This window comes from Callospermophilus lateralis, chromosome 8, assembly GCF_048772815.1.
Source record: "Callospermophilus lateralis isolate mCalLat2 chromosome 8, mCalLat2.hap1, whole genome shotgun sequence".
Classification (NCBI taxonomy): Eukaryota; Metazoa; Chordata; class Mammalia; order Rodentia; family Sciuridae; genus Callospermophilus; species Callospermophilus lateralis.
Window position 1 is genome coordinate 126,178,157 of NC_135312.1, and position 288,358 is coordinate 126,466,514.

The following is a 288,358-nucleotide window of genomic DNA, read 5'->3' on the forward strand; positions in this document are numbered from 1 at the left end:
TGATTTTGCTTATTACTGGCTTCAATAAGCATGGAGATGTGCTGGATAGTGAGTAAACCTGAGACCCTAGGTATGTCAGGGGAACGCTGTGACATGGCATCCGACATTACTTTGCAGAACTAAGGTCAGGAGACGTTTTCACAGGTCAGCCACGATGGCAGGTTTTATAACCTTTGATTATAGTGATTGGGTAGTTAGTGAGATCGCCAAGGATGCTCTACAGCTGAACCTGTGTCAGGAAATAAAGAAGTGGTTTTCAAATTAATTCTTACTTCCTTGTCTGAAAAGGCAACTTTGATCATACTCTGAGATTCTGAGTTTTTAACATTTTATTTTTGACAACTGTTTAGCCAAAACCCCTTTGGGGAATAGACACTGTGTGTTCCTTCCCATTATAATCTGTGTAGGATGGAACCCCTCAGGATGCTCCTTTGCTTTCCTCCTTGTGCCTGAAATAGCTAAGACCCTTACAATAAGTGTCAATAACCCCCTGAGAACCTGAGCACACCAAAGCCATTGTCTGGAGCCACTCATCTGGAAGGTCTCCTCAAAGGACAGACAGCAAGAGACCCGGAAAACCGCAGGCAGAGCTGGAGCACGGTAAGTCAAAGCCAAGGCATCTGCAGAGAGGAAAAAGGCTGACACTAAAATGAGAGGTAAAAAAGCTGCCAAACAAGCTCCTCCGTGGTCCCATCATGTTCCCTGCCATCCCTCCCTGAGCTCCTTGCAAGCATATGTCCTAAATACTGAAATTTGCCTTCCAAATGTTCTGCTATCAATGGATTTGCTACAGAAATAGACTACTGCGACTTTCTTTGCTTTCTTGGAATCGGCACATTTGAGTTCTTCTTGCATATTTTATTCTTTAAAAAGAAAAATCTTTCCTATTTGAAAAGAATTTAGGCAAGGAAAAAAAAAAAAATATATATATATATATATATATATATATATATATATATATATATATATATATATATAAAAACTGGGTGGGTCCAACCTGATGGAACAAAGTTTTTAGGTTAGAAAATGTGAAATCATATGAAGCAAAGTCATTTCCTTCTGTAGCTTGAGTTCAATTTTTCTAGACATTCACTTTTACTACCATGTTCTCTACTCACATTCTCAATTCTTGCCTTTGTTGCTTGCAATTCATCCTTTACATATTTTTATCCAGGGCTGTGAAAATAAAAATGTATTTTACATTATACTGCTAATCATGCAGATGATCAGTATTCTTTTGGGGGGGGGCGGGGTACTGGGGGATTGAAATCAAGGGATTGAACTCAACCACTGAGCCATATCCCAGCCCTATTTGTATTTTTTTCTTTTAGAGATAGGATCTCAGCTGTTTAGTCCTTCCTAAATTGCTATCCTTCTGCCTTCACCTTCCTAGCAGCTGGGATTAGAGGCGTCCACCACTGCACCTGGCAGATATTGATATTCTTAATATGTTTAATATGCTTAGGCTAGTTAATTCCTAGAAGATGTTTGAAACTTGTTGAAAGTATGTTTTTTTCTTTCTTTTCTTTCTTTCTTTCTTTTCTTTTCTCTTCTCTTCCCTCCTTCCTTCTCTCTCTCTCTCTCTCTCTCTCTCTCTCTCTCTTTTCTCTCTTTCTTTTTTTTTTTTTCTTAAATGCCTGGGAAATGGCTACTGATCTGTTGGTCTTTTGAAAATCTACCAATTTCAGATTGATGCAGTTAGCCAGAGATTTTCCATATTTTCAACAAAGAGTAATGTCCTCAACCATCATGTCTATGGTATTTTTTGCTATAGAAATCTGAATGAACAAAATATAAGAAAATTGATACTGGGAATGGGTTACTGCAGCAAAAAAATAACCTAGAAACATTGAATTGGTTTTGAAATTGGGTAAAAGGTAGTCTCAGAGTCTTTTGAAAAAGATGTTAGAAAAATCTTAAAATTGCCATGAATAAATCTTTAAGGCAATTATGGTGAGGTTTCAGAGCAAAAAGAGACCCTCAATCATCATGGACATTATTTTCATAATCCTATTCTAGCACATTAGCTAATCCCTGTTGTAATCTCAGCAGCTTGGGAGGCTGAGGCAAGAGGCTCACAACTTCAAGGTCATCCTCAGAAGTGAGACCCTGTCTTAAAATAAAAAAATAAAAAGGCCTTGGTGGTAAAGTACCCAGTGGTAAAGCTCAGTGGTAAAGTACCCCTGGGTTTAAGCCCCTGTAACAATGTCAAGACAATATTTTAGTAATTGTGAACATAATATTAGTAGAAATATGGATGGTAAAGACCACTGTGATTTTTTTTTGGGGGGGGTGGTACCAGGGATTAAACTTGGGGCACTTGGCCACTGAGCCGCATCCTCAGCCCTATTTTGTATTTTATTTAGAGACAGGGTCTCACTGAGTTGCTCAGTACCTTGCAATTGCTGAGACTGGCTTTGAACTGGCAATCCTCCTGCCTTAGCCTCCCTGGTATTACAGGCGTGAGCCACCACGCTGGGCTCTCATGAGGTTTTAGAAGAAATGAGGATCTTGCCACTGGAAACTGGAGGAAAATTCTATCAACCTATTTTCTGTTTCCAGGAGCACAATTCCACAGACTGAATGAATTATAAAGAAAGAGATTTTGTCTTTTGGTTCTGGAGGTCCAAGGTCAATGGGCACATCTGGTGATGACCTTGTTTTGGTGAGTCACAAGGGGGTGCAGGGCATCATGTGGCAAGAGACAGGAAGCATGTGTGTGTGTCTCCTGTGATCTCACTCTTCTTGCACAGCCACCAATATTCAATCATGGGGGCTTCACCCCAGTGACTATCCATTCCTACTCACCTCTCAAATCTCCTCTCTCTGAACACTGTGGTTGGGCCCTTAGGAGATATTTAGGTGATAAGGCTTCACTTTTATAAATGGGATTTTAGTTTCCTTATAAAAGTTGCTGGAGCAAGCCTTCCTGCCCTCCATGTGAAGATATAGGAAGAAAGGCATCTTGAAACTGAGAATAAGCCTTCCCCAGACAACTCATCTCCTGGTACCTTAATCTTGGATTTTCCAGGCCCTAGGAATAGAACATTTCTGTGATTTACATACTACCAGTCTAGACTAGTTATTTGTTATAAAAGTGTGGACTAAGATGGCTTCTTTTGGATGTTCATAGTGACGTGTGAGAAGAGACACATGAGTTAAAGGTGAAATCATTACTTAAAGTGGAGTGAATCTTAAGGATTTGGGAAATCCTAAGCTTGTCCACATTCCAACAGTGTCTGTTCAAGCAAGAGAACAAAGGCTGCAGTGTGACAGCTGTTTGACAAGGAGCTGGGAGCACCAGCTCAACACAAGTCAGAGCTTCTGTTCACTACAATGGAGGACTGCAAAGGGAGCCTTGGTGCAGGAACTTGGTTGTGCTGCCTGGCACCACGTCCCATCACTGGTTCTGCTCCTGTGTGCAGGCTGCAGTGGCTGCCTTTCCAGAGGACCCAGAAGTACACCCTGACAGTCTTGGATGGCATCCCCTATCCATAGATACCCACAGAACCCTGGGGTACTGGATGTCTCCCTCTAGATTTCAAAGATAGGAAGAGTTCCTGTGCAGCCAGTGGGGCTGTAGCATAGGGCTGCAATGGGCTATGGGAACAATCTCGAGACTCCAGGGCCCATCCTTTGTCTGGCAAAGCTGCTGGTGGGGCCTGCCACTCCAGTGAGTTTCAGAGTGATCCTGACATCAGTGGACCTGCACAGAGCCAATGACGATTATACCCCAGCAGTTAGGTCTAATGCAATTGTCCCCATTGGGTTTTGGACTTGCATGGGGGCTCTTCCTCCTTTATTTTTTCTTATTCCTCTATTTGGAGTGGGAATACCATCCTATACCTGTCTTGTCGTTGAATTTTATATTTCACATGTTCTATGCTGGAGAATAATTTGCCTCAGAATGAATGCTGCTACAAATCTCACTCAGAACTTGTTTACATGATATGTAGATGTGACATTGGACTTCATACTTTTGAGATGACTTTGGAAATAGGTATGATTGGGGAGGCTGTTGGGATGTAATTCATGTGTTGTGTATAGTTTACATGTGGGAATGACATGAATTTTGTAGGGCCAGGGATGAAATCTGTACACGGAATATGTCCCTCAGAATTCATACATTGAAATAAAATCCCAAGGTAATATAATAGAAGTGGGCATTTGAGAGGGCATTAATACATAAGTGTGTGAAGTCCTCATGAACAGAACTAATGCCCTTACACAAGAGGCCCCAGAGCTCCCTCACTCCTGCAATGTGAAGATACAGCAAGAAGATGGCCATCTGTGAGCTAGTAAGTCTGGGAATCTGCTGGCGCCTTGATTTTTGACATCCTAACCTAGAGAACTCTGGGAAATTAATTTCTCTTGTTTATAAGCTGGACTCAATCTGTGCCATCCTTCTTGTAATAGTCTAAACAAGCTTAGGTAAATAGGTACTGATATTTCAGTGCATTTTGAAACTAATGAAATCAGATGGTTGTAATTAGGGATTTTCCACATTTTCAAGACAAGGAAAGATTTTTAACATCATGATAATATCTTCTTTCTCAAAGCCATTCACCTTTCCTTTTTTGGGGAAAAAAAAATCTAATCTGATTTCAGCAATATTTTAAAAATACATTTCCATTTTATTGTATTCATTTGAAAACCATAAAAGATGCAAAAAAATTTGATAATGTGTTCTACAGGTAGGGTTTACATATAAATATGGGTTCATGGGCCTTTTTAGTGGTTTCCATGCTAGTATATATGTCTTTGCTTCAGCCATATGAAAATAGTTCAGTTTTGTTTTTTCTTAACTCACAACTGAAACCGTCCTCCCCCAACACACACACACACACACACACACACACACACACACACTCACTCACTTCTGTTTTGCTTGGCTGTTCCTCCTGGTGATTCAGGTCTCAGTATCAGCTATGTTTCTACAGGATTTTCCTTTCATGACTAGATTGTACTTCCTCTAGGCAATATGACAGTGTTTTAGTTCATTGTTGTTTTATGAAGACAATATTTTTATATGTTTATTTAAAAAAAAAAAGTTGAGAAGCCCAATGTCAAGACTATGAGTGCAATCATATTAGGTGTTGACAATGTGAATGAACTAAAGGGATGAATGAGCAAGCACTTCTCTGAGTGCCACCATCACTGGACGGGTGCATCTCCAGCTCAAAATTGATAAACGTGACCTTTACCTTTTCCATTTTCCCAGTACCTAAGCTATATATGAAAAAATTTTTAGACATTTGTCATCTTTTAGTCTATATGTTTCCAGCATTTTCCTTCCGTATATAGTTTTCTTTTTCTGTGGTAGTTTACTTTTCAAAGTAAACACATTTTTTTCCCCTGCATTTGCAGCAACAGTAATCAAATCTTTGCTAAGTTATTCATGCTTGAGGATGCGTTATATGTTCCTTCACTCTTTTGTTTATTTTTACATGTTTCACACACTGGAATTAACATTAAAATGGTCCATTTGTTTTCTTCATATTTTTAAATATCTTCTTAGAAGGAAAAATAAAATACTAACAGTCTACAAAATTCATAATATTAGGCCTATTTTCTTAAATATTACATTATGAGTGACAATATATCATCAAAACCACTTTCTTTTAATTTATTTTTATTTATTTTTTGCAAGGGTTATTCAAAGTATAACTGCCATTCAAGGGAAATAACTATATTTCACATAGGCAAAGTAAGAATTTTAGATGAAAACTTCACAAAGGTCTTTATATATTTTAGAATATATTACACATGCTAAAAACTTCCTTCAAAGCAATTTGAAATTTAATTTTCTCCATGATTCTAATGTTTTATATTGAATATATTGTTATATTAATAAAATTAAATAGCTCTATGGAGAAAATAAAAATAACTTATTAAGTTTCTCTTTGTTTTAACTACTTCAGTGATCTAATCTAGCTAAAAAAAAATCAATTTCAGTTGGCCATATATATTCATACTTTCACTCAGAGAAATCTTAGACCCCTAATGGGGCTAAATTTTAGTTCACTTACTTATTATTTTCTCCCTTCTGTAGTCATAAACTAGTTCAAAAGATTTCAATTTGGAAAACATGGTCCCAAAGGCAAAAAAGGCAACATTTTTGTTTCCCTCCTATATTCAAGTCTAACTTATTTCAATAAGGAACAAAACTGTCTCAAAAATTTTAATGAAGCCTTCATTAATCAATAAGTGATGTGGAGTCTGAGGTTAAAATATAACTTCAAATTGAAAAATATATTTATGATTTTCTATGAGTGAAGCTTAAGCATTTTTGAAAACCTCTCACTTTTCTCCAAAGGCAAACAAAATTTCTTCAATGCAAAACCCCTCAACTAATATTTTAAATCCAACAAATCTTTTCTTATTTTATAATTTGCTAGTATTACAACTAGGTTATTAGTATTACAACTATGTATTATCACTTATTCACATTCTTTAATCTTATTTTAAAGATCTACCTTAGTGTCTCATCATGAACCATGACAATTTTTAAGATAACATTTTTTATACATTCAAATTATGTGTTTTAAAGGCAAATTTAGTGGTTTTCAAAATGCTCATGGATAAAATCTCGACTTTACTGTAGCATACAAATTAACTTCCAAAATTATAACTCCAGGGATATTTTTCTTTCTCATACTTTGACCTAATATGCTTACTATGCCTGCAAGTAAAGGAAAACTAATGGCAGAAATTGCATTTGATGCTTAAGTAAAACCTATCTAGGTGAATGTTTGGATCCAGAACTCCTGAATTAATAAGCTCACTGCTGTGAATGAAAAAAGTTAATAAATCTTTGCACACTTTTAATATCACTTTATTTCAGTTTCATCTTCTGACTCACACTTTATGGCTCAATAATCATAGACATTACAATGAAGGTAAATTTTCTTTTTATTTATAAACTAATGCATTTTTCTCTTTGTGTTTTCATTTTTGTATTTTAAATGAAGTCTGATGTATAGACATGCCCTTAATTTCAATGCAGAAGGCAAAATATCAGCAGAAATTTGAATTAGCATAAATTACATAAATTTTAACTTAGACATGAAATAAAACTTTATATTTATTCAGGTATTATATTATTATATAACAGTATTTTAAAAAATATTGATTATATCAATCACTGATTAAGAAAATTTACAATTTTTATAAAACTTAAAATTTATAATATCATTATCCCAAGTATATACTTACACATGAATAACAAAATAGAGAATTATACACTAAAACTATTCCTTCTTCTCATATCATTACTTTTTAACAAATTTACCTAAAACTTCTTGTTAAAGAAATAAAATAACACAGATGAACTTGAAACAGTCCCCTCTCTTTATATTTTCCATTTTCCTCTCTCCTTTTCTCTTCCTCCCTGTAGGTACTCACAATTATGACTTGGAGGTATCCCTGGGGTACAAAGTAATTGTATGTATATTACCATAATATTCCATGTTTTCAAACTTTTGCCAAATAATCTCAATCTGATTATATTGCTGAGTCAATTACCCTATTGTACAACTTTAGCTTCTGAGATTTCATTTATTACTATGTATTTAGCCATAGTTAGTTCTTTTTAATTGTGGTATAGTATTCCCATTTTATTTTATTTATTTTTATTTTTTTAATTTTTTTAGTTGTAGTTGTACACAATACCTTTATTTTATTTATTTTTATGTAGTGCTGGGGATTGAACCCAGCATCTTTCATGTGCTAGGCAAGCGCTCTACTGCTGAGACATAACCCCAGCACCCCCCATTTTATGAATATTCTGTAATCTTAGATTTCTGATGCTATAAGATATTCTGTTTCCAAACATTACAAATAATATTCCAATAACGATTTTGTGAATGGCTCCATTAAGCATATTGTAAGACAATTTGCTGTAAAATGGTTTCATCAGTTACACTCTCATTAGGGTGCATGACAGAAGGTAATTTGTTGAGTTTATAATGATATCTTTTTCTACATTAAAAAAAATTTTCTCCAAATATCAAAGACTTAAGAAGCTTCCTAATATACTAATTGATCATTTGATTTTTTCTTTTTTCTCTTTATGAACTTCCCATTTTTCCTCTTTTATTTTTTATTAGATCCTTTTACTTTCTTTGACAAATTAGAATGCCTATCATAGTGTTTAAAAAAAAAACGAGCAAACAAAATTTTACATAATGGCTTTACAATCCTAAATATTATTCACAAAATTGATAATGATTCTGTTATTAAAAGACAAAAGAAATGCAAAAACAAAACTGAAAAATCATCCTGCAAAACTTTGTTGTTTTGTTTGTTTGTTTGTTTTTAACAGAAGATCCTGATTAGGGATCTAACACTGTTCCAAACACATACAAATATTATACAAACAGCCATACTTCCTGTGATTATGATGAATACTTAATGTTGTCAGGCACAAATATCAACAATATTCTTGATAATTTAAATATGCATTAATTACTTGGGAGGCAATTATTAGTTGGGGATATTCAGGGTATGCCTCTGAGTTAGGTTTGAGTTAAGAATGTGGATGAGAAGAGAGAAATGAGGAGAACGTTTGGGCAAGGCAAACTGTTTGAATAAGGACTCTCGGATGTAAGATGTGAGAGGAGGGGTAACAGGAGAATAGCAAGTCATGAGACCAAGCACTCAGATGCTAAAGGTGAATATTACAGAGAAGCTAAAATGTATGTTTAATAAAACATGCACTTATATTTAACTTATATCCCCATTCCTGTAGGATTCCCATAGAATAACAATAGAAAGTCCTTTAATATGGCATGTACACCTCTTCAGCACCTCACCTTGTTCCAAATTTATTTTTGGATTCATTTCCACAAGTTCTTCATCGGCAGTCTGCTGGCCAGCCATAGCGAGCCAGGTGGATTTCCTTGAGTTCATCATGACTGGGGTTAGTAGCATCATTACACGCCCCTCCCCCCAGGTCACCGTTCCCACCTGTGCCCTATTTCCCCCAAACCTCTCACTTCTGTGAATCCTTCTGGGCAGACTTTCCCAACTTGCTGTCTATGCATTTTTTGTAAGCTAACTGTGAAATTTTACCTTGTACAGGTAGGTCTAGGATATTCCCCTAGTTCCCTGTTTGTAGAATTACCCCTGTGTGTTATTATTCAGTCCTTGTTTGCATGCCAGATTCCTCTCTTTGCTTTTGTATTCAGTGCTGGTAGCACAATGAGCAGTGGGGGATTTGCTCAGTGACCAAGTATAACTGCAAGATGACAGAGACGTGAGGCCATCCATGAAGGAGATTCAAGAAGATGGGGCAGCAGACTTGTTCTGGGCCATTCCACACATTCAAGCCCTCTGCCTTCCAGCATATGAATGCCACAGAGCTGGCTTATAGGTGATTGGACAAGAAATAAGGACATGAACAAAGGCAATTATCTATCAATTAGCTAGTTGCAAAGTCTGAGAATAACATGCAACTGATAGACTTCAAATTGGAAAATGCTTAAGGGATAGAATCAGATCCTCATTGTGGAAGCTGGTGTTCCCAGTAGGAGGGAGGTGATCTTTAGTACAAAGTAGAGAGAAAACAATGAAGATACCATTGCTGTTTAAAAGTATCAGAAAAGTCCTTCTGAAAGTATCTGAATTCTTCATGAGATCTGCTGAGATTTTCTTTTTCTTTATCCCCCAATTGGACAGTGAACAATATTTCAGTTAGCGTAATATTTCATTACTCTTGATTGAATATCAAGAATGATGTAACTACTTTACCTTCATCTTGAAGAAAAACAGATAATATAAATAAACAAATGAATAAATAAGCAAACAACAAACAAATAAAATGTTGTGGAAGAGGGAAAAATAGTCCTATTTTCTGAGAACAGAAAATAGATCTAAAGTTTTCAAAAAATTCAGTCATCAAAATGAGCCTATTGTAATATTCTTTTGCCTTGTTACAATAGCTTCAATAGGCGTTGCTTTCTATTCAATTAATTTTGAAAACTAACATAAAAACATAGAATGATATCCCTTCTTTTCCTTCTCTTTCTTAAACAGAAACACAATATTATATTTTAGGCTTCAAGGACTTGCACACCTGGGTGTGCTGGGTCATGTAGGGTCAAAACCAAAAATCTGAGATTTTGAAAGGAAAGCACTTTGTTTTTACCGCTGCTTTACCCCTGAAAGAAAATAATAATAATTCATTAAAAATAATTTTTAAAACTGAAGAGTTTAAATGGTGATTGAAGTATTGTTGGTGAGCCCATTACAAACTCATCTCTGTCTTGAATCATGGATGGTTCTTCCACGTTGTTAGGAATTTCTGTATAATAATTCTTGTTTGCTTACCTTAATCAAGGTTGTCATATGAAGGAAGTCATTCCTTGAGCAAAACTACAAGCAATCTTTGGTTAAATGAAATATTGTCAAAGAACTCAGACGTGCATTACTTAGTTTGGCACTTTTATCTACTTGATTTTCTTAGTAAAGATTAGTATTTCCCTCTTCTAGACATAACTAGCCTGAAATTAAGCCCAGCCAGGAGAGGGGGAAGCATGCACCTCTTAGTCCAGTTCTGAGTCTCAATTTGCATTTGGTCTTATTCAATCCAAATGCAAAATTGAAATTGTTTGAAATATCAATTATCACTCATAAGAATGAGGGAAAATCCATACAGATGCCAGAATTTTTATTCAGAAACAGAGGAAAAGAATCCACACTAAATAAATTTGAAAGAATTGGAATGAGAGTGGTGGAGACACAAAAGTAAAATTGTGTTTTATTCCCTTTACAGGTTCCGCCTATTCTGAGCTTATTTTGATGATACATTATCTCGTTTTAATAAATAAATAAACTTTTCCTCTTAGTATTAATCAAATATATTGAAAATAAGTTAGATAAACAGGGCAAAGATTTTACAAAGGATATTTTGGTTCTTAAAATTTATTATTTTTCGGTGGGGGTACTGGGGATCGAACTCAGGCGTACTTGACCTCTGAGCCACATCCCCAGCCCTATTTTGTATTTTATTTAGAGACAGGGTCTCATTGAATTGCTTAGTGCCTCCCTTTGATGAGATTGGCTTTGAACTTGTGATCCTCCTCCCTCAGTTTGCCAAATTTCTGGGATTACGGGTGTGTGCCACGGTACCCAGCAAAACTTTACTCTTAAATTACAATTTTTTTGAGAGGTGGAAGTGAAGGTGGCACAGGCTTGTAATCTCAGCAACTTGGGAGCCTGAGGCAGGAGGATCACAATTTTTGAGGTCAGCCTCAGCAAAAAAAAAAAAAAAAAAGAAAGAAAGAAAGAAAAAAAACATAAAAATAAAATAAATTGAAAAACAATAAAAATTAAAAAGTCTGGGGATGTGACCTAAGGCTTAAGAGTCCCTGGTTTCAATCTCCAGTACCAATAAATAAATAAATCATTAAAAAAACAAATCTCAGCAACTTAAATTTGATTATAGGTGCCTTTGAAGTTCTTTATTGTTACAATGGTTTGCTAGTTTTTTTTTACTTTTTGTTTTTATTTTATATCTTATAGAATTTTAGAGTTTACACATGATTTCACAATCCTTATCTCATTTGATATTCAAAATAATTTTGTAAATTAGCAGGTAATACTCTTATCTATTCTAGAGAAAAGAAAACCCACATTCATGGAAGTAAAATATCACTTCATGAATATCACTAAGAAATGCAAAGGACAAAATTCCAATTCTCCAATTCTGATTAACTTTGCAAATCCAGATCTCATGTTCCATCATTTTTACCTTTCTAGACAATAATAACCCACACAGGATATGGTTTCTGAGCATCTGCTGTGAAAGGCACTACCCTAAATGCTACTTATTATCTTTCTTGCTTTTGGTAACAACCCTCTGGGTGGGGAGAACTGTTTCCATTGTTCTGGTAGAACACTGAGGCTTTGATAGATGTTGGGGTTCTGCTGAGATCTTACCCTTGGTAGAGATTGGCATCTGGAGATTTTAACCCCATCTGACTTTACAGCTTGAACAAGTACTACAACACTCCTATTCTGATATGAGTTCTTCTAGGGATTATGTCATATCTTTGACTTGTATATTACAGAAATATAAACCATGTGTAAACCCAAGAAAACTGCTACTGATAAACCATGGCTTCTCTGAGAGGGGTAGGGCTCAAGCTGGTCCTGGGTTCAATAAATTTTACTTACATGTCTGCCTGATTTTTGAACAATTGTGATATTAACAAAATCACAGAATGTCTCAGTATTTATTTTTCTCTATGACTATTGTACAGAAACTATATTTAAATTAATTATACAACTAAAAGGTTTATGCATGGGCTCCCACAATAATAGTTCATTAATTATTGAAGAAATAATTAATACCATTAGTTCCAGAGTTAATAATGAAGCAGATGTTTATTTCTCATCTGTTATCACAGCTGATGTTCAGCTGGCATGCCTAGTCAATGGATCTCTGGTTCCTGTGGAGTATCATTTGTTAAATATTTTCTACATATACTTGCCTCTAATAGTCTCACATCAAATAATTCCATGTCTATATAGAAAAAGTAATATTAGCTCATGGCACTTGAAAACAGGAGCTTGTTGGGCAACAAATCTTCCAACCAAAATGCCAGAAACTTTCCACTTTATTAATGTTTATTCACCATCTAATAGACAAAAAAAAATTCAACCCAATGAGTTAAGACAGTGAATTGAAATAATAGCTAGTGCACTGACATTCACTTATATATGCTGAATTTTCTATAGTCAACACATGATTAGTCTTTTATTTTTACACTAATTTTTGACTTTTATATTCCTGATGAATGAGCATTTTGAGTCATCAAATGGTACAGAATATATGTTTGCTGTAGTTGTAAGGCAGCATTATGCAAATATTTAAATATTTTATTGTATTTTTGTCTTGTTACTTATAAAATGATTGGAAAATAAGAAAGTGATAAGAAGCTTATATGTCATAAACTTAATTCCTTTGAGGCAAAGTTAGAAAAGATTATTGTGCTTTAAGCAATGAATCCTGAAGATTTGTTGTATTTATCATTCTTTAGCTACTTGGTGCTCCATTTTGAAGGAAGATAATGAACAAATATATGCATTAAATAATAGAATTGAAGAATATATTGCTTGAAAAGAAAGATTTATTTAGGGAATTTATATATTTTACTTTTGAGGTTTTAGTACGTCATTAACTTATAAGACTTATCAATTTAAAAAGTACCTCATAAAGTGCTACATTCAAAGTAAAAAAAATATTTTAAGATGTACACTAATTTCAGAAATGCTGAAATGTGGAGTCTTAGAAGCAAATAAGTACAGTTTTTTTCAATATTGAACAATGATTTGCCTAGTTTTCTTATATTTGATTATGCTTTTGACATGTGCTTTTAGTAATGTTCTATATATATACAAGTTTTCATAGAAACTAGATACATTATCTCTACCTATGTAAGTTCATTTAATGAATAGTAATACTTGCTCATATCAGAAAATATTGGTGTAAAAGTTATATACACTAATTTGCTTGTGTAAAAATCAGAACAGCCAGGACAAAATTTTTCTGTAACATACTTGGTTATCAGAACATGTTTCTGGGTTAGCTTTAGTAAATTCAAGATTGACAGGCAATAATTATTTTCTTTAGGCCTTCCTGGGGCTTACATAGATAGTCTTTCCAAATGAAACCCTGTGTTCTTGATGATAATCACAATCATAATCATATAATATTTTTATAAGTCAAATCAATATATGTTATGTTTCCAAAACCAATATCAAAGTCATAGGTATTCTGTGGACAAAAGGAGAAAATTTTATTTTCATTTGTTATTTTCTTTTCTTTATTATTCCTTTTCTTCTTAGCTTTTAGTCATTTTTTTTTGTCATTGTGACCAAAAGACATAACAAGAACAATTTTAGAAGAGGAAATGTTTATTTGGAGGCAAATGGCTTCACATGTCTCAGTCCATAGACAGCCAGCTCCATTCTTTGGGTTCCAAGCTGAGGCAGAACATCATGGCAGAAGAGTGTGGCGGAGGGAAGTAGAGAGAGACTAAACTTAGCTCACCAAATACAAAATATATGCCCCCAAAGCATATCCCCAATGACCTACCTCTTCTAGCCACACCTTACCTGCTTTCAGGTATGATCCAGTTAATTCCATCGGGATTCATTCACCAATGGAATTAAGACTCTCATAACCCAATCCTTTCACCACTAAGTCTCCTCACATTGTTTCACACATGAACTTTAAGGTATACATCACATTCAAACCATAACAGTTTTCCTATATTTTTTTCTCCTGCTCATCAAAATTGCTGTATTACCCATTAATGGCTAAAAATGGTAGCAGTCTCAACAAATCTCAGCTCATATTGCAACAGATTTAACATATTTTGGGTCCAACTATTGAGCAAAAATCAAGATCACTTTCCTTGTTTATATTTGGTTAAGAGTTTCTTGAAGAGAATTCTTAATTATTTTTCCCCTATGCAAATTATATTAGATATTAACAATGACTGTTTTTTAAGATGTGACAATGATGGAATAGTTATTTATGATACTCAGGTTTCTGGTTAAGTAGGTGATTATAAAGAGAAAAGCGAATTTTATTTCAGTATAAAAAATAGAAATGCAGATAGTAGTGGAAAAAATAAAATTTGGTGGAAAAATGTAATAACTATTACATTTTAAATATCTAGAATATTCTTTTAGGTAGTTACTCAGAAGGCAGTTAGAACTAGAAATGAAAGATGAGGTTTGGAACAGATACATGGTTTTGAGGGTCATCGACATTTATATGGAAAAGTAAATTAGTGCAACAATAAACTTGTATATATACAAGAGAAAGAATAAACTAGATCCATGGAAACCCCTACTGCTTTCCTTTGCAAGTTGCTTCTTTTGATTCTGTCTCCTGAATTAGCTATCCACATCTGCACTCTCTGAATCTTGTCTTTCTCTTCTCTAATTCATTTGCTACAAAACCTCCACATATTTAAAGTATATAATCTTTCACATCACAAACTGAAATAAATTCTCATTGTTTCCTCTGTACACAAAAAAGAGACAGTTATCCTAGCATAGTTGGTATTCCAGATTCTTCACTGTTTGTCTGAAACCTGAACTGTCTGTGATTCCGGATAAAACCTTTCTAGGACTCTAGTTACAAAGTGAAAATTTACTTTATCCATCTATAATAATCTGCCTACTAATCTTTTGTAGCTCTTTTTATATCTGAATTGTATGACTATGCAAATGTCTGATCATTGGGGTATAAATCATCAAGGGCAGAAATAGATTCTAAGTCATTAACTAACACAAGGTCTGCATATAATAGATACTCAATAATTTGTTTGCTGATCTGATTTAATGAAAATTATACAGTTTGGGAAGTATATTACAAAATGATTCTTGTTTAATTAGATTTCCAATTCAAAAAGGTAGTCTGAGTGTCCAGAAATATCTTATCTACCTTTGATATCTGTCCCATGGTTTTAGACACTCATGTTGTTTGTTATTTCTTATTAATTCAAAGGCAGGTGTTTAGCTTCATACTTTACATACTTTAGAACTGCATGAAGAAAACCACAATATTTATTGTTTGCTTGTGATTATGTATAACTGTAAGAAATCTAATATTTAATCTAATATAAAATAAAATCTAATATACTGTTGCTTGACTTCCTGAGCAAGGACTATACATTATGAGGCCAACCCTGAAAAAGCAATACCTTTCCTGAACTCTAAGTCCATGAAGAACTTTCTGTGCACTGTCTGTGAAAAGTAAAATTGCCAAGTACAGGTAGTATATCCATTTCAAACAAATAATTGGATTGGGTGAATGCAGCATGCAGTTACTTAGAGTTCACTGTCATTTTATTTATATGAATTATAAATTATTATTATTATTATTATTATTCTATAAATTATAGAATTGGACTGATCATTATTATTTTATCCAGAATCAATTTTATTCTATCTCCTCAAATAAAACACAAACCCATCATAATTTGTTTGTCCATAAGCAAAGCAAGTCAGGATTGAGAAAATATGTATTATTATAAGCCTATACTAACAAGAACTAAGGAGTAGTAAGCTATACCTTTTTTTATTTCTGATATCTGTTTTGTCTATAGCTGGAAATATCTGAAAAAGTATACATTGTTGATTCAAACTATGAAAATATAGTGAAATACAAAGAAAGATGAGAAGAGAAAAGAAGGTTAGAAGAGATTTGTGATTGTTTATTAAGATTAAGACAACTATTTCTGTTGTATATATGTACTTATTTGTTGGAGACCAAACCATGCTTGATTAAGCAATGGTATTTCAGGAGAGAATAAAATACATTTACAATGTTACTGCTCTTTCCTTCATAAAGGAAATAGACTTTAAAAATGTCTTAAGCAAATGAAATTTCCATTTTCATAATACATGCAGAATATGTTTGTTTGAATACAGAGATTTTATTAAGGGTAGTCATGACTTCTATGCACAACACTCCAGGTTATTTATTCACAAACAGTTTTTATAGTGATCATGCCATGCCAATCATGACATCTTTAAGAAAAGTAGAACTTTTCTTACCTGTCTGTTAACGTATGTATGCTTGTATACAGTAAACACCCTCAATCACCTCCTTCAGTAAGCATTATAGGGACGGTGACATGGAAATAACTAGGCACTGTCTCCTTCTGAAATTCCACCCATGAATCTGTTAATTTCTATGGAGATCTGCTAAGCTCACCATGCCTCTTGTACTTCTTAATCCCTCTTTTATTAGCTATACTTAGGAGAAAATTATACCATTATTTTCCAGCAAGCTTCAAGGTTCAACTAATTAGTGTAGCCAAAAATATTTTCAAGTGGTCTTTCTCTTTAACTAAAGTATTATTTATACTTTGTGTCTCAGTTTGACTGAATACACGTGCATTTTACTTGCATTGGCAGCAAAATCTCAACAGGATTTGAGTTTTGCCCCCTCAATGCTACCTGGTCTTTATTTTTCCATCCACAATTCTAACGCCTGCCCCCTAGTGGCAGGAGTGATTTTGAAATTGCTAGACATTTATTGACACTTTAAAGACAGTTAATTTATGAGGGAGGGGAGAGAGAATTTATATTTTCTATACCTTGTAATTTTGGCAATTGATATGATACTTGTGGAAGTTTTGAAGATTTATGTGGTGATAGAAAAATTTTATAAAATAAAATTATGCAGATTGAATATTAATATGTCTTCCCCTCTGAGGATCTAACCCTGAACTTTCATTTCCACTGAATTTGTGAAAAGTTAAATTTAATTATCCAAATTCCTCCATTTGAGATTTAATTTTATGAAGACCTCAAGGTTCAAGTAAACACTTAAAGCACCAACTGACTGTTTTTGAATATCTTATGATATAGATTTTAAAAAGAAAACTCTGAGTAAAGCATTAGAGGCATATATTGGAACATTGCAATTCAAAGGGTAATTGATATTCATTAAGAGGATATGTCAAGTGGACCCTACCAATCTCCAAGGAAACATTTCAGAAAGGGGCACTTCTAGCAAGCTCAAGAAGGGGTCACTGTGATTAGAGAAACATAGTCAAACAAATTAGTAGAAATAAGGTTAAAAGTTCTCTGGGATTCAGTTTTTGTAAACTTTTAGAGACTCATAGGGGCATTTGGCTTTAATAAATCACACAGAAAGATGTTAAAAAAGTTTTGAGCATATATATAGCATATACTAATTTATATCCTATACCTATCATAATCATTATGGATTATATACACTGTGATGAGGCTAGACTGCAGACCAGCTAGGAAATTTTTTGAGATATGGCAATGATGTAGGTGAGAGAAGATGGTGGCTGTTACTTGTAGAGGTGGTGAGATGTGATATTATTCTCTTTATTTTTTAGAGGTTTCCTGATAGATTTAATGTGGGGTGTGGAAGAAAGAGAGGTATCAAAAGTGAATTAAAGCCAGACCTGCTGAAGCGCATCTGTATTCCCAGCAACACAGGAAACTGAGGTAGAATTGCTACAGATTTGAGGCCAGCCTGGGCAACTTAGTAAGATTTTTTCTTAACATAAATAAATAAATAGATAGAAAAATAAATAAAAAGAATTTGAGATGTAGCTCTGTAGTAAAGCATCCATGAGTTCAATCACAAGTATGACAAAGAAAAAATTAAGAGTTTTGTCTTAACTAAAATGATGGAATTGCCATTGGTAAAATGGGAAGGGTCTGAGAGCAGGTTGATTTGGTTGGGTGAGAACTTGTTTTTGAACATGTTAAGTGGAGAGAGACAAGAGTCGGAGGGAGGAAAGAAAGAGAGGGAGAGTGTCTCTGGCATTTAAATATCTGGGAACAGAATTCAGAGGAGAAGTCTGAGCAGAAGTTATCTGGACGTTGTCTACATAGAGCTGGTATTTAAAGCTCTGAACTGGATAAAATCATACAATGAGTCACTCTGCAGGTGAGAGAGACAGTGCTGGAAGTCCTGGCACATTCCAATATTTACTGGTAGTTCAAAGTAGGAAGACCCTACCATGTAAACCACGTTAGAGTGGCTGACAATGTCAGAGGAGACCAAGGACAGTCAAGGAAGTATTTAAAGGAAGATGGAGTACTCTACTGGGTAAAATAATGGTTATATATCAAGTAGGTTCCTGGAAGAAAACAGATTATTAGAAAATTGCAATATTGATAGTCCCAGATGGTTTGTAAAGGAGTCATAAATGTACAACTACACGAATTTTCTTGGAAATATGGCTATTTGAAGCAATTAAAATGGTCTCATAAGAGAATGTGAGGAGAACCATCCAACAGGAAATGGTGGGTATAATACTGAATAGGTAGAAGCTGTGAAGTAGAAGGAGAAAGTGAAGACAAGATAAGTATGTGTTTTTTTTTTTTTGTCTATAAAGATAATCATGACATGTTTGAATTAATGGGAATTACTAGTAGGGGAGAAGTATTAACTAGGACAAAAAACATGAATTGCTATTGCAGAGTTCTAAAGTAGGCGAGGTGAATGGAATCTAAAGGAGAAAGGAAATATGATGACCACAGAGTTGCTGTCTAGCAATAGGGAGAAGACTGGAATTATGTGGGTACCACTTCTGGCCAATGGGTTTATGGGTTTAGGATGGGATTTAATAGAATTTTTATTTTTCAATTGCCTTGATCATATTGGTACATGAAAAAATATATATATGTGTGTTCTATATATATATATGTGTGTGTGTGTGTGTGTGTGTGTGTGTGTGTGTGTTCCTACATGATCAATTTATTAAATTTGCTAAAGGAATGGATATTTGGAATGAGTGAAAGCTCATTTAAAATAAATATGATTAATTAAAAGTAAAAATATATATTTGGCTATAATGAACCACTTTTTGAGATTTTTAAATGACTAACTTTATTAATAATTTCATAAAATCAATTAGTAAACATTAAAAATTTCTTGACTCTCAAAAAATACCAAGTGATTGTGCATCATTTGCTTTGCCTCTTTAGTTTATTATAACAATGGAAGAAACGGGGCTTATCAAAAGTTGTGGAAAAGTGGTGTGTTGTGAATGTGAATGTGATCAGCCATAATTGGAAGGAAAGGTGGTAAAAAAATGTTTGAAAAAAATCTTTGCAATTTCAAATACAGAGGAAATAGGATGGATACACACAAAAACAAAAGAAAATTTAATTAATTATTAAATTTTATCTATCTAGACATCAAACGAAATACATACCTATCTCTATCATTTATTGTCTTATTGAATGCCCCTCCCAACCTCTTTCCTCTCTTTTACTCAGAAAGTCTAAAACCCTTGGGAAAATTCCTCCAGGGTAATTTGTGCATATGTGTGGATGAGGAGGGCTGGTAGATACCTGATCTTCCCAAATAATATAATTTCTGTAGTAAACTTAAGAAATGATGTTTAAATTTCTTTCTGCAAGGTTATAGCTAATTACTATTCACATTTGCTTTGAAATGTTCATGATTTATAATAGAAACTCTGTTTTAGTATGTCAAGGACACAGAAAAATGCAAGTGTTTATAAATTAAAGAAAGAAATCAGAGCCAGAAGACTGGGAAATTGTGGAAAGATTAATAATATCATTGGAAATCCAATTTGCCTGCACAGAAAATCATATTTTCTGGGAGAAATATTAATATCAGAGATGTCTAAATGGGTTATTTAAAGATTAAATTCCACAGGATGGAGAAGTAAGAACAAAAACAAAGTCAAATAAATAAAAGACTAATATTGCAGAAATGTGAGATCTTCCTGATGAATGTTGCCATCTACTTAAATGCATTTTGATAATGATAAATTATAAAAATATTATTCACAGCTCAATTTTTGAGAGTATCGGTAGAGATGGTTATACAAATTCTGCTAAAATAGGGTCAGAGATATTTAATGTGCTAGGTGATGCTGGATAATGGTAAAGTGTCAGAATGTAAAAGGTCGGAAACCTTACATGTACCAATCTTGAATTCTGACCCTGTGGAAAGGACCATAGTGGGGTGTTCTTTCAAAGACAACATTAATGAATATGATCATCTAACTTTCTATATTATTTTGTTCCTTTGAAAATGTTAGCATATTTTCACAAAAAAATTCAGCAGGTATTGGAAAATATGTATTAATATCTTCATATATTGGAAGTATACAAATATGGTAACTGTATTCTTATGATAAATTTCTGCAGCAACTTTTAGGCACTAGACAGTTTATATTTTTCTTTCTGTCATTTCTTAATTGCTAAAGAGACTTCATCTCTCCTCCAAATATATTTCTAGGACCTGTATCATCAGCATCATTTTTTTAATACATTGTGGGATTTTTATTATTGTCTTTTGTATATAGTAGACAGTGTGATTGACCTAGTCCATTTCATCAGATAATATCAAAGCAAATTCCAGAGACCATATTTACATACTCAAAAAGGAGGCCCTTGGCTTTCAGATCTGCTCCAAAATGGAATGTAAAGGTTTTGGTCCATAACTGAACAGCATGAGCCCGTGCTTTTTCCACCAAGTCTGGAGCTTTATGCCATTTTCTCCAGAAGGACTGATTTTCAGATATATCTGAAAATCTATTACAAGACCAAACTAAAAACTCTGACTAACTGCTTGAGATTTTTATAGCAAAACATTTACTCATCAGGAACGATAAAGATTTTTCTTAGTCTACTTCTTTTATTTTTTAGAAATTCCACTATATTCATAATTTTACATATTTGTATAATTTTTCTCTGTACCTAGATTTTAAACGTCTTAAATCTAAGAACTAAAGTTTTACATTAAAACTTTCTTCAGTATAAAACTCCCATAACCAGAAAGTTTGGCCAAATATAAGGACTTTAATTAATCTTGTTTTAATTCCTTTATTGGAGGTAATGATGAACTCTATCTGAATATTTTTTTGTAATATGGAGAAGTGAAGAAATAAAGTAATTCCTTTAAAACATCACACATGTCATGATAAATTATATGCAATAATTAATAGTCATCAGTAGCAAAGTGCTTTTCAAGATTGTCTTGAAGCCTGGAAAAATAATGGCTTACTTATAGTTATTTTAAAAATAAAAAAATTGCCAGGTGCAGTGGCACACACCTTTGTAATCCCAGTGGCTCAGGAGGCTGAGACAGGAGGAGAGAGATAGCAACCCAGCCTGAGCAAAAACGAGGCACCAAGTAACTCAGTAAGACCCTGTCTCTAAATAAAATACAAAATAGAGCTAGAGATGTGACTCAGTGGTTGAGTGGCCCTGAGTACAATGCCCAGTACCTCCTCAAAATATAAATTGAAAAAAAATATTTACTATACTTTTGTCTGTTAAATTTTGAGTTCATGAGAAGTTAATAATTGATTTTAAGATTGGTAATCAATAGAAAAGATGAGTGATTTTTCCTATTAATTCATACCACAAAGGGGTCAAGGCACCATGGAGCTAGTTCAGTGTACAGGTCATATTCCAAACTCCTAATTTAAAGTTCCAGTCTTTTCATCAACAAAGCTATAGAGTAATCAACTCTGAATCAACAAGAATATCTGGAGACTAAAAAGGAGAGAAAGATGTGCCAATTGTTTGTGCTACAGATACCAACCTTGATTGTCAATAATAGACATGAGATCACCATCATCTACTCAGGATTGTTAAAATTAATACTTATTACTTGGCATCTTCTAGAACTTTATTTCATTTCATCCTCAAAATGCTACCAGGTATGTGCAATCATTTCCCCCATTTTATAGAAGAGAAGACTGAGAGTTGGATTAATGATTAAAGTTGCCAATGACCACATACACAAAGATGCTAAACTCATGCTTTTATTTTTAAGTTACAGAAAATACCATCTACCATGATTTTCGGACATTATTAGTTCTGATTTTATTTTTACTGTCCTTTGCTCCCTATTGTGTATTTTTGAATGTTTTTTGCTATAAACACATAGACCAATTAAAAAAGTATAACTGCTTTATCTTTCTCTCTCTCTCTCACCATCTCTTCCCCTCAATATCTCTCATTTTTCCATAGAAGGAAAGGCAGGTGGTTCACCATGTTGTCATAGTACCAACTTGGTGTAAGCATTTCTTTGGGAATGTCTATACAACATGATGTTATTATTTGACTAGACCCCTTAACCGTTGCATTAATGAAGGAATACGTTATAGACTTTTCCTGTTTCTTAGACATCGCTTCTGAAGAGAAAAGGAAATATGAAGAAAGGATACAACTTTAATATGGATCTCCAAGCAGAGAAAACTTTGTGCTGTCCAATATCACACCACATAGCCATGTTCTCAGAGATGTGTATGGTGCAGGAAGGCTCCAAAAGTTTTCACTTTTGTTTTTGTTTTTGATTCTGGTCTCAACACTTGAATTTGAGAAGAAGCTTCCTTTAGGTGAAACATATAGTTGATTCCATCTCTTCACTCATGTAATTACAGAAGGACATGTCTATGTGATCAGTAGTAGAATAGAAGTGTTGAGAGGCCTCGTTCTTAAATATGTATTTTCACAGACACTATGTGTTTGAATTCCTGCTCCTTCACTTAGTTATTCTTAAAGTACTTTTTAAATTTTCCTCTGTCTCAGTTTTCTCCTCTTTAAAATGGAGATATTAGTAACACTACCTATAATCTGGGATGTTATGAGAATTACATAAAAGTGTTATATGCACACTGACATTATTAAGCATTACCTTTTATAATCAAAGAAACATTGGTCATAAATATTGTGTGTTAATAAAAATTAGAAAGTAATTCTACATTAAGAATCCAGCAAAGCTTTTCCCAGTAGCACAAAAGCCTAGACATAGCTTTTCCCCAAATCTGAGATCTTCCATTCATAAAGGTTTGTATCATGGCCAGGTCAACATGTACTGTTTGCCTATCCTGTCCTGCATCCTGAGTTGTAGATGTGGCCAACCCAGAAAGTCCCACAGTGGGAGGGAACTTTCCCTATAACCAGAGTCACAGGGAGGAGGGTATCCATTTTGACCTGGATTGAAGAGTCTAAAAAAAAAAAAAAAAAAGAATGACCTTAAAGACATTATTCTAATTTACTGATATCCTCAGCACTGGAGCCACAGTGGAAAATGCTCCTTCACACACAGGTCCTGTTAGCTAGTGGTCCTCCACTTGCTGTTTAGTAAAACAATGCTGGTGAACAGTTGATCATCTTCCAGGATTGGAATCCACATTCAGGTTGCATCATCGGCAAGCTCATGCAGAACTGTAGAATTTATTCACCTTTCTCACATTTAAAATCAAAGTAATCTCTTTTTAGTTGAATTCAACGTTGTATACTATATATAATTCTATGCAGAATCACAGATATTATGTCCACCTTTGGAAACCCTTAACATGCCAGATATAGTTTCAGGAGAGAGACAGCTGAAATGATTACAGGAAGAAAAAAATCTTTGTGTAGATAAAAAATACCTTTTCCTTTCTATATATTTTGGTTCTACATCATAAAGTTTATTCTAAGCTAGTCCAGGAGGATAAGGCAGAACACACAGTGAGGAGCCTGTGCTCAGTGGTGAGTGGCCTTTCAGTCCCTGTGCTGCTGAATGCCTGTTTTGTAAAAGTTTGGCTGCAGGCAGGGCAGTGAGTGAAAAAGTGATGTGCAGAGACCTCTAGAGACCAGAAAGCTTAACTACACTTAATGCTATGTAGACATGCTCCAGTGCTGTACTGTAATTGAATTACTCAGGGAGCCATAACACAGCTATAAAGAGAACAAGGTACTATTCTATTCCTAGTGATGTGGTTAAAATCAGTGTTCTCCAAAGCCTTATGCTTTCGGCTATTTTCCCCTTAATGAGTTAATTAAGGTAAAATATGCTTTACGTTTGCTCTACTGCAAAAACAATGATTAAACAACAGATGTTCATATCAAAAATCATAAATTATCAATGTGTGCAGAAAATTTACTTTCAGAAAAACAGTAAACACTTATCTTCTGCCTTGACATAAAGAAATTTTGTTTATCTTACCTTTAGTTAAAAGAAAAAGAAAAATTGATACTATTCACATTTTCCTTCTTTTCTTTCTTTCTTTCTTTCATATTCTGATGTCCTCCTTTTGAAATCTTTGACACTGGTTAGCAGATTTCTTTAAATGACCATTAATAATCCTATACAAACTTATAAGAATGGGTATACCACAGTTTATACTATTGTAAACAGATTGTTACAATCAGCCACGTCTCCATTTTAATATATATATATATATATATATATATATATATATATATATATATATACACACACACACACATACATACATATTTTGGGCTCTGTAGACTAAGTTGTAAATGTTGAATATTTTTTGATACAGAAAAATAGATCTGGTAAACAAGTATGGCTTCTGTTGCTGCCCCCTCCCATTTGTATGTATCAATGTACTAGACATCGGTATATTAGTCAGGGTCTCCTAAAAAACAGAATCATAAAGGGATGTGTGTGTGTGTGTGTGTGTGTGTGTGCGCGCGTGCACGCTCAAGTGCGTGCACGCATATGTATGTTGGGATAGAGAAAGAGGAAGCAGTGATATTTATTTATTTATTATTTATTGGAGCAGGCAAATTCAAAATGTGCAGGGCAGTGTGAAAGTCTGGAGATCTCAGGGGAGAGCTGATTTTGCAGTGTCTATTCCAAAGAAAGATTGGAGGCAGAGATTCTTTAAGCCCTTCAACTTCTTGTGTGAAGCCCACTTGCACTAAGGAGGGCCATCTGCTTTGCTCAGTGTCAGCTGAAACCCGTAGATTAGTGTTCGACCATGTACAAGGTACCATGGTATATCCAAGTTGACACATCAAATTGATCATCACAGGGACCAATTCTAATCTAACTTTATACAATGCAACTTCCCTGAGTAAACGAAAGCAAAGCAAAACAAATGAAACCCCCAAACACCCCCCAAACAAACAAACAACATAAATGCAAAATTATAAACATATAATACAATATATAATAATAACTGGTGGATTTTTTGTTATTATGCTATAAATGCTATGTAATCACAATGAACTGCTTCTCACAATGAAATACAATGTCAAATGTCTACTTTACAATTAAAATTCACTGCTACCTGATGTCTGGTCTACTGTAGCAAAGACATTTTCTTGCCATTGATTTTATGCTAAAAATATCAGTATTTAGATGAATATATGAAAAAATGTTCAACATCTCTAGCAATTAGACAAAAGCAAGCTACATTGAGATTTTACCTCACTCCTGTCAGAATGGCAATTATTGAGAATACAAATAACAATAAATGTTAGCAAGAATGTGGGAAAAAAGGTATACTTATTCATTGCTGGTGGGATGGCCAATTGGTGCAGCCTCACTGGAAAGCAGCATAGAGATTCCTCAGAAAACTTAGAATGGAATGACCATTTGACTCAGTTATTCCACTCATTGGAATATACTCAACTGACTCAAAAGCAGCATTCTCTAGTGACTCAGCCACATCAATGTTTATAGCAGCTCAATTCACAATAGCAGAGATATTATTAATGGATAATATGGAACCAGCCTAGCCTGTCCTTCAACAGATGAATGGATAAAGATAATGTGGTATATATACACAATGAAATATTGGCCATATAAAAGAATGAAATTATGGCATCTGCTGGTAAATGGATAGAACTGGAGACTATCATACTAAGTAAAATAAGCCAATTCCCCCCAAAACATAGGCCAAGTGTAAATGCTAACACACAATAAGGGCAGGGGTGGAGAATAGAAGTTCATTGAATTAGACAAAGGAGAATGAAGGGAAGCGAGGGCTCTTGGAATAGGAAAAGAGTAGAATGAATCTGAAAAAACTCTCCTATGTTCATATATGAATACATGACCAGTGAAACTCCTCATCAAGTACAACCACAAGAATGGGAAGTTATACTCCTATGTTAAATATACTCTACAATCATGTTTATCTATAAAGAACAAATAATTTTTCCCAAAAATTAGGATTTAGGATTCCATTGTTTTTATATTCCATTCCAAAGTTATGAATGAAGGCAGATATTTCTTTCATTGGATCAATGATATTTTTTTAAATGGAAATGTTGGTTGAAATATATTTTCTTTGTATTTTAAATAAAAATGCTAAATGAGCAGGTAAAATAGGGATGGTAATTTTTTAACATTAGTGATATAGCTAGATACCAAAGATCATGCCCTCTTAGTTGGAAATTAGTTTGAATTAATAAATATCATCCATGGAAATACACTTGAAATATATCAAGAGGGCTGTTACTAACACTAATATATATTGAAATGAGTTTATTATATGATATCCAAGTCAGGAATGGTGGAGCACACCTGTAATCCCAATGACTTCTGGAGGCTAAGGAAGGAGAATCGCAAGTTCAAAACCAGGCTCAACAACTTAGCAAGGCTGTAAGCAACCTAGTGAGAATGGGTCTCAAAATAAAAAATAAAAACGGCTGGAGATGTGACCCAGTGGTTAAGTGCCCCTGGATTTATTCCCCAGTACCAAAAGAAAAAAAATGTATGTACTGACTGCCTTTTAATATCTGCTAACAATATTTGTAAATAACAGGGTAGTCTATTTCTGAGAGTACAATACTGATATTCTTTTTTAAGGAAGGATGTGCATTCTTTTAATATGAGATGAATAGAATACGACTGTGGATTCATTTGGCCTAATTAGAAGAAACTGCACACACACATGAAATAAATTGTACAAGGTCAGATTGCAGCCTATTTTTACTCATTTCTAAAACAATGTATAATTACATGAAATTTACTAAGAAGTGATAAAGTTATTGGAAAATGTCTAAAGTTTTTTAAAAAAATAGATAACTTAATTTTCCAGCTTTATTGAGGTATAATGGAAAAAAATAGAAATTGTGTATATTCAAGATATGCAATATGGTGATTTTTATACACACATACACACACATTGTGAAACTGAAATGATTACAACAGTCTAATTAGTTGACAAATTTGTCACCACACATAGTTATCATTGTCTGGATATTTGTATACTGTGAGGACACTCAGATTTGCTCTCAGCAAACATGAGTATTATTAACTATAGTAATCATAATGTATATTAGACCCTCAACATTTATTACAATTGAAAATCTGTATATTTTTGAAATTCTATATACAAATCTTCATTTACTACACTCTCCAGATCTTGAAAATTACCATTCTGTGTTCTGCTTGTGTGAGTTCATAAAAATGAGATGCTGCAGCATTTGTTGTTCTGTGCATGGTTTATTTCATTTAGCATAATGTCTTCCATATTCACTCCTGTTGTTGTAAATGATAAGATTTCCCTTCTTATGGTTGAGTAATATCCCATAATGTGGATATATATGAGATAGGTGGGCTTTCAGGAAGAGATAGAAAGAGATGCTTCCTAGGTGAAAACCCAGTCTATGAACATGACCAGCATGCTTGTCTCTTCAGTTAGATCAATGAAACTTCTAGCAAATTGTCATACCAGATCAACTAGAACAATGATGCAATCAATTCAAATGTCATATATTTAAAGACCTACACGATGTGTTCACCCCCCTTTATTACTAGACTGTTTAATGAAGAAGAAACATGCTAAACATCAAATGTCAAGTGATTGACATAGAATTTGATTTTCATGAAAAGTTGTTTGGGAACCTGCACATTTATTCCAAGGAAAATTCTCCGTATAGTTAGAGAGTTCAATCCTGGGTGCATGATTGTCTTCTCTTCTTTGAAAGATGAGCATCTTGCCTTTGGAGTGTGTACATCTTAGTTGACTTTAATAAATCATTGCTTGTGCCTTGCTTTTGATGTTTCCAAGTATAAGTCAAGAACCCACCCAGGTTGTGCTGAGGTCTCCCCGCTCCCTTGGAAGGGCCTGCTTGGACTCCTGTCTGGTAACAGAGATTTTATTGCATGTATAGATAGGTACCTACACACTTCATGTATCCATTCATCTTTCTATATACTTTACTTCTTAATTTCTTAAAAAGACCAAAGGAGTGACACTAAAAACTCTCATCTATATTATAGACAGTAGTATATTAATAGCTATAAGAGCATTTGATGCACCTAATGTAATACAGCTGGTAAAACTCATAGTAAAGATTAAAAAATGGTCTGAACAACAGCTCTCTGTTTTGCTTTGTTTAAAATCTAATAGGTTATTAATGTCCTTTAAGGGTGGATGGTATTTACAACATGCAGTAAAAAAGTATGGCTTTTCATTCTTTCTGAATCCAAAGATAGTTAGAATTGAAAGAGAGGTATTGAAATGAAAACTGGGCAGAAGCTGAGCATTGCATATATCAGATGAAATCTGAATATACAAAATATTGAGTGAGAAGCCATAACATCAATTAAAACAAACAACAACAAAAACAAAGTGAAATGGGAACCATGGTGATGAAAATAAGTGACACCTAGTCCTAGGGGACAGAAACTTGGCAAAGTGAAAACAGTAGATCAATTGGGAAGGATAGAGATAAAAAATATGACAATCACAAAGACAGTTTTCTTTCTCCCTTCTCTCATATGAGAATAGGAACCATGTATTGGATTAGCCACTGGTGTAATACAGCTGTAGTGGCTGCAAATTAGAAGAAATAGCCTTGAATGCCAAGTGCACAGTGCTGGGCACTGGCCATGCCTAGCACACTGATTCTGAGGAGATCATCTTGATACAAATGCTGGTAAAATGTAGCTGACTGATAAAGAGATTCATTCCTGAAATCAGATATGTGAGAGAACACAAGCAGTACAGTGGGAATGGCCTTCTGAAGAGTGAGGGCAGAGGCAGGGATTGGCTGAGTTTCAATTGGTCTATGTAGGATATAAACTTTCCTACTACACTATTCGTTTGCAGGAATGATTCTCAAATAACTTATTTGCATTAATTGAATGTATTTAATTCATGTATGTCTGGTCGAGACAAAAAAAAAAAAAGGGCAAGAAGAAATTTGTTTTGAGACCTGATCCAAATAATTTTTACAAACCTATGTGCACATCCATGGAATCTATAACAAGGTTCTCACACACTCACCTTTGCAAGAAACTGCCATGCTGTTTGTCATATGGTTTGAGTCAGCTTTTTCATTGCTGTGACCAAAAGACCTGCCAAGAACTGTGTATAGGCGGAAAAGTTTATTTTGGCTTATGGTTTCAGAGGATCAGTCTATGGTTTGTGTATATCATATCTCTTGGACTGTGATGAGGCACAACATCATGTTGGAGGAGGAGAGCAGCTCAAGACATGGTAACCAGAAATCAGAGAGAGCTTGGTTTATCACAGACAACATATAAACCTGCAAGCCATTGTCTCCAGTGACCTATCTTCTTGAGCCATACCCTATCTGCCTACAGAGACAACCCAGTTAATTAATCTATTCAACTGGATTAATCCATTGATTAGGTTATAGTTCTTATAATCTCACTATTTTACCTCTGAACTTCCTTGAATTTTACACACATGAGCTTCTGAGAACCACCTCAAACCTAAGCCATAACACATACCAAAATACAGAATGACTTTGCTCTCCCCCACTAGGGATATTATTTTCATACAAGTTACCATTGTTTAGTTTTTCCTATTCTTGAATTTCATATTAAATAGAGAATCTCAAACATACACTTTTGTGTCTGGTCACTCAATCAAGCTTTTTTTGAGACTTCACAATGTTCTTATTATTCAGAAATGTGATCTTTGTATTGTTACGCAGAATTTACTTGTTTGTTAAAAGAAAACAATATTTTAAGCTGGACATGGTGGTGCATATATGTAACACCAGCAATTCTGGAGACTGAGGCAAAGGGATTACAAGTTCAAATGCAGTCTCATCAACTCAGTGAGGCCTAAAGAAACTTAGCCATACACTGTCACAAAATAAGAAGGAAAGATAAAAAATTTTAAGAAAAGGGCTGGGGATGTAGCTCAGTGGTTAAATGCTCCTGGGTTAAATCCAAAGTACCAAAACCAAAAACAGAAACAACAAAAAAATCTTTTATCCATTCTGTGGATAGAAATTAGAGGATTTTCCAGATGGGAATTATAGAAATTGGTATTGACATTCACATATGTCATTGCATTTAATTTTCTTAGGTTTCTAAGAAGGACTGGAATCCTTGGATGATGAGGTAGTGTGTACTTAACTTTATTAAAAACTGTAAGGGTTTTTTCCAAGTTTTTCACAGGGGTCACAGAGATTTATGCTCACATGAGCCATGAATGGGAGTTTCATCTTCTCCACAATCTCTGTAGCACTTGGAATCATTAGTCTTAAAAGCTCAAATCCATGGCTGTGTGATGGTATCTCATTGTGGTTTTAATTAACATTTCACTGGTGACTGATGACTTTGAGCATCTTTTCACATGCTGATTGACCCTTTGGGTGAAATGTCAATTCAAGTGTTTGATCAATTTGTTTGTTTGTTTGTGAGCTTGCTGCTTCATTTATTGAAGTGCTTTATATATTCTGGATCCAAGCTATTAGTTTTAGCCTGACTTTTCATGCCTTTTTGGTTACTTAATGGTATTTTTTGCAAAGCCAAAATTTTTATTATTCTTGAAGACTAGTTAGTGAAATTTATACACACACACACATATACACACACATACACACACACACACACATATATATATACATATATAGAGATATATATAGATAGATAAATAAATATAGAGATATAGATAAATAGATAGATATAGTGCTTTTGGAGTCTTGTATAAGAACTACTTATAAAGACAATCAGACTTCTGGAAAGTCTGTAATTTTAGTTTCCAAAGTTAAGTCTAAGATCCATCTTGATTTAATTTCTGTGTATTATGTGTGTGTGAAAGAGAAAAATTCACTGTTCCCAAATAAAATATAGTTTCTACAAAATTCACTTTCTATGTTGAATTGCATAGGCGTAGTTGTCATAAATGAATGTTTCTATATCTAAAGATCTATTTTTGGATGCTATACTATTCCCTTTTTTTTTGTCTATCTTGATGTATTTTATTGTATCTCCATATAAATTTTAGAATCTTCTTGTTGATTTCCAGAAAAATACCAATTGAGCCAGGCATGGTGATGCACGCATGCTATCCAACACTTCAGGAGGAGGCAGAAGGATTACAATTTCAAAGCCAGCCTAAGCAATTTAGTGAGACCATGTCTCAAAAATATTAATTAATTAATTAATTAATTAAAAAGAGCTTGGGATGTGGATCAGTGGTTAAGTACCCCTCTATTTAATCCCCATATCAAAAAAGAAAAAGAAAAAATGGTAATTTGATTTAGATTAAGTATGTCCATCAATTCTAGGTAATTGTTATTAAAAATATTGTTTTGCATTCTCTGAATATCATACTTATTCTCCATGTATATGAATCTCTTTTGACTTCTCTCAGAAATATTCTGTAGTTTTCAGAGTAGTGGAACTCCAGAACCTTTTAAATAAATAATTTAATAATTAGTTATAATAACAATGTGATAATTTTATTTACCAAAAAAAATTATTAATTTCGTCTCTTGTTTTTCTTTTCTTCTTCTTGTTTAACCCCTTTATTCCTAAGTTGCCTAACTTCCTTCTGCTTCTTTCTATTTGTTCTTCTTGTCTCCCTAACAGAGTAAAATTGACATCTTTTTTGGGGAAAAGAAAAAGTAATTGAAATTCTGTTCAGAGAACAATGACTCCATTAAAAAACATGTGCCAGGACTTCAGGACACGGGCACTTGCCACCTTTTCTACTGAGTCCTGTTCTGCGATTTCCCAGCAAGAGCTAATCCTTCTGGGTAGAATCTATGAACATAGACTCAAAAGTCACTGATTCTTCTTCTCTGGACACTTCCATAGAAACTTCTACTGGAGAAAGGTGATAGTATCAGAAAAAAGGTCATCCCCAAGGTGGCGGGGTGTATTCTAGGAAACCAGGGTAGGCCTACTGCCCCTGCACCTCGTGGACCAGAGAGAAGATCACATGAACTCCAGGCATGGCAGTCATGTTTGTCTTTCTATAATAACTATACAATGATAAGCATTTAAACAAGTTTTCACATTACTCAATATAAGTAATAATTTCCAATAATTTCCTCTTTTGAGAGTGAGAAAAGATAGTTCATCTTTGCATTTATTTTATTTTCTTCAAAAGTCTTATCTCAGTATTGATTGGTAAGAAAAAGGACACTACATTTCTGAACATTTTCCCCATAAATCAAGACTACTTAATCGTGAACTATTTAAATTAACCCTCTTTCATTTACTTTGCTTTTTACAACTCAGGGAAAGTTACCTATTTACAAATCAAATAAAAATGTTAATACATACATATCTTGAGGAATCATCTAGGTATACACAGTTCAAGATGGACATTGATTTTTGCTTTATTATATCAAAAAAATCTTTGCATTGGACATTTAGGGAGTCTAAAATTCAAAATTCAGGAGTGTGGGAACTGAGTCATCTAAATAATTAAGTATATCATGATGGACGTATTGCCAGCATGGCTCAGTTCTGGGAAAACAGTTGAAAAAATACATGAAGCTAGTAGATAAAATACAATGAAAAGCCAAACGACTTACTGAATGAACTGTGGTCTGGGTGTTAGTAGTCCATGATGTATACTTTGGTGCTACTCAGTGTGTTATTCTCTCAGATTCAAGGAAGGCTATCAACAAAAAGCCTTTGGCTATTGCACCTTTAAGAATTGCCTCTGTACAGGGAACAACTTTCCCGACATCTTGCTCTGAGGAGGTGGCCCTCATCCAGAGGTTGTATCAAGTCTGGTTTAGCATGAGATGGCAATTCAGCTTTACAGAATTGGACCTAACTTAACCTCTTAACCCAATCCTGCTTTCCCTGTTTACAAGTTCCCTTTTACATAAGTCTCTTGAATACTGAATTCTTTCACACTCTGCCTCCCATTGAAACAAACACCTGGATCAAGCTCTGCCACATTTTTTCTCCTTGTATTTGGAGGTTATATTATTTGTCCCATACAATTTTAGGAATAGCAATGCAGTCATTGGTAAATTTTACCATTAAAAAATTACCATCTTTACCTTTGGGGGTAATTATCTTAAAATTTAACTTTTATCTAAAAATTTATACTAACTACTACTTTTTTAAAACTTTGTTACCTTTAAATTTTAAATTTAACAGTGCCCTTTTAACAGGGGGACTGACATCTTTTATGTTTTCAATTGTAATTTAAATGTTTGGCATTCTTCATTCATACTTTTATCCATTTAATTTGTATTTCCTTTTCCCTCCATTTACTACTATATGGTTTATATTTAGTTGTTGTTCATATTATCCAGTGATTTGAAAGACATATGTTGCTCTTGTTTTTGGTAGTTGTTATGATAAAGTTTAAAGTAGAAACTTCTACTTCTCTAAGCCTGGTAGACAGTCTTGGGTGAACCTCATAACCCCCAAAGCATAAGCAATGTATCTCCTGTGCATTTTAATTTACACTTGATCCTGAGAAACTCATTATAGGGAATGAGTTTTTCAACAGTTCTTCCTTAGTAACATGAGGCAATGAGCAATTTAGACACAAAAACATTTTACATTTTTGGATACAAATATAGTAATTTTAGAATTGTTTTGTTTACAATTTTTATATGACTAACATTAAAACTAACTCAAATGTAGTTTGATGTTGAAAGGAATTGAGCTCTGTTTGTGAGCGTCTGTGAAGAATCCCTCTTGTAAACCAAAATAATTTCACTGAAATCAACCATAGTTTTCTTAACAACACATTGAGAAAACACTGTGTATGTTTTCCCAGCAAACAAGCCATTCAGAACCCACAAATTTGATGTCTTTGCTAACCTTTTCATCAAAAGCAGTTTCAAAGAAGATGTGAGAAGATTAGTAAATGATTAGTTTAAACTTTCTATTTAGTGCAATCAAATAGTTCAACATTTCTAGATTGCATTTTTTTTTAATCGACTAGTATTATTTTCTTACTCAGCCCAGCTGTTTTTGACAGACGGAATAGTGTAATTTGGGAAGTGGCAAGGGAAGTTTAAGATCTAACTACAGAGATGGAAAATTACCTCTAGTACTAAATACCAAGGGACTCAACAAAAATAAAACGAAACACCACAATCCACAGCAATGGCATAAAACAGCTGGACATGAGGGAGCATTTGAATATTTCCTTTGGCTAGTTCTGTAGTACATTTCCTCTAATTTTTAAACCTGGGAAATTATAATCTTTTAGTATATATCAGAATTTGAATGTATTTCTATCATTATCACTAATCATTTGTGTTCACCTGTTCTATAATTCCAATTATTATTGCTTTTTTTCTTATTCTATTCTGAACACTATAATCATTTAATATATTGTAGTCTAAGCCATCAATTAAAAAAAGATTAAATATAAATGATGAAAAACTCTTATCAGTTCTTATTGGTTTTTTTATGTTTTTAAACATGTAGTTAGTTATGTAGCTCTTTACTTCGGTTTAATTTTTTTTTTTTAATGTAAAAGTCAGGTATATAAATGTAGTACTTTCTCACAGAATTAAATTAACTATCAATTAAAGCTTTTCTACCATATACTCTAATGTGCATGTAACACAGCCCTATAATTCTACACAATAGTAAAATCATAAATGTGGATAGTATGTAACAAAATGAAATTAATCTTAAGGTAGATAAAATTAAAGAGAGGAAGTGTAAGCCATATTAAGATTATAAAAATGCTGACTGGCCTATCAACTGCCCCTATTTATCAGCGAGATTTTGCAATGTTCTTGGGAGTTAATGATCATGGGAGGAATTCATATCCAGATGTAAGACTGAAATTTATTTATTTATTTATTTTTATTTATTTTTATTTTTTTTTAGAGAGAGAGAGAGAGAGAGAGAGAGAGAGAGAGAGAGAGAGAGAGAGAATTTTTAATATTTATTATTTAGTTATTGGCAGATATAACATCTTTGTTTGTATGTGGTGCTGAGGATCGAACCCGGGCCGCACGCATGCCAGGCGAGCGTGCTACCGCTTAAGCCACATCCCCAGCCCCTGAAATTTATTTAATTAAAGAGACAATGGATTTGTGGACAGAAAATGGGTGTGAAGAGCAGGAACAGAAGATGGGGAGAGGACTCCTTGCCCTCTGGACTTTCCAAGGAGGTGCTAGTGAATGGTGAGCCTTTGTTCAGAATGAGGTGCTAGTGAATGGTGAGCCTTTGTTCAGAATTAAGCTTAATTCTTATGAAGCCAGTGTCTTTTTATTCTTAGCATCTTCTTTCTGGAAGAATGTTTAGTACTAACAAATGTGTTCCCAAGTAAGGTAAAGTTTTAAACTTCAGGTTCTCTTGATTCTAGATTCAAACCCACTTTTGGCAGGACTACCTCCTTAAAATAATTGAAAAGGAAATTCATTGCCAAGGTGTTCACAGCAATGTCACCCCCTCTGTCTTGCAAGTGTCCCAGAAAACTCATCCTGTTTCTCATTCTTCAACTATAGCTTTCACTCTTCCTTTATTTCCATTGGTAGGTTAAGACCATAAATTTTAAAGTCCAGGCAGCATCAGGATCTCCAGGAGTGCTAGTTAAAAGCAGACTGCCAACCCCTCTTGCACAGTTTCTCACTGAGTTCTTCTGGGTAGGTCCTGAGAAGTTGCATGTCCAAGTTCCTCTGTGATTTTCTTGCCGCTTTGCAAGGATCACACTTTAAGAACAGTAGGCGGAAGAAACAGGTCTCTTTTTACAGTGTGTATACAGATAGTTGCTGACACACAATGCTTCAACTTACAAATTTTGGACTTTATCATGGTGTGAAAGTGGTACTCACTTGTTGAAAAATGTACTTTGGATGTTGATATTTTCTCAGGCGAGTGTGGTGTGGTCCATCTCACAATGCTGGGCAGTGGCAGGGAAGCACAGCTGCTGATCAGCCACACAAACAAGAGTGTAAGCAGCCAGCACTTTACAGTTTGTAGGTGTGGTCAGCACATTTTGAACATCGAATCGTGACTAAAAAATTCCTGTCTGTGCGTATACAGGTGTTGAGCACTTCGTTTTAAAGTAATGCTTATCTTAGTTGATTATTTTGCTCAACTGTAGGCTATTATTATTTTCTCAACACATTTAAGGTAGGCTAGGCTGGGCTATGATGCTCCATAGATTCATTGTATTCAACACATCTTCAATTTTTGGTATTTTCAACTTCTGGTAGATTTATCAGATGTAATCCCATTGTAAGTTAGGAAACATCTATATTCAAATTCTGTTGATACAATTTTGGAAGAATGTGTTTATAACTCTAAGAAGAAAAGCAGTATACAAATGTTTTTTTCCTATTATTATTATTATTATTATTTTGCAAATGCAATTCACAGATTAATTCATGTTAGGGTGATTATATGAATGATTTAAAAAATACTGAAAAATAGGTTTATTTAAAGTAAAATGAAAGTTGATTATACAGTTCTCCCTCAGCATCTGTGGGGTATTAGTTGCAAGTCACTTTTGGAACATGAAACTCTGTAGATGCTCATCTCTCTTTTATAAAATGTCATAATATTTGCATATAACCTATGCAATCTTCTTATATACTGCAAACCATCTCTAGATTACCACTAATAAAATGTAAATGCAATGTAAGTAATTATAATAATATATTGTTTAGAGACTGATGAAAACAAAAAGAAATTGTTTGTGTTCAGTATAGCCACATTTTTTCAAATACTTTTGAACCACAAGTGGTTGGATCTGCAGAAGACAACCCGTAGACAGGGGAGGGCAGAATGAACATATTTTTTATTTTTGCCATAATTTTTATACAATGCTCTTTCATGTAAAAATGATATAATGTAGTTTCCTCTTTTTTTGTATCTTTTAAACTACAATCTGGAAGAGTCTGCTAAGTATGTCATTTGTCTCCTACAATTCTATACAATCACCCCTTCTTTCATACAGGAATGAACCTATGTTTCAGTCAAGAAAATCCTTGAAGAACATTTTTCAAAACTTGCCTAATAGCCTGAAGTATTAAAGTTAGAAAGTTTCTGAAGAAATCTGATATACAGAATGGATAGAATAGTGATAATATAAAATATTCTTCTTTATTCAATGAGGAATCTAAATAATAGCTAGGAAAAATTCTCATTGGGGGAATTTAACTGACCACTGTGTATCTAAAATTTCTTATCAACATAATTGTCTTTAAATAGGTACATGGATTTCAACATATATAAACGAACATATGTAATTATCACAATTGTTTTTGTGGTAAAATAAACATAACATAAAATTTAGCATTTTAGCTATTTTTTTTTAATATTTATTTTTTAGTTTTCGGCGGACACAACATCTTTGTTTGTATGTGGTGCTGAGGATCGAACCCAGGCCACACGCATACAAGGCAAGCGTGCTACCGCTTGAGCCACATTCCCAGCCCTATTTTAGCTATTTTTAAGGTACATTCACATTATTCTGCAGCTATAACCACCATCTATTAACAGAACTGTTTTTATCTTGCAAAAGTGAAACTTCATACCCACTAAACAATAACCATCCAGTTTTCATTTCTCCTACCCTTTGGTAACCAGAATTCTACCTTCCTGTTCTATGAGTTTGAATACTATAAGTATCTCATATAACTCATATCACTTAATCTAATGTCCTCAAGATTCATCTAGAATATAGGATATCTCAGAAATACCTAAGTGTAAAAATAATCACATATATAAAATATTTTAGTGCATTCTTCATCTCAGCTATTGTGAATAATGCTGCTATGAACATGGATGTATGTATATCTCTTAGAGATGCCAATTCAGATTCTTTGGGTATTGTGTTAATCAGCTTTAAGTTGCTATGACAAAAAAATATCTGGCAAGAACAATTTAGAGGAGAAAAAGTTTATTTTGGCTCATGGTTTCAGAGCTTCATCCATGGTTGGCCAACTCCATTGCTCCAGGTCTAAGGTGAGGCAGAACATCATGGTGGAAGGGCATGGCATGGCAGAGGAAAAGAGGAAAGTTGCATAGCTTATGGAAGTACAGGGAGGGTGGGAGGGATGTGGAGGAACATGGGATATATATAGGGTCTCCAAGGTTACTCTCCCAATGAACTGCTTCCTGTAGCCACAATCCTCCTGCTTGTGGTTACCACTCAGTAATCCATTCAAATTCTTAATCTATCAAATGAATCAGTCTAGTGATGAAATTACCACTCTCATAATCTAATCTTTTCAATTCTGAAGATTCCTCCAATATTTGTCCCATGAGATTTTTCAGGGACATCTGATATTCAACCATAATCTAGACATAAATTGAGAGATTATGTTGTTTTGTTTCTGTTTTTTAATTTTTGGAAACCAACAAACTGTTTTCCACTGTGCTATAAAATTTTATATTTCTATCAAAAGTGCTCAAGAGTTCTAATTTTTTCATATTCTCACCAACACTCATTATTTTTTTTATTTTTTAATAGTAGTCATTCTAATAGGTATGAAATGTTATGTCATTATAGTTTTGATTTGTATATACTTAATGATTAATACTGAATCTTTTCAAGTGATTATCAATTATGCATCTTCTTTGGAGAAATATATAACAGATTATTCATTTTAATCAGTTTTTGGTTGGGTTTTATGAGTTTTCTATATAGTATGGATGCTCATTTATTACTATATGAATTGCAAATATTTTCTGCCCTCATTAGGTTGCATTTCCCTATGTTGATACCACTCATTGATGTACAAAACTAATTTTTCATGATGTCTAATTTGTCTACACTTTTGTTTTTGTTGTTTGTCTTTGGTTTCATTTAAAAAAGTTATCACTAACCAATCTAATATTGTGATTCTTTCTCCCTATTTTTTCTTCTCTGATTTTTTGAATTTCAGAGTTTACATTTGAGTCAGCTATACATTTTGAGTTAACTCTTATTTATGGAGGAAAATCTGACTCAACTATTTTTCATATGGAAATCTAATTTTATACTACCATTTGTTCAAAATACTGTCTTTTCCCCATTGAATGATTTCAACACTATTGTCAAATTATTTGACCCTATATGTGGGATGCCTTTCAGGTTTTGTATTTACTTCTTTTCAGCAATGTTTTATAGTTTTCAATGTACAAGTCTTTCAACTCATTAATTAAGAATAAAAGACTTTATTCATTCTGATGTTATTATAAATGGAATGCTTTTTAAATTTATTTTATTTTTGGAATCTCATGTTAGCATATATAAATTCAACTTATTTTTGTATGTTGACTTTGTATCATGTTACTATGTTGAATTGATGTGCTCTATTAGTTTCTGTGTGTTTGTGTCTATGGGTGGAGTTTTGAGATATTTTTCTACATTAAGATGATATTATCTGCAGAGAAAACATTAATTCTCCTTTTCAAACTTTGATGCCTTTTATTCAAGGTTCTTGCTCAATTGCTCTGGCTAGAAGTTCTAGTACACTGTTGCATACAGTTATTAAAACTGGGCATCATTGCCTTTTTTCCTGATCATAGAGGAGAAAATTTCAGATATCATCATTGAACGTCATGTTCATTGTAGGTTTTCCAACTAGAACTTTTATTGTTTTGAGGGAGTTTTCTTCTATTCCTAGTTTGTTGGAGTGTTGTATTATTAAAGTTGTTGAATTTTTTCAGGTGATTTTTTTCTACTTCAATTGAAGTGAGCATATGTTTTTTTTCAGCATTGTTTTAATTTGATGTATTAGATTGATTAATTTTTCAATATAGGAATATCTCCTTACTCCGGTAGTAAATACTACTTTGTCAATGCTATTTGTATGATTTTTTATATTCTTCTAAATTTGGCTTGCTCTTTTTTATTCATGGTTTTGCATCAGTGTTCATAAGGGATATTGGTTTAGAGCTTTCATTATGTTTTGTAGTGCCTTTGGTGTTGTATCATACTAATACTGATTGCAAAGAATAATTTAAGGAATATTCCCTCCTTTTCAAATTTTGAAAAATTTTGAAAAGGATTGGTATTAATTCTTCAGAAGTTTGATAGAATACTAGTGAAGCCAAAATATTGGGTTGTTTAAATTTTATTTTTATATTTTATTTTGTTCTTTTCAGTTATACTTGACATAGAATATATTTTTATTTATTTCTACAAGCATGGAATATATCTTATTCTATTTAGGATACTAGTCTTATGGATGTGCATGATGTTGAGTGTTTTTTCTTTCATAGCACTCAATCTCCTTTCCTAGATTCAGTCTCCTCACTTATTATGAGTCTACTGAGATTTTCTATTTCTTTTTTTATTTAGTGTTCACTAAAAAGTTTTTTTCCCTTGGAATTTGTCTGATTCATATAGATTAATCAATTTGTTGGCATATAATTATTTATGCTAGTCTTATAAACCTTTATGCTTTTGTTGAATTAATACTAATGTCCTTACTTTTACTTATTATTTTAATAATTTAAATTTTTTCTTATTTATTCCTTCTAAATATTTGCAATTTTGTTGATATTTTCAAACAACTTTTAATTTCATTAATTTTTGATTGTTATATATTTTGTACTTTTTAAATTCTTGTTTTAATCTTTTCATTTCCTTCTTTTAGTTTTTATTCTGTTTATTCTTTTCTTTTCCCTCAGTTATATTGAAAACTGATTTGAAATATTTTTTCTTAAATGTTTTTATAGTTATCAACTAGTACTGCTGTTTCTGCCATGGATTAATTTGGGTATTGAATTATTATTTCTATTTATTTCAAAGCCTTTTATAAATTCCCTTGTGATATTTCCTTTGATACATTGGTTGTTTAAGAGTGAGTTGAATTTCTGCAAATTTGTAACTATTTTTTCAGTTTTTCTTCTGTTTTAACTTCATCTAATTGTTATATGAGCAGATGTATTATATGATATCTATGTTTTAAATTAATATCAAAATATTACTTGGATCTGACAACATATATCTTAACCTTCCTTTCCCTTCTACCATCTGTGAGTACAAAGCATCTCTATTTCTCTTACACGGTGAAGTAATAGTCACTAAATGATATTACTGCTAATGTTTCTTCCCTTTTGTAAATTTTTCCCAAACTTGTGATATCAAAGATGGATCAGTTCATGCCTCTTTCCCGGTCAAAATGGTAGAGTAGCTTAATTTCACATTGTGACAACCTCTGGGCATCTTACATGAGTCTCTTTGTGACATCAACTTTTACAACTCTGCATCCTAATCTAACTTCCATTGCATGCATAGTTTTCATGTCCTTAATATATTCTTAACTCGGGTCTTTTGTACTTAACATTTCTCCTGTAGTAACTAAATTTCTCTGAATTTTCATTTGCTTTATGCAAAACCCAGCAGGTTCCCAAGATCTCCTTCAAGTTTAATAGTTTGCAAAAGAAATCAGAGAACAGGAAACCATCATATTTGTGGTACACTATGTTTCAGATAAAGGCTATTGATTTAGACCACAATGAAAAAGGCATGACAGAGTCCAGGGAAATCAGAGACAGAGCTCCCCCTTGTCCTCTTGCAAGAGAATTATGTGGACAGTGCTTATTTCTTCCAGAAAAATGTGTGACAATCTATTTGAAATATTGTCCGCAAAAGCATGTTCACCTCAGCCTGATGTCCAAATATTTTATTCTGGATTGATCACATGGATAAGGTGGAACAGTTACATGGTTGACCTTAATCTCCAGCCTGTTTAAAGATGGAGCTGATACCACATGATCCATGGCCTTCATCATAAATCACATTGTTAGCGTAGACTGTCTAGCATGGTTCAAGTTCTCAGATAAGTGATGGTGCTCTAAGACAGGATATCCTGAGTGCTGGAAGAGCCAGAACAGTCTTTGGAATCCCTGATATCTTACTGCAGAGCTTGCTTCCTCATTTACCCAACATTTATTGGAAAGGCTTTGCTAATCACATAATCTAAAAAAGCACTAGCTTCATAACTTACTCCTCATTCTGCCTTTCCCTTTCTCCCCAGTGTCTCCATCAAAGAGTGGCATGCACATATATTTATTTCTTTATTTAATTGTTTATGTACACAACTGGAAGAGGAATTCCATGAGGAGAGGTTTCTCTTTTACTCATTCACTGTAAAATTTCTCCATGTGTTAGCTCCTGAAAATGTATTTCTGATGACTCAATCCAAAACGGGTAGACTTACTCAATTCACTGTGTACATGTTCATCTATCTATCCATCCATCTGCCTACCATGTATTTATTTATATAGATATCAGCAGTAATTTCTTGAACAATCACTAACAAGGGGGTGATATTTCAGAAGAGAGTAGAAAAACAAAAATCATAAATTACTTTTTCTACCCTAGTGAAATTATCATCACAATGCAACTAAAATACTAATCAGTCTCTTTTCCTTTATTTATGAAAGATAAACAGAATTTCATAAATATAACATTTTCAGAGATTTAAATAAAATTTTTGATAGTTTTCCAAATAAATTCTCAATTTAAATCAATTGATATTAAGAAAATTCTGTATTTTATTGAACTTATAGAAGTGATAAACTGATAAAGTTTTTAGACCATTCAAATCATGCAGAACTGAGATAGTATTTATTTCCTCATTAAATACTGACAAATTTTTTCCTTTAAAAAAATGAAAAGTAAACTACTACAGTCATCTGTAATGTCATTTATTAAAAATTACTTTCCCACTATACTGGAAAAGATTGAGATAGGTCGTAATTTTATAGACATCATCAAAAGATTCACATTCAGAAAAATATGCATTATCTAATTACTGAATTCTAAATGTTCTTGGGAAAGAAAAATACTAAGCAAAGCATGAATGAATCACAAGGTATTCCTTTCTACTCTTCCCTATGGATGCTATTTATTAACTTTCATTTAAAATAAGTATGGAAGTATGGAAAAGTAAAGCAATGGGTACATTGAGATGGAGATTTTACATCATCCCATATTAACATCATATTCCATGTGTGCAAATTAGCAGATGTGATGCTTATATTAGTGACAAGGAACAAAGTTTTCATATTGCGAGAACATTTCCATATGAGTCTCATGAAAGATACAACTCCCTTTTAAAGGTCACCTAAAAAGTCTGATTTGAGAGGGGATGATGCAAGAATAATTTGTTGTATTTAGCATCTATGGAATTTATTTTTTGCTTTAATCATCTAAAATATCTTTAGGGCAGTGGCTTTATAATATTAAAGCACATTTTCTACAAGACAAGACTCTAGAGAAAAATAACCAGTAATTATTAAAATGATTTGGGCATTAGCAGTATAAAAGTACCCCATGCAAGTTTACCTTTGGCATATATAGACTCATGCAACTGAAAGAAACATTAAAGTTAACCAAATTCAAAATTCTCATTAATTCAAATGAGAATCAGAAAAACACTGTAGTACCAGTATACATGCTAGCAGATGGAGGGGTAATTTTTAACAGCTGTGAAGTTCAAGTGAAATTTTTTAGGAAATGTTTTTTTGTAACTTGAAAAGTATGCTCTAGTCTGTGTGCTTTGGGGTTGCACAGAATTTTTTTATTTGATAGAGTTGTCATCTAGTTCTTTTTAAGCCTCCTGTTGCCTGCTGTATGCAAATTTCTCTCTTCAATACCTTCAAATGTGCAACTCTTATGTACTTAGAGGACCAATTCTTGTATGTCATCCCAGGTCACTGACATGAGTAGTAATTACCTCCTACTCCACGCTGCCACAGCACTGGCCCCAAAACCCTTCAACAGCGCAGGCGAACTTTTGTCTTCATTTTCCTGTTTCAAGTTTAGCTGTCCAGTGTGTCACTCACAGTACCAAGAGGATCTTCTTGAAAAACACATTTGATTCCAGGCTTGAGAACCAAGTTCTACCAGAAAAATGTTTTCTATTGACTACTAACCATTAAACAAACAAACAACGACAACAACAAAAGCAGCTTCTACATCTCTGTATAGCATCAAAATTGCAATATGTGGTTCCTTCATGGTCTTTTGAGTTTTCTTGTGCAGAAGCACTGTTCCCTCACACCTGTGTATACTCATGCCTCAGTAACTTTGACATGTTGTTTCTTTATTTCTCCACCCACACTCCTCTATCCAGGTCATGTAATAGGCTCTTACCAATTCTTCTAGGCCCAGAAGAAATGTAACTTCTCTATAAGAATACCTCACTCCTTCAGGTATAGTTATGGCTTAGTTTCGCATTTTGAGAATATCAGCATCATTCTGTTACACCTGAAGTGAAAGTCAAAATGCTTACGCTGGTGTTGGGGTCCTAGGGCATTCTTTAGAATCTCCCTGCTTCCTAGGACTGCTCTTGTCCTCATGCTTGAGCCTTTCCACTGGCTGATCCTTCTGTCTTCAGCAACCTTCCTGCAGGTCTCCACCTACCTATCATCCTCAAATGCTGCCTTCTCCATGAGTCCACCCTGACCAACATATTTGAAATCCCATTGTAGTTTTACCAAGGGTAAAACATACCCAACCAATCTTATTTATGTGATATATTTTTCATAGAATTTATTATTTTATAGAAAATTATCCCATTTATTTACTTGATTTATTTTTTAACACTAAGCTTGCCCATTCAATGGTAAGTTCTATGTGACCAAAAAATTTGTCTGCTTCTTTCTATTAATATACAGAAATGGAACTACACACACACACACATACACAGAATGAGGCCTGTTTAATAAATACCCATTGGCTAAATTAAATAAAAAATCTGGAGCAAATAGCTTGGCCTCTTTAACCTCTAGATCCTTGTACTTAGAACAGAGGTAAAAGTACTCCTAAGTGACATGGCTATTGTGATTAGTAAATGAGACATGGCATGTAAGGCAGCATGGAACTTGACACATAGTATTCCACTAAAAGCTCCCAGCATTAATGGCTTTGTTATTGTTACAAGTTCTTAAGATTCTTAATCATTATACTTGAAAAAATTTTAAGAATGAGGAAAAAAAAAAAACAGGAAAAGTATTTATGAATGGAATTCATTATATAGCTCTCTATTTGTTAACTTTAGAAAAGTAAAAATGGCAATTTATAATATAGAAATGATATCAGAAATAATGAAATATTGATGAAAATATTTCCTAGAAATTTCATTAATAATAAAGTGACACACCTGTTTTTAAGGAATAAAGCAAAAAGTAGGACAGAGTTGTTTGGCAGCTTGGCCCTTCCTGCCCTAGCCTCCTCATTCCTAATTCTCCTGTGTGGGGATCTGCTTGCTGAGATGTGATTCTCTCTGCTCAGGTGGTTCTGCAGGTCACCCTTACCTACTAAGGTATGGGTTCAGCCTGCTGTCTTTACAATTGGAGGCATTTTTTTCATTATCTTTGGTTTATTTTATATGAGTTTTTATTTATTTATTCATACTACAAAACTCCCTTCCTTTTTCCAATTCCTGATAATTGTCACATTTTAATAATTTGCAATTGATTAATTTTTAAAGAAAAACTGATGGATCTAATTTTTATAAAAACAATTATAAATATTATGTTTCCAATTTTCATTTTGTAACATGAGCATGTTAGTGTCTCTATCCTTCTTCTTGGCTTTCATTTTAATACTGGTAATATTTTACATACTATTATGTTATGGACAATGAACAGTTTTGCTTTCTCTATAGTTGATTCTAACAGTAGAAAAATTGAAAACATTGGTTTATTATGATTGTGTAACTGCTGCCCAGAAAGAGCAACAGTTGTGTTTAGCTGCATTTACTTTTCCAGATTTTTAATGTCACAGCAGCTGTGCTATTCAGTACTGACTATTCCTTCCATCAAATGAGGATGAATTTTTACTTTTTCTGTCTTACTATTAAAATCACCCTGACTTTGCCTTAATTTGGTTTTGAACTGTGGTTGTGTATTGTAATACTACATTCAATAGCTGACAATGTCTGATTGCCATTGTTTCTGCTTCTGGAAAAATCTGTACACTTTAATATCATTTCGCTGGTAGGACAGTATTTTCTAAAAGTCAATTTTACAGATAGTCTTATTCTACTAGTTTTTGGTTTGTCCCAATAGTAGCATTTAAAACAAAATGCTAACTCGATTCTGCTACAGCTCCCTGCCAACAAGGAAGAAAAATTAAAAACTAAGATCGCATAAATGTGCACTCATAATTTGTGGTGTTCACTCTCAATTTAAGGAATCAATATGAAAATAATTTCCTTCCATGCAAGTACATTTTCAATAATTTTAAATTACTGGTGGACATTTCTTTTCAATAGAAAATTCATGAACATTTTGTTACTATATAAGTGTCTAGATTTATCTTATTTTTCCTCTGTGTTTGGAGATTTCGTTGCTTATTCTCCCCATATCTGATCTTCCTGATGATAAATATGATGATCTTCTAATCCTTATTTCTTGGAGGTCTGCTTAACTGTTTGTTGTTTTCCATCTTGGTATAGAAAATTCTTTTTTTGTTATTAATGTGTTAACATTACACAATATTTTGTCTATGTGGGATATTTTTAAGTCATCTTGCTGGGCTACTCAGTGCTCAATGAGGTGAGTCTGTTGTTCCTTTGTAGAATTGTTTTCCTTCTGAACAGATTTTTTTTAATGCCTAAAGTGATATTTTAGTTTCCATGAAGCACATTCCTCATTCCTAATTCTTTGTCCTTGTGTTGGAAAGCTAGAACTACTTAACTACTTGAGTTTCTTGAACTGCTTGAAATTCTCAGAAGACACAGTGATGCATCATTTCACTGTGGGAATACATTCTGGAAATGAGTCCTTAGGAGATTTCATTATTGTACAAGCATCAATGGAGCACCTACACACACCAAGATTGTTAGATAATAAAGCCAAGTACATACCTAGACTATATGCTCCGTGAGGGTATCCTGTTGCTCTAGGACCCTGATGAATAAAACAGGATACCCTCACGGAGCATTAAATCAAATTTAAAGAAATTAAATCAAGCACAAGAGAAAATGAGGCAATCAAAAATGGGGTAAGCATGAGATAGGTGAGGTGGCTGCCAGTGTAACATAGCCTTCAATTTAGAGTAAACATTTTTCTAAGTAGAGGGGAAACACACTCTAAAATATGATACAAAGTATATAGTATTGTAAACACATCAACTTGTAACTTGGCTGCTGATCATTAACAGTATTATGTACTGTACCTAATAGCATGTGATATACTTTTATGGGGCTAAGGGTGCAGTAGATTGTTCCAAATCATCATCCCCACAAACATGTGAGTAGAGACATGCTGTCCAGCTACAATGGCTATGACATCACTAGGTGATAGACATGCTTTACTCCATTACAATCTTTGAGGATCGCTGTCATACATGGAACCCATCATTTACCACAATGCTGTTCTTTGGCACCTGACTATACTGAGTAACGCACATACATCTTGTTATGGTGACATTTTTTTGCCTTTAAAATTGGATTTTATCTTTGCTTTTATGAATTTTCTAAGACAACAGGTGTTTTTCATTCTAATTTTTACAAATAAAGGAATAAGTTTGACTGGAAGTTTTATATTAGCAGATAGGACTTGGCAATTGACAACTGGTCCTTTAGAGTCAGGTTTTGTGCTATTAAAATAAAGAAGGTTTTGGTATGAAGCAGTTATACATACATTACCACTTCTTTTGGTACCCTGAGAATGTATTTAATTTTTAAAAGAATATTTCCTATTAAAATATAGTGCTTTTCTTTCATCTTCTAGTAAGGTATTAGTGTGTGTTGGGGAAGCAGTGGTGATGGGAAGGAACTAAATAAATCCTAAATTTCAGGACTATAATTTCATCCTGACTTTCATTATGGATTATTAATGAATGAATATTCTAAATTGGACATCTCCACTCTCAACTCCTGGTCTACAGATCTCCAGAAAAAGATAGATTGTGTGTGTGTGTGTGTGTGTGTGTGTGTGTGTGTGTGTGTTTAAGATCTTCTCTGCAGTGGAAGCAGTCTGTGTTTTTAATGAATTCTCTACAACAATATCATTAGTCTTCTGTTTCTAGAACTAGCAAACTGAATTTTGAATAATTTTTTAATAAATTCAGTAGTTTCCCATAAGATGATACAGAGAAACTACAGTTACATGAAGATTTTTGAAATTTCATTTTCCAAACAGCTCACATAATTATGCTTAATGCAAAGAAGAAATTATCTGTCATATTTCTCTTACAGTTGTACTAAATTGCCAAGTGTCTAATTAAACAAAGATCAGGGAAGCAGCAACACCTCAATCCATTATTTATGCAAACACTTGTAGAACAGAAAATTTTAAATTAACATTACATCAAGTTTTAGGAATATCATCTAACTCATGTTTACAGATCAGCATTAGATTTTGTGAGGATATTGTTAGCACATATAATTAAAGATCTGAAGATTTACCCTGTGACATGGAACATAAAAATTGAAAAGGCAAGAATAAATTATTCTTGTAATTATATTTTTTTTCAATTTTTCATTAGAAGAAGTAGTTAAGTGCAGTTACAGTTGTAAACTGAGCTAATTAGCTTAAATGATTTCTGCTAGGAAATTATTGTATCTATTTTGAATTAGTCATATTTGTATTTAAAATGAATATTTCAGATTGAATTTTAACTTCTAAATTATGGAAAATTTTGTTTGTTCCTATATTCATTGGAAGTTTATTTAAAATCTTTTTCTTGAACACTACTTAGGAAATCAGTGGAAAAAAATCGTAGTTATAGCACCAACAAGCAACTTCGACGGTTAAAAATATTATTTTATTTTTAATTGAAAGTGCATATTTTTAATTGAAAGATCATAGAGAAATATTGCATAGTATCTTAAATACAACTTAAACATTTTATAATCAGGCAATTATAATATGTAAATGCATTACATATCATGATATAGAGAGTTCTAAAGAAATCTAAAAAAGCTAAATAATGAACATTTGATAATTGAGTTAATGTAGAGACAGTTTGCCAAATATGAGTCAGATTTCCATCATTGTGACCAAAATACCCAAAGAGAATCACTTATAGGAGGACAAATTCATTTTAGCTTATGGCTTCAGAGGTTTAATCCATGGTTGGCCGAGTCCATTGCTCTGGGCCTTAGGTGAGACAGAGCACCGTGGTGGAAGGACATGGTGAAGGAAAGCTGCTCCATTGGCAGTAGCCAGTAAGCAGAGAGAGCAAGTGGAAAGGGTTAGAGGGAAAATGAAACCTTCCAGGCCATGCCCTCCCTGTCTACTGTTGCCCCTGATTTAGTCCATCAAATTAGGATAGGCTGATGAAGTGTTTTCATGTTCAAACTTTGCTGCGTTAACACAGGAGCTTTGAGGGGACAACTCATTGAAATCATAACATTCCGATTCCAATTTTTGGTCCCCCCAAACTCATGTCCCTCTCACAATGTAAAATGCATATGATTCATCTCCCAAGTCTCCGGTAGTCTTAACAGTTCCAGCATTGCTCCAAAGTTCATGTCCAAGTCTTCTGAGTTAAGGGAAACTCTTGGCTGTGAGCCCCTGTACATATCAAAGGCAAGTTACATCTATCCAGGACACAGTGGCACAGAGTAAAACATTCCCATCCCCAAAGAAAGGAACAGAAATAACACAAGAAGGGATGGTGCCCAAATAAGACCAAAATCCAGCTGGGAAACAGGACAAGTAACTCAAGTAAACCAGGTAGGACACATGGTGGTAAGATGTGCTCTCCAAAGAGCTTTGGTGGTCCTGCACAGCTTTACATATCACTCTCTGAAGGGAAGACCAGAGGGATTCCAAACCTGTTACCTTTTCCCTGTTTCTCAGACATCCCTTGAGTTCTTGAAGGACATTTCCATGTCTCCTATCTCCAGCACCTTGTACTCCTACAGAACCAGCACCATATGTATGATGTCAAGTTTTGTTGTTCACTTGTGCAATAACTGCCCCCATTCCAGAATGGTGGCTGCCATGACTTTGAGTGCCTGCATGGCTGAGGGGCCCCTTGTATAAACAAGATGCCCCCATGATCTCTTCTCAAAGAAGGTTTTCTTTTTTACCATTGAGCCTACAACAAATTTGGTCTTGCATATTCTGGAGATGCCCTCAAGCCATCTTTCCTAGCATTCTCATGCAAAGCATTTAATTTCACTTTTGTTTCTGTAATAATTTTAACAATCACAACTTTCTTGGCTCCAGTTTTATATGCACTTTTCTGGCCAAACAGCAAATATTTAAAATTCCCTTTCTCTACTTTCTGCTCTCATTTTTTTTTTACAGTAAATTTGGCTAAATGCTGCTAACAAAATTGATGGCACTGACTGAATGCTATGCTGCCTTGACATTGCCTCTACAGATTAATTAGCACATCACCGTTAAAGTGAGACTCCAAGTCTCAGGACATGGAAATGTAGACAAGTTCTTAGCCATTATATGACACAATATGACACAAGTGACTTCTACTCCCATTCCCATTTAAATCCTCTTAAACCCCAGGACAGTCTTCACTTTCTGCTCTTGGGTCTATAAGCTCCCACCCAAATGATTCATTAAGCTATCTGCATGTATAACATTATACAGCTTCACCATCCTACAATGTCAAGTTTTCCAAATTTCTCCCACAAACCAGCTTCAAAGATTTTTGAACCATTTAGTCATGACTGTAGTCATGATATCAATTTATATGTTAGTCATATTTTTATTGCTGTGACCAAAAGAACAAACAAATTAGATAAGGAAAAAAATTATTTTGGTTCATGGTTTCAGAGGTTTAGTCCATTGCTCTGGGCCCACGATGAGGTAGCACATAATGGCAGAATAGTATGGTAGAAAAATGCTACTCTTAGATAGTGATAAGCAGGAAGCAAAGAGAAGATAGGGAATAGACCACAAGGAGTCTGAACCTTCCAGGGACTGCACACAGTGACTTACTTCCTCTGCTTACATTCCCTCTGCCTAGTTTACCACCCTGTCAATACATTCACACTGAATAGGTTGTAGCTCTCATAATACAGTAAATTCACCTCTGAGTATTTCTGTATTAATTCAGAAGATTTTGGAGGACACCTTATAGATAAATCATAACATGAAACTGTAAGCGAGACTCAATTCTCCTTTTTCTCCCTTATTATCTCAAATATGTGAAGCAGTGAGAATTAGATTTAGAACTTGATGTGACTGAAATCATTTAGTAATATTACTAAAATAATATTTTTTACTCAGAAATCTATCTGATATTGCCTGCATTTGTTGTTTATCTTTTTCAATGAGCTTTTTTTTTCTCTTTCATTTCAATGATCCAAGTGTTGTACATATACCTCCACCATCGTAAACAGGCTCATTAAATACTGAGTCATAGGTGCCTTGCTACCTTCCAGAATGAGATGAAGTTGTCTCCCAATATCTCTAATAATCTTAGACATTAAAATCAAATCAAAACAAGCAAAATATGAAAAGAATTATAGAGAATGAATGAGTGAGATTCCAGGTGTGAAAGTGTGACTTAATATTGAAAATTAATATAATCCACTATATCAAAATATTAAAATTAATAAATCATATGTTGAAACAAATTGATACAGAAAAATATTTGACAAAATTCAACACACATTTATGTCTAAGAAGAAACCTCTTCATATAATGGGTTTAAAGGAGACATTCTTCAACTTCACAAAGATCATTCATAGATAATGTGAATTCTCTTAAGATTAGGACGAAGCAAGGATATCTGCTTTCAACACTCTTATTTAAATAATATTGTAATTTCTAGCCATTTACTAAGAAAATTACAAGAAATAAAAGACATGCAAATAGGAAAAAATGCAGATAACATGATAATATAAACAGAAAATTTTAATAGATGTATATACATTGAACAAATGAATGTCACAGAATTTAGGATCAACCAAAATAATCAATTTCATTTCTATGTATCAACAATAAACAATTGGGTAGCAAAATAAAAAGCACAAAGCCATTCCTGATTGTACCAAAGAAAATGAAATAGTTTAAATCTAACAGAACATGCATAGGAACTGTATGCTAAAAACTATAATATGCTGATGAAGAAAATGAACAAAGGCTGTATTTGGAAAGACATGCCTATTTTATGCTGCAGTAATCAAGACTGTGCAGCATTGCCAGAAAAAGAGATGTATGGATCATTGCAACCAAATAGAGAACCATACAATATTTTCACACAAATGTGTCTCACTAATCTTTGACAAACAAAAGCAATTTCATGAAAGTAGGCTACTATTCCCTAAAATGGTGTTAAAGCAACTGAGTATACAGACAAAAACACATTCTTAATGTAAGACTCATATCTTACAAAAAAAAACTTAAAATAAATCACAGAAATAACTGCAAGAAAATAATACATATATATATCCATATCAATGTATATAGGTGTATATTTATATATATCACATATAATCATGTATATAACACAGATACACATATGTATATGAATGAAATCTTCTAGGAATTAAGATTAGGGAAAAATATTTTTAGTTATACCACCCAATGTACAATCCATACAAGAAACAAGTGAATAATTGAACTCATTAATAGTAATTTTTTCTTCATGAAAAACTTTAAGATGAAAAGTGAAGCTGCATACTTTAAGTATATATATGTATGAATGTGTGCATATAAATGTTTATTGTAGGTTTGTTTTTTTTAATTTTATGTTGCAAAACTATAAAATCTCCAAAAGTCTTTCAGTAGTGAATGTTTTAGCAAACTGAACATGTGCATACATATAAACCATGCATCCAAATCATGGAATACTAGTCAGCAATAAAAAAATATTTATACAGGCTGCATTTTGTTGAATATCAAGAAAATTACATAGAATAAAAAAAGGTATAATCAAAAGCCTGATTCCAGTACTCATGAAATTGTGAAGCTATAGAGATGGATAATTGATTAATGGTTGCCAGGGGACAGTGAATTTATGACTATAAAAATATTGCTGATCTAAAGTACTGATGATGATATAAGAAGTATTTTGGTTACTGGGTTGGTTTCATTGAGCTACCCCTGTTATAAATTTGCATAGACACACACACACACACACACACACACACCACAATGTACAGAAGCCCACTGACATAGTACATGTGTAACTGGAGAAATCTATGAATCTCTATGGACTGTACCATCAGCTTCCTGGATTTGATCCTGCATTCTACTTCCACAAGCTATTAGAAGAGAGAAAGGCTGGGGAAACAGTGGGTATATGGGAGACCTTGTGTATTTCTTTGGAATTTCCTGCGACTCTATATTTATTACCCACTCAAAACATTGAATGAAATAGTTGGTAGTAATTTTCCTCTAAGGTGGAAGGTAGGATCTGTCTTAGTTTTAGATTTTGGGGACTGCCATAGTGAATCACCACAAACTGAGGGACAGAAAGTAGCGGAAACTTGTTCACTCACAGACCTGAATATTAGGCAGGCAAATGATGGAGGGGAGGGGGCAAGGTGCCTAGTAGACATTCTTCTCTGCCTTCCTTCTGGCTCCTGATGTTTACAGGCAACCTTGTAGTTTCTTGATAATTCTATCCTACCAATTTCTGACTCCATTGTCACATAACATTATCCTTACGTCTATGTGCCTTTGTGTCCAAATTTCTTTCTTCTCAGAAGGAAACCAGTCATTGGATTAAGGTATACCCTAATCCTGTAGGACTCATCCTAACTTGATTACCTGCACAGATCCGTTCTGAATAAGGTTACATTCACAGGTACAGAGTTGAGCTATGTTCCAAGAATTTATAATCCAACAAAAAGCAGTGTAAGTTAATTTACCACCTTTTAAAGTCTCTTATCACCTTTCCCAAATGTTCACTTATCTTTTCTATTAAGTAACTACCTTAGACTCTACTTAATGATATTTTAGCTTTCATTTTCATTTATATTCCTGCTCAGAGTGATAGCCTAACTAACTTCAAACATTTCTAATTCTATAGATTAACATCCAGATCATGATACATCCTCTGAAATTTGCACCCAAACTTTACTAAATTTTGTACAAAACTCTTTTGTACATATGATTTGTGCTGTGATTTCACATTTTGTTTTTCTCACAAGTACCTTACTGACTTTTGGAAGTATAAAGAAATCTCAATGAGATCTGTACATATATTGACATGAAGGGGGGAAATGAATATGCATATAAAACACTATTAAATAATTAATTGAATATATGAATTATTTTTATGGTAGAAAAGTAAGATAAATTATTTGTAGGCATGATGATCCAATTGTCCTCAGCTGTATGCTCTGAATAAATGCTTATCTTCTCATTAGAGTAAGAGGCCATAATAACATTTTGTATTATAGTTACACAATGTTTCAGGTTTTAATAATACCAAAATTATACAAATATAAGAAAATTTAGATTAAGAAAATGTTTTACTTTTCTACCATGATTTCACAGTTGCAGTTGTTTGCAAAATACAGGAATAAAAATAGATTTCATATTAAAAAATGGAACTAGTCAACAAAAATAAAAGAGATTTTGATGCTTCCATTTCATTCCTTCTCTCTTTTCTCTGGAGTCTTTGAAGTCATTTCCCAAGGCTAATAAAATGCTACATTTCCCCCTCAGTTTCTTTATGCCTTTTTGGGGGGATCTTGAATAACCTCAGTTTCTGCAAACTTTACCCAATGGAGCAGGCAGAAATGCTCTGTAAGATATTTTTAGAATGTTGATTATATAGAGTTTAATATATTTCTGTTTACTTTACCATTTTTGATTCTTATGGCTTGGATATTTCCCTTAATGCCATTTTAATTTCATTATGTTTGTTATATTTTGACTACCTTTATTGCTTGTTTTATATCCTATGTTAATTACTTTGTTTCTCTTCTAAACTAATTTTCTCCTTCACTACTCAAGGGAATTTTCTTTCTCATACAGTAACAGAAAAACCAACAACTTCTTGAAAATATAAACATTAGCTTCAAGGAAAAGTAATTCCATTCATTTAAAAAATATCTGAGGGTGTTCATTCGATATTTACAAAGCCAATGCATATGGTTATGAATAGCAGATGCGGATATTTATTCATTCCTGGGCCCTGATCAAGTCAAATGCATCAAAATAACCATTTAATTTTATTACAAAGTTAAAGAGAATAAGAACGTAACAAAGACTAAGAAAATATAGAAGGGAAGAGAGAGAAAGGACAAAGAAGAAGGTTATGCCCATTATAAAGAGTCATTAGATAAACTATGGCCTGAAATGATGAGAATTCTGGGAGAGTCAAACAAGTAACATGATAGAGTTTTTCAGAATTCTGCATCTGCCATGAGTTTTTGCCCTCAAGAAAGATATTCTACCTCCTAACCTCAGTCTTTCATCTGAAAAATGCATACAAGACTGCTGGCCTTATAAAGCTGCAGTTTAAGTACATGAAAAGCATTTAAAAAATTATGTACTATGTACTCCATAATTTTTCTTCCCTTCCTTCCTTTCTTCCTTCCTCCCTCTCCCTCCCTCTATTCCTCCCTCCCTCCCTCCCTTCCTTCCCTCCTTTCTTCCTTCCTTCCTTCCTTCCTTCCTTCTTTCCTTCCTTCCTTCCTTCCTTCCTTCCTTGTTTTCTTTCTTTATTTTTTTCCCTTTTCTTTATTACTTCTTAAGGCAGAGAATCTGGATTGTTATAGGGGAAACACCACTATGAATAAAGCTGAGTATTCTATACATCTTAGGAAAATAAGCCCCATGACTGTATATTATGACTAAGTAGGGTTTACTCCAGCCAGCAAACACAGATTTACTTCTCTTGAGAATGTACTTGCATAATATTTCTTATTTAAAATTAAAGAAGAAAAATATATAAAAATGTTTCGCTGAGAGTCAACACACATTTTTCTCAAACAACTTTAACAAACTAAGGAAAATGGGATAGTTCAAAGAGAAAATTATAAAGAAACTGAATCCAACATAGTATTTAATGGTGAAATGATAGAATAATTTTTTAAAAACTATAAATGAGAAAAAAATATATTCCTACCATTTGTTTTCAACGTTATATCAGATTATAACCAATTCAGAAAAACAAAGACATCATGCAAGAACAGAAGAGAATGGAAAAATTAGTATCATAGATGACATTTTAGGGTTTCTTGCGAGATGCCATAGCCTCTAATCCCAGAAGTTCAGGAGACTTAAGACAGGAGCACAGCAAGTTCAAAGTCAGTTAGCCAGACCTTGTCTCAAAATATAAAAAGGGCTGTGGACACAGCTTAGCAGTAGAATGCCCTTAGGTTTAATCCCCAGTACCTGCCTGGCCAAAGGAAAAAAAAAAAAGCAATAAGAAAAAGAAGATGTAACTTGACATGTAATTAATTGCTGCATTTTTATTTATTTGGTAAATGAATGAGAAAATATGATTTTCAAAGGACAAAACATGCAATATGTTGTACATAGGAATATATTTCACAGGAATGTCAAATTTCTTTATGGGAAAATTTTATAAAACTTTGGAAAGGCATAAAATAAGTCAAATTAAAAGTATACCTTATTTATAAATAAAAAGAATTAATTATTATCAAATTTTAGTTCTCTGTAAATTAATGAGTAAATTTAACATAATTGCAATCAAAATCTCATTTTTTTTCTTGGTGGAACTTGACAAGATAATGTGTGAAAATATAGATAGAAAAGATTATATGAAGGAAAAACATGAATAAGGGTCAATATGTGGACATACTTAAGGTGGACCATGCAATAATGGTAATTGAGACATTAAAAATTTTCTGACATGTGATCAAATAACCATGCCACAGAAGTCTACATAAGACTCATATATTGCTGAATATTTTATATATGTTGGACATAGAATTATAGATAAATGGAGAAAGAAAAAGTTAACAAATGATGGTAAAACTGGCTTTCCATAGTGACAAAATGAATCTACTTCACATCATGTACAGAATTCCTGGGGATTAAATAATTGTTTAAGAAAACTTTAAGGGCTGGGGATGTGGCTCAAGTAGTAGAGCGCTCGCCTGGCATGTGTGTGGCCCGGGTTCGATCCTCAGTACCACATACAAAAAACAAAGATGTTGTGTCTGCCGAAAACTAAAAAAATAAATATTAAAAAAATTCCCTCTCTCTCTCTCTCTCTCCTCTCTCTTTGAAAAATAAAAACTTTAAAACTTTTAGTGGATACACAAATTTTCTTTATGTCTTCAGGATATGGAGTATTTGCTGTGATCTGAAAACAGAAAACAGAAAAATGTATAGTAATTTGATCATACTAAAATGGAATGCTTCAACTGAAAAGACTTAAAATATTTCCAGTTAAGTTTAGGCGAGAGAACATAACTGACAAAGAATTAGTAGCCAATTTTCAAACCAGTTTTCCAAAAGCCTTCCTATGAATCAAAAGTAATGTGTAAAAATGCTAAGTTATAAAAGGTGTTAAATGTAAAAGCTCACTTCCTTGTACAAGGGTTCTCCAGGCCCTTGATCAATATGAAAAGAATTTCAATTTAATTAGAAACCATGGAATGTAAAATTGTAACTGTAACTAAATATTCTGTCATGCTCCTAAACTGGACAATAACTTAACTGCCTGCCAACTTCAGTGTTGGCAAGGATGAAATGCCATATATGGCTGCTGGTGAAGGAGAGCTTTTTGCAGCTACCTTGTGGAGTACTTTGGCAACACCTAGTGGAACTAAACATGTGCATACCCTTATGCCCCATGGTCCCAAATGTGTAACACTGAGAAGCTCTCCAGCCAGTGCACAAGAAAAGATAAAGAAGGTATGTTTGTATCAGCATGTTTTGTTGTAGCAAAACAACAACAACATCAAGGACCCTGAAACATAAATAACCAAATCAGTAAACTTAATAAATTCATCCAGTAGAAACCTCTGAATAGTGAAAATAGTAGAATAGAATTGAAGTTATGAACATAGATAGATATAAGATATACAAAGTAAAATTAGAAGTATTTTCAGGAGGGCAGACAGAAGTCCTAGGACACCATTTGTATGGAGGTATGTATATCTCTTGAGAGGTACATAGATAGAGAATGGGTGGTATACATGAGAGTAATAAACCTTGAGTTCAGTATCCTGGATAGCTCTGAGAGCAGGGGCTAATAGGGAAATGAATATAAACTAGGATATCAACAGTTCTTACTTAAATTAATTTCTTAGTCTGAGTGGTGGATAACCATGTTTTATATTATTTTTAACACATATATCTTGTCTATATGTGATAAGAATTATTACCTATGATTTGTTAATATATGTAATATGTATAATGTCTAACAAAATATGTTACACAAGATATATAATATATAATTTTTTATAAGTTCCTTTTGAAATATTTAAAAATAAATAATATGTAATACTTAATGCAGTTAAGAGGCCATGTGGGAGAAGGATTGCCAAAGAGTGTATGGGTGTTGCCTGATGGCTCAGTCATCTGTGGATGATAAAGTGGGTAAAGATTTGATCAAATGTTCTGCCAATGCATTTCCACGTTTCCTAAGTCCTTTTTATTTATATCCTCGTCTTTCCATTCAATAAATTCTCCATTTTATGCAGCATCAGTTTCAGGCACCAAATTCTATGTCACTTAGGAAACACAAAGCACAAACAATATTATCTTAAACAAATTATTTTTCTTTTATAGAACAATATTCTCAAGGTAGGAAGTCCAGAGCTGTTTTTGAGTAAGGTGTATCTTAGCAGAATTGAACTTCCACTGTCCCTCAGGAACCCAGACTAAATCTTTTTCCTCTACTATAATTACAATGAAGTTCCTACGTCAGAGTCACAAGGATGCATATACAATTGCAGCTCTAATGCCCATGTTTCCGGCAGCAAGAGAGAGGACAATGGAAAGTCTTTTGGTTCCCCTCATAAGGGCCTTCCTAGAATTCTCAGTTATAAACTTTTACATACAGGTAATGACTACTTTTATCTGCAAAGGAGGCAGAGACATAATACTTCTGCTAAACTGAACAGAATGAAGTTGTACTTTAGCTATTTGGTTATTTATTGAAGTTTTAAACATTTGCAAATATCATGGTTTTAAAAACTGTTCCCAAAGGTATTTTGTGTATTTGAGAAATAACTGAAGTTTCACCCTGGTGGTTGAAGACCCTTATGCTCCTCCCATTGCTAACATTGAGGCTGTCACTGACTTCTATGCAGATGTCCCTCATGCACCTGGTCACAGGAATCCCGCAGATATTTTCTATAAAACTGTTGTGTACTGTGGGTGCTGTCACAGTTAAGTGACTCAGCACCACGTTTGTTATTTCTAAATCTTGGCTGCTTACTCATTCAGTTCTCAGTAAATCTGCTCAAACTGCCACCATCTGCAGGACCACAAGGCAAGCCCTCGGGCCCTCAATTGGAGTGAGCAGGAATCTTTGCATCATTTCAAAGTGACATGAAAACTGAGCAATAGCAACTCCAACCTCTCATCTAAAAATGTGTTGCTGTGTTTTTAATGTGTTGCAGCAAAGCCAATGTTTTCTGTTTTAGAAACAATCTCAGTGGAAGGCCAAAATGAATATTTGACTGTAACCTCATTTTCTTTTGGTTCAATATTAGGAGCAAAACAATTTGTTTAACATTTTTTTCTGCTTTAACACTCCCCTCCTTTTCTTACCTTTCTTGTGGAATCAGAGGATTTGTCTCCCTTCCCTTCTTACCCATTGGGAACTTGTTGACAATCTATTCTAATTTTTTCTTATCATAAATTTGGAATTGTCTTCACTTCTATGGAATAATCTACATGAATTAAGCTTAGTGAAAAAAGGACAGCAAGGGAAATTATTATATGGAGAAAACGTGTGTATATCTAATTTGTTTCTACATATTTCTCATGTTTATGTTCTGAGCCCTTGAATACTGTCCTGAATAGACTTTCTTTCTCAAACTCACTGTTTTCTCACATCTTATACAGAGAAATGATCAAAGTACAATTTGCTTAGATCTTCACTGTGTCTTCTAAATTTTGCTGACTAGGAGTTTACTGAATGCCATTATATTCTCTTCAGCCATGTTCTGTTGCTTACACAGAAGATGGGAGTGAACTTTGGTCTCAGTGTCTACTGCTTGCTCACGAAGGAGGCAGTAGACTTTCGGACAATGTGACCAGAGAAGTGATAGGTGATTGATAGGTGATTCCATTCTGAGTTGGACTTGGGTTCTTATACAGCTTCTGAAAAGAAACAGCTCTTGCAATTCCAAATGATATGGTCCTTTCTATCTACTGCCTTTGTACTAATAAAAACTTCATTTTATTCAAAGAGAATTTTCTTTAATTATGTTCTAGTTTTCATTAAAATCATCCATTATACTTTCAGGCAGTGGTGATTTGCCCACATTTCTCCTCTACTTCATTCTAGTTTTGGTATCAGTCATCAGAGGACTATGTAAGGATGCAGTGATATCTCACAGTGCCATATATCACTCTATTGTTAACTCTTTAGATTAAATCACATTCCTAAAAAATAGTTAACACTTGAAAAACATTCACAGTGAGAAGGTGATTTGTTCTTTGAGCTTTATCCAAGCTTATCTCATGTGATCCTTTCAAAAACTCTATGCTATAGGTGAGAAGACCAGATAATATATGCCGCAGTCTGGCTGGGCACAAAATCACGAGCCACTCAAGCAGGAACAAATTTTATTTCCAAAACTACCTTGAATGCCATGCATGTGGCCTTCTCCTGAGACACACTACACCAACAGGAAATCCCTCCTCCGAAATTCCCTCCTACCGCACTTCCCCAACCAATGGGAACTCTCCGGGAGTCCCTTGAGAGCTCCAAAGTAGCAGGGGGAGGTGGACAGCAGGGGTCTAATCTCCAATTGAACGCACATCTTAACATAATCATTATCATCTCAGTGGCTTGCTGGTGTCACCTTTCAACCAAAAATGCCATGCGTCATTCCTACTTGGCTATGGCTCTCAGCAATATAAAGGTTAAATAGCTTTTATTTAGGTCATATAGTTAGAAAATGAAGAAGACAATATTCAATGCAAGCCATTCACCCTAAATCTGTGCTTTAAAATAGTAGACCAAATTGTTATTCTCAGATTCCTGAATCTGGTAAATTAGAAAGGCTAGTCATATATAAAGTTTACACATCTGACACTTGTTGTATAATATATCGTAGCAGGCAATGAACTTGCCAAATGTGTTCCATTCTGTGGTGGTTATAATCATCTAGAGGTCAGCCATTTTCCTACAGTCATTGGAACTTAGTGTTTTCAAGCATAATTGGATTTTCTTTTCAAAATCTATGATGGGAATATGTACAGACAACTTGCAATATTTTAAAAGAAAAGATTATCTATAAGCTTTAAATTTTTTATATGAATCAATGTATTTATTTATTTATTTTTATTTTTTAAATGACAGCATTACAATTCTTATTACACTTATAGAGCAGAATTTTTCATATCACTGGTTGTATACATAGTATATTAACAACAATTCATGTCTTCATTTATGTACTTTGGATAATAATGATCATCACATTCCACCATCATTAATTACCCCATGCCCCCTCCCTTCCCCTCCAACCCCTCTGCCCTATCTAGAGTTCCTCTATTCCTCCCATGCTCCCTCTCCCTATCCCACTATGAATCAGTCTCCTTATATCAAAGTAAACATTCGGCATTTGCTTTTTTGGCATTGGCTAACTTCACTTAACAGTATCTTCTTTAACTCCATCCATGTACTTACAAATGCCATAATGTTATTCTCTTTTATTGTTGAGTAATATTCCATTGTGTATATATGCCACTTTTATTATATTCATTCATCTATTTAAGGGCATCTAGGTTGGTTCTACAGTTTAGCTACTGTGAATTGTGCTGCTATAAACACTGATGTAGCTGTGTCCCTATAGTATGATGTTTTTAAGTCCTTTGGGTATACACTGAGGAGAGGGATAGCTGACTCAAATAGTGGTTCCATTCCCAATCTTCTAAGAAATCTCTATATGGCTTTCCATATTAGTTGCACCAATTTTCAGTCTCACCAGTATCCTCGCCAACCCTTATTGTTGTTTGTATGCACAATAGCTGAATTCTGGCTGGAGTAAGATGAAATCTTAGACTGGTTTCTAGTTTGCATTTCTATAATTGCTAGTGATGATGAACATTTTTTTTTCATGTATTGTTGATTGATTGTACATCATCCTCTGAGAAGTGTCTTTTCAGGTCCTTTACCCATTTGTTAATTGGGTTATTTGTTTTTTGGTGTTTAGCTTTTTGAGTTCTTCATATACCCTAGAATTAGTGCTCTATCTGATGTGTGAGGGGTAAAGATTTACTCCCAAGATATAGGCTTTCTATTTACCTTCAGATATTAGTGGTGTTGTGGATTTTATTTCTTATTTTATCATTGATTTCTAATTTCATTGCATTATGATACAATAGAATTCAGGGTAGTATCTCTACTTTTTTATATTTGTTAAGAGTTGCTTTTTGGCATAGTATATGGTCTATTTTAGAGAAGGATCCATGTGCTTCTGAGAAGAAAATATATTCCCTCATTGAAGGATGGAATATTCTGTATATGTCAGTTAAGTCTAAGTTATTGATTTTATTATTGAATTCTATAGCTTATTTGTTCAGCTTTTGTTTAGAAGATCTATCTAGTGATGAAAGAAGTATGTTAAACTCATCCAAATTTATTGTGTTGTGGTCTTCTTGACTCTTGAATTTGAGAAGAGTTTGTTTGATGAACATAGCTGCTCCATTGTTTGGGGCATATATATTTAAAATTTTTAAGTCTTGTTGGTGCATGATTCCCTTGAGCAGTATGTAGTGTCCTTCTTTGTCCTTTTTGATTGAATTTAGTTTGAAGTCTACTTTACTTGATTTGAGGATGGAAACCCATACTTTCTTCTGCAGTCCATGTGAGTGGTATGATTTTTCCCAACCCTTCACCTTGAGTCTGTGGATGTCTTTTTCTATGAGATGAGTCTCTTGGAGGCAGCATATTGTTGGGTCTTTTTTTTTTTTTTTTTTTTATCCAATCTTCTAGTCTATGTCTTTTGATTGGTGAGTTTAGACCATTAACATTCATGGTTATTATTGAGGCATAATTTGTATTCCCAGCCATTTTTGTTTATTTTTGGTATTTAAAGTGACTTGGTTTCTCCTCTGATTAGATTTTCCTTTAGTGTAATCCCTGCCTCTGCTGATTCTCATCATTGTTTTTCATTTCCTCTTCTTGGAATATTTTGCTGAGGATGTTCTATAGAGCAGGCTTTCTAGTTGTAAGTTCTTTTAAATTTGTTTATCATGGAAGGTTTTTATTTCATCATCAAATCTAAAGCTTAGTTTTGCTGAATATGATTCTTGGTTGACATTCATTTTCTTTCAGAGCTTGGTATATGTTGTTCCACAATCTCCTGACTTTGAGGGTCTGGGTTGAAAAATCTGCTGAGATACAAATTGGTCTTCCTCATATGATATCTGATTTCTCTCTCTTGCGGCTTTTAAGATTCTATCCTTATTCTGAATGCTAGGCATTTTCATTATAATGTGCCTTGGTGTAGATCTGTTGTAATTTTGTACATTTGGTTTCCTGTAAGCCTCTTGTATTTGGTTTTCCAATTCATTCTTCATGCTTGGGAAATTTTCTGATATTACCTCATTGAAGAGATTGTGCATTGCATTCCTTTGGTTTGAAACTCTTTGCCTTCCTCTATCCCAATAACTCATAGATTTGGTCTTTTGATGCTATCCCATAATTCTTGGGTGTTCTGTTCATGGTTTCTAACTTTCTTCACTGTGTGATCAACTTTATATTCCAGATTGTATACTTTGTCTTCATTATCTGATGTTCTTTCTTCCAAGTGATCTAGTCTGTTGGTTATGCTTTCTATTGAGTTTTTTATTTGATTTATTGCATCCTTCATTTCACATATTTCTGTTTTGTTTTTTTTTCAGAGTCTCTCTCTCTCTCTTGAAGTAATCTTTTGCTACCTGTATTTGCTTCTCTTATCTTATTGTTGGAAGGATCAGTTTTTGCTTGTATTTGCTCATTTAGGTCATTCTTTAATTCATAGATTATTTGAATTATGAACCTTCTGAACTCCTTCTCTGATGTTTCTTGAACTTCGCTGTCTATGAGTTCTGTTATCATAGTGTCCTGGTTTCTTTGGGGCACTTTCCTCCCTTGTTTTTTCATGTTGTCTATATGTCTTCCTTTCTTGTGTGGATCTGAGATATTACAGTTTCTTCCCTATATTCTTGTAGTACCCGTGCAGATTGTCTGTACCTCACCTTGATGTTGGGCTTCCAGACCCTGCTGGTGTCCCTCAATGAATACTACTGCTTCCTGGATCTAGGTCCTGAGCAAAGTTGGAGTGAGTGGATCTGAGCCACTGGACTTGACCTCCCTCAGTAGTCTGTTGGTCAGAAGGGGCAGTCCTGCTCCAGAGGCCAGGCTCTGGTGGGTGTCTGCCCCGCCTGGGGAGAGGTGACCTGGGCCTGCTGTGTGCGGGGGTTCATTCAGCACAGTGGGGTGTTGGTGGATCTGGGCCACTGGGCAGAAGCGCAGTCCTGCACCAAAGGCTAGGCTCTGGAGGTGGCTGCCCCGCCCAGGGGGAGGGGTGAAAGGGGCCTACTGAGAGCCTGAACCCAGAGTGGAATGATGAGGGAGATCTGAGCTGGATCTCGGATCCTGTGGTAGTCCACTGGTCAGAAGGGGCAGTCCTACACAGAGGCTAGCCTCTGGAAAGTGTCTGCTCTGCTGGGAAAGGGGTGGACCAGGCCTGTTGTGCACCTGGGCCCTGCACAGGTTGGTATAGGTGGATCTGGTCCCTGGGTTTGACCTTCAGAAGTAGTCTCAAGTTTTAAAATCTTACAGTGATTGTTGATCTGAGAACACGCACTGGGAGAAGACTGAGCAAAACTGAAACTATGAATGGTAAGAGGGTAAACAAACCACTTGGTGAGGGGTGCAAGAATAGAAAGGCACAGATATGCCAGTAATTAGGCAAGAATCCTGAAAAAAGGAATGGAGACTTAATAGTTAGTGAAGAAAATGGGTGCCACTAAGAAAGAAAGAAGTTAGAAATAGGAGAGTGGGGATATACAGAATGGAGGCAAGTCTGCAGAGGAGAAAGTATTGGTCCTCTTATCTATAGTAAAATGTCAGTGTTGTCCAGTTAGTAAGTCTTTCAATACAATTAAAAGTGAGAAGATCAAAGCATTTCTTAAGGATAAGAGATTATTCAAGGGAAAAAGAAGACTAGGGTATAGTAAAGGCATTGAAAACAGAGAATATTTGGTTATTGTCTAAAAGGCATGATAGGAGATATCTCAATAAAGAAAAAAAAACAGTTTGTAAGGACAGTGTGGGACAGTGTGGGACAGAGAGAATTTAATCATCTCTGGAAAGGGAGATAGGCAGATGCAGAAAATAGCAGAGTTACAAAAATGAATTTCACTTAATATGAAATTTTTATTATTTTCAGCCCAGTTAGGAGAATTTATTGCAATTTTTGTGTTCAAGAGATAATTGGCGACAAATAGGTGTCAGACTGAAAATAATGTAACTAACATGAAGGGTTATGATTTTTCAATGCTATACAAAACTGTTCAGTAATCGGTGTGCTACATTTCTGTTCTGTTCTCATGTAGTGGAAGAATTACCATGAGAATTTATTTTCTTGGTCATTTACTATCATAAATTTAGCTTTCTTTCTTGCAATTACTTTCATGTAATGATAAATTTTTACCAGCATGTATCTTGATCTGTCAACCACAATTAGAGTCTTTTGTTGAATTCCTAAATAAGTAAATGGCTTTGATAAAGCTAGAAAGAAAAATTAAACATCTTGAAAAGAAGAATGCCTTTTCAGGATGCATTGGCTTGAGATTTTTGCTACTCATTTAAAATTTTTATTAAAATAAAGACCAAGGACCTAAATATTATGTAGGTTTTCAAAGAAGACATAAAATAGTAAAACATTGGCCAACAGCTATATTTGAAAAGGTGTTCAACATTTCTCCTCATCAGAGAAATGGAAATCAATACCAGAATGAGATTATTTCACACTTTTTAGAATGATTATTATAAAAAGACAAGAAATAACTGTTGGCAAGGGTTTGGAGAAAATGAATGAAGAAAATGATTGCCACTAAGGAAAAAGAAGTTGGAAATAGGGCAGTGGGGATATAATTAATGGAGGCAAGTCTGCAGAGGAAAGAGTATTAGTTTTCTGAGGTTAGCAGAATGTCAGTGTCTATCAATTAGTTTTCCTTTCAATGTAAATAAAAATGGGAAGACATTATGGAAAATATATGGGGTTTTGTCAAAAATTAAAATATGTCTATCATGTGACCCAGAAATCCCTTCTCTGCATACCTATCCAATAGAATTGAAGTGAAATGCTAGCCTTAGAAAAGAAAGATGTAGTCCTATTTGTGATAATTGATATGAATCTGGAGAACATAATGCTAAATGAAGCAAGCTAGACACAGAAGGGCTGGAGATGAGGCTCAGTGGTTAAGTGCCTCTGGGTTCCATCCCTGATAACCCACCCCTCCCCAAACCAAAAAAATTTATCTATGTCTCATGATGAGATCGTATGTGAGGTGATGACTATACTCAAGCATATTAACATATACCTTGAATATAAATAATGAAAATAAATTAACAAAACAGGGAAATAATTTTCAAAAAATTGATAAACAAAAACAATCTAAAAAGAAGCAGTCCTAAAATAATGCTCTCAACCTTAAATTATCCAATGCTGTGGAAAATTCCCCTAGGAAGTGGAACATTGATTTTGTGGCTGACACACTATTGGCTTTGTACAAATTTGGAAGACTGATGTTATTTTCTTTTGGGATTCCAAGGGCCCAAAACTTCCCACTGGCGCTTGGGGAATTAATAAGTAGGTTGGCTATGTAAATTTCAGAATGGAATGTCCTTTGATCAGCAGTTTGGCTGTTGGCCTTCACAGCTATTAGTAATTAGCAGCATCTCTATTCTATTCTATGAATATCCTTCTTCATGTCTCCTCCTTTTAAAAAAAAAAAAAAAATCATGTTGCCAAAGGGGTTCATCTTGAGATAAAAAGGGAAGGATGACTATGGGTTTAGTAAACATTGACAAGCTTTTATTTAGTAGAGAACCAGCTCTGTAGTTGATGGTGACCATAACGAAGCTGCCTTAGTCATTTAGGGTTGGTATAAGAAAGTACCATAAAGTGGAGGGTTTATAAGAAGCAGAAATGTATTTCCCACAGTTTGGGGACAGGCTTTTCAAGAATAAGGAGCAATATAGTCAGTTTACAGGGGAAAATGTCTGCCTTTTATAAGGAAGCTTCTGTCATTCATGAAGACTCATTTCATTCATTCATCACTTAATTCTCCAATGTCCCACCTTCCAATACCACCATATTAGGGCTAGCATTTCCAAATAGGGATTTGGGAGAGACCCAAATGTTAAGCACATTTAATATTTAGCCAGAATCATAGAGAATGGCAGTAAAATCTCACTCTGTAAACTAACAAAAGTTTAGCATCCTCTGATGATGACATGAGGCTTCAAGGACTTAACACACAAGCTCTCCTTGGAGTAAGTGAATTAGATTAGTTTATTTTTGTTACCATGGAAGGTACGTGGAAGTCCCTAAAGACCAAAGCTGCCAAAACCAGAGACAAAGGAGAGTAACAATGAGAGAATATTAACAGTTTATTTAGCATTTCAAATATGTTCCAAATATTGCTATAGTTCAAAGTTTCTTCTTTATTTCTTGCTGTGGGTCTAAGCAGTCAGCCAGCGTGAAATAAAAACATTGTTCATATCAGCTGTACCTCCCAAATGCTCAAATGCTCGGTAGTTTCTTGACCCTTAATCAGGTCTACTGCTTAATTTTTTTCACCTCAGTACACAGATAAGGTCCTATAGTAGGATATTGAAAAATGTAGGATCTTCTGTCTCTTGGACAAAAAAAAATTTCAATATTCTCATCTTTATGTGTATTATTTGCCATTTATTGGTATAAAGTAGTAACAAATTTTAAGAATTCCCTTCTATTTCTATTAGGAAAAAAAAAGCTTAAAAATCAGAATAGGTATTAGTTTTGCCTAGTTTGTTCTGTGGCTATGAAAAAAAATTGTGACTTTTTTATTTTGCTTTCTTTAACTATAAAGCATATTGTCTGACTCTTGAATGATAAGGTTCAATTATACATTTGTAATTAGCCACAACATTTGTTTGTTTTATTTCATAAAATTTATTAAAGTTCTTCATAAGTTTTTACTTTTTCCTATGGTGCCTGTAGAAACTGTATTATTCTCTCCATTTTAATTTCTGAGAATGAAGATTAGTGCACTTTCTCATCTCTCTCTCTCTCTCTCTCTCTCTCTCTCTCTCTCTCTGATATTCTAGAGGTTCATTATATTTCATTGATAGTTTTAAAATATCAGCCTTTAATTTTGTTGCTCTTTATTATATATTCACCTTTTTATTGTTATATGTTCTTTTTATTATTTTCATTTTTATATTTTATGTATTTTCTCTTTTTTTCTTTTAGAGTGCTTTGCATATCTCATATTTTAGCTATTTTCTACTTTTTTTATTTCTGTGCTTTAATTTGTATATTTTTTCTGACCTGTGACCCTTTTCACTATTATTTGGAACTGCAACATCTACTATGTCAAAGACCCATCTATTATTAATTAAAACTACTGCTATATTTGGTTCTAGAATGTTTTTTTTCCCACATGTTCTTTCTCTTTGATTAGATTTGTCTAATTTTCATCTATTTGTTTTCCATTCTTTTCTCTACCATGTCAAACATAGTCATTTTAGAGTCCTTGCCTAAGTAATTCATAGATCATCTCGATCATCTCAAGGTCTAATTCTATGGTAATTTTATGTTGAACAGAATCTCAGATATTGATCATATTTTACTGTCTTACTATGTCTGACATTTTTGTGCCTATTGGCTATTTTGAAGTCACTATTCCGAAATGATGTCACCATCTCTACATAAGTGTTCTTTATTTCCTCTTTGAGAACAATCGAGAGGCACCAGGTCAATCTCAGTCTTTCCATGGATGGAGGAGCGCCTGAGTTGGATGACCATTTTATTAAGGTAGACTCTGCCTTGGGTTGATCCTGGTTACTAGGATGTGGCTCTCCAGGAATTCTATTGAAACCCACCATGTCTTTATTTCCATAGAGTTTAGGGACTATGGGAATGCATTTAGGTTCTTTAGAATAGTCTCAGCAAAGTTCTTTAACTTTCTATCCCAGTCAGTTTCAAAATACAGTGCAAGTTTTGAGAAGGAATTAACCGTATTTTTGAGAATACTCCATTTTCTAATTCCATTACTTCTATCCTAGGAGAGATCTGAAATCTGGGCTGGTTTCTCTGAAACCCAACATCAGTGTCTTCCCAGGGGCCGTTCTGGGTTTTCAGATCTGATTGGCTCTGTAATCAGAAAACCAGCTGCTTACCATCAGCACACTTCCCTATTCCCATTCTAAAGCTTTTTCTCTTTTACATATTTGACATTCAGGCTCATTATTTTCAATGCCTTTTTTTTCCCCAAAGTGTTGAGAGTCTGACAGAAATATATCTTTTTCATTCATAAGCTTTTGACTTAGCTCTTTTTAGCCACCCTTGAAGATTTAAATCTCCAGAAATATCTTCTGGGGAAAATCAGCCATCTGTCTCAGGCTTTTCAAATCTTTTAGCTCTATCTGAACATTTACTGAATCTTTGTTCCACTTTCCCCAACAGTACTTCTCAGATTAAGTCTCCAATTCTCAGTCCACTCTCTGAATTAGCAAATGCCACCCTGTAGGGCAATGGGGGGGGGGGCGTGAATTTTAACAATTTTCATCTCTGCTCTAGATTATTCTCTTGTATTTAATCTACCTCATTCTATTTGTTTTTACAACTCTCTGATGCTTTAAAGATATCACTGTAAAATGCTTTGAGTTTTCTATATGTTGTCAGAGGAACATATTTCTGCCATCAAAGGTAATGAATCTCATCATTATTATTAATATTGTTTGTATAGTTCTGGTCAAAGCCATGTTAATCACAGAATTTGTGGTCTTTCATAATAAAAGAAGAAACTAGATTTTGATTCTTTATAATGATAAATATTTTCTTAATATCAAAAACATGGTGAAGATTCTCATGTTTATTTGGAAGACTTAATAAAATGTATCTTTAAAGAATCTTAGATGTTCTATATTACAGACTGCCAAATATCAATAGTAGTTAGGCTGAATAATGAATGTTAGCAAAATAGCTGATGAGAGAAAACCTGTCCTGTAAAACAGAAATCATTCCACTGAATTCCAACTGGTGAAAAATAATGTTTACCATGCTGACCTCCCCTTTTTTCTTATATTCATATGAGAATTTATAAGGACAATAATCTGTTATTTTGCAATTGCCCTTTTCAAAGGTATTTTTTAACTAAAATAAACCATATTTAGCAATCAAATTTTCCTGTGGATGTCAGATATGGTGGTTTGGTATATTTGGTATCCAAATAGAATATACTTTATGCAATAATACATTTATAGCAGTGTTGTTATATAAGCAACTTGACAAACACTGCAAATGACCTATGAAAAACTATTATGTTCATTGGGGGTTAATAGATGTCTATATTTATATAGAATTTTTGTTTGGGAAAACCAAACATTATGAGGATGTTAGTTATATTAAAATATTAATTAAAATTTTGGTTTACCTATAATTTATACATTATTGGAATAATGTCTTAAATTTCTTGTTATAAAATATACCCATTTTGCTTAACATGAATTTAGCCTCAACCCGATTGCCAATGAGATTTAAGGAATGTGTGAAATTGAAGACTGAACTGTTTCATGGAGTCACTGAGTGATGTCAGGTGTTAAGGAGTCTGTTTGACTACTACATTTTAGGTATTTGGGATACAGGGTTGGCATTCTATCTATTTACATGGAATGAATATTGAACAATTAACTTTTGTTACTAATTAGAAATATGGTAGTGAGCAACTGGAAGCATTACCCATTGTAAGAGTAACCACAGTTTGACAAATTTTAGAATAATAGGAAATAAAGGACAAACAAGTTAGGTAGGACCTAGAGGTTATAGACATCTTTCCTTTGACTTAATTTTCTTGGGGAAATAGCAAGCAAAATCATCAGTTCAGAGTAAGAATTAGATAAATTGGTAGAGAAAAGAAAATGCGAATTACTCATCTGGAATAGAGCAATAATGAAGGGATCACAAATTAATAGTATGAGTGCGGGACAAAAAATAAAGAGCTCCCTAATGTCAATTATTGTAAATTTAAGATTCTCAGCAATATTTTGTTCTTTTGTTCAGTTATGAACTGAATATGTGTAGGAAAAAAGTATATGAAATGATGGATCTGAGATTTTTGTCACTTAACACAAGTAAAATGAAACAAGAAATGGCAGAGATGTTGATAATATGTTTATGTCTGTAGTCATAATTGTCATAAAACTTCTTAAGACTTATTGAGACTATATTATTGGCTAAAGATAGATGAAAGAGATAGAATCAAGGAACACCAAGTCCTAATGTGATCAAAAGTTTTTGTAGTTTGTCAAGAGTTGGATGGTTAAATTCAAGATCATGAAGGACATTGTTATTGATCAAGTGACTACAGATTCATTCCACAATCTTGTATGCTTTTAATCTCTAGAAACATTGAACAGATATTGGTCTAGGGTCATCCTCCATTGATCTAGGGTAGGCAAAAGGCTGTAGTGGGAAGTGGGAAAGATCATTTTCATAAGACAGGAGGGTCTTATGATAAGAGGTTTTGGGAATTTAAGGCATAGTATAGCCCACCAATAATGAAGACAGAGTTATGTTGAAGACAGAGACGGTGAGCCTAAAACCATGGCCCAAAAAACTGGAAGTGACCATTGGTTATCCCATGAATGCAATAGGGGCTAAATGTAAATTGTGTAAAATTAAGGATATGTTCCTACTTGTCTTATGAGTGATTCTTTACTTTTAGAAAGAGAATGTGTGGCTTTAAACACCACTGTTTATTAAGAGTTAATAAACACAAGGACCACTATTACTATATCCATCAAATAATCCAGAAGTTCTTACATCAAACTTTATATTAACTCTTAATAATGTATATTAAGTCTTGCAAATGATAGGGGATTTTTTTTTTTTTACAAACTATGAATTCAGTACTTATCTTCATGACTATATTTTAATTCAATGAAGAAAAACACAACTCTGTATTCATTGTTGTATATTTATTGAATAAATAAATCAAATTAAGCATTATATATTAATGTGTATTTTCTGCATGACACCATAAATATGCTTGGATTAAAAATCCTAATGATTTTATGGTAGGGTGTTTCTTCTTTTACAAAGTGTGTAAATATCTATCTATTTATTTTTATATCATAACTCCATTATAAAAATCATAAATTAACGTTTTTAATTAAAGTGAATCAATTTCAGGCATTACATTTGCTTTAAAAAGGATTGCGTTTATCTCAGTAGACTTTAAGGAAAGAATCAGGATGTAGCCTATACAGAAGGCCTTGCTTTAGAATTTTAAATATCAGTGCCTAAAAATTTTTAGTATTATCACCAGGCAATAACACTGTACTATCAACATGTAGAATCAGTCTCAGAACTTTAAACAGAAAATTACCATCTGGAGTATTGAACCCAGGGCCTTACTCATGCTTGGCAAGTGCTCTACCACTGAGTCACATCCCAAGCCACACATTCTCTTTCTAAAAGTAAAGAATCACTCATAAGACAAGTAGGAACATATCCTTAATGCTTTCTTTTCACTTTTTCACTAGTTACATTTACTAGAAGGATCCTTGTAATGGGTTTTCACTTGTAGAATTTTATCTTCTTAATAATTGTGGAATTAAATCATGTGGATATCTGACACTATCCTTAGGTAGATCCATAGCTTCTCTCTCCTTTGAAAACCCTAACCCATCCCAAAAAGAGCAATTAATCTTTTTGAAGACACAAGGACCACTATTACTATATCCATCAAATAATCTAGAAGTTCTTACATCAAACTTTATATTAACTCTTAACTCTTTTTTTTTTTTTTTTTGAACCCAGTGGTGTTTAAGCACTGAGCCACACCCCCAGCCCTCTTTTTGAGTTTTATTTTTAGAGAGGGTCTCGATAAGTTGCTTAGGGCTTCACTAAGTTACTGAGGCTGACTTTGAATTTGAATTTGGGCTTCTCCTGCCTCTTCTTTCTGAGTTGCAGGTATTACAGGCTGTGCTACCATGCCCAATTTATTTAACTCATACAAAATTTATTCCTTAGAGAGGTTTTTTTTCTGTAGGTTAAACCTGAATTTCCACAGGAAGTAAGGTAAGTGAAAAACTCAGTACTTGTCCCCTTACACCCTTCATTTGGTTCCATAAGAAAAATTTAGAGCTAGTTTGTATTGAAGTTTCATGTAGTAGTGTGTAAACACATTGTTTAATTTGCTTTAAAGACTTTTGTTTTTATTTCCCTTTCTCCTAGTATTAATGATAAACATGACTGTCAAATATTTGGGTTCATCATAAGTGGAGGCTTTAGCCTAGCTCATTTATTTATTCTAATTTTTCCAGTTTATGGCCTCTGAATTCTAAGAACTTGTATATTTGCTCTGAAATCAATGTAATTCAAAGGGAATCTTTCTTTGAAAGTACAAATAGTAGTGATTGTTGCACTTAAGGGAGTTCAACACTGACTCAAGAGATTAGAATTATAATTAGCAAGCAGAAGTTTAAGTGTCTTATTTTAATTCTTACAAGAAATAATGTGTGTGTGTATTTGTGTGTGTGCATGTTTCATAAGTACTTCACAAAAATGGAGAAATTTTTCTGATAGTGTGATCTTTATTTTATTGAATTGATTAGAGAACTCCAAATATTTCTTTCTGGTTTATCATTGTATAAGTTATCTTCATAAGAAAGCAGTTTATTTAACTACTTGTTTGTTTTGGTTGATAGATTTGTATTGATTTTATAGATTGCAGATAGGTGCATCAGGCCCATTTGCTTTTATGTAAAAAAGTATAAAACTTTGTGTTGATTGTTACAATTGTTAACATTATTCCATATGCTTTAATTTGTTTGCTTACATTTTATTACAGGAATTGTAGCAAACTTTTGAAAAATTAACATTTACCAGTTTGCATAGAATGTTTGCTCACCTTATGAAACAATGTTTAAAAATTTGCATATTGCTTCAAATGTCCAGTTTTCAATAAAGAGTCTCTTTAATACATGTTTTCATTACCCAAATAGTTGAAAGATAGAGCAACACAAGTCCAGAGTGTGGATAAGTTTTTGCTCCTGCAGTTTTCTTCCTGAAGTTTTGAATGAATTTCTTAGAAGGGAGGTTGGATTCCAGAATGCTTGCTGAGGTGCTGGGATGCTTTAAACTAAGTAGCTATTGTGCTTCCAGAATGGGAATATGCGGAGGTAATCACCTTATTTAAAGTGGCAGGCCTCACAACAGTCAAACATTCTAGTGTCAGTGTTTTACCAAATCCATAGGCTTTAAATCACTGTTTAAGTAACAGATATGCTCCATTTTCAAGAGCCAAGTCTTGGCAGAAACCATGGGCATAAGATCTTTTACCACAGGAAACTTCTTCAGTAAACTTCTCAAAGAGTCTATGATCAGGACATGGTTCATCAATAGTTTCTACGGTGATGCGAACTGAATGGAGCCCCCTAGCTCCCCTTCTGTGCTGCATTTTTGCAGGTCATGGTGATGGGGTATCTTAAAAAAAGATGAAAGTACTAAAATGTATCAGTTGGGATTAAAATCACTCCTTTTAGTCACAACCTGGACTATTTTCTTTTAAAGCATTTCATTTGAATTTTCAGCTCTCAGTAAATTGAAGTATAGTGTAGCTGCCAGAACATTCAAAAAGATAAATTCTGAGGGACCAGAAAGGGATGTAATTTGTAGATTTTATCACACTCAACAGACAGCCAGTCTGAGAAAGAAATGCAATCACCAATTATTTAAATATTTCACAGAGGCAAAAAATAGAAAATTGATCTGAGAAGTTACATTTTAGAATGATAACAGCATGATTTATTCTGCCAGTGAATTTTAAAGAATATCTTGTCTAAATGATCAAATACTGTTTCTGATTATTTTTCATATAGAAATCATATAAATATTACTTTAAAAAAATATATTTTAATTTGTTTAAGCTAGACATTACTGAAGTTGAGTGGTTAAAATATTGAAATACTTGTAATTATTATTGAGTTTTTAAAAATATATTTGAGAACTTCTAAACAAATTTTAACATTAATTTATACATAGCTCATGATTTATTTATTTATATCTTAATAATTTAAAATGTACATTTTAATTAATTTGTGTCTATTTTTATAGAGTTTATATATATAACATTCATAATCTGCTATATGTCAAGCAGAGCCTAGACCACAAAATAAATGTCATTGGAATTTTTTCCAAAGGAAAAAGCATAAACGCATAAACTAAAATAATTACAAAATAATTTTAACTTTCTTTAGTTAGATCAATAATTTATTTTGATTCTAGGATAAATCTATTTGAAAGAAATGTGTTGCAATTGAGTTACTTTTTCCAAATTTCCAGGCTAGTAAGAAGATGGTTATCTAGGGCAGTATTTTGTAGACTTTTTCAGATTTGATTTCTTTATCGTGGATACATCAGACATATAAGAAGAACCTAAAAGATTCTACAACTATTAATCAATTTGAAATTTCAGGATTTAAAGCCATTTTGTATTCTTTTTTATCACTGGTTTCTTTTATGCCACAAAACATTCTAATGATCTGTTTAAAGTCTGTCATGCTACTTGGATGGATGGATGGATGATACTCTGGCTGAAATGAAAACTATGAAAAAGACGTGGTAAACAATGTGAAGTACAAAGTAAAAGAAGAAAAACCTAGAAACAGTAATCCTACCTAACAAATACCTGTAATATCCTATTAGAGATGACTTCACATTTCAGAGTAAAATATTCCAAGGATAAAATTAGCATGGATTTATTGACTCTATTTCTCTTTATAACACAATAAGAGATTGGTGAAATTTTTCTTCAAAGTTTTGGTGGAGCATGATTCTTTCTAGGTAGCTTCACTGCTATTGGAAAAGCTCTACGTATGACTGACAATGAGATGCGTTACTAAAACATTTAAAGTCAAGGTACTGAAATCTAGCAATGATTAAAACATGATGAGCATTCCTTTTCTGAATTCCAAGTTGGTATACTACTTAATTTTACTATGGAAAATTTGATTTTAGTAAGTGTCCTTTGGTAGTAAAATTAACATAAGTAATGATTTATTTTTAAAATGACTCAATAGCTAAACTGTGGAATCATGCTAGATGCCCTTCAACAGATGAATGGATAAAGAAACTGTGGTATATATACACAATTGAATATTACTCTGCATTAAAAGAGAATAAAATCATGGCACTTGCAGGTAAATGGATGGAGCTGGAGAATATCATACGAAATGAAGTAAGCCAATTCCAAAAAACAAAGGCCAAATGTTTTCTCTGATAAGTGGATGCTGATCCATAATGGGGAGCGGGGGGAGGAATACAGGAACTTTGGCTAGGGCAAAGGGGAGGAAGGGTAAGGAAGGGGGCACAGGGGTAGGAAAGATGGTGAAACAAAGCAGATCTTATTACCCTAGTTACATATGTGAAGACATAAATTGTGCGACCTCTACTTCATGTACAACCAAAGAAATGAAAAATTATTCTCCTTTTGTGTACTATGAATTGAAATGAATTCTGTCACGTGTAACTAATTAGAACAAATAAATAAATTGATTAAAAAAATTAAAATGAGCATTTAAAATATACAAGCCCCTTTACAGTCATTGTGAGAGTTAATCAGTAAAAGATTCTTGTGTTATGTTATATTGTGATTATTATTATTATTATTATTATTATTGTAATTATTACTATTATTCCATTTTCAGAAAATGAGAAAGAGGCAAAGTTGTGTTAAATTACTTATCTAAGGTCAGATTTCTACTGAAATTCTGATGAAAAATTCTATAGAGCAAAATATACTTAGAGCTATAGTAAAGCTTTAAGTCTTGTGGTAAAAATGAAACCAGCAATCGTGAAATAATTTGTTATTCTTTGAAAATTGACTAGATACTAAAGAAAGCATAAAGATAAATATATCCATAGATGAATAGGTACACATAGAGATAGGGTTGAAACAGAGAAAACTAGACCCCTCTCTTCTTCAACTACATTGAGTTTCAGAATGATCAAAAATGTGAAAAGAAACCATACAATAGAAAAAGTGATTTAAAATGTACTTCAAAACTCCATAATGCATAATGAGAAAGATGGTGAAATTTGACTAATTTCCAAATAGCTACATATTTATCTGGTTAAGAAAGGGGTAATATGACTTGCCATACAAATTGCTGATTAAAATTAATAAAAATATCAACAAACCAACAGAAATATAATCAAATGACATGAATGAATTATATCCAAAAAATGGATTACAAACAAAAATTATAATAAATATTTCTCATAAAATTAAAATATGAAGAATATATATATTCAACAATTGAAATGTTTATTTTAGGAGAGTGTAAAGAAATTGGGATTACTTCATTTATAACAGCATAATTTACTAATTTGAATAAACACACATTCTTTTATTCTCAAACTTAATAGTAGAAATTTATTTCACATATTTTTCTGTCAATTGCATCTCAGGTTGGTCATAAATTAAGGTTTATTAATAATATTGTTCATAATAGCACACACACAAATGTAAAAAAAACAAATATACTTCAACAAATTATATTGTTAATGAATAATCTGTATTCATATTCTACATTATTATTATTTTTTGTGGAATAAGAATTTTAAGCTATATGTTAACTTTCAAACCAGGAAATAATTCATGTGGTACAGAAAAGTTGTACACTCCTGCTTTTATGAAAATGAAACCTACACTTATATAGGAAAATTTTCTCTATTGATACAAATGATCTTTTTATGGTGATAATCTTTTGGGAATGAAATTATAGTTCATATTTGGGAAAATGGCTCACCATTTTATAGAGCATGTTTATATTTTAATTTATAATGTGTTTAAGAATAGTTTCATTGAAAAGTAAGAAAACAGTGGAAATAATAAAGGATATTTTAAAGTTACTCTCTACTAAACACTTACTAAGCACTTTGTACTCACAATTGAATCCTTAAAATAATTCTGAGGACAGCACCATTATTATTTCTCCTGTCTGGTACACAGGAGATGAAATAGAAGAGCAGAGAAGCTCAATCACTAACTACCATTTTTAAAACCAGAAAGTGAGTCAGCTGAGTAGTTTAGGTGCATCTTATTCCCAGGATAGGGCTTTCCATCACTTGACTCAAATTTCAATAATCGATATCTACAGAGAAGAGTGTATATATAGCTCTTGTGACTAACTCCTGACCCACTTTTCATTTGATCTCACTTGCATTATATTTTTATAGGGAGGAAACAAAGATTTTGTATAAATCAAAGACAAACTATCATCAGGGGAAATTAAAATTGCCTGTAGTAGTATAATCTGAGCATTTATGTCTTTTCATGAAAAACAGAGACCACAACATAAAATGTTATCTGACATCACCTTAAGGGAACTGTCCTGATCTGGATGCTTATGACTTGTCTAATCCCACTCTAAGAGCTCCATACCTGTTGGTCCTAAAAGGAGTAATAATTTCAAAAATAATTTTTTAACCTTTTTCTATAAAAGACAAACATTTTGACATGTCCTTCTATTCCTAAGATTTCATCTTAGTAGTTGAAGTATCTATGAAAACACCAAACAGCTGTGAACCTAAATATACAATCATATTTAGTCTTTGAAACATAAAGTTTGGAAATGTGCTGGTGCTAGACATGAGAAACTACAAATGACAGTGCTCCATGTTATAGAATTTGCAATTTTGAAAATTGAGCTTAATGCTAATTTATTTCACAGAAAGATGTTTTCATGTAACATCACATATATTCTGTGCTGTATTTTTCTAGTGTGAACATGACCCCATGTGACTCTAAACGCAAAAGGAATGTTGATAAAGGACATACATTGTTTTTGTTTGCTTGTTTCTTATCAACTGAAATGATATCTTGAGCACAGAATTAGTGCTATTTAACAGCTAAAATAAGAAAAATGTGTAAACCACCTTCAGATAAAACAATCCAGTTAATGAGAACATCAAGCATTTTTTACAGAAAAAAAAATATAATGAAGTAATTTTTTTAGTTCTTTATTCTGACTATAGGATATATCTACTCTCAAATTAATTTATATTCAACACAATCTAATATGTCAAACTTAGAGTTATGGTTATGTGAAATAAGAATGTATTCCCCCCAATCAAAATGTATTTATATTTTATGTGCCAAGGTAAAAAATACACTCACACATTTTCAGCAATAGGGAGTGAAATTACTTAAAACTCTTTTAGTCAACTAAAAGAAGAGTCATTAATCAAACACTGTATTTCTAATTATTCAGCTTTCTTGTCATTTCTCTGCATAAGTGATAATGACATCTGGTTTTATATGGCTAATGGGTGTGAAATGATATCAAATTTCTTTTTCCCTAAGGCTCCTATGTCCTTTTTTTTTTTACCCCTGCTATAGAAATAAATGCGTAAAATCAGTAGGTATTTATACTACATACATTAATGTAAAATAGTCATAGTATAGTCTCTTGATGTTTTCTTTACTAGAGAGGCTTCCAGTCTGAAATAATTTTAATGGATTTAATCTGGGAGACTACAAAAAGATATTAATATTAATTTGAAGGTCATAACATGGTGAAATACATATATATATATATATATATATATATATATATATATATATATTCATTTTCAGCAGAGTGATGGTGCTAGAGGAGATAATTCTACAATGAAACTATTAAGAAATCTAGAAAAATTCAGAAGTATTTAAGTATGCCTTTTCATAAAAGTAAGAGAAAATAAGGTAACATGGGTAGTAAAAGAAGATGTGTAAAAAATAGGTTTTTTTAGCTAGTACTATATATTTTATATGCCTGAAAATAATGTATTCTTATAATGTTAGTTTTATATTTCCTAATTTATAAGTAAGAACATTTTGGCATTAAGTCATCAGGTTATCTTTTCCCATGAACACATAAATAATAAGAGGAGGAAGATTTGACTTAATGCTGTTTTATCTCAAAGATTTTTTATTCCCCATTTATATTGATATCTAATCTCCAAAACCCAACAATTCCAGGAAGAGAGAGAGGAGTAGGGTGAGAACTTGGGTGCTAAACAATGTCAAATATGCACAGATTTTTAAAAATATAATAAAATCATTGCTTCACATGATTGGATAGTAATTCCATAGATGTTTTGATAAAATTAGTTTTACAATTCCATGAAGTATGGTTGAGCACTGTGTGTAAGGAACCTCAAGAGATACTTCACTACAGGCATATTTTTGGGTCCTATACCAGATCAATTAAAATCTTTGATATTTGAGTGAGGTCATGCAGAGAGAAAAAAAGTTTTTAATTTCCTGCTTAAAAACACATAGAAAATAAGCAACAATAGGTCATCCATCAATAATAAAATGTCATTAAAATTATTATTAACTCCATATTTTGGTAGAAAAGATTATGGCAGTGAATTCATAGCAAAAGCTTACAAGCAAAATCATGCATACATGCTTGAGTGTGAATGTGTAAAACTGTTGTGTAGAACTATCATAGTTCATGAGTATCTCAAACTCTCTTTGAAGGGTTTGTCCTTATTTTCTAAATCTTTTTCAATGCCAGTTGTGGTAACATTCCCCTGCAGCCTGGATTAAACCTTACCATTGCACATAAAATATTGGTTCCTATTATTAAATAGGCAATCCTTTAGTCACTTAAAAATATTAATACAGCCAATCAGAAATATAGGGGGAAATATAAGGTGACTCTTCAATCCACATCAAAAGATAAGACTTTCTATCCCACCTGAAAATAAGTAGGGGGAAAACCTGAGGTCCTGGAAGAAGATTGAGTGGACGTTTTGTTTATTCCTCTGATGGGACTCATCTGGAATGCTAACTGAAGTATGGGTGCCCTTGTGACTAACCAGCTTGTGGAAATGGAGAAATTAAAAGTAACAGCACAGGAGATCCTTCTAGGTGTTGATGGCTTCCTGGTCGCTGGAAATGGCAATACTTTCTCTATGCATCTCTACTCAGTCATTGCAGCCCTTTGTCCCTGATTACTTCCTTAGTGTTCTGCTTGTTGAGACTTCTGGCCCCAGTTCTGTTTAGACAGTGGTTTGTCCCTTTATGGTCCTGTGGCCCGTGTCTAGTTCTGGAGAAATGGAGATGCCCAATAATTTTGATAATAGATATTGGAATATAAGCCCATTCACTTTCTCAGGCAAGAGAAAAATACTTGTTTTCTCTGCTTTCAGTTGAGTTCTCTGAGAGATTTTATGGAAGCTCCCCTTAATAGACTTAGAATTAGAAGGGAATAGAGTATAGAACCAAAAACCAGATTCTGGAAAAAGCACTTTTCAAAGTTCCTGGAATTCCTACTTTATTTCTTGTATAATCAGAATTTTAAAATTATGAAGTTGGAAAGTGACTTGATAACATGAAACCAGATTATATTTCCTTAAATTCAGCATATTGTCAATTATTCAATACCATAGGGTGGAATGTCTATAGTGTTGGTATATATTAGATAAATTGTTGAGGGCCACAGTGGTTGAGAGGTGACGCCGGCAAGCCATTAAGATGATGACTTTTGAGTTCTTGTGGAGTTCCCGTTGAGTTCCAGTTGAGCTCTCACGGGGATTCGTGATATGTGCCCAGCCAGACTGCTGCAATAAATGCTGCAAAAAATAGTTTCATTTTTACAACTATATATATAGATACATGTAATACATACATATATATATATATATATATATATATATATATATATATATATATAATGTTTATGTGTCTGTACAAATGAGTATTCACAGAGAAAAGGAAAAGAGAGAAAATGGAAAGAGATGACTTTTAATGATTCTCTGATTATATTATTAAATTTGATAATAATTTTAAATGTTAAAATCATCTCATGCACTATTAAATTTCAAATAATAATTATTATTAAAAGAAAACACAAGACTTATTTAAAATCAGTCTTGTAGAAATGAAATCAAAGCATAAATAAAAAAAAGTCATCTTTTTTTATTCTCCTTCTTTAGAAGTGCATTTATTTGAGACATGCCGCAGTCCGGCTGCAGCAAAATAACCGGGGGGTGACGAATAACTTGTGTACGTTGATACAGCAAGAGTGGAAGCCCTTTATTGTAGGATCTGAGCGATATTTATACATTTTACACAGCTTATCTAATTAGCATAAAATAGATACAGCAGTCAACCAATAAGGAATCTCCACACTTAATGGCTCGCTTTTGTTACTTTACAAACCACTCCCTCTGGCTTTGGCCAGGCGCCATCCAGACTTGTTTACAGACTCTAACATTTCTCTGGCAAAATAACAGGTGCCAATCTGACTTGTTTACAGACCTTAACAGAGACAGTTTCTATATCATTAAGTGTAGTCATCAACCAATTCTCTCTAAAACACATTCATCAAATATGAAACATAATTATACTTCAGCAATATAACATGATTATCTTGAATATTATGGTGTATTCGCATCCTTTTCTCCTTCCCATACAAATGTGATGGTTAAAAATTTCAAATTAAAAAAAAATTGTAATTGTTTACATGAAAGTAACTCAATTCTTAAGTATTTATTTTGTCATATAGCCCATACTCACTGAGCTAGAATTCATGATTAAGTATCCCTGAAGTCAATATCTAGCAAATATATCAAGAATGTTTGTGAACATGAACAATTTGTTACTTCAGTAAGCAAAATAAAATTCTGATGATAATTTGAAAATATACAGACTATAATCTGAGTCCAAAATCAAAGCAAATGAGAAATCTGTAACAAAGAGACACTAGGGAAATCTACAAACATAAAAATTGAAAATTTATCAAATCTCAAGGCAAATTAAATATAAATAATTTGAACAGAATGAAGTGAAACAACAACACAACAAAATTTGTGGAATGTAGCCAGTACAGCAATGAAGATTAGTTTATTGCACTTAATTTATGCATTAAAAATAAAAATATTAACAAATCAAGAATATAATCTCTCAACATAAGAAAATGTTAAAAAAGAGAACAAAATAGAATCCAAACAAGCCAAAAATAATAATAATAAAGATAAACCTAGAGCAAAACAATCAAAAATTAAAAACAATTTAAAAATCAAGAAAACAGTAGTGGTTTATTGTAAACACCAATAAAATAATGAACTTCTAGTAAATTTAGCAGAAGAAAAATGACCATATCTATAAATAAAAGAAAGAATATCATTAAAGAACCCATGGATAAAAGAGAATAAAATCATGGCATTTGCAGGTAAATGGATGGAGTTAGAGAAGATAATGCTAAATTAAGTTAGCTAATCTCCCCAAACCAAATGCCAATTTTTTTCTCTGATATAAGGAGTCTGATTCATAGTGGTTTAGGGAGGAGGACCATGGGAGGAATAGACAAACTCTAGATAGGGCAGATGGGGAGAGGGGTAGGGAGGGGTCATGGGGTTAGAAATGATGGTGGAATGTGATGGACATTATTATCCAAAGTATATGTATGAAGACACGAATTGGTGTTTATATACTTTGTATACAACCAGAGATATGAAAAATTGTGTTCTTATGTGTAATAAGAATTGTAATGCATTCAGCTCTCATATATAAATAAAAAATATTTTTAAAAAAAGTTAAAAAAAGAACCCATGGATAGCAAAGGGATAACAAGGATGTAGTATAAGCAAGACTTTGATATTTTGTAATAGATTAAATGGATAGATAAAATAAAAGCCAAAAACTATCAAATTATTCCCAAGTCAAAATAGATTATCAGAATAATCTTACAAATATTTGTTTGCTTGTTTACTTATAGTTTATAATGCCCCAGAAAAAAAGATATCTAAATTTAGTTATTTTCACTAAAGGGTTTTACCAGATAGGTAAGAAAGAAGTAACACTTCTATACAATCTCCCCAAACAATAGTAAGGAAAGGGATACTTTAATCTCATCTTAAAGTTCAGCACTTGCTTGTTACCAAAATAATGATGGAATGAAAGGGAGAGAGAAAGAAAACATTAGCCTAATATCCTTCATGAATATAGGCACAAAATTCTCAAAAAGGTGTTATCAAATAAAATCAAACAACTTATATGAAAATGAATAGTAGGTCAAGACATGGTTCAGTAATGCAAGACTGAATTAATAAATTAACCAATGGTATTCACCCAGTTAACTTGCTAAATTAGAAAAGTCTCATGTTTGTTGTGAACCAGAAAAAAATATGTATTTGACAAAATTTGTCACCAATTAATTATTTTTTAACTCTCAGAAAAATAGGAATAAACAGGAACCTCCTCAGTTTAATAAATGTATGTATGAAAGCACACCACTAATGTTATAATTAAAGGTGAAAGACTTTATACTTTCAACTTAACCCAAAAACAAGCATGGTTTCAACACTTACTACTGTTTTCTGCATAGACTTAGAAATCTTAGCTTATGCAACATTTCAAGAAAAAGAAATTGCCTTTCTATACACAAGCAATAAAACATGAAAGTTTCTTCAAGATAAACAGAACTGAACTTGAGGGTATAAACAGTCCAGTTAGAACTATGACCTTGTGCCTATAGTTCTCTGCAGCTGACATTTGAACCCAAGGTTAAGAACTACAAATCCATGTTTATAGAATTTATGTTTGAATAGGGCATCTCTATAGCAGCTGGGAAGTCTCAAATCAATGACTTCAGGAGAGGGTTCCCAAGAGGGGAATCATCTCTAGCTCCAGACCGTTTAAGGACAATAATTAATTTGCCAATCCCTGTAAAAGTTGAATGAAATAGAGGAATTACACTATTAAATTTACATATCAACAATAATCTGAATATTGTAGTATCAGCAAACAAATACTCATACAGATAAATGGAACTGATACCCTAGAAATGAAATCATAAAAAATTAAAATTGACTGTTTTTTGACACAGGTGCAAAGGTAATATAAAGGACAAAGGTAATGTTTCCATAATATTAATTACAAGATAATATTAACAATAATTAATAAAGAGCAATTATAAATAATTAATAAGATAATATTATCTATATGGTTGGCTATTCATAGGCACAAAAATAAGCCTCTATATAAATATCACAACTTAGACACAATAAACTCACAATACATTATAAATTCAAATATAAAGTATAAAAACATTTAGAAGAAACCATAGGATAAAATCTGAGAGGCCTCATATTAGGTGAAAAATTTATGGATGTAATACAAAAATCATGATCCTTGGAATGAAGTATTAGCAAATTAATACTTACCAAAGTTGTGAAATTTTTCTTTCTTAAATACCTTGTTAAAAGAATGAAACCCACAGCTAGGCATGATGGCACACACCTGTAATCCCAGCAGATGGGGAGGCTGAAGCAGGAGAATTGGAAGTTCAAAGTGAGCCTCTGCAACTTAGCAAGCTCCTGTTTCAAAATTTAAAATAATAATAATTACAATGATACCAAGGGCTGGGGATGTGGCTCAGTGGAAATACTCCCCTGGGTTTGATCCCCAGTAACAAGAAAGAAAGAGGGTGGGGGAATGGAGGGAGGGAAGGAGAGAGGATGGGAAAGAGGAAAGAAAACCATAAAATAAGGACTGGGAGAAAATATTTGCAGATCACTTAATGAACTAAAATAGTTGTATGGAGAATATATACAGAATTCCCAAACTCAAAATTGAAAGGCTAAAATACCAATTAAAAAACAAAATCTGGGAAAAAGAAATGAGCAGACACTTACCCAAAGAGCACACATGACAAGCCCATGAAGCACTGCTTCACATCATTAGCCACTAGAGAATACAATGCAAATTAAAATCATGTTGTGATAACACTACACACCCATTATGATCACTCACACATGTATTTATACACACACACTAGACACACACACGCTTACACACATTACGGTATCAAATACTGGCAGGAATGTGGAGAAACTGTCTGTTGTATTGTGCTGTAGGAATGTAGAATGGAACAAGTAGAGCAAATAAACATGGCTTTTTATTATAAAATTAACTATGGCCTTACTCCATGGCTCTGCAAAAAAATTTTCTGGTTATTTTTCCTAGAGAGATGAATCCTTCCTTCATAAAAATTCCTATATATGTTTGATCATAACACTGAAGCTTTATTTTTAATGAACCCAAACTAGAAGCAACTCAAATTTTTTTTTTCAAATAGTAAATAGATTAACAAATTGAGGTATATCCATACAAAGATATACTAACCAGCCACTGAAAGAATGATTTTTTTTTTTTTTGGTACCAGATATTGAGTCCAGGGGTGCTTAATTACTGAGCCCTTTCCCTGCTCTTTTTATTTTTATTTTTTCAATTTTGAGACAAGTTCTTTCTAAGTTTTTTATGGCCTTGCTAAGGCTGGCTTTGAACTTTCAATCCTCCTGCGTCAGCCTCCAAAATTGCTGGGATTATAGGTGTTTATAAAAGAATGAACTTTTAAAAATGTTTTTATTAGTGTATGTTTTAGTCAACTTTTTTGCTGCTGTGACTAAAGCACCCAACCAGAACAATTTTAAAGGAGGAAAAGTTTATTTGAGGGTCCACATTTCAGAGGTCTTAGTCTATATAAGGTCAACTCCATTCTTCAGGGCTTCAATGAGGCAGAACCTTATAGTGGAAGAGTGTGGCAGAGGGAAGCAACTCACAGACTAATGAGAAACAAGAGAAAGAGGTCTCCGCTTGCCCAACACAAATGTATACCTCAAAGTCATGCCTCCAATTCCTACCTCCTCCAGCCACACCCTACCACTTCAGTTACCACTCAGTTAATTCACTGATTGGGTTAAAACTCTCAGAATCCAATAATTTCTTCTCTGAACCTTCTTGCCTTAATTGTCTCACACGTGAGATTTTGGGGGATACCTCACATCCAAACCATAATAGTGCATTTTAGTTATACATTTTTAGTACATTTTTATAGTTACACCTAATATTGGGATTCATTTTGACACAGTCACATAAACCTGGAATATAATCTGTTCCATTTTAGTTCCCCATACTTTCTCTTTCCCCCGCTCCTCCCTTTCCCGGTTCTCCTTCTTCTACTGTACACATCCATCTTCCTCCTATTTATGTATTATTTTTATATTTGCTGCCTTGTATATATACATACAGGTGGAATTCAGTGTGATGTATTCACATGTGTACAGAGCACAATTTGATCGATTTCATTCCATAGTTCTTCACTGGTTTCCTTATTTTTCTATTTTCTTGGAATCCACCATACCTGAATTATCTATCTATCTATCTATCTATCTGGTTAGTTTTTAACTTGCCTTGCTCTTGCTTTCACGTATGAGAGAAAACCTTTGACCCTCGACTTTATGAGTCTGGCTTATTTCTACATGCCCTTTAGCATAATAGATGGGTCTTAAATAATTATGCTAGTGAAGAGGGTAGAGATAGAAGCAGCACATACTTCATGGTTTTATTTTACAAAACACTAGAAAGAAAATGCAAACAATTCTACAGAAACAGAAAGCATACTGTTACTTTTGGAATAAGTATTTGGTAAGGAATGGGAAAGAGAGATTTTCAAAAAGGGATGGCAGATGTATATCTACTATGTTGGTTGAGATGATGGTGTCACATACTTATATATAGATCAAAACTTTTCCAAGTGTATGCTTTAAATACCAGTAGTTCATTTTTATTTCAGTTGTAGCTCAATAAAGCTGTTAAACTATGGAATGTTGTCACCCCTCTCTGATATTTGCCTATGACTTTTTCATATATTTGTCAAAGTTGGGGATAAAGACCTAGAAATCTTGCTTAGGAAAATGAAAAATGTAGAAATGGTGATATAACTTGTATAAGAGATTTTTCACGATAAGAAAAACAATGAACACAAAATGTCACAAAGGGGCATTATCCATCTTGATGTATTTCTCTAGATTTTTTCTGATCTGACTGATGATCACTTACATCTCTCTTGCGTATGTAAAAATTTATATTTCTTTTTTATCTTACATTTTTGCATATCATTTTCTAATTTCTTCTGTTCAAAAAAAATAGGAGCTTCCTAAAATGAACTTCTCTTCTTCCTACCTTCAATTGGTCAATCAATATATAAAAATGTTATCTGCCCTTTCTGTTTTGTTACAATTGGGGAAGCCTATTACCATTCAATCCCCCTTCTTATGCTATAGATTACACTCTTCCACCTTCTCAAGAATTTGGCTACCCCATTGATCCTTAAGTTTTCAGTGATATTTTTCTTTTCAGCATTAGCATGCTGCTATATCCTAGCTATCCCATTTAAAAAAATGATGAAATAAGTTCTTGATCTTTTATTCAGATATTGTTAGAAAATTGCCCTTCAAAACCAGGTTATTTACATTTTCATCTAAGTATTTAACACCCACTTAATCCTCCTCTAACCAGTATTTGGCTTTTACCTTCCCTCTACAACTTACTTATCAGTATTAGGCTACCAATTTTAATTTTGACATAGTCAATACACACAAAATATCTTTTTTTATCATTATATATATATTTTATTTATTTTTTTATTGGTTGTTCAAAACATTACAAAGCTCTTGACATATCATATTTTATACATTAGATTCAAGTGGGTTATGAACTCCCATTTTTACCCCAAATACAGATTGCAGACTCATATCAGTTACACATCCACATTTTTACATAATGCCATATTAGTAACTGTTGTATTCTGCTATCTTTCCTATCCTCTACTATCCCCCCTCCCCTCCCCTCCCATCTTCTCTCTCTACCCCTCTACTGTAATTCATTTCTCTCGTTGTTTTATTCCCATTCCCCTCACAGCCTCTTATATGTAATTTTGTATAACAATGAGGGTCTCCTTCCTTTACCATGCAATTTCCCTACTCTCTCCCTTTCCCTCTCACCTCATGTCTCTATTTAATGTTGATCTTTTTCTCCTGCTCTTTCTCCCGGCTCTGTTCTTAGTTGCTCTCATTATATCAAAGAAGATATTTGGCATTTGTTTTTTAGGGATTGGCTAGCTTCACTTAGCATAATCTGCTCTAATGTCATCCATTTCCCTGCATATTCAATGATTTTGTCATTTTTTCCAGTGCTGAGTAATACTCCATTGTGTATAAATGCTACATTTTTTTTATCCATTCATCTACTGAAGAGCATCTGGGTTGTTTCTACAGTCTAGCTATTGTGAATTGTGCTGCTATGAACATGGATGTAGCAGTGTCCCTGTAGTGCGCTCTTTTAAGGTCTTCAGTGAATAGTCCAAGAATGGCAATGGCTGGGTCAAATGGTGGTTCCATTCCCAGCTTTCCAGGAATCTCCATACTACTTTCCAAATTGGCCGCGCCAATTTTCAGTCCCACCAGCAATGTGCAAGAGTACCCTTTTTCCCACATCCTTGCCAGCACTTGTTGTTGTTTGACTTCATAATGGTTGCCAATCTTACTGGAGTGAGATGGTATCTTAGGGTGGTTTTGATTTGCATTTCTCTGACTGCTAGAGATGGTGAGCATTTTTTCATGTAGTTGTTGATGGATTGTATGTCCTCCTCTGAGAAGTGTCTGTTCAGGTCCTTGGCCCATTTGTTGATTGGGTTGTTATCTTATTGTTTAATTTTTTGAGTTCTTTGTATACTCTGGATATTAGGGCTCTATCTGAAGTGTGAGGAGTAAAAATTTGTTCCCATGATGTAGGCTCCCTATTTACCTCTCTTATTGTTTCTCTTGCTGAGAAAAAACTTTTTAGTTTGAGTAAGACCCATTTGTTGATTCTTGTTTTTAACTCTTGTGCTATGGGTGTCCTATTAAGGAATTTGGAGCCTGACCCCACAATATGTACATTGGAGCCAAAATTTTCTTCTATCAGACGCAGAGTCTCTGATTTGATATCAAGCTCCTTAATCCATTTTGAGTTAACTTTTGTGCATGGCAAGAGAAGGGGATTCAGTTTCATTTTGCTGCATATGGATTTCCAGTTTTCCCAGCACCATTTGTTGAAGATGCTATCCTTTCTCCATTGCATGCTTTTAGCCTCTTTATCAAATATAAGATAGTTTTAACTTTGTGGATTAGTCTCTGTGTCTTCTATTCTGTACCATTGGTCCACCCGCTTGTTTTGGTACCAGTACCATGCTGTTATTGTTACTATTGCTCTGTAGAATAGTTTGAAATCTGGTTTTGCTATGCTGCCTGATTCACACTACCTGCTTAGAGTTGCTTTTGCTATTCTGAGTCTTTTATTTTTCCATATGAATTTCATGATTGCTTTATCTATTTTTACAAGAAATGCCATTGGGATTTTGATTGACATTGCATTAAACCTTTAGAGAACTTTTGGTAATATCACCATTTTGATGATGTTAGTTCTGCCTATCCATGAACAGGGTATATTTTTCCATCTTCTAAGATCTTCTTCTATTTCTCTCTTTAGGGTTCTGTAGTTTTCATTGTATAAATCTTTCACCTCTTTTGTTAGGTTGATTCCCTAGTATTTTATTTTTTTTGAGGATATTGTGATTGGCGTGGTTGTCCTCATTTCCGTTTCAGAAGTTTTGTTGCTGATATACAGAAATGCCTTTGATTTATACACGTTGATTTTATATCCTGCCACTTTGCTGAATTAATTTATTAGTTCTAGTAGTTTCTTTGTAGACCCTTTTGGGTCTTCTAGGTATAGAATCATGTCATCTGCAAATACTGATAATTTAAGTTCTTCTTTTCCTATTTTTATGCCTTTAATTTCTTTCATCTGTCTAATTGCTCTGGCCAGTGTTTCAAGAACTATATTGAATAGAAGTGGTGATAGAGGGCATCCCTGTCTTGTTCCAGATTTTAGAGGGAATGCCTTCAATTTTTCTCCATTCAGAATGATGCTAGCCTGAGGCTTAGCATAGATAGCTTTTACAATGTTGAGGTAAGTTCCTGTTATCCCCAGTTTTTCTAATGTTTTATACATAAAGGGATGCTGTACTTTGTTGAATGCTTTTTCTGTGTCTATCAAGATGATCATATGGTTCTTATCTTTAAGTCTATTGATGTGGTGAATAACATTTATTGATTTCCATATATTGAACCATCCTTGCATCCCAGGGATGAATCCTACTTGATCATGGTGCACAATTTTTTTGATGTGTTTTTGTATCCGATTCACAAGAATTTTATTAAGGATTTTTGCATCCAGATTCATTAGAGATATTGGTCTGTAGTTTTCTTTCTTTGAGGTGTCTTTGTCTGGTTTCGTAATCAGGGTGATGTTGGCCTCATAGAATGAATTTGGAAGAGCTCCCTCTTTTTCTATTTCCTGAAATAACTCTAAAAGTATTGGTATTAATTCTTCTTTAAAGGTTTTGTATAACTTGCTGTATACCCATCTGGTCCTGGGCTTTTCTTGGTTTGTAGTCTTTTGATTGCTTCTTCTATTTCATCCATTGATATTGGTCTGTTCAAATTGTGTGTATCTTCCTGACTCAGTCTGGGCAAATCATATGACTTAAGAAATATATTGATGTCTTCACTATCTTCTATTTTATTGGAATATAGGTTTTCAAAATAATTTCTAATTGTCTTCTGTATTTTTGTAGCATCTGTTGTGATATTGCCTTTTTCATCCCATATGTTAGTAATTTGAGTTCTCTCTCTTCTTCTCTTTGTTAGCATGGCTAAGGGTCTGTCGATCTTATTTATTTTTTCGAAGAACCAACTTTTAGTTTTGTCAATTTTTTCAATAGTTTCTTTTGTTTCAATTTCGTTGATTTCTGTTCTGATTTTAATTATTTCTTGCCTTCTGCTACATTTTCTGTTGTTTTGCTCTTCCTTTTCTAGGGCTTTGAGATGAAGTGTGAGCTCATTTATTTGTTGGTTTTTTCTTTTTTTGAGGAATGACCTCCAGGCGATGAATTTCCCTCTTAAAACTGCTTTCATTGTGTCCCATAGATTCAGATATGTTGTGTCTGTATTTTCATTTATCTCTAAGAATTTTTGATTTCCTCATTTATGTCTTCTGTAACCCATTGATCATTCAGTAACATATTGTTCATTTTCCATGTGATGTAGGATTTTTCCTTCCTTCTTTTATCATTGATTTCCAGTTTCATTCCATTATGATCAGATAAAATACATGGTATTATCTCCACCCCTTTATATTTACTGATGGTTGCCCTATGGCATAATATATGGTCTATTTTTGAGAAGGATCCACGTGCTACTGAGAAAAAAGTATATCCACTTGATGATGGTTGATATATTCTATATATATGTCAGTTAAGTCTAGGTTATTGATTGTGATATTGAGTTCTATAGTTTCTTTATTCAACTTTTGTTTGGAGGATCTGTCCAATGGTGAGAGAGGTATGTTGAAGTCACCCATAATTATTGTGTTGTAGACTATTTGATTCTTGAACTTGAGGAGAGTTTGTTTTATGAACCTTGCAGCACCCTTATTTGGCGCATTAATATTGATAATTGTTATGTCTTGTTGGTGAATGGTTCCTTTTAACAGTATATAATGTCCTTCCTTATCCCTTTTGATTAACTTAGTCTTGAAGTCGATTTTATTCGATATGAGGATGGCCACCCCTGCTTGCTTATGAGGATCGTGTGCGTGGTATATTTTTTCCCAACCTTTCACCTTCAGCCTGTGTATGTCTTTTCCAATCAGATGTGTCTACTGGAGGCAGCATTTTGTTGGATTTGTTTTTTTAATCCATGTTACCAGTCTATGTCGCTTTATTGGAGAGTTTAAGCCATTAACGTTTATAGTTACTATTGATATATAATTTGTACCTCCAGCCATGTTTGATTATTCATCTTTTTTTTAAAATTTAGTTTGTTTTTACATGATTAGCTTTCCCCTGCCCTCTGTCTTTACTGAGGTACTTCCCACTGTTGGTTTTAGTTATTGTTTTTCATTTCTTCCTCATGTAGTGTTTTGCTCAAGATGCTTTGCAATGCTGGTTTTCTGGCTGCAAATTCTTTTAACTTTTGTTTATCATGAAAGATTTTTATTTTGTTGTCATACCTGAAGCTTAATTTTGCTGGATACAAAATTCTTGTTTGCCATCCATTGTCTTTCAGTGTTTGAAATGCGTTGTTCCATGATCTTCTCGCTTTCAGCGTCTGTGATAAAAAATCCAATGTTAACCTTATTGGTTTACCCCTGAATGTAATCTGCCTCCTTTCTCTTGTAGCTTTTAATATTTTCTCTTTGATCTGTATATTGGATATCTTCATAACAATGTGTCTTGGCGTTGGTCTACTGTGATTTTGTATGCTCAGTGTCCTGTATGCATCTACAATTTATATATCCATTTCGTTTTTTATTTCTGGAAAGTTTTCTATAATTATTTCATTCAGCAGGTTGCTCTTTCTCTTGGTTTCAACCTCTATACCTTCCTCTATCCCAATGACTCTTAAGTTCGTTTTTTTTTATGTTATCCCATATCTCTTGGATATTTTTCTTGTGATTTTTTACCAGCCTTTCTGAGTTGGCTAGATTCTTTTCAAGATGATATATTTTGTCTTCATTATCTGACGTTCTGGCTTCTACTTGCTCCACTCTGTTAGTGATACTCTCATTTGAGTTTTTAATTTGGTTTATAGTTTCCTTCATTTCTAGAATTATTGTTTGATTTTTTTAATAATCTCTATATCCTGATAGAGATGCTTATTTGCTTCTTTTATCTGTTTATGTACTTTATTGTTCAATGTGTTCTTTCACTGTTTGAATTTGCTGTCTCATATTCTCTTTAAGATTCCATTCCATCTGTCTAAGGTATTCCTTGAGTTCTTTATTTGACCATTTTTCTGATGCCTCTAGGTCCTCCTGAATATTTAGGCTGTCCTGCATTGTTTGTACTCCTTTTCTTCCTTGCTTTTTCATGCTGCTCATGTTACTTCTTGTTCTGTTTGAGTGCTGAGTTACTGTTTACTCCTATAAATTTATTTGATGCTTGGAAGGAAAGGTATTAGAAGGGAAGAGAAGAAGTCACTAAAGAGAATGAGAGTAAGCAGGTAGAATTCAAGGAAGGGGGAATAAGGAAATTGAAAAGAAATGAAAAGACAAAAGAAAAAAATAGAAAAGAAAAAAAGAAAAAAATTTAAAAAAATTTAAAAAATAATAAAAAATATTTTAAAAATTTAAAAATAAAAAAATGAAAATAAAAAAAAACAAATAATAAAGAAGAAAAAAAATTGAATAAATGCAGTCTTAGAGTGTGATTAACTTTTCTTCCAGTAGGTGGAGCTGTGCCCACCGGGCCAAGTTTCTCCTCTCAATACGCAGGAACCAATCACTGAGGAGCACCAGCTCCTGCTCCCAGACTGGGCTTGTCTCCAATCCTGGGTCCCTAGGGTCTTCTCTTGTGTCTAGTCACTTCCCCACTTTTCCTCAAGCCAGGCCCTGCTCACCGGTGATGCTCACCACAATACTGGCTACACACCAGGTCTGCTGCTCCTGGGAGCCCTATTTTCTTGAATGACTGGGCACACTCTCCCTGTTTGCCATTCCCTCAGACCCTAAGTTTGTGGAGCTTGGGGCTGAGAACCCTCAGCGAATTTTGCTTGCCCTCCAGTAGCCACGTCCCCTGTAGCTGGTGCAAGAGACCTCAGTTGTCAGCACTGGTGGGAGCGATAGCCGGGGATTCCACGCCTCGGGTCCCGCACTGCTGCTGATTCCCTCGGTCTGACTATCACGCTCACGGGAGAGCTGGGAGGGGCCCTTAAGGTTTCCCTGCTGTGTGGAGAGGGAGGGCTAGGGGATTACACACCTGTCGCAGCCGGTTTCAATGAAGTTATCTCCTCTGCAGCATTCTGGTGAAGTCAGTTCTCTGCCATGGTGGTATCCCATGCAAATGGCGACAATTCGTTCCCTTTGCCGGGTGACCAATGCAACGGGTGGGTCCTGACTGGCTCTCCCAAGCTCTGTCTCAATCCTGTGGCCACTGCCTATGAAGGCTTGGTTGGTATTAACCTCCGCAGGTTCAGAAGGGCCGACCAGTTGTTGCAGCAGGATCGTTTAGTGCTGAGTCACAGCTGTTTGTCTGCGAAACGCAGGCGAATGGGAGCTTGAATTCAGCTGGTCCCGGCTTGGTGTGTGTTCTGAGAGACCCAGACTGTTCGCCCCAGATCCAGGTCAGCTCAGCATTGCCTAGTGATCCTGAGCAAACAGCATTTAGACAGTTTACGACTCCCTATGCCCGAGCAGCTGAAGAAGTCAGAGACTTGATCTCTCTGCGCCCGCCGCCATGTTGGAAACCACACAAAACATCTTTAACTTAGTTCTCCCATTTTCTTTCAACACTTTTAAAAAAAAAATCTTGCCTTATATATCATCAACTTCAGTTTTGCTCTCACTTTCCTGTTCCCTTAGTTTCAATGTAATTGCTGGGTCTTCCTTCTCTGTCTATAGTCTTAATTTTGAAATTCCTTAGAGCTTGCTTCTCTACATTCTAATTCCCTAGGAGATGTCAATGATTTATGGAAATTTATCTTCCAGTAATTTTTTTCTTTTTTGTAACTTCTAAATATGAAGTTCTTGCCTAAATCTAACTTAATATAAATTTCTTGACTAGATTATTCATTAGAGATCATTGCTTTCTGATTCCCAGCCCTCTTTATGACATGTTTACTTGAAAGCAATAATCACAGTAAAATCCAAAATGGAATTCTTAAACTCTCCCAATACCAAGTGTGCCTTCTTCCCCTTATTTTACCTCTTATTAAATGGGCTTACTCTATTCAGTGTAGTCATCAATTCCTTCCTTACCTACCATTTCCCGTATTGAATCTATGCCTGAATTCAAGTCTTAATATTTCCCAAAATGTACCTCAAATACACACACTTTCCTTCATTTTCTCTGCCATCATTATACCTGTGCTAATACTGTCTTCTTATTGGACTACAGTGACAGGCTTCTTATTGTTTTCATATAATTACTCTTGTTTTCCTCTACCTTGAACTGTGTCAAGCAGTTACAAAGGTCTTCTCTATGTATAACATTTTCCCATAGCCATTGGAATGGATTTCAATCAAACTCCTCTGGCATTAAGTCCTGAGTGATCTAATTCTGCCTGTGTTTTCTGTGCATTACTTAGCAGCCTTTTCCTTAGGTAAACAAGAGCCCTATCTGCAGTCCTTGAATGTCTCAAACTGTCAAGCTCTTTCCATTTGTGGATTTGGCACATGTTTCCTCCTGGGTGAAAGTTCCATCATCCATTTTTGTTCCAGGTATATATTACTGCATAAATTATGCCTACATAAATGTAGAGGCTTAAAATGCTATTTTTTAAAAAAATGACCATTTCATGGATCAGGAATTCAGGCAGTCTTCAGCCAGCTAGCCCCTCTCCTCCACATGGCTTGATATAGGATTGCTCAAGTGACATACATTTTTTGCCTCGCCTAGTCCAGAGGTTCCATGCCTCAGTGGGGAAAGGGCTATTCCAGTTCACCTATGCTCCTTCATGATGTAATTCCTGGTTTCTGACACTAGTGCAGTGTCTGAACATGGCCACTTAGGGCTCTAAGAATGCTCATAGCGATCACACACACACACACACACACACACAAAAAAAAGGTGTTATTTCAAAGCTAGTATCCAGAAACCAGAAAATTCAGTTCCAACAAATTATATTGGTCAAGGTGGTCACAGAGTTCCTCAGGTTCGAGACATGAAAATGTAAACTTTACTTCTTGATATAAAAAGTGTCAATGAATTTGTGGACATTATTAGTCTGCCACCATCTCAAACACTGATTCACATCTCATTGTATGTTTCAAAATAAATACTAGCTCTTCCTATTCTTTGGTAAGTCTCATATTTAGATTGAGAGTCTATCTACATTTTTTCTCAAAGTATTGTTTCTTTAATGTTTTTGTCTTATTTATTCATATATTTTATGAATTTTTGGAATTTTTTCTTGCTTTATGTTTCTGAAAGCAAATAATAAGAAACCAGAAAGCTTGTCAGTCAACTTGTTTCTCTCTGCCTCTCCAGTGCAAATATAGTACTGGTTATATAGTGAATATTACTATAGTACATATTGATTGAATAAATACATTTCTCATAAACAAATATAATTGGCTATTTTATTTGAATATTTACCATAAATGCAGAGTAGTGAATGATTTTTTTTTAATTACTGTGAAAATTTTGGAGAATCCATTTGGTAATGAATTGAATGGGAATTTTTAATAAAATTGAATTTTTATAAAGATGACAAAACAATTTGTTTTTTGGAATGACAGAACTCATATTTGGCAATGAAAATAATTAGCACATTTTTAAGGCATGTGTAGTAAAAACCTAAAATGTATAAAAATATAAATAATATTAGAATGAGATGCAAAAGGATTTAAGTGGCCATGTTTTCTCCACTAAAGAAGATCTATAATGACTCAAGGGTGTGTTAGAACAAATGGGGTTCTGCAGAGGTATGGTGCTCCAGGACTCCTGGTCTGGGCATACTGAAACGTGGGTCCTGCTCTGAGTCACATTTTGAAACGGATGGAGAATTACATGAGAATACTAAAGTGTGACATATGAAACACTGGAGGGAACTTGGAATGTCTGGCTTCTAAAAGCCTCAGGGACAAATATAATTGATAATTTCAAGTGTGAAGCAGCTGTCATACTTTAGAAGATCTTCTGTTTTTCTCAAGAACTCTGATTAATAACATGTCAAAGATGCATTTTACAATTAAAATGATACTTGGACAACCCAGAATGATTACTATCAGGAAAGAAAAAGATTTCAAATGTTTCTGTCGTACTTCTTCAGGTTGTTAGAGTGGCTTTTTTCTCAGACATGTGAGATTCAACTTGTAAGATTTTTTATCACCTTTGATGTGATAATTATATTTACTTTTAATCATAAGAAGTGAGTCAACTCAATTTTCTTCCTTTTGTCATATTAATTATTTACTTCTGAGTTAACTATGTTTGAAACACCTATTACCATGTAGAGTCTCAGAAACACGGAGGACAATCACAGTGGCCTATTGCAGAGGTTTTTCCTTGTCAGGGAACACCCAAGTGAATGAGAATATAATAGCACATTGATTAAAAGTTGGTATAATAAATCTTAGTTTCTCTAAACTTATTCCTGAGATTTACTGCATTCCTGGGCTGACCAAAAGCTCATCTCTACGAGCCACTTGCAAATCTATTACAATACATATTTTTGTTGAAGAGTTTTGACAGATTTTGAAGGTTATGGCAATGTTTGCCTGGATAATTTATTATTATTTTAAGAATCTGGTATTTATAACACTTTTTAAATATTAAGCTGTTTTTTAAAGTTATATTTCTGGTCTGCCATCATTTTGGTATCTTTCAAATTATGTCAACAAATTATCAGGAAGAAAATTAATATTATGTCTCAGGTGGCTGGCTCTATTGATTCCAAGCTTATTTCTTGATTTATCTATTTTTCATATTTGTTATTAAAGCAAATTTAGCACAATATTATCAAGCCCTCTAATTTTCTTTTGCAGAGTAATTGATTTTTTTTCCCCCAAATCTTATGTCTTAGTGTCTCTGATTGGAGAGAGAGAGAGAGAGAGAGAGAGAGAGAGAGAGAGAGAGAGAGAGATATGAAAGAAACGGAAGAGTTTGTTCTTGCAGTCACTGTTATATTTCTAAGGTGTGGCAATAGGAATTAATTGGGGCTTAAGGAAAAAAAAACTATTTCAATGTTAACTTCTAACATTGTTAGATTTTATTCAAAATTAAAATTAATGTGAAATAAGATCAGACTAAGAAAATCAAGATCGATTTTTTTTTTTTTCTCATATGAGAAGCTAGAAGGAGAGTGGAGGAATCTCATGAAAATAGATGGGAGATATTGATTGGAGAAAGGGGACTTAGAAGGATGGAGGAGGCAAGGAAGAACAAAATAAACCAATTTATACTATGTCTATGTACAGTCATACCACAAAACAATCTCTCTATATATGTAATTATACTGCACTAATTAAAAGAATAAGAGCAGAAGTAAATTAGTAGGATAGAGGAAGCATATCAGGGGAAGAGTGGGAAATGGAAGGCTCTGGAAAATTAGGTAGATAGACCAAGTTATGTTATGTGCAGGTAGGAATATGGTATAATGAGTCCCCACTATTATGAATAATTATTACAATGGACCAATAAAAATCTAAAAATAAAAATTAACAAACCAAGCCTTTATAAAACCTTTATTAAGAAAGTTTTTAAATATACTTTTTGGAAAAAATCTGAGTATGCAGAACTAAACAATAGGGATCTGTTGCTGTCTGGCACCTTCCTGTGAAATGTGCTGGTCGATGCCTTCTGTGCGCATAGCAGCCAAGAGAGCCAGCTCCTAAGGTATCCTTCACGCGGCCAGCAGGAGCCTCTAACACAGGTGCAGACTCTTACAGCGTCACTGCTGTGGTCTCTTCAGAAATTTTTATGTAGCTGACACAACGATTTATTTTCTGGAATGACAGAACTCATATTTGGCAATGAAAATAATTAGTGCACTTTAAAGGTATGTGTTGTAAAAACAAAGTGTATAAAAATATAAATAATATTAGAATGAGATGCAAAAGGATTTAAGTGGCCACTTTTTCCCCACTAAAAAGATCTATAATGACTAAAAGTTAGTGAACATTATCTCTTATGATCCACTTTTTTTTAAATTTTAATCTGTGAATTTGTCATATCATCTCATCCTAAGCTATGTCGATTCTATTTTTTCTTACCCATTGATAGTCTTCCTAGTTTTAATTTTTATTTCTATCTTTGCTGGAAGTCAGCATTTATATATGAAAAGCCAACCATTAGTTGATTTCTAGAAAACTTTTGCTTCTCTTCAAAGATCCCATATTATTTGAATATCAGAAAAATCAAGTAACCTAAAAACAATCAATATAAACCTTCTTTAATACTAAATGGCTTCAGCCTTTCCATCTTGACAACTTCCTCCATGAGATTATTAAAGGGCTTGAGTCTTTCCGGATCTTTCCTAAACATTAAAGAGGATGAGGAGATGATTGGATTTGACATTAATCCCCAACTTGTTTAACCCAAAGAGATAGAGTATTTTTCTAGCAAAGGTAGATATCATAAAATTTTACCTTTAAATAGGAATGCATCTATAAGAAATACCTTTTAAAAATCCACTTGTGTCCAATTATTACAACTAGAAAAGGAAACTCTTACTAATATCTAATGTGACTTCAAGTTTTGAGAATTTCCATTTGCCTCACAAATGTTTTAATATTTATTCTTTCATATCAGAATTCAAAAATGAATTCACATATTTCATTTATTGCATCTGTCTCAATCCATTTTAATGTAAAACCTCATTTTTTTCTTTGCTTAATAAATAAGAAATGATTCTCCTTTTGGGTATCTTACATAGTTTTCACACTTTGGGTTTACCTGATTTATATCATTTGATATACTTCTCAATCTCTGGGTTTCGATATAAATTATTTAGGTCAAAGAGCTTGATTACAGTTAGTTTTGCTTTTTTTTAAAAAAAAATCTTATGAAGCACAAGATGTTTAGTGATCTCTCACATTTTAATCTCATCTTTATTTAATATTTTATCAGCCATTATTGATCATTTTTATCACCCATTATTTTCATCAGAGGATATATATAAACTGGTGATGTTTCAAAATTATAATTTGCTGGAGATGTTATTGTGTGCTTTTTTACAAAATATCTTTACTCATTTACTATTTCAGTACACTGAAATACATTTCTACAACAAAAGAACAATAAATTCTACATTTTCTACTATTATTTGTAAGTTTTCAGAATAATACATTTTTGACACAGCAACCATAAGAGGTGATTAATGCGATTCTTCATAAGTGTTATGAAGTCATGTTCTTTGAATATGATTGGGAAGCTCATTTTAGTCATTCTACATTTTGATGTTTAAATTATGTTCTTGTAATATACTTGGTCTCCTGTAATCATCCAACAGGAATCAAATAGTCATCTGTACTTGTTTTGTGTTGTCTCTAATTTTTTAAAAATTCTTACCACAGAATATAACCTGCTGCTTCTCTGAGAAACCTCATCTTATTGTACCAAGAAGCAGTATTTAAAAACCACATTCTAGGTTCTTTATATCTGAGTTGATTGGTGCTTTTAGATATTTCCATTTTACCAAAAAGAAAATAAATATTTTATTTCACCAAAAAAAGCACACGAACAATTCATACTGTAGCAAAAATTATAATTTAAAATAAAACAGGGTTTGTTTTCTGTTTTGCATTTTGTCTTTGTACCCTGAAAGTTTTATTTCTTAAAGATACTGATATAATTATTTTCTATCAATCACCTATCTTCCTTTTATTTATTTACATACATATTTAAAACAATAGTACAAATATTAATATGAATATGGTCACTAAATAGTGCCTGAGATTCCTTTTTAGTTCTCTTTAATCTTGATGTATTCATCTCAGTAAAGATGTGCAGGAAGGTTACTGTTTTAAGGTCATTCAAAACATTGTGTGGTTAAGCTATCAAACTCATATATTATTGAGTTTGCCTTTATTAAGTTTTCCATTTCTAGAGATATTTTTATTAGTTTAGATTTATTTTTTTACAATTATGAAAGTAAATCTGATGACTCTACATTGTAATCTGTAAATGGAGATACTTTCAGAGATGTATACCTTCCAAACCTTTCCCCATCTTCTTTTTCTTCTCTATAGACCATTTTCATCAATTTTTTGTTTCTACTTTCATTTGTAAAATACAAGCATCAATGACATGTGCATATATGAAAATATATTTATCTCCTTCTTTCTATACATTTTTCCCTCTTTCTGAGAATTCAATAGGTAGCATAGTGATCACAGTGGGCTGTTCCTATAAAATAATTTTTAAAGGTACATCTATAGCAATGTATAAATATCTTCCTCATTCTTTTTTGGAGATATATGTTCTTCTATTCTATGAATCTGCTATAGTTTATTTAAATAGGCCCCTGTGGATGGACATTTTATGTATTTCTAGATTTTTGAGAAATAAAACAAAAATAAATAGTTTTGTATATTTGCCATTTCAAATTTTTTTCCAGGATAACTGGAAGAAATTTCTTAAGAGGGATCATGCAGAAAGGGACACATCAATGTGACTTTTTTTAAAGATATCGCTAAAATCCTTCCCATGAATTTTGTACAATGATGTACATATACCCAGAATGCATAAGTGTGTTTTTCCATGCCCTCAGCAAGAGAATATATTGCTAAAGTTTTTATATTCTTTTAAACAGAAATTTCATTTTCATTCTGTCTCGAGGAGAAAATGAACACTTCCAGTGGAGAGAATATGCATCAGGACACTTTCCCTTTGTTATTTTAAAGACCCCTGTTGCCTTGAGGTGCTCAGTAGGTGTATGATTTTTGACAGTAATACTGGCTTTCAAAAGGGGCATCTCCTAAAAATTGGAGGAAAGTTTTAGGAATAGAATTCTACTATGTGATCCATTTCATTCAGCATGGAGTCCACATCCATACTATTTTCTAAGGTCACTGGGGGAAATATTTTAGCAGAACTCCTTAGTTACACTTAGTATTTAAACAGGGCTTCCTGGAATCGCCTTCTCCCATCAGTGAGCATGAGGTCCCACAGAACAGCCCTTAGAGTGTTTCAGAATTTTAGCTTGAGGCACTTTTGGTTTCCTCATCACCATAAAGTATACATGATATGCTTTATTCATCTGTGTCATGACCGATTTCTTTAGGAAGCGTATCAGAACAACAAAGTCACTGGAGGGTTAAAGAGTGTAGATGACAGCAGTTAACCACCACAATGCACCTGTCAGATGTCCAGCTGGCTCGCATATAACTGAACATAAGGCTGATTGGCTTCCTGCCCAGAGATTCTAGTCTATCCTGAAGGGTGCCATATTGACAATTATGGATATGCAAAATTGTTCACACATTTAAGGTTAAGAGCAACTTATTTTGAGCTCATATCTTTATGCGAATCATTTGATACCATATGGGGTCATTTTGAAGCCTAGTCCCTAGAGGCAAGAATTGCTGCAGCAACCATCTTGTTCTGAATCATAGTTGCTGTTCAATAGTTGGAAAATTAATTATCCTTTCAGATTTTGACCAGGGCTTTAAATAATCATTGAGGAAAAATTGGGACATAATATAAGTAAGCATCTCAAAATGAAAGAATAAATGTACTGATCAGAGTTGGGTGCAACAGTGTTGGATAATTTCTCATGAAACTGTCATTTTGATAATGTGTTGTAAAGCAGTATAACCCATTGAACTCCATTGAACTAAATAAATAAAATCGTGCTCTTGTAAACCCTGTGAGGGGATTCCCAAGAAGATCATTAAGCATTTTCTGGATTTTACAACAAAGATAAACTAGAATAATGTGCTGTGATGATCTGAAGTTTGGGGTTTTTTTTTTTTGTTGTTGTTGTTGTTTTACAATCACTCTAGATAGTTTCTTTATTATTTGTATCTGAGATAAACACCCAGGTTTTATTTATTTGAAAACCATATAATGGCTTCCTTTTTTTTTTTTTTTTTTGGTAACAGAAAATAATTTTCTCCCTCGATTATCCCTTGTGTCAGTAACATCCTTGGCACGTTCTCAGAGTAGACCTGTTGAGTGCATAAATTCTTTTCTTGAAAGGAATATCAGCTTTTTCTAGATATCTTTTTATTCTATTTCTGTGAATAAAGGTCATCTTTATTCTTTACCTATGCAAGCATATACATTTTCAACCACTGTCCAGGTAAAACATTTGTTGATGAGTTGTTGAACTTATTCCTAACTATTCCACATGAGTTTCCACTTGGTACAGTATTATTCAGATAATGATATCATTGCATGATTGAATTTGAATGTTTCTTCTTTAAATATCTTTTCATTATTTAAAGAAATTGTGTTATTTTCCTACTGATAACAGTAAACCTATAATATCTAAGGTGACTCATATACTTTTGGTTTAATTTGCATGTCTTTTCTTATAATATCATAGACTAAAAGGGTAATATAAAAGTCACAGGCACTTTGGATATATTAGAATTTACATAAATCTTTATTAGTTGATGCTCTATGTTGCCAAAATTTGCTTTCCCACAGATTTCACATGTTATATTTACACTCTGTTCTTTTGCTGCTAATTGTGAGGCTCCTATCGGTCACTGATTTCAAAGGAATTTTGATTTTTCACTACATTTGAAAAGTTCCCATCTCTAGTTAGCCCTTTCACAAAGGTCAAGGGAAATAAAAAGTGATGATATTTTTAAATAATTTGCAAATGTAAAAGAGGATATTATCATGACTATAAAAATTATCTAAACATTTCTATTCCTGTTAAGACTGGAGAAAAACATTTAAGTATAATTTTAATTTTAGCTTGAATATGGGATATTAATTAGGTGAACCAATTTACTCACTTCTATTTGATAATTAATTTGTTTTGTCATTACCTAAATTTTAATTTATATTTCTTTTTTCACTGATTCAATACTTGTCTTTTAAAGTTTTCTTTAAAAATAAATTTCTTTAAAACCCCATTTTTCTAAAAGCAAACTTCCTATTTAATAGCTTTCCACTATAATTTTCTTTTCATTTTATTTCTTGTCAACATTTAAGTTCTTTAATCCAACTTTGCTAATTTTGTATTGCGGGTAAGAATTCTTAAAATACTTAATGGATATATTATGCATCTTGAACAAGATTCCATTTTCTCTATTTTATATTCCATTGGATTTATAGCTAGCTATGAGTGGATTCAACATATTGATTAGCTATAATCTTTCATAACATTTTTGAAGCAGAAATAGGTATTAATTTTGTATGTAACTCCGGTGAAATATTGAGAAAAAGTTATATAAAACAGTACATGTGAATATATACTTACATTATCCTTTCTTCTTTGTTCTAAGATGTGTGTATATTACATTCATGAAAAAAATACCCCTGGGGTAAAGAGGAGGCATCCTTCCAAATTCTGTACCTCTATTGAATCCATGTCCTTATCAAAATTCCTCAGTTGTAGGAGTTTATGTTTCTCACTCTACTTTGGCCAGTGGCTTCATGACGGAATGGAGTGAGATGTGGAGTGTCAAGCTCCTCCTTCTTTCTGTATAACTGGGTCTATCCTATTGCCTTGAGAATATCATGGGCTGACTACTGGATTGGTCCTCATGGATCCACTTTATAATTACTAAGCCTGTGACCTTGGTTTTTCTTGTTATATATCAGAATGAATTCTTAAAGAACAGCAAAAATACAGTCAGGGGTAAAATCCTGTGGATTACCTTGTGCAAATTCATCCATTTGTTGAAATTTTGCTTTCCATTTTGAGGTTTGATCTTCTGGAATACAGGTCCAGGTTTTTGTGGAAAATCAATTCTGCTAAGGAGCAGAATAAATATTCAACTGAAAGAAAAGCTAAGTCAGCCACCTGAGCATCTGTGTTCCTCATTTTAATTAACCAGCTATAAGATTGTAATGTGTTAATCCTGATTTTCAGGAGATAATATTTGTAATTACTCAATAGGGTCAGTAACGTGCAACTGGAATGTGAGAGATTAATTCTGATATCACTTATTGCCTCCATAATCATGTTGAGGCTGGACAATTGTTTCAACCAGGCCTAGAAATGACAGGACAATCAGAGTTTCAGAGTCTTTTGGGAGTGCCAACTTGAAGTACTTCACATGGTAAGCAACACACTTCAGAAAATCTTCTGGTAAAGGGCAAAGAGCATCAAGAGTTCTTGACACAAGAGCAAATTAATGAATACTAAGTATTGTTTCAGGATTAACTATTTCTACAAAATGTACCTTGACATAGTAAGTCTTGTTGTAAGTCTCTGCTTCAGGTAAAGTGATTGCTTATCATCTTTAAGAAGCAGTCCAAGGTCAAAATGGATTTAGTGTTGGGAATGAGGGGTTCGAGGTGGATACACCAACAGCAAATCCAGTCAGTGTCCCAGCCTGATTTGGTCATTCCCACTTCTGTGCACATATCCCAAGCCTTCAAATTCAACAAACTGCATCTCTATAACTAAATGGGCTTCTACTTTCAGATCTGTTCTGCTCGTGTATGCATTGGGCCCAAAGAGTCAATAATTAAAAATCCCCTTGGGAGGGACTCTCAGCCAAGTATGGACTGTGCAAAAATACCCAAGATTTTTTGACACTCTGTGGAATAGCAGTGAGCCATGTATGTCACACTGGCTTCCAGAACTCCACAGCAGGGTTAATCTCAGGTCTCCCACAATGATATCTTATGACCTTTAAGTAATAGTAACTTTATATGTTTAACTAACTGTTTTCCATCCCTTCCTATTCACACCTTATTGTTCTCAGTTTCACCTCTCCAATAGAGTATTGTGCTAAAATCCAATAGAGTATTGTGCTAAAAACCTTACCTCCAGTGCCGAATTAAGATACAAATTTGAAACCTGTCCCATGCAAACATATATTTACATTTTGTAATCTGAAATCAGTATTTTATGTGTCATTTTAATGTGCATGAGTGTGTGTGTGTGTGTGTGTGTGTGTGAGTGATTTTATAATTCTATCTTTAAAGAACTATAAGACTGATGCCATATTGTTTACTAGTCAAATAGAGAAACTAACTCTAAACTATGTACCTAATTACATAATGCAATGTGATAACTGAAGATCTAGATTGAGAATAAGTTTATCTTATTCTTAATTAATATTCTGTCAATTATGTAATGCTTTTCTCTTTGCCAATTCATCTGCTAATAAAAATGCTTGAGGCTTATCCAAGCATATTCACATTCAACATGTGACTATGTCTTTTTTTAAAAGTATTTTTAGTTGTAGGTGGACACAATATCTTTATATTTATTTAGTTTATTTAGTTTTATTAGGTGGTACTGGGGGGATCGAACCCAGTGCCCTGGGTGTGCTAAACAAGCATTCTACCACTGAGCCACAACCCCAGCGCTCACATTAAACTCTTAAGTGACAATGTGTCATATGTATTATAAATATTTTCAATCATGCAAAAGCTGTTCTGAGAAAAGCTATTCTATTTGTATTTTGCAGGATTAAGTAATTCCTGTGTTTAAATTAGGTAGAGATGAAAATTTTAATATCAACTTAGTATACAAAAGAATACTAAGAAATATTTACAAAAGAAAACATGTAAGGTCTTTAAAGTCTTCTAATTAGTTCTTGAACAGAGTTTTCAATAGGGGTAAAACCAAGGTGATAATAGTATTCATTGAAGCCTTACATTTACAAGAAGCAGTGTGAACTTGAAAGTAGTTCCATCCAGTCTTTAGAGTCTCACAGTGGCTCCTGAAGTAGGCATTGTCATAGCCAGCTTCTATAATGAAGTATTCACACTGAACTCTCAAGTGGATTATTCACTACTAAATATATTTAGTAAATGTTAAAATCAAAACTGTGAATTAACTTATAATTAAAACAAAATGTTTTATAAAACAGCCCTATGCATAAATAACGGTAACCACAAAACTTTATATTAACTATACCTCTCCACCTTTTTTAAAAAATTTCATTTTATTCAGCTTTTCTTGCTACAATCACTAAAGGACCCAAACAAAACAACTGTAGAAGAAGAAAGTGTATTTGGGGCTCACAGTTTCAGGTGTCTCAGTCCATATACAATAGGCTCCATTTTGTGGGATTCAAGGTAAGGCTGAACATCATGGAAAAAGAGTGCAGCAGAGGAAAGAGGTTCATATGATGAACAGGAAGCAGACAGAGGGAGAGATTCCACTTGGTAGATACAAATATATACCCTAAAGCCACATCTTCTCCATTCACACTTCATCCACCTTCAATCAACATTCAGTGCCATCAAGTGATTAATTCACTGATGGGGTTAAAGCTCTCACAACCCAATCACTTTTCCTTTGAACCTTCTTGCGACGTCTTACATGTCAGCTTTTAGGGGATACCCCACATCCAAATCGTAACATTCCACCCCTGGTCTCCAAAAGCTCACACTAATCTGCCAATGCAAAATACATTTAGTCTATTCCCAAGAGTTTCCATGGTCTCAACAGTTTCAAGATTTCTCAAAATTCAAGTACAAAGTCTTTTCTGAGGCTCAAGGCAATGTGAGCTCATGTAAAATTAAGAGCCATTTACAAGTTTTTAATATATAAAGGTACAGAATAAATATTTCTATTCACAAATATAGGCACACAGAAAGAAGAGATGGGACCAAAGCAAACTGAATCCAGCTGGGCAAACAAGTCCTGTAGCTCCGTGTCTGGCATCTGGAGCACATGGTACGAAGTCCTCTGCAATGGTTTTGTGTACCTTCGTCCCTGTGGCCTTTGGGGTTGAAGCCCAAGTGACCTTTCTGTTGGCTTCTCTCTACTCAGTTCCTGCAGTTGTCCTGGGAGGTTGTCCCAGGATACTGGCATTTCTTAATCTCAGGGGTCTCTGCTGTACCTTCAGCCTCCTCCTCATGTTTCCGTGCTTTGCCTCCTAGGAGCTGCCAGCAGGGACTCTGACCCTGCTGCACTTTGCCTGCCCTTCCAGGCTTTCCTTTGAAATTGTGGTGGAAGCTTCCATGACCCCCTAACTACAGCATCCTTCATTCCTGCAGAACCAGCACCATGGGGTTAATGCCAAATTCCGCTGCCATCTCAGGCAGTAGTCAAGCCTCCGTGGACCCTGGCTGCTGCAGCCTCTGAGTGCCTGTGTAGCTGAACATGTTGAAAAAGCTTCCTAGGTTGTATATTCTCTGTTGAAGGAATTGCTGAGCTAGAACCTGACTCATAGTGGGATAGGGAACGGGAGCATGGGAGGAATAGATGAACTCTAGATAGGGCAGAAGGGTTGGAGGGAAAGGGAGGGTACATGGGTTCTAAATGATGGTGGAATGTGATGATCATTATCGTCCAAAGTACATGTACGAAGACACGAATTGGTGTGAATATACTTTGTATACAACCAGAGAGATGAAAAACTGTACTGTATACGTGTAATAAGAATCATAATGCATTCTATTGTCATATAGAAATGAAAATAAAAGAAAAGAAAAACTTTGTAGGCCCCCTTGTGTAAGAACGGTGCCCCACTGGTCACCTTTCAAAATAATTTTTACTTTTATTTCCTGGAGCCTGAGGTGAGTGTGGTCATGCCAACTCCTGAGATGCCCTCAAGTCATCCTTTTGATTGTCTCTGGGTAAGTCTTCAGGATTTCTTTAGTGGCAGTAATGTCATTAACTGCAACTTCCTTAGCTCCAGTTTTACCCCTGCCTTTCAAGTCCAAGTTTTTCTAATCTTTCTGTAGGGATTCTGACCATGGAAATGCACAGGGAAGTGTACCCCTGGTGAGCAAACTCCTCGGGGCTGGGGCGGGGGATAACAGAGACTCTGTTTCCCACCCGTAGAATGCCCTGCAATCTCTTCTAAGACATAGTAAAATAAGTTAATATATGTGCAATGTCTAGTTGGTATGGCAATTCCCTTCTTGAGAAGCCTCAGTGCTAGAGCCTTATTCAGCCTTCACCTTGATTGCAGGCACATAGTTCCTGGGTGTAAAGGAACTTGCTTGCTAGATAACTACATTGTTTCACCAAGCTCTGGTGCTCCTGGATCTGCCCACCTAACAGTAACTTTAGACAACGGACTTTCTTGAGATCTGCGCAAAGCTCCTGACATTGCATATTGTAACTGTGGAAAGTAACTGCAGAATAAGCAACCTTACTGATACTCTAAACAATAATGTAGTTATGGTACTAGTGAGGTAATGTAACCTATTGGTATAAATAAATGTGGCCACTTGGACAAGGGGCCACTTTCCTGTCTCTGCACCTTGTCCCTGTGTCTCCTTTATTATTATTTCCTACATCTTTCTTCTTTGCTTTCTGCTAGAACATATCCCAAACTCATATCCAAACCATAATATTCCCTCAATTAAGAAGTCTCTTGAAATAAAATTTGTCAAATTGCTTCTTGTGGAAAAATAAAAAAATACAGTATTTGAGACATTGAATTAATGTTAAAATTTCTATTTATATTGCTAACACTTCTTTACATGAGAGTAGATAGAGGAAAGTATTGACCAATATTGCCAATATGTAAGAATGAAATATATCTCTTTAAGAGAAATTAGTAAATTTCAATGCAGAAATATTAATTTTACTACTTTTAAATTATCAAACAACTATTTATCCTAATAATCCATGCAATAAATTATTATCTGATTAAATATACCATATTGACTAGTATTTATTACAACTTCCCAAATTTCCATTTCAATCTAATCAAAAAAGTGAAAGTTTTTTTTTTATCTACAGGTGAATTCGTTTTTAAATTCACATATGATATTTTTATGAATATATGCCTAAATAAAGTAAACACAAAATTTAAAGCAGAACAAGATCATAGTTTTAGTCAAGTCCATTGTCCACTACATGTTTTTAATCTCTGAAACAATTTCATCAAGTATCTAATAAAATTATAAAGTGCTAGAATAAAGTATTTAAAATTCTAAGCTTGTACTTTATAAAATGAATTCTACATTTTTCCATAGTTTTCACATAAGTAATGTGGTTTATTAACACAACCACAATTTTAGCTATTCAACCTCTAACCTTGACTCCTCAGATTTCGAGAAGTTGACAGATCAACGATGTGCCAGGGCCATGTTTTATCTATCTGTTAGGTCAGAGAAATTAATCCTTGAAAAATAGCTGGAATCCACCAATTAGTAGTCCCAATTGATAAACTGTTTTGCATTTTGCATTTCTGGAATCTCTGTGCCTTTATGTGATTTTTTTATGTTCTTGCATATGCTGCTACCTTTAAGTAGGTAGGTTTAATTTTAAGATTAAGCTACCTAAGCTTGCCTTATTTGAAGCAATTAATCCTTTAATTTCTTATTATACTATAAATGGACATATTAAGGACCATCACTTTTATAATCAATTGGTCATATATGTACATGCGTAAATATATGTGTGTGTGTTTGTGTGTGTATTTTCATTAACGGATATTTAAATAAGATCACAAATGTGTATTACTGTGAAAAAAACAATTTGTCCATATTATTGTCTCTGTATAAAGCAATGCAATTTATAGCAAAAATGGAGATAGTTCATCAGATACTATTTAGAAGACTTATTTAGTAAGTTTATATTAGTTGTATTTTAAATAAAAACTACAGTTACTATATTCTTAGTCATATTCTTTTTCTCGTTAATTTGTCCCTAGTATTTAACTCATCTGCTTTATTAGTTCAACCTTATTAAATCAGTTCTCTTAATAACAGAAAAAAAATCATTCAAATATTGTGCTTGCTAAAGTTTAAGTTTTATTTGGGGACAGCAGTATCTACTCTACTGCTACTAATAGTCTCATCTACTCCTAGTTAGATAATCCCATGGCTATTTAGATATTTATCATATCCATTTCTTTTGCCTTTATCAATTCATGGTGTCGTATTTTAGAACAGTATGTTCTATTTCCTAGTCTATAGCTTCTTCTCAAACACCACACACACACACACACACACACACACACACACGAACACACAGTATACAATTAAGGCAAAATATTAGACCATTATATAAGTTTTAACTAGTTAATCCATACCTGTAAATCAATTCCTTGATAACTTGTTACCTTATTATTCTCATCATATTTTATTCCATAGTAAGTACACAAATGCATTTTTTCTCCAATTCATATTTTATACATTTCTTTTTATACTTATCTTCTCTTTCTTTACAATCTTCCTCAAATGACTTGGAAATCTTTGGACAGAGCTTAGTAAAATGACATGTATTGAGTTTTTAATTTATGTTAGTATTTTATATACATTATTAAGAAAAAAACTCTTAATGTTCCCTTGATATAGAAAATATTTTCTCAAGTTAATTGCTGATAAAACTGAGATTAAGTAAGACTTATTTCTCAATTTAAAATGGAGCAAAAACAGCATTTAAACTTTTTCATTAAGTTTACATAAACATTCATTTCTTTTTTTTAGCATTTTTTAATTGTCAATGGGTATTTTTATTTTCATTTATTTATATGTGGTGCTGAGGATCAAGCCCAGAGCCTCACACATGCCAGGCAAACACTCTATCTCTGAGCCACAACTCCAGACCTACATGAATATTTCCTGTCACTCATCCTGGTGGCTGGTTCTCACTTATTGGAGCACTTCTATATAATTGTTGATTGAATAAATATCACTTCCATCTGTTTTCCTTTACTGATTCACTCGTTTATTTATTTTGCATTCACTTCTGGTCCCAAATATTGGAAAGTTATTTACTCAGAAGCATTTAGAATGTTTGGCACACAAATGATCTTTCTTGCTAAATGTTTACTTATGACAATGTATTTTAGAAACAAATACTTAGTTTTCAATTAAACTAATTATCGGTTAGTATTCATGGTCTAACAGGCCATAAAATTATAAAAATTATAAAATTATAAAGTGCTAAAATAAAGTATTTAAAATTCTAAGCTTGTACTTTGTAAAATGAGTTCTACATTTTTCCATAGTTTTTTCATAAGTAATGTGGTTTATCAGCACAACCACAATTTTAGCTATTCAACTTAAAGGTAGCATTTGCAACACACACACACACACACACACACACACACACAGTATACACTTAAGGCAAAATGTTAGAGCATTCTACAAGTTTTAACTAGTTAATCCTACATAGAAACCTATATAGAAACCTATATAGAAGCCTGGAAAATTTATGTTTAACATGGGGGTTGGGAGAAGCATCCTATTTCCAAAGAACTTGTTGGGATTACTGAGAGCTTTCAAAATATAGCACTCCTCTAAATATTCCAACTGGATTCTGAGAAATTAAATTAGTGATATGTAGAAAACTAAATATTCTATTTTAATTTATAAAGGGTAGGTTTAAAGATACAGATTATATGTTCTAACCAATAATAGGACTCTTACTAGCAAATATCAGAATTAATAGTTGTTGAGCCAGTGTTAATGGCCCCTGAAAGAGCAGCGGAGAATGGATTAACTCTACAGACCTTCCTAAGATCAAGAGGAGGAAGGACAGAGATGAGCAAAGCATGCCTAGTTAATTATTTTCACATTTGCCAATCACATAAATTACCCCATCTCCCACAGGCAGAGTGAGTAAAGAGAATCTAGGAGTTACGGTAATTCAGGTCCCTTCTCACAGAAATAAAACATTGCACAGAGAAAAGTCTTTCTCCGGCACTTTATAAGTGTAATTAATATTTATAATCATTGGCTAAAAGAAAAACATATGGAAACAAGTTCCTTATGGATTGAAGCCTGATGATCATCAACTATATTTTACTAGAACAAAAGATTGTACTTCCAAAGGTTCTAAAATTCATCAGGGATCCATACATAAAAGACAGAATTTGAGAGGGAAGAACTGTTTTGATTTTCCTAAATTTGCTTCCACATTAATGTCAAATCATCACACTAGTTGAAAGATAAGGAAACTATTCTCAGTGCATCTGCCAAGCAATTTCAGACAATTTGACTGATTTTTTAGGTAGTAAGTTCTGAAAACAGAAACTGTTAAAAGCCATCTGACCTGAATTTATTTCACAAAATTTTATTCCCATCTGAAAGTGTGCCTGTGATTTATTCTGTGTCACTGCTGTATCTACTCTAATGCACCGTTATGCATAGCTGAAGTTTCAGATGTATAACCATCATTCTTCTTGAAGCCAGAACTTTATGATTACGTCAGATGCTGTATGGCATAATCTATTTAGCTAGTCAATGTTACTTCTGTGATTTTTGATGAATCCGGAATAATTACTTAAATATTTACCCTTTTCTGTTTAAAATTTGCTACAAGGAAGAGATTAGGCAAGCAGAAAGTGTGCAGGGGTGTTGAAGATAACAAATGATACATCAAGCACAGCCTAATGTAGCTTTACTGGAGTAGAAACAGTGGTAATAAATCACCTGCCAATGTTGATAATAAAATACTGTGTTGGCCTCCATCAGCCACAAGAGAAAGGTTAAATGTTATTTCTCACTATAACCATGTGGTCTTCATAGCTGACACCTCCAATATTAAATCCCATCATTATTTTCTATAGAAAATATTTGATCTTTATTCCTAATGGTAAAATTTTTATAAACAAAATCATTTGTAAATATCTAATATCCTTGAAATAACTTCATTCATTTTATGGTGATTTAACCTATGAAAATATTTCTACTGTTTAATGTAAAACTACTTTTATGCCCCAGGCAGCTCTGGAAGGTTGAAATTGATTTCAGTCAATTGTAATTGCCCTTTTAATCATTGAATTCATATAAGGCTAGTGTTGGTATAAGTCTCAAATTTAAATATCAAGCATAACCAAATTCAGTGATTTATTTTCTAGTTTATTCATAAAATTAAGTCTTAACTTTGTTCATATTGTATTCCAAATGACTCTTATTTCAAGCATCAACCTCATCTCTTGACCCATCTAGACAATTATTTCCCCATTATGCTTTCTGTAAAGAATTGGATCTCATAGAGTAGACTTGAGTTGTGTGTTAATATCCAAGGGGAGGCATGAAGTATGTTTCAGGAATGTTCAGATTTCATCAAGATATTGATATATATGTATGTAAGATAAATAATTGCAGGTCCTCCCAGCTATGGTCACAAGTTCAATGCCACTAAACAGGCCCCACCTGACCCTGTAATGTCTCCACTGCCTACTTCAATAAGGCCCATTCTTGCCTCTAAAAGGTGTCACATTGTAAGCCTGTTTGTATTTGCAAAATAGTTGTCTATAATGGCCATATTACATCCTTCCTATATTTCCTCTTTAATGGAGATCTTTAGGTATCAGTTCTTAGCAAGTTTTGTCAAAATTGTTTTATTTCTAAGACTCCACCCATGAGCACCCATCAGCATGAGAATTGTCCTGGATCATGTGAGAAGAAGGGAGAATGTCTTCCTGAACAATTCATGGCTGAGATGTGTTAACTGGGCATCAGTGCAGCCTTGCATGTGACATGCTCACACACATAAGTACTCAAATCCCTCCCTCATCAAAAGCAGGAATGTTTTTTCTGGACAATGCAACTGGAGAACTTCCTTTGAAAAGGCACATTTTTTTTTCATAAAATCCTCTTATATTTACACATGATTTTAAGCCTTCAAACATAATTTCTGAAAATGAAATTAAAGGTTTACTGAAAAAAAAAACAACAACTAGAGAATAAAGTCTGTTGTTTCCACTATAGGATTTTCAGCAACATAAGAGCAAATGCTGTTATCTTTCCTTCTTACAGTTAGGTCCTGAGGACTATTCTTGACACAGAGTAAGCTATATTCCCAGGGATGTTTCTGGAAAAGGTCTTTGCTTTTTGGACTAAAAATGGCAAAGATCAAATTCATCTTAATCCCTTTTGTATCCTCGGTACATATACATGTATGTGCGTATACTTACATGTATTATATGTGAGTATCTGCAGGTTTAAAATGAAGCACACTTTAAAATAAAGTTCAAACATGAAAACACCACAGTTAATGTAAGTGTGCATGATACATATATATGTATACATATATTATTGATAATTGAATGTGTATATACGTATATGTGTATATATATAATTGTATGTGTAATCATACACTTCTAAATCATTATAAAATGATTTTATAAATTTATAAATTTAGATATGTGTGTGTGTGTGTGTGTGTGTGTGTATATATATATTATATATATATATATATATATATATATATATATATATATATAAATTTGACCAGAGAAAATCATATCCAGATACTTTGAGGTAGTTTTTGGATGATATGAACTTTTAAATTGGTGGAGTGAGTAAAGCAGATTTTCCTTCCTCATGGGGATGGACCTTGTTGAATCAGTTGAAGGCCTGCATGGAATGCAAAAGCTGACCCTTTCCAACCAAGCAAGAGAACATTCATCTGACCTACCTAACTTCAAGCTAAGACTTTGTTTTTTTCTGCCTTGTGACTTCAACTGAAACATTAACTCTCCTTGAATCAGAGCCTGAGGTTTTAGACTGGAGCTATACCACCAACCTTCCCAATTCAAGATATTAATATTTGGGTTGGAATTCCACTTCTGGCTCTCCAGCCTACTTACTCATTTTGCAGATATTTGGACTTGTTGGTTTTTCATAGACTTATGAGATTATAACAAATTCCCAATAACAAATCTCTTTCTAGATAGAGACATGACATAGAGAAAGAGATACAGAGATGTATAAATATACAGAGAGATGTGTCCTCTTGGTTCTATGTATCTGCAGAGTAGTGATTAATACACAATGCACTTAATAATATGACTGTCCTATAATGTAATGGTCTACAGGGAATAATCCTGGGAGTCTTGGGTATTTGCAGATTTAATTTAAGAAAAGGGGCAAGTAAATGTCATTGAGCTTTGTTCTCAAGTAATATTCATAAATTCTGGATGTTTAGAATATGAGCTAAAATTGGTTGCAGAAAAACAGGAAAAAATACTCAAACTCTAGCTATGAATTTGAAAAATTTAGTCCAAATTTTAAATGCAAATCTGAAGTATGCTTACAAAGTCAATCATCTCTAGAAGTTTCCAATCATAAGTTTTCCACCTGTAATTTCATAGTGAAAAAAAAACAACTAAATATCACTTTATATCAATTTTGGCCAGTCTTTAAGAAGAATGGAAAAGTCAGTCAATTACAAAGAGTATCAATTTGGATCCGTTTTTATATCCACTGTGGGAAGAGATTTCTGTTGTATCTTAAATAGTTTGTTGTCATAAGAAATAGGTCTGTGTGTTTACACCTGGGAATACACATAAAAATGATTTCATGAAGATAAGTTCAGGGAACTACATAGCAGAGAATAAGGACTCCCAAAGGGGACTCCGGGGGTCCTATATAGAATATTTAGCTGTTGGGACTGTAGGAGATTGGTGTAGTGACTTGGAGCAAATAAGAGTTCTCACCTTTAAGGAACGCCGGGGAACAATAACTGTCTGGTTCATGTTCTGAAGGGCAAAGGGCTATGAAATAAAAGTGAACGAGGGGATACAAGTGAGGAGAGCTGAGACTCCTTTGGTAAAAATAACCTTTGCCAAAACTCAGTAAACCTGGGCACTGGAAGGAATGGGTTTGTTTCTTAGAGTCTTGTGCTTACTTGTGTTTTCATTCTCCAGACTCTCTGTCACCACTCAGGTTCTATACATAAGAAATACCATGAAGATGTTTTCCTCCTTGTTTTATAACATGACATTACGAATATTCCATCAATTTATTTCAAATAGTTAAGCTGAACTCCTAAAGAGCCCACCTATACTTTTTGTTTTGGTCAGTCATCTTTATGTGTAGGAGAGTCAGGTGAACATTCAGTGGATTGTAATTTTGAGTACAACATTCTTTCCACAATGAGATCATATAAATGTACTTCCTAAGGGAACAGTTATGATCCTGACAAAATGTTTTCTTTAAGCCCCCAGGTCACACAGGCACTCTCTGGTTCTCTTTATTTCTTACTTGCTACTTGTATCAGCATCAGTGTGCTGACCCGCTTTGAAATTATAGGAGCACAATTTACAGTAGCAAAAATGTGGAAGCAACCTAGATACCCTTCAATAGATGAATGAATTAACAAATGTGACATACAAAATGGAATATTACTCAGCAATAAAAGTGAGTAAAATCATGGCATTTTTAAGTAAATGGATGGAGTTAGAGAAGATAATGCTAAGTGAATTTAGCCAATCCGAAGAAACCAAATGCCGAATGTTTTCTCTGATATAAGGAGGCTGATTCATATTGGGATAGGGAGAGGGAGCATGGGAGGAATAGTTGAACTCTAGATCGGGCAGAGGGGTGGGGGAAAAGGAGGGGACCTGGAGTTATAAATGATGGTGAAATGTGATGATCAATAATATCCAAAGTACAAGTATAAAGACATAAATTGGTGTAAATATACTATGTATACAACCAGAGATATGAAAAATTGTGCTCTATATGTGTAATAAGAATTGTAATGCATTTTGCTGTCACATATAAATTTAAAAAGTTGAAACAAAAAAAAAGGGTTATAGAAGCCATGGAACTTTGGCTTTCCCACCTACTGGTTTTAGTAACTGAGTCTTTGTAAATTGATTTACCAGAAGACTTTTTTTTTAATTGTGTTTTCAGATTGGTAATGGTATTGCATTGATGTTCTTCATAGTTCTAGGAGTACAAAAGATACTTTTTAACTTTTATTTTTTTTTCCAAAAAGAAAAAAAAAATATCACTTAGTTTGAAATCTTAGGTGAAAAAAAAAAAAAAGGAGTTCTTGTACTACAGAGATATTTACTGTGCATTAACATTAAGTGTATGTCTCTCATCTTACCCACCTTACTAATTCCAAATTTGTTTCTATTTTACAAATAACTTTGGCCATCTTGCTGCCGACTCTCTTCTATAATTAATGTTGCATGATTTCATATATAAAAATACAACTTAAGATTGCTAGATGTAGCTTGTTCAATAGTTGGAAAGTGTTCCGAGGAAGATGGTTGACAGATGCTGTATTTTAGAATGAGAATATGCTTAAATATTTGTTAATCTTTGAGTAGTTAAAAATTTTGAAATGAATTTTACCTTCTACTGTTAGTTTTTGTCTGTGTGCAGTTATAATATGTTGCGTAGATGATGTTCAATAAAAAATATCTTATGATATCTTCTGTGAACCTAATATTTAAAATTATTTATTAATAAGATTTTATTATCTCTAATCAAATGTTACCAAATATTTCAGTTAAGAACACTGCCGCAGTCCGGCTGCAGCAAATTAACCGGGGGGTGACAAGCAACTTGTGTACATTGATACAGCAGGAGTTGGAGCCCTTTATTGTAGGACAGGAGGGGTATATATACATTACACAGAGCTTATCTTAATTAACATAAACTAGATACAGCAGTCAACCAATAAGGAATCTCCACACTTAATGGCTTCCTGGCATTTCTTCACAAACCCCTCCCTCTGGCAAAATGCCAGGCGCCATCCTGATTTGTTTACAGACCCTAACATTTCCCCCTTTTGTTTAATTTAAATAATGACCATAGTGGTTTTTACACAAACACTACAAATAGTCTGCTACAAGCAGAAGGGGAGAATACAAAATACCACAGTGCCAAGCCAATTGATGGCTCCATGCAAGAAGCCCTTGGAAAAATTATACCAGCAATGATACCATTAGCAAAGATACCGAGTTACAATTTGTTGTAGATTACAGTTTGTTGTCTCAGTCCAGGTAAAGCAGTCTCAATAGATTAACTCACAGTCCAGGTGAATCATTACACATTGTTCAAATTAGGTTAATATAACAAAACTATTGTTTCTAATAGTGTGCTATGAAAGAAAGCAGTTTCCATAAATATTTCCAAGATATATATTCTGTGAGCAAAGAAACTTCTTAAGACTTTGGTAAATTAAATTCTTAGTTTATTATAATTCATAAATGAAGCAGTAAAACACTTTTGGATCACCTGAGTTACAATTGGTCCCCTGAAATTTTTTGTAAGAATGTTATATATATTTTCTTTCTAAAATAGTAGAATTATTAGTTAATGCTCTTTTTTGAAATGGGTTCTGGGGTATGCTCTGGATAGTTCCACCATCTTCCAAGAGTTTCGATTACTGAAGGCTCAGAACTGAGTCCATCCCCAGACACTGGTCTCAAGCAGTATTAAGCCCACTTCCTGGGAGCAACCTACTTCTTATGACTGGTCAACTTGTGTAAAACCTCACCCTCCACACCTCAAGTCAGATATGTTTGAACAAAGATTCAAATTTTATCTTTCCTGATGGCTTAAAGTGTGATCCCTGTTATAATCAGATCACAATTTAACTTCTCTAAATATCTAAATATATTAAATATTTGTTTATTTTTAAATAGTTAAAAATTTTGAAATGAGTTTTACTTTCTACGGTTGGTTTTTGTCTATGTTTTGTCTGTGTCTGTTTTTGTCATGGTTTGGACCTGGAATGTCCCCCAAAAGACTCATATATGAAAGGCTTGGTCTTCAGGTAACAATGTTCAGAGGGGAGACTTTGGGGAAGTGATTGGATCCTGAGGGCTCTAACCTTATCAGTGGATTAATCTAATGATGGGTTTATAATTTGAATGGACTATTGGAATGTGATGGAAACTGTGGGACCTAGGTGAAGAGCATGGGTCCTGAATGGCATGCCCTTGGAGACTACATCTTGTCCCTAGCCCCATTCCTCGCCTTTCTGTCTGCTTCCTGGCTGCCAAAACCTGAAGAGCTTTTGTCCACTAGGCCTTCAGGCATGATATTCTCCCTTACTTCAGGTCCAGAAGAATGGAGCTGAAACCTCTGAAGCCATAAGCCAAAATAAATCTTTGCTCCTCTAAGTCATTTTTCTCAGGTATTTTATCACAGTGAAGAAATACTAATACTCCATTTTTGCCCTATCCTATTTCTGTTACTGCTTTATAATATTTCTCAGGGACAAGACGTAAATTAGATTTTTAGGGATCTAGTCAAGTCTTGTGTTATCTCACATCTCCTCTAACATAAAAACAATTTATGAATTTTGTAACTCTCATTTTTTTAAAAAAAAAAAGTAAGCATGATTTCTAAAAGACCTTTCTGATCCTGGAGGCAATACTCTCTATACTTAAGAATTCAACTATATTTAATAAATACCACTCATTTACTGATTGAAATATAAAACTGCCATCTTTGAATAGAATGCATATCAAGAACAGTCCTGGGGGCATCGTCCTAGTGGTCACAGAGAGGACCACCGGAACAAGATTCTAAGGAATTTTTTTGTGGCAAAATATTAATATACAATGGAGAATTATACGCCATTCACAGTGACACTCTTTGCTACTCAACTATGGAGGAAATGCTGGCCATGGGATATCAAGTGACCTTGCAGCCATTCAGACCTTTTTGAGCGGGCTTTGCAAGGAATTGAAAAAAAAAAAAAAGTTTACTTGTCGGTCAATAGGTATCTATTCCAAAATTAAAGCTTATTGTCAGGCTTAGGGGTACGAATGTTTGTATGAAATAGTTCAGACTTCAAGTTTATCCTCTGGCACTTATCCCTCAGCTCCACCCCATGGGCTAATGCTGAAGCAAAGGTCAAGGAAACATCATTAATAGGCTTGTGGGTGGGTAAAAACTGAAAATAGAGTAATTCTACTCCAAGCCCCATTCATTTTAGACATTGAAAAATGTCTAAAAAAATATACCTTATGATGCTTCAGAAATCAGCCAAATCAAGGAAATATTTAGGGGCCCAATGGTCTGGTATATCCCTTCAAGCATGAAGGAAATCTAGTACCTTATACCACCTACCATGAGGAGTAAGCAATGCTCCTAGCAGTGCTCACTGGTTCTGGAGGGGTGATGCTGAATGAGAGGGGTAAGGAGGAATCCTCAAATGGTCAGAGATTCTGGTGATGTGATCATTCAACTGATAAGAAACGTTACCTTAGATCAAAGTACAGATTAACTTGATGAAAATGAAAAACAGCTTGGCTTGTTTATCAGGGTCCTGGGAAACTAAAGACTGTAAGATTGGGACAGAAAAGTCTTGGGAACAATTATGTGGATCAATGCGGGGATTAGGCACAAATTGTGAAGAACTTTATGTTAGATTGTAATGATGTTATTTGCCAGGGTCCTCCAGAGAAACTGAAGGATAAAAAATTTGCAGCATGAGCTGCCAGGCTCAGAGACCTGGAAAAGCTAAGGCTATAGTTGAATTCCAAAATCCTTCTTTATTTTTTTTTATTGGTTGTTCAAAACCTTACAAAGCTTTTGACATATCATATTTCATACATTAGCATACATTAGCTTCAAGTGAGTTATGAACTCCCATTTTTACCCCAAATACAGATTGCAGAATCACATGGGTTACACATCCACATTGTTACATAATGCCATTACTAGTAACTGTTGTATTCTGCTACCTTTCCTATCCTCTACTATCCCCCTCCCCTCCCCTCCCATCTTCTCTCTCTACCCCATCTACTGTAATTCATTTCTCACCTTGTTTATTTTCCCATTCCACTCTTTTTTTCACAGCAAAATCCTTCTTGTGTGTAATTCTTTCTTGCACAGTTGAGACCAATGTTTTGTTCTCTTCCTCTTTTGGAGGACATCCACCTCATGTTACAGAGGGTGATTGGGTTTAAACAAATTCTGATGTAAGTGTGAATTTCAGCAAAAAGCACTCTAACAGAAACATATAGAATGTTTGACCCATATCTGGGTCCTCTGAACTCAGCCAAATTGTCACTTTTGATCATCCATCACAGATCTTTAACAGAGATATAGGCAACAAATGGGGCACTAAAAAAAATTGAATAGAAGGTTCCTGAATAATGTCCAGCCTCTTTCTGCAAGCGCTTCTAGATTCTGAGCAATGGTGCATTCATAGCTTGGAATTCTGTTCATGAGGAAAGACCTAGTGGCAGCAGCTATTTATTGTTCATCTTTTTGGTAACAGAGATCAACACTAAGCCTTAAGACATAGCACTGTACCTGTGGAAGATGAACCAGACATCCAATGCCAAATTGACTATCAAGGTTCACAAAGGGATGTCAATCCATCATACTTGGAATTAAAACTTCTTTGTTGGAAGGATTTTCCATTTCTTCTCTAGAACCTCAATTTTTGCTAGTATTTCAGTTCTCACAGATTTTTTGACCACCAACAGGTGTTCTGCATAGCATCACATTTTAACAAGAGACTGTACAGCAGAGAGGTGCAACAGTGAAAAAATTGAGGGACTTTTGAGGAATCAAGTTGGAGATGATATCATATTTGCATGGGGTACCATTTTTCAGGAGTAGCACACACTGAATCAAAGTCATTATATGCTATGTGTCCTACCTATGAGGGGGAAAAAACTTCAATAGTAAAAGATGAAGTGAGTCTAATTGCTGCCTCTCACAGTGATTCACTTGAAAAATATGAATCACTTGAAGAATGTCTGCTCTCTAGGCCTGACATTCTAGGTTCCTAAGAACCAAGGTGTGCTGCCAGAAACCAGTAAACATTGAGCCATGGCTGCCCTGCCATATTGACTCAATGTCAGGAGAAACAAATGAGTCAGAGGCATTTGACTATAGTCCTTAGAGGAGGGAGGGTAAAAGAAAAAACATGTATCTGTGTTCCATTGGGTCACATCTTGGAACCCCTCTGCTGAATGTTTTTAAATGATTTCACTGATGTAGAATTCACATGCAATACAATCCACTCATTTGAACTATGCAATTCAATAGTTTATAAATCTAATATAGGTTTTTCAATGAATAAATGTATATATCTTAATATATAATGTATATTTTGCATATTTTATGCTTGTACAGACAAGACAGATCTTCCAATCCCAACTAATCAATCAAAGAATTACAAAAATATATGTCATTGAGAAATCAGAGATGCCAAATTAAATGTTGTCACTATGACAACATTTCATTAATTGGAATAATCCATCTATGGTTGAAGGTTAGTAACCTCAAAATTTAATCACAGCTTTCAAATTTTGGATGTCTTATAAGACTTGTTGATTAGAAAAACACATGTAAGGGTGATTTATCTTTATACAACTCAGTACTGAATGTTTTTGTTTCATCTTGAGGGAGTAGGAAACATTTGATCTTTCTAATTTTGCTGATATTTCTTCACACACAGAGGACTTTGCAGTTTCAGATCCTTAGTCACAAAGAATGGAGAGCACTCAGCATCTCTGTTTGCAATTTCTGAGTTCAAACTTTATGTACTGAGTCATCATTAATCAGTTTGTTTATATCTGTAGCTGCAGCCCAGATTTGCAAAATGTTTGACTAGAATTTTGCTAAGTTGTACTTTATTCTACAAAATGATGATTACAACTGTATTTTATCTGTCTCTTCAAGTGCTATTTGAAACACCCTGTGATAAAATTTGAGAGGTGGGTGTTAAAAGCCATGATGACTTTGAGTGGAAGAGCAGATTCGTGATTGGGTTGGGTTCCTCTGTGAATATTTTATGAACTGTATGACACTAGCTAAATATCCCCTAACTTGAGGCTCATATTTTCATTTTCTATTTCACACCTACCTATATTATGAATATAGGATAAGTTATCTTATCATTTAGGGTGGTTTCCAAATAACAGATGAGAACATTGCCTTACCAGGGAACTTATTGGTTCATACTATAGAAGAACACAGACAGAATTAGCTTCTGGAGGAATTTAAATCCAGAGTCTTTCTTGATCTTCTGTGATCTACTGTATACTCCAAGAGGCTATACTTTCAGCTCCTCATTAGTGATTTCCTGCAATAACGTTCTGCTATCATTCTAGACTCAAAATTAGGAATGGGGAACGAAAATGTATGTTTTCTTTTTGGTGCTCATAGAAATCCGATTGTTCCTATAATTTAAAACAAGTTGGGCCATAGAGTTGAAAATATATTGGTTGGATCTGCCCAGATGTCATTCCGGCTCTTAGACCCAGTGTTATTGTGAGCATGTGGAATGAGAGTAAGAAAAGTTCTTTTTGTTTTACTCTATTTTTGTTTGTGCCCAAAGTCAACATGGTAATCTCATAAAAAGAAAATGAATGTGGAGAAAACAGAAACACTAACCATACTTTACAATGTATACGCAAAAGAACAGAATAATTTGTGAGAATTATTTTGTTTTCCTATTTTTACTCTAGCAAAACAACTTCCCACACGAAGAGACACATGCAGTGGCTTATTTTAGAATGACATGCCACTTACATCTCTGTATTGACTAGTTTGGGGGGAAGTGATGATCAGAACAGTTCTTGGAGCTGTTCCTCATGTCTATGTGCTGACAGAAATTCACAGAAGCTTGCTTGTAGGATGAGAAGACAAGTGTCTTTTGAATTAAGAGAAATTTCATGTTCATGTTTCAGAGATGATTGCAGGTTGCTTGATTAAAGAAGTTAAAAAGGGAGTGCTACTACTCAGTGGTAACTGAAAAAGTGTTTTAGCTTTGAACACAATATGCTGAAGCTGTGTGGGTTGGAGAAAGGAGCTCATGAAGAAAACAGGCTGCCCTTTGGGCATCTCAACCAAAATTCAACATTTCTATTCAAAACCAAAGTCTTAAATCAGTAAGTCTGCAAATACAGCAGAAATTGTATCTACAATTTCCCTGTAGTTATCTTCCAACACCCATATGGGCAATGTTGAATATAATGTGACCTGTGACATGGATGCTTTTCTATTCTTACTTATCCTTCTTAAACAATTATAATTGCTCCCTCAGGGAATCATTCAGGATATTCTTCAACAATTCACCCTGTAAATGATAGACTATTTTCAAGCTCAAGTCTAACACAATAAAATGCAATATAATGAGTAGTTAAAAAGACTTGGTGAGGATTGACATGGGGTGTTTAATGGGAAGCCACTACACTAGATTTCAACTTCTCATATCTTTAGGAACCCAACCCCCCGTGAAATTGTTCTAAATACATTTTTTTTTCCATTTTGCCCTCATTTTTACAAGTTAACAAAATGTAATTAATTATAACTAAGACTTGAAGATAGACCACTGGTTTTGCACTTTTGGCATTTTAATTGTGTGTCAGTACTTAGTGGCAGTGTCCATAGCCCATGCTGTTTTTCTTTGTAATATTGATGCAGCAAATAAAATATTATTGATGAATTTTTTAGTACTTTGCTTTAAAAATATTTTTTTAACTGCAAATGATTTTTTTTGGGGGGGGGGAAACGGTTTAAAATCTGAGTTCTTCTATTTATTCATCTTCCTCTTATTCATTGATGAAACCTACTCTTTCTATGCAGTTGAAGTGGATGACCCAGTGCTTCAAGTAAAAGAAAAAAAAAAACCAATCAATATGGAGGTTCCTAAAAATAACTGATAATAAACTAAGCTATTGTCCAGCTATACCACTCCTTGGTATATAACTAAGTACTTATAAAGTTAGCATACTACAGAGATTTAAGCATAACCCAGTTTAATTCTGCATGATTCACAATAGCTAAATTATAGAGTCGGCTTAGACGCTGATTGAGAGATAAATAGATAAAGGTATGTTGTACCTATAAACAATAAAGAATCATTCAGCCATAAAAAAAGAGTGAAATCATGTCATTTGCAGGAAAGTGGCTAGAACTAGAGATCATAATGTTAAAAGCAATAAGCCAGATACAGAAAGGCAAGCATTGCTTGCATTTTTCCATACATGCAATGTAGGGGAAAGAAAGAAGCTATGAAAATGGGAAGAAAACTATAGGAAGGGAAAGTGACCAAGGAGAGGAAGAGGGGAGGGTGTGGAGGGTTATATGGGTCGTGGGTATAACAAAGTAGGTTATATGCAAGTATGACTATGACACAATGAAACGCACCACTCTAATTAAATTGCACTAATAGAAAAGATATTATAAAAATGAGTAAACAAAACTTGAAATGAGTTCAGCTTAAGTATGGAAATAGTCTTACATTTAAATTCACATGTTTTTACTTATGTTAGACACTGAAACACCTTTATATTGTGGTGTTGTCCTAGAGTGTATGAGATTCTAGTGTAGCTTTTTCAACCTTTTACAACTTTGCATATCTTGGAGACCAAAGTTAAATCTCTAATAATTGAAAAGAGCCACATCACTGAAAACTCAGATGGAGTGGAACAGGGGTTGGGATAGGAGGATGGATAATAAAATGAATTTATTCCATTAAATGCAAAGTGCAAGAAATAATTAATGAAAAATATTGCATATACAGTCAATTTTCTTTTTCACAACTTAAGTTTTGATATATATTATTGTATGACTATTTTAATAAATATTGGGCCATTTTATAGCACATTTCACATCAATTAAAATTGATATTATAATTTTTGTGTTTGCAATTTTGGAAAAAAGCTAAAACAATACATTGTTTCAGTTTTCATTTCTTTAGATACTATTTAATTACATTGTTTTCTTTGTTTCCATTTTTTTCTGTGCATATATGTGTGTGTACGTGTGCAAATGTGTGCATACAGATATATATATATATATATATATATATATATATATATATATCTTTGAGAAAAAAAATGAGAAAGTAATCTTTGAGAAAAAATCACTTCCTGCTTAAATAGGATTTAATATTATTTATTGCCAGAACAAAAAAAATCTATTTGATATCTTTGGCAGCAGTGGCTACTGTTTAAAAGCTTTGGGGCAAATACTGATACTGTATCAGTAGGCGTCATCACTAAGACAGTCTAAGTTATGAAAAAGTCCACACAAATAATTCACATGCAATAATTTAGTGAAATTACCTTAATTTGATTTTTAATGCTAGTGTAAGCCAAGTATTATTTCAGTTACATCCCATAATCTCTATGAAGTTTTACTATGATTAAATACAAATTTCCATTTTTGAATGAAGGCAAATAAATCTATAGAAGCTGACATGGAAAACCTCAATAAATGGGTTTAAATGGAATGCAAAGGGCACAATACAAATTGTAGAAACAATAAATTGACTGATAAAAATACAGCCCTAAATCAATTAAACTAAAAGTAACCTACTTAAAACAACATAAAGGTTAAGGGGCTTCTTATCTAGCGATCATACATTCAGATATAAAAGGTGTGTCTCATATTACAGAAATGGAATTCACTCTGCTTGAACTTACTTGTTCCCTTTTCTCTCACTAATCCTTCTCTCCTTCCTTCAACCCCTTGTTTTTTTTTTCTTTCTTTTTATTTTTTTTAGATTAATCAAGAGTGGTTAAACACCCATGCTCTAGATCCAGAGAACATTGTTTTCATTCTGCTATAAATACTTCATATTTGACTTTTAACTAATTGCTTATCTAGTTGTACCTCAGTCCCAATATGATAATTAATGGTAATAATATCCTTCTAGAGTCTGATAGGATTTTTAGTATTATTGCAAATAAGGAACAGAATCCAAGGCTTGGAACATAGTAACAGTTCAATTAATGGTACTAAATTTTTTTACAACAGCTAGATAGTTTGTGGATATCTTTATATAATTTTATGGATTTCCATGTTGATTATCACTTAAAATTATATACTTTAATGCATTACCTGGCTGATGTTGATTTAGGGAACTCAGTTCTATGCTTAATATTATTGAAATTTCATGCATCACTTTAATTGCCTTTTATAACAGTGACACTGAAATGGATATAATAAGCAAAAGAAATACATATTTTTACTGAATTTTTACGTATGTGTGTATTTTTAAAATCACTTCCCACAGTTAAATTTTCCTTAAGATTTTTTTTTGTATTATAATTGCAATTTACAAATAAAATTTATTTGTATAATAAATTTATAAATAAAATACTCAAATCCATTTGGCTTATAGGGATTCTTTTCAAGTACAATTTTATGTATTTTCAGAATAAAAGATGAAGGAATTGTTAATGGTTAGAAAGTAACCATTTGATTTCCATTTTCTTAATCTTAAGCATGATATATACCTCTAATCTCAGCCTGGGTTTCCCAAATGAGATTAAGTACTGAATATATATTATGATGCAAAAGAAGCATTCCAGGTTGGATATGTGTGAAAAACAGGGAACAATGAAAAGAGAAGCATTCGGGAGTTCCACTTAATATCTCAAACACCCGATGTCATTCATTGTTGCCAGAGAATCTTGTAGTCATCACAGTCCTCTAGCTAAATTTAGAGAGATGACAGGGAAATCACACTGCTGTACTATCACGGGGGAGGAAAGCAGTTTGTGTTGTGTCCTCCACACTTGCTAACTCGTCATGGCACCATCTTGAAAACATATCCACCAGTGGCCCTTGGAAACAGATGATGGCCCACCCCATATTTATGCATGATCCAATTTGACTGGAGGTACTGAAGAATACAGTCTGAATCCCAGATGGGAGAGATGTCCCACAAAACTTGAAGCTTAGGTCACTGAGACATATACATTACATTGGTTATAGCTGAAGAAACTAAAATACTGCGCACTCTGCAAAGTAAATGTAATACACCTTACCTTTACTTCCCACCAAAAAAGCATTCTAGACCACATCTCCAAGAGAAATTCTTTCACTATGAAAACCACCCTATAAAATTGATAGAAAAAGCAGTTCTATGAAATACGCAAATATTAACCTAAGGGAATAAAAAACATGACAAAGCAAGGTAATAGAACACATACGTTCCCAGTAGGAGATCCCCAAGTAAAGGACATATAGGGAATTGATAAAATAAAATTTAAGTTAGTGATCTTAAGGAAACTCAACAACATACAAGAGATTATACATCAGCAATTTAATGAGATCAGGAAGATGGTGCTGTCAACGAGAGATTCAACAAAAAGAGAGATATTATAAGAAAAGAATCAAACAGAAATCTTAGTACTGGATCATTTAATGAATAAAAATTTTAAAAATGCAGTTGAGAGGCTCAACAATAGATTAGACCAAGCAGGAAAAGGAATTTCTGAGAGTAAAGACAGGCACAGTCATTGAAAAAAACAAAAGAAAAAAGAAATGTGTGCATCATGGTAGTTCCAGAAGAGAATATAGAAAACCTATTTAATAAAATGATACCTGACAAGTGCCAAGTTTTACAAGAGATATGAACATTTAGATCTAGAATGGTAAAAACACATAAATAGACTCAACATAAAAGGTCCTCTATGAGAGAAATATAGTAAAATTTTTAAAAAGTCAAAAACAGAACTCTGAAAATAGCAATAGAAAGAATTGGTCATATGTAAGGGAATCCCTATTAGATCAAAAAGCAGATTTCTCAGATGAAATCTTAAAGGGCAGGAAAGAAGGATATATCTCAACACCTGAAAGAAAAATACTACAGCTAGAAAAGTATATCCAGAAAAACCATCCTTCAGAAATGTAAGAGAAACAAAAATTTTCCAAGATGATCAAAAACTTATAGAACTCACTCATCCCTACACTAACTTTACAAGTAATGCGTAAGCAAATCCAATATTTTTAATGAAAATAAAATATCTATCATCATGAAGGGATAATATTCATTTCTACAGCACATGCACAAAAGAGAAAAAGAAAATAACCCAAACTTACCAATCCGGAAAACCACCATCAAAGGTAAACCATAAGAAGAAAGGAACACAAAACACACAGAACCACCAGAGAATAATTAACAATACAATGGGAGTATGTTCTTGCCTATTAATTATTATTTTGAATGAAAAGAAATTAATTTTCCAATTTAAAAAAGGACGGATGAATGAATGAAAATAAATAACGAGAACAACTATATGCTGCCTACAAAAAAATTCACATATCCTGTAAATATACACATAAGCTGAAAGTAAAAGAATGGAAAAAAGTTATCACACACTAGTAGAGCTAAGAGTCGGCAGCACTTGTTATACTCACATTAAGTAGATGAGATTTTAAGTCGTATCTGTGAAGTAGACAAGGCCCTTATACAACACTAAAGGATTCAATTAAACAAGAGATTATCACAATTTTAAATATTATCAGTATCTGACACTGAAGTACACAATTATAAAAAGCAAACATTATAATATTAAAGGGTAAAATCAGATCAGTGGAGTTAAATTATACTATAGATTAAATGGAGCTGATAGATATTAGTGAACATTTTATTTCAATCAGCTGCAAATATTAGTTGCTCTCATCAATATATGGAACATTCTCCAGAATAGAGCATATCTTAAGTCAAAAAATTTTTTAAAAATTAAGTATCAATGCATTCATAAGTATTAAAATCATGTATCTTTTCTGACACAGTGGATAAAGATTAGTCATTAGCAACAAGGGAAACTTTAGAAATTGTTCAACACATAGAAAGTAACAAGATATTTACAAATAACAGATGGGCCAATGAAGCGCTCAAGTGGGAAATATTAAAAAAAAAATTGTGAAACTAATGAAAAATAGAACACAGCATACCAAAACCTATTCATTCAATGCAGTAAAAGTTGTATAATGAAGGGGATTTGTGGTGGTAAGTGCCTACCTAAAAAGTAGAAAGATTTTAGAAAAGAAGCTAATGATGTAACTCACCATACTAGAAAAGCAAGGTGGGGGGAAATCCTTCAAAATAGAATAAATAAAGAAAATAATATTACAACAGAAATAATGAAATTGAGACAAAAATTTACAAAACATAGTTGGTTTGCAAAAAAAAGCAAAACCAAAATCAACAAACCATTACCATATCTAAGAAAGAGAATAAAGAAAACACAAATAAATAAGATCAGAGATAAAATGAGATGTGACAATTGAAACTGAAGAAAAATGAAGCATCGGGCTGGGGCTATGGCTCAGTGGCAGAGAGTTTGTGTGGCACATTTGAGGCACTGAGTTCTATCCTTAGCACCACTTAGAAAAAATAAGCAAATAAAATAAAGTCATGCTGTCCATCTACAACTACAAAAAATAATAAAAAAGAAATATGAAGGATCACTAAAGATAAATATGAACAACTAGACATGAATACATTGAAAAATCTAGATGAAACATATCAATTCATGAACCCATAAAACTTACAAAAAATGGAAGAAATTAAAAACTTATGTAAGTTAATAATATATAATAGGCTTGAACCAATAAATGAAAACAGTGTTTTTGAGAAAGAAAAGTCGAAGACTAGATGGATTCAATGCTGAATTTTACCAAACTTTTAAAGAACAAACAGCAATTCTTCTTAAACTGAAAAACAAAAAAAATTAAAGGGAGGGAATTTTTCCAAAGTTATGCTACGAAGCCGGCATTACACTTATACCTAAAATCAAGGCTATAATAATAATTATAGGAAAACACTATAGGCCAGTATCCCTAATAAACATAAATGTAAAAATTCTGAACAAAATATTAGCCTACTAAATCCGAGAACATATCGAAAAGATTACATGCCATAATCTCACGGAGCTTATCTAGGAATGAAAGGATAGTCTAATGTGAACACATCAATAGCATATCATGTTAAGAGTATGTTAACAAAAAATTATCATTTCAATGGAGGTTAAAAAAGGATTTGATAAAATTTTAAATCACTTCATGATTAAAGACTCATAAATTAATATAGAAGGAGCTTATATTAACATAATATTGTGTGTACATAAGAAACCCACAGCCAATATCACACTGAATAGAGAAAAGCCAAAAGTATTTCTTGTAATATCTAGAAAAAGACCAAGATCTCTAGCTACCCTAATCTTATTCAACAAACTATTGAAATCCCTCTCTCCCAAAGCAATTAAGCAAAAGAAAGAAATAAACAGACCACAAATTGGAAAAGAGAATGTCAAATTATATGTACTTTCAGATTACATGGTCTGATATATATAGAAAAAAAAACAGAAAACTTAGGTATTATTTAAAAATTCAGTAAAGTTGTAGAGTAAAAAAATAAACACATAGAAAATCAGTAGCATTTCTCTAATCAATAAAAATCTTACTGTAGAATTCAAGAAAGCAATTCCACTAACAATAACTACTGTAAGAAAGAAAGAAAAGAATAATCTAGGAGTAAATTTGAAAAAAAAATGATTAATAACTTTACAATGAAACCATTAAAAATTTTTGGGAAAAAAAATCAAAGAAAACAGAAAAAAAGTGCTGGGGTTACAGCTCAGTTTGTAGGGTGTTTGCCTTGCATGTACAAGGCCCTACATTCAATCCCCAGTACCACTCCAAAAAAAAAAAAAAAGAAAACCAAAAAAAAAAATGAAAGATATCAATGTTCTTGGATTAGAAGAATCAATATTGCTAAAATGTTCGTAGTAACCAAAGTGATCAGTAGATTCAATGCAATGTGCATCAAAATACCAAGAACATTGACCACGAATAGAAAGAGTGTTTCTGAAATTCATATGGAACCACAAAATATTCCAGATAGCCAAAGTAATTATGATCAAAAAGAGTAATCCTGAACTAGAGGTATTACAATACCTAACATTAAAATGCACTACAAATCTGTAGTTACCCAAAGCGTGGGGGACGGGCATAAAAACTGATACATAGACCAATAAAACAGAATAGAATTCTCAAAAATAAATGTCTGTACTTGAAGGCCACTGGCTATCAAGATATGTGCTTCTGTAATACGTATCTGGAATGTCCCTCAAGGCAGGCCGCTGTGTAAGGTCATGGTCCCCTGCTTGGTTCTATTAAGAGACAGTGGAAAATTTAGCAGGTAGGGTCTAGTGGATGTCTTTAGGTAGCTGTTGTACTCTGTTGAAGAGTATACTGGGACCCCAGTCTCTTTCTCTTTCTCTTTTTGATGTCCCCTTCATTGTGAGTGGTTTTGCTGTGCTACATGTCTCCATGATATGAGAGACCTCAAAAATGGGGCCAACTGATCATGAACTAAAACCTGTAAACTTGGGAGTCAAAAGAAGTATTTTGTCTTTATTAGTTGATTGTCTTAAATATTTGTTATAATTACAGAAAGCTGACAAGTAGCAAAAAGATACGTTTGACAAACACAATCTTTTTAATAATTGATGCTGGGAATACTAGATATCCACATGCAGAAAAAAGATACTAGATACCAACCTCTCTCTCTATGCATAAACAACTCAGAATGGATTGAACACCTAAACTTAAGACTTGAAACCATTAAACATAGGGAAAAAAAGATTTCAAGACATTGTTATGGGCAATGATTTATTGGATAAGACCTCAAAAACATGGGCATCAAAAGCAAAAAAAAAAAAAGGACAAATTGAATTTTGTCAGGCTTAGAAACTTCTGCATGCCAAAGAAAATAATCAATAGTGAAAAGACAGCTTGCAGAACAGGATAAAACAATTGAAACTATTCATTCAACAAGGGATTAATATCCAGGGTATATAAGAAATAAACAACACAAAAGGGAAAAAAATCCAATTGAATAACGAACAATTGATCTAAACAGACATTTCTTTAAAAAGGTGATACAACTGGCCAGCACATATTTGAAAATATCACTAATCATCAGGGAAATGCAAATAAAATGAGAAAAAATTTTTCCCAAATAGAACAGTTATTATAAAAAAGACAAAATATAATAAAAGCTAGCAAGGATGTAGAGAAAGGACATCTCTTATACATGGTGGGTGGGAGAGTTTATTAGTATAACCACTATGGAAAGACAATGTGTAACTTTCCGCAAAGTCAGTGAGGCATCTATACTTCCTTGTTTATTGCAGAAGTATTCACAGTCGTGAAGATATAAAACCAAACCAGGTGATCACAGATGGATGAATGGATAGAGAAAATGTTGTATCATACACATTGAAATAAATTGAAATGGAGTCACCTTTTGTGGCAATGTGGATATAACTGAAGGACATTATATTGAGTAGAATGATACAGGAACTAAAAACAAACTGCAATTTTACTCTTCAGCAGAAGATAAAAAATTTGATCTCACTGAAGGAGAGCATGGCATTAGCCTCTAAAAGTCAGGAAGTGAAAAGAGAGTGGCGTAGAAAGAGGTCAGATAACTGTACAAAATACAGTTAACTAAGGGCATTTGCTTCTACTGTTCCGTAGGACAGTAAGAAGATCAAATTTTACAATTTATATGTTCTGAAAAAGCTAGAAGACAGGAGTGTGAAGGCTTCCAACTTAAGAAATAGTAAATGATTAAGGAGAAGGAAATGTTAAGTTCCCTGATTTGATCAGTATACATTGCTAAAATATCAGATTGTTACACTATACCCCATAAATATGTACAATTATTATGGGCCAACTAAAGATGTTAAAAAGAACTCAAAATACCGGGTAACAAGAAAAAGCGCCAAAACTTTTTCATAATTTTTAAAAATATTTTTATTATTTGTTCATGGATCTTTATTTTATTTACTTATTTATATATGATGCTAAGAATCAAACTTGGTACCTAGCACATGCTAGACAAGCACTCTACCACTAAGCCACAACCCCAGCCCTATAATTTATTTTAATTAGAAGACATTTGGATTGGCAAATAAAAATGTTTCTTAACGCATGGAAGAAAATTTTTTGTATTGCATTTTAATGAAGAACTGTAAAAATAAAGTGTACATGGGTAGAGTATACAGTTTGGTGTTCTCTCAGTCACCAGGTGTGTTATAATCCATTCAGAGCAACAAAACCAAAAGATATTCCAGTTTCTTCTTGGCTCAGGCAGGGTAGAGATTGTCTGCCTGCAAATACTGTTTGAGTGCCCAAGTTGAAGGGTGTGCTCCATGTGGCTACATTAGCTCCTTGGTGGTCCTCTTGTTTCAAGGAAACTACACACACACACACACACACACACACACAGTTACACACAAAGCATGTGGACCATTATCACATCTGTTGTGACAGGGAAGTGGGGTATGTTAATGAAAGTACAAATGGAGTGTCTGGAGACAGAGAGTGCAAGGCACCTGATCTGTAGGGAAAGCGTACTAGAGATCAGATCTTACTAGAGTTCAGGGGCTGCTCCAAGAAGGGCTCAGTCACACAGACAGCATTTGCTGTCCCTCTCCCTCCTGGCATTGGTCTGGGTAGTGGCTGGCTGGATGAGTGACATTCATCCTTTTACAGTGTCCTTAGTTCTGCACCAATGGCCACGGAGAGAGGTTTTATATATTAGGCTGCAGTAGTGGTGAAGTCATCAGGATTAATTAAGTTTTTTGACATGATCAGCTTTCCAAGGAGCAACTATTCTGGCATGTATGCAAGAAATTACCTTTCCACAGATAACACTAACTTGCAGTGATTCCCAGCTTGCCTAGGAGAAATCCAGCGTCTTTCAACATGGCATGTGGCTAGCCATCCAGCCCTGGCTTCCTATCATAACTCACTCCCTTAACTTGGCTAGGATTTGAGGAAGGGAAAGGGGTAATTAAGAGAAATGATGTTTTCTGATTACTTTTTACTGTTTACTGCTTCCTTAAGGATGATACAAACATGTTTATAAATTATTTATTTTAGGAAAATTGTTTCTTTAGAATATTAATAGAAATTAAATGAATTGTTTTATGTTACTTCACTCTTTGCAAAAACTTTGTTTAATACTCTTCCTCATCATGACATTAAACACCACAAATGATGAGCTCATTATAATCAAGAACTTTTCACACAGTCTAGGAAGAATGTCTTCAATAATCTTATGTGTTAGTTATCTGATTAAACCAAGCAAGAGGATAATCAGCAAGAGTTTTGAATCACTTACACATGGAAACTTTGCTATTCTCTCAGTGCATGGATAAAACTGCCACTTAAGCATCACTAACATTTGAAGTCTTTGGAAAAGGAGCTGCTTAGAAAGGTAAAAATAATTGCCTTTAGTGTTTGTTGTTTCTAGTAATTTCTGTTCAACTAAGATAATGTAATTTAAGCATGAAATATTGTTCTGCAAATTTAAAGAAAATTATTACATAGCAAGTAGTAATATGAACAAATGAAATACAGAAGCTATTTCCAATAAAATACAGAGAAATTCATCATCCTACCATTCATAATGTATTTTTTATGTATGTATTTAGTTATTGGTACCAGGGATTGAACTCAGGGTCACTCGACCACTGAGCCACATCCCCAGCCCTATTTTGTATTTTGTTTAGAGACAGGGTCTCACTGAGTTGCTTACCATCTTTCCAAGTTGCTGATGTTGGCTTTGAACTCTTGATCCTCCTGCTACAGTCTCCCAAGATGCTGGGATTACAGTCCACTGCCCCTGGCTCTTATTTATGTATTTCTTGATAAAAATGGATCCAACAAGTTTATCATAAAATAATGAACCTTTGAGCAATGATTATTGGGGCTAAATAAAATTAATAAATTTTAAATAACTATAGTTTGAGAAATTTGATTTTTAATCACAAAATCCCAACAGAACTTAAGATTCTGAAAACATTGTTATCTTAAGTTTTATTAACTTAAATTTCAAGGACTTAGAGATAATCATCGAGAAATCAGAATCATTATTTAACATTTTAAATTCTTTGTAATACTAAAACAAATATTTGAGTCATGTTAATCTGCTGCATTTTTGCCAGAAACAAAATGATACTAAATGTTTCTCCTTTCCTTTACATAGTTCCTCTGTATAACAGTTCTGTATTATCAGTTTTCTGATGTAGTGTCTTCTAATGAAGGCTAAGTTCATAATTCCCATGTGAGTAAAGACTATATTTAATAGAGGATCACTGTCTTTAACTTGGCAAGCAGTTTTACTCACAGGTAAATATGGAGAAATCACCCACACATGCAAATGCACAGACATCAAAAGAACCAATATTTATGAATAACCAACTCTAATGATAGCTTTTATTAAATTTTTTTAGTTGTAATTGGACACAATACATTTATTTTATTTATCTTTATGTGGTGCTGAGGATCGAACTCAGTGCCTTGCACATGCTAGGAAAGCACTCTACTGCTGAGCCACAACCCCAACCCCTCTAATGATAGCTTTTCCAAAACAATATTTTTAGTTGCAGACAGACACATGCCATTATTTAATTTATTTTTTTATGTGGTACTGAGGATCAAATCCAGTGCTTCACCAGTGCTAGGAAAGCACTCCACTACTGAGCTACACCTCCAGCCCCTCCAATGATAGCTGTGTGTCACTTATTATATATTAATCCATGTTACCTCCAGGACTCATACCAGCTATATATTATTCTAACTTATTTTTACCTCTTTTTAAACTTTTTTTCTGGAACAAGGTATAGTATTTTTAATTAATAAAGACATGATGCATAAGCAATATCATGACTTTCATGAGATTTAGTTAAGTCACCATCCACCATGGTATGACTTAACGATCACTCCAAGGAAGACAACTCATATCAATATGTCTTCTTTTTTTTAAGCTAATTAGCAAAATATTGCTAGTTTCATATTTAAAAAAGGATTGTAATTATAAAGAGCAAAATCCGACAATTTAAAATTAAAATTTATACATTATTACTATCTGATTTTCATAAATGCACCAAGAAAATATGTTCTCTTATTTTATAAATATTGTTTGTACTGAAATAAATTTTAATTTTTCAACACTGAATGATGAATTTATTCATTTTCTTTTTAGTAAATACCATGGGCAGAAGTTGTATGGTGAATATATCATTTGATGTGGAAGAAACACAATCTGGCTAATGTTTTAAATTTTCACAACTAGCTATATCAAGTGATAACATTTAATTAACAAATATATATTCCATTAACAAACACTTTGAATTTGTACTATCTTGAGTATTTTATAAATTTAGAGATACAAAGTTTAAGTCAGATGGTGTGGTTTATGACTATTTTCTTGGTGTAATTATCAATAAAGCCCTTCCCACTTGTACTGTAAAAGTGTCTTGTCTTATACAATGAATTATACAGTCACCTTCCAGATGCACAGACAGTAATACAGAATGGTTGCTCTAATGCAGATATGGAAAGGATAACAGAGTGCACTGCCGCAGTCTCTGGCTGGGCACAAATCACGAGTCTCCACACAGCTTGTAGATTCAAACAGCAATTCTTTATTCCCGAACTCACACCGGCCGTCTACAAACACGCTCTGGGGGAATCCACGTTCTCTGCCCAAATCCACTTCTCCCAAAATCCACTCTCTGCCCAAATCTACTCCGCATGGGCTTCTGTCTCCCAAAATATACTGTCTGACCCTAAGCACTCAAGAGGAACTCAGCAGCAGGATACGCCCTATTCTAAAGGGGGAACACCCTAATCTCCTATTATGCTAAACTGCCCTATTCTAAAGGGGGAACACCCTAATCTCCTATTATGCTAAACCGCCCTATTCTAAAGGGGGAACACCCTAAACACGGATCCTGCCCTGGTCCTTGAGCAAGGTCACCTTTCAGAAGTCCTTCCACTAGACAGCATGGGAGTAAGCTGGCAAGGAATTTGTCATACCTACTTGGCTGATGGCTCCCAGCAGTGCACAGGAAGAGGGCTGCATAGATGCTTTTAGTAGCCAGGGTTTTGATGAGAGGTGACACTCCTTTGCATCCTCTTAAGAAATTGGATGGATCTTGAGGACAAAGGAAACCAAGTTGCTATGTTTTGAGCGCATTTTGTCCCTGACAAAATTCATGTTGAGGTTTCCATGCCCATTGTCATACTAATGAGGGGACTTCACCAAAGGTGAGTTGGTCATTGGAGGTTCTACCTTCAAAAGGGATTGAAGCTGATCTCTTACTAGTGGGTTAAGTCGCATGGGACTGGATTATTCACCATGAGAGCAGGTTGATAAAAGTGAGGGTGCCAACTCTGCTCAAATTTCTTCTGCACAACCACCACTTTGAGCCATGCAAATGTACAGATCAAGGTCCTGGGGTTACTGATCTGTCCCAATTGGACTGACCTCACCTTATTGTAACAATGAACAGAGACCTTAACTGTCCTGAAATGTGAGAGAAGCTCTGCACGAGGATGGGTGCAATAGTTATCAGGCCAACTGGTGATTTATCTTATTTCTATCAAAGGGAGAAAGAGAAAGTAATAGACCACATTTGGTCTATTGGACATACCCACCATCCTTTGTGTGGATTTAGTGTCCATTTGTACACACAGCTCTCTTACCTACCCCAAACTGTTTTTAAAAATCTTTTGCTACATGTAAATATTCTGTGTATGAAGGCATTACTCATCAATCCCTGTTTTATTTTTCAGTCCAGAATTTGTTTTTTCACATTTCATCATGCATTCCTTGTATGGTGTAATTCTGTTCATTATACCACGTAAAGGTAAACACAGCGGCGGAAGAGCATTGGTCTTCTCATGCACTGGGAGCTGGGAGCTAGAATTCTTAGTGCATATGCATGTGGTCAGTATATTTGAAAAAGCCCACTTGTGTGGTTTGTTTAGGGAGCTGCAGTACAAACAAGAAACACATCTAATCCAAGGGGCGCTGAGGGTGTTGTGTCAGATAATGGGACCAAGAAAGTTGGTGCAGAATCTTCAGATACAGAAGCCCACATTTTCAAAGTCCATACTTCTCATCAATGTATTGAATTTCCTCAAGTGTAGTATTTTGACTATAATGAACAAATGAATAAGAACTAATATGTTAGCTTTTTTTCAGACCAAAACAACAACAACAAAAAATGTTCACTAACCTCTCACAAAGAAATGCTGGGCAACAATGTTGACAATGTGAATTTAATGTGAATTCATGAGTGTTACTAATCTTACACCAAAACCACTTTATTTTAAAATCATTTTTAAGTAATACTACTACAAGTTCTTTAAAAATAACCAGCTTTGCATGATGCACTCTATTTTCACTAAAAATAAATAATAATAATAATAAGCATAAAATCTGCAACAATTATGGAGTGAAATGCACTATCACACAGTTGAGTTAGCAAATTGCTTGCCTTGTAACTACCCATTTGTTTAAAATAAATCAGAAAAAAATGTTTTTTGCAAATGGCTTTTTGAAATGAACATTTTAGGCCACTTCTAGCAGCAGCATCAAGGGTGTAACTCATCTGCGTTTGTTGAGTGGTTTAGAGGACACAGAGTAGAAGACCTGAGAAGGAGGACGAGAAAGGTACTGTGCCAAACTTTCCACATAAAGAAGACCTGTTTTGTGTTATAATTATTTTTGTGTACATATTTATTCTTCATTAGTGTATATACAGTTGATAATGCTATATATATTTTTTGGAATATTTAGTCTCCCTAGATGTTTTGCAATGCATGGCATATGTTAAAAGTAGAAATGGGAAAATAGCACATTTTTAAAATATCTTGTGAGTAAAATTCACATATAATGTCATTTGAGGGGGGCAATAGTCAAGTCACTTTTGAGCAGGACACATTGTGCTTATGCATTGTTCTGTGCAGGTGACAGAGATGGAAAGTGTTTGATGCAGGTGATCTAAGAGTGAGTCAAGAAGAGCCCCAGCCCCTTGTATTTGTGCATCTCGCTTCACATTGCTGTGTACATGCTGCATATAAAGGATAAACAAGTTATAAGTTATGACATTTAGTCTTTTAGATGTTAAAGTATTTGCCAGTGTTTGATAAAATTAGTTAGTAAGCCCATACATTGTGAACATTTGTGTTAAAATTCCAAGGAAAGAAGGTCTTCAGGAAATCAAAGTATCACGTCCCACTAGGTAGGTGGAGAAGAGATGGGTTCTGAGTCATAATGTTTATGTAAATTTCCAAAACACTTAGAAATTATAACAATTGTTATGTATGTAGTTTACTAAAGCCTACTGTGTATAGACTGGACTAAATGAGTCCTTACTTGAAATATTTATTTTGTCTAGATATTTAGAAGCTCTCAGGCTATGTTGAATGTAGAGGTAGTAAAATGTCACTTTCTAGATACCTTTTGGCTAAAATTCATATAGAATATTGTCTTTTTGAAGAGGCGTGTATGACCACCACTGTGATTGTTCTTCATTGCTTTTGAGGAGGTGGGAGAAAGGAATTGCACAAGTAGCATGCTGATGTGTTTACCCTTGGGCCTTTTCAGACACCATTTGTCTGCAGTTTTGTGTGTGTGTGTGTGTGTGTGTGTGTGTGTGTGTGTGTGTGTTGGTGGTTGTTGTTGTCTGTGTGTAGTATATAAAATGTATAAAACCATTCCAGATTTTGCAAGATCTGGACTCTGGATGTTGAAGATTGCCAAAGTATTTAGTAAAATTAGCAGTACAAACAGGAAACATATCTTGTATTTGTGCATCTTTGTATTAAAATTCATAGGAAAACTTGTCTTCTGTGACTCTTGTATATGAATTTCTTCACCTCTAAGCATTACATATGCTTGCATTTGTCCACTGAAAGGGAGGAAGAAATGGTTATAGACCAAAATGCTCATATTTAGAAGATACCTAAGGTTATAGCCATTGCTATTTGGGCCATTTGATTTGCTAGTGCTCTGTGCAAGGTGGAAAATTTCTTACATGAAATATATAGTTCTTCCAATTATTTAGAAGTCCTTGATGTATTTAAAAGTAGATGTAGCTTAATGACACTTTTAAAGAATAGCTCTAAAAACTGATGAAAAAATGTTATGTTTTAGGGGGGCACAGTGGTGCACACCTGTAATCCCAGTGACCAGGGAGGCTGAGACAGGAGGAACACAAGTTAAAAGTTAGCCTTAGCAAAAGCAAGGTGCTAAGTAACTCAGTGAGACCCTGTCTCTAATTAAAATAGAAAATAGTTCTGAGGATCTGGCTCAGTGGTCAAGTGCCCCTGAGTTCAAACCCCATTACCCCCTCCCCAAAAAATATATGCTTGGAGATAGAATTCTTCAGCCACTTCTATGAGTAGCTCTTGCTCATTGAGTTGAGAGAGATGGTTGGGAAGAAATTGCAAAGGGAGTTTCATTAGTGTAGGCTAGAAAATTTCAACTTACCAATTGTCCTCTCCATTACATGAACCTCTTTTAAGTCTATATATTGTGTTTACACTGGACAAATGAGTCTTAATTTTTTATCTTGTCTCTATTTCTGACAAAAGTCAAGTTATAGAACTACTACATTTTGTACGTTTTTTGTTAGAATTCATGGAAAGGCTATCTTCCCAAAAAAGACTTCTGAAAATGAGATTGTAATGTCACATCTCAGTGACACAGGTGCCTATATCACATGTGATATAGGAAATAAAGAGTTGGAGGAAATGAAGGATTCTAGGCCAAAATGTTCCCTTTTAGGAGACATTTTCAATTATAATCATTCATTATTACATGTGTGTAGTTTACTCAACACTACTACTGTATGCATGGTGGGAAACTCAGTCTTTACTGGAAAAGTCTAATCTTTCTAGATGTTTAAAAATGAATAACATGGTAAAACTTAAGGGATAAAATGATGTCCTTTAATTATCTTTTGTTATTTCATAGGAATGGTTTCAGTTTGGAAATGGAATTGTTGAAATTGGTGTCTTGGAGTTTATGCTCACTGTTTACCGGGTGGTATTGGGCAGGGGGAAGTGGAATTATGCAGAGAGAAGGGTTGCTGACTGTTAAATTGGCTCAGTGTGTATCCATTGTTCTCTAGGTCTATTTTAGTTAATATTTCTGGATCTTAAAGGAGAAGTCCTAATGCCTCCATATAGCTTAGAAGCAGCAAAAATTACATCTGTATAAATGTTTCTATAAAAATACTATCTTCTGGAAGTAACCGTTCTTTCATTTACCTCTTGAAATCAGGTGTAATCCTAAAAGTAGTCAAAGGAATGTTGAAGAGGAAGAAGAGGGAGGATGAGGAGAAGGACTCTTTGCTAGTGTCTCCAAATCTGGAAGACAATTTTAGCTTATAACCAGAGATCTGTTTGGGCATTTTCTGGTAAGGTAGTTATGTTTGTTGTGCACAAATTTCATTATTTCACAACAGCTAAATATTATAGATGTCCTGAGGTGACAGCATATGGAAAAAGTAGAAACATGAAATAAGCAAACTTGTAAATATCTATAATAATTGACAGAAGAGATGTATCTTGGACACAGAATTGTTACAACACCCGTAGGCAGTGTGCATCAGGATTCATTCATTAGGCTGGCAGTGGAGAGGTGAAGTGAGTGTATGGGGAGGCTTGCGTGTAGATGTAGTCAGAATCATGACATATGCTATCAGTGTTTGTGAATATTCTGTCTGTGCTATAAGAATATGTTAGGTATATCAGTGGGAACATGACTTCTTATTAGTATTTTAATAGTAAAGATCTGATAATGAACTCAGCAACACCATGCTTGGTGTACTCTGTTGCTTCATGTCTCAATTTAAACTGAGCATTAAGGAAATGCAGTGTTTTAACTGTAATTCTGCCAATACTTCTATCCAGAGGCCTGTTGCAATTTTTGTCTTCAGTTAAAGTTTTGTCACCGAGAGTGGCAGGATTATAATTTTTCCTAACAGATGGAATTTGTGTAGTATGTTCTTGGTTATCAAAATACTCATAGTTTTTGGATTTTGAATTGATGAATATTTGTGATGTGTGGAAAAGTGCAATATAAGCCATGCCATCTTAGTCACCTAAAGTAGGACATTCAGCACCCAAAAGGACATGCCCAGCTGAACTGCTTGTGACCATGGATGGCATTGTTCTTTGCTTCTTATCTTTGTTTTCACCTGTGCACCTTTCTGCTTTCTTAAAGAAAAAAATGGGGTTCTTTTGAAAATCTGAAATAAAATCAAACACATATATTTAAATGTTGTTTTAAAAAGCACAAAGCAAAAACAAACAAACAAACCAAAAACACAGTTATGCTCCAAAGTTCTTAAAATAGAGGAATATTTAAATATAATGATGAAATATTACATACATGAAACATAAGACTTCAGCAAACTTTTGAATGAAATGGACAATACTTATGGAATATATATATATTATATATAAATATATATATAAAATTTAATATGGTTGTTGTTTATACTTATCTGCAGTTATTTAGAGAGAGAGAAATAGGGACACTAAAAAAACATGTACTAAAGTGTCTATAATATGTTTTTCATTTTCATTTCTGTAAAGTGTGGAGGAATTTTTCAATCAATGCAATTTTGTAATCACTGCCACCTAGTAGACATTCGTGACATTCATGTGTGAAATTCTTCCTTAGAACCTTCTGATAAAACCAGAAAGCTGTCAGCACCAGAGATGATTAAAATTCATGATAAAACTTAGTGAGCTATTAGATCAAGGGTAAAGTTTTTTCCATATTTTTCTCAGTTTTTTTAATTTGCATGATCTATATAAAGAGAAAAATACATTAATAAACACTAGAAAAATAGAACATATAGGAAATGTAACAAAGGAAGCACATACACCATTAATCCAGAAATATCAAGTTCCTCTAAAAGTTTTTAAAAAATCATTTTAACTGTACTGAAGATGATGTTTGGTATATAAATACAAGTTTATATAAATTTTGGAAAGTTGAATAGGTAAGATGTCTTTTCCCATTTTGTGTTATTATAAAAAAATACCTGAGGCTGGGTACTAGAAAGAAAAGAAGTTTGTTTAGCTCAAACTTCTGGGGATTTCCAACAGCATGGAATCTTTTTGACCCTGTTGAAGTCTGCACAGTGGATATCATTGGAATTGTTGGAACACATTAAAGGAAATCACATGACAAAATGGGAAGAAAGAGGCCAAGCTGAGATAGTCTAACTCAGGTTTTAACAACCCATACAGGGAAACAAATCAGCTTTTATGAGCCTATATTACTGTAAGGATCAATAATAATAAAGGAGACACAGAGACAAGGTGCAGAGGAAGAGAAGGTAACAGAGTGGCTCTTTGTCCAAGCGGCCATGTTTATTTACACCAATAGGTTACATTAGGTCATTAGTACCATTACTACATTATTGTTTAGAGTATAAGTAAGGTTGCTTATTCTGCAGTTACATTTTACAGCTATAATATTTAATGTTAGGAGATTTGTGCAATTCTCAATAAAGTCCTTTGTTTATGTATATGCTATAATGAATTTTATCATCATCATGTTCTTCATCATCATTGTTTGAGGGTACTTTTAGGTTGGCATATCCAGGAGCACCAGAGCTTGATGAAACATTGTAGTTATCAAGCAAGCAAGTTCCTTTATTCCCAGAAGTTATATACCTAAGATCAAGGTCGAAGCTTGATAAGGGTCTAACACAGAGGCTTCTTAGGCCATTGCCACACCAGCTAGACATTGCACATATATTAGCTATATTACTAGATCCTGAGAGAGATTGCAGGGTATTCTAAGGGTGGGAAACAGGGTACCTGTTACCTTCCAGGAGTTTGTTCACCAGGGGAATATATCCCTGTACATTTCCACAGTCAAAATCCCTACATATTACTCCTTTCAATTGGGACATGGTCCCATGATATAGTTGTTTTCCATTAGGCCCTATCTCATCTGCATAATAAGTATAAGAATTCTTTGACTAACTTGAGACTATGAAACACTCCTCTTATATTCATTTCTATAAGTTTTATCATTTTAAATTTTTGAATTTAAATCTTTGTATTTATGTATGTGCTATACTGAATTTTATCATCATCATGTTCTTCATCATCATCATTATTTTGGTGTCCATGGATATTCACTTTTTCAGAGCATTTATGTTGGAATCAATTGATCATAAGCATAGGATTTATTCCTGGGCACTCAATTTTATTCCATTGATTTATTTGATTATGTTGTACTAATACTTAGCATATTGATTACTATGGAAATGTTTGTAATTAGTGCTGTGTGCTTACACTATCATTGTATTTTGGGAGAAAATAATTTGCTTTTTTCCTTACGTTTATTCAAAAGCAGAGAAGATTTATGTGTCAAGATAGTTTATATCCTGCAAGATTTAGGGCTTACCATCTTTCATAATCACTGCCTTTTATTCTTGTGACCAAAACACCTAACAAGAACAACTTTTTGACTCTTGGTTTCAGAGGATTGGTCCATGGTTGGTTGGCTCCATTCCTTTCTCCTGAGGTAAAGCAGAATATCTTGATGGAAGGGTATAGTAGAGAAATGTTTCTCAGCTTATGGAACCTGAAAGTAGAAGAGAGAGAGAGGGAGAGGCCATGAGTAGATGTAGGCCCCAAGGCCATGCCCTCAGTGAACTGCTTTCTTCAGCCATCCCTCACCCACCTATAATTTTTTTTAATTAATTTTTATTGTTGGTTGTTCAAAACATTACATACTTCTTGATATATCATATTTCACACTTTGATTCAAGTGGGATATGAACTCCCATTTTTACCCCGTATACAGATTGCAGAATCACATCAGTTGCACATCCATTGATTTACATATTGCCATACTAGTGTCTGTTGTATTCTGCTGCCTTTCCTATCCTCTACTATCCCCCCTCCCCTCTCTCCTCCCCTCTTCTCTCTCTACCCCCTCTACTGTAATTCATTTCTCCCCCTTATATTTTATTCAAATTATTAAACAATTGAATGGACTAATTCACTGATGTGATCCTAAGACTTGTGATCAGTCATTGCCCCAAATCTCCACCTCTGAGCCTTGCTAAACTGGGGATCATGCTTTGACATATAAGCTTTCATCTGGAGATATTCTAGATTCAAACCATAACAATCACTTTAGCTAATTTCTTTAACAAAATATGTTTTTATATATTTGCATATCCCATTAGTTCTGTCATCTTCAGGACAACTCTAGTAAACATTTAGCACATTCTTCTTTAGCTATACAAAGACTTACAACTAAGTAAATATAGAAATTCTGCTACTATATAGATCTATTCCTCTGCTACTTTGTTGTGTTATTACTGGTGTGCATATTATACATATAAATATTAGATACTCATTTTTGTAATTATTATTTTGTGTAATTTTTAGCTTTTAAAGAAAATGAAAAAATAAAAGAAAACAAGTATACATTTATATAATTAGTGATATTAATTTTATATTTAGCATTTATGGTTTCCTTTTATCCTTTTGCATTTTATTTACTATCTGGTTTTAGTTTGTTTATTTCTTTGTTTCTTTCTTTACTGGGAATTTAATCAGGGCCTGTGCATGTTAGGTGAGTGCTCTACCGCTGAGCTACAGTTCTAGTCCTTTGAGTTACTACCCGCTGTCACTTTCTTACATGTTATGCTTTTATTTCCTCAATCCTCTTTTGTGTGATTGTTGTAAAACATGTTCTGTTTCCATATTTTATAAGACAAACATTACAATTATACACATATTGTTTTTTTGTAATTGTACCTTTAACCACTTGAAAAGCGGGAGAAGAAAAATGCAATTTTTCTGTATTTTATAATTACTTGCATAATTTCCTTTACTGATGCTTTTTGTTTGTATGGATTTAAATTACTGTGTTATGTCACTTACTTTCAGTATGAATTTTTATTTATGTAATTCTTGTAAGTCAAGTGGAGTAGAAACCAATCCTTTTGAATTTTTATTTACTTAGAAGTATTCTTTGTCTTCATTTGAGAAATACAGTTTTACAGGATATATTTATTGACAATTTACAGTATTATTTTGTTGTCTATATATATAGCATTTGAGTGCATCATTCCATTGTCTTTTTGACCTCCATTGGTTAAGATAAGAAGTTAACTGCCCATCTTTGTGTTTATCACGAGTTTTGTTTTTTTTTTAACCTCAATTGTTTTCAAGACATTTTTTTCCATCAATATTTTGATCATTATGTGTGTGAGTGTGCTAGTGTTGAACTGGAAGCTGGCTGAATTTCCAAGTTGTATGTTAATGGTCTTTCACTAGTGATTGGTTGTTATTTACATTTCTTCATATGTATATATTTCTTTCTGCTTCTTCTTTCCCTTCTTTCAAGACATCATTATGTGCATCTAAATAGGTATGACTATTTTTATATAGACTCACATGTTTCTGAGCCTCATTTCTCCTTGTAGATTTCTCTCCTTCTGTTCTTTAGTTTGCATAATCTCCAATCATTTGTGTCCAAATTAACCAATTCATTTTTTTCTGCCAGTGATGTCTTTAATCATATTTTACCTTTGGATTAGTTAGCTAATTAAGGGTCACCATCAAGTCTAATCCTTTCCTTTTTAGCACATATCATCCATGATATATAAAATATGCTTTTTGTTTCCAGAAATCTTGTATCTGATCCATTCTTTTAATTAAAGTGTTTAGCTTATTTACACATTTAACATTATAGTTTAAGTTATTTTAATGAGACTATCATGGCAGTTTTTTTACATTGATACAATTTAGATGTATATTGTTATTGTATTTTTTCTTCTTTCTTTCTGCGTAATAAAGTTTTAATTCTGTATGATTCCATTTTTTTCATTGCTTTTTAGGCACTCCTCTTTTTATCAATTGCACTAGATTATATGCATTTTTAATATATCACTATTTACATTCAGATAATGTTATGCCACTTATGTCCAAGATATATGCTTTAGGGTGTTGCATTTCCATTTTCTCATTTGTAATCTGTACTACATTGAAGAATGTCTTCCAAAAATTTACCTAAATCCAGAACTATTCTACATGACTTTAAGTTGAGATAGGTTCTTTGCAGATGTAATCAAGGTTATATGAGGTCATGCTGGATTAGGGTGGCCTCTAGGTACAAAAGAATGGATATTGTTATCAGAAGAGGAAAATCTGGTCACATACGAATCCATACGAAGAGACGGACATTAAATATATGAAGATGGAAAGAAGAATTTGTGGTGATGCAGGTACAAGACAAAGAATGCCGTGGATTTCTGGCAACCACAGAGAGAGACAAGGAACAGATTCTCTTCCAGGAACCTTCCAGAAAGGATGACGCTGCTGAATCTTAGATTTCAGATTTCTAACCTCCAGATCTGTGAGTGAATAATTTTCTGTTGTTCTAAGCTACAAGATTTGTAGTCATGTGTTATACCAACCCTAGGAAAGTAATGCACATTTTTTCATATAATGGTCCATCTTTACTTTATACTTGTTTTACATTTCACAAATACAATGCTATTGTTTCTATTTATTTAAAATTTAAAGATTAGACTATTATTTATAATATAAAGACAAAGAAATACATTTATATGTATACAAATAGAACATATTTTTCAAGTTCTTTGTTCCTTTATGTAGGTTAAACTTTTATTTATGAAAATAACACAATGAAACAATCTGCAATTCCTTTTGCACTTAACATTCTGAAAATTTTGTCATCAAAAAAGTAAAAAGTATCAAACACTTATGTAATTAATTATAAATAATATTTTATTTCTACAATCAAACACCATAATGGATTAGAGCAGTCATTTACTTTAAAAAGCTCATGGACAATTGTGGGTTCACAAGTCTAACATTTTTCATTTTTAGTGCATTAAGATTGACCTGGTCATACAAAACCTATAGTAGGTAAAACTGGAAGTATGTTAGCATGAATCAAAGAAATGCAACCAAACTATGTATATTCAATCTTTTCTTCATTACTTTACACTCACAATAAAACTAAAAAATCTAGTTTGTGTAGTTCATGTAAGATTTCCCCAGCTGATGCATTATATATTGTTTATCTGTTAGGTAAATATCCCTGTTTTGTGCATTTTTAATATTCTATGTGGTGAAATAGCATTAAGCACTTAATCTTGGTGCAACTAACAATGGTTATCTCAAAGCACAGCATTTCCAGAATACTTTGAGTTGCTAGTTGATCTAGCCATTTGTTAATGGAACACAAATGTGTCCACAATTAAGTTTAAAAGGCATTACTAATTTCTTAAACTATATATCAATATTAGCATTGACTAATCAAGTAAAATAATTGAATTAATAAATAGGAGAATCTGTCTACCAGTCTTCATAATATTTGCAAAAATGTAAAACAATGGCACCCTTCTCATTAAATATTTCATTTTGGAAAAACAATTATTTTGATAGGATAGTATAATTTACATTAAGATACAGAGTAGTTAGTAGATTTATCATTATTGTTCACAAATGAATTCATATAAGGATATTTTTAAAATTTCAGTTTTAATAATAATATGCTAACTAATGGTAGACATAACTTTGTAAACAAAAGGTCTTGTGGGTCCTCAAAAAGTTTTAAGAGTAGTAAAGATATATTGAGAAGTGCTATATTACATGAAGGGTAGAAAGGCACATTTCTGTCCTCCATACATTCCATTCTGTATCTCATTAAATTTATAACATATCATGTTTAAATTAAATCCCATAAGCCATTACATATTTTTTGCTGCTTTTATATAACATCAATTTCATGGCTCTTTAAGTTATTTAAAAAGGTGATTTTGCATTCAAATTTAGCTATGATTTTATTTTATAATTATTGCCATTTTATACATATATAATAATTGGTATCTAAGAATGAAAGTGTTTTAAATATTTAGTAATTATTCTTCTTGAACTTAAACTAGGCTATAGTATTATTTCATTTGTTCTGCTAACCATGGCAAACAGAATGGTGAAGAGAGTTCTATTATATCCCCCAGATATTTTTTCACAATGAGGAGGTAATGATAAAGTACAACAGAGAGCATAAAATATTTATGTAGTGTCACTTATTTTGCCCATTTGGGAAATCAATGTTTTAACAATTGTATTTTACAATACCCTGGATCATGAGCCTGCCGTGCCAAGAATAAGAGAGTTTATAGAAGTAGAGACTGAAAACACCACGTATATAAAACTTCTTAAAAGTGTACATCTTGGAGCTATAAAGAGAGAAACCATGGCACTGGCAGAAGCTAAACCAGCAACCATCTTGCTTTCTCTCTCATAGGCATTAGGATGTTCTTTTCAAAGTTATTTTATCTTCCTTATGTTATTCTCCAAGAACATGTGCTATAAGGTAACACTAATAATAATAATAGTAATATTAATAATGATCAATATTGTTAGTTTGCTCTTTTGGAAAAAAATTAGACTAAATGGTAAATATCCAATAGGAAAAGAACTATAATTTTTTCAGAATCATTAGGAGACCACTTTTTGTGTCAAAGCATTTTATTTTATGTTAAATATAATTATTGTCATCATTAATGTTATTTTATAATATTTTATATAGAGATAAAATTTTGTAAAACATTGCAACTTACTTGATTACTTCATTGACTTGAAAAAAATATACATATGTGTGTGTGTGTGTGTGTGTGTGTGTGTGTGTGTGTATATATAGACATATATATATATATCATACAAAAATGAAGATACCATGACATGCATGTGATTGAAATAATGTATAATTTTTTAGACTCTTTTATTTTGGAAAAATATCATGAAATACAATTGATACTGTTTTATTTTAGAGAATATTTTTAGTGATAGTTAAAAATATTTTAATAAAGTGGGGTACAACATTTTTGCTTGTATTTTTTACAAATTATTAATGCTTTTTAGGTTTTATATTTGGAATAATGATCCACTTTTAATCTTTTATGTAAAATTTTTCAAAGAAAACTTTTTTTTGAAAAAAATCTTTGTGAGGTTGAGCAAAGCAAAGACTTTTACATATAATGCCCCAAATAGTCTTAATATAAAGTGGGAATGCAAATTGCCTACAGGATGGGAAGGTCATCTTTTTGTTTAAAGTATTTTCTTTTTTTTTTTTAAGAGGGGATGTCATGAAAATAAAACAGAGAACAGTGGAGTAAGGAAGGGGTACAATAAGGAAAGAGGAGGAACAGGAAACGGAAGTGACAACAAAATTAAATTCAATTATGTCATGGTTATGTATGAACATATCAAAATAAATTGGTCTTTTTTTGAATAACTATAATGCACCAATTTAAAACATGAAAAATAAAATATTTTCCTTTTAATCTAGTTTCAAAAGTTGCATAACAGAAAGTAACATCTTGTGTATTGTGATTGTCAGCACAAAAGACCTACATCAGTTCAGTATTTATAGTTGTCACAATCACAGATCCCCAAGGAGGTGCCAACATCGATTCCAGTATATCACCTTCTAGAGTAGCTAGGCTCAGTTTCACCCATTGAAATACTCATATTTCAAAAAACTGTCGTGTTAATTTCTATTTTATAGTGATGTCAGATGTTCACAGATAGCTTCTCAAGAGACCAGTCTCCAAGTTGGAATATAAGAGCAGGTTCTTTTCCAAACCTTTTCAAGGGAACAGAAGGAAAAAGGACCGAGCAGAGGAAGCAGACCCACCATTCATGCCAACCTAATAACTGCTGGACCAATGTCCGCAGAAATTCTGCAGCTGCAATATCCCTTCAGAGCTGGACCCAATTAGGCCAAGATGTCCAGGCCTTGATGACACTTAGACATGGACTGCTTCAGGAATCTCAGGTGAAGTGCAATGCCCTAAATTTAATGGATTGTGCAGAATATCCAGTGCTTTAGTTTTCAGCATTTTGCCATTAACCATGGTGGAGAGTTCCAAGACTTAAGTTTATCTACTTTAAATAAAAACTGTTTAATGGATATTTTTTTAACTGCAGGCTGTTAAATACAACACACTGTATTTTTGTTAGTGGAAAATCTAGTTGGTGAAGTCCTCTTTGAGACAATGGCACATATGGAGCATGACAGTGTTATCTCAGTATCTCCTACTTTCTGGAAACAGGGTTAACTATGGAGCCCAGCCATTGTATCTGATTGGATGCACAAGTTTCTTTTCAGAATGGGAATTGCTGGAGTTTGTCCTAATTTAAGAACTTTGAACACCTATTTCAGAAAAGCTGTTTTGGCCTAGGGGGATGTCTTTTTTCCTTTGGTGAGTTGCTTTGTCTCCACAGAATAGCTTAGCAGAAGGATTTGATCTTTCATGTTTGGAGAAGTTCCATGAATCAAAAAGCCTATGGGGTTATGGAAACATTTGCAAAACAAGTTAACAAAAAACAGTATTGTTTCCATTTTTTTTCAACAATGAAATTAGCCATTTATAATTACATGAGATCTAATTGGTATACAGGATCTAATGCTTGCATTTTTATTGATCATAGAATATTGTCTATGGGCTCTTACATGCATAGATCCTGCACAAAACCTTAGACATGCTTGTTTTGTTTTGTTTTGTGTGTAGGACATATAAATGTCTAGGTAACAAATATGTATATATATATATATATATATATATATATATATATATATATATATATATATATACTGCATTCAAAGAAACCAAATACTCTACAATTGATAACTGCAAGTCCATTAGTTTCTTTCTATTTCACACCCAAGAGGAATGATTTAGGATTTTACTTTATTATTCATTATTTCTTACTTGGAAAGAATGAAATGTGGTGCAGGAAGAGATCTTTTCATTCTATAGTTTTTCTGTTGAAGGTGGCAAATGTAAAAATTTTGTAAATGTAATTAAAAATTTGGACATCAACTAGCAGCCCACAGTGTGTAAAGATTTGTCCAACTCACTGACAATGTACCTTAAGAGAACTAAAAGATTTCTATGGGAGGAAGCCAAATGTGTAGTTGGCAAGACCTTCTTCTTCTTCTTCTTCTTTTTTTTTGTAAGAGGGAATGAACCCAGGTGTGCTTAGCCACTGAGCTACATCCCCAGCTCCTTTTTTTATACTTTATTTAGAAACAGGATCTCACTAAATTGCTTAGAGCCTCGCTAAGTTACTGAGGCTGGCTTTGAATTTACAATCTTTTGGCTCAGCCTTCAGAGTTTCTGGGATTACAGGTGTATGTCTCCAGGGCTGGCTGCAAGCCCTTCTTGAGGAAGACATACTGATTTTTGTATTTTGACGGAGTATATGCCAGAAGGCATTAACAAAGCCAATGGCTGTATCCAAGTGCCAGTAAAGACAACAAGTGTTTCAGTCGCTGTAGACTAGTAATGGTCATGTTCTGGGTAAAATTTTGGTAGTTTACAGTACAGTGCCAAATAGCAATGGTTTCCAGAAAATTACAATTTGCCTAATTTCTATAAATCTTGTAAGAGAAAGTTAACTGTTTCCTCTTGACATTAGTCTGCTTTGTTTTCAGCAGCTGTAAGAAGCATGGTAGTTCTTGCTATGCACTTGAGTCACCACTTAAGAAAGTTCCAGAAGGGGTTATAATGAACCTGTTTAATCACTATATTCACATACCTGCTTCTGCACAATATTCATATAAATTCTATATGTTCTCCAAAGAAGGACAACTATACTCCAGGAAAATGATGATGATGATGATGATGAAAATAATAACAACAACAACCAGTACTACAACTATGATAATAAACATAAGCTTCAGTATGTGATAAACTCATGAAGCTGATTAGGCTTCCTCTGGAAAGTGAATAGAAACTTGTGTTTTAGTTTTGGTCTCTGACTATCTTGTCTTTAAAAGAAAAATCAGTTTCATGTTTTCAAATTAGCATATCACTTTGTCTTTATTCCTGCTGAGGTCAAGTGGTCAAATCCATTCCTTTTCACTATTACTGTAACCATTGCAGCTTCCAGTTGAGATCACAAAAGTATTTGGACCCCTCTTGGGGTCCAAATAAATTTGCACAGAAGTAAACAGACATGAAGTTCTGTTACCTCATGGCATTAATGTAAAGTGTCATTTATTGGAGACACTCAGAAGCAATGGAAGCACCTGAAACACACATAATCCTGGAGCCCTAAGGATCCTACAGAAAGGTGAACTGGGACTGATCATAGCAGAAAAATCAAGAAAGAATGTCAGAAAAGAGATTCTAAGTTATGTGAATTAACATGTTATAGGAGACTGTAAAGCAGGACAGGAAGCATGTTTTCAACCATGTAACCATTAGAGCTTCCTGATCTAAGAGCATCTTTTGTCAGGGCTCTACTGTTTGTATCATCCCAAAGCTTTTTGTTGCTCCACTCAGATAATTTTGATACACAAAGCTCGTTTTTTATTAAGCTTCCAAAGATAACCCCAGGGCCATCAAGATATGCCTCTTTTTTATTTAAAATTAGATTAATGAGTTTATGAAATATTTATCATAGTGATGTTTGTTGAATGTCAATAGGAAGAAAGCAAAGTAAAGATCCATTGTAGATTTTCATTTTAAAACTGAAGGTGTATCTTAACAATAAAGTGTCTGTATCTACCTCTTGCCACCTATGTACTCATGCAAGTATCATTTCTGTATGAGCTGATGTGAAGAAAAACAGACTCAGTGAAGGGCGCCAATCACCTTCCTCTGAAGTACCCAGAAACAGTAGACAAGAGAATGATGTGACACATGGATGCACACTTCTAAAACATGCCCAAGTGCACCAGAAATGTGTCTGCATCTGAGAGAAGAAAGAGATGTGGGTGGGTGGGAGCTTACCTTCTTATCGAGTGCACACTAAAAATAAGGACACACCATAGCTCAGATCTTTATTTCTAATACAACTTTTCAATAAAAAGGATCAAGGCTTGTGGAGAAATACCTAATTCTAGGGCTCGGACATGAGAAATCAGAGAACATTGAGCATCTAGCCATGCCAGGAAGAAAATATGCAATGATGGGGATACTTTAAAAAGACACAGCAACATATTAAAGAATTCTTAAAGTCCAAAGCTAGAAAAAATGACAATGTCATAAGATTCAATTAATAAAGTGGGACAGATTCATATGTGCAGAATAATTCCAATTCATTCATAAGATGCTCTTTACTCAAGAAGGAAGAATGTAACCCTAAGTTTGGGCTGAATAAATGGAATCCTTCAAAAATACTATATGCAAATGGAAAGACAACTGTAAATATAGTGAAGAAACATGACAAGCACTATACCATCCAGATGAAAGTTCATGAAAATAGCAACAAGTGATGTTGATGATATGTACCTGTGATATGGAGAAAATGACACTTTACCTCTGTAACTTTTCTCTCCTTAAACCCATAATCTTTGTCTTGTCTAACATTAAGAGGGGAAAAAAAGACAAATCCAAATACAGAAAATTCTATAAAATGACTTGTTCTTTATAACAGTCAAAATCATAAAAATTTGAAAAAATAAAATCATATACTTGAAGACCCTACAGATTCACGACCACCAAATATAAAATTTATCCTGCACCATCTGGAACAAAAAAGGACATTAGTTAAAAACTAAGGAAAGCCATGTGAATTACGAGCTTTAATTAATAATAATGTTTCAATATTGATTTGTCAGTTGTGACAAATCTGTCATGCTAATGTGAGTTCCAAACAATAGGGAGGATTAGATGTAATGTGCCCTTACTTTTCAAATATTATTTTTTAAAAAGAACAAAAGTAATAGGGATACTATTTAAATGGTTCTTTATAACCAGAAATGATTTTAAAACAGAATTTCCTAGCAAACTAATTTGTATTTTCAATTTACACAAATATATTATACATTTTCCTCATAAATATTTTTTTAAATTAACACATTTAAAGGATAAATATTGCCAGTGGTAAACTGAGGGAAAGTTACATGAACATATGGTTTCATTCTCTGTTTAAATGCATTTTTAATTAAATCTGCGGGAAGATTTATAAAATAAATAGGACTGAATAATATTGAGAAAAGTTTTTTGATGGTGTTAAAATAAATTTGCTTGTTTTTCCTTAAGGCTTGATCAAAATATATCATTTTATTCTTTAGCAGAACATATTATGTTTAATTCAAAATACTTATTTCTTATTTATTTGCTATTATTGCTTACATAACTGACATTTTATACTGATTTTCTCATGCAACATCCATATTATAGGGAAAAGAGGCTATTTCATTTGCAATACAAACATTTCACAGATGAGAGATTTAAAATAAAAGATTAAAAGTTCCAAGCATACTAAAGTAAAAATAGTTCAGAAATTTGGGACATCCTTTCATTATATTTTGAATAAATCTAAAGGCTTTTTATATTTCCTCACATTAAAAGTCACTAATAAAATCCCACCATGGGTACATTGCTGTTTTCACCTAAGTTGTAAAGGGATTTGGAATAAAAAGACAAAGAATTTAAAAAGCAGTTTCAGCGAAACATATGCAAAATAACTTTGTACTTTTTGAAATATAATGAGTGAATACTGTCACACATTCACACAAGACCATACTCCAACACATAAGCATATGTCTACCCTTGATTATGTCTTAATAGTAATAGTAACTTAATACTGAATAGAAGGTTTGTTTATCTTGATTTAATTTCTAAAGATACTCCAAACCCTGAGACTTAGGTGCACTTCAGGCTTATGGACTGTAGGACTGCATTCATGTTCCACCTTGAGTTCTATTGTGGAACACAGAAGAAGCAGTTTCTTTGATAAGCATATAAAGAAAACCCAAACAAGAACAATTCAATATGGAAAAAAGTCCACATGTAAGTAGTTTAGGACTGATTCAATAGCCCAATATAGTCCTAATGAATAGCTCAGTGAAGTCAAATGTCTCAAAGCTTTTCTGTATTTCTGGTTCACTATTCTTCATTTCACTGTTGTGTATGCAAGACAGTTCCCACTTACCTTGACCTAGCATAATATTCCACATAGAAGAAAAAGTAGGAAAAGATTGAAGAGGCAGTCACACAAGCTGGTTCTCTTTTAAAGGCTTTTAAAGATACTCCCACCCCCATGCCATCTCTGTGACTGTCACTTATGGCAGTGGTCAGGCATACATCACTTAGACACCTATCACCATAAAGGAAGTCAGATGCTTTATGAATTTATGAATTTATTTCTAGAAATTTAGTTTAATGTTCATAGTAAACAAAAAGAGGAGAGATGATATTGGATAAGCTCATGCCCTCATCTGCCACAAAAAGTACCTATGCAAGGGGTTGCTTCCATCAACTTTTGATTAGGCTTTATCTCCAAACCAAAGTTGCTTAAATTGTTGTCAAATTTGGTGATATATTGATGGTTTCAATTTAAGATGTTTAGAAAATACTACACTCAAAGTAAAGCCAACTAGAGTTTTAATCAGAGTTAACTGTTGAAAATATTTTGGTGTACAGCATATCAATACATGTTATTTATTGATTACCAGGATTATATCATAAAAATGTATTTACCCCTTATTTTAACTATATTCCTGTATGACTGCATTGCTTTTCAGTCTAAATTTCCATAGTACTTTGACAAAAAGTTTATAGAATGTTACTTAATATATATTGCTGCATAGCAATAGCATACCTAAAAGTAATCTTAATAATGTAATACAATAGAACATGACAGTATGAAAGATTAATTTTCAAGCCCCAAAGATACTTAATATTATTCTTATTGATGCCCAAACACTTCTTTTTAAATGAAGAGATAGTTAACTATTTTATGGAGTATGATCAGATTGTACTTAATTGTGGGATGATTTGTTTTGCAAAAGTGCTTTTAAACTGTACTTGAAAAATCTAGGAAAGAAGTACATAAATCTGAAATGACAAACGTTCCTGTAAAATTTTAAGAATGGATAAACCCTGCTGAGATTTTAGGTTCTTTCTACCATCTGTTCAAACTAGTTTTCACACCCTCTCTTTAAATAGATTACTAAATATATCTCAGGAGCTCACATCCCACTGGCAATAAAGAGAAAGGCAAGGCGTTGGCACATAAAAAATATTATTAAATCTCTCTTCATTTCAATTCAGAATATGACAATTAACTCAACCTGGAAAAAATAGTCTTAATATAAACTCTAAGTCAACAGTTAGTAGTATTTACGCATTCATTCATTTCCGTTCACTGTTTGAAGAATCACTTTTTAACTTTTATATCATGCCTGCTGTGAATCTTCTGTTTTCTGAACAAAGCAATAATATAAAAAATCACAATTCCTTCCAAATTTTATCTGAGATGGTGTTTTAAGAAGAGCTCTGCCATTGGCTGAATGTTTATGCCCTCCTTCCCTAGTTCAAGTTGAAGCCCCGATCCCCATTGTGAGTGCTTGAAGGTGTATACCTTTGCGAGGTGATCAAGTCCTAACCATGAAGTCTTCAGGATGGGATAGCCCACTTACAAAGAGTCATGGGAAAGAAAATCTCTCCACTACCTAAGGGCCCAGCAGGAAAATATCTGTCTGCAGGCCAGGAAGAGAGCCCTCACCAAGAAACAACTAGATGGCACCTTCATCTTGGACTTCCCAGCCTCTGGAACTGTGATAAATCAATTTCTATCCTATAAAGCTCCTGAAGCTATAATTGCAGTTATAATACTCTGGGCTAAGACAGACTCCTGCCATGGTACTGGAATGTGGAAGATGAAGTTGAATTAAGTTCTCTTTTAATTTGCATCTGTGTCTAAAAGAATTCATAGGCAGTTTTATCTCGAATGACTAAGTCAGGATCTCACTGGACATTGGGTACATTATGAGTATTTACACAAGAACACAAAGCATAAGAATTCAAAAGATCCGGTTCCTTTATTAGACTTTCATTGTTTTCTTGGTGCTGCTGTAACAGTTTACCACAAACTTTCTCTCTTAATGCAACTAAAATGTATTCTTTCACAGTTTTGGAAGAACAAAGTCTGAAATAAAGATAGCTTCAGATATTCTAGAGGAAAATCTTTTCTTCCATCTTCCAGATTCTGGCATAGTGGCTCATGCGTGTAATATCAGTGGCTCAGGTGGCTGAGGCAGGAGGATTTCAATTCAAAACCAGCCTCAGCAATTTAGAAAGGCTGTAAGCAACTTAGAGAGACCCTAAGTCATAAAATGAAAAATAAAAAAAAAAAGGACTAGGATGTGGTTCTCTCATTAAGCACCCCTGAGTTCAAAACCTAGTACCAGGGGGAAAAGAAAGCCTGCATAAATCACAGTGCTGCAAAGATCAAAACTCTGCCTCTGTTGTAAACCTGGAATAACTCTCACTTGATAATTGTACATAAATCTTTCCATACATTGTTAGATTCTGTTTGCAAATATTTTATCAACATTTTACCTCTATGTTTATGAGACATATTTGTCTGCAGTTTTCCTTTCTTGTAATGTTTTTGTCTGGTTTTGATATTAGAGTAATAATGTCGGACTTATAGAATGAGATAGTGACCTCCACTTTTACTTTCTACAACAGATCTTAGAAATGATTATCATTTTTTTTTCTTAAATGTGTGGTAAAGTTCACCAGTAAAAAGGATTTAAACCTGTTATTTTCTTTTCTTTCCTCTTTTTTTGTACGATAATTAAATATTGACTCAGTTTCTTTACTGGATGTAGTCCTATATCTATTTCTCCTTGAGTGAGTTTTGCTAATTTATGTTTTTCAAGAAATCATTCAATTAACTCAAATTATCTAATTTGTGGGAAATAGAGTTGTTCATAAGATTCCTTTATATTATCTTTGTAGTGTTCACTGAATCAGTAATAGTAGCCCTTCTTTCCTTTCTGATATTAGTTCTGTGCATGGTATTTTCTTTTATTATTTAGTACAGCTAAAGCTTTATAAATGTTATTGATCTTTAAGAAAAAAATAATTTGTGCTTTTTAAATTTCTATTTTATATAATTGTTCTATAATTTTTATTTTTCTTCTTTTATTTTATTTTTATTGGTTCTTCTTAGTTACATGTGACAGTATAATCCATTTTGATAATATTATACAAGCATGGAATATATCCTATTCTAACTTGGACCCTATTCTTGTAGATGGACATGATGGTGGGATTCACTTAGGTATTTTCCTCTGTGCACACAGGAAAAGTATGTTAGATTCTAAGGGTTTTCCTGTGCTTATCCCTGCTTCTTTTCTTTAGTTCCCCTTTGTCTATCTACTGAAATTCTCTTCTTGCCCTCCTCCCCCTTCCACATGTCAGTGAAAACATTCAAACTTTGGTTTTTTGGGATTGTCTTATTTCACTTAGTATAATATTCTACAGATCCATTCATTCACTGTAAAATGTCATAAATTTATTCTTCTTTATGACTAATATTCTTTTGAGAGAGAGAGAGAGAGAGAGAGAGAGAGAGAGAGAGAGAGAATATCACAATTGCTTTATCCATTCACCAGTTGATGGGCCCCTAGGTTAGTTCTATAGCTTAGCTGTTGTGAATTGTGCTGCTATGAACTAAATGTGGTTGTGTCACCATAATATGCTTGTATTGATGTCCTGGTTTCAATTACATTGATTTTAAACTAATGTTTATTGTCTTTCTTTTTCTTTTTTCAAAATCATAGGCTATTTTTAAAATGAAGATGTAGATTATTGATTTTAGACCATTTTTCTAATGTATATCCTCAATATAAATTTTCTTTAAGCAATGATTTGTATCAAAAATTTTGAAAAGTTATGTTTTCATTTTCTTTTACTTAAACATTAAAATTTCTCTAGAAGCTCTTTTTAAACTCTGTGTATTGTAGAAGTTTTGTTTAACTTCTAATGCTTTGCAATTTCACAGATGACTTTTTCTTCTTGATTACTAATTTTATGGAAATGGGGCCTCAGACCATGCTTTGTGGATTTCTATTCTTTTGAATTTATTCAGGGGTAGTTGATGACCCAGAATGTGGTCTATCTTGGTGAGTGGTCCACATCAGCTAAAGAAAACGTGTGCTCTTTTGTTGTTGTATAAAGTTTTTATAAATGAGTTTATACCAATTCATTGATGATCCTGCTTAGTCCAACCATTTCCTTACTGATTTTCTGCCTTGTGAATCATTCCATCTCCGATACAGAGAGACTGAAGTCTCCAACTATACTTGTGGACTGTTTTATTCTTTTTTTTTTTTTTTTTGAAGGTCTATCATTTTTTGACTTCGTAATTTTGACACTCTGATATTAAGGATATACATGTAATGAATTGTTGTGTCTTCTTAGAAAGCCAACACATTTTTATTATGCATACTTGATAATTTTTCTGGTACTGGAGTCCAATTTTTCTGACCTTATATAGCTGCTCAGCTGTCCTTTTATTAGTATTACTATGGTATATCTTCCTTCATTCCTTAACTTTTAATCTGTCTATTCTTTATATTTAAAGCAGATATCTTGTGGAAAACATTTAGTTGTGGTTTTTTAATCCACTCTGTTAATATATTTTTAATTGGAATATTTTAATCACAAAAATATACAGTGATTATTATTATATTTATATTCATATCCCCTTATTGGTACCTGTTTTCTGTCTATTGCACTTTTTTTATAATACCCTCTCCTTTTTCTGCCTTATCTGTTATTAAAGGCAGATTTTAAGTGTTCCCATTTTCAGTTCCTCTCTTATAGGATATTTATACTTCTTGTTAAAATCATTATAGCTATTCTTAGTTAGCTTTTACATAACACCAGACTGATTTACAGGCAGAACTGGTAACTTCAATCACAGTTTTCCAAACATTCCTTTTCTATCCTATGTAACACTACCATCATCCATTCCATTTATCGATATGTTAAAATTACTTATACATTCGTACTCTTATTACTTTGAAGAAATAGTAATCTACTAGATCTATTAGGAAGAGAAAAATAAAATAGTTTCTATAACATCCATTTTTTCATTCTGTGATTCTATTCCTTTCCTTATATAGGTGCAAATTTCTTGCCTTTATCATTTCTTTTGTCTCTGATGAACATTTTAACATTTTAACAGCCAGTCTTTTGGCAATAAAGATTACCTGCTTTTTTTTAATCTTTATTTTTGTTACACTTTTGAAAAATAATTTTTCTGGTCTTTCTTTCCTCCCTCTCTTCCTCTCTTTCTTACTTCTTTTCCTCCTTCCATTAATTTCATAGTATTTCATTCTACTCTTATCTTGCTTGCACAGATTCTGGCATGATTTTGGATGCAATTGTTATTTTTGCTCTTTTTTATGTAAGGTGTTTTTAAACTCTGGTTTCCTTGAAGATTTTCATTTTTTGTTGTTCTTTTTGAAGTTTGCATAGGATACACATTGGTGTAGATTTTGGGTATTTATCCTGCATGATATTTCTGAGCTACTTTTATCTATGCTTTGGTGTTGGTCATTGATTTTGGAAAAGGCTCATTCATTATTACTTCAAGAAAACCTTCTCCTCCTTTCTGTCACTCTTTTCTTTCTGATATTATCACCACACATATGCTATGCCTTTTTATGATTGTCCCACAGTTATATGCTTATTTTTTTCATTTTTTTCTTTGAATTACAATTTAGAAAGTTTCTATTAACATATATCTGAAAGCACTAATTCATTAGAATTATGTCTAGTTTATGACTAGAATTATGCATAGATTTCTTTAGAAACATGTCCAGTTTCCCGTGCCTAACCAAATTATTTTTCATTTGTGTTAGTCTTTTAGACTTTTAGTATTTCTTTTTATTTCCATCTATCCACTTACATTACCCATCTGCTCCTGTACATTGTGCACTTTTAATATTACAATCCTTAATCATGGTTATTTTAGTATGATTAATATTTAATATTTCAATATTTAATTCAATATTATTATTTTAATTCTGAAAATTGCAAATTGTAGGAAAGTCTACAATTATAGCTAGAGACTTTAATATCTCTCCATCAGTGACAGATTGATTCAACAAGCAGAAAAACAGTAAGGAAATGGTTGGACAGAACAAGACTATCAATGAATTGGTCTAAAGGACCTTTATAAAAACCTTATAAAACAACAAAAGAGCACACGTTTTCTCTAGCTGATGTGGACCACTCACCAAGATAGACCACATTCTGGGTCATCAACCACACCTGAATAAAATTATCCAAGTCTGCCATTGATGCTTTTTTGATTCTTCAGACTGTTTTATCTGTCTTTCTATATGCTTTTTATTTTTCTAAAATTCACACATGATATATTGGAAAATAGGAACTAAAATAATTTTTCTTTTGTTGTGAGGTTTAACGTCAATCAAGCTGGAAATTGTGCTGTGCTTAAACTTTGCTGTAGTTTGAAACACAAGCCTTCAGTTTCCTGTGAATTCTTTCTTTCTCCCCTAGTGTCTTTGGGCTTCCCCAGAATGGCTAAAATAAGAGATTTTTTTTAAAAATTTTTTTAATTGACTTTTTAAAAAAATAAATGACAGCAGAATGCATTAAAATTCTTATTACACATGTACAGTACAGTTTTTCATATCTTTGGTTGTATATAAAGTATATTGACACCAATTCGTGTCTTCTACATGTACTTTAGATAATGATGTCCATCACATTCCACCATCCTTGGTAATCCCCTGCCACTTCCCTTTCCCTCCCACCCTTCTGCCCTATCTAGAGTTCATCTATAAGAGGAGATATTTTTATTGGAGCATAACTCTGAGAAATTGTTGTGGTTGTAAGAGAAGCACATGAAAGTGTGAGTTCCCCCCCAAAACCAAGCCCTCAGGATTTTAAACTAAAGCCATTCCACACTCAGCTCCCATGAACTTGTCAAAATCACCATCTAAGTGTTCCACCTGGTCCTGGCTCCATCAGCTTCTGCTGTAAGTGTGCTGATCTGCTAGGCCTTGACTCTCTGCATTGGTGGAAGTCCACAGAATTGTGAGGTGATGGTTCACATTCCAACACCAATTGTTGAATGGATCTAGAAAAGTCACTGATGTGTAGTTTACCCACCATTTGTCGTCATCTTTGTTGTTATGATAGTGAGATCACCAAGCTCTTTACCTGTTAGGGTTGAAATCAGAAATCTGGGCAGCCACTTTTTACAAGGTGTGGAGAAAAATAGAGCTTAGGTTTTCACATTGGGTGACTGAATACTTTCTGGGAATGGTAGAATCCCTTTCACTCACAATTTATCACCATACCTGGTCACATGACTGCCTCTAAATCAAAAAGGACAGAAATCAAAGCTAGGAATATTTGCCCCTAATAACCAAAAACAAAAAGTGGTAGAGAGACTAGTGACACTCAGCCAGTGTATCACATTATCACATCCCTGGCTTTGATGACCTAAAGTCATTGTATAAAAAGATTAAAATAAAATAAAATCCTCGTGCCATCAGGAGGTCAAACACTAGAAGCTGATGTTGCCACATGAAACGATGGGTCCCTAAGTCAACAGGACATGGAGGGAGAATGTGGGTTATCTGCCTAATATCAAGTTGACATCTATTCATATTTTTTAGTATTGAAAATGTTTTGGAAGATACCAGATATATCCCTGAATAAAAGTAGCATCTTCAAAAGTAGTCTCAGGGATTTGCAAACTTTTCCTATAAAGGGCCAGAGAGTAAATACTTTAGGTTTTGTGAGGCATAAATTTACATAGAAACTACTTAAGTTTTAAAATAAAATGAGCATAACATCCTTTTCAATAAGTCTTGATCTACAGCAACAGGAAGAAGTTTGGACTTCCCTCCTACTTTCAGATCCTTGAGGAACAAAGGTTTAAGGAAATTTTGGTGGCATGTTCTGAAATCGTATTATTCAGATGAGGAACAAACTAGTCACTATTAATTTTTCTGTCTTACCCTTTCCCCTCCATGCTTTCCTTTCTTCCCCTTTCAGCTCCTTCTCATTGGCTTCGCTGTGCCTCCCCTGAAGACCCGTTCACTCCATCTGCTTAGATGGTTGGCTTGGATGCTGAGTTTGCCTGGGCTTCAGCTTGTCTGTGGCTGGAGCTCAGTGTGTGTTACTAGCTAGTCGCCTTTCTGCAGTCATTTTCTCATCTGTCAGTCTTCATTTCTTATAAAATATAAACTACCTTCTGCTATTTAAATATCAACTCAAATATCATTGAAACAGCAACTTCAAGGGCTCAAATACTTCTAATGAGCAAAGCCAAGACTTACCTCTTATGAGCTCAACAAAAGAGAAGCATGTATTTGTGGAGGACTCCTATATTTATATACAAACAGTGGTAGGGTATCGGGGTTATGTTTTTTGTTGTTGTTGTTTGGGTTGTGTACCTGATAAAATCAAGAAACACAATCCCCACTGGGATGCAAGAACTTCTGCAAGCTGAGTTGGTAAGGGCATATAGTGACAGTGGACACCACCATCGTTTACAGATAACACAATACCTTCCATTTTAACCAGTTTATTTGGTATTTTGTATATATATAGGTTTTTAATAATCCTCTTTCCCACATTGGTATCTGTGTTAAAAACAAAATTTACAAGCTTTCACTGCTAGGAGAAGGTGTCCTTGGATCGCACTCCAGAACTTTGGTAGTATCTGTGACTATACATCATACTAAATAGGAGGTTCCCGGCCAGCTACTGCTGGCTGGCTCTTGCTGGCACTGCAGCTTTCTTGTGATGCGGTCACAACTTCTATTGTATTTATGACATCCCATCCTGTAGGCTCCTCCCAAAAGTCACTTTACCCCTTACCACAGTGAAGGGCCTTGGCCAAAACAAATCCATTGGAATTCTTCTCATGGAAAATGTACAGAAAAATTCTTTTTCCTACATTATAGCAGCTTCTGGAAATTGTGGGCATAATCTCTGGTAGCACACTTATGTGTTGGACTTGCTCCAGATTGACACAGAGAGACACAAAAAGGTGTCTCCTCACAGATTTTTGAACCGTAGAAGGGGAAAATATCTATTGTATTAATTTGTTAGGGATGTCACAATAACATATCCCAGACTGAATGAATTGAACAATAGACACTTACTTTCTCCTGATTCTTGAGGCTGAATGTTCAAGATCAAGGTGTCAACAATATCCCTTTCTTCTGAGGCTTCTCCCCTCCCTTGGAGACAGCAGCCTTTTTGACATCTCTGTGGCCAGTCTTTCTTCTGCGTGTGTGCACACCAATGGTCTCTTGGTGAGCCCCATCTCTTGCAATTCCTAAGGACATCTGTGAGAATTATTTAGGGCCACACTAAGGACTTCATTTTTAACTTAATTACCCCTGTGAAGTAATTACTTCCCAATACAGCCACATTTCAAATAAATAGATGTTAGAGCCTCCTCATGTAAATTTAGGATGAATACAGTTTAACTCATTACATCTGTCTATCTGTCTGTCTGTCTATTTGTATCACTTATGTTCTATCCCAATAGCAGACATTTTTATCTGAACAGGGACCTAATTTTTTTCTTTGACCTCCCTTCATTCTTCCTCTTCTCTTACTCTAAGTAGCAACTACTTTTAAAAAAATTATTCCCTTTCCCCTTCTTTATAATTCCCCAGGACACTCTTTCTTCTTTCCAGCCCCCAGAAACATGACATAGGATTTAATATATTCACTAATAGTATTGATACAATTGCTTTTTAAAAAATAATATAATGATATTATCCAATCTTCACATTTAACAATATCTCCAATACCAAAACATTAGCAATCTATAAAACATAGTAACTGCAGACATAAATTATAAATAAGCAAAAAATATGCTCCAATCTTTTTAATGCTAATTTTAAAACTCCAACTATTATTTGCTTCATACCATTAAATTTACTACAGACTCTATCAAACATGGCTGTGAATCTCAATAGGAATTACCCATTTTTCCCTTGAGTAGGTAAATGTTCATCTTACTCTCCTGGTATGCTTTCTTGCAGTGGTCTGCATTTTCTCCCTCACATCTCACTGGTATCTTTAAACATAGTTTAAATTTTCTCATACACTGAGAATTTCAGTAATTAAGTTTGCCTCAAATACTGAATTGCATTCTGTGAGAATCTGTACAAGTAGGATTAAAAATAACAAAGAGGACTTTAAAGACATTGAGCTATCAGATCTAATTCTACCTCAGAATATTTCATCTTAATTGTTCAGTATTGTACAAACGCCTTAAACTCAATTTTCCTAATTAAAAAAAACTCTCATTCCACTAAGAATAAAATTAATTCAACCCCAATGATATCAGATTCACTTAAATAAGAATAATTTTATCTGCAAAAAAATTAGGTTTCAAGTGAAGGTAAATGTTTGAATCTAAACTAACACTAAACCAAAAAACTTTAACATTACACACATGAAGATACACAATGACAGTAACAATGTTTCAGTGACAATTTCTGTATGACTAATTTTAATATTATTTTACCAAACATTTCTGTGTTTTATATAGGACTTAAATGTAACACATTGATTTTTTTCAATAAGATACAAATTATAAAGGAATTTATTTATCTCTATCCCTTCAGTAAAGAGTTGTCAAAATCAGACCATAGGAATAAATTTAGCCACTGTTTGACAAAATCACAGAAGTTTCAGAGTCCTAAAGATGACAATGAATGATTTTTGGATAGGTGATTGAATACTTTTCACATAGATGATTATTTTATAGAATGATGACTTATTGATAGATGATAGAGGACAGGTAGATATGCAGGTAGTTAGAAAGACAGGTAATTTAGATAGGCAGATGTTTATGTCAATGTCAAAGAGAAGGAGGCACAGAAGCCATATGCTTTTTGAGAATATTATACAAAGTGTACTCCTAAACATTTAAATATAAGGGAAAGGGAAGGGAATAAACAGTTTGAGTGATAGTGACAATTTTCTCCATGTGTGGGAATTAGAAATATAATCAGTGAAAATTGGAAGGATTGGAATGGGTTTATACTGACTAGAGTTGATCATGGCAGCAATGAAAAGACCCAATTCTGAAGAACTTAGTTCCACTAAAAACACATTCTCTGCAGTAATTGTCCCACAAAACTATGAATATACCTTTATAAAGGAACACTTTCTCCTCAACCTATCATATTTTTCCATTGTACTCTCAATCAAGTAGCAGTATTTCATGAGTAAATATGGCAGGTTTAATAATCTCAGTGTAGTATTTAACACCAAAAAGTAGGAAAAAATGTCCCAAATTTCTTCTGGGCTATTATGCAGATTGTCACTGACAAGCATATTCCCTGCAGGCTTCGTGGTACATTGACTGCTGTAAAGGTTTTATTGATGTCGCGTTTTCCTACAAGATAAACTAGAGGCCTCAGGAATCAAACTGAGGAGTCTCGATATGTGTGCTCTGGAAGCTACTGTTGAAAGGGTATCTTATCAAACAGAAAGACAAACTTCAGAAGGGTCAAGAGGTCTTACAAATAATCTTATTAAAATGTTGACTTTCGCAATCCGTTGGCATTTTCAGAGCCACGTTCTGGGATGTGTTCTTGTTGCTACCTCTTCAGCTTTCAAGCCAAGTCCAGCATTTCAGATCCTGCTTTTCTCATTTTTTGTCTTGCCTTTATGTGTTGTAATTCTAAATGCCCCCCTTGAGTTCCTTTTACTCCTCTTCCCCTTTAAACCTACCTTGCTTTCTCCCTTAAATCTGCCATTTTAACATCGAGTTGCTTGGTCAGCATCCCAAGCCTGTCTAACAAGTCTGCATTCCTCCCTTGCTGGAGCTATTAGGGAACTACACCAACGCTCCCCAACTTGGGAGTCCAGTAGCATTCTGGGCAGTTGATGTTTTCTATCCTGCTAGAAAGCACAATGCATTAAAACAAAGTGCTATCTAAAGCTCTACTTTTATATCACTCATTCAAGAAATGACATTTAGCCTTTTGTCTATATTTGTTATTTATCTTGAAACCGAGAGTAGATTTCTCTTGTTCCCCCAAAACAACTGGTAAATATCAACTTAGTATGTGCGTGTGCGAATGCACATGGGCGTGTGTGTATATGTGTGTGTGTGTGTGTGTGTGTGTGTGTGTGTGTGTGAAAGAGACAGAGACAGAGAGATATCGTGCACATGCATATGGGTAAGTGTGTGCCCCGGAGAGAATCAAGGAGACCTATGTTAGGTTTTTCTTGCATCTATTCATCCTAACACTTGATCCCCAACTCTCAATCCCTACTTAATTCTAAAATTTCAGATCACATTAATAGCATTTCTTTTTATCCTTCCTTCATAATCTCTCCTAATAACCTTGAAATAGACTTGTTAAATATTAAAAGGTCGAACTTATATACTGGGGGCAAGACAAAAGAGAGACAAGAGAAATTGTGAGTATAATTGTGAAGTTAAAGTTCATGATTCTATGATTTCACAAAAGTTACAACCTACTTTCTTCATGTAGCAATTCCCAGAATACTGTCTCCTGTCCTTTTCAATACTGGTCCATTTCCCACCTCTCCTGAAACATACTAAAAAAAAAAAAAAAAAAAAAGTTGGTATCTGGTAGTAATTAATAAGGAAGGTTTTTTGGTTGAAGAATGGGGAAGTAATTTATTCTGTCAAATTATAAGTGTCATATTGTTGGCGAGTAGGCGTAATGTCACTATACATTATTAGGGAAATCACTCATTTCATTTCAGTGTCATAGAATATATTGCTTGCTTGCTTTGTGAAAGTTTAATTTTTACACAATTTTATTCACATATTTGTGTCTCTTTCTCTCCTATAATAAACATTAGTGTTTATGTCTTATTGATTTGCTAAAAGTAGTGCTAGCCCACAACTCTGCACAATAACCAGTGTCCTAAAAGCAATATTTTACTGTACTTCAGGGACCATTTCATGCATTTATCATTCTGTGCTGCTGTTTTTTGAAATACCATGACAACATTTGGATAGCATACAGAGACCCAAAGAACCCTATGTGGCGTTTTCACTCTGATTGATTTGGGGTATATAATAGCTCTCCACTGGATAAAAAGCAAGAAAGTAATTTTGCTTTACCAAATAGCTCTCAATGAACATGATCATTGTATTTCCTTATAGGGAAAGAAAAGAAGTATAGGGTGTTTTTTTTTTCACTGATGTCTATTCACTTAATCCCTTTTCAAGTAAGCTTGTAAAAACAATCAGGGACCTGATTCTTCTCAATCCAGGTAGGCATTTTATTCAAATGTGTCAATAAGCCATCCAACTAGAAAAAAAAAACTGTAAGGAATTAAATGTGTAAACATATATATCTATATGATTTTTGCTCATAAGCATGTGATCTTATTTTAGATAATGGAAGCATTGCATATTCAGGTGTGTGTATCATAATTTTCACTCAACCAAATAAATAAATATTTTAATATTCCTTCTCATTAATATTTTTGCACAATGCAGCTTCTACTCTGGAGTTTATTAAAATTCACTAAACCAACTTTCTATTGTTAAATATGTATGTTCTTTCTAAATTCTCATAATCAAAACAATGTTTCAGTAAGTAGTTTTATTAAAAAAGTATAAATAATTCCTAATAAATATATAAAAGGGAAATTTCTGCATTTGAGCCATTTTATATTTTGGCCCAATCAGAAATTCTGTTACTAATATTAGTTTAATAAATAATTATCTTTCCAAGAAAAAATGTATTTTATTTTATATTCATTTTAATTATTTTGATAAAGTCTGAATACATTTTAGTATAGTTTGTTGCTATATATTTTCTGTCATCCTATGTTTTAAATCACTATAATAGGTAATATATAGATAGATAGGTTTATCTGGCTTATGATTCTGGTGGCAGGGAAGTCCAAAAACAGGCCCCAGTATTTGGTGAACACCCTGACTATATTATAAAATGGTATAGAAACAGAAGGGAAAATTGGGCTTTTGGAAAGAAACTGAGGGTAGGTGCCACGCTTGCCTTATAACTCCCACCTTGTGGTAACCAACCCAGTGCCAGGAGAGCAATAATTAACTCCCAGGATAAAGGAACTAATCTCTTATCAAGGCCCAAACACTTGTCAAAAGTAACACCTGCCAAATGTCAAGGTACAGACCAAGGCTCAAGGTAAGTTTGGCTGAAGGCAACCCATATTCAACCACAGCCATTTGCATCCATTTAAATCATGCATACTCATTTCCCTTTCTGAGTTCCAACTGGAACATTCATTGTTTCTATATAACTTAAAAGCTGTTTTTCTTAGTCTGATAAATAAGTGGCAAAGAGCCTCACATAAATGTATGTATGTGTGTGTGTGTATATATATATATTTCTTCTTTTAAGTTTATGTTAGATTTTGCTTCCTGTTGAGGAGGCCATATGATTTCTATAAACTCTTCCTAATGGAATAGTGTTATTTTCATTCAGTTTTGAAGTTCCCTTCTGCCCATGAACAGGTACATGCATATTCTGATTTTTATTTTCTGTTAATTGAGTTTTTGTTTCTTTTACTTAAAAATTTTTGCTCTTTAGTGTGTTTGAAATGTGTGTAGGTATATAATATGTGGTAGATAGAAAATCTGAATGCATTACATACATTTGGAAGTTTATTTTTCTCTTTTTATTTTTTTCTAACCTTCTGGTAGTTTAAAGTTATTCTTCACTAATTTGTGTTGATTAATATATATTTATTTGATTTTTTAAATAAATTAATGTTTTGATTGAAATATTAAATTTTATTGAATTTTATTAGAATAACATTTAAAATTTATTATATTTAAATAATAAATTTATAATTTGATAACTCTTATCTTTACATTCATGGGGATTTTTAGATGTTATCAAAACCTCCATGTACTTTAGTATAATACATATAAATTTCTTCCATTTTTTTTTGTTGTTGTTCAAGGTTGTCCATATTTTTTACATCCAAAATTGATCCAAAATTTACATTTTTTTGTTTCTTTTCTTTTTAAATATTTATTGTTTAGTTGTAACTGGACAAAATATCTTCATTTTATTTATTTTTATGTGGTGCTGAGGATTGAACCCAGGGTCCCCCACATGCTAGGTGAGGAATCTATCTGAGCCACAATCCCAGTCCCATCCATTTTTTTCTTTTTTTCTATTGTTTATATTTAAAGTACAGCATGTTTTTCTATACATGTATAATGAATTAATTTGTCAAACAAATTAGCATGTTCACCTCACATATTACTTTTTTAATGGAAAGAGCCCCTAAACTCTATTTTATATCATTATTAACTACCATGCTCATATTGTACAGTAGAGCTCTGTATATATTCATCCATTTTAACTGCACTTTTGTACCCTTTGATTTTCATCTCCCAGTTTCCTCCACCCTACCTCAGGTAAATCTAGTTTTACTCTCTGTCATTCTGTTTCTATGTATCCAATATTTTCTAGATTCCAAATATAAGTGAGTTTGCCTATTATTTTTCTTTCTGTGTCTAGTTTATTTCATGTAGCATAATGTCCTCCAGGTGCATACTTGTTGTTGCAAAGGGCACTATCTTTTTCTTCCTGAAGGTGAATTAACCTTCCATTATGAAGCCACGCTTCATGCCACAATTTCTTTATCAACCTGTCCATGAACAAATGCTTCAGACTTTCACATCACAGCTCTGTGCTTCTGACTTTAGTTCCCTTCCTAAAAACAACAAAGGTATTTCTGGGTTACATGGCAGTTCTTTTAATTGTTTCCACTCATTTTTATAGGAAATTATATTTTCTTTAAGTAATTATTATCCTTTATTATGTGGAGCCATTTTTGCATAGTTACCCATTGTGTTTTCCTGTAATAAACTTGACTTAATACCATTTTGAGAAATACATGGTAGACTTTAACTTAATACTTCATTAAGAATTCTGCTTCTATACTGGTAAATTAGCATAGACTATTAATTTCATATACTGTTTTATTTCACATATTTGATAGCAAATTAATTCCTATTTATCAATTTGTTTATTTGATTTTTTAATAAATTAAAATGTTTTGATAAAAATATTAAATTTTATTGAATTTCATTAGAATAAATCTATAATATTTAAGTAATAAATTTACAATCTTTTAACTATTATATTTACATTCATGGGGATTTTTAGCTATTATTAAAATTTCAATGTTTTACATATTTGCATGCAAAGTGTTTTATCTTAACTCTTCTTGTGTAAAAAAAAATAAAAGATCTTTTTCATGAGGTGGTTGATGTTTACATTATCTAATACCTTTGATTATAATAATACATCTGAATATTCCAATAACTTTCTATTCTTTCTTACAGTTCTTATTTTTGAATTTCTGCTTGAGAAATATTGTTGGTTTATATTTTATTAAAAGTGATGTACTCTTTTAGTATTTATTACTATTAAATTGCAAGTAAATTCCTTTATAATGAAAAGTAATGATAACTGCATGGTGGCTTTCAGGCAGATTCTGAAGAGAACACATGCACACCTTGTAACCCTATTCCAGTGTAACTGGTGATCATGGCAGCTGACTCCGCATGTGGCCCAAGGCAGGGTAGGATTATTTTCTTCCCTGCGTAAGATGGAGATTTGCTGGGAGCCATCACCCAAGTAGGTATGACAATTTCCTTGCCAGCGTACCCCCATGTTGCTTAGTGGAAGGTGACCTTGCTCAAGGACCAGGGCGGATTCGAGTTTAGGGCGTTGCTGGTTTAGGAAGATTATTCCTGCCCGGAATAGGGCGTATCCTGCTGCCTGAGTTCCTCTTGAGTTCTTAGGGACAGTATTTTTGGGTGACAGAAGCCCAGCGGAGGTGTGGATTTGGGCAGAGAACGTGGATTCCCCCAGAACGTGTTTGTAGACAGCCGGTGTGAGTTCGGGAATAAAGAATTGCTGTTTGAATCTACAAGCTGTGTGGTGACTCCTGATTTGTGCCCAGCCAGAGACTGCGGCAGAGATTTGTGCATTTTACAAGCCATTTCACAAACAGATCTTGATTTTTAAAATGAATTCCACAGTTTATATCTTGCATTTTTATTAATGTTGCTTTCATTTTTTTTTATTGTTTGCCTTTGTCCCACTAATTAGTTTTTCCAGCTTACTGAATTTACTACTCAGCATTTGCCATTCTTTTTTATTTAGTAATATAAAATTTGATTTTGTTAATATTCCTGTGTATTTGCAGAGTATGTCATGTGCCATATATTTTGAAATGTGTTCATATTAATATTTTCCAAAAATGTTCTTTCCTTCTTTGACCTGATATTTTTTAAGGAAGGGTTTTTCTATTTGGTCAATTTACATGACCAAAAAAATTTCTCCCAAAAGTGGTCAATAGATTTAATATGATCTCAAATAAAAGTCAGAACTGTTTTATTTTTAATATAAACAAGATGATTTTATAATGCTTAGTTTCCAACAGGAACTTTTTCTAAGATGCTATCTTAATTTTCTTCCTCTGAGAACATATACAAACAAGGGATTTGCTGGGGAATTATGACTTTTAAGGTTAAAAGGGAACAATCTAGTGAGGCTGCAGACAGCTTTGCAATGGAGGCAGTCATTGGTGAGGGAGAGGGAGATTACCATTATTCGGGAAGAGGAGGCTTGGCTTGCAGCACAGTTCCATGAACATATTGCCAGAACAAGGAGGAGGCCTCCAGCCAACATCACCACTGGAAGGGTTCTACATTTCTCAGGCAATGCTTACTTGCCCTGTTCAGATAGCTTTTTCCTGGATGTAGGCCAAGGAATGTATGGAGAAAATGTAATTCTCACTCTCAGAAGGTGGCTGCTGGGATCTTTTCAAGGCATCACACTGTATTCCTTTTTGCTCACACCCATTTCATTATGCAGATTATGCAACATCTCAGTGGCATCCATGTTCCCTGCCTTCTCTTACTGAAAAGAAACAGAAGAAGGAGGTTCACCAAACAAACCAAAGCCCCTCTCACTGAATTTTATATCTAGGTCTAACTGGCATTTCTCCTCTTCTTCCTGCACTCTCTCTTCAAAAGGCCTCTAGTTCCTCAGACATTACTTTGGTGCATCTTGATGGGTGCAACCAAAATATTCACTGAGATTTTTTTTGAACTCTTATTAATTATATTCCTCAAACTAAGGTTGTTGCACCTGTCATTTACAATAAGGACAGGAAGTCACTTACATGGATCACTTGAATTTTTACACGTATTTCTTTGTTTTCACATCATGTTTATACAGACATGTTAGTGATTTCTCTTCTTACTTTCTCATCCATGGACCCAAAGAGATCAAATAGAATCTTGCAATAATTCATTCTAAAAGTGTGTCCCCTTTGGGGACCATGACTTCCAATCTTTCAAGGCCCACATTTGAGGAAACAGAAAGCAAAAATTTTCTATAGGGTGATTAGGATTGATGGTAAATAGGGTTTCTGTTCTTCCCAACATTTGTTCCCGAACTCATCTATCATTAAAATACAACACTACCTAGATATGGTTGATTTAGTGCAAAGAGTGCATATGAAGTAGGACATTCTCTGTTGAGAATGCTGCCTTCAAAGCGGATTTCAACTTTGTTTTTAGGAGATATGTTGAGATCAGCTGCTTCTAATGAGATTAGCTGTTCATATCAAAATGTGATATGAACATTTGATGCTCCCACATACTTTTTACTATGAAGTAGATTACTTGATCAGATTCTATATTTTATGGGATGCTACACTGGGAGATAAGGCAGTTCATAGGCTTCCAGACAATATTACTGAGACACTTCTGAAGAGAATGGCAAATGCTTATGCAGAAGAGATACCTATACTTCTGAACATGGGACCTTCCCATATGTAAAAAAGTCAGTCATCAACCTGCCATCAAGTGGCCATTGGGCTCCTCAGAGAGGAATAGTGGTATATAAGGGGGATAGCATTAAATCTTAATAGACTGACAGCTAGTTGGACTCTTAAGAGCATCCGTGACTAAACTAGCCCTGAGAAGTGGAAGTCCATGCTCTGAGTCCTACATATACATCTCGTCTCTTTTTGTGTCACCTTGGCTCTTCTTATGCCCACTCTACAAATTCATGAGAGTCAACAACAAAGACAGATCATTGGCAAGTATCTTCAGTGATGTTCATGGTCTCCTCTTCGGTAGTATTCTTGGGAAAACAGTAATCCATAATATGCAAATTCTTTATTTTTTTATGGCCACTCCTCTGTGCTTATTCACATATTTTTTCCCCATACTTTGCGTTCTTACTTCAGGGCATTTCTCTTTTCACACGAAGTAGATGAACAGATGTATTGCTTGCAACTATGAAATTCTGAATAATTTCTCTCTTTATTGTCATCAGATGCCTTACTAAAATAGAATTGAAATGCAGCTGCCGCCAGTTTTCATCTTATACCTACATACTGAGAGGAGCAGCCCATAAGCAAGTGCAGACCTTCTTTTCTCCTTCATCTTGGGACTTGCTGCTTTCCAATACAGCCCAAAGTACAAACAAGGAGAGGGGCATAAATGCAACTGTTGTAGTTGACAGAGTTGTAGGGACAGATGAGGCAAGGCACCGAAGATATCAGGAAACAGTTTCATTTGGCTGTAGCAAGGTTCAGAGGGCACAGCTTTTGCTGTAATCAATCAATCCCCTGAACCCCAAGTTCAGGTAGTTTCAGAATTTTATACCCAGCATGTAAGGGGAGGGGCTCAGAAGTTCACAGTCTGCAGAAGTTCACATGAAAGCAGCTTTTTCTTTTACTATTTTTGGGCAAGTTTAACCCTTCAAGGACAGCACCAGAGAAGGGGAGAGCTTCTCTTCCCCTTTCTTTCCTCCTCCTGCCAGTTGTTACTAGGGAGCCCAATTCATATCTTATCTTATCTTAGGAATGTAGGCCCAGCTCAAGGCCAGAGGCCTTGTTTGTACATTTCTACAAACTACTATATGGATATGTTTGTGAAAATCTGGTAAGGGGGTGTCTAGTACTTGGAGTGCTAATATCTTCCCGCCCAGTGGCCAAGTATAACAGGGCGACACGAAAATAGGGAGTTTATCTACATTGGACTCTTTTGCAGAGACTCTTTTGCTGACAATCCCAAAATCAGCCATGGTGAATATTTCTGGATAAGCCCACTTAAGACTTTTTGGTAGAGAAAGAGGGTGCTACTACAACAGGAGGGTCTGGGATATCTGCTCCGATAGCTCAATCATTCTCAGTTATGCCCTATTTTCCTACTGAGGTTCAATCTAATATACATTTCTAAGCTAATAATGGCATGATGGTGGCCCTGAAAAAAATTTTGATTTTCTAGGCCTTACAGAAATTAACTGATATGGGCAGTTTTGTATATATTCTCACTTAAAATACTGTAACCCAATTCTCTGTCAGGGATTTCTCTTAAAATACATATGATTATTTAGTACAAATGGATGGCCTTATTCCCAAATCCCAAGAGCTTATGTTGTAACATTCTAATTCAGATTTGCTATAAACTCCACAGTACATGCTTTACTACATACATAAATCAAATATCAGAGATACTTCTAATGCAGACAGGGTCTCCTTTAAAGCTCTTGCTGGTCTGGAACCCACTCATATATAGCTACCTTTTCTATTATCTCTTATATGGGCCATGACAGGATTATTATGTAACAAACTCAAAGCACAGCAGTATGGCTTTGAGCTTGAAGAAGACATCAAATCACATGTGTGGCCCAAGAGTCCCTTGAAAATGCTGGTTCCTAAATCTCCATAGAGATTATTTCACACTCTCTGAAGCACATTTTTTTCTCACCAAGCATACATTTTGCTTAGCCATGATTATGCTTTTGATCATCCAGAATGTTTCCACTGGTATAAGACATCATTATGATATTCTGCTGGATCCTCAGGTTGTCCAGATTTCCTCTGACTATGTTATGAAAGAAGGTGAGAAAGTTAACAGAGCTCTGACATAAAGTGCAAGTAAATATTGGAGCCCATTCCCAATAAATGTGAACTGTTTCTGATGCTGTTTCTTTTAAGTAAAAAAGAAATCAGCCAAGAAATTTATATCCAAATACCATGTAGTTGAGACTTTCAATGTACTCCTGGAACAATATTATGCACTTGTATGGGCTGAGTTATGTCCCCCAAATTTCATATGATGAAGTCCTAACTCTCGGTACCTCAGAATGTGATTTATTTGGATAAAATGGCTTTAAAGAAAGAATTAAAGTAAAGCAGGCCATTGGGTGGTTGAGCTCTAATGCAGTATGAATGGTGTTCTAGTAATAAGAGGAAGTTAAGACAAGGACACGTCAGCACCAGAAGGGAGACAATGTGAGGTCACAGTGAGAGGCCATCTGCAGGCCAATGTGAGAACCTACACCTGCAATATCCTGAGATTGGACCTCCAGCTTTGAGAAATGAGATAAAATAAATTTCTGTTGCTTAGGACTGTCAAGCTATAGTATTTTGTTATGACACTTCTAGAAAACTAACATAACTTGGTGGGAGTGGCCTTTGCCATTACCCTGATTGATAAAGTGCTCCATGTGGTTTACTACGTGGGCTGGAGAGGAGCATCATTTCAGAGATTTCTATTTGGTGTTCATCAGGGAGATGACTTATTCCACAAGTCCACAGAGCAGTATGAGATTTAAGCAAATTGTCAAACCTATCCATTCTAGAAACACATTCAGGGACTGGGAAAATGACTCATGGGTGATCCCGGAGCCCACTAGTTCACTCTGTGGAGATCCTATAGTTTCTGTGTTACCTTGCCCATTAACCTCTGACTCAAATTGCAGGTCAAGTATGATGTTTGGGAGATATAAGTATTCAAGTTAAATCAGAATCCATGTATCATAATCTGAAACATACAAATAGTATGGTGGGAAGCCACCTGAGCCAATGAACATAGGTTCATTTTAAGAAAGGACTTGCTATTATTATATATTATCTTCCAGTTTGCTATCAATGTGTTCCATCCAGGAATCCCACTCTGCCTCTTCATTCCAAAGGTGTTAGATCTAAAGATGGGCTCAAATCTAAGAATTGAATGAAGAATTGTGGCTTTTGATTTGGGCAGTTACAATTAGTCCCCTGCTCCCAAGTTCTCACCTCTTGCCCTTGAGTGGACTCTTGCTGACTGCAGGCTCTATGACCCATTTGCCCAACTCCCAGTGGATATACTCCTCTGTCGTTGCAGTGACTGTCCTGGCTCCTTGTCTGCATACTCCCATTACAAAGTAATGGTGGCCTTACCATTACTGAGAACATTAATAATTCCATCTCTGTGAATGTCTCCTCCTATTGGTTCTGGCCTCAGAGGAGCGCTACCATTGAACACCTTGGTGGTGCTAGAAGACCTATCACTGGAGTATTCCTGAAAGCTTTGGGAATTGTGTATTCACCAGACCCTCCTGCAGAACACAGACATCAGATGTTTTATCTGGGCTTACATATATTTCCATTTTAGCATTCCCAGTTCTCAGCTTCTTTATTCTTTCAACTTTCACCACTTTGGACATTTCTTTTTCCCCTGGGTTTCTGAAAGTCAGTCTAGTAGTGAGGTTGACAAATCCACTGGGGTACTTGACAAGTGCCCCTTGAAATGTACCCAGATTAGTGAATTCCTGCTTATTCCAATCTTATATTCCATCACTGTTGATATGATATTCTCAAAATCCAGTTCCTTTTTATTCTGTCACATGCTACTAGACCATGCTAGTGAATCATTTTAGCTCTCTCAGTAAAAAAATGTTTTTCCTCCATTGTCAGGCCTATTTAGTATTTTTATGTTAAGATTTAACCCTATTAGCCCTTCAGTCAGAGAATAGGTGGACAAAGCTTTCTGAACATCTGTTGACTTCTCAGGGACACTACTGCACAGTATCTGAAGTGGGATTGCACATACAAGTAAACCAGGTATATATAAATGGCTGGGAAGGAGCACTAGTACCAAACCAGAGAAGGAAGGGTAAACTGGTGGATGCTGAATAAGGTTTCCCTTCAGTCAAGTACAGGGATAAGGAGGGAGGACTTGGGAGGAAGAGATACAAGTTCAGCCAGATTGGAGGAGACCCCTTGAGCCAAAGTCTCCCCAAGTTCTCATGCCTCATAAGAATGGAACTGCATTAGGCCCACCATTGTACCTAAGTATTGGCTAGAAATGGCCTTTGGAACATGTGACTATAGCGTGAATGTGGTTGTAGATTCTAAAGGCAGCAGCCAGGGCCAAATATAGGAGATCTGAAAATCATATTTGAAAAAAAAAAAACCTATATTTGATTTAAATTATAAGTTTTTATTTTATTTTATTTAGATTCTCACTTCACCTAATAAATAAGTAAACAATAATAAAAACAACTTCATTGATAACACATTGAATTAGAAAAATATGGAGATTCCTAATGTATAAATCCTTTTAGAATTAAAAATAAAAGCTCTTAATTTCATTTAAAAAGATTTGATGATGAGTATATGTTAACTTGTCTTAAGCTAAATATAAAAAAATATGCAAAAATTCATAAATTTAACCTTTTTGTATCTATTTATGTCCTAGTGGCTTCTTCTCTGTGTTCTTCTTTTGAGACTCATTAAAGCAGGGATGTACAAAGCACAGTCTGAAACATGAATTAGTATTTCCAGAATTTAATTTGATCTCATTAACTTATCTGTCTTCCCCAGATGCCATCGAATTTTCAATAGAAAGTTATTTAAACTGGAGTATCCCCCTTCTCCCAGAGCCTTAAATTCTCTCTTCTTCAATTAAAGACATTTCAGAGAGATGTTTCCCTGCATGCCTCCTACTTTCTCTGTAGGAAAGTTTGTGGTTCCTTCTTTACCACTGTGTTCTTTAATTTAGACATAATAGCAAAATTCTAGTATGTTGGGGGTAGAAAACAGCATCTTTTTCTAGTTTTCACCTTTAAATAGATAAATGTTTTTCCTTTCTTATTTTCTCTGAACATGTGACTCTGGAAAGCAGAGGACACGCTGATTGTCATGGTCTTCAGATGTTCCCTGCTCCATGTTGAATCCACCAGCTTCATCCTTCAAGTGTCTAAGATGAGTATTGTTCTGGCCCAATTTTTTTCCAAATTCAAAAGAATGGGGTTTCTGAGCTGAAAAGTTGATTTATTTTGGCTCAGGTATCTTCTTGGCAACAAATAAAAGGTTTGAATACATAAATGGGTTTCTGTTTTACAGAAAGATAACAAAAAATCATGAGTTTGACAAACTCACAGAAGTATCTTCCATGTTGTTCAAAATTAAGTATTGCTGAAAAAAATTGCCTCTGCTGATTAATTTATTTTGGGGTTATCTTATTATTTTAGAAAGTTACCATATGGTCAAATTTAATTCCTAGAGTATCAACTCGACTCTCCAGAAGTGCATTGTAGTGGGTGTGGCACACACCTGTATTCCAGCTGCCCCTGAGGAAGGAGGATCACAAATTCAAGTCCAGCCTGAGGGATTTAGTGAGACCTTGTTTTTATATAAAATAAGAAAGGCTGGAGATGTGCTAGAGCACTTGCCTACTATGTGTGGTTTAACAGCCATGACAAATATATTTTAAATATGACTACAGTTTTGTTTTTTAATTGAAAATTTATCAATATTTTGATATTCTCTTCATCTTTCTAATCCACTGTGAGATTGGTGATATTCATGTTTTTTTAATTAAGTGGTATGAGAAATTAAAGAGGGAAACTAAACAAAATACAACCAGAAATAACGCAAAATTAACCTAATATTCACTTTAAGCATAACTTTTTCAACATTCAATGTTTTAATCAGTGTTGCTCCAAAACATTAAACAGTGTTCCTATAAACACACACACACACACACACACACACACACACACACACACAAATAATTTCCTTGGCACACAAATAGCAGGAAATTATATAATATTTAAATTACCTAGTACATTTTACAGTTATGTCTGGCATAAGCAAGTCAAAAATAATCTCAATGGCCTCTTGGTAGGCACTCAACTAAGCTCAAGTTAAGTAAAAATGCCAAGATCTCCTCATAAGTAACCTAACAGCCGTCTATGTTCCAGAGGCATGCTCATTAGTAAATATTTACAACAGGAAGGAGAGAAATAGGTTGAAACCCAGCAAGTTACTTAATTAGAAGGTAATTAAGGAAGCTCCTAATATACATGCAATTTCCACGCCTTCAGGGTTTAATTTTTGTAGAATTTATTATTTTTTTTTGCAAACCATATGACAGAATTCTATATCCAAGTGCTATTTAAGGAGTAATATGTGGTAGTGCCCAGATAAGCTAATCAGGGTCCACTTATTGTTTCATTTCCAAAAGTTTGTATTAAAACTAGCCAGGTACTTTGAGTGATAGAATTGTATTTCATGGTCCCAGAAATTTTCATGAAAGAGGAGATGAAAGTAAGCAGTAATTTTAGAAAGAGTATCCAAATTTTTCTTATTTACTTAGTAATTGATTTAGAAATTTAAAGTATCTCATTGACTAATAAAATACCTACCTAGAAAAAATACTTAAAATCTGCATAAAGCATCATATAAGTAATTAAAATTTACATAGAACATTTTAAAAATGATTTTATCTTAGTAAGAAAACTCTGTTGTTTGCTACTCTATTTTCCTGTGGCTAATTTCAGCTACCTCTGTGGTCGAACATATCCATTATCTTAGCTCCAGTTGAGATTTTCCAATAATAGTTTTTTAAAAATCCAAAGAGCAAATATAATACCTTCCCTGGATGGAAACTTGTTTTGATCCTAACTGTATATTTTTAAAAATATTTTTTAGTTGTCAATGGACCTTTATTTTATTTATTTACATGTGGTGCTGAGAATTGAACCCAGTGCCTCACATGTGCTATGCAAGTGCTCTTCCACTGAGCCATCACTCCAATACCCTAACTGTATATTTTGACCTATATTTAATTCTTCATATCAAGATTTTATTATAAAGTTTTCCCACCACCATGGACTTTCTAAAATAACTTCAATTAATGATATTCTCAAGTTGTCAAGTTTGGAAATACAAGTTTCCAGTATATTATTTTTATAACCAAGAAATTCTCAAAAACTCCCATAGAACGATTCTACTGATATTTGAACTTTGTTGTAAAATATTATTATGTTCATTACATTTCTCCTTATTAATGCTCCAATTTCCACAAGTAGTCCTGACCATGATTCTACTTACTACTCCCATGTGGGAAAACATACATGTTTCAATAATTAAAACTATAAGTTGAAAAGTCTTTTTATGGGTTTATATATTCATGAAGATATTTTTTTCAAATATAAAAAAAAAGCTTCAGTATTCATCAACAAATAACTTTAAAGTGAGCAGAAAAATAGTGGTAAATAAGCTTCATTATCCTACTTGGTTACAACTTTGTTGTCCTTGGGGCTGCTATTTTGGTCCTAAAATGAGCATGCTCAATGTGCTGGGCATGAAGAAAACTATTAAAATTATTCTGTGAGATGCCAGAGTGCCCTTTTCTGGACCTGTGTTGCTAACTCCACTTGGAAATTGCCTAAGGTTTTTAAAACAGCTGCTTCGATTTTATTACTTTGCTATTGAAGATGCTTAACCTGTGCTCTTTGCCTTCTTTTTGCATGCTCCTCCTTGTGAACTAAGGAGCCATTACTGGTGAGGATGGAGGGCTGTGATCATCTTAAGAAATTATTTCCGAACTAGAGTTTTAAAGAGCCCTAAAATTATCCTTTTGCCTTTAAGGGATACTTGCCCCCACGTTTCCTTCCTGCCCTCCTTTCCTCTTTTTCTTTCTTTCTCTTTCCTTTCCCTCTTCTCTGTCCTCTCTCCCTCGCTCACTGTTTTCATAATATCTTAGTGAAAAACTAATTTTCTGAAGGGTTCAAAAACCGAACACCTGAAATGCACATATAGGAGGCAGTAAAAATTTAACATGACATTTAAATATGACATTTTAGGACTTTGAAGGACTGTGTGGAATTGAGTTCAGAGTGATTTAACACAGAGAGGCCCGGAGCTCCATAAAGGAATTGTAGTTGTGTCCTCTATAAAAAAAAATATTCTTAAGCTGTTTTCTTTGCTGAAAATTACCTGGAAAAATGCATCATTCTTCTAGTCAATGCAACCGATTTGTCATTCACTTGGATATCAAAAGCTTTCTCAGCTAGAATGCACACGTGTTTATAAGAACATAAATGATCACCAAGGACGTGAAATAGGGCATAATCCTCTGAAGACATAGTTAAGAACAAAGGATAGGGGATCAGCCAGGCCTCAGAAAATTTGTTTTCACATTGCCCTCCTTCAGTAAAACCCCAGAGCCAGCTGTCAGGCACCTGCTCTGTGAGGATGCTTAGGGACCTCCGTGCCGTCCAGGTATCATTCTGCTTTCCAGAGTAAACACATAGTAGGGGCACAGAACCACACCCTACTGGAGCCTGCTGTTTTCCCGTCTTCTCTATGGAAATGAACCTTGTAACCACTCTTGTGGCCTTCCATAGTCCATTTGCTCAAGGTACAGAAAGATGACTTTACTGCTATTGTCCTCATTACTAAGTTCCAGTGTTGGGTCTAGGCTTCTGTTGTGGACTTGGGATTGTGGATCAAGCTTGCACCTGATAAGGAGACAGTTTTCTTAGTGAGGGAGATGGAGGGGAAGAGTAAAGGACCTAATGGGTGCCTTATTTGTTTTCTTGTCTCTGAAATGAAAATGTCATGGTGGGCCTACACTGCCTTATGAAGTCTGTGAACTTTTGGAAGGATGAACCAAGAAACCATTTATTTTTATATCCTAAGGCTTATAATTTTTAAAGTTATTCTTCTTTAACAGATTTTCTCCAAACTGAGAGAGTGAATTTATCATCCTGGAGTAAGATAGGGCCTGTAGATATTCTGTGTTGGGTCTATATTATATTTACATTTTATTTTGGATAAATATTTAACTGTTGGGAAATTAAAATCACTGGGCCCATCCATAGTTCCAAAAAGCATCAGTGAAAAGCACCTTCCCCCCTTCCAGCAGAGCTTAGGTAGTTGGTAAGTTTGTCCTGGTTCAGAGATCACATGATACCACACAGCGGTTGTCATGATATAGCTGCCTTCATGGCCTGTAGGTATTTGGATATGTCATGCCTGCAACTAACATGTATGAACAAATGAGAAATTAAAGCATAGAAGATATAAGAATTGCATTTACTTTCTGACTAACTCTGAATGATGATTAAAACAGAATTCCCATGTGAAGAGGGATGGATTTTTCACTAAGGCACTTGTATTGACTGTATTTAGAAGTTATCTAATTCTTCAATGTCGTGACAAATTATATACAGGTTCATTATTCTTAAGCAACTCCAGAATATTAAGTGTTCTTATTTGAGATTACTGACCCAATATTTCTGAAAGAGAAACTTTTTAATGTGGTCTGCTTTGTATCTGAATTCTTCTAGTTTGAATTTCCTAGTCTTCTAAAATTCCATTAGATTTTCTTGCCTCAAATTGAAGTAATGAGATTTTTCCCCCCAAATTTCACTTTATCCCAATAGACTAAACATTTTTATTGCTAGTACTCTTTTTTTTTAGTATGAATTCATAGGTAATTTATTATAAAATCAAATGTTAGGTAATTTATCATATATGGATTTTATTTCATATTTTGCTTATGGTAAGTTTGAAAGTTCTTATCACAAATTAAATAGTATACCCTAATATGACATCTCTTATTTGAATACGTAGTTTTGTAAAAGTCATAAAATATGTAATAGGTAATAGTTTGTTTTTGATAACAGTAGTTTTTCAGTTGTGTCTACCTCAAAGGAAAGGAAATAATGCAGAAAGGAAATATTTCCAAATGAATAATAAGATATTTGTGTACTGTATGTGATTTGAAGATAGAATCAAAGAGGATGCATCATTTTTAAAATGGGGGTTGTAATCATTTGTCCATTGCAAACTTCTCCAAATTTCCTTCTCAATGCTCCAGGTAAATCTTTCAAATATCCTACATATTTAAGGGGGAAAAAAACACATTATATTCTAGTTGAGTTCATCATAGAAGATATGCTTAATACAATTAAATGCTTAAATCAAAACACAAAGGTCATGCAAATGTTTTGTAGAACTCAGCTATGACTCTTAATTGGTCAAGTTCCAAATTACTGGATTTATAGACATATAAATATATACATATGTTATATGTTTGCTAATATTTTATGAAGCTCCTCTAAACTCATGGTAAAAAATTAATTCAATGAGAAAGATCCCAGAAAACTCCACTGTAGCCCCTGTCTGTTTTTGTATCTGCCCGTCTGTTGAAGTCTAGCATTACATTCCCGCCTGGACCACAGCAGAGCAGACCTGTGCTATTAGCAGGTTTCCTTGAATGGGAGGTTCATGCTGCACCAAAGCCACAGTCTGTCAATGGTTCTCCCAAAAGACATGAGCATGCTATTGATCTGGATTTTCTTCATGTTATCATTCAGTTCTTGATTTGACTTGACTTTCAGTGAATCAGTTAAAAGCTTACTGCTGAAGCTTGAGAATTCAGTGTCAGTTTCTAGTGCTGTATCCCGTCTGATGATATCCGGCTGCATGTAAGATACAGTTTAGGTGTCAGTCCTTAGCACACAGCTGACACCTTAAAATGATTCATAATCTGTTACAGGACCACTCATGTGAGAGCTTGTGCATAGACTTTGCTGGCTGTTGAAATGTCACTGTCAATACAGTACTCCACACAAAGGTATCGAGCAATAAGTTTTCCCTGAGACTTAGGGGACAAGATCTAAAACAGGACATCTGCAGAAAAGAAATGAATTATAAAAAACTGAATTAAAATAAATGTCATAATCATCAGCAGACGTGCTCTTCCAAAGACATATTTTATAAATGGGTTACTGAGAAGATGTGATGAAAACACAATCTAATTAGTTACCATTGTAAATCAGGTTTGAAATATGGAGGAAGAAGTTTTTCTAATTAGGATTTGTGTATATGAATTAAGATATATGAACATACTCTTCTATAAGATATGGTGGTATGAATGAAACTTATTTTCTATCTTCTGTCCTAGGAATAACCCTAGGAGATATAAACTATTTCCAGAGATTCCCATGGTTAGGTATTTAAAACCAGCATAATAATTTTCTAAATTAGTTTATGTAGTAGAAAAGTAGAGATGAATATATGACTAAGGAGATATTTGGCGTATTCCATGGGCAATGTTGAGTCTTTGGTGTTACTTTACCAAGGTGCAAGTGATACATTCATCTCCAACCAAGAAATAAGGATAGTGATACTTTTACTAGTCACAATTCCATGGGTCCTCAGAACTTGCATTCAAACCATATTGATCTTGCCTCTGAAGATCAATGTAAGTAACACTGCATACATCTTACTCAATTTAGTGGATAAAATTATATTCTTCTTTCAAAACCAGAAGGTATGTCCAAGCCCTAACTCTTGGTAGTTACAACCCATGGTGAATGAGACCATGTATGGCAAAGAGTTATATTGCAGATAAAATTGAGTTAAAATGGGATTTTACTGAATTAGGATGGGCCCTGATCTAATGACCCATGGCCTTATAGGGAGAAAATATGGATACAGACAGGTAAGAATCTCACATACAGATGGAGGCAGAGATTGGAGTGATGGGTTAATACCGAGGTACGCCAAGGATCATCAGTAACTGCCAGATGCTAGGACAGAAGACTGGAACACATTCTTACTCAGAGATTTTTGCACTTTCAAACTTCCAGCTTCCAGTAGTATGGGAGAACTAATTCATGATGCTCTTAGGCAACCAGTTTTGGGTCATTTGTTATAGCAGCACTAGGAATCTTATACACTCATGATGCCATGTCACCTAATATATCCTCTGGGAATTCTGGCTTTCAATAATTCTTTCAGAAGTTATTGCTGTGATTTATTGATGATGACCACAAGTATTTATCTTAGCCAAAAAGTCCAGGATACTGTAAATGGTGACTCATTTTTTGTTTGTATTAAAATTTACCATTTGGTATTTTGTACTATAATTTTGGAACAAAAATTCCAACCACATCTTCTCCTGAACACTTTAGACCATAGGCATTGATTGCCTGCAGTGAAGTCTTTCCATACTGTTTGCCTCCATGCCTTCTCTTTCCATATGGAAGATAAGCAAAAGGCTAATCAGTGGAGCTTAAAAAGGAATCCACTTTGTGTAGGAATCCCTGTCTCTCTTCAGGCATGGATTAAGACCTACCCAGTAGAGCACATCACCACATCAATTGGAGGTAGTTGAGGACTTCAACTGATGTTGTAGAGAAATATTCTTAAAATCCCTTTTAGGAAGCATATATGATTATTCCTGGAGTATTAAAAAATCACAATGAATTTGTAGTAGACATGGGGGAATACTCCCAGTTCCAACAATGAAGCTGCACCTGATAAAAGATGAATTTGTTCATAGTTGCTATAGTCAGAAAGAGGCCCCATAGGTTTGGGAAGGAAATGATCCAAGAGAAAAAGCAGGACTACCTATGTGGCTCAAGATTGGGAGATGACAGAAACCAATTCATAGCTCAGAGTTCTGAAGGTGGCCCATACTTTTGGGAAAGAAATGATCAAGAGAAAAAAAGCCAAACACATTGACCAGTGTGAGGTGGTCATCCCAGAATTTATGAGTTAGCAACATTTTTCTGGATCAATCTTTCATGTCTTCAATAAATAATAACGGTCATTCTATGGGTGTGATCTGATCAAAGGTTTCTCAGTTGACCTTAAGGACATGAGACTGAGAGCTCTTCAACGAGCTCTTCAGAGAATCTGATTGAGCCCACATATGTGGTAAAAGTCCTAGAGTGCTCCAAATAGAGAAATGGAAACCAAGGCATAAGTGAAGACAGATTTGGGCTCAAGAAATCCTACCCAGATGACATTATTAGTTCACATCAACCCAGACCAGGAAGAGAATTTAGAAAATTTTGAAAGGGTGCACTCATATTGTATCCCACCTTTAGGCAAGGTGTTCAGGTAGGTATAACACTTATCCAAACCAGGTATAAGAGAGGTACTGTAGTGATGTAGGCAATTTTTTTTATGCTGTGAACTTTAGCTTGTATACACTAACCTTATTATGCATCCCGACAGATAATATGCAGTTCAAGTGTCTAATGGGAGGCTATTTTCCCAGTTTCAGGGGTGCAGTCTTTTAGTCGTAAGTATAAACTATCCCCATAAAACTGGATCTGTCATAGATAATAGCCAATTCTTTAAAAATAGCGTTCTCTTTATCTTGCCAGACATAAAAAAGTCCTTTGTTGTTATTGGTGATAGAACCTTGAAGAAAAACTACAAAGAAGTTCATAGTTTGAGGAATGGAGAAGAAAGATGGAAAGAATTTGGGATTTAAATGATAAAGGTGAACTTCGGAACTAATCAATGGGAAGCCAGAGCTACTCTGGACTTTCATTTTCTTATTATTACATCTAAGCTGGGTTTGGGTAGTAAAATTTGTATTAATTTATATCAACTTGAAGAAGAGTATCATTAGGGACTGGAAACCAAGCAAAAGACTAAGTCTGTTATTTAAAATAAGGGTTTGAATTATAATGACACAATTATAATAATGAAGAAATTAAATGTGACATGTTACAAAATGTCAAAATAATAGTAACTGATATTAATTTAACATTCATTTTGTGTCTTTTTTTATTGGACAATTTTGATATTAAAATGTATTACATTTCCCCCTAATTTTTGTTTTGTTTGTTTTCTAATAGATCATGATTCTTACAACACAGGTTATTTTTTGCATTTCTCCCAAAGTTAGAATATTTTACAAGAGTAAACAATATTTTAACATTGACCTCAGGGACCAATGACTCAGACAGAGTTAGGGATCCGGCAAGCTTTTCAGAGAAATGGCATTGGGTCTGATTCTAGTAAGGCTGTTAAAACATTCTGTTTTAACTTTTTGAATTTTGTGGTAATAAACCAGGAAGAAATGAAGAGAGAAATAAAGAAGGAAGGAAGGAAGGAAGACAAGTCTTTTCCCTGTGACATTGTTAATTCATAAAGAGAGAGGTAGAATAATAGGAAAAAAAAAGCCTTTTTAAAAAATTTTTACAATGATCCCCTACCTTTTCTTTAAACCTTAATTGTCTAGTTTTAAAATTAGACCTTTGATCCCTAAGTCAACTGGCAAATGTGTCAGAATTATATCTAGGTCACGACTCTCTGCTTTAAGACACCTGAATTCCATGTTGTTTCCAAGGCTCCTCTCTTACTTTGCCTTATGATTATTTTCACCACAGTCTACTACCTAATTTGCTTTCCCCTTAATGAAGATGGCATGTGTCCAGTGTTTAATTAAGACCTATCTCCTGTTAAGGAAGGGTTGAACTGGACACCTCTTGGCAGGATACTAACAGGGTTGAGAGTGTGTGAAGGTTTTGGCTCAGATCCAATCAGTACAGTTGTTCTTATATGATCACTGCTTTGAAAACATTATTTTTCCCATGTCTAAACACCCTATTTTATCTTGCTTCCTCCCTCCCTCTCTCCCTTCCTTCCTTCCTTTCTTTTTTGTGGTACTGGGGATTAGACAACCCCAATGCTCAGTCACTGAGTCACGCTCCTAATCCCTTATTTATTTAGGTACCTGGGATTGAACCCACTCAATGTTTAACTACTGAACCACATCCCAGATCTTTTTATTAGTTATTTTGAGACAGGATCTCTCTAAATTCCTTGGGGCCTCTCTAAGTTACTGAGGCTGTTCTTGAACTTGATCATTCTGCTTCAGCCTCCTGAGCCCCTGGGATTACAGGCATTGCACCCACCTTAAATATCCCATTTTTCACGTAATATTTTTGTGAGACTTTCTTTTATTGTCTTCTACAGCTAGATTCTTTCATTTGGAAGAAATTCTTAACATATTGTCTTATCTGTGGCTGCTATTCACAGATCTTTCCATTCTCTGATATCATGAAGTTGATCACCAGAAACTATCCAACCTCAAGTGTCACAGTGAGAGTTGTGTTTCACTGTTAGGAAGTTATATTGAAGGTTCCAGACCAAAGCAACAACACACCAGTATATTTCATGGAATAGTTCAATTGAGAGAAAAGTGTTAAATTTATGTCCTTTTAGGGCATTTTTTTTTCTGTTTTCTGCTGCAAATAAGACACAAACTTCACAATGGAATAAAAAAGCAACTCTTTTATTGAATGTGTACTTCTTTTGAAAAAGAATAGTTAGCACTTCTTCATACATGAGAAAGGAAGTACTCGTTTTATAGATGGTGTGTTTCTAATGACCATTTAGAATTAAAAATATGGTCAGGAGAAAAATCCTAGACACTGGAACATTAAAAGCAATGCACATAGGACTGGATTCTACAGTCCTGTAGTGGAGGTGTTGTAAGAAAAGAAAAAAAAAAAAAGATTTTTTTTTTTGGACTGGCACTTAAAGGAACTAAAATAAAGGCTGGGAATAGGTGTAATATTGTACAACTAATTTAAATGTAGCCTTTTTCATTTGGGTAAATGTAGTTTTACAATAGATATAATATCCTTATGGAATTATTTTCATTTACATTTATGCAAAAGTGATCACACAAACTCTTAACCCCAGGAAAGTAGAATTATAAAATATTTGTGATTAAATTCTATATTTTGACTCTGCTAAGCTCACTACTATGAGATGCCAAAGTGTCTGTGAGAGGAATCTCGTGACAGAGGAATTGCAATATGACACCAACACCAAAACTCCTCATTTGGTCTATTATAGCTCATTCTCTCTTGGGCTATACTAATGAGGCTTGATTACCTCTGTCTCCTCTTCTGCCTTGGCTGCCCTACTTGGCATATCAATTGTCTTCTACTTTACAATCTTTCAATTTTCACTTTTGTTCCCAATGATTTGAATGAGTATCTAATTATATGGGTCCTGATGTTTCCAGGTCTTTAAATAGGGAGTCAATACTCTTCCAGGTAGGGTCACCAGTAGCTGACATGGCTTTGTCTGTCACAGCCCAGTGTGTGTTGTGTTGAGGTGTGCTGTTTAAAATCATACAGAGATCTAGTATCATCAATAATAAACAGTGAACTCGGAAAGGACACAGAATTTCTTTTTATCAAGTGTTCTAAATGACAATAGTAAACTAAAGTTTCCATTGCTATATATCACTTAAACAAGTATCCCAACTTTGATCTCTTTTATAGTTGTCTATCTGTAAATGATTGGGTTTGTAGAAATGATAAAGAATATCTTTGTTGCCCTATTGGTTATGAGAAAGCCTAAGCCTGCAGGGACATGAGCAAGGCTGGCCTCACAGTCGTAAAAGCTGTACAGTTATAAATGGTCCTGTACACAGAAGTTCCTGTGCTTGGTTTAATCCTCTGCTTTATCTTGAAATTCATAACCATTTTTGAACAATTCCATTTTTCACTGGCTCAACAAATTAAATAGCCAATCTGCTGTTGAAATTTGGCAAAAGCAGTAAGAAATCAGATCTTAGGTGATTTTGGATATTGATTAGGGCAGCTAGAATTCTCAGGATAAAGAAAAAGTTTCAATTCAAAATGCTTTTTATAGATGGTGATCAACTAGACAGCCATTCTTCCATTATTGAGTTTAGGTCATAAAGGAAAAAAATGATAATTTTTAAGAGGAAAAAAAGGATAATTGTTTTGCTGAGAGTTATTTACATTTATATTTGTCCAAAGTCTTTCTCTGGCCCAGAACAAATTCTCTGCCACGGTGAATGATAGGTGTGGCAAGTGGGGTGCATGACCAATGACAGTTTCTATTTCAAGGTTCTATCTCAAGGAAGCACAACCAGAGGGGTGATGGGTTTTTGTATTTGTATATAGATATATGACACCTTTGCAAATGTATTTGAGCATGTGAAGGTCATACATCCAAGATTATCAATTTTTTTGCCATTTGTCCTTTTGAAAAGTATTAACAGAACTTTATCCTCATTGTGCGATGTATTCTGTATTTTAAATGTTATTTCTCTTAAGGGTACATATTTTTATTAACACAGATGCACTACATATGCATGTGTGTTCATTTATGTTCAAGTCATGTTTTGGGTGCATGATGGAAGAATACCATTGGCATGTGCAACGTTCTATTCATTATGCCTTCTAATTATCATAGCATCTTTACTATAATGAACTAAGAATCCTTGTGTTATACAATTTTATAGAACCAATAAGGCAAAGAAGGATATTTTTTAACATTCCTAAAAAGCATTGTTTATAGATAGTTAAGTGTAAAAGAGAGCCATTTAAAGTGTGCTTATTAAAAAATAATATGAAAATTTTGTGCATCTTCCAAGTTCACTGTTAATTATATTTAACTAATTATAGATGAACTATAAATGGAATTTCACCCATTCTCACAATTTATGAAAACAATATATTACCACTGTGGTTTTAGAGCTCATCATCTAGACCCAGAGAAGTGAACTAACTTTAATGAGTTGATGTAGTCAATAGGTCAGCTGCTTACTCTGTGCCTCTTCAAAAGAAGAAACTGCTTTATTTTCTTCATAAACTTAATTGTGTTTATACAACCTTAGTACCCTTAATGTCTATAGAAATAACTGAATTTAGTCAAAGTGTATATCGCCAATCAGTGGCTGAATTGTGTAGAGTTAAAAATCCATTTGTATTGCCAGCAATGTCATGAAAGTAGTCATCTATAAATAGCAATGGTGCTCATCAGACACTGGCTTTTGACTGGATATTCTCTCATTGTCATTGTCTATTAGCCAGATGCAATCACCACTATGCATTATCACAGTTGTTTTCAGGGAGATTATATACCTCATTTCTATAATCAATTTTCTACAATGCTCCTGGATCATATTCCATTTTTTATTTTGCCTCATGTTAAAGCTAAAACATTCAACAATTTTTATTTTCAAGCCTCCAATTGTCTTTTACTTTTTGAGCATTTTTTCAATAGGGTTTGAAACAAAGCAAATTAATTTGCATTTTATTTTTATGGACAACTTGTGCTGCTGTTAGCCAAGTAGCTTCCAAGATATTCTCTTCCTACCATCTGTTCCAGTAACCAAGCGGGGAGTTTTTAAAGGCTAATGATGTACGTGCGTTAGTATCTCTTTAAGACAGTCTGTCACCTTGATGGGTACAGTGGTGCTGATAAATAGCTTATGAAATTTAATTTTAAAATCTAAAAATATTGCTGGCAAAATCTTCAAAAGGTGGAAGTAATGCTTTTGATTTGAATTGAATTGCACACATTATTGCAAATCATGTTCTTTTTAAAAATTATTATTTTCTTTCATTCCAGTTGTAAATCTAGTAGATAAAACTGGAACTATTTTCTGTGTTAGCTAGTAGTATTAACGCACCTGTAGCCATGAGTCGTTTTACAGTCTGAGTACAGCATAGATTACTTCCATTGCTGCCTTCAAATGTCTTCACAATCCAAACTAATAGAATGTTGATTAATTAGTTGCCATTACGAATTGGGGCACTTTTGTTAAAAAACAGAAGCATCCAGTTAACTGAGATATATTACAAATAAATCAAATTAATAAGGTTTTAAACTCATACTACTAGTAATACCAATTTATAAAGCTCGAGATGTGAAAGCTGAATAACACTTTTTTCTTTATTTTTATTCTGCCTAAAATATTAAGAATATTTTAGAAAGAAAGCTAAGAGAAGTGAAGAGAAAAAAATGATAAATTGTAATATATGTAAAATAATAGAAAATGCAATATCACTTGCATGCATCACTCTTAGTTAAAAAATGAGTTAGGAGTGACTGTCCCAAGTGGTGCCCTCCTGGGAAACTGGCCTTCCCCATAGCTCTTCCTGGAGAAATATGATTGCAGTTTTTCATCAAAACTCAGACAATTCAGAAAACTATTCAGAAAAATTGTATATTTTCTTTCTCTGAAACTATTTTATTATCTCCTAAATATACATTAAATAATTCATCAGACTGCTTCAAAACAAAAAAAGCAAAAAAAAAAAAATTACAATAACGACAAAAGTAATAAAACTTCCAGGGTCAAAATATCTGGAACACAATTCTTGATTAGATAGCTGAACATTTCTTTGCAATCTTCCACCGAGTCTCTTCTCAATGTAGGCGCTTTCTTGAAGGCAGAAGATAAAGGTGAATACAGTAGACATGTCTTCTCCCCTCCACACCATGCTTATCCCCCCACAGAGAAAATACATACTCCAGGCAGAAGGAAGAAGATATTTAAAATTTAGATATGAGAAAAAATACATAGTATTATAAAAACACTGAAATTCAATCAGTGATAAGTACTTGGTTAGAGAAGGGGAAGATACTTGTTTAAAAACCACGTTGAAGAAGGAAGTGGGATCTAAGCCATGGTGGCCCCTGGCAGCCAAATTTAGGAGAGAGGCTGTCCTTAATGGATGTGAAAGCCATTGAGCAGTGGCAGAGCCCTCTTCAGACACATCTCCAATGATGGACAACTGGATAGAGGTCAACACCATTCACTCTTCTAGGGGTCACTGAAAAAGAGAGATATTTGTGAAACAAGGACTTGAGATGATCAAGTGTCACATGTGTTCAGATATTGATGCATCTAGAAAATACTCACGGGTACATATCTAAGAGACAGTTGAACACGCATCTTTAACACATGGTTTGAGATGCCACTTTGAGTTTTTGTGAAAAGAAAGGGAGAATTAAATGGTAAGAAGGAGTAAGGGAGGAAAAGGAAGGAATGTTGCTGAAAAGGTGCTTATCTCCAAAGGAAAAATTACCTTCAGTGAATTTAGAGTAAAGTAACTAAGTTATTTTCAATACTCCAATTTATTGGTAATTAGAGAAGCAGAAACCTATTGGCAATCACTCAAGGAGGAAAAGATGACAATGAATTTGTTAATTCAAGAAATTTAGCTTTCTTTGAATAAGAGAAAGAGCCAGCTGCAATGATGAGGTTGAATTCATAAAATAATCCTTTAACACAAGATGGGCCTGGTCTAGAAGAAGGTGAACTTGTTTATTTTTCTCTTGCTCCTCTTTTTTTCTAAGTAGAATGATCTTGAGAAAACTTGGAAAAACTGTGCAAATTTGGGGCATGTATATGTCAGAAAAAAAACGGTGACTCTTTTTGTGATCTTAGTTTTGTCTGGAAAAAATGAGAAACCTGCATCTTATGCAAAAGATTATCTGAAGAAATTCCACATAGATTCCTAACTTCAGTAGCTTTAGGGAGAAAAGTGTAGAAAGGTGTATATTTATACTTTATAAAGTACATGTATACTTTATATTGTTGATTTAAGGACAGTCTAACCCATCACAACTTCTGGTCTCTGACTTTCAGAACACCCTTCACATATTATTTATATTGGCCCTGACCTCTTCATCTCTGCTTGGATAGTTTAGGAACATTGTTCTGATAAGTCAATCCTTGCCAGTTCAGCTCTGTCTCTCTAGAAGATAACGTCTGTTTGATCCCAGACCTGGCTTTCCTTTTTCTGCCAAGATTGAGGGTAGAAAGAGAAATTGGAAGAAGATTGGGGAAGGGATGCCCCACTGTTCCTCCAAGTTAGAATTTGATATTTTTAAGTCTCATGACTTAAAAAAAAAAGTTAAAAGAACTTAGATAAGAAAATATAAAAATTTTAAGTTTCAAGCATTTTAACACGAAGAGTAAACATCTTTTTAAAAGATCAGAAAGTTTCTCAGTTTATTCTCTTGTTGTTGGGTTTCTAATTTATTTAAGTAGGAAGTCTTGGCGTAAATAGTCAAATACATGTAATCAGTTTGGTTCAAAGCATCAAAACTTCTATAAGGACACCTAAAAGCTTTAGTCTGTAACCTATTAAAAATGCTTTGGAAATGTAAATTGAAAATGACAACACAGAGCAGTACTGTGGGTACGACTCTTTTTAAAAAATTGTAAAGCTATGCAAGACTATAAGAAATTGAAGAACTTCACGAAAGATGTTAAAGTGTTGCTAAGGAATGGAACTTTGAGTGAGTTGATATTCTGATAGGGAATGAGGAACTGCTTATCGTTATTCAGAGGCAGAGAGTAAATATTGTGGGCTTGGCTGGCCGTAAGTCTACTGGAACCACCCCGTTCCACTATGGTAGCCTGAAAGCAGGCATAGGAAAGAAAATGGGAGGAGATCTGCCCTGATAAAGCTTTATCTGTTAAACAGGCTGAAGGGCAGATTTGACTCACCTGCCAGGGACTGTGACTCCTGTGCTAGATATCGAAAAAAATATGAATGATGAGTATTCTACATGGACAAAAGGCACATAGAGCGACATTTTTCACTGGTATATGTCAGCATCACATTTCTGTCCTGGGAACTCTGGATTTAGTAGCCAATGTGAGATAAGCGATACACAGAACTTGATATACACTTTCTTGTTTATTTCCACTCAGGCCAATTTTTGTCCTTTTCTCAGATATTTCTTTGCTTTATGTGAGAATTAGGATTTCCATTTTTTTAGAAGAATGCCAAACAACTGAGGGTTCTGTCTTAATAGCCAGCTCTTGGAATTCTTGGTAGTCAATTACTCAAGGAAAATGATGAAGTTCTCACTGTGAACTAATCGACATAAGAGTATTGATGACTTACAGAAAGTAAGAAAGAATCCTCATTCTCAAATGCTCACAGCTAAGTTGTTCTTCAATGAAGTGAGAAGAATTAAAGTGATGTACAGGATGTTACAGAAATCCTGAGGAAAATATTCACTCAAACTACCAAGGAATTTGTAGAATATTAATTTTCAGATAACTATGTCTTTCAGATAATTGTTTATAAAGGACAATGTCTTAATTATCATAATAAAATGATCCACTGATGCAGTGTGCTAATGATTTTATAATATTTTCTTTAATTTCTCTACTTTGGTCATACTGTCCCAAAGTTCAATATTTTTCTCATTATAATTTTCAAGGACCATGGAAAAAATATACAGTCCAAAAGTTCCATATTTAAACTGAATTCTTAGAGTAGAAGCAGCTTACTACTTGTGAATACCAGTGTATTCTGGCTTTAGATTAATGTAAATGATACTGGTGCTTTATTTTGTGAATCATCTCATGACTCTCTTGTGCACAGGGCTGTATATCCCACCGTTTCTTTCCAGATTGGAGAATCTTGTTTTTTTCTTGCTATGGTGAAAAGTGTAAGCCCAACATTCAGGTTGCCTGAGATGTAGCTCCTAGTACTTTGGCATTTCAGTTTGCAACACAGGAATCTTCTGGAGGCTCTAATTTTGATATTTATCACTTCCCATGCCCAAAGCTACTGAACTACTGAAAAATGGAACCATTTCCAACTCCCAAGTATCCACCCATAAGTGTTTGGAAGTTTTTCCTTTTAATCCTCCATGTTATAATTTGGATCATAAATGTCCCTCAAAATCTATATGCTGCACACTTGGTTGCCAATCTGTGGCATTGCTGGGAGGTGGGACCTCATGAAAGGAAGGTAGGTCATTGGAGGCATGCCTTTGAAATGGGACACTGGGATCCCTTTCTCTCTCTTTTCTTCCTGACTGCCAACAAGGGAGCAGTCTTTTCTGTCATGAGATCACTGCCACAGGCCCAAGGCAAAGGGTTAAGAGACCATGTACTGAAACCTCTGAAACTGTGAGCCAAAATAAACCTTTCCTTCTTTTCAGTTGATTTTCTCAGGTATTTTGCCATAGCAATGAAAAGCTGACTAATTCATTTCATAAAATAAATGCTTTGATGACATTTCCCAGAGTTATTATTCTTAGTGAGTACACCTATTATTTTCTCAAGGTGTCCTATTTTATTTCCCTTCTTAAAAAAATGTTACTCTCAGGGGGAAAAAAACTGACATTTTCTTTGATGAAGACAAAACACAATAAATACCAGCAATATAAATAAACTCTCACATGCAAAAGTCATTTATGGTATGACATATGTGAACATTTAGCATTCATTTGACATGAAATGCTCTAAATGGGTGAGCATTGTTTTGTCTTTATTATGAGACTCTAATACTGCAAAAACCACTTCCCCCCCATCAGAGAGTCTAGCCACTTTTGACTGTAGCCCAACACCAATACTTGTCCCTGAGAAAGAAGTGATTTGTTGACTTCCTGCTGTGTAACACTGAAATAATTAATTTGCAAATACACTGTAGTAGATGTTTGCTACTGAGTTATGTTATCATTGCTAAAATACTTAAGTCAAAGTTCAATACTTAAGTTTTATAGTAGAAACATCTTCTTTTGTGCAGAAAGGGGCCTTCAGGTATCTTTCAAAGGAGGTTAGTGGGATAAGGATCAGGGTTTTGCACTTAATACTACCTCCTTCAGAGAATGGAACAAACCATAGTAAGCTAAAGCTGAAGGAATCAGAATAAGAAAGCTAAAAACAGCACAGAAATACAGCATGAATTCTTTTGGGCATAGCTAAAACATGCTGTGTTTTTTCTTAATAGCACTTCAGTTCAAGGTATTTACCAACCACTTATTAAATATACATTGCGAATTTGGCACTGTACAACAGATTATGGCATGATAATTATTTTACCCTGGCTTTAGAGAAGCTTGAAGAAAAAAACAAAAAATGGGGGTGGGGTGGAGGGGGGAAGAAATTCCAGCATAGAATATGTTATCCTCCTGCCTTAGCCTCCTGAGCCACTGGGATTACAGGTATGCACCACCTTGCTCAGCTGAATTTTTTTTTTTTTTTTTTTTTAACTAGAAGGAAGACAATGCTTTTAAACTGATATTCGGAATGATAGAGAAAAAAATGTCCTTAAAGATATTCTGAAATTATTGTTGTCAAAATGTGTTCAATTTTTCCAGTCATTATTTTTATCAGACCACATATGTGTATTCCATACGTAAATAAGCCCTGGCTATCTGATTGCAGGCTAGTATTCTCACAGAGTATGCACAGTGGGACCCCCTATTTTATTTCAGTTTTTGTGTCATTGTGCTCTCTTTACCCCATATTGAAGTGTTACTTCTGTTGGTCACTGGCAGAGGCAATCTGCCTAACTAGATGGACTAGAAATCTAATCTGGTGTGACAAATGAAAGAGGCACATAATTGGCTATGTAATTCCAAGGTAGAATTGTTATCAATTGTAAGCAACTGATGTTCTCAGAACAGCATAATACAGAGGACAAGTGATTACAATTACTGTGGGGAACCACTGATGTTTCTTAAATCTTCTATTGAATTATAAAAATTAACAGAAACTTTGGGTAACTGGTATTTTATTGGCCTATGATAATAATATGAATTTAGCTTCATTGATGGAAAATTATTCTCCCCATAAAAATTATCATTTTGTGGAAATAATTTATCCTTAAATATAACTTGACTCTTTATTTTCTTTTATGCACAAAAGTCTTTGACTTTAGAGTCTGTCAGAGTCCCTTGCTGAGTGACCTGTTAGGTGGGAATGAATATATATATATATATATATATATATATATATATATATTTTAATCTCAGCTTCTGCTGTCTCTGCTTTCCTCATGGCATGGCGAAATTTTGAAAAACTGCCAATGTTATCCTTGAGATTGTCTGTTGTTCACACACTTCTGTACTTACACTAATGTACCTTCTGAATTTTGGAAGAAACTGAAATTGCATCGCTAAAAGCTGAGAAAACTCTATGACACATACAGAGTTATGTCCCAATGGTTTCTGGTCTTCGTCTTAGAGGACTGATGAAATTTGACCCAAACTTGGAAATGTCCCTTTTAGCTAAAGATTGTTCTACTACTGTTTATTTCTAGGCTTGTATTCCTCCAATATATTACACATATTTCTTGTACTTCTCAGAAAATTGGCACATTCTCCACTTTACTTATTTTAGTAGGTTTTGTATGATTTGGCAGACAGTGAGGCACAAATGAGACAGCTCCCAATGTGCCCACGTACTCCATGTGCTTACAATTAACCTACACTCTGCAGCATGGGCAGATTTGCAGAAAACCACTTTAAACATGGTTTTTCTGGGTAACTCTGCAGAGGTAATGCCTAGAATATAAAGGAGAAATTAAATCTTCATTATGTCTTCAAATATGAAATGTTACAGAAGTATATAATAAATTTCCATAACTAGGTAGGATTCTTAATGTGGTAGTGATCAGATAATTTGAAACACATTAAGGGAATGTGAATTCCAATAATAATAATAACAATAACAAGGTATATTGACACTCATCCAGGTTTTGCCAGGCAGGGTAGTAATCTCAGTGCATACATTTCACTCTAATCCGTTAACAAACCCTGAGCACTTGGAGTCATCATTCACTTTTTAAGGTTGAGGAGTTTAAGGTTGAGGGGACTCAAGCAAATAATGGCTCAGGGCCACATACTTGGTAAGACAGAGGGTCTAGACTCAAATCTAGTATTATTTGTCTTTAAAACTTGGACCTGACAAGTTCAATGTCAATCTCAGTATCAATCTATTGAATATTTTATGTCCCACAATACATAATAGGCAAGAAATAGACGCATTGTAGAAAACACTTTATAATATATTAGAAAGGATTGGTGGGAATATTGGACCCAAAAGAAGGTAATGTGGATTTTCTAAATATATATGGTAAAAACTAGGAATCTTAATTCAAGACTGGGAAAGATACCACCAATGACAAACTTTTATCTAAACAATAAACTAGAGTCATAGAATTTGTTATGCATGAGATAGTTTTTTGTTTCCTAATTATTATTTTTTTACCAAAAAAAGCCATAAAAGATATTTCCAAGCCCATGGCCTAATGATGATAAAGATTTTAATGTCATTTTATTCACAATAAAAGAATTCCAGTGGATCGAAATTATCTCTGGGGGTTTATTTGAAAATATTTAACTGGTAGATGTATTGTATTCTGAGCATGAATTTAGTTGGTGCATATATCAAAGGATTTCAAAATAAAATTAGTTCCCATTCTTCTATAGCAGAGCTTAATCAGCCTGACAAGTTAAGGAAGACTTTCCTCACAGACAAAGGTTATTTTGATAAAGCCAAATTAAGGTTCAAGTAGGTCTTGGTACACAGGAAGAAAGCTCAGTCCCCAGTGAGTCTGGTGATAATTAACATCTGACTTAAGAAACCATTGGGAATGACTTGGAATGCTTTAATTGGTCCACCTAACTTGCCTGCAGGCTTTTTTTTATTGTGGGAATGATTTAAGTCTCTTCTTGCTTTCAGCTAAATCTCAGCATGTCTCACATTTCTGAAGCCACCTTTATCATTCAAGGCCCTAAGGAAAAAAATGAATTGTAATTCAGCTTTCATCTTACTTCATGGACAACCGTAAGTGTTTCTATAGCATTAAAGACAGAGCTGATTAAGAAGGCAGGAATCCATCATGAGGCAAAGGAAAATAAGTACAAATGCATCTTTAGGGGTCCATTAATACACATGACCTACTTCTTTCATGGAAAATGTATCAGATGAATGTATTTTTTTAATATAAAAGAGTGATCACAAAATCACTGGGGAGGCAGACTGAGACATATCAAATCAGTATAAAACCATACATTTGCTTTCACATATCAATATTTATCACTCTCCTAAGAAAGTGGGACAGAAAATTACTGAATGCTAACTGTAGCACTTATATATGTATATTATTGCCTACTTTGAATAAAGCCCATAGGAGGGTGGTTATGAAAAATAATGATATCCATTAAGAGTGCAGACCTAATTGGAGGCATTATCAAACATGGTCATACTTGCAATGCTTGCAGCTGGACCACCATGAAATAGAAATAAATATGCAGATGGTCCAAACCAGTCTGCCAGTCAATGATCTATTAAGGCACATTTCCCCAGCTGTCAAAATTTTTTCTATTTATTTTGAGTAATCATCTTTGCTACATAGCAGACAGGAAAATTAATCTGTTTATTTTTAAAATTTTATTTTTATAAATTGGGAAAGTCAATCTATGCAATAGTTTTTGATGAAATGTCATTCTTTAAGAAGTTTTTGTAATGATTTGTTTGGTCTTTCACCTATTTTATTATCAACCCTACTAATTTCAGAGAATTTGTGTGTAAGTATTTTACTTAAGAATATATTTTATTTTATTTTCTTATACGTGTATATGCTTATTTTTCATGCAAAGTCCTTTCACATAAACACTAAGTTCTTAATTTGGTTTTGAACTAAGTTATAGATAACATATATACAAAGAAACTTTAAAAAAACTTTGAAGTAGAGAAAAATGAAGAGCAACATATTTTTGGTTTTCATATTTTACACACATACACACTTTAAAAGGAATCCCAGTACTTCTGTATGCAGAGACAGAAGTGACAGAATGAGTAGAAAGTGGAGTCCTGCTGTCATTAAGACCACTTGAATCTCTAATTCTGAAAGAATTATCTGAGGGTTGCCACTGAGCGTAAAGAAGAAATTCTTGTCAGTCTGGTACTTAATTGGAAGCACTTCACTCTATTTGTAATCTCTAGAGAAAAGGCCTCTCAAACAGTAGGCCTATAACATTTATAATTAAGATACTGTACTTCAAGCCTTGATTTCATTTATACTGGGCAGAACTCTTTTTTTTGGGGGGGGGGGGGGTCTGAGTATCAAACCCAGGGCCTCATATAAGTTATACCATTGCTCTACCACTGAGGTACACCTCTAACCTAACTCTGCTAATTTTCATTTAAGCACAGGGCACTAACATGAAATGCATGCAACAAAATTTATGAGATTTATTTGTGTTTATCTTATAGGAAAACTTTTGTCTTAAACTTCTATCATTCCTTGGCAGTTTGTTTCATTTTTATGTAGAGAAGAATAATTATTTGCTGTGTGCACAGTGCATATTTATGAGTATGCTGAACAGTAGTGACAGTCCATCAAAAAATTATTTGGATACTAGTGTAAATGGAACTGGCGACTTGAGTTGTGGTGATACGTTCTTAAACTACCCATGAACTAGTTTTAGCTTTGAAATAATCAAATAGCATGATGCAGGTTAAAGAAGCAAAACAAAACCACAAAGCATTGAAAACCAGAAAAGAGGGTTGTATATAAATGCATAAAGACATTTCTGCAAGAAAAGTATAGTACCACCAGACAGCTGAAAGAACCAGCCTGGCAAATGACCTGCCACAGTCTCCTGTAAGTTGATAATAGGATTCTCATAATTTAAAAAGTAGAACTGGATTTGTCAGGGGCCACAAGGGACTCTCCAGGAAGGCGTCTGTGAAGCCCAAGAGATGCTGGAGGCCATGCTGAGGCGAGATCCTGATGTGGTGACTACACTGGGCTGCAGCTTGAAGATGCTCTCTGGGCCAGAGAGAGGGGTGGTGAAAGGACACTGTGGATTGTCAACCAGTGCATTCATGGCAGCCAGTGAACAGCTGGCTGGCTCCAGTAGCACCCCACTGCTTCCACAACAACAAAAACACCTGTGTTAGTTGGGATTCTGTTCCAGAGGAACAGAATCAACAGGATATATGATATATATACATATATATAATATATTTGTGATCATAAAAAGGAATTATATATATATATAAAATATATATATGGAAATGAATATATATATATATATATATATATATATATATATATATATAAAATCCCTTTTTATGATCACAAATATATTATATATATGTATAATCCCTTTTTACATAGTCATATACATGTTATATATGTATGATCCCTTTTTATAAATAGATAAAAGGGGATTATTAACTCGGTTTATACAACCAGAAGCTGGATAGTCCACAATGGCTGACTGTAGGCTGGAGAGCTGGGGGAACCAGTGGCTGCTCAGTCCAACAGGCTGATGCTCAGAACATGAGGGAACAAGAGTGCTACTCTAGTCCATAAAGGAAAGCTTCTGGAAACTCCCTAGAGCAACGCTGGCAGAGTCCACTTTGGAAGAGTGCAGGAGCTGGACTTTGATGTCCTCAGGTGATGGATCTCAGCAGCATTCAAGACACCAGTTCAAGATGAATCAAGCTTGCATTTGCTGCTGCTTCCTTGTTCTTCCAACTTTGATTCCATCCAAGACTCCAACCTATTGGATGTTGCTTACTGCCCCTGAGGTGGGTCTCTGCTTCAATCTCCTATTCCACATCCAGTCATACCTAGAAACCCTCTCGCTGACTCACCCATTAGCCCTTTAATCTTAAGAATTTCTTAATCTAATCTAGTTGACAATCAGGATTAACCCTTACAACACCCAATCTTTCTTCCTGTGGTCTTTCAACATCTTGTCTTTTGACATGTATCTATATTGACCAAAAAGGCTGCCAGAGAGCTCAATGTTCTCCTACACAGGGACTTGAAAGGAGAGAAGAAAGCTTCCCTCAGTGCAGTACAATCTATCTCAATCCTCAATACTAAAACCGATCTCTTTTCCTGTGAAGAATAAAATAAAAATGACACAAGGGAAAAATGACATATTTCAAAGGAAACAACACAATATAAAGAAACACATCATGTTTCCCAATGACAAGGAATTTTAATAAGACTCAAGGAAATATATGGAGATGAATAATTTTATTTATCTATGCATTTTTATTAAAATCAATAATACTTCCCAAGCACCCATTATATGCTCTTTCAAGAATTTTGTAAATACTAACATATATAAACAATGAAATTACTTCTACTTCTGTAGTAATCCAGTTTTCACACATTTTATTCTTAAGTAAAATCAAGAGAGTATTTCAAACAGGAAAAATAGGATTAACATGCACACGGAGAGAGGAATTTCAGATTACAGAAATGATCATGGCCTGTTCACTGATTTGTAGCACATTGTGGTAGCTCAAGACTTAATTATGTTGAATGTGAAAGAGGATTTCTGATTTTAAAAATAAGACATCATATTATTGGTTGGATTATTCAAACATTCATGTCAAAAATACAAAAACAAATTAAAGAAAATTTCTACACAATTCAAAAGTAATAATAACAACTTAAATATAGACATACAAATTAAAATAATAAGGAAAAAATAAGTGGTGAGATTTTAATTTTTTTTTTAATGTTGCAAAACACATCCTGGTTGGGACATGGAAGTAAGCAATACTGAAGAAATAAGGGAAAGAAGTTGAAGAAAAAACTTTTAATGAAAGCATTCACCATACACTTGGTTGAACTGATGATGATGACGATAATAAATGACATTAAACTAATAATAATTATTAACATCCAAAGTGCTTTCTGTCTATAAACTCATTTAATGTTCACAACTTATTAACCCTGTTGAACTCTATTAAAGGAATACAGTTATCAGCATTTAGCAGAGGAAGAAACTGAAGTATAGGAGGACATTGGAACCTAGATTCAAATAGTCAGACCCAGCCAGCCATTCCCTGGGTCCTTCACCTGACCACCTCTGCACCATGTCCTGCTGTCGAGAAAGACACCCGCATCTTAGTACAGTGAGGGCAACTGGAGAGTAGTAAAATCAAAACCTCTAGAGCATGCACGCAGGATGTGAAAACCGACAAAACACTGCAAAATAACAACATGGTGCCTAGTAAGAAAAAGCACTCAAGGTGCTGATGACAAAAATGAGCGCCTAAAATCATGGGTCCATTTCCATAGAATTTTGAGTAAAACAGATTGTGATTAATCATTTTTATGTCTAGCCATGGAAATTTTCATGAATTTACTTCTTAGGAAAAAGAAGTAATTAAAAGACATATTTGGAACCAACAGTGAAATATGTACTTCATGTTTTTATATAGCAGTTTAAACATAAAAATTTACTCAGTAATATAGAGGCATTGGTAAAAGAGCTGGTGGTTCACCAAAAGCAAACAAAACGAAACAAACAGTTAAAACCAGTCATAAATTTCTAATTTGCAATGTTTTATAACAATATCATGAAGAGATATTATGTTATTAATTCAATCATTGATTCAATTGTATATTCCAGGAGAAAACTGGATGTTGGGTCCTACAGATTCAACACTGAACAAAACATGTGCATGGCAGCTCTCGTGTGACTTGCTTTTTATGGAGAAGAATATATATAATAAATATATATATAGATCAATTTCTGATGAATACGGGAGAATAATAGGAAGATAAGGGAATAGAGGGCAAGGGCAGGAGGAAAGGTGTTGGTGACAAAGGCAGATCCTTGAGGGATAAAGATACAGGGTGAGACTTTCAGGAGGAAGATCATCCCAGGGGAGTGACAAAGGACCAAGGTTGGAAAGTACGTGGCTCTTGTATTTTATTTATTTATTTGTTACTGGGGCACTTAACCAGTGAACCACATCCCCTGCCCTTTTCGTTTTTTATTTTGAGACAGGGTTTTTATGAGTTGCTTAGGGCTTTGCTAAATTGCCAAGGTTGGCTTTGAATTTGCAATCCCCTGCCTCAGGCTCCTGAGCTGCTGGGGTTACAGGTGTGCACCACTGCACCTGGCTTGCCCGGGTCCTTTCCAAGAAGTGAGTTCAGCCAGTGAAGGAGGTAAACTAGGAGATGAGATCAGAGAAAGCATCAGATTATTTAGACCAAGAATTGGCCAACTACACCTTTGGGTCAAGTTATGCACAACACATTTTTTGTGACAAAAGTTTTACGGGCACACAGACATGCCTGTTCATTTACTCACATTACCCATGGCTGCACGCACCCTGCAACAGCAGAGAGAGGTAGTTCCATAGTGCTTATTGCCCACAGAGCAGGTGCTATTTGATTTCTGGCCTTTTACAGAGTAAGGTTGATAGGGTCTGGTTGATCCCATTGTTAGGTTTTGTATTATAATATCATTGAGAAGAGAAGTCACAGGAAGTTTCGGAGTTAAGAAGTGATCTTACATGACTTTAAAGTAGAGAATTATTCTTATTGGCATTTAGCAAACGAATTTTATTGAGGCAAGGGTAGAAGGAAGGGAATACTTTGTGGGTTGTTTTTATAATCCAATGTTACTGTGGTTTATACCTGGAAGGTTAACTTGACATATCTGAGAGGTGGTTGGAGTTTGTATACACTTGAGAGAAAGTGTTGAAAGAATTTGAAGATGGATTAACTGTGTTGATTAAAAGATAGAAATCAGTAGTATAGTTTGAAATCTGGTATTGCTATGCCGCCTAATTCACACTTCCTGCTTAGAGTTGCTTTTACTATTCTGGGTCTTTTATTTTTCCATATGAATTTCATGATTGCTTTATCTATTTCTACAAGAAACGCCATTGGGATTTTGATTGGCATTGCATTAAACCTATAGAGAACTTTTGGTAATATCGTCATTTTGATGATGTTAGTTCTGCCTATCCATGAACAGGGTATATTTTTCCATCTTCTAAGATCTTCTTCTATTTCTCTCTTTAGGGTTCTGTAGTTTTCGTTGTATAAATCTGTCACCTCTTTTGTTAGGTTGATTCCCAAGTATTTTATTATTTTTTTTGAGGATATTGTGAATGGGGTGTTTTTCCTCATTTCCATTTCAGAAGTTTTGTCACTGATATACAGAAATGCTTTTGATTTACGCGTGTTGATTTTATATCCTGCCATTTTGCTGAATTCATTTATTAGTTCTAGTAGTTTCTTTGTAGACCCTTTTGGGTCTTCTAGGTATAGAATCATGTCATCTGCAAATAGTGATAATTTAAGTTCTTCTTTTCCTATTTTTATGCCTTTAATTTCTTTCGTCTGTCTAATTGCTCTGGCCAGTGTTTCGAGAACTATATTGAATAGAAGTGGTGATAGAGGGCATCCCTGTCTTGTTCCAGATTTTAGAGGGAATGCCTTCAGTTTTTCTCCATTCAGAATGATGCTAGCCTGAGGCTTAGCATAGATAGCTTTTACAATGTTGAGGTAAGTTCCTGTTATCCCTAGTTTTTCTAATGTTTTGAACATAAAGGGATGCTATACTTTGTCGAATACTTTTTCTGCGTCTATCGAGATGATCATATGGTTCTTATATTTAAGTCTATTGATGTGGTGAATAACATTTATTGATTTCCGTATATTGAACCATCCTTCCATCCCAGGGATGAATCCTACTTGATCATGGTGCACAATTTTTGTGGGGAGCAATAGTAACAAAAACAACATGGTACTGGTACCAAAACAGGCAGGTGGACCAATGGTACAGAATAGAGGACACAGAGACTAATCCACAAAGATACAACTATCTTATATTTGATAAAGGAGCTAAAAGCATGCAATGGAGAAAGGATAGCATCTTCAACAAATGGTGCTGGGAAAACTGGAAATCCAGATGCAACAAAATGAAACTGAATCCCCTTCTCTCGCCATGTACAAAAGTTAACTCAAAATGGATAAAGGAGCTTGATATCAAATCAGAGAATCTGCGTCTGATAGAAGAAAAAGTTGGTTCCGATCTACATATTGTGGGGTCGGGCTCCAAATTCCTTAATAGGACACCCATAGCACAGAGTTAATAACAAGAATCAACAAGTGGGACTTACTTAAACTAAAAAGTTTTTCCTCAGCAAGAGAAACAATAAGAGAGGCAAATAGGGAGCCTACATCCTGGGAACAAATTTTTACTCTTCACACTTCAGATAGAGCCCTAATATCCAGAGTATACAAAGAACTCAAAAAATTAAACAATAAGATAACAAATAACCCAATCAACATATGGGCCAAGGACCTGAACAGACAATTCTCAGAGGAGGACTTACATTCAATCAACAAGTACATGAAAAAATGCTCACCATCTCTAGCAGTCAGAGAAATGCAAATCAAAACCACCCTAAGATACCATCTCACTCCAGTAAGATTGGCAGCCATTATGAAGTCAAACAACAACAAGTGCTGGCGAGGGTGTAGGGAAAAAGGTACACTTGTACATTGCTGGTGGGACTGCAAATTGGTGCGGCCAATTTGGAAAGCAGTATGGAGATTCCTGGGAAAGCTGGGAATGGAACCACCATTTGACCCAGCTATTGCCCTTCTCGCACTATTCCCTGAGACCTTAAAAGAGCGTACTATAGGGTCACTGCTACATCGATGTTCATAGCAGCACAATTCACAATAGCTAGACTGTGGAACCAACCTAGATGCCCTTCAATAGATGAATGGATAAAAAAAATGTGGCATTTATACAAAATGGAGTATTACTCTGCACTAAAAAATGACAAAATCATGGAATTTGCAGGGAAATGGATGGCACTAGAGCAGATATGCTAAGTGAAGCTAGCCAATCCATAAAAAACAAATGCCAAATGTCATCTTTGATATAAGGAGAGCAACTAAGAACAGAATAGGGAGGAAGAGCGTGAGAAGAAGATCACCATTAAACAGGGACGAGAGGGGGAGGGAAAGGGAGAGAGAAGGAAAATTGCATGGTGAAGGAAGGAGACCCTCATTGTTACACAAAATTACATATAAGAGGAAGTGAAGGGAAAGGGGAAAAAAACAAGAGAGAGAAATGAATTACAGTAGAGGGGTAGAGAGAGAAGATGGGAGGAGAGGGGAGGGGAGGGGTGGGGAGAGGGGGGATAGTAGAGGATAGGAAGGGCAGCAGAATACAACAGACACTAGTATGGCAGTATGTAAAAAAGTAATGGGTAACCGATGTGAATCTGCAATATGTATACGGGGTAAAAATGGGAGTTCATAATCTGCTTGAATCAAATGTATGAAATATGATATGTCAAGAGCTTTGTAATGTTTTGAACAATCTATAAAAAAAGACAAAAAAGATAGAAATCAAAAATAACTAGAAAGATTTTCCTTTGAGTCACTGGTAGAATGAAGATTCCATTTACTGAGGTAAAGAAGAAATGGGGAAAACATAGATTTTATAATAAAAGTTTCAAAGTAATATACATCTGAGAGTGAAAATTAGTAAGAGTAGAAGTAACTATTGTTTCCATTATTGACATTGACTAGTAGATTATATTTTTTACACATTAAAATCACTAGAGTAACCAAAGTAAAAAAATAAACATTAATTCCATAGTGATAAAATAAATGAATTAACTCAATACATAGTAAAAGATAAACACTTTCTGAAGAATTAGAAATAATTTATATTGATAAATTCCTGTCTGATACAGATTAATACCCATCCATGCCTCCTTGAGAGTAGACATACTTCAACTTGATTTCAAAGAATACACTATAGAGAGGGGTAAAAAATAGGTAACCTTATTAGATAACTATGGCAAACACTACTTTAACAAAACAATCTGGGTTAATGTGTTCATGGTTGGTACTGATAATATGAAGTAAAAACAAGGGTACTTCCTCTCTATGTTATTCATCTAAAACATCATAATTCTGGTCCACTGATAAGAAAGAAAATATCAGATAAAACCAAGTTGAGATATACTTTACAAAATTCCTCAAAAGGGTCAAGGTCCACAGTTAACCAGAAACTGATATACCAGGTGAAACTAAGGGGACATGATAATTAAAGCAACATGAAATCCTGAATGGAATTCTGAAACAGAAGGACATTAGTGACAAAACTAACAAGACTCAAGTGAAAAATGGAGCTAATACTAAGGTACCAATTTGGTTTCTTAATTGTGGGAAATATAGCTTGGTAAAGTCAGATGCTAACAATAGGGAAAGCTGGAGAGGAGGTGTATGGGAATACTTTGTAATAATCTTTCATTTAAAAATTATTCCTAATTGAAAAGTTTATTTTAAAAATAAAAAATCACTACTAGTAAAAATGCTATATTTTTCCTAACAAGCCAAAAAATAAATTTAAAAATGACTAATCACATTGAAGAAGAAAAATAATAAAAAACTAAATAACAAATAAAAAAAAAAAAAAAAAAAAACTTCAAGCCAGGTGAGATGGCACATTCCTGTAATCCCAGTGGCTCAGTAGTTGAGGCAGAAGGTTGAGGCAGCAATTTAGTGAAGCTAAAAACAACCTAGTAAAATCCAGTCTAAAATGATGATGATGATGATGATAATAATAATAATATTAATAAATACAATTTATAAAAAGGGCTGAGGATGTGGCTCAGTGGTTAAGCGCCCATGGGTTCAATTCCTAATACCAAATAAATAAATAAATACAACCAAATTATTTAATACATTACCTAAATAGGATTAGAATTAATATGTTCATTCCTCTTCTATGAAGTAGAACTTGCAAAGATGATCATTTTTACTGGGAATACATGTTGCAATTTTAAAACATAAAAACGGAACCCAATTAGAAAGGAAGGCACTACTTTAAACATGACTTTCTTATGTTAAAAGCAAAACTGAGACCAGTTAGAATTTCTTGTTACTCAAACAAGAAAAAGTTTCCAGTACCAGGCACCAATCCAGACTGCAGCTGGTTCAGAGCGCCCTCACATATGATGATGGCAAGCTGCTTTTATAACCAGAGAAGCCAGCAGATGGGGAACAGAGATGATCTGATTGCCAGTTTGCTATTTGCTTATTTGGGCATAAAGTTTTATTTTTAAGCCTGGGATTGACTGAGAGTTGGCTGCTGTGATAAGATGGGGCTATTTACCTACAAGGGTTTAAACACTTAGGTTACAACCTGCTTGCACCTCAAGCCAGATTCAACTTCTCTATACACAGAGATCATTTGGGGCAAAATTTGTTTGTTCAAGTGCAAAGGCTAAATTGGGTAAAATTTATTTCAGTGCAACCAATTCCCCTTTTAGTCATCCTCTTACCTTCCTTCTGCAACCATCCCAGTCAATGTGCCTTGTCCTGATATAGAATTTAGAGTCCTATGATGTCCAGTTAGTTAGATGATTCCTGTGCTTGATGATTTTGTTATTCCAATTACAAGCAGATCACTTAATGTGCAACAATTGCTATATATGGGTATTTAAAATTTGAAGACCACACAATACAGTACCAAGAGAAGAGAAAAAAAAGACTGAAACACATTATTTAACAGAAGGCTGTACCAACCAAATCAACCACCATCAAATACTTCACGATTCCGGCAGTAGAGGCCCAACAAGAATATTTGAATTCCGTTGGCCATAGTCTATTTGGAATATAATTATGATTGAGGGACTGTGGCATACTTCAAAGTGAGGGGACCAGGAGAGATACTCAACTTCTCAGTTAGTTTGGAAACACAAGTCTTAGTGATTCGATGACCCATTAAAAGATACATACGATTAACATTAAACAGGGATGAGAGGTGGGAGGGAAAGAGAGAGAGAAGGGAAATTGCATGGAAATGGAAGGAGACCCTCAGGGGTATACAAAATTACATACAAGAGGAAGTGAGGGGAAAGGGGGAAAAATATAAGGGGGAGAAATGAATTACAGTAGAGGGGGTAGAGAGAGAAGAGGGGAGGGGAGGGGGGAGGGGGGATAGTAGAGGATAGGAAAGGCAGCAGAATACAACAGACACTAGTATGGCAATATGTAAATCAATGGATGTGCAACTGATGTGATTCTGCAATCTGTATACGGGGTAAAAATGGGAGTTCATATCCCACTTGAATCAAAGTGTGAAATATGATATATCAAGAACTATGTAATGTTTTGAACAACCAACAATAAAAATTAATTAAAAAAAAAGAAAAAAAATCAAAAAAAAATACATAAGAATTGGGAAATCTTGAAACACAGGCTTGCCATCGGCCGTCAAGGATGCCTACAAACGAATTCTAAGTGTCCCAGTGAACATATTGGTATCCCGTTCCCTTGAGAAATGTACTTAATGGGTTTGGTGGCAAGTATCTAGTGGGAAAAAAAAAAAAAAAAACCAGCACCACCCACCTTTTAAATTAATCTCTCACTAGTAAAGTCAGATGAAAGTTAAGCACAGCATTTAATTTCACTTAGCATTACGCACAAACCTCCAACTTGAGTGAAGAACGAGATCAAGAGCAGCATAAAGTTCCATTAAGTGCTTTTGCTGAGTACAAATGTTCCCATTTGAACCCATGAAAGGTCTGATTAGCTACAAAATCCAGAATCTTTTCTATTTTCAGATTCACTTTAATTCCATGCAAACAGCCCTTCAGTAGTTCCAAGGATGACTCACCAAGAGCCCAACTGGAACCTTTCCTCAGCTGAAATTAATTCATCCTCGTTTTCTTCAAAATGGGCACTAATTTCGGTAATTGAGCTCTTTGACCTCTGAAAGTTTTCTGGGGGAATTTCAGGGAAAGCTGCTCAGAAAACAGGAGTGAGCCAAACCAAATAGCAAGGCCTAAAACAGTGAAAAGGCAAAACACAGCGGGCCCATCTCCACAGACCAACTCAGGCCAGTGAAAGCCAGAGAGAAAGACCTCCTAGGAGCATTGAGCAGGAGTGAGTTCCTTCTGCTCACCAATAAATCTGTGCCGCTCCTGAACAAGGCCCCCCAAGAAATGTTCTCCCAGGTGAACCCTATTGCACCTTGTAAAGGTGCATGGCCACATCTACTTGCTCCCATTAGATTTAACCCAGTGACATTATATATGCAATGACTTGTTCCTTCATGGAGAGTTCCCAGGTTTTGAATAGTCTCAGAAGATCTCACACAGGTATCCCATGAATATGCTTTGTACACAGGGCAGCAAGGAAGCTACAACTGGAAGAGTTGGAGCATTACTTCTAATGAGTTTAGGGAAACTAAATACAGCGATGTTTAAACATAAAGAATACTCTGCCACCCTTCCTTAAGGTTCTCACAGCATTTCTCATTGGGAACACAGAGATGGCTTAGCATTACTGGAAGTTTCCTGTCAATTTAGCATTAGTCTGAAAATCCAGTAATAATGCTGGTTTCTTGCTTATGCGTAAGCGTTAGCTAAAGCCATTCACAGATTTTGGCCCCTAGTATTCTCCTGTGAGGGTTGGGGAAAGGTAAGCATGATAGAAAAAAAAAAAAAAAAAGACTGGAGGAAAAATAAGGCCCTCATGTTGGCAGAGAGGGCTGGCTCTGAGATCTCAGGCTAGCTGTCCATGACTGGCCCTGCCTTCTGCTTCTTGGGGAAGAGTTTCCATGCTTGTTTAACTTAAGTCCTCTGGGTGTTCAGTTCTAGGAGGAGTTGGGAAGAACCCTTTAAATTGTGAGATATGGGTCGAAGGTCTGAGGCTCTGAAACTTCGCACTGAAGGAGATGAGAGATTGTGATAGGGTCCCTTCTAGGGAGGTGCAAGGGCAATTTTTCTCTGAGTCACCTTTAGAAGGTGCAGAAAATTCTCTAGGTTCTAGATCAGGAAAAATCTATCAGTTGATCATAGAAAGTTCATTTTACCTCATAAAAGTACATTGTGGAGCGTCACATTACAGCCAAACAATGCCTTTGGGTAGCAGAATTAAAAGGAGTGTGTGGTTGCATAGATAAGGGCACAGGTCTTCCAGCACCTGTTTAATAAAGGGTTTCTCTTTGTTCTCCAGAATGAGTGAACCTCATTGCCATTACAGCTGATGGTAGTACCTAAGGCCAAGGAAGTCTGTTGATTCAGTTACATTGCCAGTTAGATATTGCCTCAGTTACTCAGTCTGATTGCAGGCTGTAAGTTGATACCACTTTAGTCTCTACAGAAAAAAAAAAAAAAACTTATTATGGAATGTTCAGCTCAGAATGTTCCACAAACAGTGTTTTCAATTAAAATCTGCAATATAAAACTGATCTTTCTTTTTGTCCTCAAGATTGTATAACAAACAAATCAATTTTTTTTTTTTTTTTTTTTTTTTTTTTTGCAAAAATACTCTTAAGAATTAGGTTGCAACAATTACTCCTGGACTCCTTTTTGGAAACAAACAAACAAACAACAACAACAAACCCTCAGAATTGAGAATTGAGGTAAGGACAGACAGAAAGAAAAACAGGTCTAGTTGAGCCAAAGTACAATCATGTCTTTAGTTTATTACTTATTATTTCCCTTCACATTTTGCAAAGAATCTTTTAAGGATAAATTTGGATTTATTTGGGTTTGGGGATGCCAACAAATACTGATTAAGGAATATTTCCACTATTTTTTGCAGAAGTTTTGATCCCTTCTTATAGGCTTCCCAAATGAAAAATCCCATCCAATTTAAAATGTCTGCAGGTGGCCCCTGTTTATCAAAGCTTTCATCAGTTTGCTAAAAGGGTGCATGGTTTTTGACCTATAACTCTGAAACATAAATCTAACTGGAGTCCCAGAAGGTGGAGGCCCCTTGGATTATGATGGGAACACTATGGAGATATTTCAGTTTATTTCACTTGGTCCAATGCAGTTAATTGTTGAATGCAGTTCAACTCCGAGCTCAGTTCAGATGCTGTCTGGCTCAGTCACACCAAGTCATCTCAACAGGACTTAGTTCAGATAGCTATCAGATCCAATCTGACCATAGACCCAGAAGAGTCTTGCCCAGGATTAGTCAGTCTCCACAAACTCCAAGGTTGTGTGGCCTCTCCCAGCACAGCACACCATTTATTTTCAAAAGCCCAAATGATCAAAAATATCTACCCACCCTCCACAACATCAAATTCACTTAATTGTGGAATCCAAATTGGTTCTGAACCCAGTTCAGATCCCATCCAATTCAATCCAACCAAGACCTTTTAACTAAATCCAAGCCCATAAAACAGGAAGAAGGAAAACAAGAGAAGAAATGACCCAAACTGGCTGCTCAAATAAACTGAAAGAGCTCAGAACACAAAGCTGATGAGACAGGAGGGAGAGCAAGATGGAGAGACAACAGCCCGATGTGGAGAGAGGTCACTGGGCTGAGGATGGAATGACAAGTACTTCGTGTAGCCACTTGCTGCTCCAGGGGCCAGAGGAAGAAAGTGTACTCTGTTGAGAGCCACAGCCTAAGGGGCCCCAGCAAACTTCCAGCTGCCAGCAAACTTCCAGACTGCCGGCTGATGATTGGCTCACAGCAGCCCCAGCAACATCTAGCAACATCTAGCTGATTGGCTCCTCTGTGGTGATGCTCATTGGGCTGTTTCCCTGCCCTTTCAGACCAGTACTCCAGATCTTACTGGCATTGCCAAAACAGTTAACAAACAAACAAACAAACAACAACAACAACAACAACAAAACTGGGACAAGTTAAACATAACAAGGTTTAAGCCTGGAGTGGTGGCTCACACCTGTAATCCCAGTGGCCCAGGAGGCTAAGGCAGTAGAATCACAAGTTCAAAGCCAGCCTCAGCCAAAGTGAGATGCTTAGCAAGTTAGTGAGACCCTGTCTCTAAATAAAATTTTAAAAAATTGGACTAGGGATGTGGCTCAATTGTCGAGTGCCCCTGAGCTCAATCCCCAGTACCCAAATAAATAAATTAAAAAGTAATATGGTTTACTTCAGCAAGAAAAATGTTCTAGAACCAGGCAACATTCCAACTCCAAACTGAAGATGGTTCAAAATGCCCTTTCCCTTACAATGTGAGGAACTCCATTTATAACCAGAAAAACAGGACATTTCATTCAGAGATTGCATGATTGGTTTATTTTGGCATTTACCTTATTGAGCCATAATTTATCAGCCTGCAGCCTGGAATTGTCTGAGGGTTGGAGCTATGACAGGCTGAGGCTCAGTTAATTAGTTATGATAGTAGACACATAGCTAACCTGTCAATGGGCTTGATCATCCAGCATGCTTAGAGGCCACTTTGGGCTACAGGTATTGTTTAAGTTTGGAGATTGCTTTAGGCCAACTTTCTTTCAGTTTAATACTTGTTGAAAAGTAGGAAAGAATTTAAAAAAAAAACTAAGGAAAAATTATAAATGTTGTCTGTGATATATTTTGCCTTAGTCTCCATAAAAATTATGGTAATTTCTTTTTTTTTCCTTTTTTACTATTTATTTATTTATATATGACAGCAGAATGCATTACAATTCTTACTACATATATAGAGCACAATTTTTCATGTCTCTGGTTGTATACAAAGTATATCCACACCAATTTATGTCTTCATACCTGTACTTTGGATAATAATGACCATCACATTTCACCATCATTAATAAACCCATGTCCCCTCCTTTCCCTTTCAACACCTCTGCCCTATCTAGAGTTCATCTATTCCTCCCATGTTCCCTCTCACTATCCCACTATGAATCAGCCTCATATCAAAGAAAACATTCAGTATTTGGTTTTTTGGATTGGCTAACTTCACTTAGCATTATCTTCTCTAACTTCAACCATTTACCTGCAAATGCCATGATTTTATTCTCTTTTATTGCTGAGTGATATTCCATTGTGTATATATGCCACATTTTTTAATCCATTCATCTATTGAAGGGCATCTAGGTTGGTTCCATAGTTTAACTATTGTGAATTGTGCTGCTATAAACATTGATGTGGCTGTGTCCCTGTAGCATGCTGTTTTTAAGTCCTTTGGGTATAGACCAAGGAGACGGATAGCTGGGTCAAATGGTGGTTCCATTCCCAATTTTCCAAAAATCTCCATACTACTTTCCATATTGGCTACACCAATTTGCAGTCCCACCAGCAGTGTATGAGTGTGCCTTTTCCCGACATCCTTGCCAAACTTATTGTTGTTTGTATGGATAATAGCTACCATTCTGACCGGAGTGAAATGAAATTGTAAAGAGGTTTTGATTTGCATTTCTCTAATTGATAGTGATGATTAACATTTTTAATGTATTTGTTGGTTGATTGTACATCAAAAATTGTAGAAACTAAATTTTATAAAGTATTTAAGCTTAGATTGTATGCTGATTTTAAAGGTGGACATACCTCTAGCAATGTATGATCCAGCAAGGACTTTGTTGACTGAGTTGTAATTTTTTGAAAAGCTTTCAATAAATGTACTCAAGTTTAGTGTCTAGATGAACAACTGCTTTTTTAGCTTGTTAGATAACTTTTGCTCTTGCTTTGGTTGCATACATTTTAAAAGGGTATATTTATTTGTTGTGATATCACTTTCCTCTTTCTGCATCAATTATTTTGTAGAATTCACTTTTGTAATAAAAAGAATGACAGAAAGTTAGTAAAATGTTAATTATCTAAAAATATAAGTGATAATAAATTATAATATTCCACCATTAAAAATAAAGAATTTTGGTAAAAGCAAAACCAGATTAAATTTAAATTAATAACAGATGAAAAAAGATACATAAACCATATATCTCACTCAATTGTTTTTAGATCTTTTTTTTAGTCGTAAGTGGACACAATGCTTTTATTTTTACTTATTTATTTCTATGTGGTGCTATATGGATTGAACCCAGTGCTATGCTAGGCAACACTCTATCACTGAGCCATAACCCCAGCCTCTTTCTCAAATTTTTAACATCTATAATGGAAAAAAATTTCTAACAAAGAAAAAATCCCAATATAAGATAGACAAAGCAATATACAGTAAATTCATCACAATATTATATAATATGTTGAAAAATATTAAAATACTTAAGTTTAAAATTGTAAAGTTGAATGTAAAGTAATGAATATAATTCCAGTTCAATCAAAAAAGTTGTACTATTGAGTAATTATACATATTTTGATACCTAATTTTATGAATATTTAAAAATAATATTCTGATCCTGTGAAACTTCTATATACATCTAACTCAAGATCACTCCTGTAGAAAATGTAATACATAATTATTATTTTAAAAGTTATAGTAGCAAAAGGTGAAAGCAACATAAATGTTTAATAATAGGAAATGGTTGAATAAATTCAATACATCTATATAATAGAAAATCCTACTAATAAAAAAATTAATTTTCAAAGGCATTTAATGCTCCAAGAAGCATGGTTAGAATACATGATTAAAAGACAAAGCTATTATATTTAATATGTTTTCAAATATTTTAATGTAGTAATATGTTTGCATAAAATTTAGCAAAATGTAAACAGTGAATTCCTTTGACTTATAAATTTAGAGAATTAGTAGGTAGGGCAGATGGGTTGATAAATAGTCAGATAGGTAAATTGATAGATAGAGATAGATTGAAAGAAAAATAGGTAATTGGTAAGAACAAATGCTGAAGTTAAAACAGGAAGTTTTCTGAAATTTTAAGTAATAATAAAGTACTCTGACTTTTAGTAAAGGCACTGGACACATGAATTAATATTCTCTTACCTACTTTTTCAATTTTTTAAAAAAATTATTTAGAAAATTGTTGACAAGCAATTTCCCATAATAACTACTTAATTTTATATTAAGTATGACTATGCAATATATATATAAACACCTGTTTCCTTATAATAAAAATGTTTACAAACCATTATAATAAAAATTTGATCTTAGAAAAATCAGTAGAATTCAGAGTCAGTAGGTGCTCAGGTTAACACAGAGGTGTCAAGAGGGATCTTTCTGACAATTGTGCCAATCAAAGAATGCAGTTAGAGTCTTGGTTTTAGTCTGGTATAGTCTGGGTGTTGGACAGTGTTGGAGTTCTGGGAAAGAGGGAGGAAATAAGTCTGGAAAACTAGTTTTTGACAGGATATTAAATTTCCTTAAACAATTATTTGAACATCCTATTATTGACAATAAGCAACTACCGAAAAGTTTGTTTCAGCTGGATAACCTTAGTAGCAATATAGAACATGATTATAGAGAGAAAAAGAGAAACAAAAAATTAGGAATCAAGAAAACATGCAGTAGTTGATGAAATTCTAGTCAGAGTTTAGGGCAGAGGAAAAATTCAACAGATAATTACAATGGTTTGTAATATATTTGGATGACAAATTTGTATATATATATATATATATATATATCACACATACATACAGAGAGAGAGAGGGGGGGGAGAGAGAGAGAGAGAGAGAGAGAGAAGGATGAGTGAAAACCAAGGCAGAGAATTGTCTAACTTAGAGTGCAGGAAGGATGTTATAATTATGTTCTTCAGTTACAACTACGGATGCCTGTGAGGATCTCTACAGAGTAACTCTCAGTGTTAAAAGTCTATCAGTGTAGTTACCATTCATGGTGAGCACAAGACAAATGAAATAAAACTGAATGGATGAAAGAAAATGTGGTTTGTATACACAATGGAATATTACTCAGCTATAAAAAATAAGGGCTTTGTGACATTTGCTAGTAAATGGATGCATCTGTAGACCATCATGCTAAGTGAATAAGCCAATCCTCAGAAACCAAAAGTCCAACATTTTCTTTGATAAGTGGAAGCTAACCCACAAAAAAGGGGGTGGGGGCAGAGAATAGAAATTCAGTAGATTAGACAAAGAAGAGTGAAGGGACGGGAGGGGGCCTAGATAAAATAAAGATAATGGAATAAATCTGACATGAGTTTCCTATGTACATGTATGAAGATACCACAGTGAATCTCACCATCATGTACATCCACAAGAATGGAATCCTGATTAGAATAAGATATATTCTATGATTGTATGATTATATCAAAATAGATTCTAGAGTCTACTGTCTAGTGACCAAAAAGAACCAATATTTTTTTTAAACTGTCTGTAGCTTTGTACTCATATGAATAAACTAGAAAGCCATTAAATCCTTCTGAGTGGTAACCAACCCTTGTCTAAATTACTGTTGCATATGAATGAGTGAGTGAATAAATTAACAAAAGCCTTTGGCTAAACTTACAAATGGCAGAAGGTAAGGCAATGAATTGTTTGTGGTGGTATTTTCATCCTTATATAGGAAAACAAAAGTGTAACAGGAGAAAACAAATTTTATAGCAATATATGAAAGGCAGTGCCAATAATAGATACTTTTTAAAATTTCTGTGAATAATAATAGAGAACACCTACCAGAGTTGTCATATTCTACACTGCTGAATTTTATTTTAAAATGCTGCTACTGGCTATTGCAGAGATCAAATTCTTAGAGAAGGTAAATTATAAAAACACAAGCTGTAGAAATTTTTTTTCAATTTTAAATTATGAGTAATATAAATTTAATGCTGATTTTTCTATATCACAGAAAGTAGAAGAAAGTTTCCTATAAGAGACTTCTTTTTAACTTAAAAATGATATTTCTATGACAAAAGATGTCATCATCATGTATGGTTTTATGTAATATAGCAGTGTGAAACGAAGTGCAAATTATCTTGGTGTTTGAGTTGGAGATGTTAGGTAATGGGGAGATACATTGATTCACTGCTATTTTAAGGAGGGTAAATATAGCATTAAGAAATTTGGAAGGAGAGAAAAAGTACAGGTGGTGCCTTGTGCTGTCGATGTTAACTGATATCTCAAGAAAATCATCAGGATATTGTTCTTTTGCTATATATATAATCCATGGACCAATGAGATATTTCTGGGAAATGAATGGGCTTACGATATTATTAATTGATTCTGAAAAATATAAATGAAAGAATTCTGAAACACTGTCATCAGGCATTTCTTTGTCACAAAGTTTAGGAAACTCAAGGGACAGATTTTAATTCCAATCTTGCTGGGATGTGGTTCAAATAAACACAGCATCAGTATTGTATGGAATACTTGGGTAAAACAATGATGTGTGCTGTTTATAATGCCTGTAAGGGTTTTGTCAAGTGTCTTGTTGACACAGAAGCCCTGACTGCGTGCCATTAACTGCTGTAAATGTTGTGAATAGTGTGGAAAAGGAACCCTAACCACTTCCTGCTCTCTTGAAGTTCAAGAAGGGACCTCTGACACTCAGACATCACATCCCTGATAAAATGCAGAAAGAGTCTCTTCAGTGTTCCCGTAAGAATCAATGACTCAATTCCCCATACTATCAAATACTGTTAATTCTTCTACATAGCCTTTGCCATTCTTGATAAAGTTAAGTCTATTTACAACATTTGTCCTTACACACTCTAGGTACTTCTAAACTCCAAGTCTCTTGATGAAAACAGGAATAAAATCTTGAATGCATTCGAAGTTCCTTATGGAAATGGGTTAGCCTACTGCCTAGATGTGCAATCATATTAGGAACTTAGCATTTCACAACAGAATGTCAATTCAGCTGCCTGAGTGTCTGAAATGTAAAACATATGGATCGTTTTATCAACAACACAAAATATTGGCATTTCAGACACACATTAAAAATGTCAATCATAAATTAACAGTGATGCCAAAAACTTGCTTGAGACATCTGATATTTAAGAGAATTTAAAAGATATATGAAACATCTATTTCTCTACTCAGGCAATCATGAAACTGAAACTCAGATTTTCATTTAGTTTCCCAAATTATATGACTTGAAGGGACAGAGAATTTGCTCTTTCTCTTACATCATTATTCCTCTACTTTCAGAGAATAAAATTGGATGGTTTAATGACTGTGTTCTTCTGTTCATAAATATTTATACATTTAGTGACAACCATTATACTAGTATAAATATAAAAACATATGAGATGATAAACTTGCTTTTTTTTTTTTAATAACAGAATGGGTTGTAGCCAAAAGCCTCTTCTCTGTCAGACTAACATGAATATGAATCTCTCCATTTTTACCAAAAAGCTCTATCTTCTAAGGCCAATTTTACTGCCATAAAATATCAACATTCTTGTTTTTGAAATATAGATTAATGGTATGTGCCTCTGTCACAGAGCTCTCAAAACAACAAGAGATATAAAACTTTAAAAGGCTCAGTATTGAACATAATGCATGGGATATAGCTATCATGTTTATGGTCATCAAGTACTGATTCTTGTTAAGGATACTTTCTTTTTAATTTATAATTTTGAGATAATTGTAGATTAATATGCAGTTTTAAGAGATAAGTTGGCAAGCCAGCTGTGGTGATACAGACTTATAATCCTGGTGACTCTGGAGGCTGAGGCAAGAGGATTGCAAGTTTGAGGCCACACTGTGGGTAATTTAGTGAGACCCTGTGCCAAAATAAAACAAAAAATAATAAGGCTTGTGTTTGTAGCTCAGTGGTTGAATGGCCCTGGGTTCAATTCCCAGTATAAAGCCATATAACTATTGCCTAGTTTTTGAACAATTTGCATAAATATATGGTTCACAAGAAGGAAACTGGCATAGATAAGATCAGTGAGGTTATGCAAATTTCAGTGGTTTCACATACATATATTTGTATAGTTTATGTGTGTGTACTTATTTCTATGAAAAATTTTAGTCTACATATTGTTTAGGTACCTTTGTGGTGAACAGGACAATAAGTCAATGCACATAAACCATGTGCAATAATCGAATCAGGTTAATCAGCATAGCCATTCCCTCAAACACTTACAAATTTTATGTTTTATAAAACAAAATTATAGGAGCCTGTGGATTATTCCATTTATTTTGAAATATATGATAATCTGTTGTAGACTGGATTTATCCTACAATGTTACAGATTCTAAGAACTAAGTCCTCTTGTTGAACTTTATTTTAGAACCCATTATCTTAAGTCAGTCCATCTTCTTCCACCTCATTTTCCTACTCTCTAGTGAGCACTACTCTACTGTTTTCTATAAGGTCATTTATTTTAGCTTCCACAAATGAGTGTGGGTATGGAGAATTTGTCTTTCTCAATCTGGCGTATTTCACTAAACATGATGTAGTCCAGTTCCATCCAAGTTGCTGCAAATGTCAGTATTTCATTCCTTATTATGAATGAATAGTATTCTATTATATAAATATACCACATTATCTTTTTGTATTCAACCATCAGTGAAAGTCAAGTCAAAACCAAAATGAGATATATATCTCATTCTCATTAGAATGACCATTGTCATAAAAAGACAATTAAAAATGCTAGTGAGTAGAGAAAAAGAGAAATTTTTCCTCTTTGCAATGCTAGGTATCAAACCCAGGGCCTCAGGCATGCCAGGTAAACGTTTTATGACCAAACTGGATTCTCAGCACCAAGAAAGGGGAAATCTTGTACCCTGCAAGTGGGAATGTAAGTAAGTACAAATATTATGGAAAAGTATAAGGAGATTTCTCAAAAAATCTAAAGAGGGAGCTACAGTATGATTCAGAAACATCTCTGTGTGGAATATATACAAAACAAATGAAAACATCACATCAGAGAGACACCTGCAGGCCCGTGTTCAAGGTAACCCTTGTCACAAAGTTCTAAGAATTCTATTTCCAATTTGTGCCGTGACCAGTGCAGCCAAACTAGCAGATTCTGGGGAGGGGCAAAGGCGGACAAGAAAATTAAAGACTCACACACAGAGAGATATTTTTGAAGATAAAGCTGTGGTCAGATGGAGTGCTGCTCTCTGATGGAGAAGCAGGTCTAAAGAATTACACCAGCAATCTTATTTATATATGTCTCACTGTCAGGTTAAAGACTGTGCAAGCATTATGCATCATTCTTTGTATTCAGGAAAGTTGCAGGGCTAGCAATATTATGAGGCATTTTCATGGTTGCATTCTCCAGTTGCAATGTGCAATGTTGTGTAGCTTTCAAGAAAGTACATTGTTTGACAATACTGTTGGGCTGGCAGGTTCAGGATTAGAGGAGCTGGTGAAACATTGTTGTCTAGCAAGAAAGTTCCTCTATTTCCAGGAGCTCTGTGCCTGAGACAAAGGCCAAGGCTGATAAGAGTCTAGCACAAAGTCTCCTCATGCAGGGCATTAGGACAGCAGTTAAGCATCCTGCCCCTTTGCACAGAAACATTCCTGGGCACCAGGCATGTCACAGACATAAGGTCATCAGAGACCCCAATCTCAGACCCTGCTCTCTCATTCTCTGTCACCACTCTCCACAGATTTGGGTGGCTATGACCATAGTGAAGGCATTGGACAGTTGCAGTACAAGGCCTCCTCTTGCTGCATTTTTATATAGTGACACTTACCTGTCCACATTCCTCTCCAAAACACAAAGCAATCATTAAGTATTCATCCACTGAAGGACAGTTTAGTTGTTTTCAGATTTTAACTACTAATATTTAGGCCAATTAGTCACCCTACTCTGCATTCCAACCAGCAGAGAGAGTGGATCTAGTTCCTCCACATTCTTAAGGTGTGCGAGGCAATCGTTCATTTCAACTAATCTGATTTGTGAATAGTGAATATAATTTTGGTCTTAATTTGAATCTTCCTGATTGTTTGCAATGTTGACCATATTTTCATGCACTTATCTAATATCTGTATATACTTTGGTGAAATCTATTTTGTCCTTTGCCTGCTTTCTAATTGTATCATTTTATTTTTTTGTGGTTGACTAGAGAGATCTTTACATAAGCCAGACTTACTTATCTTTGATCTGTGACTCCCAAGTAATATATTTTTTTATGTCTATAGCTTCGCTTTTATTCTTTTCACAGGGCCTTTTTAAAAGATTGATGAAATCCAATTTATCATATTTTTGCTTTTATTGATTGCACTGTTTAGAACAAATCAGAGAACTTGTCAGCCATCTCTAATTTCAAAGAATTTCTCAGATGTATTCTTATAAGCATTTTACAGTTGTGTCCAGAATTTAAATCCATCAGCTATTTTGAATTATTTACTGTATTAAGACACGGATGTTGATGTTAAGCTGTTTTGCTGTTGTTGATGTTATTGATTTGCCTGTGAATATGCAAATATTCCACAACTTTTGATGCAAAGTCTCTACTTCTTTCATTAAGTTGCTTTCCCAATTAAGCACACATTTATGAGACTGCTTCACTCTTTTCTATTTTATGGATCCATGTGATTTTTCCTTCACCTCTCCCATCTTTAGCTAAAGCACTACAGTGATTCCACCCACTTAATTCCCAATAATATTATAAATTAGCTCTCTTAAGTCCTGTGTCTTCCCATACAAATTTACAAGAACCTTCTCTAGATTGTAAAACTCTGACTGGGATTGTGGTAGGAATTGTGTTAAATAATTTAGTCCTTTTGGGAGGATTTATTACCTTCACTATGCTGAGTTTCCAAGTTTACAATGGTGGCTTGTGTCTATATTTATTTAGATTTTCTTTGATTCCTTTCAACATATTTTTTTTTTCAGGACACAAGTCTGATACACAATATATTAGATTTTTACCTGAGTATTTTAGTTTTTGTAAATCAATTATAAATTCTATCATTTAATTAGAATTCCCTCACATTAAATTTTAGTATATAGAAATGTGATTTATTTTTAGGCATTGATGCTGTACCTTGAAACATTATTGAAGTTGCTTGTTAGTTCTAATTTTTTATTTATTTGCTTGCTTATAAAATATGGGCAGTTATTTTTTTCCCTTATCAGTGTGTCTTTATTTTTACTTTTTTTTTTTTTTGCCCTAAAATACTGGCTAGAAATTCCAGCACTATCCTAAATAAGAGACTTGGAAGTGAACATCTGTGATTTTCTCCTGAATTATGTGGAAATTATTCTGTTTTGACCATTAAATATGATGTTACCATTTTGGTAGCTGTCCCATAATCAAGTGAAGGAAATGTATTCATTCCCTAGGGCCACCATAAGAAAGCATCACGGACTGGGTGAGATAGACAGTATGTCCTACAGTTCTGGGAGATGAAGTTCAAGATCAAGGTGTCCACGGGCATCTTTTTCTGAAGTCTCTACTTGACTGCAGAGAAATGTTGTTGGGATCTGTAATGTCCCCCAGTGGCCCACGTGTCACCAGCCTAGCACTATTGGGAGATGGTGGAAACTTTAAGAGACCTAACTTTCTTTCATCACTGTGGATGTATCCTCCTAAAGGATATTGGGACTCAAGTTCCTTCTTCCCATTGCCTCCTGAATGCCTTGAGGTGAGCAGCTTTCTCTGTCATGAGGTCCTGCCATGATATATTATCCCACCATGGGTACAAAAACAATGAGCCTAGGAAAGATGGACTGCCACTGCTAAAACCATGATCCAAAGTAAACTTTTTCTCCTTTTAAGTTAATTATCTGAGGTATTTTGTCACAGTGGTGGAGAGATGAGTAACACTGCCATCGTCTTCCCCTGTCTACACAGGATCTTTCACCTCTGCATTTCTATGTCCTAGTATCCTCTCGTTATAAGAATGCCAGTCACATTGAATTAGAGTCTACCTCAATTGCTTCATTTTAACTAAAGTGCCTCTTTAAAAATGCTGTCTCCAAATACAGCCACATTACGAGGTACTGAGTTTTCAGACATCATCACATAAATTTTCATCCAATAGCAGGAAGTTGCTTCTATGCTTTGTTTTCTGTGAGTTTCTATCAATAATGGGTGTTAGAGATTGTTAGTTGCATTTTCCTACATTAATTGATGTGATTAAAAAACTTTTCTTATTAAATGTGTTGATGTGGTAGATTGCAATAAATGTTTAAATGTTAAATTAACCTTGTACACCTGCAGTAAATCACATTTGGTCATGGTGTATAATTTTGCAATACATGGCAGGAATCAATTTGGTAATATTCTGCTGAGGATTTTCATACCTAACTTTAAGAGATACAGCCATGTGCCATATAATGGTGTTTCAGTCAATAATGGACTGCATATAGGAAAAAGGTCCCCTAAGATTATAATGGAGCTGAGAAGTTCCTATTCCTAGTGTCTTGTCTTTAGTTTTTCTATTTCAATAAGTTTAGGTACACAGATACCTAATTACAAGTCTGCCTGTGATATTTATCATAGTATCATGCCATACAGGTTTTTAGCCTATGTATAATGGGGTATACCACATAGCCTAGATATGAATCAGGTTTTTGTTAGTAGGTTTGTGTTAGTTCATTCTATAATGTTCATAATGATGATATCACCTACCAATGTATATTTCAGAATGTACCCAAACATTGCATTAAGCATGAAAGACAATATATTGGTCTATAATTTTCTTTTTGTATGTGTACTTTGTGTATTAGCATAGAAATAGTCTAATACAATGAGTTGGAAGTCTTTATCATTTTTCATTTTTTTATAAGACATGACATAAATTTCTCTTTATTATTTGAAAAATTGTCCAGTGAAGTCATCATGCCTAAAGACTTTTTGGAACGAAGATCTTAATTTTAAAAATTCAATGTTTTATGACCATACAAAATTTTTATTTCATCTTGCAGAGATAAGTTGTAGTGTGTGATCCTGGGACTTCTTAATTAGATAATTGATGTGCATAAGATTACTCACAGTAACCCCTTATTATCCTTTTGATACCAGGGTGTGTCCTCCCTATTATTGGGAATTTGAGTCTTCTCTCTTTTTTATCTGTGTTCATCTTCCTGGGGTTTTTAATTTATTTTAATTACCAAATTTTTGTTTCATAGATTTTTCTATTGTTTTCCTCCCTTCAGTTTTATTGATTTCTACCTTAATCCACACTGTTTACTTCCTTCTGCTCATTTTGTCTTTATTGGCTATTCATTTTGGACCTTGTTCCTAATTTAAGCACTTATTGGAGTTGTTGATTATAACTGTGGGTTTGTCAATTTCTCTCATTTGTTCTATCAGGTCTTGCTATATTTTTATGTTCTATCATTTGGTGTATACACATTTAGGCTTTTATTTCTGATTCATTGACCTTTTTATGATTAAAATAATATATTTCCATAAGGATTATTAATAATGTGGACTTCTATACATTTTATTGAATCTAAGGAAACACAGTCTACATGAAATGGTATTAAACAGGAAAAGCTCCAAAAATAACAATAGGTTCTTACAACCTTAGTCATCTGAATTTTATAGGTGGTATCACAGGACACCTAAAAAGAGAAACAGACCTTGTGCAAAAATTTTACAGATGTAGTAATTATATTGGTATATCACAGCAAGTTACCACACACAGACAGGCTTATAAATAAACCAAAAACATTTTTTCCCTCATTTCTGGAAGTTGAAATTCACAGGTGGGTGTGTTAGTATGTTTGGGTCCTGGGGACTGCCCTCTTCCAAGTGCAAAATGTCAGTTTCTCACTTCATACTCACATGATGGAAAAGAAGTGAACTACCTCTTTGACCTCTTCTTGAACGGGAATTAATCCTACTTCTAAGAACTCTGTCCTTGACCTAATAACTTCTGAAAGACCCAACCTCCAAATGTATTTACAAATACAAATCACACTAGGAATGCAATTTTAATATATAAATCTAGGGGAACAGAAACATTCTGTACATAACATAGTAAGCATATAGTTTCTTCATCCCCTATTAATGCAGGCAATCATTGTATGTGTGTATGCATGTTGCTGTGTATGTATGTTTGTTAACAGTTATTTAATAAGATCTACTATCGGAATCTAATGGGAAAAACTTGCTTTCAAACATACATGAGGAGCTTTGATTCTTTTATTTAATTAATTAATTAATTTTAATTATGTATATGTGACAGCAGAATACATTTCAATTCATTGTTCACAACTGTAGCACAACTTTTTGTTTCTCTGGTTGTATATAAAGTAGTGTCCACCACATGTGCCGTCATACAGATACCTAAGGTAACAAAGTCCATCTCATTCCACTATCTTTCCTGCCCCCATGCACCCTTTCCATCCTGTCCTCCCTTTTGCACAAAGTTCCTCCATTTTTCCCATGCTCCCCCATTATGGATCAACATCCACTTATCAGTGAGAACATTTGGCCTTTAGATTTTGGGGACTGGATTACTTTACTTAGCATGATATTCTTCAACTCGATCTATTTACCTGAAAATGCTATAATTTTATTATCTTTTAATGCTGAGTAATATTCTATTGTATATATACACCACAGTTTCTTTATCCATTCATCTACTGAAGGGCATCTAGGTTACTTCCACAGTTTAGCTATTGTGAACTGAACTGCTATGAACATTGAAGTGGCTGTGTTACTATAGTATGATGATTTCAATTCCTTTGTGTATAGACTGAGAAGTGGGATAGCTGGTTCAAATGGTAGTTCCATTCCAAGTTTTCTAAGGAATCCCCATTTCCAGAATCAGTGCACAAATTTGCAGTCCCACCTACAATGTATGAGTGTGCCTTTTCCCCTACATTCTCACCAACACCTATTGTTGTTTGTATTATTTAGTTGCCATTCTGACTGGCATGAGATGAAATCTTAGAGTAGTTTCGATTTGCATTTCTCTAATTAGTAGAGATGTTGAACTTTTTTTTGATATATTTGTTGATAGAATATACATTTTCTTATGAGAAGTGTCTGTTGAGCTCCTTATCCCATTTATTGATTAAGATGTTTGTTTTTTTGGTGTTAAGTTTTTTGAGTACTTTATGTGTCCTGGAGATTAATTCTCTATCTGATGTGGATGTGGCAAAAATTTGCTCCCAAAATGTAGGCTTTTGTTCATCTCATTGATTGCTGAGAAGAAGCTTTTTAGTTCAAGTCTATTCCATTTATTAATTCTTGATTTTATTTAGGAGTCTTATTAAGGAAGTAGGGGGATAATTCACAATGGTACAGAATAGAAGACACAAAGACAAACCCATATAATTATAGTTTTCTTATATTAGACAAAGGTGCCAAAAACATATATTGTAGAAAAGATAACCTTTTCAACAAATAGTGCTGGGAGAACTAGAAATGCATATGCAGGAAAATGAAAATAAACCCCTATCTCTCACCCTGCACAAAACTCAAAGTGAATCAATGACTTAGGAATCATTCCAGAGACTCTGCACTTAACAGAGGAAAAAGTAGGTCCAAATCTTCATCATATCACGATTCGATTCTTCATGAGGTGTTTGTGGGGATCTGTCTTCACTTCTTGTCATGAACTTCTCTCCAAAGCACAGATGAAAACATGGAAGTCATCTTCCAACTGAGCAACTGAGCAAAAATCAGAGAGACAGAGAGCCTGAAGCCAGCCTCTGTACAGCCCGATATTAGAAATACTGTCCTGTCACTTTTGTGTCATTCTAACAAGTCCAGAGGTGTAGGCTGCATTTAGTGGGAGCATATTACTTAATGACATGATTAAAAGGAGGCAGCGATCTTTGGAGTGCATATTAGAGGCTACCTACCAGAGAATATTATTAGCAATGTTAATTTACCCACATTACTTTCCTTGAAAAAAGCCATTTGATTTTTTTTTTTTTTTAGAATTTGATTAAAGAAAACATTTGTAAATTAACAGGAAAATAGACACTCATTATAATCTTATTTTGTGAAGGTGCCTGTAGAATAAGTTAGAAAATCAACTATAGACAAGAAGGTTAATAAATCAAAGTTCTACAAATGAACGCTCATCTCCAAATTACCAGGTCAACTAAATATTTTAAAATATCAACCGATTCTCACAGCATTTAAGGCTATACCTAAAATTCAACAAATGACAACTAAACTTTGAATTTCATGTTTTCCAAATTTGGACAGTATTGATTTTCTTAATATTGAAGTAAGAGAGCCCAAGTTTTCATACTTTGTTTCTATTTGTCACATAAGGTGTTGTCACCATTAGATCAATAAATGATGAAATGGCTTCCCACAAATTAATGATAGGTGTTCTTTTTTAAATTTCTTTTGGTAAGTTCAGAAATTGACGCCTTATAAAATATGTGATAAATATCTTCTCTCATTCCACAGACTGCTTTTTCTCGCTCCCAATCAGTTTCTTTGTTGTACAGGAGATTTTCAGTTTAATGAAGTTCTCCTTGTATAATTTTGTCTTTCTTTTCTGTTTTTAGTTTTATTTTCATGAAGTTATCAAAACCAACCCCTTATATTTGTTACTAGGATAATTAATTGTTTCAGGTTGTAAGATGAATTCTTTAACCCATTTGAGTTGTTTTTGTGTGATGTGTATATAAAGTTTGAGTTTTATTGTTTTTCATATGGAGATTCAGTTTTTCCAACATTGGTTGAATAGATTAATTTCCTATTGACACTTGTTAATGAATTCACTGTATGTCCATGGATTTATTTTTGGGTTCTTTGTTCTGTTGGTCTAGATGGTTGTTATTTAGGTCAGTATCTTGTTTGAGTTGCTACATCTTTGTACTATATTTTGAAATCAGGAATTATAATACCTCTAACTTTGCTCTTCTTGCGTAGATTTGCTTTGGCTACTTTCTGTCTTGTGTGCTTGCATATAAATATTAGGATATTTTTTAATAGTTAAAAAATGTCCCAGGATTTTAATACCAATTTTGTTGACTGTACAGATTATTTTGGTAAATATTATAATTTTAGCAACATTAAAACCTCCAATCCATGAACATTACATGTCTTTACATTTGGTTAGGTCTTCAATTTATTTATTTAATTTTAGTTTTCAATATACATATCTTTTACTTCTTTGGTTAAGTTTATTCCTAGGCATTTTATTCTTGATACTATTATAAATGTGATTGTCTTATTCTTTTTTTCTGACACTTCAATACACTGTTCCTAATGTGTAGAAACACAAATGATTATTATGTGTTGATTTTGTAGAACATATATTAACACTTCCCATTACTTCAAACGGGTATTTTTTATAGGGTTTTAGGATTCTGTATACACAAGACGACTTTAAAACGATTTTACTTCTTCATTTCTGATTTGGATACCTTTCATTTGTTTGTTTCTTTGGCTAATTCCTCTGTCCAGGACTTCCAGTACTCAGTAGGCTTTTATTCAGGATGTTGAATAAAAGCAGCCAGAGTGTCCTTGTTCCTGATGCTAGAGGAAAAGCTTTCGTTTTTCATCATTGAACATGATGTTAGTAGTGGCCTTGTTGTATATGGCCTTAATATTTGGTTATTATGAGGTAAGTTTCCTCTATATTTAGTTTGCTAAGACTTCTTATTATGAAAAGGTGTCGAAATATATCAGATGTTTTTCTTGCCTCTATTGAGATGATCATGTAATTTTACTAGTTATTCTAATGTGGTCCTTATGCCACAATAGGTTTTCTTTGTTTGTTGTACACATATATTGAACCATTCTTGCATCCCAGGAATACAAGGAATTTCTCTTGATCTTGTACTATGATCTATCTAATATGTTACTGCATTCAGTTTGATAGTTTTTGTTGAGGAATTTTGCATCTATGTTCATCAAGAATAATGGTTTAAAATTCTGCTTTTTATTCCTCTTTCTTTCCGGCATTAGTAACAGGGTAATGCCAGTCTCCTATGATAATGTTTACTTCTCTTCAATATTTAGAACATTTGGCAAAAGTTTGACATTAAGTCCTCTTTAAATGTTTCACAGAATTTACCAGTGAAGTCCCTTGATACCAGGCTTTTATTTCTTGGGAGATTTTTTTTGAAAATATGATTTAATGTCCTTTCTTATGACTGATCTATTCAGATTTTGTATTTCCTTATAGGGTCTTGATGGATTACATGTTTCTAGGAATTCACCCATTCTCTTAAGTTACCCAATTGTTATTATATAACTGTTTATAGGCTTATAGTCTCCCTTTATGATCCTTTTTTTATTTCTGTGACTTCAGATAACTGGTATATTATTACTGAATATATTTCATTTCTGATTTTATTCAAATAATTTATTTTTCTTAATCTAGCTAAATTTTTGACAATTTTGTTTATATTTTCAACAAAAAACTTCAGATTTTGTTATTGCTTTTCTATTCTCTGTTCAGTTGATTTCTTTTCTAATTTTATTATTTTCTTCAATCTGCTGTATTTGGGCTGGGTTTTTCTAGTTCCTTGAGTTGCAAAATTAGTTTATTTGAGAACTCTCTTTATTTTTATTGTATGCATACAATTCAATAGAAAGAAAAAGCCCTAAGAACTCAATTATTTAAAAGGGACAAAGGAATAAATTCTCACTGCCCAAAAGAAGAGATACAAATGGAAAATAGGTATGAGAACCAATGCTCAACATTGCCACTCATCACAGGTGCAAATCAAAACAACAATGAGTTATCAAATACTTCATACAAATACTTCATGACTCCACTGACATCAAGTTTCTAAATATTGAAGCTGAGAAGCATTGAGTGCTGGTTGCTGGGTGCTGGGGAGAGGCAAATGGAAAGCTGAATTCAGTGGGCATAAAGTTCAATTATGCAAGACAAATAAGTTCTAAGATCTGCCCTGTGACATTGCAACTATAGCTGATAACACTGTGTTTTACAGTCAACAAATTGTAATAGGGAAAAGTTTGTTTTCTTATTGCAGGAAATTTTGTAAATAAAAAAATAAATGATTTGGGATAATTTCTTGGGTAAAGAGCCACACACGTTTTTTAAGAAATTAAGGGTTATTTTTTGAGTTGTTTATTTATTTATTTTTGCTTTTGTTTTGTTTTTGTTTTCTGTTTCTTCTTAGATAAAGCACAACATTTTTTTCCTGAAAGAACTGCTGTTTTTAGTTTAATCAAAATACCTATTTAGTTTGTTATCAAAATAATTTACTTAGCGTCTGATAAAATAGGACTATAATTGCAAATATTACCTGCATTTGATATCTTCCCTTTTTTCATGACTTTAGAGCTTAGAAATTCTATATTATATCATATTGACTTTTTATATAGAATCTATTATTATCACTGTATACAATATTGAACCATTGAATTCATTCCCTGCTGAGGAATTAGATGTGCTACCATTGTCTCCTAATGAATATGCTGCCTAACAATGGACTCCTTTATAAACACAACAATAACATTTTGAATTTCATCATTATGAAAGATTAGAAATGTACAATTTAATTCCCAGGGTTTTAACGTTAATGCGATCCTAGCTGAAATATTTACATTTTCAGTGCCAGTTTAATTAAGCATATTCATTGTCTTGAATCAAAACATAATTTGCACTGGGTTTAAGTATTACAGCATTATGTTTGTACAGAGTTTAAACACTGTCATAGAGGGTCCTCCGAGTTAATTTTAAACTGCAGCAAATGAGTCATTTTGAGCTAACCCATGCTCTTGGTGCATTGCAACACAGCTTTACATTTCCTGACAAATTGAATTCCAGCCAGGTGTCACTCTTTAGAATCCCCAAGGTTTATCTCTGCCCTTTCTGCTCTGACATATGCTTTTGACATACCCAGAAAATTGTGTGATAGAAACCTGTGGAGTGGTAATACCCTCTACAGCAGGGGTCAGCTGTAAAGAACCATTAATGAGGCCTCCCGTAAACAAACCGATCTGAACAGTGACAGTGGCAGGGGAAGCGAAGAGAGATATGATCTGCTAATACATATTGCATACAGTGCAAGACTCTTACAACCCACTCTCCAGAGTGTGTTTCCAAAAAAAAAAGAAAAAAGAAAAAAAAAAAAAGCTGTTGTTTTTGGTCCCCATATCTCCCATGAGAAAATGATTTTGCTTTATTTGAATTTTTAAGTATTTTATGTTGTTTGTTTGTTTGTTTTTCCTCTCAGCTTGGGAAGCATCCCATATTCACTTTCACTGATGTTCCACAATAGGTATACCATCTATGGTGAAGCTTCACTGAAAATCTGTATCACTCTGAAAATATACCTGAAGCTCATAAGCAGAAATCAATTAATATTTGTAGAAGTCATACAGAGCTGTTTTTAGTGGATTCCACTCTGTAAGTTATTTTGGACTGAGATTAATGCAAAACAGTAAAATGTATCTACATACAATAAGAAGAAAGCTATTGAGGAATAAATAAAATTGGATGTTTATCCCACAAATTTTCTTGGAGGAAATCTGCTCACAATCCAATACCACCTCCCAAGAACATCACTAAGTAACATTATTCAAGTTTTCCCATAAAGAAACAGAACATCCTGGGACATACAGTGGAAAATGTGAACTATAGCTAGGTTGGAGGCACCTGCCTGTTATCCCAGAGCCTCAGGAGGCTGAGGCAGAAGGATTGCAAGTACAAAGTCAGCCTGAGCAACTTAGGGAGACTTTGCCTCAAAAATAAAGAAAAATAAATTAAAAAGGGCTGGGGATATGTGATGATTATTTCTGATTTGTATGTTTGTGGATATTTAATTCTTCTGTTTATTAATGTTATTTGTAAATACACTTTGTGTGATGCATTTATAATATACAAACCATATCATGTTAGAATTAAGTTAAAGTCAAACCCAACAAGTGAGCATCAGGAGTTTGCAAAACACCTAACATTTGATATACCAAAATATGCTTGACGTTTATTTTTGTAAAATTTTGGGGGTAAAAATAATGCATACATCTTTTGAAAAATTAGCTTTAGGTTTATGAAGACGTATTTCACTTATTACATTTATTTTGAAACTAATTAGAAAAAAATTGCCTTTCTACTTTTTAAAATATGCTTAATATTGGTAAGGTGATATAAATAAAATATAGTGAAAGAAAATAAAATATTTTCTTTCACATATCAAAATGCTAATTTGTAGACTAGGGCCACTCAAGGATACTACACTCCTCCTTCCTCCCAGGTGAAGTCTCCTTAGCAACTTCAACTTGCCCTTCTTTCTAGTATTTCCTAAAGTTCAAAAACTCTGAGAAGCTGGTATGGGGGAAAGGATTTTTCTACATTTACAGATTCCTCCCTTCTTCCTTTTCCGATTCTGAATGCTAATGCTTCATGAGCTTGAGAGTCTGTATCAATGTAACAAGTTCGTGTGTGTGACTTTGGCTTGAGATTTGTCGATTGGATTTTCAATAACTTAAATATAAGAATAATGCCTTGGAAATCCCCCTTTAGGGAAAAAGTCAAGGTATCCTTTATCATTGTTAAACTTAGCTGGTGGGTGGAATCATCCATGATGTTTTAATAAATTCTGGAGTAGCCATGGCCTCTCAGTTTCTCTGTGTACTAGCAACAGCAGTTGTTGATTGACAGGAGGACTGGAGGTAGCATTGAAGGTACACAATGATTTTTCTCTGTGAAAAAAAAAGCAATCTTTCCTGTGCTTAATGCAAAACTAAGCTCAAATTTCATGTGAATTCTCTCTTCCAATTAATTCTCTGTATCTCTGTAATTAATGTGCCATGGAATGAAAAGAAGGGAAATTATCTCTTGACTATTCTCATCTGAATTACGTACATTGAGGGTTTCCATAAACACGGTGACAGATAAAATTAAGACCTTTTGAGAAGGTTTCCCTCTAAAGATATATGGAGTCATTGGAGAAGGTTAAAGCACACTCACTTTCTTTAATTCAACCCCAGGGTAGACACTCCATGGAATAGAAAACTATTGTTCACTTCTAATTATAACAACCCCTTACAGCAGACTAGGCAGTCTAAGGATACCAGGGCCTTCACATTTAGAATTAAAATGTGTGAGGTGGAAGAGTAAGGAGAGTGTAAATGTAGTTAAAAATTCAAGCAGTGAAATAATATCTTTGGGAAAATCGAGCAACTTAAACTTAAAAATGAAGTTGCAGTTTTCAGACAATTGCGTGTAAAAAGTCAAAGGTATTGCTACAAATTGTGTCTTGACAATCACCTTGCATTGTAGGTATTCTAATTTTATTTAATCATTTTTGTCTTAAAATTGTGAAAAGACAACTGCCTTAACTTAATGTAGGATTCTTGAACATTCTTTTAGTTCACGTATCTTTTTATCCCTCCCTGGATTACTCAGCTTCACAGCACTATGATAAAATACCTCAGATTATTAGTGTACAAAGAGGAAAGGTCTATTTTGGCTTATGATTTTGAATGTTCTAGTAGAACAGGCAGACACATCACTTTGAGACATTGGTGGGAATGCTGGACAGTGATGGTAGGGAGTATGTGGTGGAGCACTCTGCTCACATCATGACATAGGAAGCAAAAGAAAGAGACAGAGGCCAAGTTTCCACAGACACTTTCAAAGATAACCCAATGATCTAAACACCTTGCACTCAACCCCACCTCCATGAGGCTCCACCATTTCCCAATAGCACCATCATGAGGACGGAGCCTCTAACACATGGATGGACCTTCGAGGGGAGACATTCAACTTCTAAATTTGAGTTTCCCTTCCTCCTTTCCTACTTTGCTGCAATAAGCAGTATAAAATATTTTTTAGTGCCAGGTGACATGCCATGAAAAAATTATAACATGGATAAAACCCAGCTCCTGTCCTCAATGGACCCCACCTCAACGGGGAAGGTCAGACATGCAAACACTCTGTCAGTCAAGTCTTGATGGTTTGCCTCTCTTCCACATAGAATTCTCTCAGACACCTTTCTGGGAACTTAAAATACAGAGAGTGAATACATTCCTAAAAAAATACCCAATTTAAGAAAGATAAATCAAAAGTTAAAGCATGGATGGATTCATTCTTTTGACATTTTGTAAACCATTGACTGTCATGGTTACCCTTACCATTTTATAAACATTTTTCTTGACTATTGAAGCAACTGATAAATGGATTTAGCCATCACAAGGATGACCAAACTTCACCTTTTTGAGATTTTCCTTACACCTGACTCATGCTTCTGAGCATTTGCACATACATTCACGTGAACTTCAGATTTTCACCTTGTGTTCTACGTGAACAGCAGTGAATGAAAGCTATGACGCCATGAAATATGTGAGAAGATTATAACAGTGATGGAATGGAAAGGAATCCTGTCCTTGATTTATTATCAGACATGTGAAATGATGAAATCTCATTGAATAGATGATAACTGAAAATTCAAATATTTGTAACCTTTAGAACATGGACTACATTTTATTTCTCTTTATTCTACCTTCATCATATTAATCGCCTCTTGGAATTTAGTGTGTACACACAAAGGATGTGATCAGCATCAAGGCCTCTCTTCAGATTTTCAGGTATTTTTGTTTTCTGATATTTGTCAAAGCTCCAAGTCCTTAACTGAGTGATGACTTTACCTTAGAACTAATGAAAGAAACATATTGATGCAATTATTTTCTATTTTTCTCTGTATTACTTACAGTATCTCATTGAATGTATAAAATACTTGTTTCCAGTCATTTATGGCCATCAGTTGAAATATTTTTAAAGTCTATAACCAATATATTAAATATTTAAACTGCAACCCACTTAGGCAATGCATTAAAACTAATGAGACTCTAGATTTCATTATTCCCAGATTACACATCCCACAGGATTTAAGAATTATGTTTCCTCTCCTATTAATTTTAAATCTTCACCTTATTTAGAGTTTATAGAATTATAGTGCAAACAAAGTACCTGGTATTTTTACTCAGTACAATTAAGTTTATATTATATGAACCACACACATTTCTAGGGCTATCTCATCCCTTCCAGGAGAAGAAGGGCTGCGGATCTTCCTCCTTTGGCTGCAGTTCTGAAGAGAAGGTGATGCTCAGCTCCAAGGACCTCCCTTGGTTCACAAAACTCCTCTAACAGCTGCTCCATGATGGAACCTTACTCTGGGTAAAGTGGCTAATTTCTTTCTCTGAGGTCCTTTCTCAAACAATGACAGATCCCAGGAGTTTGAGCTTGGTTCATGATGACTTAATGTAAATTTTGGAGAAATGACAAGAAACTTAAAATCATATGTATGGGGCTGGTATGCAGCTCAGAGGTAGAGGACTTGCTTAGCAAGCACAAGGCATGCAAGAAAGAAAAGCAAACATTAGCAGCACCTAAAAAAAAAAAAAAAAAAAAAGAGAAAAACATCACAACTTTTAATTCAGTGATCCTTTTTCTCAATGTTTATTCCAAGAAATGAATTGGAAATATATAAAGATTTTATCTTAAGATATTATTTTCACAAATAATATAAAGAAAAGTTAACTCATGGTACTCCAAATTAATGGTATATTATTACTTCATTAAAATATTTGTGGAGACGTTTTAATGCAACAAAAATTGTTTACATAAGGTAAGTTTTGATGATTAGCATGAGCACTAAAAATACGATTGATTTTTAAGAGCTTCAGTAATGCTGAAGACATTCAATTTCTACTTACTGTAAATTAAAAAAAAAATTCAGATTGTATACTTTTTGTTTTCTGAAACACAACCAAGAAGGTTTACTTTGAAAAGAATCTTTTCCACTATATCCTAGGGAAAATGTAGAGACAGTAAAAGATAAGAATACAAAAGGATGTTATTCACATTTCCTTTGACCTTCAAATTATCCTCATGGATGATTTTTTTAAACCTATTTTTATCTATCTATCTATCTATCTATCTATACTTATTTATTTATTTATTTATTTATGGTCTTGGGAATTTAATCTAGAGGTTCAATTTGCCACTGAACCACATCCTCAGTCCTTTTCATATTTTTTTAAAAATTATTTTTGAGGCAGGATCTCATTAAGTTGCTTAGGGCCTCGCCCTGTTGTGGAGGCTGACTTTAAACTCAATCCTCCTGCCTCAGCCTCAGGTGCCTCTGGGATTACAGACAGGCATGTGCCACTAGGCTCAGCTGATTTTTTAAATTTTTAATTCTAGGCTTAAAAGGATGTTGAATTTATTCTAGAAATAATCCGAGGGGGGTTGAAGCGGTATCAAAAATAGAAGAGGCAGGTTATTGTGCTTTTGCCTCAGTAGATTTGTTTGGTGTCTGAGATATGAACAGACACAAAAGAGGGGAATGCAGAAGTTAAAGCTGATGAAGAAGAGAGATAAAGTGGGAGAGACAATGACAAACAGAAATAGAAACCTGTGTCTGTAAATTACATAAAAAAGAAAAATGTTAAAAGTTTTAGGTAACCTGCAGAGCACAAAACATATTTGGGAAAAAATGTGGGAGTTGGCTTTGTTAAAGGCAAATTAAATTTTAAGCAAGTGTTCAAAAAAGTCTTTCTGATGAGGAGATCTATTTGATTAAGGATTCAGGGGTAGAAACATTAAAGTCGGTTGTTCAAAGAGCTCAGCTGTCTCAGAGTGGCTTTGCTCTTAGAGCAAGCATAGGGAGGATTCCAGCACCCTTTGCTTCTCCAATTTCTACAATTTGCATTTCAAATTAAAGTCAGGAGATACCCACATCAAGATCCTTTTTGTGGGGTGGAAAGAGGAACAAAATGTAAAATTCAAATTATGCTAACTTAAAATTTTTAATGTCTGATTTACAATTTTTTCTCTAATTTTTATGCTTTAAGTTGCCTGATCGAAGTTAAAAATTAGTATTCATTAAAAAGAGAAGCAGTTGTCTTGGCTATAACAACTTCCCAAAGGATCATAATGAGAGGGAAATATTGCAATGGCATCGAGCTTCCGGAATTATATAGAATGAAATCATCTCTGTGTTTTGCTGTGACTGCATATATCAGGATAGCACCTGAAAAATTGCACACACTACTACCCATCTCTAAGAAAAAGAAAGAATGATAGAGCAACAGATGGCTACTCCTCTGTAGGACTGAGAGATGCTCAGGAGCTAATGTTTCTAAATGCAGGGCTTTAGGTGCCAAGGTTATTTTAGGAACTTTAATGTTATAAAGGCCAGTGTGTTATTGATGCTTACATAAATGATTCACCATTAATAAGCTGGTCAGTTACCAAGGGTTACATTTTAGTCCTGCTTTTTAAAAAGTTGTTTATATACTGACACCTAAATCTCAATGCTTTGTTTGTGGAAATCCACAAAATAGCATATTCTGTTACTGCTGGAACACTGATCAAATATCAGCAATGTTTTCCTCCTAGAAAGGCAATGTGAAATGTATTGCATTAAAGTCACACTTGAAAAAATAGCAGTATGTTTTGGTTGATAATAAATACAAATACATATATAGAATTTCACTGATGAATTTCTTTGTGTAAATTTACAAATATTTTGCAATTCTTACTTTTGAAAACGAGGACTAAATTATTTATTTATTATTCTATATTTTTATTTAAGGAATTGCAACATCTTGTGGATGAAAATTATTGGACCAGTAGGTGGCAGCATAGCCCTTTGGTTGCTTGGAAGAAATGTCAATGTAGCTTAAATTTCCTTACTGTTGATAAATAAGAAAGGAAAAGAAAAAAGTTTTTCTGTGGCTTTTTTATATGTCCTTTATTTTCATACGATATTCATACACAGGTATATAATATTTAGATATCACTTTTATAGATTAGCGATCTATTCTGCTCTTTCAAATAGATTTGTTGACATCTGTGCTCTATTGAAAATCCCATTTTCATTCCTAAATCAGCGTATTAGAGCATAGAAGGAAACTTATCAATTCTCTCCTTCAACTGCCTCACTTTACAGATTAAAATAAAAATAGACCAATAAAGTAGGAGCCATGTGTCCAAGTTCAAACCCAAGTCATTACTGACATCAACTCATCTCTAGTTAAAAACTGATTTGGAACAAATATAGCTTTGCACAAGTGCTAAATGTGAACTTGACACTGGATACAACTGCTTATATTTCTTTTTGTCCATATTCTAACATCAACTGTATTTTTCCTCTGGCATATTCTTTTTGTTTTTGTTCTTTATGGGTAAGTAAAACCATCAAAAGTCTATTGATAAGTAGCAGTCATTTTTCCTGACCACTGAAAGACATTGTAGATCCAATAATCACATTAAATTGGGTCACTAGTCAATGCCAACAGATATGGCCATTTAAAATGATATGTCACCTTCGAAACCACTTGTCTGAAATCTATTGAAATTTGTCTGGTGGTTCCTCTGAATGTTTCTTAGTAGGTATAGACAAAGTTATTGCATTAGGCAATAAGGTCCCACTCAGACACCTCCCCTTCTTCCCACCCTGCATCCTCTGTTGCTCATTCCCCTTCTAGCTCATGGTGCTGATCCTACAGGTGTCAGGGCATGTCCCATGCCTGGCATTCACTAGCACTCATATTCACTAGTCTGTTCCAGGATTGCTTGCTTCTTTTCTGTAGGATTTTACATATATGTCACCATTGCAAATTTCTAATTATTTTAAGTAAAATTGCAACCACACCCCTTGAAGTCATTTTTTTTAATCCATATTCTCTGATTTATACTTCCTTATGGTACTTGTTGAAATTAGTAAATGCTATTTTTAATTAATTAGTTCATTGATTTATTAGTTTGTTTTTGTCATTTATCTAACTAGAATATAAAATTATCAAAAGGTCTTACATCTCTTTTCCTTCAATATCTCCAACTGAAACAGTCCCTGGCATTACAATATAAACTCAATACATTGAATAAAAAATTTGTTCTTTTCAAAAAAGTCTGTGCAGTCTTTTGAAGGACATTGTGAACAAAACAACAATATTTATATGGTATTAGAATCATAGAGTTTAATTCTTCAATTATCAGTGATGCATACTATGCATTACAAATGTTAGTTTTGATGTGTTCCTACATCTTTTAAAAATTTTGATTATATTTGCAACTGAAACAAGAGCATTTATAACAAATAACACTTTATAGACACCTGTTTTATGTCTTGTTCTTATTCCTCTGTTTCTTATTCTTCCCATTCTTCTTTTCTTTTTTATAAATTTGTAATAATGAACATAAGATCAGTCTAACAAATATTATCTTGGAATTCTGGTAGATTATCTCAAATTCAGATATAGAAAAATAAAATACAAGATTTATTCTGAGACTTTCAAAATAGTTTTGACCTTGACAAGTTGACATGTGTTCCTCAGCCTCTCAGCCTGAGACAATCAACTTGGATGCTCTGTGCACATTTGCTGGTATAGCCAGAGTGTTATTCGGAGGTACGATGGCTTGTATTTATGTCTAATCACATACCCTGATAACCTGTTGTTTTTTAACTATAAACCATCTCACCTAGGCTGCAATCAGTGAAAGGTGATGTTAGAAGAAATGCTAATGATGCAAGGGTATTTTTCCTGTTAAGGGAGAATTTGTCTAGAATGATGCCAACAAGGGTTGGTAAGGAGGATTTCATTATATCAAACAACATTATGAAAACATGGACAACACACTTGTGATTTGGGTGTTATTCAAAACTCTGGTAAGTATAAAATGCTCTTCTACTCTGAGAAAAACCCATTACGCAAACCTAAATCATTTCACATTATATAGACTCTATATTTACTCCTTTGTTCTAAGTTCTATGGCATAGATTTTTTTTTACATTTATTTTTTAGTTGTAGGTGGACACAGTACCTTTATTTTATATCGTGCTGAGGATTGAACCCAGTGCCTCATGCATGTTAGGCGGGCACTCTACCTCTGAGCCACAACTCCAGACCCCTGGCATGGATTTTTTATTGTGAATGAATAAAGCTTTATATGCACACAAACTACCTATGGGCATGAAGAATGGACTTGCTTAGTACTGTATCACCCGGAATCAAAGAAAGAACTCTCATTATCACTAAAATTAAAGTAAAACTTTTTGTATATTCTTCATTTAAATCATAAACAATTGATATTTCTTATTCTGAAATATTTTCTTAGACTAGTAAGAAAGATGAAAAATATGCATTAACAAGATTGGCAATTTCACATCAGCATGCAAGCCTGACTGAACCATTCAGAAAACCTTACAGGACAATGGGAAATAAAGCTATCAAAATCACTAAGGTCATTCCATCACACCCTGAAATAGATCTGGATACCTTGGATAGTAGTACATTTAACCACCAGTCAGTGTCTTGGAAAACAGAAGAGAAATGATTAAAAACAACAACAACAACAAAACTTACAAATGCCAATTCTATCAGAAATTCAATTTTTCCCTAAAATGTGAAAAATAAAATGAACTTAGGAAGAGAAAGTTTGCACTGCAAAATCATAATTTTTGTAGTGGTGTTTACTACAGGAATGATCATATGGTCTACTGTAACTTCAAATATTTTAGAAGAAAGTTCTGGGCAAATTAACCATATGATGAGGAAAACAAGGCCACAGGTGACCCATAGTTTTGTTTTCATAATAGGAAGCATATATAGATTATTCTTCTGATTTCAGACATTACAATCTATAAAACATTCAAACACAAAGCAAATATCCCTGTACACACTCCTTTAGTTCCAGCCATGCAAATTAACTGTTCCATGAGCATGAAGTTTAATTAGCCCTAGGGATCTGAGTGACTGTCATCATGTAGAGAACATGTTGATATTTTTGAAAGTTTAAAATAAGGCCTATAGCCTGAATACAACAAGCTTTCCTCATGTAGGAAAAATGGCATTTCTTCTAGATTAGGAACTTTATGACTACTCCATATTAATGTTATAATCAAATGTTATATCCCAGAACAAATGTAGATACAAAGTTAGTTTTCAAAATGCATATTTTCATATCATACTTCAAAGTAGAGTGATTTGCTGTTTTGTGCTCTGTTCACACCAATGAAACCCAGTCATTTCTTTTGTGGTCATGTGTGTCTGTGGTTCTGTCTTCTCTCAGTGGGCTGTGAGCTTCTTGTCCCTATTTTATAGTTTTAAATAGCTAAGAAAGTGGCTGATATAAAATATTATTTTATAGGTATTTTTAAATAAATCATAAATGTTATTCATATTTCTCTCCTTCAACCTCTAAGCCATATTCATTAATGAGCAATAAGTAAAATACAAAAGTTTTTCACAAGCTATTTTAATTTATGTTCCAGAGTTATACCCTCTTACAGAAACATTTCTTTTTATGTAATTAGTCTTTGGTTGCATTATTATTTCTCCCCCTTTACTTAAAAAAAAATAAAACAGAATTAAACCATTATCATTAAGAAAATGCAATTGAAAGCTTTTTAACAGAGGTTTTAATGAACATTTTTGAGGAAATGCAAAAGAAACATAAGGGACTTTCTCAGTGTATTTTGGAAAGTTATTTATAAATGGTAGATTTACTCTTTTTTTTTTTGACTAGCAAAGAAAAAACTATTAAATTAGGTTTTGTTCTTTCTAATACATTTCATATTTGAATCCAAACACTTGTATACTTTTATGTTGTTTGACAAAACAACATCAAGGTAAAAATGATTTCATTTTCCATTTTTCTCTAAAGGTAAAACCTTTTTATCATCTTCCTGTGTCATATTCAGAGCATAAATGTCTGAGTGTGAAAATAATCACACTTCATTTTAACATATATATTATATGGTTGAAATATAGCATTTGTTTTTCCTAAAAATAAATGGGAGGGAAAATGCTTTATAAATCAGAGGGGTTTGAGAAAATAGAAAAAGAAATATAGTAGAATGGATGGTAGTATCATTACAGTTCCTCAGTGCTTTCACCACATGGTAAAAACCACTAGCTTCCCCTCCACCACACTCTTTCTCCTCGTTTTCTTTTTTCTTTTTTTCTTTTTTTTTTAATTTTTGGAGTAGTGGGTATCAGCCCCATGGCTGGTGCATAGTAGGCTCTCAACCCTGAGCTCCAGCCCTATTTTTTCTCTCCCTAAATAATTTTTCATATACTTAAGGGTCTTACAAGGCGTCATCTCATGAACTTTACAAGGTGAGTCGCAAAACTTATGAGGTAAGTCAGATCTGTTAGTATCAGAGTTTTCTCCTGGTCTCCTTATTATCCAGCCTAAAAGCATAGGGACCCCAGATTCTCTCCTGGAGGTGGGGGTTGGTATTGGATTGCTATTGGCACAGATTTATTAGGCATATGTCTCTGTATCTTTTCAAATATACGAAGTAGGTAAATTTTGACATAAAATATGACAAAGTCAACAACATGGATTTATGAAGAAAAATTTTTAAAAGTATTATGAAATAAATTTCATGTTTTATTTTTCTATTCAAACACAAATGTGTATAATACTGCAGGTTATATCACATGATGTATTCTATATGATCTTGCAATCTTTCTTCCTGAAAGGGTAGTGTGGCACTCACTGGGTATGGTTTGATGCCACATCAACAGGTCTTGTGCAGCCTGTCCACCATTTTCCTCTTCTAGTCATCGTCACATGTGCCCTGAGCCCTGTCTCTAACTTCCCTAGTCTATGCCATAATGATTACTCGGTTAAGTTTTTCTGTAGCCATGTGAAAGTACAATTCATTTATTTCTAAATGCTTTCATGCAAATATCCTTATTTGTACTCAAGAAATTCTAAAAATTAAGAAGGTTCTTTCTAGATTATAATAATATCTACCTTTCAGAGATTTAAAGCTTATGTGTCCTGTGTTATATAGTACTTGTTCAAAACAGTAACCCATTTTTAAATCATTGTTATTATCATTTTCCTTCTCTGATCTGGATTGACTTACTGAGATATCAAAGATATTATTAGGGAATAACTGAATAAAATACCATGAAATTAATCTTATTTATAGTATTCAGAATCTAAAAATAAGAACTATTCAAGACTAAAGGAACTGCTTCAGATCTTCTTAGGAAAAGAAATTAATTGATATTAGGGTATTTTAACAAAACTACATTGGGGATTAAAACAGTTAATATATCTTGTGGGGAAAAAAAAGATTGTCAAAGTTCTGTGTCCTTAGACATATAAATTGGTTCAAATAAAAGAGTATTTAGGTCATCTCTTTTCCGTCAAGTAGCTGCTTTCAATCTCTTTCCCTGTGTTTTTAAATGATATATTTACTTAGCCATTCTATCTCTTTATTTGGTATTGCATTGTTGATTGATTGATGGTCAGCGACATCGCATAAATCGCAGCTTATGTCAAACTGTGGCAAAGTGAAATGGAAAGAATCTTGTCATCATTACTTGACCTTTACTTTAATGCTACTCTTATCAGACTGCCACTTAGTTTGGGGAATATACTGAGAAATGCAGAGCCTGCCCTTAGATTATATTTGAACAAACAAAAAGAGCACTCTGTTAGCAGACTTAATATTCGACCACAAGTCAGTAGTTATCCTTAACACTGCTAAATCCATTTCTGAGCATAGAAAAGAATGCTTTTCTGTGAGTTTCTCAATCTTTAAGAGTGATTTTCACATTGCTAATGTATAAATGGAACAATATAGTTTGACATAGTGTTAAAAAAATAAGAAATGCCTAGAAAATAGCTAATATGATATAAAAACATTTTTGTGCTCAAAAAGCATAAGTTTTTTACCTTTTACATGTTAAAATATAATTAGTAGAAGTATTTTAAATTTTACTCATTCATTTTCAAATAAATAAAATATATCAAATAATTCCAAAATATTAAGGGAAAAGTCATCTTTGGGTTGATTTTGTTGTTATCAGTATAATCTTGATATTTAATAAACACTATCATATTTAGTTTAAGTTACTTATGATATTGATTAACAGTTGAAGCCATATTTAAATGCTAACTTTTAAAAATTAAATCAAGTTAAGTCACTTACTCTCCATCTAAAGGCATTAATATAATTTGTAAAAAATACTTGCTCTAATTATTCTTACATAAATAAATAATTTTCCAGTAGTTGCTCAAATTATTATTTTTTTAAAAATATGATGAATCTTTCACTTATATTAGTTTTATTTTCATAGTGTTGAAGATAGAAAAATTTAATAAAAATTCAAGAACTCAGAATTTCTCTTATATCCATTATATCTTGACTAGAACCAAATGGCTTTTTCACTTTAAACAATTACTAAATTATAGAAGAAGCTTGAACAAATATTTCCAAGTTTCAGACTATAGGCAGGGAGTGATTGTGATTTTGAGAAAAGTCAAAGAACCACACGAATACTACATTCACTCAGACTTTCTCTCTGGGAAAACCCATACCAAAGTGTAATAAATTGAAATCTGATAAGATACCAGTCTTTCTGAGCTGAACACGGATATTGGTGTTCAGGGCAACTGAAGTGGTAGAAATTAGTAGATAGAGTGCTGGAGATGAGGCAGTGCTGAGAGGGATTTCTCAGAAACCAGCAGCTGGTCACCTGTATTTTGATGACTGAGGTATAACTTGCAAATGTAAGACTCTGTAAAGACTTACACAAAGTCAGTACTGCAGGGGCTTAAGAACCAAAACCAAGTAAAGCCCATGGACAGAAGTGCTGAAAGACATTGGAGATCTGGCCAAGTCAGATGACAGACACCTTCCTGAATTTGCACATAGAACTGAGAATATAGGTACACTGAACTTCAAGGCAAAAAATAATAATAATTCTTGGGAATAAAAGGATTAGAGAGAGAAACTGGAATAGACATGTTCTAGCAAAAAATAATGCCAATCTAAGAGTATGTAAATGATTTGTCTGTAATTAAACTGATTATCACTCAAGCAAACCTCAATACCTTTAAAGGTGTGAGACTCCACTATAACATCTACAGCATTCATATAAGAAAAAAAATATGAGACCAACACAAGCAGAAAATTGTAAGTAATCATGAAAAAACTAAAAACTATGCAAAGAGGCAAGTAAATTTGACCAATAAATCTTAGAAAAATTAGTTAATAGTAAAAGGTAAAAAATACATGGCTAAAAATATAGAATTAGTACAGGACTCTGAAAATAGCTATGGCAAGTTTATTGCATATGCTTAATTCTGTATAGGAAAATATAACATGATCAATAAAGAGATATATGAAAATGACTCAATCAAGCTTTTTAACTGCAAAATCAAATTAAAATATGCTAGATTTGAATAAGAGCACATTGGATATCCTACAATATAAGATCAGGAAAGATATAAGGAGAAAATAATACAAGTTGATCAGAAAAGTATATTGTCTTTGGGGAAATATTGATAAACAGAACATCTGCACAATGAGAGTCCAGGAAGTTGGGGGGAGCATGAAAAATTTTAAAATAATTGAAAAAGAATTTTTTTTCAAATTTAATGCCTTTGACATAGTCACAGATTTAAGAAGTTAAAAAAAAAAACCAATAACAACAACAACAAAAAAAAAAACTCCAAGCAAGAAAGGTAGGAATGTAATATAATAGAAAATATTGTAAAACTTGTGATTAAAAAAAAGTCTTCAAACAGAAATAAAAAAAAAAAAACCCACATTAGTTTTAGAGTAATAAACAAAAGAATGACAATGGAACAGACTTTTCATTAGAACCATCATAGGTCAAAAGATAATAGAATATTATAATGTGGCTGTTTTTATTGTTGTTGTTACTATTACTTGGCACTGGGGATTGAACTCAGGGACACTCGTCCATTGAGCCACATCCCAACCCTATTTTGTATTTTATTTAGAGACAGGGTCTCACTGAGTTGCTTCATGCCTTGCCTTGCTGAGGCTGGCTGTGCCTACCTTATCCTCCCAAGCTGGTAGAATTACCACTGCACATAGCTGGAATGTTATTTTTAATGTGATAAAAGGAAACAAAGTGTTAACCTATATTTTGTCGTTTCCAAAACACTTTTCAAAAGAAGCATGAGCTGAGCGCAGTGGCACATGCCTATAATCCCAGCAACTCAGGCGGCTGAGACAGGAGGATGGTGAATTCAAAGCCAGCCTCAGCAACAGAGAGGGACTAAGCAACTCATTGAGACCCTGTCTCTAAATAAAACATAAAATCAGGGTGGGGAGTTGGCTCAGTGGCCAAGTACCCCTGAGTTCATTCTATGAACCCCCCCAAAAAAGATAAAAAATTTGAAAAAACCAAATAAACATGAATGTCTTGCTTCCTGTTTCCCAGTGAAACTGGTAGACACTATTTTATAGAGTAAACTTTTAAAACTCTAGAAATAGCCCTAAGGACAAACAGCAAATAAAGAAGCATCTATTCTACAAATAGAAAGTCTACAAATTTCAACAAGAAAATCAAAAGTCTGTGAGAATTAAATCAATATTTAACTTCAGCAAATCAGTCTTCACTCCAACCACCAAGAGCACAGGGCTCTCCTTTCTTCCCAGATCCCAGCCAGAGTGCTTTCTTCCAGGAGGAAAATAACTTACATCTTCTCATTCTTCCCCTAGGTAAGGTTAATCATGGGCAACTGTAGTCTATAGATTGTTATTTTCTTCTTTTACACAATCCCACTCAGAGAATATAGGCTCTACCTTAAGTTTAGAGTGCTGTCAATAGAGGGTCTCCATAGACCTTCATCTTGCTATGAAGTGATGGATCTGTACCAGGAGAAGAATTCGGAGAAGGCTTCATGATTTTCCCTGCCCTTCCACTGAGTGCTTAGCTAAAGCCTGGACATCATTGAGAAAGACGCTTGCCAGTGTGCTAACCTCACCTCCTGAAATCTGAATAAGACACTACTGCCTGGGGATAGAAGCAGGATGCAAAACAGATAGCTACTGATCTCTTCCAAAAGAAGCTGATTTATTTTACAACAGAGTTCAGAGAAGTTTAAACATAAGGGCATTTTAAAGAAAAGTGGAGATTTTAATGAAAGATAATTGGGAGAAGATTAATAGAGCTAATAAAGGTCAGACCTTTTCTGCAGGCGAATTAGATTGCATGAGAAAATACAGCTGGGAGGAGTATTAAGAACAAATATCAAATACGAACTATGGAAATTTTTCCCTTAAAGGAGATACTATTTTATGGAAATTGTTTGCAAAGCAATTAATTTCCAAGAGTCTAAATATAAACAACAAGAAACTGACCAAAAAGGCAATAAATGGAGTTGATTAAATGGTTGTGGTCAGGGAAAAACTGAAAGAGGGTCCTAGTGCTAACACTGTCATCCTATGATGACTCTGCTTATACTGAAAGTTGTACCTCTCTGAAAAGCAACATTAGAAATCTGTGGTAGGGAGATGAAGAAATCCTTCATTAAAATAATTCAGGCAGTCACTAAACAAATAAAGAAGCAAATTACATTAACAAGTCCATGAAAGGGGATAGTACCAAAAGAGTACCCAGAGTAACTGTGGTATATAAAAATGTCCAGTTTTCAACCCAAATTTATGAGACATTCAAAGGAATTGAAAAGTATTACTCTTGTCCTGAAAAAAACAAACAAACAAACAAAAAAATGAGGCAAGAGAGCCTTCTTAGAGAGCAATTAATATCACTTTAACGGAAAATTCACCATGTAGCCATAAAAAGCATGTTCACAAAAACAAATTATGATTAAATAATTAAAGGTATATTAACAGTGTTGAATCAAGGAAAGAATATCAACAAAGGAAAAGAAATTACTTTTAAAAAGAATTAAATAAAAATCCTAAGGTTCTATAACTAAAATTTTAAAAATTCACTATAAGCGTTCAACAATAGACTTGAAGTGGAAAAAGAATAGTTAGCAAACTCAAAGTTCAAATGATGAACATTATTCAAGTCAAAGATTGGAGAGAAAAATAAAATGATGTAATTGAACAGAGCCTCAAAGAAAGAAAGAATGTGATTATAATTCTATCCATATATCCATAATGGAAGTGTCAGGAGAGAAGAAAGAAAAGAGAAAAAAAAAATCAAAGAAATAACAGTGAAAAACCCACAAGTTTTTTTTTGGGGGAAAAATTAATCTACACATTTACAAAGATCAATGAACTACAAGTCAAACGTTAAATAACCATAAATGGACATATCACAGAATTTTTTTTTTTCAATAGAGAAGACAGGACAAAATCTTGAAAGGAACAAGAGAAAAATAACATATCACTTACAGGGGAATCTCAGTAAGATTAACAGTGGATTTCTTAGCAGTAAACACTTAAGATTAGAGGCAAGAGGAAGACAAAGTCAAAGGTCACAGAGACTTATAGACCCAAAATCCTAAGTCCACCAAGATATTAATTAAAAAATAAAATGAATTCAAGACTTTTCCAGATAAGTAGAAACAGAGAGAATCTGTAGCTATCATAACTTGTTCCATTAAATACTAAAGGAAATTCTTTATTCTGACATAATAAAAAATAAATTCTGATAGAAAGCCAGTGACTCCAGAGAGTAATTCAAATTCACATGAACAAAGACCACTGGAAAATGTAGTTATGTGACAATAAAAGACAATAATAACATATTTTTCCATGTTCTTCCTTAATTGATTCATAAACCAAATTCAAAGTAGATTTACAATCAAGGTGTATTTCAAGGAATCAAATGTGATATCTAATCTCTTTTGTTTTGGTTCATCAAAAGGAATAAACCAATTTTAATTGTACAAGGACTTAATTACATTGCCTCAAAATTTATAAAACTGATAGAACATAAAGGGAAAACAAAAATCTGTAAATATACTTGTGAAATTCAGAAATCTTCTCCCATTAAATAGATAATTGGTGTGTACATAATTTGAGATACACTCCCATATTCTGTAAACAGATCACTCCAACAGAAAAGAACTAGAGAATTCTCAAGTATTTGAAAATTCAATAACATTCCTAAATTTCTTAAAAGACACCAACTCCCAAAGCTCACCCCAAAAGAAATAGATGCCATAAATATCTCTCCCTAAATTAAAAAAAAAAAGGACTATTACCTCAACATGTTAGCATAAAAATCATCAGACTCAGGTAATTCAATAATGACTTCTACCCAACATTTAAAAAAGAGATATCAACAGTTTTACAGAAACACATCCAGAACAAAAAGGAGCAGCAATCATACCTCGTTTCATGAATATAGGTACAAAATTCTTAAGCAAAGTTTAGCAAATTTAATTCAGCTATCTCTAAAAGGAGGCTATTCTCTCATAATCATGTTTATCTTAGGAATGCAAGGTTTATTTTAAATTTCATATAAATGTGATTCAGTATAAAGTGAATAAAAAATTAAAAAAACTTTTGATTATTTCAGAATATACAATAGAAGTATTTGAAAAAATTCAGTGAACATTCATTTTCAATAAGGTACATATATAAAGGGATTTCTTCAACTTGATAAAGGATATCTATGAACCATTCACACCATGATGCTTCATGCTAACATGATACTTGTGGGGAAAGGTTTAATACTTTCTCTCTAACTTAGGAATAAAAATGGTACTTTTCACCCAAAAATGTTTGATAGAATGTACTCAATATCCTGACATTTAATTATACTAATGTTTATACATGTACATCAATTATTAACATTTTAATTTTTACATAATGAAAGCAATGCAAAACTAGTTCTAATTAGTTAAGCAGATGATCTAAGCAAACAGTTAAATGTTTGGGGTCACTTTTTAAAAAGACACTAAAGAGCCTGGTACCATGGTACATTCCTGTAATCCCAGAAGATCAGGAGGCTGATGCAGGAGGATCATGAGTTCCAAGCCAACCTCAGCAATGTAGCAAGGCCCTAAACAACTTAGTGAGACCCTGTTAAAAATATAAAGGGCTGAGGATGTGATTCAGATATATGTCAGTTTAATTTTTCTCAGGCATGTATTTCAAAACATCTTACAAGTTTTTATCTTTTAATATTCAAATTTCTTTGAAGATCAATTAATAGTATGTGTTGAAAATTATATAGATCCATTTGGATCTCACCACTTTTGTCTTTTGATGCCTTCAATCCAAACATAGAGAACAGATGGAAAGAAACAAAATGCAAAACTGAAAAGAACAAACAAAGAAATCTAATCAATAAATTAAACAGTTGAAAGTAAGTATGGAATTGTTCCGGGCAGTTCTGCAGGACAAGAAGTTGAGCAATGAGAATTCCTGGAAAGACAGGACTGTGGAGATGGTCAAGGCAATAGGGTGGCAGATTCTGTGATGTGCCCTGTGTTTAGAGTGGTCATCCATCCTTCCAGCTATCTAGCACATACCCTCAATGACTGACATTTCATGTCTATATGTATTGATTCTTCAAATCACCTTAATCACTGTGTTTCACTCAAGACCACTCATCTTTTTGTTCCAAAGTTCTAAAAGATTGACTGACCGGGATACAGAGGCTTCCTGAATTTAGGACCTCCCTGCAGGTTCAGGCCAGCCACAGAGCACCATGTAGGATGCTAAAGCCTTGGTTGTAATAGCTTTGCAACTGCCCTTTCCTCTGTCCAGCCCATCTTGACAGGCCTGTGTCCCAACAGTACTCCCCTGTAACTGTTCCGCATACACATTCACATTTCAGAATCTGTTCCCTGGGTATCCAACAGAAGATCATCAATGAACCATTCAGCCACATGCGCTGGGGAGTGTTTTTTTAGGTACAAGATGCTACTTTTGAAAAGTCTAATGTGTCAGTGGAGAGAATAGTGAACAACAGAGAGTGTGACTGAGGTTCAGAAACTTGTCAGAATGACCAGAAAAATCGTTGAACTACAAAATCTAAGTAATAAACAATTTTATGAAAAATATTTCTACTTGAATCTAATGTATGAAATATGATTTGTCAAGAGTTTTGTAACATTTTGAACAACCAATAAAAAAATTCACTTTGAATCATTAAATAGGAATAAAATTAGCTTGGAAAATCATTTATTTAAAATGAAAGTGGAACTGAGTCATTTGACAATTTGATACCTAGATCCTGTGACTGCCAAGTACATTTTGTTGGTGTTGGCAACGCACTGAAGCCAGGGCAGATTTAAAGTGGACCAATGGGAAAAGCTGTGCCAAGCTAATGCTGAAAATTGCTTCAACCTAATGCCAGTTTGCTTTACACTAATGCCAGTTTGCTTTTAAATCACAATAAGGTAAAGAGAAGGCTAAGATTAAACTTCTACATCATAAACATGTTTCTTTGGTATTCATATTTAGAAATTTGTGATCTCTTCATCTATTCTTCCTCATTTATTCCTCCTCCTATATATCTGCTGGGTATGAATCCAAGTATCCAGTTTCTAAACCAAGAAATCTGGAAGCCAATTTAGAATCTTATTCACATAATCCTTGCATGCATTTGGTATATCATGCACAAACTGGCTGCTATCTCTTTATGAATGTTTTATTTCATCCTTGTCTCTCTCCAAGTTCATTGTTAATTCTGTAACACTGATAATCAATACTCGCCAGATTATTACCGTTGTAATAACTTGTGAGCAGTGTCTTCCAAACCAAACGAAAAACTGTTCAAGTAGTGAATATTCTAAATGCAAATTTAATCATGTTACCCTTCTATTTGATGCTTCTATGAGTTTTGAAGCTACTTCTCTTAACCTAGGATAGATGGCCCCAATAATCTATGAATTACTCTTTTCGACATTTATTGTCACATCAAGTCTTCTGTCTTAACTACATTATACAACTTGTTATGTAATTTTCCAGTTTCTTCCTTACTTGTAAACTATTTTTGGTAGCATATTTTTTGATCACCTAAACATTTGGGTGTAAAGAAAGTATATTTTTTTTTTCTGATACTCTTTTCTGAATAAAAATGTAATCTGTCATATTACAGGGAATTTTCAGGAGTATACACATATAACTCTTAATAGTTGATAACACAGAAATAAATCATCACTTGGTTTTGACTGAAGTTTGTAAAGTCTATGTAGCAAAATGTGGGGCACTTCTCACAATACATTAGACCAAATTTTGATTTGCAAAGGTCCAGAAAATAATATGTGTTAAACCAAAGTACCTGCTTGCAACAATAACTAATTCGTGAGATTTAAATGATAGATAATGTTTATAAGACTATTTAGTATAAAGATGGATATTTGCCAGGTGTTTGACATGATAAATTGTCATCCTTAGCTCTGATCTTTCAAAATTATAAAACTTTAATCCAGGACTAGATGAGTAAACAAGAGGCAGGGTCTAACTGATGTGGGTTGTGTCCCCTCTAAAGATTAGAAAAACAAAGGACCTGATTAAATCAATTCAGTGTATATTGCACTTTAATGTCAAAGGGAGATGTTTGTTTGTTTTTATAAAGGAAATAGCAAATAGAGAAGACCTTTCAGAGGCACTGTGGTTGTTGCCAATAGAAGGTTTCTTTTTAATTCTGAGGGACATCTTTGATAAAGGGGAGTAAAGCTGGTCCCACCCTGGGCAGATAATAGGAAGCAGTTTCAGAAAACATTCATACATCCAAGTCATGTGCAGCTGAAGATGGTGACTGGCAACCATCACATTGGCTTCCACCTTGAGAAGAACAAATAGCCAATGGGTAAATTTGATTCGAGTGAAGTTTTGCTATGAGCAGGTTTCCTAAGTCTTCCTAAGGACAGGGTATGTTCTTGGGAAAGAGTTAATTTTGTGATAGTCAACACAGTGAAAGGGGATGGTGGTAACTTCTGCCCTGAATCAGAGGGTTGATCTCATTGCAATTTCTCTTAAATTGAATTGCTCCAGAGAGTAGAAACAGGGTTCCAGTCAGTGTGGAGGTGGCAGAGGCCACTGCTCAGACCAGAGATGGCAACTCTTCTGGGGAAGACATGAATCCTCTAGTTCAGAGAGCCTTCATTCCAGAGAAGTATGATGTGCTTTTTCACGGGTCTTTAGCAAAGCTGCTGTGGTGGCTCTGGCCATGCCAGGTCTTGGGTGGCCACATTTGGATTCCCTTTCCCCACAGGGGAGGACCCTGGGAGAGCTCAGCATCCTGTCTTTTAGTAGAAGGAACAGAAACAAGCCCAACATCATCTGCAGTCTGATGTCCAGAGATCATGCACTTTCCAAGTTCCACCTCCCATTTGAGGACATGGTTATGACCACATACTGCAGAGCAGCTGGTTTCTTTGTGGTATCAACTTTAGCTCACATTGACCATCTAATCATTCCTTTTAGGTAGGAACATACTCAAAATATATATGACAAGGTGAAGAGCAGGTGATTGTTGCATTTTGTAATAAATATCAAAGACAAAGATGTGGATCTTCTTGCAAAGCTTACCAGAGATTCAAGTAAATGAGACCTTCTCAGTACACATCATAGATATTCTACATCATTGATGTGAGTGATTATACCCTTTTCATGTAATAAAAATGGAACACACACTCTGCAACAAATCTATTTTCTCATTTTGACCAAATGAATGTAAAAATCAAAGGTTAATCTGTACAGTATGTGGGTGAGATTGACAAGATCACACAGTGCTTGCTTCTATGGGAATGACCCAGGAACCCCGGAGCATACTTGGAAGTCAGGGTCCACTTATCATTGGGTTTGCTTCTGTCTTTCTAGGAAGAAGTCCTCAAATTCCTGTATTTCCAAAGATAGACACTTAAAAGTACAGATGCAATACACAGGAACATGTTGTTTTTAAAGACTTTTATATTTCTTTGCAAAACTAATGAAGTCAGAGTTATAGATAAGTATAAATTTTCTCTCTGGGAGTCACAATGTTTCATCTGAATTTAATGCCTGTCAACAATGAAAATTTGAAAAAATGGAGCAGGATATGACTTTGGGTATTGAGAAATAAATATTTTAATAATTTTAAAAATGCAAACATGAGGAAAAATCCATTTCCAACTAATGTGACAGTCAACAAGATTATATTTATGTGTTCAAATAATTCACTCATTATTGCAAAAAGATACTGGATAAAGTCATGGTTGAGAGTGAACAATTCAGAGACATTTCATTTTTGAACTTCAACTCATTTAATACTAAGTCAGATACATTGATTTTTTCATCTCTAAAAAACAATGCCTCCATATCACAGTTTTTGGAAAAATAAAAATGAAACAACTTATGAAATATTCTTTTTCATAGTACTTGGTATATAGTAAGTCAATAAATATTAGTTATAAAATTCACCAAGACATATTTACTAAGCAACTCTTATGTACACAGCACTATTCTAAATTCAGGTGTGAAGAAATATGAATGAGAAAGAATGATTTCTTAGTGAACCATTAGAAATATAGGGACTGTCTAAAAATGATAAATATGAAATTAAATTATGAAATTTTAAAAAAGCTTAAACTATTTTATATAGCCAAGTCGCAATAATTGATCAATGCTCTCAATGAAACAGGGTGAGAAACAATATTTGTGTGTTTGTGCGTGTGTGTTTTTGTGTATGTGGATAAGATTGGATTGTGTACTTATAGAGAAAAGCATTGCTTCTTTCTTGAGAAGATGTTATTTAAGTCACAGTCTGTACTAATTACTTGTTTTTTTTACAACAAAACCATAGTGTGGGCAATGTAAAAAAACAGAAGTTCATTTCTTATAGTTGTAGAGTTTAGGATTCCAACATCATCGTTCCAGCTAATATGGAGTCTGCTGAGGAATTTGGTTATCCCTACAAATGCTCCCTTACTTCACAGGGTCTTTTCTCTGTCCTCACAGAGAGAGTGAGCAAGCCCTCTGGTATATCTGCTTAAAAGGATATTAATCTCCTTAGATCAGGATTCCACTCTTATGGCTTCACATAACCATTACTTCAGTTAATGTCCTGTTTCCAAATACAGTTCTCCTGCAGTTTAGGGCTTTAATGCATGAATTGGAAGAAGGCAATATCATTCACATTCAATCCATGGCACAAACTTAAGGAGGTAACTTTCACAAACAGAAGAAAGTAAGAAAAAATTCTGCATGTGCAGATTTTGCATTGGAAAAATGTAACTAAGAAGCAGTATTGGTAATTTGATGCAAGTATGAGATAAGAAAATTGCCATAGAATGGAGTGGACATGTGGGGTCATGGTTTGGAGATTTCATTTTCAATGTGAAGGTAAACCATTGAAGGCATGAAACAAGGTGGTAATTCAACGCAATGTGTGTTTTAAAAACATCCCTATGTTGGCTTTGTTGAGAATAGGTGGGTTGTGGGTAATATTCAGAGATCAACAAATACAGAAAGTCAAGATGGAAAAAACAGTCAAAAATACAAGTAAAATATTTATAGAATTAATACAAATTGTAGTATGTTTGAACTCTACTAATAGAAAAAAAAGATGGAAATTAAAAGCATCAATGGAATATAAATTTTGTCACATTGAGTTTTTAAAGGGGTCCACTAAAGTATAAGTCAACTAATGTACAAGAGGCAAGCTGTGATTCTATTAAAACAGGAAAACCAGACAAGGCGGCTCAGCATCTGTGTAACTGGACCATATCAAGAAAACAGATTCTGCTCTCCTGTTTCCATCTCTCAGACAGTGGACTACCAATGGTCATGTGGAAATGTATCAGGATACTTTTTTTCACAGTGCCTGGTAAAGTTTTATTGACAGTTGTCTTCAGTCTGCTGTAACAAAATACTGCAGACTGATTGCTTACAAATAAAAAAAAAATTCTCACAATTCTGAAGTCTGGAAGTTCAAGATGCCATCTGATTGTGTGTCTAGTGAGGATCTGCATTCTGGTTCACAGATAGTGTCATCATGTGGTAGAAGGGGGCAGGGACCTCTCTGAATCCTCTTTTAAAGGGGCACTAATCTCATTCATAAGGATTCCACACTCATGATCTAATCAGTTCTCAAGCATCCTACCTCCCAATACCATGACATTGGGCGTTAGAATTTCAACATATTAATTTGGGGAGAGTACAATCCTTCAGACCTTGCAGCAATTATTTGCGCACAATGAAGCTGCGTGGGGAAGAAAACTAAACTTCCTGAAGTGATCTGGACGGTTGCACACAAGGAATAGTAGCTGTGTCTTGATGCCAGCAGTCCCTTAATGCTGGAGGATAGAAGGCGATGGCAAGTCTACCTAGTTCTCACCGCTGGCCAAGAGATAGGCTCCCCACCGCAGGGGAAAGCAGAGGCAGCCACCTTCAAGAAATTGGAAGGGAATGCAGTTGAAGAAAGTAAGTGCTTGAAGAAGGAAAGGATGAGGAATTATTGGGGTTAGGATTTCCTGCCTGAGATCTGCCCAAGGCAAGGAGAGCCATGAGGTTTAGAGGAAACCAAAAAATCTTCTCTTACAAGATAGATTTCCATTTTGTGCTTGAAGATTTGCATTTTGTTTTTGATCGTCCAGTGCATAGTTGATATGCTACTCTTGATCAAGCAAAGAGAAACTTTATAACTTTTAAATGAATTAACATCCCCAAGTTTCAGTTCAGAAGAAGTTTTTGGAGAAAATTATAAGAAATCCAGGAATTCTCCATGATAGTAGTCACAGTATTATTTCTGTTAAGAAAAGAATAGATGTACTGGAGTTGTGGCTCAGTGGTAGAGTGCTTGCCTGGCATGCATGAGACCCTGGGTTTGATCCTCAGCACTGCAAATAAATAAATTAATTAAATTAAAATTTCATTAACAACTAAAAAATGTTAAAGAAGGGGCTGGGGTTGTGGCTCAGCCGTAGAGCACTCGCCTAGCACTTGCAGGGTGCTGGGTTCGATCCTCCGCATCACATAAAAATAAAATAGAGGTATGTGTCCAACTACAACTAAAACAAAAATATTTTTTTATAAAAAGGAAAGAATGGAGATGATTGCTATTATGTAGCATCTGAATTGTATTTCCAAAATGTCTCATTGACATGGACATCATCTCACAATACATTGATAGGGGAAAACATGTGCGTTCATACAGTTTATAAAATATTGTATGTGTATAGGGTATATATGCACTTATATATACACATATGTGTTCACTGAAAAGAGATCTAACATACTTTTAATGATTACCTCTGGTGGGTAGTGTTACTGGTAACATTATAGAATATTTTTATTTTTTAAAGTTTTATAACAATCTTATGTTACTATTCTTCTCTGTGGTTGTTTTAAAAGTAAAGTATGTATTTTTTTCACTTTAAAAGATTAAAAAACATTAATATATGGGGATTATATTTTATTATAGGAAAGACATTTTGGGGGACATCTCATAATTAAAAGTTTGTATAAATCAAGGATAAACGGATTAAAGAATATTTTCTCCTAGAAAAGGTAATGGAGAAAAGTAGTTTCAGAACATAGGTATTTCCAAGCACAGCATATACATCTCTTAAAATGCATGTTTTTCTCTAATGATGCCTATATTTTATCTAAAATGAAGCCATCTAAATTCAAAACTTGACCTTCTTCATAGAAATTTAGCGTACTTAATTGAATTCCAAAGGTATGTTGTCTGGCGTCCCTTTTAACTACCTGAACTGGTCCTACAAATGCTTAGGTAAAAATATTTTTAAACTTTTAACAACCAATGTCAAAATAACACACTTTTTGTGTTATTTTCATGGTAATTCTATTGTATGTAAAGGAGCAGTTGGACTTAACTGACATGCTGGAAAAAACGAAATGAAAAACCAAGAAAAAGTAGATATTTTTGTTTACCATCTCTAGTGACAGAGCTTGTGGCAATCAACAAAACACCTATTAGAATGATCCTGGTTGGCTCATTTTCACATTGCTACAGACTTGCTCATAAAAAGCTAACATTCGCTATAGTTTTACAAAACGAAATTGCACTGCAGATATAGTAGAACACATCCCTAGAACACACTCTGACACAAACACACATGCAGCCACTCACTGATTATTGCCAGCTGCTCTCAAATGTGAATGTTTCTAGAGTTACCACTGAAGAATTGGGGGCTGATGCTTCCAATGATTAACTTCATAATTCAATATGTATGTACATATTATATTAAATGTATTATATTTTATTCTAATTTACCCTCTAACTTACATGCTAAAAATCACCTGGTGGCCATACTCAGAAGGAAGTATGCTAATGTGTGCTATACTATTGGTTGTAGTAGACTGACTCAAGAATCTGTTACAATGATCTGAAATTTAAGCAATTCATCACAAAAAAAAAAAAATACCTTAGAATGTTTTCCCTGGGTATACATTTTGTCTTCTATTTGCTTTACCTAGATATAAATGGAAATATCTTGAAGAGATAAATTTCACAAATTCCGGTTAGGTAAAAAATATTTCTCCTAACACTAAGAAAAATGAGGGACAGAAAGTCAGCTTTTCCTGTTGCATTAGTATAATCTAAAACATTTAACAAAGAGAGTTGAGTTTAATTATGGACATAAGGCTATTCTTGAAAATAAAGGGCCAGCTATCTCCTGAGCTATGATTAGGTCTCCTAAGAATTAACTTACAAGAAATTTAGAAAAAAAAACACTAATATTGAATGAGGGCTAAATTATTATTATGTATTTGAGATGATGAGGAAAAACTTGCTTACACAAACAGAAGAAAAAAGGTTTTTAAAGAACTATTTGTTTGTTTAAGGAAAAAAACCTTGCTTATAAATTTCTCCCCATTGATGCAATTTTAAACTTGAGATCTGCTATGGATTGAATATTTCTCTCCAAAAATCAATGTTTTGGAAAATTAAACCCCAATGTGGAGCATGAGGATGGGGAGCCTATTGGAAAGTGTCTAGTTTACAGAGGGTGCCCCCCTTGTGACTGGATTAAAGTCACTACAACAAGCACTTGTGGTTTATTCTTGTGTTCTGCCAAGTGAGGAATGTGTCCCTCTCGTCCAAAGGATGGGGCATTCAAAATGCCATCTTGGAAGCTGAGACAGGGCACTTATAATCATCAAACTTACAGGCACTTCAATTTTGGACTTCCCAGTCTACTGAACTGTGAGACATTTCTGCTCTTTATAAATTAACCAGCCTCAGTTATCCAGATACAGCAGCACAAATGGGAATAACAGATGAACCCACTGCATTAAAATAGAACCCCTCTGAATCTCTTCTCTAATGTGAAATTAAGTATATATCAGGCTTTTTTATTTCTCTACACAGTAGGGTTCACATTAGTAAATTATGACTCACTATCCTTTCAGTAATTAATAACATCCTGTCTTTCCTTGCAATTTCCGACAGTCATCATGCTTGAATTACAATGAATCTTCCAAAATAAGAGTGTCATGAACAGAACACAAAAACAGTTATAATCCAATAATTCTAATGATGAAAGCAAGTAAGTTTAGCTAAGAAAATTAGTTCATTGATATAAGAGATTGACATTGAAGGCAAATTTATTTCCCAACAGTTTTATAATTTACATTTCAATTTTTTGGATGATGGTCCCTACCTCAATTTTACGTAAACAAAAATAATTTGAGTCACAACATTTTATTAGAGCTTTCTGAGGAAGAGAAAATTCTGAATTTTTATTAATGATTGATCAGGTTTACTATTATATATTTGTCAGTAAATCAACCCATAATTACATATGCGAGCAGAAATGTCATGCACATTTGTATTTCCAGTTTTGCATTTCTAGAAGCAAAAGGTGCTTAACAGATGGAGCAATATTGAACTTTACCCAGTGTTACATTCATCTTATGCACAAGTCCATGCAGCAAGCAAGCCAACTTGACAGTTTAATTCCACATTAGGATAATGCTTGGAAGGGTAATCCTATTCGCACGGCAGGATAAGGATGCCTGCATAGTGGCTTTGGCCTATAAAATTGTTAGCTATAAATTCTGAGCTGGCATTATGAGCTTCTTAACTTCTAAACCAGCTTTTTCTTAGCATCCTATTGCCAGGAGTAGGTTATTTGTCCCATAAATCCACCTAACCCATTATATTTTCTTTTTGAAGTCATTTGGCAAATACTCAAAAGTAATGAAATCTGCTTTTAAACTGGATTATCGTAATCTGTACATAATAGTCACATGTATGTAAAAGATATGAACTGAGTTATAAATTGAATATATTTATTTATGACAGTAGATTTAAAGAAGACCAGGACAGATTTGTTTCTTTTTTAAAAGGCTGTATTTAAGTATAAAAATTAAGCAAATATTCATTTAAATAAAGATAAATGTTCACAATAATTTTTATGGAAAAATCAAAAAGGAAATTTAAATACCTCTTTGTTTGCCTAGTTTTTATAAACAAGTTTTTAATCTGACTGCTCAGTTGTGTACCTGCCCATACTTTTATAAGTTAGATGATGTAGGAGTCTCATCTCTGCTCTGTGGAGATGTGAACATGGGTAGGGGAATCACAAGGGTCTTTGAGTAGTGTCTTCCCTGTCATTCTATTCCAAGACACCAGTTACATGTCAGAAACTTCAGTCTCCAAGGAAAAATAAAAGTGTCTTAAAGCCAAGTGTTTTTATTCATAACCCTCCATTTGCAAATAAAGATATTAAAAGCAATTTAAAATGAAGATCAGGCCTAAAGTACTCATGAGCAATGGCTAGTTAGTCCTGGGTGACTTTAACCTCACTTGATTAGTAAACAAGAAAATTTGAACATGAGCTCTGTTTTCTAAATGTGTACATTAAAGAAAAAAAGAACTTATACTCAAGCAATAAGAAGCAGTCAACAAATAGAAGTATTTAAGGACTTTCAGTGGGAGATGTCAAATAAAGCAACTGTATATCTGTAACCAAATTTCTATACTTAATAGCATCTCGTTGGGGCTCCGGAATTTACCTATGGAGTGCTATTTGCTCAAAAAAATCATTAAAATTTTTATTGTGTTACAGTTTTAGTTTTTCACAGGCTAAAATATGCCTGGGACATGTTTGGGTAGGATCTTAATATTGAAATCAATAGGTCCTGTGATCTCTTTCAAATTAAAGAGAGGTTGATTGTCTCTGAGAAGGTGTGAGAAGGTGGAATTCTTTCCCACTTCTAGTTGCACCTATCTCATTGAGGTTTTGCCTTTTTTCAATTTCTTAAGAAATTCACTTTGTTTATTAATTTATACTTTTTCTTTTATAATTGCATTCCAATAATCCATGAGTATCTTTCTTTATCTGTCCCTCTCAATTAATTATGATTTATACCATTTTGACACAAGAATCACCAAAATTACATTTGTTCACATGTATATTGACTACATTAATTAACTTGTAGACTATTTTCTCAGAGCAGTTTTATATTCATAGCAAAGTTGTACAAAGAATAAGGAGTTTTCTCCCATTTATCCCTTGCTTTCTCCATACACATTGACTGTCATTTTTATTCTTCTTGTTGTAATTACATTTTCACTGTAAATGTCATTGTATGGTGTATTCATGTTTGTATCTACGGAAACAAGAATGTTCATAATGATTGTCACTCCACAGATCACCTATATCAACTGAGAGCAATCTCTATCATAGGTGTCAACTTTAGTGGAAATGGCATATGTATCTTTATGAGAATTATTTTTTAAAATTTTAATTTGTTATATATGACAGCAGACGGCATTACAATCCATATTACACATGTAAAGCACAATTTTTCATATCTCTGGTTGTACACAAAGTAGAGTCCCATCCTTCATGTCTTCATACATGTACTTAGAGTAATGATGACCATCACATCCACCATCTTTCCCACCCTATACCCCCTCCCTTCCCCTCTTCCCCTTTGTCCTATCTCAGAGTCTCTTCAAACTCAGGAGAAGAGGTTTGTGAACTACAAGGCACACACAGAACAAATGAGATAAAATGAAAACAACAATTAAGACTCTTATTTCTAAGCAAGGCTTAGATGGAACTCTAGATTACAAGAATGAGTTTCTAATTTCCATTAAATTTTATATTTTTTAGTAATGTCTGCATATTCATATTAACCTGGAAGCCTGGTAGAAAACACTGATGAAGAGATTTTATCATGAGACATTTTTATGTAATTATTTTATGACAGGGATTATGCATTATTTGTTATGTTTGTTTGTTTTTGAGTTTTGCACATTTATTTTTAAAATCTACTTTATTCTGGAGTAATGTGCATATGATAAATTGCTGTTTTAAAAAGTCCACTTCATTATTTTTGTAATTTTTTTCTTCCTGTCCATCACCCAAATCATCATATATGGAATATGTTCATTTTCCTTTACTACCAAAATTTTCTTATGCCCTTTGCCCTAAATCTTCCCTCCCATCTCTAGCTCCAGTCCCTCACAAGTCAGTTTTGAGTGACTATGGATTAGTTTTACCCGTCCTAGAATCTCACATAAAGAGAATAACATAGCATTTTCCTTTCCTGTCTGTTTTGTTGTTATTGTTTTTATTTTTGTTTACCTAAATATTCTTAAATTTACCTACATTGTTGTTTTATACAGATATGGTTGGTTTTTGTTGCATAAAAGCATTTGATTGTGAGCTTATACTAAATTTGTTTATCTGAAGAAATAGGTCTTTTATGGGTTGTTTTAAAAAATATTTTCTAAAATATTTGAATTTGCCTCTTTAATTTTAGATAAATGTTGTACTTAGATACATTTTACAACAGAAGTTCATAGAAATGACCACTGCTTTCATGCCATGGGTTATTTCAGTACTACCTTCATCTAGTCAAAATATAATGTCCTGTTTTCACCATCAGAAATGTTGACTTCATTGTTCTGTTTCAATTTCATCAACTATTTCATTTTGTTTATCTCTTTAATGTCTAAGTATAAGACTTAATCTGAGTTAATATTTGTATTTGGAAAGAAGAAAAGGTTGAGGCAGATGTTTTTGGATAGCCAGTTGTTCCATCACTATTCTGTAAAACAACAACCTTTCCTATGGCAGTGTTGTCAAAAATTAACTAATGTGATTTGGAGGAAGGCTTAGTTTTTAGTGGATTGAGCAGAGAACATAGGTAGATTTTCATGGAGATGAATAGTGTGTATTTCTAGACTCTGAAAGAATCTATTTCATCTGTAAATCTGCACTCCTATGAAAACGACACTGCTTGATATTTCTAAAGTAGGTGTTGAAGTACATTAGTGTAAATCTTCCAATTTTGTTCTTATCTCAATTTTACTGTAAGTTTTTTTTTATGTCTTACTAGGTCCATTCCAATTTTAAAATCAGTTTTTCAACTTCTAACAAAACAAAAACATGTTTGGGGGATATTTGAGGAATATGCTGAATATATGCATCGATTTTGAAAGAACCAGAAACCTGACAATATCTTTTTTTCTTAAACATAAAAAAAATTAACATCCATTTTCAAATTTTAGGTCATCTCATTGCTAGAGGTGCTTTGTAGTTGTTAGCTTTCAGTGTTTCATATTTTGTGTTATATTTTGTGTTATATCTATCCTAAAATATTTTAATTTCAATCTCTTATATTTTCTTTCCCAATGTATGAAAATGCAATAGATATTTTCTAGTAGGTTTTCTAGATTTCTTTGGGTATTTCCATAACTATAAAAATCCTATTTTCTGTTAAAGAAAACATTTTTGTGCCTTTTTTTTTTCAAATAACATACTTTGACCTGTATTTCACTGGCTAGGACCACCAGATAAAAGTTTAATAATGGTGGTGAGAGTGAATTTGCTTGGCTTTCTAGTCTTAACAAGAAAGTAGTCAGTCATTTGTCAATAATTATAAAGTTTAATATAGGTTTTTCAAAGATGCCTTTTATCAGAATGAAAAATAGTATTTTTTATTTTTAATCATGTACAATGTATCATGAATGGATTTTGAGTTTTATCCCAGACTATTTCTTTGTGTAATGAGATCAACCAATGCTTTATTTCTTTTACTCAGTTAACATGCTAGTGTGTGTGTGTGTGTGTGTGTGTGTGTGTGCACGTCTGTGTGTATTTGTGTTTATGTATGACTTTCAAATGTCAATCCAACCTTGCATTTATGGGTGGAGGTTTCAGTTCATGATATATTATTTTTTTTATCTATTATTCAAATACATTTCTAATTTTTTTTAATCTTTTCACATCTGTATTCATCATGACCTCCCCATGTGTTCTCTTCTCAGCTGCCTGACCTCCTTGCTCTTATCTGGTTACTTTGTTACTGCATCAGGACTCAGAAAATGCCACCTGGAAGAAAATCTGACTGTCCATGGAAATATTTAGAACTACTATGGTGACTGGTAATTGTAGTGGCTGTTTTAAATGAGATCAGTTTCATTTCTGCTGTCTTAGATCCATAAACAACATGCTAACCATGTCACTTATGAGCAACCAAATATAAAGACAGAAGTCCATCAAAATGACCTGTTTCCATCTCATGGGTTTCTTCAGTATTAACTTCATATACTCAAAATGTAATGTTGTTCTGGTCTCATCATCAGGAATTTTAACCTTAATGTTTTGTGTAAATTTAATTGAACATTTTCTTTTGTTGTTCTTTGTTTGGGTTTTTGTTTTTAATCTTTTCAAGTATTCTCTCATAAAGTCACAGTAAGAGAATTACTGGTCTAAATCAATTAAGTTCAATCAATTCTTATAAAGCTTTGCAGAAAGTTCTCTGCTACCATGCTAGAGGTTAAGTAATTTACACAAGTTCATTTTTCAAGTAAGTAGATAATATGTACAATGTGGTGATCACTAGTGTTCCTGTTCTTTGCACTCTACAGTCATACCTTCTTTGGCCACTATTATGGTATTTATTCCCTTAAATTTACTAACATTATTATATAGTGAAGTTTCCTTTTGAACTGCCTACTTATATCAACAGGATATCCCATTCAGTAAAGAACTGCCCTTAAAAGATCAAAACTATGTAATTAATATTTTCAATACCCAGTCATGGTCCCCTCTACATCATAGAAACATGATTCCTTTTAAACTTTTGCTGAGAGGGACTTTTTCCAATTATTTATAACTGAAATAATTATCTCATATTAACTCCTATATAAGTGTTAAATTCATTGCTATCTTAAATTTACTTTACTAAATTGAAATTCCTTCTGCCAGGTTTTTTCTTATATAAGCAACTCAAAGTAAGTCCCAATAATTTAAGTAGGAAAACTAATTTATTTAAAGAATATTGACTGTTGGTGACTTGATGAGTAGGACAGAGATTCCAATTTGGGAAATAGGCATGCACAAAAAGAGACTAAGAATCTGGTGTACAGCCCAAATCATGCCACAGGAAGTGTGTGACTGGGAACATAGTCACATTACTGTTGGACACTGGATACTGATATATCTACCAGAATTGAGCAGTAGAACTTCAATGTATATTCTTCTAGACATCTTTTTCTACCATGGTCACCTGATGGCTGAATAATTCTCCACTGTTCCTACTCCACACAATTTTGATTCTGTCTCTAGTTGACCCATTGCAATCATATGGAGAATGGGTCAGAAGTGCAGGCCTGAGATGCTGAACTCCTCTGCTGTATAGTCAATTCTCCCTAAGTTGGTGGGAGATCAGATACCAATTTGGAGGAAAAAACTGCAACCCTACTTTCATCCATCCTGATTGATTTCTGTGAAGAACCCTAGATAAATGTCTCCATTTGTCATCCTAGATCCTATAGCCTCTTATTCACAGAGCAGTTCACTAGGGCTCTGGCCCCTTGTATAATGAACCAATCTTAATATGCAAACAAGACCAAATTCAAAGAAGTGAATAAAGAAAACATTTTAACTTATTAAGTCATAGTTCTCCCTCCAAGTCATCTAAATTCTTTGAAATTAATTTTTCCATCCTTCAAGAATCCATGTAGTCTAACCTTGTTAATTTTGCTGTCCAAGAATCATCATGACAGCGCTGTTTTATTTTATGTTCTTTATATTTGTATCATAAAATTATATGGTTATTATGATATATTTGCTTTGGTTATAAAAATGTGATTAGGTATTACTCATAACATCAGTTTTAAAATGTACTTGAAATTTTTATGAGGGTGTGATGTTAATAGTTTAGTGAAAGAAAAGTATTCATTTTCCAAACTAATTTTATCAGACTTTACTTGAAATAACATATATGAGGAATCTCAGACTGAAATATAAATAAAGACATATTAGTATGCTTTCTTTGGATATTTTCTAATCACTTTCAATTATTTTAGACAATCTACAAAGTTACAAGTTTAGCCATATATTCACACAAAATTTTCATATCAATTTTGCTCTGTGCACCTCTGTATTGCTCACAAACTATTTGAACTTCTCTTCAAAATATTTTCATTAAAATGACTCCTAAAGTGTTCAGATGAAACAACAATAAAACATCAGTTACTAAATAGTGCATTTATTTGATGTATATAAATTTTATTTAGCAGAGATATAAGAAGGAAATTAAAAATCAAGGTATTAAAAGTTGTAGTTGGCCGGGCACAGTGGCACATGCCTATCCCCAAGGCTTGGGAGGCTGAAACAGGAGGATCATGAGTCCAAGCCAGCTTGAGCAAAATTGAAGTACTAGGTAACTCAGTGAGACCCTTTCTCTAAATAAAACAAAATACAAAATAGGACTAGAGATGTGGCTCAGTGGTGAAGAGTCCCTGAGTTTAATCCCCAGTACCACCCCTAAAAAAGTTGCAACTGTAAAAGTCCAATTTAATAGAAAGTTAGAAAACAAGCAAGTCAGAATAATAAAATGAAAAAGATATATCAGAAATTCCACTATTTAGAGATAACGATAGTAGTCCCTCCTTATCTATGGGCATCTATTCCAAGAGTTCCAGTGGGTGACTGAAACATGGATGGTGCAAACCCCACTTATACTACATTTTTTCTATACATAAATACCTTTGATAAAGTTTAATTTATATTAGGCAAAATAAGAGCTTAACAACAATAACTAAAAATAAAATGGAAAAATTAAATCAACCTGTTACAAGAAAATGTAAGTGAATGTGGTGTCTCTCTCTCTCTCTCTCTCTCTCTCTCTCTCTCTCTCTCTCTCTCTCTCTAAACATTAGCCTTTCCATTTAAAGGCAGTCCTTTTACAGCTCCAGTGTGTCATGTAAGAGTTGCCAGCATCATTGCTCTTATATGTCGGGTTATTATTTAGTAAAATAAACATGACTTGAACAGAGGCACTGAGAGACCACAATGGGGCATGAGATGAGCAAGGCCACTATGACATGAGGTAAGGGCAGGTAGCAGTGGAGAAAGGGAGGAGCCACATCCCAGACAGAATGAAGTCAGACTGCAGAGAGTCCACATATTACTCAGAATGGTGTGCATTGTGAAACTAACGAATTGTTCATTTCTGGAATTTTCCATTGAATATTTTTGTGCTGCAGACGACTACTGATAACAGAAACTGCAGAAAGTGAAACTGCAGAAATGGGAAACTACTGTGTTATTAACTTTCATCAATATGGACCAACCTACAACCTAGATTTATACAGATGTTGATTCTTCAATCTCAATTTAAATGGTTTAATTCCTTGATTCACTATACATATTTATGTGCTTGCTAGCCATTTTTACAGAGTTCTTCATGTCTTTTCCAATTTCCAACAAAATTAAATGCTGATTAATAAATCAAATGTACCTATGAGAATGGATTCTTTATAAGAACTGCTTGAACTCTCCAGTAAAGCCAAGCTACTCTTTTTAAAAGCTTCATTATAATTTTATATTATTAGTCAACCTTTTTCTTTCATTCCCGGTGATACCCGTTTCTCACTAGGTGTAATCGACAAAGCGTTAAGTAGAGTTTATACTGGCGTGGTATCAAATTTATTTAAAAGAGGAACCATACAATTATGGTAGACTTTATAAATCCCTATGGTTTCTCAACAGTATGGTAATATTCACAGTTTTGCAGCCAAGAGCATACTTGTGAGATTGTTGTTTCTATTTACAATAAACTTGGACTTAAGGGACTAAATGAAAGTAGAATTGAAGAGCAAGCCGGACTCACCCACTTAGGTTAGTGTTGTGTTTACAACAGCTGATGCAAAACTTCAGCCCCTTTGTAAGCCACTGAAATTCACCATCAGCAAGGCTCTTCCATCTGACAGTCATTAGTCCTTTCATTTGGATTGATCAAAAAACAATAGCACTTACAATGCCTTTCAGCACAGGCACATGTGGGAATTATCTCTACTTCAACGGGGCTACTTTACCAGTTCTCATCAGGTAGAGAAACCTTGTCTTTCCATCTAGAAATGTTTTAGAGCAGTTTTGATGGCAATTTTTTTTAAATGGTTTTGTTCTTTTGTAGTAAAAACCCACTTAAACTAAGTCTCTCTCAAAATGAAAATGGTATAAAAAGTAAGAAAACTGTGACTGGGTATCATACATTTGTAACAGAATCAAAGAGGCAGCACAGGAGCCTGGATATGAAAAATATTCTCTCAAATTTATATTGTCCCCATCAGGAGCTATGATCATCTTGCCGTGTGTACTTCAGCTAAGGATGGGTTCCACTTGTTATTGTTATCACCCTTGAGAGATGACCTTAGCAGAAATTTCCTGGATTTCTCAGTAGGGATCTTCAGTAATTAGATCAGGACACCAAATCTTTCTGTTAAATATAGTTTCCATTTTTTTTTTTCCTGAGGGTTTGTGGTACATAATTTGTACAAATAACCAGCACAAAGCCTGGTCAAGGATTCCAAAGGCTAGCTTTTTTTAAATTGTATTTTAAAATAAAAAGTAAAACAAATTTCACCTGTTTATCATACATTTTACAGAAAATATTTTTCATTATTAATGCATTTACTGCTTTTTAATAATTACAGATTGACATATCACATGTCCTTTATTAGACCTATTTTTTATTTATTATAATTAGTTATACATGACAGTAGAATGCACTTTGACACATCATACATAAATGGAGTATAATTTATCATTCTTCTGGTTGTACATGATGTAGAATTACACTGGTATGCAGTCATACGTATACATAGGATAATAATGTCTGATTCACTCTACTCTTCTTCCTAATTCTCCTCCCCCTCCCCTCCCTTTACTTCTTTCTACCTAATCCAAAACTTTATTCTTCCTAGCACCCCTCCACCTTATTGTGAATTACTGTCCACATATCAAAGAAAATATTTAGCTTTTTTTGGGGGGGGGACTGTCTTATTTCACTTAGCATAATTCTCCAGCTCCATCCATTTACCACCAAATGCCAGAATTTAATTCTTCTTTGAGTAATATTCCTTGTGTGTTTGTGTGTGTGTGTGTGTGTGTGTGTGTGTGTGTGTGTATAACATTTTCCTTATCCATTCATCTGCGGAAGGACACTTAACACCAAAAATAATAATAATCCAATCAATAAATGGACTACATAACTAAACAGACACTTCAAAAAAGAAATACAATCAATGAACAAATATATGAAAAAAGTTCAACATCTCTAGCAATTAGAGTAGTTCAAATCAAAACTATTCTAAGATTTTATCTCACTCCAATAAGAATGGCATTTATCAAGAATACAAGCAACAATAAGTGTTGGCAAGGATGTGGGGGAAAACATTCACTCATTCATTCATTCCTGGTGGGATTGCAAATGGTTGCAACCATTCTGGAAAATGTTAGGGGGATTCCTCAGAAAACTTGGAATGGAATCACCATTTGACCCACTCCTCTCTCCTAGGTTTATCCCCAAAGGACTTAAATCAGAACACTACAGTGACAATGATGCAGCCCCATCAATGTTTACAGCAGTTCAACTCACAGTAGGTAAACTATAGAACCAACCTAGGTGCCCTTCAACAGATGAACAGATGAAGAAAATGTGGTATATATACACCTTTTTTTTGGTAGAATTATTAAACCTATTGATTCTCAAAATGAAAATTTAAAAATAAATAATAAAAAGAAAGAAAGAATGAAAAAGGGAAGGAGGGAGAGAGGGAGAGGAAGATGAAGAAAGAGGGAGAGAGGGATGTTGGGAAGACAGAAATACTGAGAAGCCACCTTGACACAGTGGAATTATTGCAGTGGTCAGTGAAGTTGTCTATTAGAATGATCTATAAACTGTCTACGGTAGATATCCAAATTCTAGTTCTGAATTAGGAAAATGCCCATTATGTTATCAACATATGAGATAATATATAATGAAAGAAATAAAATGACAATGTAGAGTATTTTTGTTTGGTTGGTTTTTAATTTTTTTTTTTAAAAAAAGATGTCCACATTGTTCTGGAATTAACTTCCCACTGCACTCTGTCATCCTGTAGTAGGACAGTTAATAGAGAATATTCAACTTGAATGTCACATTGAAGGCCTGAAATCAACACTTCAGAACCAATCAGTTGGAAGCATCCTTTGCATTTTCCTGCTAATTATCTTACAGATTTTTTAAATTCAGGTTCCACAATGAATTCCTCATAACCACACTGTAACAGTCCTTCAAATTTTCATAAGTTCACTATATTTTTAATGTTCAAGTACCAATTCTTTTTAGAGCCAAGAGTTTATAAGTGTATATTTAATACAAGTAGTTGGGACACAGATTGAATCAAGCCTAATATCTTGTTCTGAGAAAAGTCATTTGATTTGAGTTCCACAGATCCTCAGGGAGACTGGTTAAGAAAATGTGAATGAATCCATGAAAATCCATTGCCATGCTGACAAACCACCGAGTGAACTATGCAGGCTGTGTCAGTTCTATCATCTTTGTTTACAAATGAGAGAATGATATAGAATCAAATAAAACTAATTTGGCTTATTTGCTCTACAGCTCTACAAATTGTTACTAGTTTGAAGATTAATGAGTAAAGTAAAAAAAAAAGGCCACTCTATTTTATTTGTTATAGCTTTCTACATGGAAATTCTATCTTTTAAATGACCCTTTAATCTGTCCTGCTTATAAAATTAGTGAACATAAAAATACATCAATTTTATAATATTAAAGTAGAAGGACATTTTTTAGAAGACACAACAATATGAAACAAATGTGAAACCATGGTGCATGAAATTAAAGCAAGTGAGATAATTTACTAAACTTGGTGATGTTGTTTTACTATTTTTCAGAATTCTTGTGTCATTCGTATATACACACACACACACACACACACACTAAAATACTAAATGTCATTTCATAATTGATTTTTATTTTATTTATTTATTTTTTTAAGAGAGAGGAGGTGGAGAGAGAGAGAGAGAGAGAGAGAGAGAGAGAGAGAGAGAGAGAGAGAGAATTTTAATATTTATTTTTTTAGTTTTTGGGCAGTCACAACATCTTTGTTTGTATGTGGTGCTGAGGATCGAACCCAGGCTGCATGCATGCCAGGTGAGCATGCAGTACTTGAGCCACATCCCCAGCCCTCATATTTGATTTTTATACTGGTGTATATAATCCTAATTCAGAGATTATGATCAAATATAAAATGGGATTGAGAAAGAAAGAGGGAGAGAAATTGTTTGATACAATGTCTTTAAAATACATATTTGTTTGCTTTACATGTAAAGACTTTGTTGAATTAAGTCAAATAATAATAACTCAAGCCCATAATTGTTCTTTTATGGAATCAGATAAAAATTCAATTAAGAGACTGCAGGAAATATGTAAATATTGCATCTTAAATCAGAGGTTAGCTCCATTTAAAGGGATCTCACTGGTGGAGTTGAATTTTAATCATTGGTATTAGGGCAACTAACTAACCATTTTGAAAAAGGAAAAGTTGAATCTATGTTTTTGATGCATAATAAAAAGTCACTGAATAAACAAAAGAGCCAGCAACCAAAGGAATGATCAACAGGTCATAGCACACAGGATGCATCTAGGAAAGGGCCCCATACACCAAGTTAGGAACAATAAACTTCATGAAAGTAATGGGAACAACAAGTATAACATGCTGCAATATGAAATCTTATGCATAACTCCATAATACTGCTTAAGACAAAAGATTCATGCAAGAGGAGAACATTTTTTTAAGAGAAGATTATCAGCCAATAAATGTAGGAGAATGAGAGCTGCAGAAAATTATCAGTGTATGCTAAAAATCATTTATACAGGTTGGGAGCACTGTCTCACATATAATTTACATAACAGCAAAGTGAATTTCTTCCTCTTCAATGAATGGATCTAGCAAACAGGACCAGATGACACAATCACCAATAAGGACAAGATGACATCATGTCCATAATGCTATGCAAAGGAAATCATCCACATAGTTTTTTTTTTTTCCTAATGTCCAAATAAAGTTTAGCTCAATCATCAATTTAGTCTAATTGCTGATGAAAAAATACCTAGTGTATGATTTTCTATATACTGTTTGGCCTGGTCTTGTACAATGAGCTTTGTTCCACATCCCCCTGACTGGAAGAAACTTCTAGCATTTTTATAACTATCCATTGTGGCTTAAAGATAATCATTTTCTCCTTGTGAGAAATAATATTTCGAGGCTGAAGCTGTTTGGATATTTTTCTGCCACTCATCTTTGCTTTCAGGTTCAGACTTCACAACAATCTCCACCATTAGTTAGCTTGAATATGTGAGTCACACATGATCCAGTAGCGCTGCTACAGTTTGAAAATGGATTGTCCCCCAAAGGTCTATGTTTGGGCCCCAGCTTGGCATTATTATAGCAGAAAAAAACTTTAAGAGACGGGATCTAGTGGGAGGTTTTCAGATTATTGGGTGTGTGCTTTCAAAGGGGACTGTGGGACCCCAATCTCTTCCTTTCTGTCTCTTTTGCTTCATGACCATAAAGTGAGCAACTTTATTCCACATGTACTCCCACCATGATGAGCTCTCACATGTTCAAAACAGGGCCAAGTGATCCTGAAATGCACCTTTTAAAATCACAAGCAAAAACAAATCTTTTCTCTACAAGTTAATTGTCTCAAGTGTGTGTGTTACAGTAAGAGAAAGCTGACTAATACAAGTCCTGTGTTTCTTTCTCCTTACTCCCAGGGATTTCTTGCCACCCCATTTCGCACCCCATTTTGGTCACTGCTCCATGGACCTGAACATCACCACGGGCACCCAAACTGCAAATAGCTTTACACAATCACTAATGGAAAGAGACTTCTTCTTTCTGGCTTCCTCTTTCTTTTTCAACAACCACATTTTGGTATTATTAAGATCTTCAGTCTCCTGGGCTCATTTTCACAGCTTCTTAGCATTGGTAAGGAATTTCAACTTTGGTTTTCACCTAAACCTCAGCTCTTCCTGTCTCTGAATTTTCCACATTCATGTTCAGTCTTAGATTAGTCCATCCCAATAAAGTGAACATGACTGAAGGAATTCTAAAACTTCAGATAAATACATAGATATTATTGCAAGATCATGAGCATGTATGTTGTCAAGGAGGAAAAATAAGTGGTAAACAAATATATAGTAGAATTATTTTTTCTATGAAAAATGTAATGTTTAATAAAAAGAACAGTAAAATACTTTCTTAGCCAAAATATATATATATATATTTAATGAGACTTGGCACATTTATTGAGGACAAAGAAAACTGCACTCTTTTATATGAAGTGGGAATTTAAACTGGTACTATATTTGGAGGCAATTTTACAGCATCAAGATCCATTTAAATTTTTATACATTTGACTCAGTAATTCTGCTTTTGAGAAAATGTACCAAGGGAAAATTCTGAAATATCATAAAAATGTCCTGAATGTTTATAATAGTTCAATTTTAGCAAAATCTCAATACTAAGATATCTTTATATAAACTATATTTGCTAGAACATGATGGAATATTATTAAACTTTTAAACTATTTTACAGTTTTATAATAATATAGGAAATTGATTATATATATTTTAAGTGAAAATAGATTTTTCTTTTTATCTCCATCAGATTCAAACACATTTAGAGTTTTCAAAATATAAGCAACAAAATGTTGCTAATGACAGTCCTTGAGCACCAAAAAAAAAAAAAATGGTATTGATTATTTTCAGTTTTTAAATCTCCCAATTAATTTTAATGAAAATGCACAAGATTTTGTCGTTAACTTCCATATTTTTTTACTATTTAGAATGAAAATAAGTGTTACAAGTGGTATTCTTAAGAATGCTCAGGTATTCAGTTTTTCAGATCAACCAAGAACATTAAGCATATTCTGCATCTCCAGCTTTATTGTCAATTATATCGATCCAGGAATTTCTGACTATTTTATGTGTGAGCATGATGTATGTGTGTGTCTGTGTGTGTGTGTGTGTGTGTGTGTGAGAGAGAGAGAGAGAGAGATAGAGAGAGAGAAGGAGGGAGGGAGAAAGTGTCCATTTTTCACTGTTCCTGTATCACAAGTATAGATTTCAATGCATCTGAGACCAGGAGAACCACTAACCATATAATTCAATTCCTTTGGGACTTACCACAGGGCCAACAGGCTTCTGAGAGAGAATTTCAGTAAGGAGAGCCAAGGAAGATTATGCTATTCTTGTGCCGTTTTCTGTTATGCCGTCATAATTTGATTTTAAGTCACCCAATGTTGATTTCATTTCTGAGTATTTAATTTTCATGTATAGTTATAGGAACATAAATTCAATCTTTAAACTCTGTTTTACTATATCCCACCTCACATATAAATATACACAAAATCTTATATAAAATTTGATTTTGAAATTTGTTTCTAAATTTTTAATTTTTAACTGAAATATTTATACATATTGATAGAATATCATGTAATATTCGAATACATGCATATAATGAATTGAATTTTACCACTCCTTCAAGGAGTTAGAGGTAAGTGATTTGTGAATCCAAGGAGAACATCTAACATAAGGAGAACAGAGGAGGAACAGGCACTGCTATATTTACTAGTGGACATTTATTGAGAACTTTTCACTTTGGCTAATTCTAACTCCTACGGGATTACTCAGTAAAGGATCTTTTTGTGGGGGCGGCGGGGGATGATTTCTCTTGGTTCCTGACAGGAGCAATCTGTGAGCAAATATAATTTTGTGGCTTACAAAAAAGAGAATAGCAGATTGAACCTCATTTGGAAAATTCTCAAGATTTCCCGCTGCCTAAGTTAGTCTGAGCTGCAATAATAGATTCACTTACTAGAGGGTTTGAAAAACAGAAGTGTATTTCTCACACTTCTGGAGGGTGGAAAGCACAGATCTGGTTGCCAGCGGGGTTGGCGTGAGTGAGGGCCTCTTCCAGATTTGCAAATGGCTTACCTTTACATGAAGAACACAAAGAGGGAAGCCAGCTCTTCCAGCTCTTCTTACAAGGGGACTGATCTTGTTCTTGAAGCTCCACTCTCATGACTTTACTATCTCTCAAATGGTTGTTCCACACAGAGATACAACCTGAAAACAAGAGAACTTTGGCATTGAGCTCTTTGGGGCCAGGAAGAAGAGTTGCTTAATATATATATTTTTTCTTATGTAAGCATTTCTTATGTAAGCATTCATTTCTTATGTAAGCATGGTGGGAATCCAAGATAATAACACTTGGTAAATCATGGTGAGTATATCTGATGCCCATAATCCTAGTCCTAAATTCATAAGAAAACACCAAGTTTCTGTCTTGAGCCAGTCTGGGGAAATCAAGCCATTGACTAAATAATCTCACAGAGTTTTCTCAAGAAATTCTGTAATAAAAACAAAACACATTTCCAGGTCTTTTTATTTCTTAAATATCTTCACATTCAAAAACTAATATAGCATAATAACTGTGGCATGGATTCTGGGCCTTGGAAGCCTAGGTGCAAAACCCAATTCTGTGTATGTTGATTATGTTATACAGTCTTTTTTCTCTGCACCAAGGAAATGAAAAGAGACTTTCCCCCCAGGCCAGCTGTGATCACTAAATGGGATGATCAAGTTTCAGTGCTTTGATGAGGAACTAGTGCATGTTAAAAACTAAAGTAATTATTGATTATCCTCAAAATAGTTCTATTTATTCATTATCTGTTGATTATTATGTAGAACACATTAGGTCTTACAAGGAGTTAGTCCTTCTAAGAACAGTAATTTTAAATATATATATATATATATATATATATATATATATATATATATACAGTAATTTACTAAGATTCTAAGAATTATTTTTTTAAAAAATTTTGATAGGTGTTTTTATTAATATATTTCATAAAACTGAACACTTATGGTTATAAATTATATTAATATCTTCTGATTTGTTTCCAAATATCAAGTTTAGTAAAATAAAAGTAAGTCAAACGGGAGTATTTAATAACTTGAAAAGCTGTTGGGTAAGTGGCATTATCATACTTGTTATTTCACTTTGATATAAATGGTCTGTTTTCATCACAATACAAAAATCCTTATTCTGACTAACATAGGCCAATGATACAACAGAGACGTATGTAATATGCAACTTTAAAACTTCCGGAGAAGAAATGAGTGGGAAAATATTGTGATTGACTCAAGAATTTTTTCCCACTTAATCACTTAATGAGGGAATTGATCAGTGTTCCGACTTGCACTACAGTACTTAGATCATTGGAAATACCCTGAGGGAGGAAAAAATCACATATTTTAAACCCAGACTGAAGGAAAATTATGCATATGTGGATAGGCTTTTCACAGTTGCATTCCTAAGATGTAAAAAAATAAAATAAAAATAAAACTGAAATGTAAGCTGTTTCAGCAATAATCTTTTAGTAGGATAATTGTCAATCCTATCAAATATGGATGCTGTAGAAACCAAATTTGCTTAGAGATTTATTTAACATGGTCACTGATGATTGAAAAGCCTCATCATGTTCATATTGGCATTTACCACCTATAAAGCAAAAAATAACCCTTGTAATATAATTATTCCTGCTGTGGCCTTATAACAATAGAGATATTACATGGCTTGTAAAGTTTAAAATATGATTCTCTTATATTTAGCACTGGCACAAACTATGTGAATTCTCTTTGATAATTGTTCTTGCTTCTGATTAAAATTGTATTTACCCACAGAGATACCATGTGTACATTTAAAATTGACTCCTATTTTAGAACTGATACATACTAATTATATTCATACAGGCAAAACAATAGGAATGAGGGGAAAAAAAGTCCATGTGCTATGGCTACCAGAAAGTAAAAGATTTGCTAAATATTGTATACACCCAGGAAGAGCAAATTCTATCCGCCTTTTCTTTTGTGTGTTCTCTGAGGATTTACACTGAACTTACAAGTTCTCCCTGTTATTAGCTGTATAATTTCTATAAGATTTTCCACAACACAGTGAGTGACCTTGGTTTGCTTGTGTGAAAACCAGGGTTCTGCAGCTAATTTTCAATGATTCTACCTATAAACAATACAATAACAATAAAAAATGTTTCAATTTTCAAATATTTTAGAGAGCTTTAATATGCACATATTTCCACACTCTGCCCCTGGCAAACTTTTTTGATGACTGCATGTCTTCTCCCTCCAGCAAATTTGAAATTGCTTCAGTAGAGAATGAAATTCTAACTTATATCCTAATTCGGTTACCATCATGTTAAGAGATGAATGGGCCTCCCCACCCTCCTTTACACCAAACTGATGTGTTACAATGCTAACATATATTACTATGTGATCTGATTTGGAGATAGAGTCTCTCAGGGGAATTTGCATGAAAAATGTGGTTATTAACCCTGACTGTAAACCAATATGATTAATCTCCTTATAAAAGAGGGACATTTGTAGACACAGGAAGGGTGATAGGCAAATGTGAATTCAGAGATGTGGTGGTGTGGTGTGAAATGATAAATACAATCAATAAGAGTGTAAGTAAAGTTTATAGATTAGTAAAAAAATATATAGATTATAGATATGAGATTTTGATAAGTGAGATAAGACAATTATAAAGCAAGAACTGTCATAGACAGACCTAAGACTCCGTTTTGCTGCCTAGAAACTGTTACAGGAGATGTTTCTGAGAAACTGAAATGCAAGCTGTTTTCTTATAATATATGGTTTTCTGTACTTTGTACCCCACAAAACGTACTCAACCCCAGATATGGTAGTCTTGGTGACCCAAGACTTTGAAGTAGATTCTTGCCCCCACTAACCACCTGCTCGAACTCAGGATTCGGTTTTCTAACACCTGCTTGGACCCAAGATGTGGTTAACTGAGTTGCTGTGCAACTGCTGCCTTAGCTTCTATGATTAGCTTGCTTGCATGATGTCAAGCAAAGTCCCTGAGTTTTAGTTTTCATCCTTAAATTCTCAAGACAGAGGCCCCGAAATTGCTGTTCTCCCACAGAGCTTCAGTCTCTATGGGTGGGTAACAGTCCCTGGCCAGGTAGATGAAGCTCATTTTGGTTTGAATTTAGACTTAGAGTGTTTTCTGAAGTGGCTCCCCATAATGGTGCCTGATTTGCCCACAAGCCACAGAACTCCAAAGATGGTCCACAAACCACAGGAAACTGAGGAAAGGCCTGCAACAGATTCTTTTCCACATTCTTCATAAGAAACTGGACCTGCCCACCCCTTGAGCTCCAACTTCCTGCCTCCAGAATGGTGACAAAATGCATTTCCACTGCTTATGTCAACCAGTTTGTGGTACTGTACTTTGTTAAGCACCCTCCAGCAAACAAACAAATTAGATTCAAAGCTCAAAAGGGAAAATAGAGATAGATTCATTTCCTTGTTGATTTTCTGTTAACATAACAACTTTTTTTGCACAATAAATTTTGTTTCCTACCTCTAAGTGATTCAAGTCAAAAATTAATCAATGATTTGGGTCACTTTAGCTGTTACTTAAAATTACCTTCCCCACTACTTTACGGGGTGGGGCCGGGGGCAATCCCACTCAGACCCCTTGTTGACACTCACTAACTGGAGCTTTTGATGATTAATGCAGCTCATCAGGTTGGCTCCTTCCTGCTCATGTATCTTAAAGGTCTCCTGCAGCTCCCAGCAGTGTCATACTAATTCAGTATCCTAGCAAAATTAACAGCAGGAAATAAACCTTTGTAATTTTCTTCCTTTATAAATAGCATTGTTCATTCAGTAAAGGATAGCAGTTCTTGCTGAAATTGTTTCTTCACTGAAAAGTTACTTTCTTTCCATCACTGTTAAAAATCAATCAAAATGAATGCACATACAATTAACCAGCCTACTGAGAATGAGAACATTCTTTTACTTTTGAACTCTTTTGATTTGTCTCTGAGAGCCCGGCCTATTGTACTGGCACCTATAGGAAGCATTCAAGTCTTTGAGCGTACCTTGAGGTTGCCACTGCCAGAAGGAACAGCCAGAGCAGAAAAATCCGGTGCCATATTTTTTTTTATATGTATCTCAAAAAAAACATTTTTTTTTCTCAGCCAAAAAAATTAGTATTTAATGCAACTGAATGTGGAATTTGGGACTTCCTGCTCCAAAGGTATATAATAATAATAAAAAATTATAAACCAAAAGGGGTGCTATATATAAATAGTGAATATACAGAAACTGTCCACTTCTTAGTGTGGAGGGAACTTCAACTCTTGTGTCCTTGGAAATAGCATAATACGTCTTTTTCAACACTGCCTATAAATTTAATAGACATAGATCACAGTGATTTAAGAGCTTAGCAATTTTTATATGATGTTGCAATTGCTGTGGAAAAAAAATCAAAAGATTTACATGTCTCTTTAATCTTAACTCCAAAGAAACAAAATTGAAAAAAAGTCTTTGCATACAGAATACTAAAGTTATCAACAAGAAGCATTTAACAAATCATAGTAATTAAAAAAAAAAAAGCAAGAAGAACAAAAAAAAATACAAACTTTAGGGAAAATGGAGAAAATAAATGAGCAAACACATATCTGTATATTTAACTCTGTACACAGAGACAAAGACACTGTTTGTCCTAATCAGATCCTGCTAGTGGTCCAACCTGAGCCTAACCTGAGCTCTTTGCTGGGTGCAAATGTGTCTGAGAGTGAAGTGAGGTGGTAGAAGGACTGACAGCAGAAGAGACAGGAAGCCTCTTGGGAAAGAAAGAGTCAAAATCCTGGGGGAATAAATTCCCAGGAAAGAATAATGCACACCTGCTTAGAATTAAAGGATTATAGTTTTTCAATACTCTCTGAGTTTTACAAGTGCCAGCTGTTGTTTAAAATTCACATTTGCTCCCCACTTTGAATATGCCGTGAGCAGTCACCCATTTGCTTATGATGGACTTAAAGATGAAGAGGTTGAGAAATGAAAACTGAAAAACATGTTTTTGTTAAAATCCCATGATATGTCTGGAGAAAAATTAGTATTTTTTCAGAAACTCATCTAATATAGTATAACTGCAAAATACCAAAAAAGAAAAAATGTGACCCCTGTCTTGGCATGGAAGACAACACTGAATTCATCATCTCCAGTCTCTTTTGAACATCCAAGGACATTGTAATTTTGTGCCCAAGGTCCAGAGGGGCCTCAGCACAGCACTGCCTCAGATGAATAGTGTCCCCAACAATGATACCAGACACAAATCCTAGAAACAGGTGCCACCCAACAGTTGACTTTATGTTTTGTATGAAACTATTCAGAGAAAAATAGTGACGAGCCTTTCAGTACCTTCAGGGAGTAGGAGCTGTAATGAAACTCTGGGGCTAAGAAAAATGATTTGCACTGTGAAACAAGGATTTTTTTCCATATGCTTAATTTAAAATTGCTTCATTCAATTCTATAATTTCCCATTTTACTGCAAGCTTACTTTACCTTTGTATTACAAAAATTAATTATTGAAGACTATACAATGTCACAAAATCTGGAAAGAAATATTGTACTTCCTTGAATTTTACTGCTGTGCTAGAAAGAAATGAAAGAAACTTTCTTTGATAATAGACCCTATTCTCCATAGATTTCCATCTAAATTTAGAAAAACATGGTTACATTCAACAACTATTTAGAATATTAAATCAAAAACTGCACATAATGGTGCCACTTAACAACAGGGTGACATTCTCACAATTCTGAATGGTACCAAAACAGGTGATTCACCTGGCCTGCCTCTTTTCGTTGGTATCATGCAAACACCTTGCTTAAAGCATTTCTATGTTCTTTCTTATAATATAGTTGGGTAATTCATTGGCATTAGCTATTACTAAAAACACGTTAAGTAGTAAAACTGATTTTACCTTCCAAGTCAAGAGAAATGATGAGTCCTGAATTTAAAATAAAAAAGTAAATATGCAATTTTTTTTTGTTCAAACTTGACATCCATATCTTAGCAGTGATTTCTTGCCCACATAAAACATTCTCTGGAAGAGGCAATTTACTTCATTGAGGCAATAATTTAACTACCAATGTGTTTAACCTGTAATGACCAAATACACTAAAAAGAGAATATACCAACAAAGATTGCAAACAGTGTTTTTTTTTTTGAGTGAACAAAAATGACTTGCATTTAATATTCTTATTCCATATTGGTCCTGTTGAGTTGAGCAAAATGGCATGAACGAGGTCCTAGCTGAGATTATTTATTCAAGTGAAAACAGAATTAGAAAGGGCGGTGACACATACATCATTGCCACGGTAAGAAACAGCCTCGAAAATTCAGTCTCAGTTGAGTGTATTAAACTCTATGAATGACTGGGCAGGCAAAATTATAGTCCACTAGGATAATTATAGTTCACAGTCATATCTAATGGGATCTGCATAAATCAGGGTATTGTTTGCTACAAAGTGTATTTATACTTGTCAAATGATTGTAATTGGACATTTACAAAGGACCATTTCAATTTATAAACATGACTTTTTAAATGAATATTTATAAAGCACTTGGTAAAGAAAATAAATTTACTCAGGTAATTTTGAACTGTGATTTTACAGTGTGTAATATAAAACCATCTCTTCCTAAGAAAACCTCTCTAAATGTCTATTGATGATAAAGTTCAAAATTAGATATAGATAAAATCCTTTCACAAATTCCTAGTGAAAAAAAGGACAAAATATTTCAAAGTATCTATGTTTAGCCCCCCCCCCAAAAAAAAAAGAAAATAGAAGCCTAAGTTAAACTCTAAGCTATGGGACTAATTTGGGAGGAGAGCACAGCATGAAAGCCATACACATCAGTACACAGATGCACGTGCTCTCCCTTACAACCTACACAGAGCCTGTTGGACCATTCCACTTACATTGTAGAACTTTCCAAGAGTGTAATAGTAATTTATTACCAAAAATATGAGGAATTGGAAAGTGAAACAAGCACTTAGATCACAATGTGTTCTACTTTGGATAACCTTATATTTTTCTATTTGAATTTATTTATATCTTATGGATGAAAGGAAAGTGACCACAACACTCAGAGCAACCAAAAGATCTTTATTTATTGCAGCAGTGCAACAGAGAGAAAAGAAAGAAGGAAAGAGAGAGACAGTGAGAAAGAGAGAGAGGAAGCACATGCAGGAGAGACAGAGAAAGCAAGAGAGATAGCAAGAGAGAGGGAGCAAGAGAGAGAGCAAGAGAGAGAGAGAGAGAGAGCAAGAGAGAGAGAGAGAGAGAGAGAGAGCAAGAGAGAGAGCAAGAGAGAGTAAGAGACAGAGCGAGAGAGGGGGCCTGGCAGGAGGGAGTTTTTATAGCCCAAATCTAATGGGGCCTCTG